Source organism: Pelodiscus sinensis, chromosome 4 (assembly GCF_052426305.1).
Source record: "Pelodiscus sinensis isolate ZL-2025 chromosome 4, ASM5242630v1, whole genome shotgun sequence".
In the NCBI taxonomy this organism is placed as follows: Eukaryota; Metazoa; Chordata; order Testudines; family Trionychidae; genus Pelodiscus; species Pelodiscus sinensis.
Window position 1 is genome coordinate 89158079 of NC_143055.1, and position 288358 is coordinate 89446436.

The window sequence follows — 288358 nt, forward strand, 5'->3', positions numbered from 1 at the left end:
TTAGCAGCAGTGGGTAACTGATAAAAATGTTATCAGGCATAGTACTGATTCTTGCAAACCTCATTTGAAACACTCCCATTTGCTATTATTACCCTTGACAACTACTTTTCTGAGCTTTGTCAGTTCTAAATCCATTTAACAAGCTTTGTACTGATATTGTGTAGTTCTGATTTTTTAGTCAGAATATTGTGTGGTACTAAATCAAACAACTCACAAAAGTATAAGTACAGTACACCTATGCAGTTACCTTTATCAACACATTTTGTCAACTGATCAGAATGAAATAGATCTTGTCAAACCAATTCCCATATAGATGGGAATTATTTATAGTCCTATTTTTATTAATTGGATGTTGTATGAGTGCTTCTCTTATTTTGTCTAATAAAGGTGTGAAGTTAACCAGCCATATTGGTTTATCTCACTTTCCCCTTTTGAATACTAGCACAAGCTTTGCAATTCTTTAATCTTCTGATATTTTCCTGTTATTCCAAGAGTCATTAAAAATTAACGTCAGTGGACCAGAGACGTCCTTAGCCTGCTTTTGTAGGACACAGATGTCTGGGCCCGCTGATTTAAAAATGTTCTTCCTCAATAGATATTGTCCATTATCCTCAGTGGTTGCTAATGGCCTGACAAGTGTTTCATCCTCATGTGATCAAGCACAACCTGATATTTCTTTGCAAATGCAGAACAGAAATATTTAGTGAATAATTTTTCCTTTACATATATATTGGTAGTCCATTGATGATCTTCTCAGAGACTGCCAGTGAGTCCTGTCATGAGACATTTGCTCAAGTTCTTTGGGACTGATGCCAATCACTGGGGACTGCTCTTCAAATTATTTTTAAAGCACTTACAAGGATGAGCCTTCTTTCTTCTGCCCTATCTCAGCTCTCTGTACAAGATCTGTTTTGCAAGACAGTAGTTTACCATTCTGAAGATACGCTTGGTCCACCTAAGTTGTGCTCTCAATAACATTTCCTCAATGCTGGTTATGTTTGTTCTCTCAAAGGGTATGTCTAGACTACATGCCTCTGCCGACAGAGGCATGTAAAATAGGCTACCCGACATAGACAGTGAAGTGGGGATTTAAATATCCCCAGCTTCATTAAAATAAAAATGGCCACCGCGCTGTGCCGGCTCAGCTGATCGTTGGCACAGAGCGCGAGTCAAGACGTGGATTGATCAACAAGAGAAGCCTTTGTCAACTGCTCCCATGTGCTTCGATCATAAGCACCTCTCGGGGTCTCCATTTTTTCAAGAGGTTTACATGATAAATTTACGAACCCATTTTCTTCCTGTCTTGCCTCACCTCATAATCTACGGGCCCCACTCTCCGTATTGCCTCAAAGGGTCATTGCCACCTTGCCAGCAACTTTGACTCCCTTACTGGTAATAAGAGTAGCATCCTATCCCCTCTTTCGAATTCTCTCACCGCATCGCGGTTGTAATAGAAAGTCTGCTGGTCCTGTGCTCGTTGTAGATTTTTCTTCGCAAAGGTCCCGAGTTGTTGTAACCTTTCTCTTAGCTTTAGGACGTAACTTATGGTCCCTTGCATGCGTATTTCTTGTTCTTCCCAGGTCTCCTTGATCAAGTCGAGGATGCCCTGGGGTTGCCTCCCATATAGCAGCTCAAAGGGAGAGAAGCCGGTTGAGGCCTGAGGTACCTCTCTTATAGCAAAGAGCAAGGCTGGAAGAAATCTTGTCCCAGTCTTGGGGGTCCTCCTCTGAGAACCGCCTGAACATCTCCTTCAATGTCCGGTTGAACCTTTCCACTAAACCATCTGTTTGCAGATGGTAGACGGATGTTTGCAGGGTTTTGATTCTCAGCAATTTACATAGATCCTTAATCAGTTTAGATGTCACATTAGTCTTGCAGGAAGTTGTGGTCCGTGACCCAGTTTGGTTCGGTCTCCCTAGTTCGCTGGGTTGACTCCTCCGTTCTTGTCCCTGCCGATACCAATACCTCTTCCTGTTTCCTGGGCCAGCCCACTGCTGCAACAGCTGCACTTGTTGCTGTTGCTGCTGTTTTTGCTGTTCCCTTAACCATTTGAAGATCTGCGCAGGATCCATGGCTCTCTGGCTCCTATCTGTGCCAGGCCTTCGAGACTTGGTCTCCCCTCTTCCTACCCTGGACGGGAATCCCTCCCTCTTGGGGGTTCTCTATTTTGTTGTTGTTGTTGTTGTTGTGGGTCCCTGCCCGGGGTCCTGCCCATGTTCTCCACCACTTGTCACGCATCAGGCCCCCGCGTCTCAGTTTGGGGCTTGCCCTCTGTCCCTCTGTCCACCTTGGTATTCTGCTTCTCCCCTGTTCAGGAGGGTAATGCGCTCTGTTGTCCTATTCTGGGTACAGGAGGGGGACCTGGGACCTCCCTCTCTCCAGGTCCCAGCTCAGGACCCTAAGAACAGGTGTCTGAGACACCTGCCTTGACCGGGGGGGGGGGGGCAAAGCTGCAACTCACCATCCTCGGGCCTTCTTCGGTCCCGTCCTAGGCTCCTTCCTTCCTCACTGGAGCTTTCATCCACTGGTCCATCTCCGTTCTCCTCCGGACACCTGTCCGTAGAGCCGGGCTCCCCCCGGAGCTTCCACTGTAAAGGGGGGGAGGGTTCCGTCCGGCAAGGGCTCACAGCCCTAATGAACGTTCCCCCTCCTCCTGCTGGCTCCCTCTCCACTTTTAAATCTGGCACCCATTGCCAGGATGCCGGCGTGTGTGCTCCCCGGATCGTCCACCCCTCCTCCTGTGTGGCTGCTGGGGACACTCCTGAGCCTGGGTCTGCGCTGGCACCCACAGCCACCGCCGAGCAGGTTCGACAGAGGCACGTGTATCCCGCAGCGCTGGAGAGAGCCGCCTCCTGAGTACAGGGCACGGGGCTTGCCTCCTCAGTGCCTGCTGCCCCATAACAGACATCTATAATAATTCCACATCTCAGATCTATACAGGGGAGATGTTCGAACTGCTGCACTGTAGATCTTCAATTTGGTGCAGAGACAGATGTGTTGGTTCCGAACTTTCGTTTGAAGTCAGAAAAGGGCCTGGTTGGCTTACCAATTCTAGGGAGAATGTCTTCATCAAGAGACCCATCACTTGAGAAGGTACTATCCAAATACAGGTGGGACTTCCTTGGTCTGGGACCCTTGGGACCTGAGCAGTCCTGAAGTACACATTTTTCCTGACCAAGGGAGATCAAGGTTCCCCTCCCAGCTGGATTCAAGACTGATGGTGAGGCCAACGTGCTGGGATGCCTCAGAAAATCTATTAAAAATGACCTAAAGGTTGTGTTGTCTATGAGCCATCGAGACACATTCGTCCACAAAGTGTTCACCAGCACTGGAGCAATTACGCAGCCTTGCATCACTCCATTCAAGATTGCAAATGCATCACTGCTGAATACTTGCACTGTCATCTGGTCATGAAACAGATCCATGAGGCCAGATGTAATGCATCCGAGGGTGGTAAGGGAGTTGGCTCAGCATGGCTGATGGGCTTGCAGAAGCATTGGCCATTATTTTTGAAAACTTGTGGTGACTGTGGGAGGTCGAAGTTGATTGGGAAAAAGCAAATGTAGTGCCCATCTTTAAAAAAAGAAAGAAGGAGAACCCAGGGAATTACAGACTGGTTAGCCTCACCTTAGTACCCAGAAAAATCAAAAAGGGGATCCTAAAGGAGTCCATTTTGAAGCACTTAGAAGACAGAAAAGTGATCAGGAATAGTCAATATGGATTCACCAGGGGCAAGTCATGCCTAACCAATCTGATTGCCTTCTATGACAAGGTAACTGGCTCTGTGGATATGGGGAAGTGTGGTGATTACGATATACCTTGACTTTAGCAAAGCTTTTAATCAGTCTCCCACAGTATTCTTGCCAGCAAGTTAAGGAAGTATGCATTGGATAAGTGGACTGTAAGGAGGATAGAAACCTGGCTAGATTGTCCTGCTCAACGGGTAGTGATCAGTGGCTCAATGTATGGTTGGTGGTCAGTATCAGGCAGAATGCCTGAAGGGTCAGTTCTAGGGCTGGTTTTGTAAAATGACCATGATGAGGGGATGGATTTCACCCTCAGCAGCAAGTCTGAATATAACACTAAGTTAGGGGGAGAGGTAGATACATTGGAGGGTAGAGATAGGGTCCAGAATGACCTAGACAAATTGGAGGATCGGGCTAAAAGAAATCTGATGAGGTTCAAGAAGGACAAGTGCAAAGTCCTGCACTTGGGATGGAAGAATCCCAAGCAGTGTTCTTTCTAAGCTGCACAGCAGCACAGCTTCAGAAGTAATTAATCAGCCCCACCCAGTCAGAGTGTTCAAGTTCTCCATGCATGGAGCTGACTGACTGGAGGGTCTGATTAATCACCTGTGAAGTTGTGTTGCCTCACATCTTAGAGGGAACACTGATCCCAAGCACTGTTACAGACTGTGGACTAACTGGCTAAGCAGCAGTTTGGCAGAAAAGGACCTGGGGATTATAGGGAATGAGAAGTTGGATATGAGTCAACACTGTACCCTTGTAGCTAAGAAGGTTAATGGCATATTAGGGTGCATTAGGAGGAGCATTGCCAGCAGATCCAGAGAAGTGATTATTCCCCTTTATTCAACACTCATGAGGCTACATCTGGAGTATTGCATCCAATTCTGGGCTCCCCATTATAGAAAGGATATGGATGCATTGGAGAAAGGCAAATGGAGGGCAACAAAAATGATCAGGAGGCTGGAACACATGATTTTATGAGGAGAGGCTGAGGGATTGGGGCTTATGTCATCTACAGAAGAGAAGAGTGGGGAGGGATTTCATAGGAAGGGAGTTCCAAAGAGAATGGTGAGAGGCTGTTATCAATAGTGATAGATGACAGAATGAGGGGCAATGGTCTGAAGCTGCATTGGGGATGTCTAGGTTGCTTGTTAGGAAACATTATTTTTTTAGGATGGTGGTGAAGAACTGGAATAGTTACATAGGGATGTAGCCTATCAAGTTACTAGCCTATCATGCTAGTAATATAGTTATGTTGATTTAGATTAATTCATTAATATATTAATGGGTAGATTTAGTATAGAGGGAATAGTTAAGAGCTGTAATGCTAACGGCTGGTCTGCAGGACAATGTGCCCTGCCTGCCCAGTGCCTGAGACTGAAGCAACTAGTAGGGTGGTGGCAGCATATCTACCTGGCCAAAGGGTTACACTCAGGGGAGTGGGAGGCAGGCATTGCAAAGCTGCTCTCAGCTTTCCCACAGGCTCTTTTTGTTAGCTTGACTGGTATCTGGGTATAAGTGTAATGCACTATGCCTTAGGTCTGCTCAGTGCAGGCCCACTGAATACTAGCACAGCAGCACTCAACTCCTTAGGGGAGGAGGAAGGCTTTGCCATTGACCCACCTGGATACAGGTCCGTACCCTTTCTTATCTGGGGCTGGGGCAAGTTTGTAAATAAGGGTATGTCTACACTACAAAGTTAATTTGAACTAACGGACGTTAGTTCGAATTAACTTTCATAGGCGCTACACTAGCGCTCCGCTAGTTCGAACTTAATTTGAATTAGTGGAGTGCCTAGTTCGAACTAGGTAAACCTCATTGCACGAGGACTAAGCCTAATTCGAACTTACTAGTTCTAATTATGGGCTGTGTAGCCCCTTAATTCGAACTAGGGGAGGCTAGCCCTCCCCAGCTTTCCCTGGTGGCCACTCTGGGCACCACCAGGGAAACTCGTATGCCCCCCTCCTGGCCCCGGAGCCCTTAAACGGGCACGGTCTGGCTACAGTGCCCGTGCCAGGTGCAAGTCTGCCAGCACCCAGCCAGCAGACCCTGCACCTGGCACGCCATGAGCCAGCCACCCGATCCCCCCCCCCAGCCGTCCGCCTCTTCCCGGGACCCGCCTGGTCTAGTGCAGACATCGTGGACCTCATCCACGAACTCCGCCTTAGGTACAGAAAAGTGGCCGCCTAGGGCAGAATAGCTGCCAGCCTGGCCACCCAGGAGCAGGTGTGCATGAAAATCAAGGTGGTCCACTGAGACCCCCGACCCTGAGCCCTGAGTTTAGAATGGCCGTACTGGGTCAGACCAAAGGTCCATCTAGTCCAGTAGCCTGTCTGCTGACAGCAGCAAACCCTAGGTACCCTGGAGGGGATGGACCAAAGACAGTGACCAAGCCATTTGTCTTGTGCCATCCATCTCCAGCCTTCCACAAACTTTGGGCAGGGACACCATTTCTACCCCCTGGCTAATACCACTCCATGGACCCAACTTCTATGACGTGATCTCACTTCTCTTTAAACTCTGGTCTAGTTCTAGCCTTCACAGCCTCCTGCAGCAAGGAGTTCCACAGGTTGACTCTTTGCTTTGTGAAAAACAACTTTCTGTTACTAATTTGAAGCCCGCTACCCATTCCTTTCTTTGGTGTCCTCTAGTCCTTCTATTATGGAAACTAATGGAGAACTTTTCTTTATGCACCCTCTCCACACCACTCTTACTTTTATAGACCTCTATCATATCCCCCCTCCGTCTCCTCTTCTCTAAGCTGAAAAGTCCCAGTCTCTTTAGCCTCTCTTCATATGGGACCTGTTCCAAACCCCTGATCATTTTAGTTGCCCTCTCCTCTCCCACCTCCTTTTCCCAGTCTCCCCCAGTTTTGTTCAATAAAGAGAGATTCTATTTTTGAACACACGTTTTCTTTATTTTGTACATCAGGAAGGGGGGCTAGGGAAGGGTCAGTGGAAGGAGGTGAGGGAGGAATAGGGTATGTGCCCCCGATGGGGAGGACTGGGCTGGCTCTGCGGGCTTCTCGGGGTGGAAGTCCTCCTGCAGCTCCCCGATTGCCTCCTCCCCCTGGATGGCAGCCTGCGGCAAGTGCAGCCGGGGTGATGGCCGAGTACTGTGATGTTCCGCGTGTGGGCACTCAGGGCACTCCAAGCCAGGACTGCTTTGCAAGCGGGGAACCCTGAGAACTGTCTGTCCGGGGTGGGGTCGGGTCCCTTTATGCACAGCCCTTGGCTAGTCTGAGGCAGCAGCTCCACACTCTCTAAGTCCTCATCTGATACTCTGCCGGCACTGCTTCCGGCCATCCTTAACCTCTGTTCAGGGTCCACTCTGTGTGGACATGCTAGTTCGAATTAGCAAAACGCTAATTCAAACTAGTTTTTAAGTCTAGCTACGCTAATTCGAATTAGCTTAGTTCGAATTAACTAATTCGAACTAAGTTAGTTTGAATTAGCGCTGTAGTGTAGACGTACCCTAAGAATCTAGCAAGAGCCTCAAATTAGTGGTCCTGCTGCTTGTACCTGTCTGTGTGTATATGCTGCTTGATATGATGCCCATGGCTGGTAAAAAGTCCTGCCTCCCTCCACTCACAGCCAACCACAAACCTGTTGGTGCCATGTACTGACTGTACTGTGTTGCAGTCCAGCTGCCTTTAGGCATAGGAGCATCATGGGTGCAGCAGAGCCCAGCCTAAGGGCTGTCTGGTGAATCAGGTTCCCTGGTGGTGCAGTGGTTCCTGCTCTAGGGTATAACAAAATGGTTCAGCCTCTGAATGCACTTTCCAATGAGTGCCATGTCTGCATTACAGCCTATTAGAGGGCAGGGTTGCACTTGAATGAAAAAAACACACATCAGCTCACAGTCCAGGTCAAGTAATATGCAGCTATATTTTATCTTTGGTCCAGGCTGTAACAGGCCATTTGCAAGATCGGCAGAAGCTGAGGTTAGCAGATTTCCATGGTTGAGACGTGGTCTAACCCATATACAGTTCATAGCTTATTTATGGTTTCCTAGGACTGAACCGGGGAACTTAGGTCTGGGACCCTTCACCCACATAGGATGGTAGGAAAAATACCCACAGACTCAGCAGATACACCATTATATAAAAGTCCCAAAATAATTGGTTCAGGCTGAATTGAGTAATCAGGACACAGGATGTGATAGATAATCACAAAGGCCCATGGTAAGGAACCGACATATATAATACTAAGTTGAGAGCAATGATACATTGACCTATAGGAAAAGGACACTTCAACATTATAAACATCCCCCTACTGAATAGGCATCAAACATGTCAGCATCACATAGTATAAAAGTAGGTCCCCCGCCTAAGGGTGATAGTCCTTAGACGGGCCTTAGACGTAGTCCTTAGAAGGGCCAGAATGATGGCCCCGGTGATGAAGGGGAAGGTGAAGGTAATGAGAGAGATGATGGGCTAACACCTAAGATTGTTCTAGAAGGAATGATGCAAGTATATAGTATGGAAATATGGATGTACATTCCCTATCTTATGAAATTGGGGTGTTCGTGACTGTACTAACTGTATTAATAAACTATATTTGTAAATATACAAGAGTTTCTATAGTGTGAGTGTTCCAACTGTGCACATCAGGGTTCACAATCATAGAATAACTGAATACTGGGCCTGATCCAGAGACTAAGAACCTGTCAATCCTAAAGGTGGGTAATTAGAAATTTAAATGTAATCTTAGTTCAGACAACAGGGAGGTGGTGGACTCTTCATCTCTAGAGGGTTTTTTTAAGTCCTGGCTTGAGAAAGCCCTGGCTGGGATAATTTAGTTGGGATTGGTCCTGCTTGGACTCGATGACCTTCTGAGGTCTCTTCCAACCCTATGATTCTATGATTCTAGACAGATAATTTGGATGAAGCTTCTTGAGCCATCCAGTTTATGTGAATAGTTTATAAGCCCTGTCTGTTCTTCATATAAAAAGCTTTGGCCCAGTAAATGAAAACTAAATACAAGTCCATGTTTTTGCTCTGCACATTTTTCCAAGACCTTCCGTACTTTTTGAAGACTTGTGACATTTCTTCTTCCTTGCCAAATGCTCTGCAGGATCTCATAAAACTTCTCAATTGCCTTTGGGCTTGCTTCTTTATACAATTCTGCTGGCAACTATCCTTTCGAGATGCTTTGCCTGAGTTCAATTGTTTGATAGTTTTTATAGCATTCTTATTGATGGAGGGAAATCAAAATCCTCTTTGATGGGTTTCTTGGGTAAAAAGGTCAAGGATACACTGATCAACTGTGGGTGGTCTATTATGATTCCTTGAAGTGAGTAGATGGTACAACTCTCATCAAAGACAAGGATGGAGACCGTGTCAGATTTAGATGATTCATAGACACCTTTGTGTCAGCCGACGGTCAGGGCAGTGTGTGTGTGTATGTTTCCGAGAAAAGGTTTAACGTCCATGCCTTTACTGCTAGGACCAGGGTCCCATCGCAGAGGGTGGCCAGCAGGCCAACAGACGCCCCGTTATATAGTAAGAGCTTATTACATCTTAGATTTCAGCTGCTAGAATTCATAATTCCTTTGCAGCGGGCAGCCTTGGGGAAAGACTGAAAGATGCCCCAGTGGATCCTGTCACCTGGGAGTGACACAGATCCAAACGCCCAAGCTCTTCCTATAACTGTCCCTTTAGACCGGCTGAAGTTCTTTTAAATTGTGCTTGGTTCTGTTACAGCAACTGAAGGAGTCAGGTTAAAGCTTAAACAGTTACAGGTTTATTAAAGAAGCTTATAAATCATATGGTTGCAATTTCTATTGTTCTATTTCTTAACTATTAGCAAAATATAGATCTTAAAAACGGTTACAAAGAAGATAAAGATAGAAAAATAGAAATAATGGTACCAAGTAACAGCTTACTCTTTCTATGTGTACACTTAAGACAGAGGACCACATCCAGGTACAATTTTTACCCCCTTCTGTGCCTCTCGACTCCAGCATGTCAGGCCAGGGCCGGTCCCTCAATTCCTAGGAAAGATGAAAATACGAGGTGGGCGTCCCCATAGAACCTCGGGAGGTCAAACACCTAACCCGACCAGCAGGTAGAGGGTAGAATGACACTCAAAGTGAGTGTGTGCTGGGCCCATCTTTTATACTCATGGGGTCATGTATTTCTCTTTCTTATCTGTAATGCCAATTGATGCTGGTCTGTCTGCTGTGAGACCAGTTCTTACAAGGGAGTTGTGAACTTAATTTACACTTGTAAGAGAGAATTGAGATGATTAAATTGGAAGTACGGGACATTGTTTTCTCAGTGGGAAATTCCTCTTCCAGGGACTGTGTGTGTGTTCGAATCAACATAGGTGCCAGCCGGTGGCAGTCTCGCATATCCTGATCTCTCCTCATATCTATGTTTCAGCTTCTCAGGATCAGATGAGCCAGCATAGACTATGCTGATTTTATTGCTCCTTCTCTGTCCTGTATGCTTCAGAGAGGCAAATAAGATGGATGTGATGGAGGCGGGCTGTCTGGCCACACTTTGAGAGAGTCAAAGAAGATATTTGTAGTATTTGTATCCATGTAATGCTGGACATCTGCAGCTTTCCTCTATCACCATTCATCTTGCATTCTCCCTAGTTCAGTCTTGCTCTGTAGGTACTTATATTTATCTTTCATTGGGATGGAAGCAAGTTCATTCTGCCATTCAATAAATGCTTTCTGCTTGTCACTTAGGAATTCAGAGACGTCTTCACTGTTTTCATCAAACCAATAATGGTGTACCCTTTTCTTTAGCCCTGGCACTGATTTAGCTGTCAATAATCGTATGTTTAGACTGGTTCCATTTTTCTGATGGTTTGCCTGTGATTGGCAGACATGAACAAAGCCTGTCATCTGCTCATCAACAGATTGCTGAATCTGCATCTAATACTTGGCATGCTTGAGCTTTGCTATGTTGAAAGCTGTTCTATTAAGTTTGGAATGCTTGCACTATGAAGGGACTAAATATTCAGCACTGCTCTTAGCAATCTATGGTCTGTTCAGCATTCTGTACTATGACTGGCTCTGGTTATTCTGACATTGCTGATGTCTCATTGGTACATGGTAACATAGTCAATCAGGAACCAGTATTTAGACTATGGGCACATCCATGTTACTTTCTATATATCATTTTGCCTAACACGGTGTTAGTGATGAACACACTGTGGCTGTGTCTAGACTGGCCAGTTTTTCCAGAAAATCAGCCACTTTTCTGGAAAAACTTGCCAGCTGTCTACACTGGTCATCTCTCCCTGTTGCCTTGCCATACCCCCAACGCTGCAGGTCTTGAATTAATGTTACAATGGTAATGAGAATGAGATTTGATAAAATGTTAATGGGATGAAAGGTGCAAGAAAATCTGTGCAGGACATTTTTAAAGTGAGAAAGCCATAGCACAAGGGCAATTCCTCTCTCTTGGCTGTGGAAACCAGATTTCAAGGAATCATTGTGATAGAGGACTTCTTTAGTTGCAGTGGGTGACCAGGATATTTTCCATGCCTTGTCATGCTCTCCATGCCCTTCAACACATTGCTAAATCCTCTTCCTGGCTGTGGATTTCTTCATCCAGTCCACTGGAAGTCTTTATATCCTAGAGAAAGACAGTTTCCCTATCTTGCCGAGGGCAAAAAACCCATAATCTCTCCTCACCTGATTTGGCCTGTTTGTTGAAGAAGGGGTGTGTCCACTGTCTTATGCAAAGCTCTACTTGGAGACACAGGTTAGAGATGATGACAAAAGCAGAAGAATTCTTCTAAAAGAAGTACAGGCAGTCCCCGGGTTACGTACAAGATAGGGACTATAGGTTTGTTCTTAAGTTGAATTTGTATGTAAGTCGGAACTGGTACATATTGTAGGGGAAACTCTAGCCAAACATTTCTCCAGAGCTCAGTTTTATTCTCCCACACCTCACTTCCCTCAGTCCTTTATTCTCAAGCTGAGGTGTCTGCTGAGAAAAGCCGCTCTGCGTCTCCCTGGTCTGCTGGGGGGAAGCAGCTAGTGCAGGGTTGCCTCACCCCGTTTGTAAGTAGGGATCTGATGTAAGTCGGATCCATGTAACCCGGGGACTGCCTGTACTATCCCTTCCCATTCTCCCATACACACTTCTGTCTTTAACAATGTGAAGCCCTCACAATATTTCTAAATGTCTTTTGATCCTAACATATTTAAACTCTGGTTTAGCACCCTCCTCTGTGCCAGCTTTGGATTTTAACCTGATGTCCTAAGTTTCCTTATCAACTTTCTACACTTCACAACATCTAATATCTATTTTCCCTTTTTACATTTGTTTGTTTCTCACTATTACCTTCACTTTGCCATTGAACCAGAATATTTCAATCAAAGCTGACATCTTTCTTCACAGTGAAATCATGCTTTTGGCCATCTAATAAAATTTTCCCTCAGAGTCTCCAGGTTGTTGTTGTTTTTGCATTTTTCTGTCTCATAGTTTCCTTCTAATCAATTTTGCACCCATTTTCTTTTTTCATCTTTGAGAAACCGGCCCTTGCGAATACATATTGCAACTTGGAACTGGCCTATTTGCCATGTTATAGGTAACCAAGTCATGATCATTAGTCTATAGGCAACAGAAATTTCCAATTCAGTGATTAATTCATCATTAGACATATCTATAGCAATCCTCCACCAGCCGCATGAAAAGTTTGCAACAGTTTTGATCATTGAATAATTTATGAGAACACCATGTGCCAAAGGCTGATAGGGATACATGTATAGAACTGCATGGTGTAGGCTTAAAAGTAACAAGAATCATAACTTAATTCGTATGAATTTCATAACACTGATCCTCCCATCAGGCAGGAATTGCTGTTGATGTGGAGATAAAGCTGGCTTTATGCCACCCAGAGCTGCTGTAACCTAGGATGCTAAGGAAACAGTATAGCCATTAGGGATTGCCAGAGCCAGGGATGTCCCAAAGGAGAGTTAGGCCTGGGACATTCCTCCTCTTGTCCAGGTATTGCCTCCACTCTGCCTTTTCCCACCCCTATTTCATCCCCAATCCATCCCCTTCCCCAAGCCCCTGACATGCTTCACTCAACCCTGCTTCTTCCCACCCTAGGTCTACCTCTTGCTGATCCCTATTGCATCTCTTTCCCCAAACTCCCTCCCCTGAACAAATATAGGAGTGGGCCCAACCCTGGCTGCCAACTACCAGGACCCCCACTAGTCCTCCAGGCCACTCTTGGCTTCATGTCCCTGAAGTGCAGGCTTTCTCCCAAAGCACAGGCAATGGGGCCTGGGATGGTTGCCTAAAACCATCCTATGGACAGGATTGCTCTGGTCAGAGAACAGAGTTGCTATATATGATGCAGGGATTCCATTTTGTCCTCGAAATCCTCGGCTGATCACTTAGGCTAACTTGGAGACTGCTTTGTATCACTTCTTGTTAGCATGAGCTTCAGGTGGCCTGTGGCCAGGATTCCTCACTGAATTTGGTCTGCTGGTTGGAACATTAACTGCAGCTGTGTAGGGAAGCATTTCAGAGACTGCATCTAGATAGGACTGTTTTTCTCCAGTGTCTATTACTAAATGTGCAGTCCTTTCTACATGCAAAGCACTTTATCAAAACCCATTAGTATCTTTGTGCAATGAAATCTTCATCTTTATTCTATGCTAAAAGCTTGCACCAGAACAAACTCTCTATATGCACACTTTCAGATAACTACATGCATCAATACAATGTAGGCGGAGTAGTTCCAGAAAGTGACCTTTCTGTTTGTTTCTGGTTTTGCTCTAGGCATTTCTGTCTTTATCAGCCACTTTAAGCAAAACTCTTTCTGTTCTCCAAACGGGAGAGAACTATTTTTACTAGAGGAGAAAGACACAATGGAAACATTGCTTCCCACAATGCTTAAAGTTTCACTACACAATCTTTGTTTCTCAGTTGCAGTGCCTAGAGGATACCGAGGGATACGAATATCATTAGTTCAGTAATTCAGATCACATAAGACTGACCTGGCTGTCCTAGTTTTAAAGGTTATTGTAGTTTTATGTTAATCCAAAGCTTCCATTCTCTCTCACACACATACTGAAAGGAAATGTTTTGCATTTTATTTTACATTGAAATACATCATGGACTTTTAGATATGGATCAATCCATTTCTGTGTCTCTTGTAGATCAAGGTTTTCCCCTCAAATGAAAGGCATTAGAATTGTTTACCGACTTTTTTTTCTATTTATAAACCTCATACCTGTAACATTCTTTCCCCAACATTTTGTGTTCATGGAACAATTTTTTAAAGTTCCTCCATGTACATAAAGGGGAAAGATTCTGATTTGGTTGTGTCTCTAAAATGAATAGACTACAGAGAGCTGAGCAAAATACTCACATATCAAAGGGCTAGACTATATATCCCCTATTCACATTAATGAAAAATAACTTTCTGAAATCATCCTATTCACTTCATTGGAACTATGCATGTGAGGGTGTCACAGTCTCCCACAAAGTGGGGTATTATTTGTCTTTCTTTTTTACTGTTTTCAAATGCTGCATTTTCCACAAATAACTGCATTAAATAATATTTTACAGTTCCAAAATTTTATCTTGACTGATTAGATGTGATTACCCACAAAGGGGTAAAAACCACAACAACCATGAATTACCAAGTACAATTTGTAAGCATCAGGTTTAAAACAAAATATAAGGTTTAAGTCACACAACTCACAATCCACCTGTTGAACTCATTGCCAGGGGATGTTGTGAAAGTGAAAACCATAATGGGATTCAGACAAGAGTTGGATAAGTTAATGAAGGATAGGCACATCAATGGCTAAGTTAGATATCACGTGCTCTTGGTATACTTTAGCTCTCTGAATGCTAGGAACTGGGATTGGAGGAGAGGGGATGGATCACTCAATAACTGCCCTGTTCTGTTCATTCCATCTGAATCAGAAGGCACCAGCCACTGTTGGAGGACAAGACAGTGAGGTATATAGATCATTGGTCTAATCAAATAGGGCCATTCTTAAGGAAATACAATATTGGCTGTCAATTGTCCTGAAGCCCACAGTCACATAAGAATGGGCTAACAGGTTTGCACATAACAGGTGTCACTCTGAATGAAATTCAAACTTTTAGCCCTTCTGTCCTTTCACACAATGTCTCTGACTAGGAAAGTAATGATAATGAAGTCGAGACAATATCACATTATTGTTTCATCTATAGCTGTGGATACCTGACCATTTTTTTAAAATTCTTTGTAGTTTAACTCTCATGCTGACTTTATTCAATGGCATTGTGTCATGCTAGGCAAATCAGGAGATGAAAAAAGCTTGCAGCACAACAAACACCACAGAGACTATCAATTAGTACCTCATTAATAGAGGAAACAACAAAAAATGAACAGAAGGGGCGTAAGGGTGCTAATTGAGGGACAGTTGATATTCTCACAAGAGCTAAACTTAAAGAATTAAGGAAGCAGTGAGAGGGTTCTTGAAGTGAGTGAACCTACCTGTACATAGGAACAACTAATGCTGCTATTTAAATCTCAGGCATGTTGTGGCTAACTCTACATACTATTATATATTGTGTTGGTTCTAGGATAGTAGAGAGTCTAAGTGGGTACAATAATATATTCAATGAACAAACTTTTACTGCAGAGAAAGACACGTTTTTGAGCTTACACAGACCTGAATAAGACAACTGTGTAAGTTTGAAAGCTTGTTTCTCTCACCAACAGGATACACATGTCATTAGGGTAATTAAAACAACTAGTTAAGAGATGGAGTGGTCAGGTAGGTTTCTTATTACTGACTCAGGTGTGCCTATGTAATGCAGTGCATTCCAGAGTAAATGTGGAGCTTCCCCCTATCTGGATGTTTTAGGTGAAGGAAAGTATGACGCAACTGTGCACTACCTCTAGCCCCCTCTGGGAGCCGGAGGGAGACAAACTGGTGCCCCACGCTGCTGGGGAGGCCACGGCGGCATCAGGCACACGCTGCGCGGCCAGGGTGCAGGCAGGGGAGGCTACAGTGGCGGCAGGAGTGTGCTGCGTGGTTAGCGGCTTGGCTGGCACCCCAGCTGATTCGCCGGGGGAGGCGCCGGCGCAAGTGAACACTGACGCCAGTGAGGGGAGGAGCAGAGATAAAAGACTCCAGCACAGGCGTACTGGAGAGGGGGAAAGTCAAGCCCCGGGGGGAGGCTGGGGGCCTTCGGACAGGGAAGGATGGTGGGGGACCCAGAGAAGAAGAGTCCAGGCTCCCGGCAAGAAACTTATGAAACACCGGGATGAGCGGGGGTGAGGAAGTAGCCCATGGCGGGCGTAATTAGATTGCCTGTGGGCTGATCAGTTGCGGCAGGTGGCCCCATCTGCCAGGTGGGGGGAAAGCAGATATTTTCCCTCACCTTAGGGCCCTGAGCTGGGGCCTGGAGAGAGGGCGGGCCTGGGCCCCCTTCACAACCTGCTTGGGGTAACCACAGAAGCAAATCAGTTAGGAGACACACGCCCGACTAGGAGGGACAGGTCAGGGTGGCTTAGGACCATGGGGGCAGAGAGGGAGGGACTTGAGGATATGACCAAGTCGCCCCATGACAGAAAGTATAATGTTTCTCACAACAGGCAAGGGGATTGGGTGATTTCCAATTTCCCATTGTGTTGACTCAAATATAGATGCCTGCAAATCTATGGATATTCACTTTACACCCACATGATGTGATTGCAGATATCTATGGCTCATTTTTGCAAAAGAAGATGCAGATACAAATTTTGCAGGAATAAGTGGGTCCTGCCATTGGGTCCTCCATCGTTGCTTGCAACTTCCAAGGTTGCCTGTTCCCATGGAGAATAGCATCAAGCAATTCTTATACCCACAAAAAGACCAAGGATTTCAACTGTGATTGACTCATACATAAGTGGGAGAATCTCCTTGTACAATATTCCAGTCATTGCTTAAACACAGATGCTTGGCATGGCAGTGCTGGGCATGAATGTCCATATATTGCAACACCAAGGGAACTGTCCCAGGAACCTGTCAGCTGTATGTAGAGTACTTTTTTTCATATGGGCATACACCACAGCTTTTCTCTAAACCCAGTACACACACCTACAATATGATCTCATACCTATAGTATATCTTCTGGGATAAGTGAACATATACTGCTTATTAGTTCTCAGGTCAGTAGGAGTCAAGGGGAAGAAACAGAGTCTCTATTAGAGAAATAAACCAGGTTTTTCACTAAATAAAATAAAATAAAATAAATCATTTTTTTCCTAAGGTTTAAAAACAAAAATGTATTGCTTTATTCATTTTCTTTCCAAAATGTCTGGTTCTGCTGATTTCCAGTGTTTCTTTTAATTTCATTTCCCTCTCCCTTTCCCTCCTCTTTTCTGCCTTTTTTCCTTCATGTTTTCCTCCCAGTTCCATTTGTCAATGGTAGAATTGTAAAAGGGCAAATACATTTTTTTAAAAAGAGAAAACTCCCTATCGCCTCTCCTCACCCCCAATATCAAAACTGCATTTTTCCAAGTTACATATGTAAAGAGCAATTCAGTTATAGGGACTAGGACATTTCCCAGTTCAGTGCATACCCACTTGCAAGGTGGGATTTGGAGTCCAGTCTGGCACATACTTTTATTTAAAGAACACTATGAAAAATATTAAAGATCTCAAATATTTGAGAATTCTGTGTTATTCTGTTACCTTTGTATTAGCAAAACAACCTAAATCTTCTCTGTAAAGATTACTCTCTCTCTCTCTCTCTCTCTCTCTCTCTCTCTCTCTCTCTCTATATATATATATATATATATATATATATATAAATGTGATCACACACATTTTTTATTATGAAAGGGAATGGAAGGCTCGGATAATTTGTAGTGGAGTACAGTAACTATGGAATTTGGGTTGTGTGTTTGAAACAAGCTCAGGTCTGCAGTGACTAAAACTGATTCTCATCTGGTAACTGTTCATTTCTACAATATATAAAATGTGTTGATATGAGAGTGGATCCCTGTCCATCATCAGATTTCAAACTGGAACTGTTAGTCATCCCGATAGCCTACAAGGGCATTAAATGGAATTGTCTTAAAAACTGGTCTCTCTAGGTCAGGGATAAGGCAGGTAGGCTGGCAAGGGAAAGCTTGTGCCACGTCTACACCACAGACACTGCTATGCCAATGGAAGAACTTCTCCCTTTGACATAGTTACCACCTCTCAGAGAGGTGGATTAACTATGCTGACAGAAGAACTGTGTTGCTGTCAATATAGTAGTATTTTCATTAAGTGCTGCAGGTATAGCAATGTACATGAAGATAAGCCCTTGCACTTCCACTACCCCTGCTGTACCTGTTCTGTATTTTAGTTGTGATGGTTGTCAATTCAAATCCTTTTATCAGCACAAAATTATCTACATTAAAAAATAAAATAAAGCATCATTAACGTCAGTGAATAATGCTATAACACAAAAACTGTTTTCCAAGATCAATTTATTCTTTGCACCATGTATGCAAACTATCAGAAGATGTAAATTACTGGTCACCTCAGGCATTAACAACAAGAACTCCCATTGAGTCAGTCTTTTTCATCTTTGCTAATTAACACCTTTTTACCATTGCCCTATAGTAAATAATTGAAGCCATCGTGTAGGACATGATCCAAAAAAGAGAGACTATTTCAAAGTTGCTGCTGTCTTCAAAGAGATCTTTATCAGATTGGCCTTTTCAGAAATAAAAAATCCTCTGGATAATGAGCAGAGACACCATTTTCACCATTTTAAAAAGACTTTGAAAAACTGCATTAGCTAAACAGTGTGTGTACAGCATGTCATAAAAGAATGTGGTGGAGTTGCTTGAGGACTAGTATTATGACTAAGGTTAGTCAATATTTATATTAGTGACCTTGGGACAAAAAGTAAGAGTGTGCTAATCATATTTAAAAGCTTCAGAAAGGCAGCTGAGTTAGTCTGTAACAGGAAGAACTTAAAAAACAATGAATAGTCTAGTAGCATTTTAAAGACTAACAAACGATGTAGATAGTATCATGAGCTTTCATGGGCACAACACACTTCTTCAGATGACCGGAGTGTTGGAAGTCCAGATCCAAGAATAAATAAAGGAAGGGGGGTGGGAGGAAAAAAAAGTGAGTGGATAAGCTTCAGAGGGGAAGCCAAGTTAGTCTGTTATGGTATATCTACACTAGCCCCCTAGTTCAATCTAGGGACACTAATAAGGGTGACCAAAATTGCAAATGAAGCGCGGAATTTAAATATCCCACGCTTCATTAGCATGTTCCCGTCTGGTCACCATTTTAGAAATTGACTAGCCCGAAGTAACTGCCCGCGTCTACATGAGGCAGTGAAATGGGTTTCTGAATTAAAGCCTTAAATCGAATTAGCTGGTAAACCTCATTGCAGGAGGAATACCAGCTAATTTGATTTAGGGCTTTAATTTGGAATCCCGTTTCACTGCTGTGTGTAGTCGCGGGCAATTACCTCGGGCTAGTCAATTTCTAAAATGGCGACCATCCAGGAACATGGTAATGAAGCGCGGGATATTTAAATCCCGTGCTTCATTTGCAATTTTGGTTGCCCTCATTAGCCTCCCTAGATCGAACAAGGGGGCTAGTGTACACGTACCCTAACAGGAAAAACTTAAAAAACAACAATTAGTCTAATAGCATCTCAAAAAGTAAATAGTTACAAGAGGCTGATAAGAACAAAGGGCATTCTTATTTTGGGGAAGGTCTATGACCTTTGTTGTACAGATCAGATTATCTCAGTGGTCTCTTCTGGCCTTTGAGTTTCTGAGTCTATTAGATGTTTTCATTCTACACCAACATTACAACCTCCTCTACTCCTAAGCAAACAGGCCTGCCAACAGGGGGAGCAAAAGGAGGCAGTTATTTTGGAGCCCAGATAATCATTGGGGCCAAGTCTCCCAGCTGTTGCTACTGCAACAACAGCAGTAGCCAGTGCCCTGGGCTCCTTAAATCACTACCGCAGTACCACACTATATGGCTCTGAGAACTTGCAGTCCCTGGCCCCACCCCTTCTGCTTGAGGCTTCGCACCTTCCAGGATCACAGAACAGCCTCCTCCCATCTTGCCATAGCATTCAGGCTTGTGTCCCTCCTGTAAGCAAATATGTAATAATTGGACAAAAACCTGCATATGCTCAATTTGTTTTAAAAATGTGAAGAAAAAAATTTCTGAAATATTGCAAGTGATAGGATAAAGACTTATTTGATTAAGCTGTGATAGGCAAATGACATGCGCAGCAATCTGACATCAGGGTTGGCCCGTAAAGCCTCAGAGATGGATTGCTGTATGAATAAATATAATTAAAGATCACAAAACCCTAATGGTAATTGATAATCCTCTGCAGAATTAAGCAAGGAGTCTCAGAAAAAAATGTTGACATTACTATGGTTACTTTACATGTAAAAGATGTACCTTTTACAAAAAAGCAAAGCACTTATTAACATTCCTCAAAGGTGACTTCAGTGTTCTTCATTAGCTAAGTTTCAATTGCCCATGTCAAGCTTGTCTTCCTGGCAAAGGTCTCTGTCAACTGTGAAATCCATTTAAGATAATTAGTATTCTGTTAGAATTAGCAGGCAGCCTATGATATAGAAATATAACTAAAGACAGGCTTGTTTGTCTGTTTTCAAACAAGGGAGGACCCAGCTTCTTTGGCTGCTTCTGGTATGGAAAGCAATCTGAACAATTAATATTGATGTAGAATTTAGCTTGCTCTCTTATTTATGTTTTTGTTTCTTTTATTCGGTATACCTAGCCTTTTTCCTTGATGCCTGACAAATACATACAAAAGATTAATTGGCAACTATGTTCAGTTCATCCAGTGTATTCAATCTACCCTTTGAAACAAAGACCAAGAGAACAGATAGGCTTTTCTGTGTGCCCTTAACGCCAACTAACAGACTCTGCTTGACTGAGGAAAGGATGACCTGAAGAGAAGATCTATGCAACCACAAAAGCAAATCTTTCACCTACAGAAATTGGTCTAATGAAAAGATATTACTTCTCTCACTTTATTTCTCTAGAGAGAGAATATAATTTCAATTACTGACCCTCATCCAAAATATCCCCCTGTTACCTCCTTCCCACTTAAACTGGGGGATGATGAGTTTTGTACACATTAGCAGATCTCAGTTGCTGTATTATTACAGAGGGAGAAGCAGTCTTGAAAGTAGAAAGGGCTCAATCCATTTAGAGCTTCATAGATTATCAGAACTTCAAACTACAACTGCACCCAGAAAAATAAATCAAGAGAAAGAGTGGAAGTGGAAGAGGAGGAACTCAAGAGATGATAAAAGAAATTCCAGTAAGATCAGAAGAGAACCAAGGAAGAGAGGATCACAAGAAATTAACAAAGTGGTGAAAAAGAAGAAGAAAAAGAAAATGATCCACAATGCAGATGAGTATATAAATAGGACTGTCATGCTGATTCTGTTTTTATGCATGTTCTAGTTTAAATAATAAATGTTGTATTTTGCAAGCTTTTTAATATTATTCCACAGTAGTGCCAGGATCGTGGGGAACATAATCAATTTAGCTGAAAGACACAAATGAATGGCAACCATATTTTAAAACTTCTTGTCATGTATATGTGATTCATGCTTTTTGTATCAGAGGGGTAGCCGTGTTAGTCTGAATCTGCAAAAGCGACGAGGAGTCCTATGGCACCTTATAGACTACCAGATTCATTAGAGCATTAGCTTTCAAGGGCAAGGACCCACTTCATCAGATGCTTCTTGTGAAACTTATATACCATTACACTGAGCAAAATTTTTTTTCAAAGATGGGCAACAAAAATGATTAGGGTTAAGGAATGGTCACCATATGAGGAGAGATTAATAAGGCTGGAATTTTTCAGCTTCGAATAGAAATGATTAAGCTGAGGAGGAGGGGGATGCTAGCCGGTGGCCGGGGTAGTGAGTGGTTTGTGAGTCCTATCACACACCCGAGTCTTCAACTGCTAGGACAAAGTCCCTTCACAGCGGGCAGCCAGGGAGGCTGACGGGTGCCTGAAGGTGGTGTAGAGAGATCTTGTTACACCCGAGTCTTTGACTGCTAGGACAAAAAGTCCCTTCACAGCGGGCAGCCAAGGAGGCTGACGGGTGCCCCAAGAGCCTGCCCCATTGAGGCGGCACGACTCAATGCTCAGCTCTTACTGCGTTTACCCCTGACCGGCTATGATTCTTTTAATTGTGTCTGGTTCTGTTACAGCAACAGGAGGAATCAGGTTAAAGCTTAAACAGTTACTCTTTTATTGATACAAGGCAAGTTTAACTGTTAAATGTTACTGCTGTGTTACAGATAACACAGCCACTACAAAAGGACAAGACAGAAAGTACAATAAAAAGTCACTTTCAGGTACCATGAATCCCTTTTGGTTCTCTGAGCTCTTATTAAATGTGTGCAAAAACAGACACCTAGCAGGTATATTCTCACCCCTGCAATCTTTACTCCAGCGAAGCCAGTGTTTCTCTCAATCCCAATGGGAAGCGGTCAGTACGAGACGAAGGAGTCCCTAAAGTCTCAGGGGTCCAAACCGCCTGACCAGCAGGTATATGGGTAGATCTCCAATTAGAGTGGGGCACAGGGCCCTACTTTATACCCTTGTGGTCACGAAGACACTTCTCTTGTCACTAAAATGCTAATTAAGTTGGAACATCTTTGTGATGCCCATTCCCACAGGGGGTCCAAAGCTTAATTTGCACCTGTGAGGTGGAGGTAACTAAATCATTAGGGCCAGACATCCTTTTTCTGATGGGGCAGCAGGTTCCTCTTCTGGGACGGTATGTGTAGGTGTATCAATACAAAGACAGCCCGAGGCCCCCGACCGCCTGCTGGCCCAATTGCCGCTGTTATCAGGTTCCTGTCTAGCATCCAGGGCCATTGTTATTCCAGAACCTCTGGAGGCCCTGGAGCCTTTGAAGACAGAGTTTTGCTCTCAAGGATTCTCTCTCCCAAGGATGTTGGGGGGGGGGAGCGGTTCTGTCTGGCTACCGGGGATAATAGATTCATGTTAAGAAAGCAAATAAGTAAAAGTTATGTACTTGTTCCCATAACACAAGAACTAGGGTTGGCCAAATGCTAGGTAGCAAGTTTAAAACAAATAGAAGGAAGCATTTCTTCACAGAACAAACACACAGTTAATCTGTGGAATTCCTTACCAGAGGATTATGTCAATACCAGGACATTAACAGGGTTAAAAAAGATCTAGATAAATTCGGGAAGATAGATCCATCAATTGCTATTAGTCAGCATGGTTAGGAAAGGTATCTCCAGACTCTGTCAGAAGTTGGGATTGGGCAACAGGGGTTGGATCATTTGATGATTACCTATTCTGCTCATTCCCAATGAGGCACCTAGCATTGGCCATGTTGAAAGACAGGATACTAGGCTAGATGGATCTTTGCTCTGATCCAGTATGGCCATTCTTATGATCTTATGTTCTTATAAAAATGCACAGACAACAGTTCTAATATTTTCATTTCTTATGAATGTTTATGCAACCCATGGATACTTTACAAGGCTAGAATCATGTGGAGCTAGCAAGATAAAAAATGCCATTGTTCACAAGCAGCATTCACCTAAGTCTTGTAAATAATGACAAATGGTCCAGATATCCCACAGTCAAAGGGTGGTGAGCTGTACAGTGAGATAACTATCTATGTTGCAACACTGTCTCTGAAAATGTATGAGCAATGAGTGTGGACATTATCAGCTATGAGGATTTAACTACTCAGTCAAGGAAATGACTTGGGTGATGTACTTCTTAGAGTAAATATATCTGGATAGCTTATCTTTAGTTGGCCTCTGCTTAGCGAAAACCAGGATTATGATCATCTTTCTGTAAAACAGCCACATATCCAATGATAAATTTAGGCCATTGTAAAGCATGAAGGGTGGAAAGATCACATTGTTCTATGTACCGTAGATGTATTCATGCCTACACATTTCTAGAAAAATCATGCAATTGTTTTTCTAAAAGTGCCAGGAACAATATTGCATAGCTGTTCACAATCTTTATACAGGAAACAAGAAGACTGAGAGACTAATTTGCATTCTATAGCTGGAGAGAACATTTCCCCACCTACATATGATAAAATAATTCAACAATAGGAGACTGGCATGTGAATATAACTACCAACTTTTCATTAGATCAGAGTTTAAAATCAGTTGCTGCTGGTGAGTCTAGAAAACATGATCAATCATTGGAGTTCACCTTGTTTTCTGAAACAAGGCTGATGTGTTTTAACAGTGCTTTAGTTTTTAGGATAATATTGGGAAGACAAAGATGGAGGACTCATCGTTATATCTCCCTGTGACTGTCTTGGTGGAACCACATGAGCTCTGTTTTCTTGTTGCGTTATCTCCTGTCATTTAGCAATGGTTTGCTGGAAGATGATCTTCCAGATTTTGTGAGAAAACAATATTCATTCATTCATTCATTCATTCATTCATTCATTCAGTTGTGAATGAGCTGACCAAAATGTAAGTCCCTGAACTCATCATATCATATCAGTGTATACTTCTATAGTGTTTGTCCGTGGTATTTTTGCTACACAGTCTTTCAACAAGTTCTGAAAATGAAGGTATAGCATCCTATAATTCTGTTTATTTTGCTAGAGCTTTTCCTCCTTTCTTTCTAGTCAAATTTAAATACTGCAGATTTTAGCTTTTCACAGACCTGACTTCTAGTTTCCTTTCTTCCTCTTTATCCAACCTCCCTTTTTCATTCCCATACATCAAAACACACTCACAAACATAGCACAACCTGCTATTCACTGCACTGCAATCAAAGAGTTATATTTCCAAATCTAATTCCCATATATAGGCATGAAATTTTATATGTGGATACAGTTGTATGAAGTTCATGTTTTGAGTGCTAAAAACTAGATGTGAATTATTAAAACTTTCAGATGACAAGCAAATTTGAGACCCAAAATGTCAGTGGTCTTCAAGGAGCCCATGATACATTTTCTGGGAGTAAGATCATCAGCCCTTGGTCAAATTTGTTTTTGGAGGGACAATCTGTGCGCCTAAATTCTCTATGAGCTTTCAGATGGATTCCAGTATTTTCTGAACCAACTGAATTGCATTTGGTATAAACCTTTGTGGTTCTTCAATTGTATGGCCTGGTTGTGCAAGCTTAATTCCAATCAAGACAGAGCAACGTGAAAGTTGATACATATTAAAAGTTGTTCCCAGGGATCATTTTGATGGCTAGGAATCACAGGGCATATGGACCTGTGCCAACCGAGTACAACTTAAAGAATGGTAAGCATAATTATATAGCATTCACAACTGCAGCCCCATTGTCCGATGCAGGGGGAATTATTTGTTAGCTATATACAATGGGGTTAAGGCTGCTAGTGAGCAAATGGCTGTGGGACACTGGTGAATCAACCTTATGTCCTGTTCTAAATGATGATGTAGTGTTGCTATGTGCTGTCACTATCAATCTGGACTGGCTTCTGACTGTCAATCAAGAAGTAAAAGGCTGCATCTCTTATTTCCAATCCTCTAGGTCATTCAGCCTCCCAGCTCTTGATTTGTTTTTTTTTCTTTTTCATACCTGTATGGCTATATTGAAAAAGTTCTTGAAGTTTTACTGAATCTCATCATTGTTATCTTACAAAAATCATAGATATGCAGATGCCACTGGGTTTATTTTTTTCATATATTAGGTGACTATTTACTAATAATCTGTTAAACAGTTCAAGAAAAAGCTGGTTTCTAAAACTGGATTTTGTGGGTCCTTCTTACAAAAATCACAGTCTAAATCTGGGATCATGTACAAGTGTAATGAATCAGGTTATGCTCGACAGAGGAAGTCTGTGTATGCGAAGAAAAGGTGCTATTAGCTGATTTTCATTTCAGGACCAAAACCAAATAAAGCGAGAGCTGAAAACAAACAGAAATGTATTAAGCTGACAAAAAGTCTCCAGTGGGAAATGGGAGATGACTAGAAACAATGCTAATAACATTTTGATGTGATTGCATTAGATGTGCAATGTGAGACTGTGCTGAACAATTGAAAAATATTTCAAATTGCTGGGTATGTGCCATAATTGCTGGTTTTACAAATATGTCACATCCTTTAACATTCAGCTTCCTTTTATCCTTTGCAAACAACTGGAGATCAGATGCTCTCCATTTAAACTGCAAGGAGAAAATGAGTGCAATCCACAAATAGTTTTACTTTCCAGCATTTTACTGATTAGACTATTCAAGCACAATGGAAATCCAATAATTATTAATGAATTACATTAAGTACTATGTTGTTCTTCATTATATCCGCACATAGCCTGACACAATGTAAAACTGTTGTTGACCTGGGACAACAACTAAAAGGGACATTGACAAAGATATTAGGTCTAAATTTCTTATTCTGATTATTGGTTTGCAAAGTGCATGTAAATACTGATAATGAATATTTGAGTATCTTGGTATTATTATATATATACTGAAAATAAAAAAAAACTAATGGTTCAGCACCTGACAACTTGTCCACAAAGAGTTTTATTACACAACAATTTTGATACTTTTGTTTTTGCTCTCCAGTTTTGGGTAAATTTTCATGCTAATGAAAGGAGATAGACTGACAATCCTGGAGACTGAGATATTCTCTTTTCTATAGCATGAGTACAGCAGGGTCAGAGGCAACAAGAGCTTCCTTAATTCCCATAGCTCTCCTGAAGGAACCACATCTAGATGTCAGAAAGCAGTTTGGATTCCCTGCTTATTCAGTTGTTCTCCTTGCTGAGTGTTCAACAACCCCAGTGATGGTACTTCCAGTTAAGACCGGGAATGAGACAGTCAGATCACAGGGATAAGAGCTTGCTTGATATTTTAGCAATCCATTTTTTTAGATTCTTGGCTGAATCGGGGTTAAGAGCTGCTATAATCTGAAACATCTCCAAAGAACCATCATCCAGCTGAGAATAGCCAGCAAAGAGTAGTAATTTTCCACCTCTGGCTTACCACCTCTGGCAGGACCAGACAGATAGGTGATTGGCACTCAACTCAGGCAGTAAAGGAGCCACATTCTTCCACTCTCTAAGTGGTCTAAGGGCCACTGGGAGGGACAGTATACCACACCAAGTAGGTGTGTGGGTTACAGTGGCACTGTACAAATGCAGATAAAAAAGATGCTCTTTACCCAAAAAGAATTTGAAATCTAAGCATTAAACAAGAGGCAAAGGGTAGAAACATACAGCATAAAGAGACAGCTGGGTCAGCATGATAGGCAGTGGTTACAGCACACCCCCATACCTACTAGTTCAGTGGTCAAAGTTCTCATCAAGGTCCATGTTCAAACCACCAGATTGTCTGATATAGCACAGGTATTGAACACAAGTTTTCAACCTCCCAGGTGAATGCCACCATCATCTCTGAGCTATAGGGTATTAATGAGTAAAGTATTCACAAGCTCTCCATTTTAAATTGTACCTTTTGTTAATAAATTACTTAAATATTCATGAGGTAGAGAAAGCAACTCTATATCTCAGTTATTGGAGCACTCAGCTAGGTCAGGGGACTTTTAAGTTCAATTCCTTGCACTAATGAACATATTTATAAAATAATAGGTCTTGTCCCCTTTGTGTATCTAGTCCCAGCAGTCTAACTGTTGTCAGGTATCTTTAACGCAAAATAAGAACATGCAAATTTATTACAAGCATGTGAAAATAAGTAACGGTAGAAAAATATGACATTGGCAACAAAATCAGACTTTAGTGCAGGAAACAATCCTAGTGACAGTTTGGATCTTAATGTCTTCTTTTTACATTAAATTAAGAAATTCTGTCCTGCATCTAAGGAATATGTGAGTATGGTTGGGATGGAAATAAGATCTTTAAAAAGGGAAAAAATATTTGTGGGAGTAACAAGCTATTCATCCCCACACCAGCCCTGAAGGGTTTAAGATGGTCCTGAAGTAGCCAATTAACTTTATAAGCCTCACTTTGGGGAGAGTCAGGTATGACTGACCAGCAATAATTGAAGAATAAGTGCAGCTGGGGAGGAACAGGCTGGGCTTGTATAAAGCCAAGAAGTTGAGAGGAATGAGAGGGAGAATGAAGTTTGCCCATAGGTGTTGTGAGGAAGCCTATCAAAGTGGACTATTGATAATGAGCAGTGGGGGTGGGAAAGTACAGACATTATTGCTCTTCTATCTCTCACTAGATAAGTGGTACAGACTGGGATTTGGCATGGATGTCAAAGCCAGTTGGACTGGAGAGACTCTGATCCTAGAAGGAAAAGGTACATAGTCATCTAATTGGTGGCCTGAACCATGAGGAGAGAGATTACCCAGACTCCTTGTGAATAAGTGGACCCTGAACCGGGCTTAAGGATGGCCGGAAGCAGTGCCGGCAGGGCATCAGAGGAGGACTTAGAGCGTGGAGATGCTGTCTCAGGCTAGCCGAGGGCTGTGCTTAAAGGGTCCTGACCCCCACCCCGGATAGACAGTTCTCAGGGGTGCCCCGCTTGCAAAGCAGTCCTGGCTTGGAGTGCCTGGAGTACCCACACTGGGCACATCACCCTCTCAGCCATCAGCCCGGCTGCACTTGCCGCAGGCTGCCATCTGGGGAGAAGGGGTAATGGGGGGGCTGCAGGAGAGCTTCCACCCCCAGAAGCCCGCAGAGCCAGCCCAGTTCTCCCCATCGGGGGCTCGTACCCCATTCCTCCCCCACCTCCTTCCACTTACCCCTCCCTAGCCCCCCTTCCTGATGTACAAAATAAAGATAATGTGTCTTCCAAAATGGAATCTGTCTTTATTGAACAAAACTGGGGGATATTGGGAAAAGGAGGTGGGAGAGGGGAAGAGAGAGGCTGGGAGAGGGGAGGGCAACTAAAATGATCAGGGGTTGGAAACAGGTCCCATATGAAGAGAGGCTAAAGGGACTGGAACTTTTCAGCGTAGAAAAGAGGAGACGGAGGGGGGACAGGATAGAGGTCTCTAAAAGCAGGAGTTGGGTGGAGAGGGTGCATACAGAAAAGTTCTTCATTAGTTCCCATATGGAAGGACTAGAGGACACCAAAGGAAAGGAATGGGTAGCAGGCTTCAAACTAGTAACAGAAAGTTGTTCTTCACAAAGCAAAGAGTCAACCTGTGGAACTCCTTGCTGCAGGAGGCTGTGAATGCTAGAACTAGAACAGAGTTTAAAGGGAAGTGAGATAAAGTGATGGAGGTTGGGTCCATGGAGTGCTATTAGCCAGGGGGTAGGAGTGATGTCCCTGCCCAAGGTTTGTGGAGGGCTGGAGAGGGATGGCACGAGACAAATGGCTTGGTCACTGTCTTTGGTCCATCCCCTCCAGGGTCCCTAGGGTTGGCCGCTGTCGGCAGACAGGCTACTGGGCTAGATGGACCTTTGGTCTGACCCAGGACAGCCATTGTAAGATCAGGGCTCAGGGTCGGGGGTCTCAGTGGACCCCCTTGATTCTCTTGCACACCTGCTCCTGGGTGGCCAGGCTGGCAGCTCTCCTGCCCTAGCCGGCCACTTTCCTGTGCCTAGTGCGGAGATCGTGGACGAGGTCCATGATGTCTGCACTAGCCCAGGCGAGAGCCGCCAGCCTGGTCCCGGGAAGAGGCGGAGGGCTGGGGGGCATTGGGTGGGTGGCTTGATCCGTGCCATGTGCAGGGTCTGCTGGCTGGTTGCAGTCAGGCTTGCACCTGGCACGGGCACCGTAGCCAGCCCGTGCCCCTTTAAGGGGTCCGGGGCCAGGAGGGGGGCAGACGAGTTTCCCTGGTGTTGGCCAGAGTGGCCATCAGGGAAAGCTGGGGAGGTCTAGCCTCCCACTAGTTCGAATTAAGGGGCTACACACCCCTAATTCGAACTAGGCTTAGTCCTTGTAAAATGAGGTTTTCCTAGTTCGAACTAGCTAGTTCGAATTAAATTCGAACTAGCAGAGCGCTAGTGTAGCGCCTATGAAAGTTAGTTCGAACTAACGTCCGTTAGTTCGAACTAACTTTGTAGTGTAGACATACCCTTTCAGACTAGATATGAAATGGGGTTGATAATTCATATTGATTAGTGTTATGAAAATATAAATTGTTGGTCACTCAGAAGGCTTCTAATAAAGGTCTTTACATATTAGTGTGGTTTGCAATGTGCATAAAAGGATTGTTTGCCATCCTTATAATTATAAATGATTCTCTTGCTATATTATTGTCAGCCCCATGAAAACAAGTCATACATGTAAATTATAAAGTTCATATTCTACTAGAAGAGTAGAGTTAAGATGGTAAATTCCATCCCATTTGCTGATTAGAGAGAAATGAATTGTATATTGAGAATGAGTTACAGACCTGAGAGACACTGTTAAGCACGTCTAGTTTTGGTCATAATCTCATTTATAGTTGTTTACTGCATTAATGTAATACCGTGCTCAAGAGAAATTATGAGTCCAGTCAAATTAGGATTTTTTCTTGCTCATTAAGGTTAAAGTCAGTTAACTGAACATAAAAATCTTGTGCAAATGGGTCAGGGGCCACTGAATCACAGAAAAAAATCGGTCAGGTAGGGGATAGCAGTGACTGAAGTGTCAGCACAGGCTCCCCAATGCTTAGGGGGAACAGTCCTGAGCCCTGGAGGCTGGATCCTGGCAAGCTGGAGATCATAGGTTCCCCACCTCTGGTCTGAGGCAACATTTGCCATTAACTTAGTAGTGTATGTGAACAACCTTCTGAGCAACAGAAAGACTTATGCTTTTAAAGTCAAGTGTCACTGTGAATGTGGAAATTACATATTCAAGCAGTAAAGTTACATTCTAATGGAAATTAGAACATTAACCTGTCTTATCTGTTATATGTATGACAATTAGTCTCTGTAATAAGATGTTCATATTAATTGTAAAGAGGCACCACTTTTATGTATAATTTGGATACAAGATTGTGAGAACCCAGATGGTCAAATGTGAATGAGTACATGAATTATTTCTGGTTTTTGATAAAATCTTAACCTTTCTTTTAATCAGTTTAAAATATTTTATTCTGGAATCATTCCAAATTCAGGAGGCTCTTACTATACCATAAAAGATCACAGTGGGAATAATCTATATATAGTTTCGGTAGGCTTGAAGAACTTTCTTCAGAATAAGTTGGTGAGCCATGAACCTGAAAGCCAAAGTCTTTGTCTTTCCTGCTAGTCAAAACTGTGTGACTGCATCTAGACTGGCAAGTTTTTCGGCAAGAGTGGCTGCTTTTGCGGAAAAACTTGCCAGCTGTCTACACTGGTTGCTTGAATTTGCGCAAGAACAATGACGATCTGATGTAAGATTGTCAGTGTTCTTGTGCAAATACTATGCTGTTCCCATTTGGGAAAAAGCCCTTCTGCGCAAATGTATTTGAACAAGAGGGCCAGTGTAGACAGCTAAAAACTGTGTTGTGCAAAAAAGCCCCGATGGCGAAAATGGCGATCGAGGCTTGCTCACGCAAAACCACGTCTAGATTGCCACAAGCAGCGAGGAGTCCTGTGGCACCTTATAGACCAACTGAAGTGTTGGAGCATAAGCTTTCGTGGGCCAAGACCACATGTGACATGCATCTGAGGAAGTGGGTCTTGGCCCACAAAAGCTTATGCTCCAACACTTCAGTTGGTCTATAAGGTGCCACAGGACTCCTCACCGCTTTTGCAGATTCAGACTAACACGGCTACCCCTCTGATAGATTGGCACAGACACTTTTCCGCAAAAAGTGCTTTTGCGGAAAAGCATCCTTGCCAATCTAGACGCTCTTTTCCGCAAATGCTTTTAACAGAAAAACTTTTCTGTTAAAAGCATTTGCGGAAAATCATGCCAGTCTAGACGTAGCCTGTGAGTTATGACTGGATAAATCCTGTAATTGGAAATATGTACATTATGAAGTGTTATGAACATATTCAGAGCGAAAATCAAATTGGGAAATTTACCCATTGCTTTTGTTTTAATTACTAAGTCACTAGTTACTTTTAAAGTAACAAATGAGACACAAGAAAGCTGTCTGCCTTATACAGGTTAGGTGCTCAGTCTTAAACTCGAGCCCCTGGAAAATCTTGACCAATATCTTATTTCAAGTATTCATTTGAAGAGGGGTAGGAAATACTTCACTAAAGAGGGTTCCACATAATACTTAATAGCTTGTTGGTTGGCTGATCTGCACAGCTGCTGTTTTGGTGATGTGGTAAGAGTTGGAGTTCTCAGTGGGCAGTATATAAGAGTTACGGATATCCTTTCATGTTGTATTTTTTGTGATTCATGGCTTTTTTTCTGAGTACAAAAAAATTCTGTAACAATGACAGCTGCACCGTGGAATTCTGTGCCAGGAAGATGTGTAAAACTTGACCAAGCTTTCATCTGAAATTCTGGGATTTAATGGAAAAAAATCATAGAAGGTAACTGTGATTGAAAATGAATTTCACACTCTTAGCAGTGGTTTTTGGAAGTTTAGAACATTAAGCATGCAGCACCACTGAAGTCAGTCTTTGTAGCAGTAGTACTGTTTACATTTTAAGTGCTTCCTTGTTGAAGCATAGTAAGTGTTCTTCCTTCAGTGAGTGCAGATAGTAAGACACCACTTGCTGTTTTATTAATATAGATACTCTATTGAAACAGACTCTCAGAACTTCCATTCCCAAAGAGAAACCCTACTGTGCTTTGATTAGTTTTATTACTAATTTTAATTTTTGATACTTGAGGTATACTGTTTAGTTAAACTCTTGAATGATGTAGGTGTAGCCTAAATCCAGTTGTGTTCTGCATCTTGTAACACACCTTAAATGATTTGTCCCTGTTTAACTCTAACGTTTCCACCATTTTACACCCAGTTCCAGGAATTCTGCTGTCCTGTCCATGTTCCGCATTAATGCAGACTGTCTTGTCCATGTCCCCTGTTAGTGCTGGGTGTCGGATATTGGGTGTAAGGCTCCATATTGATCATTAGATGGCATTGTGCAGAGTAGATTGGAAGCTGCTCCCTGACCTTCTCAGCATTCAGGCATAGGCTGAGAGCAGATTGTGTCTGTTTGCCAAAAATTCTGAACTGCAGCAGGATCAATGTTTTTTTCTATTTTGTTCAGCATAGCATCCTATGTGAGACAGCACAAGAGACAGTGGGAGGGGAAGAGGAACAGTGTTACTGGGTGGCTAAGCCCTTTAAACAACATTGGGCTCAGCTTTTCTGTTACACCTTACTACGATGCACTTGGATTGGAACAAGAAGGGTAAGGCTGCCTCTGGGCATTTTTCAAACAGTTCAAACCCTGGCATCCAGATTCCCAACAAAGTTGAGGGAGTTTTAGCCCTTGCCTATACTTCAAACTTAACTTAAATCAATTTACGTTGACAGTCGTAAGCCACTTTCATTACATCTGTTGTACATATCCACATATGAATAGCCATACAGGGTCAGACCAAAGGTTCATCTCGCCCAGTATCTTGTCTTCCATCAGTGACCAATACCAGGTGTCCCAGAGGAAATAAACAGTGCTCCTTATCTCAGTGGAATACATCCAAACAGTGTTTTTGTATTGCCAGGACAAGGTTGCATCATAGGCAAGACTAAGATTTTTGTCAGGATATTTTTAATAAGTCATGGACAGGTCACAAGCAATAAACAGAAATTCATGAAAGCCTGTGATCTGTCCATAATTTTTACTAAAATAACCCTGACAAAACAAAGGAAAGAGGGTCAGTACCTTCAGCTGCTGGGACTCCTGGGTCTCATCTGTTGGTGGTGGGAGTAGGTGCGCCTAAACACAGGAGTTCTGAGTGGCTCTGTTTGAGCTGAGGAGCAAGATCATGCAGGTGAAAGTCAGAGGCAGGATGGTGGGCAAGAGGTTGCCCAGAAATGTCACCAGGTGAGAGAAGGATTGGGATAGTCCCATTGGTGCCAATGGACAAGTAGTTCACTGTTCTGAAACTCCTAATTGGCCTGACAGACTACAGACTATCTAGCATGCTGCTTTCATAGTATTTATCCAAAAAGTATATCCTATAATACTTAAAATGAATGCCAGGATCATGCTAATTATTGCTGGTATGAAATGTATGCATAAACACTGTATAAATTGTGTGTACAATAACACATTCTTAATGGCTGAACAAAGACAAGTTTCTGCCAAAAAAAAAAATATTTTCTCCTTTCTGCGTCAGTTACCTTACAGCGATTACTTCACATGTGAACTCAATGGGGATTCACTTCCATCTGTGTTCAATGGGAAAGAAGCACAAGGAAGAGTTTGGCTGTGTACAAAGACAATGAAGCTTAGTGTAAGTAGAAGGCAATAAGACTCCCTTTTATCCTGCTCTGAGGAAGTAAACTGACAGCATGTTTACATTCATGAAAATGGCATCTCAACTTGCCTTTGTTGGAAACCACTCAGATAAGGTTTTTATACACAGATGGCTTGCCTATTAAAGTTTTAGTGTCTAGGAATTTTCTCATATGTAATCAGTCTGTTTCTGTTGCCTTTACTCACTATCATTTATATCTTAATCTTTAATAAACTTTCACTATACATATCATATTGCTGTGTACTATACCAGGAGCTGGTCCCAAGTTGAATCATTCAAGCTGGAGAACAATTCCTTCGGAGAAAGTAGACCTGGGATTATTAAGTGTTCACGGGATAAGCTGACAAGTACTAAAGAAAAATACTTAAGAGGGTTATAGAGTGGGGGTGCATATACTGTTAATTTGCCAATGCAAGATAAAGGCTGGCATAGTCCAGAGAAGAGTGCTTTAGTGGTTGCTTGGAGCTGACTCCAAGCTAAGTTCCAGCAAAACAAAAAATAACTCTCTGTCCTGGCATCCTGAGAATCATCACAGGGTGGAAAGGGCTGAAAGCAGGGGAAAGGGATAGCTGAAGAAAAAAGGCTAGACAGGGCTGAAAACTGAGGAATGATGGAAGGTTGACCCTGCTGCTGTCTCTCTTTCAGGTGACCTGGGATGGAAACAAAGCTGGATGATGTTTGATGAGCAGCTGGAGCCATACTTAGTGATGAACTGTTGTGATGAATGCACAACTAAACATTGATGAGTGCACATTGTTCAGTGCACAATATCCAAATGTATGGATCTCTATGTAGCTCTTGCTGCTTGTGATAGCGTGTTGGGGTTTTCCTATCTCCTGCACCCCTATAATGGCACAGACAGACTCCACCAGCCAGTAGAATAGAGGGAATGTATTGCTTCTCTAGGATACAGCACAGCACAGATGTAATCTGGTTACAGGGCAGGCCTAGGATGCCTCAGCCCCCCTTGAGATGGGGGAGACTGGGCCCCTAAATTCCAGCCCCTTTCCCTCGGCTGTCTCCTCCATGCTCCCAGACAGAAACTAACTCATTCACTTCCAGCCCTGCCCCCAGCCAGGGCTCCACTCCCCTTCTTCCCATTGTTCCGCTCCCCGGTAGATAGCTGGTCAGATAGGTTGCGAGACCCTCTTTGCATAATGACTCATCCCCTGCCCTGCTGGGCCATGCTACAGACAGCAGCCAGTGGAGGTCACCATAGCAACCAGCAAGGTACCCCCCACTACGTCACAGTGCTGCTCCAAATTAGGATGTTCATATTTAAATTAACCTAGGACTCTGATTATTTTATGCAACTCCCGGGTGGCCTTGGGTCTGGTTCCATTTGTTCTTTGGAAACTTGTCCATGGGGGGCACTCAACTGTCTTAAAAGGTTAACTAACAAAGGGCCTATTCCCTAAACTACTTCTTGTGCATGACTTACCTAATACTATTCAGCTGCCTATCTCTCTCCTCACTCATTAGCCTGAGACAGACATAGCCACTATTTTTTCATGTGCCCCTATACAGAGCAGACAAAGGTGTGAATAACAGATCTTTAAACCTATCCCTTCCTCATTTGCAATCAGGAAGCTTTCATGGAGTTCAGTTCAAAGGGGCAGGTACCCTCTGCACTCCTGAATCTTGACCTCCACACTTTTCCAAGCAACATAAACAGTTGCCTCTTCTCTTATAGTAGAGATCCTATTTGCTCCTCAGAAGAATTGGGTGGATCAGGGCTTCAGAAATGGGATGTGGCACCAACATTTTAATGGTATTTTGTACCCTAAAGATGCAGATGTGTCTACGTAATTTTTCCCTAGATGGCAAAAACCCATTTACTAACCAAAATACTTTTTAAAATGTGTCATGTGGTACCTTAAGTTATCCATCCAAATATGTCCATTAGGTGGAAACCAAAGGTATCATCAGACAACTGTACTCTGGCTTATATACAATGAATTTGGTTGTCAATGTTTCACCACTACAAGAATGGTACCCTCAGGAAAGGTCTTTTGAGCATGGAAACTTAGCTGAAAGGATACATTTCATTGCCACTACCGATGTCATAATTGTGCATAACAGAAATCCCCCCATCTTTAGCTCTAGTAATGACTTTCATCCAGCAAGGTCCCAGTTCATTTTATGTGCTGCATAGCTGTATAGGCACTCTAGAGTAAAATTCAGAAGTTGTTTAATAGTGATAGCCACACTGAAGAACAGTTTTAGGACATAAGTTATACTTTTACACTTGATCTAATGAAACTACATGGGGGAATTTAAGTTGGCAGAATGTAATTATTCAAGTTGGAATTTGGCCATGTAAATACTGAAATCTTTAAAGAAATGTTAATAACTACTCAGCTTCATGAATATATCTTCAAATGAAAATTTAAATAAGAATAGAAAAGGGGAGATTTTAGCAGCCTGTATTAGGAAATACTGTATTAACTACAGAGGGAAAGAATGAAGGTAAATATTTAACTACATCTGTTATCATGGGATAAGACTTGGATTTATCAATCCTATCTCTGTTAAAGTCTATAAAAATACAGACTCCAATGCTGACATGTTTCTGTTTTTGCTTTTGTTATGACCAGTAGATCTCTTAATAAAGCAAAGTCACCATAAAACATGGACAATAAAAGATGTTTAAAATAACTCAGGGGAATAGTATTTGCTAGGAAAAATTATGAAAATGAGTGGAGCAGTGAGCTGAATCACAAACCCTAGTCATTTTTGTCATAGTAGATAGTAATAGAATTAAGATTGGAAGAGCTGCTTCTTGTAGGATCCCTTCTAGTCTGGTCTTCCGCACTGAGGCCAGACTAAGTTATCTCTACTAGTCTGTTCCTGACCACACTCTAATCTAATGGTACTCAGTTATGTGACTTGAGCCATATCTGCAACCACCATTAACTTAAAGAGCCACAAAATTACCATACGCCCTGTATACCACCCCATTAAACATACACATACAATAATAAATATTTAACTATAATATAACCACACTGAAATTTTTTTTCAATAAAATGTAAGCTAAATTTAGCTTATTTATTGCACAAGGTGGTCAGCATGTAGAGAGTGGCTCCATGCTGAGACAGAGTTAGGGTGGGGGCTTATGGCAGGGGGTGGGCAGTGTCTGGGTGGAATTAGAGTGTTAGGGAGTTGGGGTGTGGCACTTATCTCAGGCAGTACCCATTTCATGGCACAGCTGGGCTCAGGAAGAATCACTGTCTGCTCTGGCCTCTTGCCAGCAAGAGTGCTCCCTCCCAAGTTTGAACCCCTGTGTTTCAGACCTGAAGTCTCCTTAAAGATGCATGCTTTGGCTCCAGAGGCAGTTCTTAAAATGCAACAGAGTTTGACCTGCTTGCAGGTTTGCCTTTGGGGCAGGGAGTTTGTTATAAAAAGAAGGAGGCAGGTGATTAGGAATAATGAAAGGCTGGGCATTCCAGTAATTGAAGGATCCTTAGATCATCATGAAAACTTTGCTGAGTATTCTGTTTAAAAGATGGGAGTGGGGAGAGTAGGAATGATTGTTGTGCTGCTGGGATTTGTGTTTGGATTACTGTGTTAAATTTACAAATTGTCTTGAAAAAAAGGGTGAACGGGGACTAATCCAAAGATGACTGCAAAGAACTACAAAGGGATTTCACAAAATTGGGTGATTGGGCAACACAAAGGCAAATGGAATTCAGTGTTGGTAAGTGCAAAGTGATGCATGTGGAAAAATATAATCCAAAATAAAGATACAAAATACCTGTTACCACTCAACAAAGAGATCCTGGAATCATTGTGGATATCTGAAAACATCTGTTTAATGTGAAGTGGCAATCTAAAAAAGCTAACAGAATTTTCAGAATCATTAGGAAGGGAATAGGTAAGTCAAAATACCATATTGTGTCTACATAAAGCCATTGTATGCCCACATCTTGAATACTGTGTGCAGAGCTGGTCAACCCATGTGAAAGAGATATAGTGTATCTAGAAAAGGTACAGATAGGGCAACAAAAATTATTATGGGTAAGCATCAGCTTCTATATGAGGAGAGCTTAACAAGACTGGGACTTACATTTTAGATGGCTAAAAAATCATGAATGGTGAGGAAAAATAGAATAAGGAAATGTTATTTATTCCTTCACTAAAATAACACAAGAAGCTGACAATTAAATTTATAGGCAGAAGATTTAAAACAAACAAAATATTTTTTCACAATCAACTTGTGGAACTCTTTACAGGAGATGGTAGAAAAGCCCAAACTATAATAGGGTTCCAATAAGAACAAAATAAGTTAAAGGAAGCTAGGTCCACTAATGGCTACTAGGCAGAATGGGCAGGGATGTTATCCCTAGCTTCTGTTTGCCAGAAGCTGGGAATAGGCAACAGGGATGGATCATGGTGATTGCCTCTTCTGTTGATTCCTTGTGAAGCACACCACTATTGGAAGACAGGGTACTGGGCTAGAAGGACCTTTGGTCTGACCCAGTATGGCCATTCTGATCATCTTATATAGAGCTGAAATGTATCTGCCCTTTGCTGTAACCCACTAGACCCCACTCCCCTTCCAGAGCTGAGATAGAGCCCAGGAGTCCTGATAAGGTCGATCTGTCAATTTCTCTCTCTCTCTCCAGAGTTAGTAGCAAAGTAAGAATATACATTAAATTTTAAGGCTAACCAGTGTCCCTTAAGTGACTTGCCACAAGATGTCAGAATATGTTAGTGTTAGAGGTAAGTGGGTCTAATATTTATTTAATTTTCTTTCATTTGGATAGGAATTAGATGCCGTGCTTCTGCTGGCTAACTGCTAAGTTGTCTGCCAAAAGAAGTAGTTTTCCAGTACCTGATGTGTGTGCAGGGAGGGCAGATGGTGTTAGTTCTCCCCCTCACATTTGGTGCTTAGCTTGTACTGAGCATGCTCAGTAACACTGCTGATGCCTCAGTCCATGCCCCTCTCCCCTCCCCATACTTTCATTCTTCCCCTGCCCATCATGGCATGCACAGGTCAGCACTCCTGGCAGGACAGGGGTGGCACAAAAAGAATATTGGAACTTTGCATGATTACTATTGGCTCCCACCAGGAGCAAAGGGCCATGCTCAGAGCCATCACCTCCCCCTTCCTCTTAAAAGGGCATTAATTCAGGGGCTTCAGTGGCTGCAGCCCTAGGATAAGGTGGGGCACAAAAAACTATCTGGACTTTTGGCATCACAGAGATCTCTTTGCAGGGCTCTCCTTAGCACATGGCCCTGAGCTGTAGCCCCTAAAGCCCAAGTATTAATCCAGCCCTACCCCCTCCACAAGCATCATGAATCAGAAGTTTGTGGTGCTCTGGGAGGAAGCCATGAAGAGCCACAGGCTACATTTAAAATAGCCATATATGGCTCCTGAGTCACACACTGATATCACTGGTTTAGTCTGCTCCTAAAACTGCAGTGCAGATTCCACAACCTCTGTACGTAACTTGTTTCAGTGCTTAACTTCCCTTAAAGTCAGGAAGGTTTCCTAAAGTGTAAAGTAAATCTCGCTTACTACTGCTTGTCCCATTCTCACTGGATAGCTATGTCTTACCCTCTTCTTTACAATAATATTTATATACTTGAAGACGTGTGTGGTCTCCCTCATGCCAATCTCTTTTCTCCTGACTAAAACTCAGTTTTTTCTCTTTTATTCTTTCCTTGTAGCTCACCTGTGCTAGACTTTAAATTATATTTATTACTGTCCTCTAGAGACTTTCTCCAATTTGTCCACATCTTTCCCAAGTGTTCCTAACTTGACAGTTCTGCAGCTGAGGCCTTATCAATGCTGTGAAGCTTGGAAGAATTACTACTTGTGTCTTGCTTACAACACTCTTGCTAATACATCTAAGATTGATGTTCACTTTTATACAACAGTACTACATTGGCTTCTATTTTATTTGTGATCAGCTGTAACCCCCAATCTTTTTCTGCAGTACTGCTTCCTGGCAATCACTTCCCATTATGTATCTCTACAACTGATTAAGTATAGTACTTTACATTTGTTCTTATTGATTTTCATCCTATTCATTTTTCCTATTGTTTTGTGTTAACAGTTTTTAGTGTATATCATTACTCCTGATGATAAAGAAATTTCCATAGCTGTAACATCTGAGTTTCAGTTTTACCACAATGAAATTAATCTTTATTATATGTAGCTACTTTACACTAATAGTTCAGTTGGCCAGAGAGGCCAGCCTTCTTGTGGGCTGTGTCTAAAAGACTGCTCTTTGGAACTCTTAAGGCTGCTCTGTTCACTTTTTTGTTTTTATTTTGTTAGTCTAATTTTGATGGAGTGATTTTGTCCACCTTAATTTTTCTGCTGTTGCTCACAATGATTTAACATCAAAAGTCCTTTAATTTTGTTTGCTTGGATATTTATGTAAACGTAGTCAAAATGTCAATCTCTTAGACTTCTAAAGGCATTTAGGTGTCGCTATGTCCTTTTCAGAAGGGATTTTGGCATTTAGTCCAAATTCTGTTGACAATTAATGGGTTTTGATTCAAGAGCCTAAATCCCTTTTGAAAATGAGGTTTCTAAATCTAATTCCAGGCATATCCTATTGTCCTGGCACAACCAAACCCTGATCTTGCTTTAAGTTTATGAGGAAGCTGCGTACCCAAAATTTGGTAGTCCTAGTTCTTACTGTTCTGGAACAGTTCTTGAACAAAGGGGCTTACACATGGACAGACACAGACAGATGCACAAACTCTCTCAAATACACGGTCAATAAATAAAATAGCTTTTAAAATCTTCAAGTAATTTGAAATAACTTAAAACTATGGACAAATTATTCTCCACAGTGTCCTCCACGTTTCCTTCATTTATTGAGAACACAGAGGATGCCCCTGATATCTCATCACACTAAAATAACGACTGCTACTAAAATCAGTATAAATCTCAAGCATATTGAGTCCAACAGGGAAAAAATGCATTGTATAAACTGGAGGAAAAAACACTTTTGTTCCTTTTCACTCACTACCAATATAGTTATGTAAATGCCATTTATGTAGAAATACATATTACATGAAGAAATAAAATTTACAGTAGACTGCTACAGGCTTGGTTCCCTTTAATTCTGACATCTGGCTGTATCATGTTCCACTTCTGAGATGTACAGTTATACATAATTATAGGTATTGATTGTGCATAGCCCTGTCTTTCATATAGGAACACTTGTAATTTATATGAGTCTAGAAACATAGAACAATTAGGTGCCTGCTAAGGACTAATACCTAGAATGAAAAGGTCAAACTGCACATTTTCCCCAGATTGCACAGCTTTGCATGACTGACTTCTAAAAACTAAAGCATCTAAAAATGCCTCCATAATCTGAATTGGAAAGTGTATGTTTTGTTTCAGTCCCCAATACAATCTTCTCTTATGCACATCTGCACTACCATCTACTGGAAAGGTGAGTAACTATGTATCAGACATTGCTGTTTTTATCTGTTTTTGCAAATACTAGGAAGCAAAACTAGAAGCAAGTTATGTTTTCCCCCTCAAAATGCATCTTTTTGAACAGTAAGTCTTAAAAAACCCTCAAATACTCAACTATGAACAAGCTTAACTAGAAATGCACTCTTTATGAAAATGTACTAGTCAAAATATTTATATATACTCAGACATGTTTCTTAAGAGAAAGTATTGTATATAACCATTTAAGTCTGCCAAAGAGCAAGCATACAGATATTTCTCATTAAAATAAGATACTTCTAGTACTATCAGTACTGGATAGAGGACTGAATGGTACAGATAGCTGATGTGCAAGTTACTCATCTATGGTTGTGCTAATGAAGGTTCACTAGCAAGTTTGGTAACTGCTTCTATTCCGGAATGTGTATGACATATGTGCTGAATTGTACTGTGGCTTAATAATGTGGAAAGAAACATTCTGGAGTTGGTTTAGACTTTACTCCTTTCAAAAGTCTGATTTTTTTTTTTATTGTCTTGCATACCCCAAAGGTTTCTTTGTTTAAACTACCACCCTACAAGTCAGACATAAAAAATACTGTAGTGTCCTAGCACACTATTACTGAAAAATCGCTTCCTTTCTCATTTTTACCATATAATTATACAATAAATCAATTGCAATGTAAACATTGTACTTTAGTATATGTTCAGTCATTGTATGAAATTTTATTTTGTAATATTTTTACTACAGGTTGAATGGACCTTTCTAATCCATGTTCTGGTATGATTTTGGTTAGCTGGATGTCCACATGGAAGTGGCAAAGTTTCCTGCAGTCCCATAAAGTTCGTTTACAGCCACCAATCTTGTCTCAGTGTTCTGTGATGTTTATCACTAATTTGCTTCTAAAAGTCTGAATCCAGTAAGCAGTGGAAGTGTTGGTAAATGCTGCTAGACAATACTGACCTCCTGTGATCTGGCAAATTCTCTAGTTTGGCACTGATCAGGACTCAAGGGTGCTAGATTAGAGAGGATGAACCTATAGTATTTTTTATGTAGCCTCTTGTAAAACATTTGAATAGAAGTCTCTTCCCCTCCCTCACCCTGAAGACCTCTGCATATTCCAAAGGCTACATATACTCTTGGTTGAGAATCACTGGATTAGACTGCTGAATTCATTTGTACTTATAATTTAGTCAGCAAGCGATGAGTTAATCAGAGCCACATACATATATGGTATGCATGTTCACAGTCCATATATTAAAATGTTATCTCTTGAGGAACCATTTGTACACCTTTTATCCCTCTTCAATGTTACCCACTTTCTAGACAAATTTTATATTGTATCTGATATTGGCTTTTACTCTGCTTCTATTTAAAAAATATATAGTTAAACATCAGTGACTACCAAACACATATGGGGCAGCAGCAGTAATATGTGCTGGAGTATAAGAACTTACATGAATGAAAGGCAGAGGATGGCAGCAGTGTTACTGGTTTCATCTGCATAGGAGGAACATGGCTGTTTTCTCTATACATACTAAATTAACTTTAGACAGTAGTATAGGTGTAGTTTAAAGAACATCATCCTCTTCTAAACACACTACTGCTAAAATAACTGACAACTGATTAAACACTGGATAAGGAACATTAACATATTTAGGTATACTTTTTAAATAGAAGGAAAAGATAGGAAACACTCCTGAAACAACCACTGAGATGTTTGTATATATTAAATCTCCTATTTCCAGTGACTTCCTTCAATAAATGAAAAGCTTCCAATAGAAAGAGCTCTACTCTTGGCCTCACAACATAAAGCAGAATGGGAACTTTCCTCTGCCCCCAGGATCCAGTTTCATAGCTGAAATTCCAGGACGAGGGAGCTTTGAAGCCCTAACTCAAAGAAATAGCATATCATTTGCTTTTCTCGACTCCTTTCTAGCTTCCTCTATAGTTAGGTGACCTACACTGGGTCCCCCTTTGCTTCTGTATCAAACACAAGTTAATTGTCTTTACCTTTTAAAAAACATTCAGAAATTAGGCCACTGTACTGAATCATCTAGTGAATTATCATTGTTGACCTCAACTTTCATCCTGCTAACTTCCAGCCTTTACCACCATCCATTAGCAACTACCCTAAACATATCACTCCAAAAGGATGCAAAACACGACGAGCCAGAATAGCAAAATTTATCAACAAAAATGTTGGGTTCTTTGTCCAATTTTTGTTTAGACCCTACCTCTTTTGTCACTATCACTTTTTCTTTGGCTTCTAAAGCTAGTTACAGGTATATGACACTATTAGAACAGAACTTGTGTGTGTATGAGTACATGAATAAGATAGAAAACAAGCTTGTATAATTGGTACAAGCTCTAGTTTTTCTTCAAATCCTTGATTCTCCTGTATCATGAGGCTTACAAAAATCTAGCATCTGTTTGTGATTAGACAAGCGATGAGCGGTTTTCATTCCCCTCCTTCTTCCTTGTTTTCACTCATAAGTTCTTAATGTCTTACTCTTATTCAAGCTATTCATCACCCTATCTCAACCTTAATTCCCCAAATGGCAAAGAAAAGTAACAGAAGTATGGTAATTTTTCACCATAGCCATATATTTGCATACTAGTCACACATTTTTAATTTTCTCTCTCCTATCCTTTTAGTGTGTATGCCATCTGGGTTAAGTGTTCTCTTTTCCATTTTTGTACAGAACACATTGCAATGGTGACCTAATTTTTACTGAGGCCTTTGAAAATTGGCATAACTCGAATATTTGTTACTAATAACACCATGGGCACTTAGCATACACCAAGACTTTCACAGATAACTCAACTAATTCAACCCCGGGAAAAGAATTAACCAGTCTTCACATTCCAGGTATTTGCAATAGCAGATGATCACTAAATTTACCAATTGGACTGCTCGTCTGCTTTCTTCACCAGTAAATGTCAAATATGAAATGTATTGCCTAAGGCATTGAAAGTTTACTGCGTAAACTTTTTCCACACATCTGAGAATCAAAAAGTGAACAATGTTAGGAATAATTAAGAAAAGGATACATAAGATAACAGAAAATAGTATATTGCCTCTATAAATCCATGATATACCCATATTTCAAATATCAAATGCAGATATGGTTGCCTCATCACAAAAAAAGGTTCAGAAAACATTAAGAAAAAATATTAGAGCTTATGAAACAGCTTCTGTATGAGGGGAGATTAATAAGACTGACACTTTGGAAAAGAGAAAACGAAGGGGGCATATGATAGAGGTCTATAAAACCCTGACTGGTATGCAGAAAGTAAAAGAGTAAGTGATATTTATTTCTTCTCCTAACACAAGAAGTGGGAGTCACCAAATGAATCTAATAGGCAGCAACTTTAAAACAAACAAAGGGAAGTATTCACACAATGCTCATTTAACCTGTGGAACAATTTATCAGAGGACATTGTGGAGGCCAAGTCTAGAACAGAATTTTAAAAGTAGATAAATTCATGGAGAATAGGTCCATCAATGGCTATAAGGTAGGATGGGCAGGGATGGTATACCTATCCTCTGTTTGCCAGAAGCTGGCAATGGGCAACAGAGGATGGATCACTTGATTATCTGTTCTGTTCATTCCCTCTCCGGCACCTGGCATTGGCCACTTTTTGGAAGATAGGATACTGGGTGAGATAGTTACCCGCACACTTATTTTTATCCCTTCCACACTTTAGGGACACGTACCCTTACCCAATTCCTAGGACTCAGGGTGTAACTTCCTGTAGGGCTGCAGGGTCTTTTGCCACTGAAAGAGCCTTACACAGTAATATTCTTATTCTCTATTTATTGACAATTACCAAGCAAGCAGAATATCCATGCTAAGCATAAAGCGTCATGCTCACCAAGCCTGATAAAGGCAGGCAGACTTCTCTTGTTGGCCAGGCAAGGTCAGTATCTCTGGATCTTAGATGCTGCATGTTATGGTCATGCAGAAGAATCCTGACAGCTCTAGTCTTAGGCTGTGTTTTGTGTTTCCTGCCCCTGCCCCGGACCAGCGGGGGAATGAATTCCGACAAAGGGTTAACTGGAACAGCGCTGGAGGGTGTTTACTGATGTAAATTCTTAAGTGTACAGTAATGCTCACACATGTATCACACTCATATTGACAGTCTGGCTGCAGGCTGCCGGTGTGGCTTATGTTTCTTCTAACTTCACAGGCCGTTGGAACTAGCAAGGCAACAGCTTCCCGGACATCACCCACTAGTCCACCGTACAATCCCTGGAGATCCCTTTGGATCTACAGAGGGGCTTTCTTCTCTGGGTCAGTCCAAGGTTTCTGCTGTGATGTTACATTTTGTCCAGCAAGAGCAAGCCGAGCAATCCCTGGTTGTCTTGTTAACTTATATACCTGCAGAGTCCTCCTTTGCCTTAAAAGGTCACACAGAGCTAGACTGCCTTGTGATTGGATGTTCTCATTCACACTTCCTCATTCATCCCATAGGTACATGCATATTCATAAGGTAATTTCCATTTATGCAATATAACCATGGAACAAGCCTTTTGATGTTTGAGCTCAGTTAACGCATCTGCTTAGCTAGAGAAATTATCTTAACTGCATCAACTTAACATCTTCAAAAACAAGTGCCTAGCCTCAACAGGAAACTCCATTACCAGAATCTGTCTAGACTATGGGTATGTCTACACTAGCCCACTAGTTCGAACTAGGGAGGCTAATGAAGGTGACCAAAATTGCAAATGAAGTGCGGGATTTAAATATCCTGCACTTCATTAGCATGTTCCCGGGCGGTTGCCATTTTGGAAATTGACTAGCCTGGAATAACTGCCTGCGTCTACACGTGGCAGTGAAACGGGAGTTCGAAGTAAAGCCCTAACTCGAATTAGCTGTTATTCCTCCTGGAATGAGGTTTAACAGCTAATTCGAATTAATAAGAAAGTGGGAACAATAATCATAGAATGAGGATTCCAAACCTCAGCTATTGGTAAACAGTTTCTTGACAGATGAAATGCTGTTAAACTAAATTTTCTCTACTCATCTTGATATCTATTTCTTTATATGGTGGGTGCCATTAGGACAGGATCTCCTTCTTAACAGCCTAGTGTGACACTATTTTAATGCAATTTAGGTAAAATGTGATTGTGACTTCAAGCTTTACAGCTCACAGCTGCTGCTCTTCAGTCTGTCTGCAGAGGAAGGCTTTAGGCCTTCCAGTATGGCTACAGAAAAACCATATTGTTAGAAGTTGGTCCTTGTGGTCTGACAGAATGTAGCTTTCGTGTTATGTTGTTTATCATGAAGATGGGCCTGAAATAAAACCTGAAATTCAACCCCCTGGATTTCAGTAATTTGTATGAATCAATTTTTTTTCTCCAGGTCCACATATATGGGCATTGTTTTGTTTTATTCCTGGAGTTATCCAAAACTGGTATGCTAGTTACCTGAAACTTGTTCAAAAAGTGATCCTAGCTATTGGAAATCTTTTAAAATTATCTGAACATTCTGCTTGTTGTAACAAACCACAAATTAGTGTGAACTTCTGGTGCTATTGAAAGAACATTCTAAATGGACTTCAGATTCAAATACAGTCGTGAAAGACATCTTACAAAGCCATTAATCAAATTGGAATAATGGCTTCAGCAAAGCAGCATTTATACAAAATGTACATCTATACTATTATAAAAGAAGAGGTGTCTGTCATTCTGTTTATCTCAGAGAACTTTTGAGAAAACTTGAGATGTTTCTAGGGAGAGGCAGGCCCCCAACCACACCTACAGCCCCCCCCTCCTCTCCCCTCCCCTCTGCCCCCCCTTCGCGCCGCTGAGCCTTTGCCACCACCATGGGGAGGGGAAGAAGAGGAACTGTGCACTGAGTGCACACAGGCTTCCCCCCACCGTGGGGAGGGGAAGTGCACATGTATGTGCCCCAACATCCCTGGAGCAGCAGGGAGGGAAGAGGATGTACGGCCCGAGCCTCCCCAACCCCGGGAGCAGTGGGGAGGGAATAGGCCACATGGCTCTAGCCTCCCCAGCCCAATAGCAGTGGGAAAGGAGGTGGCCATGCGACCTGAGTCAGCCCAAGCCTTCCCACCCCTGTGTAACAGTGGAAAGGGAGGAAGCCACGTGTATGTCTTCCATCACAATGGGACAGGTAATACTCATTTCAATAAAAGTCATATTTGGTGGAACCGAATTATTTTAGGAGAAACTTACACTTCAGAAATGAGAAGGAACATGCACTTGGGGAACACAATGTGTTCAGATATGGAAATGTTCTGTACATAGAATATACTAACATGAGGAGAAACTATTGAGAATTCAGAATACTGTAACCAAACTACTTTTGTGTCAGAGGGCACCCTTCAGATGCCATTGATGTGCTCTTTTTATTTTTGGTGGACAATACAGATTTGGCAATACTGAAACACTTTGTTCATTCACATCAGGTGGGTTTTTTTGTTTGTGTCAAACCATTTCAATTGCAGGGCGGGGGGGAGCACTTCTATAAATCAGAATAGTTCTTTGACACTTTTTAATAAAAATTAACACCTTTCAGACCGCTTTTTTTTTTAAAGGAACTTCCTTACCTGTTTTAAATTTAGAAAGCTTTAACATGCTCAAAATCAAAACTTTTTTTCACATTTAAGTAAATGTGTTGATTGTTCCAAAAGGATTTTCCTCCTCCCCCACCCCCTTTTTTTCCTCAGTAGGGTTCAGCATGTTGGCAATTCTATTTACCCAAGTAGTTACATATGCTCCTCACAGCACTCCTGAGAAGTGCTATTACCTTTATTTTACTGATAAAGAAGTGAAGCAGAGATGCAATGACTTGACTGATGTTATGTAATACATCTGGAAGAGTTGAAACTTCCAAGTCCCAGATTAAAGTACACACCACAAAACCAAACTTTCTTTTCAAGGACATAGGATCCGAAAGACAGAAATTAGTCCCTTACAGAAAAGAAGCTAATCGGTAAAGCACACATTTAAAATCTGTATAACATTATGCTTGCACTCTTTCTAATATGCTCATAATGTTTTAACTAAAGCTGAGCCAAGTTTCAGACAGCACATTCAGACTGATAAAACTTCATTTGGATATGCTATTGCAAATTTGGAATGGAGAGGAAGTTTTTTTGTTTAGCTCTAACTTTAAGGTGTCCATTAAATGCATACAGTTTGGATATTTGAACTGGATCTGAAATTTGGGTAGATGATACTTGCATAAGACAGAAACAGGTGAAATGGAAAAATTATAAATTTCCTTGAATTTTCACTAAGGGTACATCTAGACTACACGCCTTTTTCTACAGAGGCTTTCAAAAAAGTCTCTGTTGAAAAAAATCATCTAGATTGCATGATGCAGATGGAAAAATTGATCTGCTTTTTTGAAAAAGAACGTTCAGACTGCCGGACGCTCTTTCAAAAAAAGAAAAAAAAGGCACCTGGAAGTGCTTCTGTCAGGGATCCCCCTGCACAGCTGTTGCTCTGATACTGCTTCTGGCTTGCCTACCTCCTGGAGGGAAAGCAAAGCTGCTGCAGGGCTTGCTTTGGTTGCCCTGCTTCCTCGGACACCACAGCAGTTTATTTTCCAGGGTTTTTTTCTGCTTTTCACTGTGTTTTTGGTCATGGAGCCTGAACTGCCCCTGGGCAGGCGATGGCCCCTCACTGTGATGCTGAAAGTTCTGCTGCATCTTCATGAGACCATCATGATGTTTGTGGCAGAGCTGGATTCACAGCCCAGATTTGAGCCCCTCACTTGGGCGGCAGCCCCACTGCCCTTGCTGCTGAACTAATTCCTGTAGAAGATAGTTTGGAGGCGGGCACCAGTTCAGACTGGTGGGACTGGCTTGTTATGGAGCAGTAGGACGACAAGACTTGGCTCCAAAACTTCCGTATGCAGAAGTACACCTTCCAGGAGCTGTGTCCTTGGCACGCCCCTGCCTTACAATGCCAGGACACACACCTGCGGCTCTCCATCCCTCTGGAAAAGTGGGTCACTATTGCCCTCTGGAAGCTGGCCAGCCCCGACAGCTACCACTCCATGGGACACCGGTTTGGCATGGGGAGGTCTACTGTTGGGGCCTTCTTGATGGAGGTAAGTCACTCTCTGGGGACAGCCCATGGGGAGGGGGGTAGATAAAGGGGGCGGTCAGGACTGGGCAGAGGGAATGGGGATGACAGTGGTAGAAGTCCTCCTGGCCTCACCCTACCATTGTGTGGGAGGGGGAAGGGAGGTTGCCCTGTGGGAAGGGGGCTCTTGGGGTCTGGGAGGGGAGGGCTAGGGAAGCACCTCTCATCAGCTCACGCAACTCCTCTAATGTCCTGTTATGTGTGTTTCTATTTGTCCCTTTCTGCAGGTGGTGACGGCCATCAATTCAGAGCTGCTTTACAGGACCATCCGCCTCGGAGACCTGGATACCATTGTGGCGAGACTTGCAGGGCTAGGATTTCCAAACTGCGGTGGAGCACTTGACTGGATGCACATCCTGATCTGTGCACCACCCCATCGAGCAGCCCGGTATATTAACAGAAAGGGCTACTTTTCTATGGTGCTGCAGACCCTAGTTGACCACCGGGGACAATTCATAGACATTTGTGTCGGGTGGTCAGGCCGGGCACATGATGCCCACATCTTCCGGAACTCATACCTGTACCACAGGCCACCATCCTGCCCCTCCCCCCCCGCCCATGGCCAAGCAGCACAGACCACAGTTGGGGTTCCCACAGATTACTGAGAGGCCTGAAGCTGTGTGGCAATCCCAGGGTCCCCAACCCATGCCCATACCTGGCATCAGTGTCTGCAGGAGCAGGTGGTGCTTCGTAGCCATGCAGGTGCAGGGGTAGGACGGCCCTCCCTGAGGTCGGCCATGTGTGTGCCCCCCCCCCCCCAGGCTGTGATCAGCATGACATGTCACAGTACTGCACCATCCACTTTGCTCCCGCTTCCCCTGCCCTGTGTGTGTTGGACCCTCACAGAACTCACCTGGTGTTCCCTCCCCGGTGTCAGAAGTTGTCTGGGAGGCCTCCTGAATCTGGGTGTCTGGCTTCAGGGTCAGGGTCACTGTGCTCCTGCTGATGTCATCCTCCTCCTCCTCTTGGAGCTGCTGGTCCTCTGGCGGTCTCACCCTGGAGCTGTGGCCGCTGCTGCACAGGGGTCTCCACTCCAGACTCCACAACCCTCTCGGAAGGCAGGGGTTCCCAGTCCAGGTCCTCAAAATAGGCACAATAGTGTGCCGTTTTCCCAGAGTGGGAGCTGCACTCATGGGCTCTAACATACCCGTGCCATAGCTTCTTGACTTTTGCCCTGACCTGCTCCAGTGTGAGGGGGTGGTGACATTTTTTGGGAAGGCCATCAGCCGTTCTGGCATAAATGTCTGCATTCCTCCTCTTGGACTGCCATACCTGAAGAGACTCCTCCTCAGACCAGAACCCCAAGAGGGCTTTGATCTCGGGGCCATACCAGGAGGGTGCCTGGTGTTTGGTGCCTCTGGCTTCTTGTAGGGATGTGTCCCTGGAAGGGCCAGGGGGATCTCAGGGGACTTGTCCCTGGGACATGGCTCTGAGTGACCCTACCAGGAAGAGCTCAGCAGTCAGGGTCCTGTTTGGAGCTGGCTTGCTGCCACAATGCTACTCCTGGGTGCCTGTGGCTTTAAACGATGGCTACAGGCAGGAACAATAGAGATAAAAGGTCTAGCAGGAGTGTCCACCAGGGCTTCTTCCTGGAGGCCTTTATTTTGGACACTTTCTTGCAGTACAGGTTGAACCTCTGTAGTCTGACATTCTCTGGTCCAGAAACATCCATGGTCTGCCATGATTTTAGTTAGATGGATGTGCACTTCTGAGTATGGCCAAGTTTCTCATGGTCCCATAAGCTTCTTTACAGCCACTAGTCTTGGCTCTCATTGTCCTGTGCAGTTAGTTAGCTCTAATTTACCCCTAAACATCTTCTAAGAGGTCAGTAAGCATTGCAAGTATTGGTAATGCTGCTAGACAATATTGATCTCCCTCGAGCTGGCAAATTCTCTGGTTTAGCAGCAGTCAGGTCCTGAGGGTGCCAGATTCAGAAGTTCAACCTGTAGTAAATGTAACTTGAATGACTAGTAACTTTACATGTAAAACAGGAGCAGATTAATCAATAAACATACCATCTGGTGGCATGGGCCCCAATGACGGGGAGGACCCCCAAAATGCAACAGCAAGGCTTCTGCAGGCAGATTACTAGCATATTGTGCCTGGTGGCCCCATGCCATGCCACTACCAGCAGTGGCTGGCTGCTGGTAGGTCTCTGCACCTCCGTTGTGGTGATGGGGGAGATGGCTCTGCATAGGCTGCCCCTGTTTGAGGCAGTACATGGTGATTTGCTATCCCCACTTCCTATAAGAAAAGTGTGAAGACATACTCTGCCTCCCTTCCCCATGCCATGTCACTCCAAGAAGCGGACAGTGTAACCTAGGTTGGGGGGGGGGTGTCTCTGCCTGTTGCCCCACCCTGGCTCCACAGCTCTCATTAAGCAGGACCTGCAGTCAATAGGAGCTGCAGGGACAATGCCTGCAGGCAGCAGTATGCAGAGAATCTCCTCCCCCATACCTAGAAGCTATGGCCAGATGGTGTCACCAAGTTAAGTTTTGACCCTTGCCTACACCCGAACTCTATCCCTGAGCCCTCACCCCAACCCAGATCCCTACCTGCCACCCCATATTAGAACCTGCAACCAAACTCCCTTCCAAAGTCTGATACTCACACTCCCTTCTGCATTACAACCCTCTGCCCCACTCAAAAAACCTTGCTTTATTTGTATTTATTTCCTTTTACTTGTATAGGAGAAGGACAAAATGAAAAGGGGAGAGAGAAGAGAATGTATATGTGGGATTTTTGTGCTGTGCTCCAAGTTGTGGGGAGCTGAAAGTGAAGTTGTGCACAGTGCCCACTAACTCTCTAAATTGACTAATGATGTGAAATTCTACAAAACTATAAAAATCTGCATACTGGACATTAGCATATTGCACCAAATCTTGCTTTCATTCATATGCAAGGAAGTGACTGTTTGGTTGGGGAAGGGGTACTTGGCATTTAGAGACAAAAGTGCTGGGATAGGGACTGCCTCAAAACAAATTGAATCCCTACAAATATATTTTTCCTTCTCTCTTTTGTTTCAGTCACTCCTAAGTACAGATGTTAATTGTTAACTAGTAAGCCTCACTCTTAATGAGTAAGGCTTATGGTTAATCATTGAGGGCTGGAACAGCCTGGCTGGTTAACTAATTAAGCCATTAAGTAATTAAATGGGATTTTACATCCCTACTCCTACATAGATAAACTGCATAGGATTGCCATATCTATACAAAACCTTCTTTAGTAGCTGTGGGAGTTACGTGATTATACACCCAAGAAAATGGCTCCTCAATTACTGTAGGTGACCAATGGAATTTGAAGTTGAACATTTTTATTTAGTTATTTTTGTGATATTGACTGAAACTTAAGGCAGAGGCAGCATTTTCTGGCTTGCCTGCTGAGGATATAGATGGTCACCCTGGGGATGCTGATTCACCCCTTACCTCCTGTCATGTCTCCTTTCCCACTCTGGCACGATAAATGCAGAAGTGGGAGCCAGCAAAAATACCCCAAAACCTTATCTACCAGACTTTGGTATAAAACTCCCCCCCCACCCCCAAAATCTTAACCTAGATTTTGGGAATAAAATGCCACTGCCACCACCCAAATATTAATAAAGCAACCAGGGAGAGACTACTTGGGAAATCTCACCCCTAAAGTACAAACCAGGACACACAAATTAACCAATACCAGGCTAATAAAAAGAAAAGAGAAAGAATTTTTATTATCACCACAATATTCCTGTTGCAGGCATAATGACTAGATGGAACAGTAACAAAAAAATATACTCATGGAGGAGAAATTTACCATGGGCCAGGAACTTAGTTACAAAGGAGAGAAAAACCCATTTTTAAATACACAGACCAGATCCCATTTCCCAAACCATAAAACAATAAAACCTAATGGATTTATCTAAACTTCATCCTACTTACAGACTGTGAAGAGTATTTTCTTAGAGGGAGACATCCTGTCCCTTCAATAGCTAGAGAGAAATTAAACAGGACAAAGGAGGGGAAAAAAAACAAAATTCCTTTTGTCCCAGTTTGAATTTCCTACCTACCTTTCTATTGGCTGCCTGCCATCTGGTTTAGGTAAGGAACATAATTAACCCCTTAGTCTCCAGGATGCTAGCTAACCCTCATGATCATGACCAGAGCCGGGTTCGGGCAATTTGCGCATGTGCAGAATGATCTGCACATGCGCAGATCGCCAGACAGCACGGTTGGCGAGCAGGGCTCGCTGCGGTTCAACGAGTCCTGATCATGACACTTCCACTTCTCCTTCCCCCCCCCCCCGCCACCCCCACAAACCTCTCTCTGGTAACCCAAGAATTTGTATGGAAGAGTATGTAAGTCCAAACTGGGTAGAGGAAGTCTCTCTGAGCTCATCTAGACGACAGGGAATGGTCTAAAGAAGATATGCAAAGTATATTGCTAGAAGTTCTGTTACTTCTCTTTCCCCCCACCTCACCCATCCCTGAAAATAATTTTATAAAAACACTGCAAAATAGCCCAATAGAAAATCTGAGGATCTAGGAATCCTCATGCATATAGTGGAATCAGAGTCACTTCTGATAATTTCATTGACATATTTTTATATGCCCAGAAAGTGAAAGTGCTTCACTTTTGAAAGTGTGATCAAAAGAAGATATGCAAATTCAAAAGTAATTAAGACGCGGCTTTTTCGGTGAACCTGCCCCCCCACCGGTCGAAAAGCCGTGTAAACCTCCTTTTTTGAGGTTTACCTCCTCATTTTTTCAGGAAGAATGGTCTTGTGCAAGAGGGGGTTTTGCGCAAAAAGGCACTGTGTAGATGGCACCTTTTTGTGCAAAAACCGCTCCTAATTACTTATTCAAATGAAGCGTGGCAATATGCTAATCCACACTTCATTTGCATAGGTTTTGTGGAAGAAGGAAGCTGTGTGGACATAGCCACTGGCTATGATGGTGCAATGCATTTTGTATGCGAAAAGGGCAGCTGTCCACTGCATGCACTCCGTTTGGGAGGTGATACATAGATCAGATAGTTTGCTAGGATTTAAGATTAGTAAAGAGTTTAAAGGAACAGAAAGGGGTTCCACATTTATAAATCACCGTAACCCTCATTTGAAGACAGGGACTAGTAAGGTCCCAGGCATGGATTGACTGGCAACCAGAATGAAAAAGAGAGGGACCTGATGGATGCTTCCTGGTAGATAGTAAAATAATTATGGACTCCCCCTATGCAGTACACTTTTACCTGCTGGGTTCTCCAACACAGGTGATGACAAAATTGTTGCTTGTTTAAATCACATCCACCGTGTCCTACCCTTCTTGTATAGCCAGACAAATCAGACAAATGTTATTTAAAAATATTATCCAGATATACCTTTAATTTGCCCTTTAAGCCTATAGGAACTTCACTGATGTCTAGGACAAAACTTGGCCCCAGAAAAATTAAAGTGATCCTATAGAGGCATTTTGAAGGCTGCCATTTCTGGATTTTTTTGACTCTATAACATGTCAGTTGAGTTTTGGACAAAGGATAGATTTTGCCCACCTTAGGCTGCAAGCTGGATATTTCCCTTAAACTTTTGCTCCTGTATCCCATTGAGATATATTGCATATCTCCTCATTTTGTTAATTGAAAAGCAAGTTTCAATGCAGTAAACTGTTTGCTAATGGCAAACTTTGCATAACAGCACTCTGCTGGCTGTGCTGCAAATAATTGGAACGATAGTTTTCTTTTCAATTTCCCTCATGGCAGAAAAAAACATACCTCATGACTGTAATTAAGTCCCTATAAAGATACATTGATTATCCTGAGTGCTGTGGTCTAAGAAAATCCCAGCCCAATTGTTTGGAAAAATATAGCTTTGACATATTACTGATTATTGCAGTACTATACCGTAATAAGGTGGTAAACTATTCCAAACAATAGGAATACTTTATGGCTACATCTAGACTGGCATGATTTTCCGCAAATGCTTTTGATGGAAAAGCTTTTCCGTTAAAAGTATTTGCAGAAAAGAGCATCTAGATTGGCACGGATGCTTTTCCGCAAAAGCACTTTTTGTAGAAAAGCGTCTGTGTCAATCTAGATGCGGTTTTGCACAAGAAAGTCCTGATCGCCATTTTCGGGATGTGATTTAAACAAGCAAATGGTTTAGTGTTCAGGATAGAGTATTAATCCTTCTGCATGACTTGTGCTTTTGCATACCATCTGACTTTTCATATATGTGAGCTACTGGGGTTAAATCTACCCTATTTAAAATTCCTGTGTTAGGCACCAACTGGGATATGTAAAAAACACAAATGCGAACAAGTGGCGATGCAATTGAGAGCATGAGTGGAGATATATAATCTAAATCCTGCAGTTACATTTCCAATATTAGTTTCAGATTCTGTGAAGGTTTTAGCAAGCTCATACCAAAAATTCCAATGGAAACTAGGCCTGTAGGACAAGTTTTCTTCATATTTATTTTATAAATAGTGGATTCTCTCTATTGTTTTTCAATGTTATGAAATCTGCAAAATTGGATTCTTTGGGTTAATGGGCAACAAGCAGAGCAAACTTCTTCATGCTATTCCTGAAATTTATCTCTGACCCCTACAAGAACATCCCTTTTCCTATGCATTTTGGAGCAACAGACTCAGAAATAAAGATGGTTGTTAGGATGAGAAGAAGATCCCCTGTGGAGAAGTAATCAGAAAATGGGTCACTGTTTTTTGGTTTCATACATGGTCAAGGTTCCCATGCCCAGGGGGTCGACGGTGGGGGAGGTTAGGACATGAGTTTCTACAGGCTGGTAGTTGGAAGACAGAGACAGAAAGTTCTTAATACTAGTTCTGCAGATTGGGGGTAAACAGGCCCTAGGAGAATGAAGATGGCTTCAGGATTTCCACTAATCAGTAGTATAGCTCTTTTCTCCTCTGTGCTCTGATGGAGCAGCATGCTTGCTAGTTGGGGATGAAAGGTATTTTCACCTGCAATCCTAGCACTATGAGAATTGGAAGCTTTTACAATTAGAGCTATCATGCGTGTTTTAGCATAGCAAGTGGACTTGAAAGGGAAGGTAGGAGTCTTGAGTGCTCTGTGATGCAGCAGCAATAAAGCTGAGTTAAATCAGCTGGATCAGCATATGTATACACAAAGGTAGCTGTCATCTTTGTTCCTGCTGCCTATGGATCCTGTCTGCTATATAGCATGGAATCTACCTCATGCTGCTTTGTCCTGAACCTTAAACATAGCTGACTAACTTTACACTAAAAATGTAACTTTTTCTCTTTGGTCTCTTTCTGCAGAAATATATCCTAGCTGCATATTCTTTTAAATTGTAATTATCTGTTTGTATTGGTTTACGTTGCTTATAAAAGCAATTGTCGAAGCGAAGGGATACATTCTGGGACTCAAAGGCTTGTCTGGTCAACAAAGAGTTCATATGAACAAAAGTTCAGGAGTAGGGAGCCTCCAGGGTTCTTAATGGCATAATATCACAGAGATAGGAAAGGGAACTGGCAAATAGAGCCCTCAATAAGAGATCTGGTTTTCCGCTGGAGAGATTGGGGAAGGTCAGATCTCAAGCTCATCTGAAGAAATGAGTTTTACTCATGATACTATATATATTTTTGTCAATTTCTAAGGTGCCACAGGCCTACTCATTGTTTTTTGGTGTAAAGGATGTTATCCCTGTGGAGATGTCTGATTAGCCCCACCTGAAAGCTGAAACTTAATTAGCTAAGGGGTCAGAAGTGGTGCTCCTAATAGATTGCTGCTGGATCTACTGTAGAGAGGAACTGTTATAGTAAAACTCAACGCAGGAGGGGATTCTGTTTGGGGCCCTGATTGCTGAAGCTCTGAGGTAAGTTAAAAAACTTTATCTGTGTGAGATACAGATTAGAAACAAAGGACTACTCTGCTTGCACAGACTTTGAGGAGTTTGCAATGGCTTGATTTTTTTTTGCTATTGCTTAAATAAAACAATTACCCTTGGATTCTATGGAGGAGGGGAGGGGTGAACAGAATTAACCCCACGATAAACTATCTTGCAGGAACAAAGCTGGGTTTGTTAGGAGTAGGTAGTGAGAAGTCTGGCTTAATCATTTTACAAGTGGATAAATAACTACAAGGTTTCTCTCACCCTTCCCCCCCCCCCCCAAAAAAAAGCTGAATTAGAGTAGGGGTTGTTGAAAAGGAAAAATTAAGTCTTTTTCTATCAAAAATAGGGCTATCTCTAAAACATGCTTTCATGAGGGGAACTCAATTTTAAAACAATCTTTAATTTGTTTTGGGGGGGAGCAATAAAAGGAGTGTTTTTCTTCAGTGCTACTGTTACAGTGTGAATCTCCCCCCCCCCTTTGTTTAAAAGAAAAAATCCATCTCCTTCCAATTTTCTCACATTTTTACTCCACTTTTCCTAGACAAGAGGGAAATAAATGAAAGAAAAAAATTCACATTATTTATGCCTCAAAATAGACACAGCACATTTTCAGAATGTTTATAGAAACAAAAAACAAATTTTGACTTGTTTTAGTAGCAGGGAGTTTGTCATCTTTTGTTGATGGTGTATTAAGCACACTAGCTTGATGAGATGCAATTCTCATCTTGTGTAAATGTATTTGTGCTAACTCTCAAGTTCTAATTACTGACATGCCCAATGACTGTATAAAATATTAATGTTACCACACTCTTCATAAAATGAATAGTTGTCACATGGTTTTGGAAAGATACAGATACTGAAGGAAAGGTGTTTGTTGTTTGTATGTTGTTTTTTTTAAGGTGCCAAAAGAAGAAAACACTTAATATGTTTAACTTTAATAGCATATTATACATCCATTAATGTCTTTATTGGTAATTTCTGGTGGACTTGTATGTTCTGCTGGATCGAGGCCTTAATCTAAAGAAACTTAATTTTGTATTTTCATATTTTACTGATGTTGGTTGCTTTTTTAAAAGTATAGGTTATACCTCCCTTAATTGGGACACTCTGGTCTGGCAATGGACCACGGATGTTCCTGGACCATAGATTCTAGATATAAGGAAGTTGGGCTGCAAGGACAGGAGCGGTGGAAGGGAGGGGGGACCTCAGCCAGTAGCCCCATGTTGAGAGAGAGGTTGCAGCAATGAGTTGTGGCCCCTTCTGCCAGACAGTAGCAGAAAAGCCAGCGGTGGCCATGGAGCCCTGGCAGCCCCAGAATCCACGGAGCTCCAGCCTGGGGATCAATGACCAGGCAGGCAGCAGCGGAGCTTGGCTCCAGTCCGAACTAGGGGTGGCATGGGCCATGTTGTGAGGGTGCTGGACGAGGGAGATACAATTTGCATAACTTTTAAAACTATAATATAGAATTTCTTGGCTTTCAGAATTTACAATGTTGCCAGCTAGGGTTGTTTGGTTGTTTTTTTTAGGTGTTTGTTCCATTTAAGTTGTGTGCATGTATAACCTCTGAAATCTAGCATAAGAGAAATTGCTAATCATTTCACAATCAATACTATCTTTGGTGTATTAGGGCAAAGTAACCCTATGATGGATGCAACGTTACTGAGTTAATAGGTGTTGTGCCTCTGACATCAGTAGAAGGATCAGGCTCCTAGTGAATTAAGCAACAGGTTTTAAACAAACAAATTGGGGCTTCACACTATACATATCTCAATCGTGTATATCTGAAGTAACACCACTGAATTTGATAGTACTGGACCTGTGTAACAAAACTTGAATCCTATCTCAAGACTTCCTAAAATTGCAGATTCCTATTCAAGAAATGCTGTTACTTTCATACTTCTGAGGTAGATTAATTGAATGCCACATACTTGATTCAAGGTTCTTGAACTGAATTCTTCTCTATCCCACATGTAAATTAAAGAGCTTGGTGCACTTTTTTTTTTTTTTTTTTTTTGTAAAGGCACAGTTTTCCCTAATTTCCTTGGCCAAAATTTCCTAAACATATGAACAATTGAGCAGAATAGTGTCTGGCCTTTGACTGCTGCCTTTTACCTCAATGGTGGTTTCTATAGTAGGAGTGCTCATATGTTTTTGAAGTGTATTCAGCTCTTTCCAGTTGACATGTAGTAGGGTTTTAAGTGTTTGCGTTCTATGTTTCCCTTTTAGTGTTACTCTACATACAATTATTCAGGAATCAAGCTGGGACTTGATCAGGAAATGCACTGTACTGAGGGAACCTCATCACTGGTTTCACAGTGGATACTGAATGTACCTTAATATTCAAGAAGACAACTGGAAACTAAGCTAACCCCAGGATTTAGTTCTAAACATTTAATTGAAGCTGTTTCCTGGGATCAGAAGATGCCATCTCATAGTGATCTGATCTATATTGTCATTTTCAATACAATCATATAGTTCTGTCACATTTACTAAAGATATTCACATGTTCACATTAGGATTCAGTCTATCATCATCTTTACAACTAATTTAGCGATTACTATATATATCCTAGTTCAGTGGTCCCCAACCTTTTGGGGTTGCTGGGCACCTGGGGGTGGGGCTACAGCCATACACACTCCAGGCACCCGAGGGGGGCTGTGAATGCGCCAGGTGCCTGGGGGCAGGGGCCGCGCCTGCGCCTACGCCACGCGCCTGGGGTGCAAGAATGGCTTGGGCCAGCCCTGGTCACTTGGCGGGCGCACTGCCCCGTCAGGCACCATGGTGCCCATGGACACCGCATTGGGGACCACTGTCCTAGTCAGTGACTTTATACTTTAATGCCATTGTCAGTTTTGGACTAGAAGAAATTCACTGGTGATGGACATTTTAAAATTTTGTGCACAGAAGAACCTATTGCATTCTCTGTGGTATCCAACTCTGATCATTGTCAGGTAGTGTTTTCATACCACTCCTTTGCCTCCAGGACTGAGCTCGGTGACTATTTTAAATAATTGTTTTTTGATTTCATGGAATTTTTAGGAGAATTTTTTGTCCAAAAATTTCAAGTTTCTGCTTATGTTGGGGAAGGGTGTATGTATTTTAAAAAGTGACTGAAGTGTAAAATTTCAGTGTAAATATTTTGTGCTTTTTTCAGGGAGGGATTATCAACACTATTTTTAACAGCTCTGATCTAAAGGTTTTTCCTCCCAATTTAAATTCAAGGAGTTCTGAACTGGTAAAGATTGTTGAGGGCAGATGGAGCTGGCCAGGAAGGAAACATGGCCAATCACTGGGGATGTCCTGCTGATCCTTTCTGACCCCTCTGTTTAAAAAGAGAGGTAGCAGCCATTTTGTTGCTGTAAGCATCTCACATTGACTGTCTACTGCCAAGGACTGTATTAGGTTCAGTACCAGTAGAACTATTGTAAGCAAGAGGTTGTGTTCTGTACTTGTGTAAACTTTTTGTTTACAACAGAAATTAAAACCAGAACTGTTTGGGCTGGTGGGTGTTCACTCTGCAGTGGCTGCTGCGCCAATGCAGAAAGAAAGCAGTGGCATCAGACTGTGTTGATTCCAGAGATGGCACCTTTGGTGTTCAAAGTTCTTGCCTGGATATCCTTTTCTTGTTGCTGAGTTAACTTAATTGCCTTGTCCTCAGAGCTATTATTGCCTTTTGATTCCGCTCCCCTGCTGTGTGTTTTGATTTTTAATCCCATAGGCAGTGAGATAGTGTTGTATGCCTCTGAAAGATACCTTTTTGTGATAACAAAGAGTTGTTTTCCAACAGTCATGTCTGTTTCTTGGGAGAATTCTGTAGTGTTTAATTTTCTTTTTGTCATCACAGCTGCCCACATTCTGGTACACAATACTAGATCTCTAACAGTATTATGTCTCCCTTGTGGTTGTGAATCATGAGTAAATCCATAGCCATCGACTAAAAACGCATATTTTAAGACATGAACACATAAAACCTCCAGTTTATATAAATCAGTTTATATCACATGAAATATATTTTTACAGCATTAACAATAAACAAAGTATGCTCAATTCTGATATTAAAGTTGTGTATTTCATTTGATAGTCAGTAAAGATGCACTGCATTCCTGTCAAATTGGTGTTAAATTCTAAGCTGCTGTCAGCACAAAGGTAATGATTAATTTTTAATCACCAGTGGTACAGGGGTGGGGAAAAACATATTTTAAAACTATTGGCAGACCGTTGTTTTGCTGAGCTAAGGCTACAAGAAGATAAAAGCAGTCCATTTTTATCTTTACTATTTAGAGTAACTAATTTGCATCAATTGAATCCTAGAGTGACAAACTTGTCTCTGAATGTGATGTCAATGTGTGTGTGTGTGTGTGTGTGTCATCATTATTCTATTTGCCTGCTGTTCTTGTGCTGTCAGAAGTGGATCTCCTATTGACACCTCTAATAATATGGAAACTGGAATAATTTGAAAATTGTTTGGTTGTATGGTGTTCAATAGAATGTATTTCTGAGGAGGGTAGATCAAATAATTGACACCTACTGACTTGCAATGCAGTTTTCAACTTCCATGATCCTGTGCACTTAAATTTATTTTTTCCAAAGTGTGCTTGAAGACTTTCACCCCTATACTTTATGCTAATCTAGAAAATTATGCTAAATTTATGAATTATTGAGGTCTTTCTTTGGGGGGGGGGGGAGCTTAGACCATGCTCATTCTCAATTGCTTTCTTTTTGGTTTACTTTTTTATATATGCAAAAGTGACAGGTGAAGTCATTTTTGGCTTAACTTCAGTGAGGTCAGGATTTAAGCACATTGTCTACAACCTAGCATGGAAACCAATGCTTATTCAGTATAGAAATTGATGTAAAAGAGCACAAATCTTAATTTCCTTAGACAAAAACAGTCCATTTGTCTCCATCCCCTTTTCCAAGCAGCAAGATCCTGTGTTCAAACAGATGTAGCTGAAGAACAGAGTGAAGCACTGGGAGTTACAAACTCCTGGACTCTAAACCCAACTCATAGCTTAACTTCACCTGTGATCACTGGCAACTCGCTTCACTGCTCAGATTCAATTCTTCTCTAAAAAAGGAGCTGTAAAAGTTCACCCACCAAAATAGCCTGTTCTCTGAACTTACTGCCTTTGGAGTCCCACTGTGAAGTTACATGCCCTGCTACGTACAGATGGATCCCATTTCAAACCATTTTAAGGTGCAATCCATGTAGGTGCTTATGCATGCAAGTGTCATTTTTTAGGCACCACTGAAATTCATAACACAACAGTGGCTGGGTGCCACTTAAGTTTGTAGGTGCCTAAATTCATTGAATTCCTAACTTTTTTGCCACACACTCTGCCATCTCACTCGATGTCTTGATGCCTGTCTTCCACCTGAGCCTAGGGTTGCTAGGTGTCCAGTTTTGAATTGGACAGTCCAGTATTTGAGCTTTCTGTTTGGGAAACAAATTGAGAAAATATAGATGTCCGGTATTTTCTAAATAAGATGTAATATAGATAGTGATGTAATGTCAAGTGTGTCCGGTATTCTTGTGGAAACCATCTGGTTTTGTTGAAACCAGACTGACTCTCAAACCAGCAGCAGACTAAATTGAGTGAGGTGTGAAACAAAATAGTTGTGAGGAACTGGGGAGAAGGAGGACTTCCTCTGCTTTCTTTAAGCTACAAGCAGTCCCCGAGTTACGCAGATCCAACTTACGTTGGATCCGCACTTACGAACGGGGCTTTCTTGCCCCGGAGCTCGCAGGCAGTGGGACCGCCCAGAGCGCAGTGGTCCCGCCACCTCGACATCCGGGGCGAGAAAAGCTGCTTCGGGTGCCCCTGGTCTGCTGGGGACCGTCTCCAGCAGACCAGGGACACCTGGAGTAAAGCCGGGGAGGCGGAGGGGTCCCGCGCCTCTGAGGCTTTGCTCTGGCAAAGCCGGGGAGGCGCGGGACTCTGCTGCCACTGCGGCTTTGCTCCTGGTGCCCCTGGTCTGCTGGAGACGGTCCCCAGCAGACCAGAGGCACCGGGAGCAAAGCCGCAGCAGCGGCGGGGTCCCGTGCCTCTGAGGCTTTGCCAGAGCAAAGCCTCAGAGGTGCGGGACTCCGCCGCCTCTGCGGCTTTGCTCCCCATGTCCCTGGTCTGCTGGGAGGTGGGGCGCAGCTAGTGCGCCTCCCCCCAGCAGACCAGGCTTTTGTTGTGGACCCTGGGATAGAGCAACTGGGGTGCTGCCGGGTTGGTCCTATAGGAACCTACCTGACAGCCCAGCTGTTCTGTCCCAGGCTTGAGATTCAGCCGCTGTTGAAACTGATCAGTGGCTGATTCCAGGAAGCTGGAGGCAGAGCAATTCTGCCTCCAGCTTCCTGTAGTCAGCCCCTGGTCAGTTTCAGCAGCAGCGGCTGAATCTGGAGCCAGTTCCGACTTACATACAAATTCAACTTAAGAACAAACCTCTAGTCCCTATCTTGTACGTAACCTGGGGACTGCCTGTAGTGGCTTGGGTACTCATCTAGCATGTGGGAGAACCCCTCCCCTCACCATTCAAGGGTCCAGTCTTTTTAGTGTCATAGTTTGGGGCAGAGGAGGGGGTTAGTTTTGGTCCAATTCATATTTAAAGTTGAACTACTTCAAAAGTAGATGCTTATCAGATTATTGTATAATCTGGTGGCTAGATCACACACCATGGAAGTAGAGAATCCTTGTTCAAATCTTTTGTCCTCTATAGGGAAAGGGGTGACTTGAAGTGGGGGTACCTCCCACATGTGGGTAAGAATCCTATCCAATGAACTAAAGGGTATAAATGGGTAGCCATGCTGCTGCTTACAGATGTTTTCATATCATACTTCATGTAACTTAGACATCTGAATGCCTGTCTTTCCTGGTTTGTAGACTGTAAGAAGATAGACACCTACCTCAAAGAAGCAGGATTTAGTTTATACCCTTCTTGGTTATCATTACAGGTGTTGGGATTTTGTGATTCCCTGAGAGTCAGATGCTGGGCAGAATCAAGGGTCTTCGATAATTCAGTTCAACAAGACTTTATTCAATGTGCACAAAGGGAGCTCCCCAGTACTAAAATTAGCCAGAGCCCCTTTAGCAAGGAGCTCCTCCCCTTGCTGTTTTATAGCACATGGCAGTTACATAAGTTATATAACACAAACTTCTAAACCAATCATATTCAACCTTTCAATATATGGCTTTGTTTGTAACATGATTGTACTTCGCCACTCCACATGTTGAGTTCACCTCCCTCCCCTTGGCCTTTTCTAGACTGTTCCTAGGATGGTGAGCCACAGCATGCTTCTTTATGCATATCTACTTTCCAAACCACATTTTGTTTAAAATGAACACATGCATACCCTTCACACGTTAGCTAATTTACTTAATTGAGAAAATATAAATTGAGGTGCCTGTCTCTATTCATCTATTACATAATTGTTTAATTCAGACTTCACGATTTGCAGTGTGTGTTCCTGTCATTTCCTCCTTCCCCCCCCCCCTCAGGTGCTGGGATGCTCACTTCTGTGGATCTGGCCCCTACCATTTAGAGGGGTGTATACATGCCCCTCATTCAGCACTGTGGAAGTCAAGGTTAAAAAGCACTCCCTAACAGGCCTTCATTTTCTCTCTAACTCTAGGAATATCATTAAATCTGGGAAGCAGTTGAGACGAGGTCAACTCCGGTTAACAGCCTCATTGACCTCTGAGTAGATGCTGTTTCCCAATTAAAATGGGCTTTAATGTATTTGGAACAGGAACTTTAGCTAGTATTTAGCATAAGGAACTACTGTAAAAGGCTAAAACCTATTGGAAACTGTAGATCTATGCCCTCTCTACACTCCATCGTTCCCTGCCACTCCCTCACCTTATGCTGACAATGGTGCTGGCATAGGTGGGGTTAATTGGCTATTTTCTACCAGCTTTAAAACATTTTTAAATCTCTGATCATAATATCCAGCACTCTATATTTCATATGTTCCCTCGGTTAGTTTATTTCCCTACTGCTGCATTTTAACTGGATATTTGATAAAGGATATGCAAGCCAATTGAGGAAGGTTTCTGAAAGTAATAGGAAAAATAATTATCCTTAAATGACTTTTGAGCTTGGAGATTAAAAGCAGTAAAACTTTTTAAGGTGATGTTCAAGTAAAATAAGAGTTGACAGTGTCCAACATTTTTAGAAGTAAGTTGGTTTCACTGGATAGGAAAAGTGTTTCTCCACACTAAGTTACTAGAGTCTTTAAAACTGGCTATTTCAAAATTTTACAGAATTTCTGTAAAACCGTTCTCAAAAGGAATGCAAGAAATATTCCCAAGAAAACTTATTAAATATTTTTAAAACACTGTTAGTTGTCCATCACTTGTTTGAATTAACATAGATTCTGAAAATACAGAAGATTAGAGACCTTTAAATCACTTGCTTTATAATTCAGTTGCACTGACTCTAAAGTTTATATGATAATTGACATGTTCAATGTAAAATGTTTTTCCCCTTGCCTTCTATTCCTTACATTGGTTTTAGATTTCCCATGACGTACTTATTGTACAAGATTATGATCAACTTTTTAAGGTAATTATGCTTCTTTAGTAGTAAATGGAATGTTTTTTAAATTTGTTCCCAAGAGCCTTGGGAAGAAATAGAAATGGTGATGCCTTTTTCTACATATAAGTAGACAATCTTTCAAATAAGACAATAGGCTAGTATATCTATATGAACCACAAATCAATTTTTCACTTAATGTATCTGCTTTTGGTTGATTAGAAGATGTCTATAAGAGCATTAACAAACACTAATTTGCTGGGGTCAGCCAGGTCTGGAGCTTTGACTCTGAGCCTTCTTAAATTATGCGATCAGATTTAAAAACCCGGTTAGGCTTAACCCATTTAGGCACCACTGGCTTCTCGGAATCACCAATACACCTCTAATCAGAAAACCACAGTGCAGCCAATCTGCTGCTATCAGAAACCTCACTACAATTTTTAGTATTAATATTTCAGAAAGCATGTAGGAACACATGATCCCTGCTGAGCAATACAACTAGTCTAGCTACAGTAACAGCTGAGACTGATCGCCAGGATACCTGTCCAGAAATGCATACTGCTGTCTCTTGTCTGGCTGTGGATTTGGTAACTCAAGAAGGGAAAATAAAATGTTTTGCCTTATTTGGTTTGTGATTGATAAGTTCCCATAACTGTCAAGTAAAATAACTCTTTATTCCTGGAAGAAATACAATGAAAATTGTAAAACTTTGTTAGCACCTTCCTAAAGTGTGCTAATGTTTGTGCTTCTGTTTTACAGAGCTTTGCTTTCATTCTTCTCCTCACAGTACATTTTGAAAAAAAAAATTATGAATCTGAAATTCTTCAAATATATAATTTTCTAGGAAATGTCTTTATTCTTCAGGAAACAATTAGGCATATTGCTAATATCTTGAATGTCCTGGTGAGAGCCATTGGGAAAGGAAGAAGCAGAAATAGATTTGAGTAAAACAAATTACTATGAATCGGAAATGCTAGAAATGTAATCAGGAAAATCTTTATATAAAAAAGGAAATGGACGGTTTTGAAAACATAATTGTCATTACTTGGCAAAAATCACATAATACAACACATGGCTGGTTTAAATTTCAAATTACATCTAGCTATGGCATTCAGGAGTGTAGAAAAATTCACGCCCTTCTGCAATGTAGCTAAGTCAGCCTCAGTCACCAAGTAGACAGTGTTAGGTCAATGGAAGAATTCTTTCAGCAACCTTGCTACTGTGTAAGGTTGCCAGGTATCTGGTATTGACCCGGACAGTCCAGTATTTTTGCCTGTCTGGTAAAAACATTCAGCAATTACCAGATGGTAAAATGTCTGGTATCTTCTGATTTCTCCCCCCCCCCTCCCCCCCCCCCCCCCCCCCCCCCCGGCCAGGAGGCAAAAATATTTGACACCTGGCAACCCTACATACACACACTTGACAATCGGTCCCAGTCCCTGCGTGCTTCTCACCCCTCCCCCCCGGATCTCCCCAGACTCTCCGCTTACCTGGTTCCACAGGGCAGCTGTCTTCTGGCTTGATCAGAAAAACAAGATGGTTGCCGGCAAAAAACTTCAAAGGCTTTTCTTAAAGGGGCCATGCCGTTCTGTTTTTGTTGGTTTTTTGGGGGCGCGGGGTCGGTATTTTTAGTTAAACCATCTGGCAACCTTACTACTGTGCCTCACAGAGGCAACTATGCACATGACAAGGATTTCTCCAAATGGCATAGGTAATGGACAGAAAGGTTGAAGCTGTGTGGTGTTAGCGATACTATTTTCCCCAATAGTGAATTTGTATAGCTATACATTATTTTGCGTTTTTCTCACAAGGAATGACGATAATGTAGCCATGTTGTTGCAATTCTATTGCAAGTCTCATATTTGTATTTACATAAAGTGCCACCTCTTGGAGTCAATTTTCCTTTAATTCAGTTTTTTTTTTTTATTGTAGACATCATGGAAGTAGGGGAAAGAATCTTGAAACACATACCCTAAAGGTTCCCAGAAAACAAATAACTAGAACCGAACACTAACATACTGGCTTAAAAATGTGTTATTTCATTTTCTTGGTGGCCTGACAATTTTATTTTTTTAACTTAGGGTTGTAACATTATTTACTCTAAATTCTGCATTGGAAGAGTGTGGGCAACAGGTAACTGTTTTCAGTTGTTTCAGAGGGATAGCTGAGTTAGTCTGTAACTGGACAAACTTAAAAAACCAACAAATAATCTAGCAGCACCTTTAAAGGCTAACACAACCTGTAGATGGTGGTATGACCATTTCTGGGTACAGCCCACTTTAGGGATGTAAGCAATTAAGCTTCTGCTTATTAGATAGTTGACTATCAGCCAACTAGTCCCTCTACTAGTTGCTTACACCCCCTTTTGCCTCTGATAGAGGCTGCAGGGGAGGGAACGAGAGCTGGTTTAAAAGCAGATTCCCTTCCCCAGAACCACCTCCATGAGAGGCAGAGGGGTAGCTGGGATTAGGCATGAGCCAGGAATTGGGTGATTACCTGCTTGCACGCAGTCCTAGATGCCGTGCCTCTGCTTTTTAAATGTATTAAGAGGCTGCCAGCTCTTATACATTTAAAAGTCTGGTGCACAGTGGGGTGGAAGGAGGAGGCTGTGAAGGCTAGGACTATAATGGAGTTTAAAGAGAAGCTAGATAATTTCATGGAGGCTAGGTCCACAAAAGGCTATTAGCCAGGGGATAAAATTGTGTCCTTAGCCTTTGTTTGTCAGAGACTGGAGAGGGATGGCAGGAGACAAATCGCTTGATCATTGTCTTTGGTTCACCCTCTCTGGGGCACCTGGTGTGCCACTGTCAGCAGACAGGCTACTGGGCTAGATGGATGTTTGGTCTGACCCAATACAGCCGTTCTTATGGATCTTGTGCAAGCTGTCCCGGCTCGCACAGGGTCCCCCCTGCTACACTTCAACCTTTTAATTGTAGTAAGAGCTGGCAGCCTCTTAATACATTTAAAAGGCAGTACTCCCCCCCCCCCCCCCCCCAAACCTACTGAGGCTTCCCTGCTTATCAACTAATTGATGGAAAATCCATCAACCAGTCAATTAGGAATGTTAAAAGTTGATTAAACAAACATCTAGAATAAGAGCATTTTGCTCAAGATAGTCACTTAATCCAATAGTTCTAGAACATGGACACAGATATCCCAGGTCTTTCATGGGTATGTCAGCTCATAGATCTTTGCCTACTTTTACAACAGGTCATATAAAATACACTAGCAAAGTCAATACAAATTAAAATTTCATATAAACAATACAGTGTTCATACTGCTGTAGATATTATGGTCTGAAATGAAAATAAAATATTTGTCTGTCAATATTTGATTGGCTGAGCCTTGGTAGGGGGAGGGGCTTTTTTGTAAGGCAGTGGGCAAGGGACCAAGGAGCTTGCGAACAGGTGAGTGCTAGCAGAGTTTTGAGAGGGAGTTTGGAAGAGGAGAGGGAAGGGCCGGAGGTTCTCTTGCCTTTCTTTTTAAATCCCTTTTCCAGGACAGCAGCGATGGTTGGTGATGAGTCTGCTGTTGTTACCTGCACAGCGTGTGCCATGTTTGTCTTCCTCCCGGAAGAAAGAACGGATTTCATCTGCACCAAGTGCAAGCTGGTCGACATTTTGGAAGAAAAAATTAGAGGACTGGAGGCCCAAGTGTCAACCCTACGCTTGATCAGAGAGGATGAAGACTTCCTCGATAGAAGGCAGCATTTAATCCTTCAAGCACGGCAGGCAGAAGAGCCAGAGAGGGCAGTACGTGACCAAGAAGAGAACTGGCAGCATGTAACTTCTAGAAGGGGAAAAAGGCCAGCACGGGAATCCCCCGATGCTATAGAGGTAAGCAATCGCTTTCAAGCTCTCTCCACAGGCTCTGCAGTGCTGAAAGCTCTGGAAGGGACCTCACAAGGAAGAAACCAGAAGGGAACACCATCTACTGGAAGGCATGGGATGCGGAGTCCTACGGATGGGGGTTCCACGGCCACCATGCCCAAAAAGAAACGATGGTTGGTGGTCGGCGACTCCCTCCTAAAAAGGACTGAGCCATCCCTCTGCCATCCAGACCTGAAATCTTGAGAGGTGTGCTGCTTACCGGGAGCTCGCATTCAGGATGTCACTGAGAGGCTTGCCACGCTGATCAAACCTTCGGATCGCTACCCCTTCCTGCTCTCCACGTGGGAACTAATGATATGGCCAAGAGTGATCTTGAGCGTGTTACTGCGGATTATGTAGCGCTAGGAAGAAGGATCCAAGAATTTGGAGCACAAGTGGTATTCTCTTCCATCCTCCCTGTTGAAGGGAAAGAACTGGGCAGGATCATCAAATTGAGGATGTAAATGTGTGGTTGCGCAGATGGTGTCGCAGAGAGGGCTTTGGTTTCTTTGACCATGGGACTCTGTTCCGGGTGCAAGGATTGTTAGGAAGATATGGGATCCACCTAACAAAGAGAGGAAGGAGCATCTTCGCGGGCAGGCTTGCAAACCTAGTGAGGAGGGCTTTAAACTAGGTTCGTCGGGGGATGGTGACCAAAACCCTGAGGGCAATGGGAAAGTCGGATACCAGGAAGAAATGCAGAGAGGAAGGGGCAAGAAAGGAGGACCCATGTTTCGAATGGAGAAGATAGGACGATCAACTGGTTACCTGAAGTGTTTGTACACTAATGCGAGAAGCCTGGGCAACAAACAGGAAGAACTGGAGGCCCTGGCCCAGTCCAAGAAATATGATTTAATTGGGATAACAGAGACTTGGTGGGATGACTCGCATGACTGGAGCGCTGTCATGGAAGGGTATAGACTGCTCAGGAACAACAGGCAGGGGAGAAAAGGAAGAGGCGGTGCATTATATGTAAGAGAGCACTACGATTGCTCTGAACTCCAGTATAAAGAGGGAGAAAAACCTGTTGAGAGTCTATGGGTTAAGTTTAAAGGAGCAAACAACAGCATTGATGTTGTGGTTGGTGTTTGCTACAGGCCACCGAATCAGGTGGATGAGGTAGATGAGGCTTTCTTCGGACAACTGAGCGAAGCTTCCAGATCGCAGGCCCTTGTTCTCGTGGGGGAATTTAATCACCATGATATCTGCTGGGAAACCTATATGGCAGTACACAGGCAATCCAGGAAGTTTTTGGAGAATGTTGGGGATAACTTCTTGACACAGGTGCTGAAGGATCCGACCAGGGGCAGTGCGCAGCTGGACCTTCTGCTCACAAACAGGGAGGAACTAATAGGGGAAGTGGATGTGGGTGACAACCTGGGAAGCAGTGATCATGAGATGGTAGATTTCAGGATTCTGACCAAAGGAAGAAAAGAGTAGTAAAATACACACCTTGGACTTCAAAAAAGCAGATTTTGACTCCCTCCGAGATCTGATGGGCAGAATCCCCTGGGATGTTAACATGAAGGGGAAAGGTGTCCAGGACAGCTGGCAATATTTTAAAGAAGCCTTATTGAAGGCGCAGAAAGAAACCATCCCAACGCATAGCAAGAGAGGCAAACATGGTAGGAGACCGGACTGGCTTACAGGGGAAATCCTTTGTGGATTAAGCACAAAGGAAGCTTACAAAGAGTGGAAACTTAGACAAATGACCAGGGAGGAGTTTAAATGTATAGCTCGAGAATGCCGGGGGGTTATCAGGAAGGCGAAAGCGCAAATGGAATTGCGACTGGCTAAGGATGTGTAGGATAACGAGAGGTTTCTACAGGCATGTTAACAAGAAGGTGATCAGAGAGGGTGTGCAGCCCCTAATGGATGAAGGAGGTAACCTAGTGACAGATGTGGGGAAAGCTGAAGTACTCAATGATTTCTTTGCCTCTGTATTCACGGACAAGGTCGGCTCCTGGACTTCTGCGCCAAGTGACGCAAGATGGGATGAAGATGGACAGCCCGTGGTGGGTAAAGAACAGGTTAGGAACTATTTAGAAAAGCTAAACGTACATAAATCCATGTGTCCGGACTTAGTGCATCTGAGGGTACTGAGGGAGTTGGCAAATGTCATTGTGGAGCCTTTGGCTATTATCTTTGAAAAGTTGTGGAGATCTGGAGAAATCCTGGATGACTGGAAAAAGGCAAATGTAGTGCCCATCTTCAAAAAAGGGAAGAAGGATGATCCAGGGAACTATAGGCTGGTCAGTCTTACCTCGGTTCCTGGAAAAATCATGGAAGGGATCCTTAAGGAATCCATATTGAGGCACTTGGATGAGAGGAAAGTGATTAGGAATAGTCAGCATGGATTCACAAAGGGCAAGTCATGCCTGACCAATCTGATTAGCTTCTATGATGAGGTAACTGGCTCAGTGGACATGGGGAAGTCAGTGGATGTGATATACCTTGACTTTAGCAAGGCTTTTGATACGGTCTCCCACAATATTCTTGCCAGCAAGTTAAGGGATAGTGGATTGGATAAATGGATGGTAAGATGGATAGAATGATGGCTAGAAGGCCGGGCCCAGCGGGTAGTGATCAATGGCTCGATGTCAGGATGGAGGTCGGTTTCTAGCGGAGTGCCCCAAGGTTCGGTTCTAGGACCAGTTTTGTTCAGTATCTTTATTAATTATCTGGATCAGGGGATGGATTGTACCCTCAGCAAGTTTGCAGATGACACTAAGCTGGGGGGAGAGGTAGGGTACAGAATGACTTAGACAAATTGGAGGATTGGGCCACAAGAAATCTGATGAGGTTCAACAAGGACAAAGTCCTGCACTTGGGATGGAAGAATCCCAAGCATAGTTACAAGCTGGGGACCAACCGGTTAAGTAGTAGTTCTGCAGAAAAGGACCTGGGGGTTACAGTGGATGAGAAGCTAGATATGAGTCAACAGTGTGCCCTTGTAGCCAAGAAGGCTAATGGCATATGAGGTTGCATTGAGAGGAGCATTGCCAGCAGATCCAGAGATGTCATCATTCCCCTTTATTCGGCTTTGGTGAGGCCGCATCTGGAGTATTGTGTCCAGTTCTGGGCCCTGCACTACAAAAAGGATGTGGACGCATTGGAGAGGGTCCAGTGGAGGGCAACCAAAATGATTAGGGGGCTGGAGCATATGACTTATGAGGAGAGGCTGAGGGACTTGGTCTGTTTAGTCTGCAGAAGTGAAGAGTGAGGGGGGATTTGATAGCAGCCTTCAACTTCCTGAAGGGAGGTTCCAAAGAGAATGGAGAGAGGCTGTTCTCAGTAGTGACGGATGGCAGAACAAGGAGCAATGGTCTCACGTTGTGGTGGGAGAGGTCCAGGTTGGATATTAGGAAAAATTATTTCACTAGGAGGGTGGTGAAGCACTGGAATGGGTTACTTAGGGAAGTAGTGGAGTCTCCATCCCTAGAGGTGTTTAAGTCTCGGCTTGACAAAGCCCTGGCCGGGTTGATTTAGTTGGGATTGGTCCTGCCTAGAGCAGGGGGCTGGACTTGATGACCTTCTGAGGTCTCTTCTGATTCTATGATTCAACTGATTTATTACTTTCTAATTTTTAAGTGATTTTTCACTAGTAGTATTTTTCTGTCTGATCCTGTGAACAATTAGTTTTCAAATGAGGTGTAATTTAGGAGTACACAAGACAAATCAAACTTCTGGGATGGGTACAATAGTCTGGAAAGGTTGAGAGTCACTAGCTTAAACTATTATGCATCAACCAGAACGAGGCACTCTTATTTCTGAATAAGAGTGTCACCACATGGGGTTATTCTGAGAGATTTATCTATTTGTGGGATTACTAAAGAATAAATAAATGGATAAGATAGTTCATCAGTTTGTAAATGCCTGGCTCCAAACTGCCTATTGGTTGTACAGGTATTATGGTTGTATGGTATGTATGTAATGTGGTTCATCTTTTATCTCTGACAAACTGAAAATGAAGAAAATCTCTTAATTCACAAATAAAAACAGAGGTAAATTGACTTAGTTTACTTCTCAACATTGCATCTATCAAAATGCAACCTAGCTGTTAAAAAGCTTCCACAAGGTATGCACTAGATAAGCAAGATTCATTGGCTGCTGTCATGCACTCTGAGTACAGACAGATGAGACTCTGCAGCCTTGTGAGTTATTCTGATAATCAGTTGGCTTATTTGTTTTACACAGGAGAAAAAAGTCAGAAATTCCATGGCTGATATCAGGAACTTTTCTGGGCAAAGTGTACAGTTATTTTTTTGGCTCTTTGTAACTTGGCATGTGAAATGCAGGGTATTTTTTGGGAGGGTGTTGGCCTTTTGTTTTCCACCACTGAATAATAATAATAATAAATAATATTGATCAATTAAATCTTCAAATATTTTGTTCATTTCCTTCAATATTTCAGGATATTTTAAAACTTCATTGATTTCAAATGAATGGAAGCTGTCTCCTGCCTTTACACTGAGACAATGTATCAAAAGAATAGAGGGGATAACTGGTGAAACGTGAAAATATTTATTAATGAGGCTTCCAATAATCTCCTTCCCCCCCCCCCCCCTGATTTTTGAGGCATTTCTAGTGGCTCGTTAGCCCAGAATGCCTAAAAAAAATCATTATGCTTAGTTGTTGTAGCCAAATTCTTCAGAAATAAGTGCCTGAAGTTAGAGTAATAAATTCACATGAAATCTCAATTTTTCTCATTAATGCTGAACACCTGGAGCTCTCTGACCTCATGTGGCTTATGGATGCTCAGAAACTCTGGAGAGTGGAACTATGAACATATCCTCTTGGATGCTTCCACACGGGCTTAGGAGTGTAAAATTAAGGCACCCATTTTCAGTATTTTGGTCCAACACTTTTATGACTTGGGGATAGCATCTGAAGCTAAATTACACCATTGGATTACTGTAGGACTCTATCACAGTACCAGATTTTAAGGCAATTATGGGGTTAGACTGTATTAGCTCCCTACACCCTCATCCCTATCAGGACAGCATAGAAGTGAGATTTATACTTCCCTTCCAGTGCCCTTTGGGTAATGTAATGCCACTGGCAGTGTTGGCTTTACACAATGCCTGAACTCAAGGGTCACTTTTTGAGGAGTATAGGATCTTTTGAAAAAGGTGGGTTTTTTTAATTAAAAAGAACCATGTCTAGATGGTGGTTTCACTTTCAAAATACCCTTTTTCAAAAGACCACTATGATGCAAATGAAGCGTGCAATATTTAAATCCTCACTTAATTTGCGCTATCGATCTGCCTAATTTACATCCCTCTTTTAAAAGAGGGATGTAGTTTGGACATACCCTTAGAGTGCAGTAGCACAATAGGCCGATTTACAATGAAACATACTGTGCTGTGGCATAGAAGCCCCCCCCACCAATGACACGGAGTCCCAGGACCAAGTAGCCCAGCACCATCTGTTCAGGGGGCTGCCATTCTGTGAGGAGATCAGTCCCTCTGCAGAGAGGACCATGGGGTGGGGGCGGGAGGAGGAGAGACCATGAGAGCTAGGAAGTTCACCTGCAAAATCAGGAAAACCAGCAGGAGGTAGTGAAGAGCACAAACATAGGCTGGAAATCTTCAGAGGAATATGGGGCAGCTGCACAGCCAGATGGAGAAAAGCAGCACTATGAAGTGGGAAAGTGCTGCTTCTCTTTGGTAGCTCGCTTCTCCTGAGTTTTCCAGTCCTTGTAATGTTGTGCTGCTGTTGGCTACCACCTAGTGAAAGGCTGCTACCTGTGGGCAGGGAGGCATTCAGATGGCCAATAGAACTGTCTTCTCTCCCCTCTCCCCTCCCCCCTCCGCCCCCTTCAGGTGGAACACATATGGGTCTCTACCCACTTTTCTAGTCCAGCCAATGCAGGACTACTGGGTGCTTGAATCTATCTTCCACGGCCATGGAGACTTTCATATTTCCTCTGTCAGTCATCTTCTCTACCACTACCATGGCAGTTCTACTCCTGTGCTAAGCTCTGTCTCTTCCACCTGAGGCCCTGCCTTCTGGAGGCCCAGATGTGCTGCCCCTACACCTTGCCCAGGGGCCTGGCTATTCTGTCTGCAGCCCTGCCTGAACTCTTGGTTCCTATGTCTGTGGCCTGCAACTAGGTCTGGACCTGCACCGAGGGGACACAGGTGCTGGCTTTCAGAACCCCACTATTAAAAATGTTTGTGTCACTAGTGTTAAATCTATTTGTGCAATGGGTGGTCCAGACCACCACCCACCCAGACCCACCTCTAAACACACTCCGATCTTTCAAACATTTTTAATTTGCCTAAAAATCCAGGTCAGTTTTTTAGCAATAATAAAGTGATACCACAAGTCTGGCAGTCAAAAACACAAAAAATTGAAGGCAAGTCAAAAAGACAAAGTTAAGCAAAAAGACAGTTTGTCATTTTTATTTTGAAAAATCTTGAAGTATTGAATAGAGGGCATTCATCAGAAAGTATGGATAAGGAAACCTCTCAATTATTTCATCACTTGCTGAGTTGTGGGAATAACACAACTGCAAAAGTTGAACAAGTGGACTCTGAAATGGCAATGGAACTGCAAAATATTGGTAATTTTGTAAGGAAAGAAATCTACCTTGAAGACATTGCATTATGGCCAAAATCTACTTCATTTGATATCATACACTATTTGTTAGTTAAAAAAAAAAAACTGGAAACATCTGTAATATGGAAAATTTGAGGGGGGAAAAAGCATATGAGGTTGCAGGACAGAAGCAATTCATGTCTTAGAGTCCCATTTTTCTGAGGATGAGTGGGGTTTTTTTTTGTTTCCCCTCCTCCCTCCCCCAGAAACGACAAAGGCAGTCTACTGTTACGTTTGCATATTTATTCCATGACCATAGTGAAGGAAAACAAACATTTGCCAATGGGCACTTTAACTGGAGAAATGTTGCAAGAGGTATCATTGATCATGGTACTTCCAAAGCTCATATTAATACTATGTGTAAGTTTGCTCAAAGATGTAAATTATCCAGAAGCCTTGATTCAGTTCAGTTTGAGAAGGAGTGTTCTTATTGGAGGAAAGTGCCGAGATATGTTATTCCCATGCTGAAACTGCTGTCACCTTTGTGACTACTTCTAAAAGGATGTGATGAGTTATCAGGGTCATATAAAAAGGTTAATCTTTTAACCAACCTTGAATATCTTTGTGAATTTCACAATTTTCTCAATGAACATTTAAAAAAAAAATCAGTGTTGTGGCTCAGGGATGACCAACTTCTTAATGCACCATTCCTACAAAGAATTCATTACTATAATGGCAAAGCAGCTCAGAAGCCAATTCACTGATGAAATAAAGGATGAATAGTCAATTGAACAGCAGATGTGAGTCATGTAAACCAATTAACATTAACTTTTAATATATGTGACCAGCAATGATGAAGTTGTAGAGCGATTTCTTTTTGTCCCACTAAAATCCCACGCTTCTGAATATCTAGAGAAGACAGTTTTGGCAATCATTGCAAACTTAGGTTTGGACATAAAAAATTGTTGTGGGCAGTGTTTTGATAATGCCGCAGATATGGCAGGAAAATATTCAGGTCTACAGGCAAGACTAAACAATGCAAATCCCTATGCTTTATTCATACCAGGTTCCAGCCATTCCTAAATGTAATCTGTAATGCTTTAGCCACATCTTGTGAGGGAGCTACACATTTTTTGGGTGTTCAAAAGATGTATGTTCTCCCTCCCCCCCCCCCCCCCGTTTCCACACTAGTGGAATATGCTACAATCATGCTTGTAGCAAGCAAAAGGAAAACATTTGACAGTCAAAAGTATTTGTGAAATCAGGTGCTCTTGCAGATGCTCTTTTGGCTTTTGAAAATGAGCTATAATAGTTATAAAGATAACCTTATTAGACATAGCCACATCACATTCTGAAAAGTGCTAAAACTGAAGCAAAATACTTAGCAGAAATGTTGGAAAAGAATTATTTTCCTGTTTTTAGTATTTTGTGGGACCATTTATTTCAAAGAACTAATGCCATTAGCAAATCATTGCAAAATGTTGATTTATTGAATCCTGCACAACGGTTAGGTCCATGGAAGCAGAGGCACTAACATAACAGAAAATATAGATTCTTCTAACACATCTGAGAAGCATAAAAAACCTAGCAAATTATTTTTCAATGAAACTAGAGACAATGAAACTTAAAAGGGAAAGAGAAGATTATCATTGAGACCATCAGTGGTGTTTGTGACACAATAATAGTACAATTGCAGAGTAGAGGTGCATCTTTAAAGAAAAGGTTGATTTCTTTTGCATGTTTTTTGACAGAGGCATGGATGAAGCCTAAAAGCCACTACAGTAAGAAATTGAGTGAAATCTACCAAGAAAAGACACACATTTTTCTGAAGATGAAGTCAAATATTTCATTTATTTTATCAAAAATTATAAGGTGTGTGCTTCAGAACTACCAGTTGATTTGAATGGACTCCTACATGATGGTTTGCAGACAACCTTTCCAAATGCAGAAGCTATTCTGAAAATTATTTTAACAATACCTGTGACACATGCTTCTAATTAACCTTCTTTTTCTGTATTGAAGTGTTAAAAATTATTTGCAAAACATGAGGCATCAAGAATATTTGACAAGTTCAGTTATATTGACAATTGAAACCGCCTCTTTACAAACATATTACTTACAATGACTTAATTGATTTGTAATCGGAAAAGTGTAAAAAGAAAGGTAACTTCAATTTTTAAAAATTATTCATACATTTCTTCACAAGAAGCTAACTTTTATTTTTACACATTTTTTCAGACTTTCAAATATAAGCTTTCATCTAGACCAGATGTTTTCAAACTGTGCTCTGAGAATTCCATTCAGGTGGACTGAGGAAAGGTTATGATGGGTCTCCTTTATTTAAAAAAAAAAAAAAAAAACACTCTTATCCAAAGCACTCTACAATAGTTAGCTAATCGTACAAACAATACTTGGAGAGATAATTAAGTGGTCTACCAAGACCCTCAGCAATTTTCAAGTGGTCTGTGGGGGAGGGGTGGAGTTTGTTTTTGTAGTCCATCAGGGTATTTCACTTTTTATTTTCATTTACTACTAATTACTTACAATATAGGGGGAGGATGAAGGAAAAAAGAACGAAAAATGGGAGGGATAGGAAGAGTGAGTATTCTTTTTTTTCTTGGCTAGGGCCCAAAAATGAAGCTGAACACAGGACCCCGATAACTCTAAACAGGGGTGGCCCGTGACTATAGGCCTACTCGGCTGTCGCCTAGGGCACCGCCTTCAAGGGCGCCTGATGATGATGTCACTCCATTGATGGACGTTCAGACGGGGGTGCCGATTGTGTATTCCACCTGGGGCGCCAGCTGCGGCAGCCTGCCTTGGGCCACTCCTGACTCTAAATCCACCACCGAGTGGTTCAGATCTTTGTTCTCTGCCTCATGTTTAATCTAACAGGAAGTGGGGTGGGGAAGAAATCATTCTTGTTTGCCTATTCATAGAGAAAGATGTGAGAGGATTCAGAATTTCAGATCTCTGAACAGTCTTTCAATGTAGATTTTGAATGTTTGTTCATTTCATTTATTCACTGAGCACCAATTTTGGTAGACTACCAGAGGAAGCATTTAGGTGCTAATTTTCAATATTGAGGTGTGTAATTAAATCAACTACCAACGAGGAGCATTATATGGTAGTGTAACACACTCTGCTTTTGTCTACTGTGATATTAGCAAACACTGTAGTTTTATCTAGAATTAAACAAAAACTGGGGGGAGTGGGGATCAGATGGAAGCTACATTTACTTGGCTTATCTTATCCCAGGTTACTTATGGTGTCAGTATGTGGGAGTGAGGCTTTTACTCCCATCTCCCTCGATCACACATCCTTTGAACGGGGAAAAAATACTGACAACTTTAAAAAGAAACACTTGCTAAGAGAGCTGCAAGTGGGATGGAGGAAATATTATGTTCAGAGAACCATGTGAAGGGGAACTATTTCAACACTTAGCAGTTTGGAACTGTCATGTTTTGTGCTAATGATACGTTAAAAAAAATACCAGCCTCTGGTGCTGTCTTTCCAATGAGATGTAAAACAGGTTTTGGAAAGGTAGAGACAGCTAATCTTTAAATCCACAAGGAGTACAGACAGTTGTAAGGATAACTCATTCATGTCAATCTGAGAGGCATAATACAAAGCCATCTATTGCCATCAAAGCTTGCGTTCTTTAGAATTGCACTAGAGGAGTGGACTATTACTTCTCAGTGAACAACATATTCTAATCTGTTATGCAAATCATTTTCTGACAAGATTATGGAACCCCCAACAAATCCACCAGTTCTCCAGGAATCGATCTCAGAAGTTTAATACTTTTTAAATTTTGTATTTGAGTATCTTCTATTAGGGATGTTAAAATGTGGGTTTTTAACTAATCGAGTAGTCGGTAGAACTTTTACCCACTACTCAGTTAGGACAGGCAGCTCAGTTCTAGCTTGTGCCAGGTGTGGGACTAAACCCACCATGGCTCTGCAATTTAAAAGGCGGCAGGAACTGGGCAGCCTGCCCCCAGCTCCTTCTGCATTTTAAATTGCAGCGCAGCAGTGGGGTTTTGTCCCACACATACCTAGAGCTGGAACTGAGCCACGCTGCCTGCCAACTGGCAGCAGCCCCATACGCAGGGATCCTAGTGGGGATCTGGGACCTCCCATACACATTACTACTGCCACAAAGCAACCCCTGCTTGCAACTGGGTTGCCATGAACAGGGGCTGCTTTGCATCAGCAGTCCCTATGCACGGTGGGTCCCAACTTTTAAGATGGCTCCTCTAGGACCGGCTCCTGTTCTCCCCCTCCCTGGCCTCTGATAAAAAAGGGGGGAGGGGAGAATGCGAGTTGTTGACTCGACCCAATAAACATAGTTTTATCAGGTAGTTGACTACTGTTTTACATCCTCAATCTTAATGTCAGGAGTACACTTCACTAATACTTTATCATTGTCTGTAGAGGTATGTCTGAGCTTTCTTGCCACCCATCACTTGGCTTCCAGATGCTGCTAATAAGCCTCATGTAGTCAGCATCTTTTTTACATTATCAACACCAATGTAAATGCAGACTTGTGGAATCAAAATACTTTCTTTGCCTAATTGACATATGTAGCCAGACAGGAACCCCCCTTGTAACATCCATTTTTGCTTGCCTGGAGCATGCAGGGCGCACAGAGCAGAAGGCCCAGGCTGTGTGACTGTGAATGGCTATAAACAGAGAGATGCCAATTGCTGACCAAGCGGCTGCCAAGGAGTGCCCTTGACTCAAACCCATATTGATAGAAACACACATCCGTCCGCGGGGGGAGGAATCTTTTGCCCAGTAAAAAAATGTCTAGTACTCACAATTTAGTTCTCTCTTGCAAGTGTAAATTAATTTGAAACTTGCTTGTAAGAACTGGTGCCACAAAACGGACCCGTACAATTCGGCATCTTAGATAAGAAAGAGGATACGGGCCCCCAGGGGTATATAGATGGGTCCAGCAGCACATTTTCTCTGAGTGTCAATCTACCATCTATCTGCTGGTCGGGTTAGGTGTTTAATCTCCTGAGGTTCCAGAGGGGATGCCCACCTCGTATTCGTCTTTCCTAGGAATTGAGAGACCGGCCCTGGCCTGACACACTGGAGTCAAGAGGCACAGAAAGGGGTAAATTGTACCTGGATGTGGTCCTTTGTCTTAAGTGTACACATAGACTTAGAGCTCTTTAAAGATTAAGCTATCACTTGGAACCATTATTTCTATTTTCTATCTCTTTTTCTTTGTAACCGTTTTTAAAATCTGTATTTAACAGTTGAGAGAGAGCAATAGCCATTGTAACCATATGCTTGTATAAGTCTTTTAATAAACCTGTAACTGTTTAAGCTTTAACCTGACTCCTTCAGTTGCTGTAATAGAACCAAACACAATTTAAAAGAACTTCAGCCGGTCATAAAGGAACAGACATAGGGAGAGCTTGGGCGTTTGCATCTGTGTCACTCCCAGGTGACAAGATCCGTTGGGGCACCTTTCCAGCCTTTCCCAGGCTGCCCACTGTGAAGGAACTTTGTGTTCTAGCAGTTAAAATCTAAAGTGTAATAAGCTCTTCCTACACACTGGGGCGTCTGTTAGCCTGTTTGGCTACCCTCTGCGAAGGGACTGTGGTCCTAGCAGTAAAGTCACGGACGTTAAAAACTTTCGGGGCTCCTTTCAGCCTTCTGGGCTGCCCGCTGCGACGAGACTTCGTGTCTTAGCAGTCAAAGACTTAGGAGACATACCCACACACACTGCCCTGACAACATATCCCGTTAAATGCACAGTAAATTATCTATTACTTACTTGGTCAGTCTTACTTTGTTCATTGAGACTCATGAATGACTCTTGATCACTCTTCTTCTGGAATCACACCATTTATATGTAGTGTTGGAAATATTCAGACGAAAGTGTTTGTGCTTTGGAATAAATACATTGGTAAATGGTTTTCTTATTGACATTACTGTAGTTTTGCTCTTTGGATGGCAGAAATGCTTTGTCAGCAACCATCAGGCAGGCCTGTTCTCCACAAACCTTCCTCCACAAACCTTCCTACGTGTAATGGCTAATATTAAAAGACCTGAAAATGAAGCGGTCAGATTGCTTTCGAGACATTTGGAGTCTTGAAGTGGTCTGGGGGTGCTAAGGTCTTCACTCTGTGTCACTGAAGTTACTGGGAATTATTGATTTCATTGACAGCATAATAAGGCCTCTGGGAGTTCGAAGTACAGGTGTAATCCTCTAAAGTCCTTCCTGTCAAAGATAGGGGGCCAGGCAGGTGCACCCTGGAGCTGAATACCTAGCTGTGAAGATGGCATCACCAGGAGGGATTTGGCTTCCTTGACTACAGGATGTTGTTCCAAGAAATACTGCTAAGCAGGGGTAGGGTTCACCATTAGAGGAAAGGGAAGACCGTATTTGGATGCAGACTGGCTAACCTAGTGAGGAGGACTTTAAACTAGGTTTGATGGTGGAAGGTCCCCAAAGCCCACAGGTAAGTGGAAAAACAAGGAGACCTGGGAGATGCGTCATAAATGGCAGAGTGGGCTATAATAGCAGGGCTAAAGGAGAGATAAGAGCTAACTGGGAGGCAAAATCAAATCAGTATCTTAGATGTTTGTATAGAAATGCAAGTAGTATGGGTAATGAGCAGGAAGAACTTGAAGTGCTAACAAACACAGCTGTGACATAGTTGGCATCACAAAGACCTGGTGGGATAATACACACAATTGGAATATTGGTATAGAAGGGTACAGATTACTCAGGAAGGATAGGTGGGGGGGTGGGGGAAGGGAAGAGGTATTGTCTTCTATATTAAAAATGTACACACTTGGACTGAAGTGGAGATGGATGTAGGAGACAGACTTGTTGAGAGTCTCTGGGTTAGGTTAAAAGGAGTAAAAACCAAGGCTGATGTCATACTAGGGATCTACTACAGATGACTTACCCAGGCAGAAGAGGTGAATGAAGCTTGTTTAAAAAAAAAAAAAAAAAAACTCTCGATCATCCAAAATGCAGGATTAGGTGGTAATGGAGGACTTCAACGATACAAATGTATGTTGAGAAACTAACACAGAAGTTATTCAATAAGTTCTTGGACTGCACTGGAGACTTTTTTTTAACTTCAGAAGGCTGAGAAATCCATGCAGGTGAAGCTGTTCTAGATTTGATTTTAAGAAATAGGAGGAATTGCTTGAAAATTTGAAAATGGAAAGCCGCTGGGGTGAAAGTGATAATAAAATCAGAGTTCGTGAGTCTAGGGAATGGTAGAAGGGAGAACAGCAAAACAGAGACAATAGATTCCAGGAAGGCAGAGTTTAGTAAACTCAGAGCTGGTAGGTATGATCCTATGGAAGCAAAACTAAGAGGAAAAACAACTGAAGCGAGTTAGCAGTTTTTCAAAGAGATACTTTCAAGGGCCAAAAAGCAAACTATTCTACTGCAAAGGAAAGATAGCATGGCAAAAGACCATCTTGGCTTATCCAGGAGATTTCGCATTATCTCAAAATTAAAAAGGAGTCAAATTACAAAGGATGCATATAAGCAAACAACACAGGTGTGCAAGGGCAAGATCAGAAAGGCAAAGGCTCAAAACAAAGGCTGTGTCCAGACTCCATGCCTCCGTCGACGGAGGCATGTAGATTAGCCAGATCGGAAGAGGGAAATGAAGCCGCGATTAAAATAATCGCGGCTTCATTTAAATTTAAATGGCTGCCCCGATCTGCCGATCAGCTGTTTGTCGGCAGATCGGGAGAGTCTGGACGCGATGCCCCGACAAAGAAGCCTTTCTTCATCGACACAGGTAAGCCTGGTTTCACGAGGCTTACCTGTGTCGATGAAGAAAGGCTTCTTTGTCGGGGCATCGCGTCCAGACTCTCCCGATCTGCCGACAAACAGCTGATCGGCAGATCGGGGCAGCCATTTAAATTTAAATGAAGCCGCGATTATTTTAATCGCGGCTTCATTTCCCTCTTCCGATCTGGCTAATCTACATGCCTCCGTCGACGGAGGCATGGAGTCTGGACACAGCCAAACTGTCTAGCTAGAGACATAAAGGGGTTACATGATGATATTCTATAAATATATTAGAAGCAAGAGGATGACCAAAAACAAGGGAAGCTCATTGCTCAGTGACAAGGGAGAAACAATAACAGGAAACTTACAAAGGGCAGAGGTGCTTAATGACTTCTTTGTGTCAGTTTTCACCAAGAAGTCTGATAAGGGATGACTACCATAGTGAATGCTAGTGGAAATGGGATAGGTTTAGCAGATAAAATAATTTTGTTATTTTTTTAAGATGTCTTCAAGTCACCAGGGCCTTGAGTGTGATTATTAAATTTGCAGATGATACCAAGTTGGGAGGTGTTGCAGCTGATTGGGAGGATAGGATCACACTATAAAATGATCTGGACAAACTGGAGAAATGATCTGAGGTAAATAGGATGAAGTTTAATAAGGACAAATGCAAATTACTCCACTTAAGAAGGAACAATCAGTTCCACACACACAGAATGGGAAGAGACTGTCTAGGAAGGAGTACTGTAGAAAAGGATCTGGAGGCATAATGGACCATAAGCTAAATGAGTCAACAGTGAGACACTGTTGCAAAAAAGCAAACATGATTCTGAGATGTATTAACAGAAGCGTTGTGAGCAAGACATGAGAAGTCATTCTTCCACTGTACTCTGCACTGATTAGGCCTCAGTTGGAGTCATGTATTCAGTTCTGGGTAACACATTTCAAGGAAGATGTGGAGAAATATGTGAAGGTCCAGAGAAGAGCAAACAAAATGATTAAAGGTATAGAAAACATGAGCTATGAAGGAAGGCTAAAGTAAATGAGTGTTTTTTTTTTATTAAAGTTTGGAAAACGTAGGACTGAGAAGGGACGTGGTAGCGGCTTTCAGGTATCTAAGAGAATGTCACAGGGAATGGGGGGGGGGGATTGTTCTCCTTGGCCTTGAAGATAGGACAAGAAGCAATGGACTTAAACTGCAGCAAGGGAGGTTTAGGTTGGACATTAGGAAAAACTTCGTAAGTGTCAGGGTTGTTAAACACTGGAATAAATTGTTTAGGGAGCTTGTGGAATCTCCATCACTGGAAATATTTAAGAGTAGGTAGGACATCTATCAGGAATGATCTAGATAATGCTTCGTCCTGCTGTGAGGGCAGGGGACTGGACTTGATCTTTTGAGGTCCCTTTCAGTTTTAGTATTCTGAGATCCTATGATTCTAAGGCCTCCAGGTTTGGAATGGGCATCATAAGAAGAGAGATTTAAAAGACTGGGACTTTTTCTGCTTAGAAAAGAGGAAGCTAAAGAGGAATGTGATAAAGTCTATAAAATCATGATTGGTGCAAGGAAAAGTGAACAGGGTTCTAAAGGGAACTAGATTAAATTCATTGTGGTTAGGTCCATTAATTCTTATTAATCAGAATGGGTAGAAATGGTGTCTCTGTCAGGGTTTGGAAATGGATGACAGGAGAGGGATCACTTGATTTACCTGTTTCTGTTCGCTCCTTTTGGGGCATCTAAGGTTGGCCACTTTCAGAAGACAGAATACTAGGCTAGATGGACTCTTGGTCTGACAAAGTATGGACTTTCTTAGGTAATTAACACCCATATTCTGCAAGTATCTGAAGTCTGTAAGCATACTCATATGTACACTTATATAAAGAAATTGCATACATAGATGTTCTTAGGAGCAGGGCACCAATTACCAATTTTTCATTAAGCAATTTTTCAAGTTGCTTTCAACAATGGAGCATTAACTCTCATTAAAAGGGAGGGTTTTTAAGGTATATTACATGTTCCTCTCCTCCCCTCCCCCCCCCCCCCCCATAGGCTTATAAAGTGATATTGACAATGTGAAAGTTAAGCATGGAAACAATCCAGCCCTTTATCTGTAAAATGATTTGCTCAATGAGAATTATTAACATGTTATGATTAACACTTCTATGTAGACATTGTGGCATGATGATTTTTGTATTTATGTATTCAACACAGTTTAGGCTATTTTTCATCAGACACTGTTCAGCATTGACAATGTTTACATATAGTTATTTCACAAATAGCTAGGAAGTGCCATACCTTCTTGTGATCACCAATAATTTGTTCTAGTAAGTGAATGCTAGTAATCACTCTTAAGTACAGAATATCCTTTCTTTTTCTAGGTAATTTGTTTGTATAGTTTCAGTTATTCAGAATGGAATTAGTTCTGAACTCTTAGTTTATTGCACTAGACTCTTTATTCATCTCCTTTTCTGGAGTGAAAAATATTCTACTGAGGCTTCCTACAAAGTGCTGATATCCATAAGTTCCCATGGACATTTGTGTGTTGTTGGCCTTCATCAACTCGCAGAGGATGCCCCGCACTTCTGAGCAGTAGGCCAAAGAAGAGTATCCAGTATCTAACATCAGTATTCAGACAGCTTCTGAATAGTTAATAGTATTTCCCCAAAGCAAAATCGGAGAAATCTAAACTTGGACAGAACAACAAGTGATATTTCTATGTGACATCACCAGCAGAAACAGATTCAAGAGTATGGCTGCTTTAATGTGAAGAAGCTGGTAATCAAGCTAATGCTACTGACCTCCAGGATTTAAAGCATGCAATACAACTTTTTTACAGATCAGGATCAGGAATAATGGAAATTGAAAAGTTGCACTCTTCAATGAAAAATATAATTCATTTTACATTGACAGACTAATGATTTTTTTGAGAGACTGGAAGCTATCCAAGCTCCAGTTTACCATTGTCAACAAATGATGCTGACATGATCATGAATAGCTACTGAAAGTCTGGTTTTTAGGTTTATAAGACTAGAAGCCCATTTCCCCTACAGGAAAAAAATCTCTGTAGACCTTTATTGGTGTATCCAAATAACACAATTGGACGCACGGTAGAAACAAGAATACATGATCGTGTATATACCTATGTAAATACACTATCATGCATGGACAGAACATATGTAATGTATTAGCCCTGTGAAAAATTACAGGGACAACTGAACAAAGTTCTGTATTATGCACCTTTTAATTACTTCATGTATGCCCATAGTTTCCAGAAAGTGGTGAATATTTAAAACTTTAAAGTTCATGTGTGGATGAATATAGTAACCTTTTAGTGTAGTAGCGACAAATACAGGTAACAAATAGTCTGTCTGCCATTGCTTACTGAGAGACCGAAGCTGTATACCCAGATCATATGTAAGCTCTCTTAGATGTTTTAAGGGGGGGGGACCCTCAGCATAGTTTGACTGTACTTTAGTATGTATGACGGTAAAGGCTCATGTTAAATGCTATTGTGCCTTTTCTTACATTAGTTCTTTGTTTCATAATTTAGTTCTGCACTAACTCCAGTCATTCATAAGTAGAGATATTTTGAGGTTTCCTGTATTTGGATAAATAGTAATTTGGCTATTTTGATTCCTCCCCCCTTCTCCCATATCTTAAAGAAAGCTTTGGCTTTGTGTTAATGTTCCAATCCCTAGTATATCAAGAAATGTAGTATGATTTCTAAGTTCCCTAGTAGTGATCTATAAAATAACACCTATAGCCATATTTATTTATAGTTCACAGTATTTTAGCAAGAATAAAATGAAAGCTTTATAACTAATTGCAATGTTGATTATGGAGCACTGTGGCTTATCTATCTTGACCATTAGAGAAATCATTTCTCACACATGCTTTTAATGTTGCATGAAATTACAGCTGGGAAAATGCTGCAAAGAATTCTTATAATTCACTCAGATTAGAATTGTTCGATACATTCATTAGCAAGACCTCTTTGATTTTTCCATAACTATTCTAATATGTGGATGTTCTGTATAGAATGTTTGTGTAAAGAAAAAAAAACAGAGGCAGTGCTTTCTGACAATTTGTTCTTGAAAAGGACACACATTACTTAAATATGGTTGTAGTGGTCAATTGCAGAAGAACTTTGTATGCATTAGTTTAGGGGTGGTGAGGCCTGCATTCCTTCCTCCTTCCCCCTTTCCCTTTTCCCTATATCTGATGAGCCAGAAGCAAGTCTTTGGGAACATACACCACTTAAGATAAGCATTGTTGCCAGTATAGCAAGAACAAGTATGAGATAAGGGTAAAGGACAAGAACGCATAAACAATTCTATTTACCCTAATGTACTGATCACGTAAACAGGGCCAAAGAACAAGACGACCCAGATCAGAACCAGATGGATAACTAACAGCAAAGCCCTACATCAGCACTAATGAGTAAGCCCTGGAAATTTCCAAACTGCCAAACAAGGCAGGAAAACTGTATTTAAGGCTGCCTCAGAGCCTAGCAAATCAGACTTCACCGATGGGCTTTGGGTACCGGCGCCTTGGAAGCTGAGACAACCTCCCACTTCATTCGTAGCCTACCCGGGGTCCCAGGCTTGCAGGAAGAGATGTAAGACATGCCACTTCTTTGTCATGTTGTTCTTCCATTCATGGGGTACAGCTGTTAGCTGTCAGGAAATAAACTCCTTGTGTTTGACAGATACCTGTGTGGCGTATTTTGTACTTTGGGAACCCAGTGTTGGACCATAGACTTACTCTGGCAGGCTACAATGATAGTTATATTGAGCCAGTCAGGGTATTGAAAAATAGCATGGGACCTACACATTGATTCGTAATTAAAAGCAGAGGTATATCACATGTTCTCTTAAGTTTAGTTTTTTAAGTTCTCTTCTTAAGTTTGTGAACAATCTTACACAAATGCAAAAAAATGGAAAAAATAGAATCCCAACCTCAGGAAAAAATGAAAATAGCTAGATCTTATAATATTTCATTAGATCTCAAATTTTTTAATGTATTTATTTTTTTCACTACCCGTGTGACATGGTGTAGCCAGACAGCCCCCTCCCCCCATCACATCCATCTTATTTTGCCTCTCTGAGGTTCCTGAAGCATACAGGACAGAGAAGGAACAATAAAAAAAATCAGCATAGCCATTAAGCCTTGAGCTGCTTTGATGCAAGATCAGGATATGTGAGTGTGCCTGGCTGGCACCCATGTTGATTCGAACACACACAATCCCTGGAAGAGGAATTTCCCACTGAGAAAAGAATGCCCAGTACTTCCAATTTAGTTATCTCTTACAAGTGTAAATTAAGTTCCCAACTCCCTTGTAAGAACTGGTCTCACAAGACAGACCAGCACCATTTGGCATGACAGACAAGAGAGAGAAATACGTGACCCCATGGCTATAAAAATAGGTCCAGCAACACACTCACTTTGAGTGTCATTCTACCCTTTACCTGCTGGTCGGGTTAGGTGTTTGACCTCCCAAGGTTGTATGGGGACGCCCACCTCGTATTTTTGTCTTTCCTAGGAATTGAGGGACCGGCCCTGGCCTGACACGCTGGAGTCGAGAGGCACAGAAGGGGGTAAAAATTGTACCTGGATGTGGTCCTCTGTCTTAAGTGTACACAGACTTAGAGCTCTTTAAAGGTTAAGATGTTACTTGGTACTATTATTTCCGTTTTTCCTATCTTTATCTTCTTTGTAACCATTTTTAAGATCTATATTTTACTAGCAGTTAAGAAATAGAACAATAGTCATTGCAACCATGTGATTTATAAGCTTCCTCAATAAACCTGTAACTGTTTAGCTTTAACCTGACTCCTTCAGTTGCTGTAACAGAACCAGGCACAATTTAAAAGAACTTCAGCCGGTCTTAAGGGACAGATATAGGGAGAGCTTGGGCGTTTGGATTTGTGTCACTCCCAGGTGGCAGATCCATTGGGGAACTTCTCATCTTCCCCCAGGCTGCCCGCTACGAAGGAATCACAGATTCTAGCAGCTAAAATCTGAAGTGTAATAAGCTCTCCCTGCAAACTTATTGGGGCGCTCGTCAACCTCCTCCAGGTTGCCCACTGCAATGGACCCCGGTCTCAGCAGTTAAAGTCTCGGGTGTATAGTACACACAGTATAGGAAGAGCTTGGGCATTTGGATTTGTCACACCCAGGTGGCAGAATCCATTGGGGCACCTTTCAGTCTTTCCCCAAGGCTGCCCGCTGAGAAGGAATTACGAATTCTAGCAGCTGAAATCTAAGGTGTTATAAGCTCTCCCTGTACACTTATTGGACACCTCACAAGACAGACCAGCACCTCCAGGTTGCCTCCTCCAGGTTGCCTGCTGCAAGGAACCCCGGTCTCAGCAGTTAAAGTCTCGGGTGTTTATTCAGGTGGGGAGCCAATCTGCAAAGACTGACTGGCCCAAAACACTTCAGGGAATGTGTTGAAAAGCAGGAAACTCAATCCAGTCACCCATGTCATAGGCTAGCACCCAAAGCTGTCAGGTTTACCCATAGTTATAAATGGTCAATTCCTGAAAAGATTTTTTTAATTTTCTTAATTTTTTTCTAGCGGGATTGGAACAAGTGCAATTGATCCTCACTTGGAGCTTATACAATGGCTTAGGCCTGTAGTAGGTGTCCACATTAATTGCACTCCAGTGTATCCCCACAGGAAACTTATTCTAGTGATCTGTTGTATTGTTGTTGCTCAATAGTCAATGGCACCATCTTTTCCTAACGTGTCCTCTCACCAATCTAGTTGGGGGTTTTAGTATTCCTATGTATCCTCTTTGCAGATGAAACTATCTCATGAAGCAGAACCACAGATGGGTTTTTAAATGTTTTTTAGGTTTTCTTTGGAACTTTGGATTTGATCTTAGTTCAAAATGATTTAGCGTCACCTAAATTGGGTACTCACTACTGTAGCAGCCAGTCAGTGTCTTTGATTCTTTAACACTTTAGACAGAATGCTGATGACTTGCTATATAAGGAAAGTTGCACAAAATTTAACTCAGGTGATTTTTAAATGGATCTCAGGGCAATTATCTGGCAGAAGTAGTTGCAGCTGTTTAAGCCCCAAGTGGTGGTGTTACCAGCAAAGGCACACTAGTAAGCTAAATTTAATGGGCCTGATCTTAAATGATGTTAAATGCCTTTGTCCAAAAATATGGTCCAACCTGGAAACCACCATATCTATCACTGGTGGATTTCTAGGCTCAAGTCCAAATAAACACAGACACAAATGTCAAATTTAAGAATATATTGTGAATACAACAGATAGCCTATGTTTTGTTGTTCTGTGTTGTGTTAACGTATAACCGACCCCACATCCCAGATGTAAAAGGAGATAGAACAGCAAAGTAAAACAGGGGAGTATAATACTCAGTCTGTCTGCTGTCAGATGGCTGCCCGAGGCTCAGGACCTTCAACCCGTTGGCTTGGATAGCCTCAGGGGAGGAGCACTAAGGAGTCCAAATGTAGATGTTGGTCTGTTGATGGTGTGGCAGTACGTAAGTTTTTTACACACACACACACACACACACACACACACACACACACACACACACACAGAGTCAAAATGGTTTTTGGCTCCGGGATAAGGGCCTTTGCCACAATGATTGGAATAGAACTAGGTGGTGGGCTCGGTTCAGTGATGCAGGTAGCTAGAGCCCACAAAACTGGGCAATTACCACAGTAGTGAACTGAAGCACCCTGTAAGCAGCGATGGATGGTCTGTCCCAAAGTAGGTCCCGGCCTTTGCCATGGTCTTCAAGAACAGTAGGCTGCTGACGAACAGGAACCAACTGAACGAACCCGATCCCTTCAGGGGTCTGTACTTATAAAGGTCCCAAAGCGGGAAAACATCAGGAGTGTGTCTACTGCATAGGTGTAGTGCTGGGTGCAAAACTAGAGTCTCTGGTACAGAGACTAGTGCCATGTTCATTGCCATGATGCTGTGCACACAGCCATGTGCGGTGTGCAAAGGTGGTGTTTTGGTGGCAACTGTCTCTTGGGTTTCATTTTAGAAATCCCATCATGCACCAAAACTCCATTTTGAATTGTCTCAGTCCACAGCCTCCATTTTGATTTTAAACTGTCCATCTGGTTTTAGTGTCCTTGATTTCAGTGTAACAGTGGGGATGGCTAAACAGGGCCAGATACATTGCATGGCAGGGATAGTAGGGAGATAAACAGGGTCATGTGCCTGTCACGATTTTTTTTTTTGCTTGCACCCCTTAACCCACACATTGGGTGCCCCCACTGAGTTGAGTAAGGGGGTTGACATCACACTCCCTTCCCAAATCTTGACATTGACTATCCTGTTACCCCCCCAAAAAAAAAATCCTCTGCAATTTCTATTAAGACACTCCCCACAAATTGAATGTTTTAAATTGTGCACCGCCACCATTAACAATTTTGTCCCCTACTATATTTTGTTTGCTTGTTTTGTGTGTGTCAGTCTGGGGAATAAATGATAGCTCATGCTGGGTGCTAAAATGCCTAGTTGCAGCTCTCATCTAGATAAGTTGGTGCAAGCACTCCCCAGGTATGTTTTTAAAAAATGGTTAAATGCTTTTAAGCAAGGATTAAGTCAATAAGTTATTAATTGAGTTATACTGATTTTAAGCAAGGATTACACTGCTTGTAGTGAATTAAATTGGTGCTAACTTGATCAGCTCAAAATAGTTATACTGCATCATTGTACAGTCAGTTTAAAAAGGGACCACCATGAACATAAGTAATCTTATTTCTCTTTGTGGTAGGTACAAACTGTGGTTAACAAGCTATGAAGTTTGAGAGGTGGCCAGACATTTTCAATTGAGTGATATCCTCCTGATGGAATATTGATATTGTCTTCAATAGTGACTCTTTGATATCCATAGTATATTTATCAGAACATTGTAGGTTTATAGCAAATTCATGGAAACGGTGAGAGAAACCTTCAGTACAGGTGAAATAATACCTAGCTTTGTAATCAATCTGTCTCTCAATATAGATTTTTATCCTCATGATACCTTTGTGAGATAAGGAATATGGAGAATTGAGCTACTGGGGCTAAGCAATTTGCCCAGTGTCATACAAACAGCCTATGGCTCAGCAAGGAAAATTACTTGGGAGACCCATGTTCCCAAATTAATGTCCTGACCACTGTAGTCTTGCTTCCCATTTGTCTGTATGGGTATGTGTACCCTGCAATAGGGAGAAGTCACTGTTGACCTCCTGGACACATACTTGAATGTCCTCCAGCCATGAGGCCACAGATTACATCAAAGCTATCTCTAACAATAGCTGCCAGCTATGCGTTCACACCTATCAGTTACCAAGCAGACAAATGGTTTTTGAAAGGATCTGCATCCTGTAGAAGCAATAGAAATAGTTGTTCTCACTGAAACATCGAAGTTCTAAGCACTGTAAGTCTGGTTTCCCAACACCTATTTCTTTTGTGCAGGTATTTTTATCTCCTCACAGTGGGTATAAAACTATATTCAATGAGTCATCTATTCAAAGCCACCCCAGCATTTTGTACTCACTTAACTTATGTGTAAATGAAAAAAAGATAGAAGACATTTGAGGTAAAGCAGTCCCAGAATATCATCTTATGGGAGATCTAGATAGGATGGCCATGAGAAATAATTTATACCTTGCTTATATTTTTCTTTCATTAAAAACACTTTTATCATGTCCAATGAGAAAAGATTGAAATCCAGGGGTTTGCATTGCCTGACGAGACTTCAAGCAAGAAAGGTTACTCTCGCTGCCTGCCTAGCTTACAACTAGCAGAGAACTTACTGTTTGCAATTATCTCCTCATTGTGCTTTACAATTAGCACTGCATGACCTTCTGCATGTCAAATTACATGAGCAATATGCACTCAGCATTACTAGTGAGCACCCCCTGCACTGCTGCGTATGACATACAATAATCTACTAACCACACTTAATATATCTAGTAGATCATGAAATGATGAGAGAAGGTGGCTAATTACTTAATTATCACATTTTTTGTGTGCATGAATGCCATTATAGCACTGCATTGGTAAGATGTTTGGAGACCTATTTTATTTAGGAAAAAAATCAGATGCTTTATTGTGTCAGGAAGATTTTTTTCTCCTGTAACATATTACGTTATGTTGCCTGAATTAATCTCTCCTTTTTGTGGGAGGAAAAAAAATCTGACCAACTATATGATCCTACGAAGTGCCTAAAATAAATTCACAGGTTCAGTCACTTATTTTTTATATCTAAAATTAAAGGCCAGAGACTTGGACCATTGATGGTAAAAGCATATAAAGCTTTTTATGTTCAGTTCAAATCTAGTATGGATGTGTGTGTGTGTGTGTGTGTGTGTGTGTGTGTGTGTGTGTGTGTGTGAGTGTGTGTGTGAGTGTGAGTGAGTGAGAGAGAGAGAGAGAGAGAGAGAGAGAAAAAACAACACATCTCGAAGAGTGCCTAGAATGCTCTGAGAGCTATCATAATAGAAAATTGCTGCTGCTGCTTTTGGCAACATGGCACTGTTAAGAGGCCTCAGTCCAAACCTACAGAAGTAGATGCTGTACCCATACAGAGAAATGAATGCCCTTAACTAAATTGCTGCCTTTTACCTCTTGCACCCTCCAGAGAGCTAACAAATTAATAATACACAAATGGAGGGACAAGAGAGAGGACAAACAAATCTGTAATAACATGGACTTAACTCCATTACTCTGAAGCAAAGGAGAAGCAATGGCAAATCTCTCTCAGCAGGTGGAAATGGTATTTTGATAACATTCTCTGCAGAGAAGGCCTTTTCAAGTTGTGTAGTGTTGAAATAAAGTTAGCCTAACTCTAATCCTCATCTTAAAGCCACTTTGCTTTCCCATTCACACTGGCCTCAAACAGAGGGATGGAGTAAGTAAAAATCGGTCCCCAAACATGTACAGACCAAATGACACCAAGATTAGTACAGAAGCTAGTATTGACATTCACCTAGCTGTTTTTAATTTGTTTTTCTCTTATAGGCATCATAGTGGAAGTGGGTGTTGGAGGAATTTGCAGGAGGAAAGAGTAGTGGTTATAAAGGCTATTTAATGGATGATCATGCTAAAAAGCTGAAGATGCTTGTAAGGGAATCCAACAACTGGGCAATAGACTGGCATAAGTGATAAAGGAGAGACGAGTGGGAATCTGGGCAATAAGATATTGGAAAAGTAAGTAAAGATGACTTGAAGACATTTAAACATAAGGAACAGTTCGGGTCATCTGAAGAAGTGGGCTGTGCCCATGAAAGCTCATGATACCATCTACATGTTTTGTTAGTCTTTAAAGTGCTACCAGACTATTTGTTTTTTACAGCCTAATTCAGCAACCCGTTGGAAGCCTTTGATCATCTTATCTGTAACTCCCACCTGCCTCTGCATGTAAATCCAGTGTATGTCTTTCTTAACCACACATGTAGTCCAAAAGGCTCAGAGAGATGCTCTTAGCAGCACTGTAAATGGGTATGTGGAAAGTGAGGTGCATGCCAAGCGGGCCAGAGAAGATGCTCTAATACTCAACATATGATAATGAGGGTCAACCCTAATTTTGGTCATGTGGGCAGAGAAAGAAAGGGGAGGAAAAGATGACAAGTTTTAGATATATCCCAGATATGTTTGTCTACAGAGAAGTAGCAATTGAAGATGTCATGCAGGCTGTAGGCCTAACTGGAAGGAAATCAGTGTTATTAATCAATGATGTAGAAAACAGTTTGGAAGCTTGCATTGGCTCTTCCCAATATTCTCTTACATAAGATTCCGTAATAAGATTCTAGAAAGAGTAACAGCTGGTGATTAAATTGTATCAGAAATTTGATGAAATTTTAAAATCATAACCTTTAGAATAGACTACACATCTATTCCAGAACAAAGCAGTAATGACTATTCCTAATTATCCTGGTGGTGTTGTTTTTTAAATCTTTTCCTTTTTAAGCACTTCTAAAAGTATCTTATGTGTGTGTGGACAGATTGGAGAACATCCACTTAATATACAGCATCAGTCACAGCAAACAATGTTCAAGATGTTGGTGTACCATGGATTTATGTAGGAGCAATAAGCTATTATGTCTTATTCTCTATCCCTTTTTAAATGATTCCTAACATTATGTGCAGATGTGGTCACCTTGCAAAAAAGTTGTATTGGGATTGGAAAAAATTCTGAAAAGGGCAACAACAATGATTTAAGGGTATAAAATGGCTGCCATATGAGGAGAGATTAATAAGATTGGGACTTCTCATCTTAGAAAAAAGGAGACTAAAGGGAGATCGAGGTCTATAAAATCATGATTGGTGTAGGGAAACAACATAAAACAACTAGGGACCTATTAATTTCATTTGGTGGCATCAGATTTAAAACAAACAAAAGGAAGTACGCAATACACAGTCAATCTGTGGAACTTCTTGCCAGAGGATGTTGTGAAGGCCGGGATTTTAACAGGATTAAAAATAATCCTACATGAATTAATGTTGGATAGGTCCAACAGTGGCTGTCAGTTAGTATAGTCAGGTATCGTTCATGTTCCTAGTCTCTGTTTGTCAGAAGTTGAGACTGACTGACAGGAGGTGGATCACTTGATGATTACCTGTTCTGTTAAGTCCTTTTGGGGAACTTACCATTGGCTACTGTTGGAAGATAGGAAACTGTGCTAGATGGCCCTTTGGTCTGACCAGTGTAGCCAGTCTTATGTTACCTTTGATAAATTATAAAGGCAACAAAAACCCTACATACTTGTCAGTTCTCTATTAAGTTTCACAGGACGCAAAAATATTTGAAAGTATAAATAATATGGTGAATCCTTGGAGTGTGAGACACAGCCTGGTTGCATGCCCATAAATGGCATGGATGCTTGCAACTATTGTGTGTCTGAGAAGCTAAAAGTGAAACGCTTCTTTGTTGGCCATAGGAAGAATTCTGGATGGGAAGTTTGGCTTTTTCCCAAGAGCAGCAGCTGTCAACTGATAAATGAGAAAAAATAATTTATTTAAAGACATTCTAAGAGCTATGTGAGGGATATTGTACATATTTTTGCATTTCTGCTTTTCTATAGTCTTAAATAAATTGGCTTAACACAATATTCTGGATAACAAGTCCTGTGTAAGTTGCTAAAATCTTCTGTTTGTCACCAGTCTGAAGCAAATTGACCTTAGTTGCACATACAAGATTATCTGCATCTGCAAAAGTGAGCTGTGGCTGCAGATATCCACAGATATAAAGTGTACATACACAAATTTGCAAGGCTCCAGTTGCACGCCTAAATCTTTTTGTTATGTATTTCAATATAATGTGAAGGTTAGGAATGAACTGTACACGTGATTCCTGTACTCCTGGTTGCTCTAATTACTTGATTTGAGATAATTTAACTTTTGGAAGTAGAACAGTATCATTTTCACAAATGCTGTCATAGCACCATCTAATCGAATTGTTCTCCACTTTAATGACTATTGTACTCCTTTCAGAAGTCTGATTTGTTTAGCCTAGGTTTCACCTAATTTAAAACTTACTTGCTTACAAAATCACACAAAATACAGAAGTGTCAAATCACCCTATTACTGAAATTGCTTACTTTCTCATTTTGTCTGTACAAAATTTTGATTATTACTTTTTTGCAAGTGTTTTTATGTAGCCTGTTATAATACTCTGCAAATATTTAGATAAGTTGATGTACCCCCTCAAATTCTTTTGCATGCACACGGGGGTATGAATACACCAGCTGAAAATCATTGATCTCATCCATACATCTATTATCACAAACTCATTCATGCTCTGTTTGACATGAATTTATTGACATGTCAATTTTGGCAAAATATATTCACAAGGTAGGCTGGGGGGAATTCCAAAATATATATCACTACTAAACAAATGATTTTTTTGGTCACTCACCTGTTCTCCTCTGTTGGAATATTCTTTAAAGTCTCTTAGTTTTAGGCTTCAATCTGATAATTTCTTTAAAACGAGCTCAAAAAGCAATAGATCTAGGAGTAAGGTCACTTGATTAGATATTGTAAAAATCTATACATTCACCTAAAATTTAAACTGTTAGGGAAATTCCATCCCGCAGGGCTTTTTTCTTCACATGTGCATGATTCTTTATTCCATTTCCATCTAGAGCCAGACAATACAATGATTTAGTAGGACCCATAGATTTTCTGTAATTACTTTTGTCTAGTGACATACAACACACAATTTTAATTTGTCCCTCTGTATCATAGTCTGTCAGTAGAGCTTATTTCACTACAGTTTGTAAAGCACTTTGTTATCCTTGGGTGGAAAGCACTGTTTAACATGCAAACTACTGTACTATTAGAATGCTAAGCAAGGTTGCTTTCCAGCCCAGTGAGAATCGGGAAATTCCAGAAGTTTATTCAAGGATCTGTATTTCATGCGGCTTGCAGCTGTTGTTTGACACCAGAGTTCAAATATAGCGCCAATAAAAAATAGACCTAACTTATTGAATGAGTGAACCTCAGAAGAATCAGACTTCAAGAAAACCTTTTGATGGCATTAATTACTGCCTGTGACTTGCAACTTTCTTATATGGATAGTTTTCTTTTTAAGTTAATTCCTGGCAGGTTGGTAGTCCTGCAAATCCATGGATATCTACATTATATCTACAGGTGTCTGCATCTGTGGAGGTAGATGCAGCTCATGTTTGCAGATGCAAATTTTGTATGTGTTTGTGGCTCTACTGATAGCCTGGATGTTCCTGAAGCTGTCTACTAATTTGTCCCCATCTTGGCACCCTACTCTTACTAGATGTCTCCTGTTTCTTTCTGTTTTCACTATGTTGGAATAATTGAGTATTGAAACCTATAACTTGTAATTTATTATGTGTAGTAGTCACAAACTAACAAAGCTCTGTTGTGTAAAGACTACAAGTGGAAAGACTGAGATTTCCTCCAGGTCGCGCACAAGCACGTGGCAGAGCTGAGAGCTTAATCCAATTCTCCTGAGACCTAGTCCCATTGGTTAATCAGAAAATCATCCTTTTTCCAAAAATATACAAAGATAATGTTGTGTAAACAACCATTTTCAACCTTTTGAAATAATAAACTCACCCCACGAAATAAAAATACTTAAGTGTTTCATCTCCTCGTGGATTTATCAGGGTTTAGTTAGAGGGCAGCTAAGTGAGTCAAGTTAATCCTTAGGATTCTAGTTAATGCTGAGGAGTTTAAACTCCCAGAACTACCCAGCTCCTAAGTGTTTGGGAAACTAATGCTGGAAGGGAGAAATTTTTTGTCTGGCCCCCTCAAGTTAGAAAAATGGTTAACTATTCTCTTATGTCTGCTCTGTGATGAGGATACTACTACTATCATTTGAAGTTCATCTTTATCTCATATGGCAAAGATCTAAAACTTTGACACTTAAAGGACTTGAATTTCAGCTCCTCAGGGGTATTTGAATTTCTGCATGCCTTCAATTTAATAATTTGGCTTGTTTGCAGGTGACGGATTGGTAGGTACTCAAGGAGGCAACCCATGGTCAGGTCTCCAGGGAAGGGCAGCTCCAACTAAAATTTTGGGGCTTTGTTTGGTGGTGGTTGTTCCTCAAAGAGGCTCTTTGCTCCCTTAGGAAGACACCTGAAGGCATGGATAATGAGAGACTAATGTGACAAGAGATGCTCTACTAGAAGTATAGCTGGATGGATAATTAGGCTACAGTAAGTCCTCAGGGAAAAGGCGCAAGAGGTGCTGGAACTAAATTGTCTCAATCTTACATCTCATCTTAGAAAATTAAGACACATTTACTTATTCTCAGCATTGAAAATGAAAAGTTTCAGGGACTCTAGTGTTCTTTTACAGCAAGAATTTAGAATTTAATTATTTGTGTAAAGAGAATTACTATCCTAAAAGGTACCATTTTCTTGTATGTATCCTTCCAGCAATTGAAGGACCTTAAATGACCACTAAAAACTGTTATCATGGTACAAACACAGAGCCTATGAAATACTGGCTAACTTATACTTATACTATTGCCTACATCCCTAGCAGAGGAAAGGTCAAACTTCCTCAAGATTAAGACTGCTAGAGATGGTTGAAAGTTCTGGGATGAAAAAATCAATTGAAAAAGTGGCCTTTTATGAAAACTGAATAAATTTTTTTTTTCCAGTGCCTGCTTATCTCTCTAAATATAATTGCAAATATTAGAGAGGTTGATCTTTTGTTTATCAAAAGTAGGTTTTAATACATTGAAATGTTTAACTGTTTTTGATCAAAATATGGGGTGGAAAAAGGCAAACAATATCAACTAAAAAGATCACCCCTCCCCCGCAAGCACTGGAAAAAAACAACTTAGAATTTCAGTTTCTTAATAAGAGAGAAATCTGTCAACATTCTTGACTACAAATACCAAAGTTTTATTTTTATTTTGTGACTGGTAATGACATATATTCTGTTTGGGGGAGAAGGGCCTCAGTTCATTATATGATTGTTCATATGAAATCCAAAGCACCTTCTCCAAAACGTAAAAAAACAACAAAAAGGTAATGGTGAATTCCTGGGTAGTCCATGTAGCCATTATACAGTATCCTATTCTTCTTAGGGTATTACTCAAAAGACACCAGTTCATTTTAATGGTTGTATTTTCCTTTTCAATGGATTTTGTATCAACCCCATAATCTGTAATGAGGCATGTGTTACTACTGCTGAGTCTTACATTACAGTACATGTCATAAATTGTGGGTAATAAGCAAATCATCATCATGGGCTATGACAAGTCTGTCAGAAATTTTAAGAAAAACACTATTTTCAGGATAGGTAACCATAATCTGCCAATATATGATTAAGAATTCAGTGAAACAGATGGGAACCGAGCAAATGGATACTGTACATGCCTGACATCTCTGCAAAACATGGTTCACCAACTACTCAAATTAAACTTGGGTAGTGTACCATTTCCACTTCTCTAATTCACATCCAATTTCAGTCATTAGAATGCTTTCAAAATGCATAGAACAGTGTGTTTGCCAGAAATATTATGACTTTTTGAAAGATTTTTATTGCCTCCAGATTAATGCAGAAGCTACTCTCAGACTTTAGCAATCAATTGGAGATGCAAGTATTTACAAGATACATTCAACAGGGTTTTATTTTCCCCCTCTTTTAAATTCAGCCCATGCAAAATACTGTCTAAGAAATGATGATAGTGACTTAGTGTAAAAAATAAAATCCCTGCTTCTTGGATCTGAACTGTGTGTGTGTGTGTGTGTGTGTGTGTGTGTGTGTGTGTGTGTGTGTGTGTGTGTGTAAAATATAAATCTGTACACTTGATGGTAGATATGGCACAGTGCACCATTGCAACACACTGCCTAGTTATTTCATCGTGAGTGAATAAGACACAAAAAAGATCTTCATGAATGAACTTTCTTGTTTCTTTGATAACATTTATAGCCAGCGAGAGGGTTTACATTAGTAAAATATGGAAAAAAGAGTAAAATGGAACTCTACTTTAAGACTGGCTACTGGGTATTTGCTGTGCTTAGGTAAAGAAATATTTCACAGATGACAGGAACAGGGTTATTCTAGAATGGGTAAAATAACTTGGTGTCCTTTCCAATACACTCTATAATCCATTTTTATATCACCACTGGCTTTATTACGGTAGAGCTGCAATGAGCTGATTTCCAGGAACAACATTCTGTTGGATGAGCCTCTCTAGATTAATTTTGAAAACATTGTGAACATCCCAACTTGAACTTTTAAAAAAAAAAAACCTTTGGAAATCCACTAAGAAATGGGATTGGTGTGGTGCAGTGACATCCCAGCCACAGCTGCTTTTTCAGCTTCCTGTCGAAGAGGGAGGTGGAAGAGTAGTTCCTATGTTCAGTGGGATGGGGGATAAACCTCAGTGCTGATGCAAAATGGTTAGTTTTTAATTCGTATAATTTACTGTAACTTGCCTTTAATGAATTGTATGACTAGGACAGCTCCCTTGCTTTTGAAACCAAATATTCAAACTAAGGAAACTTACAGGACACTTGTGTTTTCTGTCAACAATAGGGAAGCCTTAAAGGTTCAAAGAGGACACTTTCTTAGCCATATAACTTTTATTTTGCTATATATTCTATAGTATTTTTTATAGTATATTTTGAAGAATATATAAAGTGTCCGTTATTTGGAATTTTTGCCCAAATACTTGAAAGGAGTCTAGAATTGCAAGTTGTAAATTTAACTACACTCTCAATTTATACATCTATCGGTGGAAAAAGCAAACAAACAGTAGTTTCTTTTAAAAGTACAGGACATATACCATACATTCTATCCATGTCTGGTGTACAGATTATCTCTGATTCAAGCAAGCAGATTTTGTATTGATGTTGTCTACTGTGGAGGCAGGAAAAGGGAATAAGGGAATTTGTGTGCAGCCATCTTGGTCTTGTTAACAAGGGAACAAGAGTCAGGCTAAGTCTGTGGCCTGACAATGCGAGATCTGTAATTAGACGTTGCCTTTGCCTCTCGCCTCCATACGAAGATAAGGATAGAATGCTGACTCTGGCAGGGACCTTGAGATAAGGAGCATCTGGGTGGAACTAAATAACTGTTAACCATTGATGTTTGTAATGGGAAGGAGACTAATTGTTGTTGTTATTATATCTAATAGACAGTATATAAACTGCTTCATAATTGCTTGTATTTGAAGATCTGCCGGGGGAGGGGGCGGGCTTTCCCCCCCCCCCCCCCCGAACCAGTTTTTCCCTTGCTGCAGCTCGTAATAAAACTGCCTCTGGCTACTTGTTGCTTACAAACTCAGAGTGAGGACAATGTTTTCTTCCACACTACTTAATATCTCTACTCTTTTATCCTATCAGAGCTATAACCAGTCAAAAGTTCATAAAAGATCATTTGTTTAAAAATTTTAGGAGCAGAAAGATCTTCCGGGGGAAAAGATGGACTCAACTGAGAGGGGGAAAACTATGTCTATTAAATCATTAATGGTACTGAGATCAGTGCATTTGCTGAAGATAAGAGTCAGACTTTTAACTTGAAAGATGCCCTTTGAGTTACTTGTCACAAAAGACAATAGATACTACAAACCTAAGGCCTATGTAATAGCAGATTGTATATTAATGAGGTGACCAAAGCCACCCCACAGCAGTGTTGAACCACTGAAAGGTGACAACAGCTGACATTTGAAACCAGCCATTCCCCTTCTACCTTCAATAAAAAATACAAAGATAAAAATACGAATCTCTGTGCTGAACTTACTCACATAATATCATTAGACTCTTAGGGTACATTTAGACTGCTTTCCTCTTCCAAAAGAGGAAATGCAAATTAAACAGTGATTAGCATATTCTCATGCTTCATTTGCATATCCTCTTCCATCCCTTTTTGTGGAAGAGTTTTTTTTTTTTTCTCCAAAAACGCAGTCTAGATGCGGCTTTTTCATGGGGGGAAAAAGCCCCTTTTTTCAGAAGAACCCATATTCCTCAAAAAATGAGGTTTCAATGTTTTTTTGAAAAAGGGATTTTTTTTCGCAAAAAGCTGCATCTAGACTGTGGTTTTTTGGTGAAAAACCTCTTCTGTAAAAAGGGTTGGAAGAGGATATGCAAAAGAAGTGCAAGAATCTGTTAATCACTGCTTCATTTGCATTTCCTCTTTCGGAAGAGGAAAGCAGTCTAGATGTACTCTTAGAAACATCATCAACTGGACAGCTAAGAACAAAGAAGCTGCCTTCCAGCCCGATAATGCTTCTAAACTTCATGTCAGAGATTTCAGGATCGCTGGCTGTAAAAGGATAAGATTCAAATTTCTTGTATTTTTAATGGTATGTTTTAAAGCTAGTGTTGTTTAATAGTTTTCCTATTAGGGTTCTGATTGTCAGGACAATGATGCCTAGAAAGAAGACATAAGGCAACCTTGGTAGGTAGAAAAAAGTAGTGGAATTTAATTGGTAATTAATTTGTCTTCAGATTGGCTTATTTAAGTAACTGAGTTAAAAGCTTACTTCAGTTCCATAAGACTGTATTAACATCACTTTGTGTAATTAAACTTTTAAGGTTGAGTTATCTATGATAAATGAAACAGGAATCAATAAATGTTAATGGAATTCCTTGGTTCATCTATGAACTATTAGTTATTCACCAATACATAACGTCACTACTGATTTTGAAATTCATGTACTTCTGGTTTTTAATTCCCCTTAAGTGTGTCCCTACCAAGGTAATTCCACTTGAAAACTCTACACAGCAAGAAATGTGGAAGGAATTGTGAGTAACATTTTTGTTGTTCACAATCTGTTATTTTATTTAGTGATGAACTAGTCTTAATTAATACAATGGGTGATTATTTTACTTGTCTCTGTATGTTTGTTCTGAGGCATAGAAAGAACTCCATGTGTCCAAAAGAGTGGACGTTACATTCCTGACTTGTATTGAGAGGCAATTATTGAGATTTAGCCTACTGTGTCTTGTTTCAATTTTATAACTTAAATAACTGGAACATCAAATTAGTTGGCATTCAACAATTTAAAATGGATATTTTCTACTTTGCTTCTGGCTCCTTAGGCCTAATGTCACCTTATATGGTTTTAGTTAAGTTGATTTATTGGTCTGTGGTAGTACAGTGCAAAATGACCTTATCACATTGGAGAATTATACTCAAAAGAGCTTGGCTCAGATGGTTTACTGCTTTATCAGCTCAGTAAAGGGAGACCCAACTTCTTTCCATTTGTAGCTCTCCAGTGGGCACATCCCAACTCCTCATTATTCCAGTGATGCTAGAAGAACACTGGGATTGCTGTTCTGGTTCAGGGTCAATGTCTGCTTTATACTATCTCTGATAGTACCCAGTACCAGAGGCTTCAGAGGAAGATGTAAGAATGCCTCATTAGGCAGAAATTGGGATAATCTGCTTGGGGTTTAATCCTAATTTTTTATAGAGGCTTGGTTAATTTCTCCCCTCCCCCCTTTGTCATTAATTAATATAACTCTGGACAATTTGATATCCATATAAATATCTATTTCCTTTTTAAAAGATGGTCAAGTTCTTGGTATCAACCAAATCAGGGGCAAGTTGTTCTGGGTTTTGTATGAACATATTACAGCTCATTTCCTGTAGGGTTAAGAATCAAAGGTTAAGAAAAGATCCAAATACTAAGAGTAACAAAGAAATAGGGGGAAAGGTTGAGGTGCAGTGGAGGAAGGATAGGGTAACAGTAATATGAAAATGCATAATTAATTATGTGCGCACACTAAGCTTGGGAAAATGGTGCTGTGGAATGCAGGAAAGAGTTAGATAAATATAGTAGCAATGTGAACTCTTCTCCTGTGTAACCACAAGTCACTGCTGCTTATCTTTATATATAAATCTGTTAGTTATATTGTGTAGCTAAGATTAACAGCTGTTTCTGTCTGCAAATAGTAGGCTAATTTTGTGACCTGATGCCTTTAAAGAAAAGGAGGCTCAAATTTCTCCAGAAATTGACGACAAATCACAATACTTAAATATAAAATTAACATCAGCCTATATAATTATGGGAATATCGCAAATGATGTAAACTGTTTCTGCTGTTCATTTCAGAAGAGATATCAAGAATACATTTAAAACAAAATATTTAGACTATGTATTAAAAGTGTTAGTTATTTTCTTACAACTGATCACTAGGAGGTACTTTAGACAGTTTTTAATTCAACCATATAAAGTTTCATCCAGCTCATAAAAAGCTTGTTTAATTATTTAATTTGAAATAAAATGCTACTCGGAAATGTCCCTTACTCCTAGTAGAATGAGATATACAGGGACATTGAAATAGCGAACCCAAAATAACGGTAATTCACCCATTACCAAGATAGTTTCCCCAATTATCACCTCTAATACCATTAACTCACAAACATCCCACTCTCCCTACCTCTAATATCATCAATTCACAGACACTTACCTTCCTTCCTTCCCCCCCACCCCCCTGCATCCCCCTCCTGTTCTGCAATGTGATTTGTCCTTTTCATATTTGTTCATTTTTTTTCAATGGTATCCTTTGGTATATATGGTTGTGACTACTTTCTTCCACTATTTGATCTGAGGAAGTGGGTCTGGCCCACGAAAGCTCATCATCTAATAAACCATCTTGTTAGTCTTTAAAGTGCTACATTGTCCTGCATTTTGCTTCAGATCTTAGATAATTGATTCTCCAGAAATGTTACTCAGTAGATGTCACTCAGCTGTCCTATTTGAACTGGACTGAATCCAGTCTGTGGCTTCTCTCCACAAGTATTAATTACAGGCTGAACCTCTGTGGTCCAGGACTCTGGTCCAGCAACATTTGTGGTCAGGCAGAACCAAGGATGTTGCTCGACTGAAGAGACCCAGCCACAGTGGTTGCTAGCAGTGGGGAGCTCAGGTGGCGGGCAGCTTGGAGGGAGCCCTGCCAGCTGAGAGTAGAGGTCTACCAGTGGGGGCATAGAGACCCTGTTAGCCGGAGGTGTGGATCCACTGCTGGCTGGGGGCAGGGAGCTCTTGCAGCCAGAGGTGCAGAGCCACTGCTGGCTAGGAAGCCTCTGCTGTCGAGGACCATGCAGCCCTGCCACGGCTGGGGGCAGTGCATTGGCCAGGCCAGTGGCCAAGAGGGGAGCCACGGGAGAGTACCAAGCCTGACCTCCCCTGGTCTGGCAAACTCCCTTGGAACCAGAGTGGCCCTAAGGGAGGGTAACAGACCATGGAGGTCCAACCTGTATTGGGATTCTTTCAAAGATTTATTTCCACTCAGCTTTCTAGGAACTCAGTTTGACTCTCTATATTGTCAAGAAGCAATCTTCATTTAGCATACAGCAAAGCAAAGCTAGCTTGTTCAGACTCAAGCACTGGAGGTGGGTTTACGGTGTGCTATGCATTCTAAGTTATACAGAAAACCTCTTCCTTTGTATATATTTACATGATCAATTGCATTTACTGCACATTGCACTGGCTTCTTCTTAGGAACCATTCCCCGTACAGCATGATTGTCAGTGTACAATTTTACATCCTTAGATTCAAGTCTTGTCCACTGTAAATGATTGCTTGAATATCCCATTTTATCTTGGTCAGTAAAGCCTTTCTTTCATGGGTCAATGAGCCATTTACTTTCGTTTTCACAGACATTCATATTCCAGCCTGATGAGCCATGTGCCTCCTAAAATCGTATCTCCCAAGAAATGAAGCTTCACCCATGTCTGATTACTCATATCAATCCAGGCATACAGTAGGCAGCTGAGCAGCCATTTCATATTTCTCAAGGAACCAATTTGTTCAAAAAGGAAGCAAACTATATTTTTAAAAAGCATGGCATATTTATCTCTCTTCCTTTTTAAAAGCATATCTGTTCAGTAGTAAATTTCTGAAGTGCACAGTGAAAGATTGAAGAAAAATATATTATACTTTCTGAGAAACAGTGGGGAGTTAGTTTTACTTGTATATGCTAATTCATAGATACTTTTTTTTAAGGCAAGAAGGGACAATTCTGATCATCTAGTCTGGCCTGCAAAATGAAGGACTTAAGATGTATTATGAACTCTTGTTTCAAAGCATTTTGTTGGAGTTGAGCTAGAGTGTATATTTTAGAGAGAGAGAGGGAAACCCTCTCAAATCTTGGCTTAAAAAGTTGTGATGGAAAACCCACCACAGCCCTTGATAAATTGTTCCAATGTTTATTTACCCTTACTGTTAAACTTTGCATCTTATTTTTCATCTGAATTTGTCTAATTTCTGCTCATGAGAATTGTTCTTTTTTTAATATATTTTTTTAGGATACACATGAATTATCTGCAATAAAGAGACATTTGAGAATAGAAAGGAGAAAAGCCAGAAGTTTGTTTTGCTATAGGGAGACAGATAGGGACAGAAAAGTAGAACTCCTATATACACACACATACACGTACGTGGGATTTTTCCCTTTGCACTAAAATATAACCATTTAGAGAACTGCAGGTATGTTTCCCCTTTTTCTTCAGTTCTCAATGGCATCCTTGCAACAATAAGCATAAAAGGAGTATTTCACTCTCAATGCAGAGGTTTAATGTGTTCCTTTGCTTTGGTGTCCTGTGGAGCTAATAGGTATCAGGCAGAAGCATGAGATGACAGCTTTTGCACACATGCATTAATGTTTTCAGCAATGCCAATATGTTCAAAAGATAAGTCACCGTGGGACATATTTTTTTATGTGATGATCTTTTGTCACATCAATTGAGAGAGGAAGTAATCACTAGGGAATAGCTACTTTAAACATCTTCAAAAGACTTCCTGAAGAGAAGAAAGCCATGTGTGACTATAAAATATAGTAAATGCCAGAAAAGGTGGGTCATTCTCACTACAAGACATAAGATGCATCCGGACAAATTGAATGCTGGTAGAAACCTATTGAAGTGACTGAAACTACCACAGGGTGAATCAAATCCATCAACAGTGAGAAGAAAAAAAAGTACAGAGAACATTCAGAATACAATCTTTTGTCATAATGTGCACTTCTATGTGGACCCCCAGAAATTTGCAATTTGGTTTATTTAATATTCTAAACTTTCTTTCCAGATAGTGTTGGATGGCTATTTGTTACTTTGCCTGTTTAAACAATACTTGTAAGTTATTCTTACGTATTGATGTTACTTAGGCTGTAAGCAACCTCGAGAGATCATCAAGTCCCCTGCCCTCATGGCAGGGCTAAGCACCAAGTAGTTCCATTCTAGTAAGTGACATTTATATGTCATCTTGTTATGCTTATATGAAGGACATGGTATCTCTTTTGGTATCTTTTGTTTATTGAAAATACGATATGAAAATCAACATATGCAACACACACACGAGTGAGTGCATATGTTACCACAAATGAGTTACCAGTCTGTAACTTAAATTAATCTAGTGGCCAGTTAGATTGAGCCCAAGTGGAGAAGCCACATCCTGTTGGTCACAATCCGATGCTCAGAGGCCGAGGAACCAAAGTTCCATGGCAAAATACGCCATCTTTATAGTAGTGGTTTGCCACTCAATGTACGGATCTCGTTGTTTTATGCTACAATCAGTTATCACCTGATGAGTGTTTAAGATTGTTTCCATCATCCTTCATCAGCATTTCAGATGACTGTCTCTAGGAGTTGCCCCATGTTGCTTTCAATAGGGTATGTTGTTTTGTCCAACATTGTTGTGCCTGCCTTAGCTTCCACATCATCAATCTGCCGCTTGTTGGTCCTCAGGTAAAATGGATGCATCCAATCATCTGGTGCTTCCAAGTCTCTCCTCACTTGACCATCTGGATCCAGTGATGCCCTTCATATTTATCTCATTCTTCACTCATGGGGAACTATAATTATACAACTTCTTTGTTACACCGGAAAGACAGGACAGTACATTTTAAGAGCATGAGATCATTGCAAGAGGATTTCTGCATCACCCGAAAGAAAACAAAACATTAACCTCCAAACTCAAAATAAGGTAAAAGGATTTTTCTGGTGTTTTCATACCTCAACATTTGAGTATGCATTGGCAGCTTACCAGATGCATATCTACCAATGGCCTCAGGCTGTTCACTTCTGCTAGTCAGAAGGGTGGCTGGCAGAGTACAATAAGGCACATTATGTTCTTCTACTAACTCTCAAATACTACATTTTGCCTACATTTAGAACTCCACTGTGAAATTTTGTAGAAGACCCCCTGCCTCCCTTGAGCCCTATATAGAGAATGCACAGTCATTCTGGTGGTAGAATCATTTGCTCAGAAATGGTCTCCTCATACAGGTAAGAATGGATGGCTACACCTGCTGTTAGAGGATGTAAATCCATATTTCTGTAAATTCAATGGCACCAATATCCCCCACAAAATAAGTGTAGAGAAGCTGTGGCTACTATGATAAGCCTACATTCTTAGGATAGGATTTTCAAAAGCATTCAGTATTGGCCTAAATCTGCTTCCACTTGATGTCAGGTAGGAATTTCAGTGTTGAGCACTCTTAAAAAGCATACTCGGTCCTGGACTAACATAGTTTCTTCTTTTGTGTGGAACAATATAACTATTGTATAGGGCTATGTACAAATATAGCACTAACATTGTTTTTATTAAGCTTATAGCATTGTATACATATTTCATTATTTTACCTAGAGTGGCACACATTGTGCTTTCAGTTCAAAATGACTGAAGTGTAAGTGTGTGTGTGTGTGTGTGTGTGTGTGTGCGCGTGCGCGCGCATTTTTGAGCATCACAGAACCAGTCAGTGGCCCTATTTCATGTCTCCTGTCTAATAAAAGTTGGGAGTGGAGTTTCAGGGGAATTCTCTGCCAGGATTTCTTCAGAGATCCCTCATAACACTTATTTGGGATGGGAAAAAGGACATATTAATTGACCTTTCAACCTAAAAGACTGTGGAGCCTATGTTTAAAATCCCTGTGGCTCTGATCCTGATAACCCACTTCCTTCTCTTCATAGGAACCCTGGCAACCAGTGCCTTCATTTGGTCACAAGATCCACAGCAAGAGAGAGGCTCTGCAGAAAAAATTACACAGTAGCCATCTGCACCTTTCTTTTCCTGTTTAATTTCCAAAGGGATGGAGAGGGAATGGGCTTTTCACTCCCACTACATGCCTAGTGAGTTTTCACTGTAACCCCAATGTGATTACTAGAACAGGACTGGAAGGGAAGGGAAAAGGAGGCTCAGCTGCTTCCACAGCTCTGTCACCTCTGCACCAAACTGGGAGATCTTCTTTGAGAAGATCACTTCTGATTTTGTGGCAACTAACTACAAATATACAAGTCCACACAATATGTTGCTTATAACCAGCTAAGTAGCTGCATTTTTTTTTCAGATCTATACAATAATTAAAAACTGATTTGTATAATTTTTCATTTTAAACTTGTCAGCTACTTTGTACTACATTGATTCAGAATTAGTAGTCATAACTATCTCGGCATTTCAGGGCTCCTGAATTAGCATTAACTGCAGTGTATCAGCACCATTTTTTCTAATGCATCTTAACAAGCTATTCAAATTCTCTTTGCACTCTTTGAGTAACAGCCTTTATAGACCGTATTTATTTTCTGTTTTTAAAATCAAATGTGTGAGCTTGTCAACTGTTTTTGGAGGAAATAGTTTCTATTTGAGAAGAGGTGGTTTTTTTAAAATATAATATTTATTGTATAAGGCTTTGTTGCCCTCTTATTTTAGAAAAGAAGACACTACTGAAAATCTTTTTTTTTTCTACAGTGTACCTGACGATATATAAATTTAGTTGCTTTCTATTTTAGTGATGTACATACCATCATTACTGTGTCCTAATTTGGTAAGCCAATCAAACTGTAGAGTTTTCAGCGGTGCTCCAGATTTTAGTATTACTGTTCTGAGATTTTTGTAGCAGAGGAAAAACATGTTCTTCAGATTTCACATAAATATCAGCCCTATGTTTCTGCATATGTATTTCAGTAAAGGGGCTTCAGCAGCAATTTTGAGTGTTTGCAATTTTCAGCCCAGCTGGTAGCAGAAGGGCTGCAGTGACAGAAGTGGAGCCTGTACTATGGTGTACAATAAACACATTATGAACTCCTTGAGGATTAAGTGCCATCTCCCTAATCCCTAGTTTTCATTCTGGTGAACGCAGTATTATCTGTTATCTAAGTGCACTTTTAAGTTAAGCAATAAAATGAAAATTTTAAAGAGATTATTCAAATCAATCTATACTTCTATACACTACTTTTTCTTTAAACCAGAACAATCTTAAATTCTTTGACGGGATTAACAAATGGTTTTGCTGTCTTTGGACAAACTTAGTATAATACTTTGGCTCACATACTTCTTTATTGTCCACAATACAACATCATGGATATGGTGACCCAGTGATCACACAAGCCAAAGGAGAAACTGCTAAACCTTTCACATTTTAGCATAGCCTTTTCTTCTTACTTTAGTAATTGTATAGCTTATTTCTATGGCTCAACAACAAAGTCATTTTAAAGAGTCAAATTATCTTCTCGTATTACAACCCTTATTGAACAATTAATTTGGGGTTTTGTTCCATTTTTTATATATGTGAAAATAAACTGCAGCCAAGCAATTTACTTGAAAACCACAGACTGCATTTAGGTGCTTCCCACTTCACACGATGATGGAAAATTTCTATTGCATTTTTGTTTAAAAAAGTAATGAGTTAAATTAATTTTACAGGGTAGGCCAATTACTGTGCAGTCAGGATAACTGGTTTTATTCTAAGTTGCATCTCTGGACACAGACATCAGAGATCATTCCATGCTTCTCTCTGGTGCTAAAGCTGTTTACAATGAGCAATGGGAAAGCACTAATCCTCCCTCACAGCCCTCCATCTGCAGGAGCAGATGACTACTCATTTCAGACATTTGTCACAATATACGGCAAAGTGCACATCTGCTTAATCATCCAAATGGCCCATTTTTATAAACGGTTTCTTTCTTTGGTATCAACACAAACATACATATAGTGGAGTTTGTGTTTTGTAGTTTCAGATACTGATTTCATTATTTTAATGGGTGATGATCCACATTATGGAGTAACATGGGTAAAGCTTTCTCAAGCCCCTTTATTAGAATATGTTACTTAAAATTATAAACTATTAGTATAATTGTGTTTGAATACCTGAATTGGTAGACATTGGCAGTTGCTTGTTGCTGTAGACAGAGTTCATTACATTTATAAGATATTCCCAATGACCCTAAATGGAGCATTCACTAAGGAATATGTAATAGAATACTACCATTATCATATTTGAAAACTTGCTTGCATAGTCACCATCCCAACCTCCCTCCTCAAATTGTATCTTCAGTCTAGAAAGCAACTTTTTTTTCATACAAAGAAGATAGATGGGGAACTTGGAAACAAAACGTATGCATACAGAATTGTCTTGTAATGAACATGCACTAAGGGAACCACATTGAAATAATATGACCATGTAATATATAGAGTTGCTGTGGAAAAAGCAGCATATCTCAGGCAAGTTGTAGTAGTAGTATAGTGTTGTATGCTTTTCAGACATGAACAATATTTCAAATATTTCAGATATACTCATTCATAAAAAAGATAGGTGACACGCCCCTCCCCCCAACCATGCATTATTTCAGACATACTAAATCATTCGACCAGTGCAGAGAGACCTTAAACTGACAGGATATGATTTCCTGAAAGGTGGATCTATATTTGTTTTACACCCCATTGTGCACACACTCTGCTGGCTCCCTAGTGATCCTCGTTATGTGAATGACCTACTGGCAAATATAGTTGGTTCTGGATAGATCAGAACAAACTTATTCCGAGACCAAGTGTCTCCTTCTCTTTGTGTCACAAAATTTAGTCCCCTATGGGCAGTATTACTTTGGTTTAATTCTGATTCTTGGGCTGCGTGCACAGGTGATTGAGAATCATTTACTTGCCTATGAAGCACAGGAAGTTAGACTGGATTAATGGCCTTAAACTCCATGACTATGAATGTAAGGGAAAGCTTTATAGCCTTTCCAGGCTGCACTAAGCTAACCTCAAATACAGCAAACCATGTTCCCCACATTTTTTTTTCTGTTAAAGTTTATTATTTTGCATTAGAATGACGGACAGAGACTTGTGACTAATGGCTAACGTTAGTAACTTTTAGCAGATGTCTGCTTCACATTCAGCCCAGGTGGGTAGTTCCAAAGAGTTACTGAGGACTGCTGGCATACAGAGCTCCCCCCCCCCGCCCCGCCTTCCTCCCCGCTACTTAGTATTTTTATAACTTTGTATACTTTATTTTGGAATATATATAATAAAGAGAAGAATATTTTACTTGTGTTAGTAACTTATGAATTTTACTTGAATGGTTAACTTTAAAATGTTAACCATATTTTCTTGCCAGAGGGAGCAAATACAGGCAGTCCCCGGATTATGTGGATCCGACTTAAGTTGGATCCCTACTTACGAACGGGGCTTTTCTCGCCGCGGAGGATGCGGACAGTGGGACCACCCAGATGCGCCGTGGTCCCGCTGCCGACATCCTCCGCAGCGGGAAAACCTGCTCCGCGTCTCCCTTGTCTGCTAGGGGGGGCCTCCCAGCAGACCAGGGAGATGCGGAGCAAAGCCACAGAGGTTGTGGGCGGCGGGATTGTGGCGCATCTCGGCGGTCCCACCGCCCGCGTCTCCCTGGTCTCCTGGCGGGGGGTGCAGCTAGCGTGCCCCCCCCCCCCAGCAGACCAGGCTTTTCTCACCGCGGAGGACGTGGGCGGCAGGACCGCCAAGACACACCGTGGTCCCGCCGTCCCCATCCTTCATGGCGAGAAAAGCCTGGTCTGCTGGGGTGGGGGCGCAGCTAGTGCGCTCCCGCCCCCCCCCCCCCAGAAGACCAGGCTTTTCTCGCCACTGGTCAGTTTCAACAGCGGCTGAATCTGGATGCCTGGGACAGAGCAGCTGGGGTGCTGCCGGATTGGTCCCCGCAGTGCCGCACCTCAGCACTGCGGGGACCAACCTGGCAGCACCCCAGCTGCTCCACCCCAGGTGTCCCCAAATCAGCTGCTGTTGAAACTGATCAGCGGCTGATTCCAGGAAGCCCGGGGCAAAGCAGCTCTGCCTCGGGCTTCCTGTAGTCAGCCGCTGGTCAGTTTCAGCAGTGGATGAATCGGGGACACCTGGGGTACAATATGTACCAGTTCTGACTTGCATACAAATTCAACTTAAGAACAAACCTACAGTCCCTATCTTGTACGTAACCCGGGGACTGCCTGTACTGCATAAATGTGTATAAATAAATAAATATTAAGCATTCTTTCAGACTGTTTCCTCCAAGCAGTGCCTGAATTGATATGGTGGTGGAGTCTGGACCTCTTATAAAGCAGAAAGGTCTAAAAAATCAGAGTTAGATCACTTTGTATGACATGCATATGAGAAGGTTATATGTATCACTAGCAACAGCCAATCTTCGTATAGCTAGGACCCATTTCTTACATTGTCACACGTCCCACCAAACATACACTTTAGTGGCAGAATGTTGAGCAATGTTTTTGTGTGTTGTGTGTTTCTCTCACCAGTACCTCAAAGATTATTCTGTATTTTGATGACTCCTGCACAGAACAATGACAGAATTGAATGAATATGAAGTAAAATATAGAATAATTATATATTTCATAAGAATGGCCATAAGTCCATCTAGCCCAGTATCCTGTCTGCTGATAGTGGCCAATACCAGATGTCCCAGAGGGAGGGATCACATCAGGTAATCTTCATGTGATCCTTCCCCTGTCACCCACCTTCACAGAAACAAAAGGTAGGGATACCATTCCTACCTATCCTGGCTAATAGACATTGATGAACCTAACCTCCATGAATCTATCTAGCTCTTTTTTTTGAACCCTGTTGTTTCACTTTGAATAAAGCAAAAGAGATGGTTAATACCATCACTTACTCATTTGTCTTATCCAAAAAGTTTCTGGCTGCACGATTGAGCCAAAAGTCATATGGGAACAATTCTTCCCTGGTAAAATTCACCTGAGCTGAAAAATAAACAGGAGCATCCCCTTATGTAACTTTAAAATTCTTATCAGAACCCCAAAATGAAAAGGCATGTGAAAGTGTAGCTTTTTGTCATCCAAATGTCCTTTAGTCTTGTTTAGCAATTCATTCGAGTTTATCTAGAACTTTGAGTAAATCTGAATAGACTTTTATTTTTTCCAAGAAGACTTAATCACCCCTAATATTTAGAACTAAAATAAAACCAATAAATTGCTAAACCAAGCCTTCAGGCTCAGCTCTCTGTACTGGGAAATCATGTAGCTACACAACCCCCATCAGATTCTAAGAAGGTTCCTAAAACAGACATCTGCCTCAAGGGGTGACGTATTTCACAACTTCCTTCTGTCTATTCCTGCCCCTTGCATGTCTTCTGGGGCAGAGTAACTGGTATCTAGCATTCTACTCCCTGTCTGCAGTCATGATCTAAGTTTCACAGGCACTCTAATGTGAAGGCCTTGTTCTCTTGTACCTGCATTTTAGACAAAGCTGAGGTGAAATGTTTACAGGAATATTAAAGAATATTAACTACCATGTTCATCAGTGTATGTTTAAGTGGATATAGAAATTATTGAATAAAACTGAAGTAAAATGTGATTGGAGGAAAGGGGGAAAACTCTGGACTATGTCAGGTAATGTGGCAACTAAATTTTTTTAAAAAAAGGAGTTAGAAACTGAAGATGCATTGGTAAAAGGATCTGAAAAGTTTAATCAAGATTGTGGGGAAAAAAGGCATATGCTAGACAAGATATCTAGTTCAAAAGTTGTTGTTTTTAATGCTACCTGGATGTTAACACAGATACATCTGGGGTAAAATAATTTATTCAATAAGATTTTCAAGCTTGTGACTAAGTAAATACATATTCATTTCCAGAAAAATAAATTAAGATACAGTATTTTCAGCTACTGTTGGTTCCAATCTCATCTGCCAGGTGTTGGCATTTTGCAGTAGCTTGAGGATTCTATATAAGTATTTCGTTTTTTAAATTTTGTACAGCTGTGAATACTCTGGCTTCCTCCTTAAACATGCACATTCAACTAGATTGCCATGTTCTTCTCCAAAAACACCATAATTGCTTAAAAGATATAAAGAACACAATTGTGAATGAAGTAGTACTCCCTGGATCTGCGAATTTAACACAGATGTGCAATTAATATTGTTCTTCATCAAGGAGGCACAAGGTAAATAAAATTCAGCAGATTTCTAATTTGTAAAAAGTGGCTTCCTAAATATTTAATCAGCACGGGGGAAGTTAAATCTCATCAACATAAAATGACTTTTTTCTACATTTCCTGTTTCTTGAAGGGGAGTTGTAATCAATATATTTATTCCAAGCAATGTTTAGGTTAACAAATATATATATACATATGACTTTTATATATATAACAGAATGTTGGGAAATCTCAATAAAATAGCATCACTTGGATATTTCCATCATCTGTGTTCAATCAAACATTTCTTCCACAAAATGACATGCCTACAAAAGCTCATGATACCACCCACATGTTTTGTTAGTCTTAAGGTACTACTGGACTATTTTTTTAAAGTTTTTTCCTGTTAGACTAACTTGGCCACCCCTCTGAAGCTATAAAACATTTACAGAACAATTTTAAAAAGCATAATTACTTATACACGTCCTTTCATTGGTTCAAGTTAAAATTCAACATAATTTAACACAGTAAATAATTATATGGGTTTTTTTTAAGTTGTGCACTGACAGCAACAGATCATGGCTTCTATCTATAAACCACTCTAAAGTTTACATATTTTGACACATCATTGGTTAACTAGCTATGAATTCTAAATGCAGAATTAAATACCTAAAGACACCTAGGTAGCATGTGTGAAAGATTGTTTAACAAAAATATTCTGTGCATTTTTATGAAGATGGAAGTGTTATCAGCATTTTCCAAAAATTTAAAACCTACTTGTGTGACTATATGAATTTGTTCAATGGATACTTCTTTAAGGCTCAATTTGTGATGTGCTGGAAGGTCTCATAGGGGCTCACAGAAGCCTCCACTAAAGTTTTAGGAAGGAAGTAAATTCTACTATCAGAGTGTAGCCAGGGACTGAAACCACTGTGTACCCTACATTCTCCATCCTAGGCATGATCTTACAATGCCTTCCTAAGTGATGGGTAGCATCCCCCTCCAGGTGTTATCACTCAGCAAAACTGCATATCAGGCCTCACACCCAGCTTGATGGTGTGAATGCTCCCAGAGCCACTCATGAATTCCAGAGAGAGGCATCCGCCAGGTTCTCTTTGTTCCCATCATTGCACTTCAGTAATATGCCATCTTGCAAGTTGATTAATTGGTTCACCACTTCATCAATGGAAAGTGGACACACAAGTCTTTGACACCTGAGCAATATGACAGACTCGTCTGGTAAAATCACTGGTAAAGAAATGGTAAAATGCATGTATTGACTACAAATGAGAGATTTTAAATTATCGCAGTAGGCAAAATGTCAGGGTAGTTAACAAAAGAAAATATAAACTGGCAATCTAAGATCTCAATCCTATTAAACGGGGCAAGTTTTAGATGAAGCAGTTTTTTTCACCTCACTGAATACTGCTGTCTGTAATGAATAAGTTTGTCCTATAGATCTGAGCTAGTCGTCTCTGTTGCAGTCCTTGGTCTCTTTCTCAGTGTCATTGTTTGGAGCATAGGTGAAGTTCAGGGAAAAATGGTCACATGCAGGGCTTAGAATCATAGAATTCTAGGGCTTGAAGAAACCTCAGGAAGTCATCTAGTCCATCCCCTCCCCCCCCCCCCCCCAAAGTAGGATCAACCGTAATTAATCATCCCAGCCAGGGCTTTGTCAAGCCAGGATTTAAAAACTTCTAAGGATGGAGATTCCATCACCTCTCTAGGTAACCCATTGCAGTGTTTCATCACCCTCACTCTTCTCTTCTGCAGACTAAATAAGCCCAAATTCTTCAGTCTCTCCTCATGGGTTATGTGCTCCAGCCCCCTTATTTTTGGTGGTCCTACTCTGGACCTTCTGCAGTGCATCCATGTCCTTTCTATAGTCGGGGGCCCAGAACTGGATGCAATACTCCAGGGCTATGTCTATACACTGCTCCCATTTGGTGCAAGAAATATGCAAATGAGGCAAAGTGTGGCATATTGCCACTCCTCATTTGCAGAATTAATGAGGCTCTGTTTTTGCATAAGAGACTTTTGCACAAAAAGGAGCTATCAACATAGCTCCTTTTTACACAAAATCCCCCTCTTGCGCAAGAGCCGTTCTTCCGGGGAAAAAAAAGCCATGTAGATGGCTCCTTTTTGAGCAAAAGCCTCGTGAGCAAAAACAGAGCCTCATTAATTATGCAAATATGGCATGGCAATATTTCACACTTTGCCTCATTTGCATATGTTTTTGCAAAAAAGACTAGTGTAGACTTAGCCCAGATGTGGCTTCAACAGTGCTGAATGGAGAGGAATACTAACTTCTCTAGATCGCTGGAAATGCTCCTCCTAATGCTCCCTAATATGCCATTAGCCTTCTTGGCTACCAGGGTTCACTGTTGACTCATATCCAGCTTCTCGTCCACTGTAATCCTCAGGTCCTTTTCTGCTGAACTACAACTTAGCCAGTTGGTACCCTGCCTGTAACAATGGTTGGAATTCTTCCGTCCCACATGCAGGACTTTGTAGGGTTATGTGTGGATGTGGGTGTTTTTTTTTTTTAATAAACTTAATATCATGTGCTTAGAGAACACAAGTCTAGGCATGTCTGGTGGGCATTGCTGACTTCCTATGGAAAGTTGAGCAATTCACTTGGTGTGACTTGACGAAAGTGAGTCATAGATTGTAGTTGGACAATGATTGGTGATTTCTGTTGAGCATTCTCTCACTGTTGGTTACCACCCTTGTCACTGTCTCAGGAGAGCTAGTATCTGGGTGCTTCCCACCCTCAGAGCATGTTTTACTGACAACAATAAAACACATTTTTGTAACTGCGTATGTGTTAATGATATCCATATCTAGATAGAGGTATGATCTGCTGCAAGTCATTTTCCTGATACCTCACGTGGATGTGCTTTATATGCTATATTACAACTATGTACAAAATGAAGAATATGGAGGTTATAGAGCATTTCTCCAGAGAACAGAGTATAACTAAAGGGACAGGCTGATGTCCTTCATTCTGCAGGGATTTCTCCACCCCTAGATCTGGATAGTTTTTCCCCTTGAGCTAGCAAATGCTTCGGAACAATTGTTTGGATTTCATAAGATCCCAAATTTCAGCCAATTGGAGGTTTTAATAACTGACTGCCCTTTCCACAGCACATCTGTCACACCCCAATGGCTCCCTCCCTCAAGGGGTCCCCCTGGGAAGACAGGTTAGCATTGAATATTGCTAATGCTGTTGCAAGTATCACAGGGCAGGGTCAAAGGTGTGAGTGTAGAGTGAATGAAGGATTCCTTTGCGGGTCATCAGAGGTCAAGGGGCAGGGAGGGGGGGAAAACAAAGAGAGCAGAGAATGGGTAACTCCACACTTCTGCAAGGCCTGAAGATAAGACAATGGCTCCAGCCAGCTCTAGGCTGCAGCACACATCTGACTCTCGGCTGCCGGCAAAGAAAGGGGTGGAGGGGTGGCTGGAATCCACCGACCAGCCATAAGAAAGACAGATTCAACAGAACAAATCCGCAGAGCCAGCCCAAAACAAGCAAAAAAAGCGAAGGCCAGCACGGAAGAAAGCAAAGGGAACAACAGAGTCTAGCCGGTGTGTTTTGGAAAAGTCAAGGAGACCACAGAAAGCTGGTTTGGACTGTCACAAAGAGCACCAGGAACAGAGGTTGCAGAATGGAACAACCCCAAAGGAGTCCATGACTTAAAACCCTCCTGAGAGCCAGAGCAATTCGGAGAGATCACAGCAGACCCTGGATGACCTGTGTGCATAGGACTGAACTCCCTCCACCCTTCCCCCTCCTCTTCTTTCATTACACCCATGCCTGGCCAGCCTCGGGGAAGTGAGTGTGTGAGTATGAAAATGGTTAGGGTTCGGAATGCTAACGCTTTCTTCCTTCCTCTGAGTGACATGGGAAGCACCCATCACTCTCAGCTGTTATCTTATTATTTTATCAATAAAGCTTTAAAATTTAGCCATTTGGTATGTTCCGTCATCTTCTCCCCTAACGATCCTGTGGCCTCAGCCCAATCACCTGACCCCTCAGTCAGATTGGTAACAAAAATCTGTCACACATCCACCTCATTTATATAAAATGTATCACCACTGTCCCTGCATTTCAGTGAGGTATTAATTTTATTGTAAGTTTAAAGTCATAATTGTTGGGGCAGCAATTGTCATTTACTATACATTTTTATTAGCACAATGAAGTCTCAAATTGAGATGTTTCAGTAGCATTGAAGAGTAAATGTTAAAACAACAACAAAAATAATCCTATGACCTTTGCAACATCTTTCTCTCGTCTCATCTGCTGGAAAGGCTGCCATGGTAGGAGTAGGCCCTTTGTCTCTTCTCTTTGCAAATTCTTCCTTCCTCACATTCCAAGGATATTCCCCCCACTTTGAATGACTTATATAAGCTTTTCTAATCCATTCATTCTCAGTGTCCATTAATGGTCTCACTATTTCCCCCATCTTAAAACTTTCCTCTTACCTATACATTTTGTTCCTCCTATAGCTGGCTCCATTTTTATAGTTATTTTAGAGAAGGATTTTGTGAAGGTTATCTCTATACAGCAAAGTTGGTATGGGGTAAATTGACTTTGACAGCAAATTATGAAACAATATATGCTCTTGCATCTTATCAAACTGGGAAGGCATACCATCCAGGGTAATGAGTACAACTGTTCCTCTATTATTCAAGAAAAATGAGTAGTCCTGTAGCACTTTAGAGACTAACAAAATATATACAATATTATGAGTTTTCATGGGCACAACCCACTTCCTTGTTTTTCTAAAGCTACAGACTAACACGACTACCCCTGTTAAACTCTATTATTCAAGGGCAACCCAGTCAAAGTGGAGGGGGTACCACAGCTACAGGGCACAATAGCCAGCCTTGAATGCTCTGCTGCAAAATTCTTTTGCCAAAGAAACCCCACACAGCAGAATATTTAAGGAAACTGGGCACAGCCTCTTGAGTTGGCCTCTCCAAGGCTCACAACATGGGGTAGCACAGAACCAAAAGTGGAAAAGGATTTAAAGAATAGTCCAAGAATTTGTTGCATATCACAAAATAAGAACACTTTCAGCTCCAACATTCTGTCACACCATATAGCAGTTATCATGCTACAGATAAAGTGAAGGCAAACAATAAAAATTATTCAGGTATATTTTCCACACAGCAAACAGAAGTCCATGAAACTGAACATATCCATGAAGAGTTGGAGGAGCCAATGTAAAAAAGATCTAGCTGCTCTGTCATCCAAAGAGACTTTAATGTAATAGTAACCAGAACAGAGAGTGAAAATTATGTGGGCAAAGTCAGCAAAGGTGAAAGAGAGGATCATACAGAATGTCTGGTTGAATTTGCAGAGGCAAACCATCTACACATAATTAACATAATTCAAAAAGAGAACCTTTGGCAATTGTAGCCAGACAGAACCCCCACCTCGCAACATCCATCTTGCTTGTCCCTCTAAGGTGCCTCAGAGCACACAGGGCATAGAGAGCAATAGAATCAGCATAGTCTTTGAAGCCTTGACAGAAGGCCCAGATGTGCTGGCTCATCATGACCCTGGACAACTGTAAACATAGATAAGAGGGTGGTCAAGCCAATAAGCTGACCTAGAGGCTGCGAGAACTGCCTTTGGCTGTCATCTATGTTCATACGATCACACAGCCGTCTCGGGCAGTGGAATCTCCCGCTGAGCAAAGAATGTCTAGTACTCCCAATTTTAGTTATCTCTCTCACAAGTGTAAATTATGTCGCAACTCCCTTGTAAGAACTGGCATCACAAAGACGAACCAGCACAATTTGGCACCATAGATAAGAAAGAGAATAAGTGACCCCATGGGTATAAAGATGGGCCCAGCAGCACACTCATTCTGAGCATCAATTTATCATCTACCTGTTGTTGGGTTATGTGATTGCCTCCCAAGGTCCACATAGCCTTGTATTTGTCTTTCCCAGGGAACTGAGTGACCGATCCTGGCCTGACATGCTGGAATTGAGAGATGCAGAAGGGGGTAAAAATTGTACCTGTATGTGTCCTTTTGTTTTAGTGAATGCATAGAATAGAACTCTTTAAAGATTAAGCTGTCACTTGGTACCATTATTGGTTACATTTTGGGGGCTTGTCGTAAGGTGCCCCGTCTATCCTGGACGAGCCCCCAAAATGTAACCCTTCTGCCAGGTAGGCCTGGCAGTAACCAGGGTTGGGTTCAATATCTTGGAGTCCATCTCACACAGAACTGGCTTGAGCCCCCACCCAGTAATCTGGGAAATTCAAACGCCCCTGGGTGCCTCTGAGAGACAATGCTTCCCCACTCACAAGCACTGAGTCTGAGTGTAGGAAAGAAACATTTAATGAAACCGAGAGAGAAGTCATACAGCATTAACCTGGGGGAAACACCACAAACAATGCTCATAACCCAAACATGAGCTAAGCCCCCTCCCAGCCAAGAATCACCTGAAGTCCAAAGCGTCCGACTTCTGTCCCTGGTCCGTGCCACCCAGAGTCCCAAAGTTCACCAGCAGGGTTTCACCTCCCAACCTGGGTAGAAATGGGGGTGGTGGGATAGATAGGGGGCACCTTACTACACTCCGCCACGCTCCACCAGCTGTCTCATCCCCCCGCCCCCGGACGCTCTGCTGGTCGCCTGCCGCTGCTCCTTGCCTGCTGATGCTGCTGGTCACTGCTCCACACCATGCCACTGGTTGCCGCTCCACTCCGCTGGTCGCTGCTCCTCGCCTGCCACCATTCCGCGCCACGTTACACCACCAGCCAGTGATTCCCATGAGCCACTCTGCTGGTCGCCACCACTTCACTGGCTGCAATGGGTCTGGCTCTCAGCCAAACCAGTGATTTCAGCTCTCCATGATTTCAACTCTTTAGCCACCAGCTGGACTGGCAGAGGAATCCAGCTTCCACTGGACTAGCAAAAGAAAAGACTCCTCAGGGAGTCTGCTTTAGGTCTGTCCTTAAAACAAAGGGGCTGTGTCTAGACTGTCAAGTTTTTCCAGTTTTTCTACACTGGCTGCTTGAATTTCCACAAGAACACTGACGATCTCATGTAGGTTGTCAGTGTTCTTGCGGAAATACTATGCTGCTCCCGTTTGGGCAAAAGCCCTCTTGCGCAAAAGCTTTTGCGCAAGAGGGCCACTGTAGACAATATGGTATTGTTTTGCACAAAAAAGCCCCCATCGCGAAAATGGCGATCGGGGCTTTCTTGCACAAAACCGCATCTGTGCCAATCTTGATGCTTTTCCGCAAAAAGTGCTTTTTCAGAAAAGCGTCCATGCCGATCTAGATGCTCTTTTCCGCAAATGCTTTTAACGGAAAAACTTTTCCGTTAAAAACATTTGCGGAAAATCATGACAGTCTAGATGTAGCCAGGGGGAAAGAGGCCAGTTGGGCCAGTCTTATAGCTCACACCTGGCAGGTGTGAAGCAGGCTGACTCAAGCCCTTTAACCTTTCCCCCCAGCTCAGTTCACTCAACTCTGGAATGGGGGAGGCTTGTTCCTCCGAGACCTCTTACCATGATGGTGGTGTCTCTCCTGCAAGCACTGGTGGCATGTTTTACACTTCCCACATTTATGGATAGCATGATTACTGACCCCCACAACAGTCCCAAATCATTTACAATTCTCCACATTCCATTCCAACACTGACTCTCCATCAGCCCTGGTTGAATGGGATTTACATAGCCACACATCGTATTCTTTCCTGAGCTGTATTTACATGTTAACAGTTAATTACTTTGCAAAGCAAACAATTGTAGCGGGCACACCCACCCGTCCTTTTAGCTCGCTGATAGCAAGCAGCAGTTCAGCCCCTGCTTACAAATATTATATGAATCAACATGTTCAATAGAATCGCTATGGATAGTAATTCCATGCTCCAATAATAAGAAATTAGCAGTAGGGATATATTACCAACCACCTGACGAGGACAGCAATATTGACATTGAAATGCTGAGGGAGATTAGAGAGGCTACCAAAATGAAGAACTCTATAATAATGGGGGATTTTAATTATCCCCATATTGACAGGATACGTCACCTCAGGAAGAGAAGCAGAGATAAAATTTCTCAATGGCTTAAATGACTGCTTCTTGGAGCAGCTGGTACAGGAACCCACAAGGGAAGAGGCAATTCTCGATATAGTCCTGAGTGGAGGATCAGGTCCAGGAGATAACTGTTACAGGACCGCTTGGTGATCATAATATAATAACATTTAACATTGCTGTGGTGGGAAAAACACCTCAGCAGTCCAGCACTCTGGCATTTAATTTCAAAAAGGGGAATTACACAAAAATGAGGAGGTTAGTTAAACAAAAATTAAAAGGAACAATGACTAGAGCCAAATCCCTGCAAGCTGTATGGAAACTTTTTAAAGACACCATAATAAAGGCCCAACTTAAATGTATACCCCAATTTAAAAATATAGCTAGAGACCTGTAAAAGAGTCACCGTGGCTTAACCACCATGTAAAAGAAGCAGTGAGGTACAAAAAGGCATCTTTTAAGAAGTGGAAGTCCAATCCTAGTGAGATAAATAGAAAGGAACATAAAAACTGTCAAATCAAGTGTAAAAATGTAATAAGAAAAGTAAAAAAAGATTTTGAGGAACAGCTACCCAAAAAGAAATTACAAATTGTTTTTTTAAGTACATTAGAAGCAGGAAGCCCACTAAAAAACTTGCACAAATGCTTTGATGTTCCCGTTCAGGCAAAAGCCCTTTTCCGGAAATGCTTTTGCGCAAGAGGGCCAGTGTAGACAGCTAAAAACTGTTTTGCGCAAAAAAGCCCCAATGGCGAAAATGGCGATTAGGGCTTTCTTGTGCAAAACCGCATATAGATTGCCACAGGCGCTTTTCCGCAAAAAGTGCTTTTGCTCAAAAGTGTCCATGCCAATCTAGATGCTCTTTTCCACAAATGCTTTTAAGTTTTTCCATTAAAAGCATTTGCGGCAAATCATGCCAGTCTAGACATAGCCTTGTAGTGGGCACACTCTCCCCTCTTTTTAGCTGGCTGATAGCAAGCAGCAGTTCAGCCCCTGCTTACACTTCCTTTTCCTTTGTAACCATTTTAAGATCTGTATTTGCTAGCAGTTAAGAAGTAGAACAATAGCCATTGTAACCACATGCTTTATAAGCCTCTTTAATAAACCTGTAACTGTTTAAGCTTTAATCTGACACCACCTGTTGCTGTAACAGAACCAGACACAATTAAAAGAACTCTAGCCAATCAAAGGGGCAGACGCAGGCAGAGCTGGGCGTTTGGGTTCTGTTGCCTCCATGGGACAGATGCTTGGGGCACCCGTCAGCCTTCCCTAGGCTGCCCGCTGCAAAGGGACCCCGTCCTAGCAGCTAAAGACTCGGGTGTAATAAGCTCTCTCTGCGAACTCTTCGGGAAGCTGTCAGCCTCCAGTAGGCTGCCCGCTGTGAGGAGACCCTGTCCTAGCAGTTGAAGACTCGTGTGTATAACACACAGAGACCACATGCACTGCCCTGACCATTGGCTGACAGCAATAGGCATGGAAAAGCCTGGGTGGAGTCTCACTGAATCAAATTGATCATGTGTTAATACCAAAAGAAATCTTCAGTGATGTAGCAACAATAGTAGAACAAGTCTCCTGCACAGTTTCTGATCATCATGTTTTGCTCAAAGTCGCGGATTATGCTCTTTGAAGTGTTGGCACTGATGCCATCTACATCAATAGCAAGCATGTGGCAGAGCCATGGAAGTAATCCAGAAACAATATTGTTTGCAAAGAAAGGTTATCCAGAAGAACTGACCAACTACTGTCCTACAAAACTGATTCTTCATCTGTGTTGTCCATGTTTGGATTGAGCATCTTGAAATGCATACAAATAGAGAGCAAGCTGGTTTCTGCTCAAGGTATTTGCCAATTGATCACATCCACTCAGTTTGGCAGCTCATCGAAAAAGGCAAGCAATACAAAGTATAATTGTGTTGTGTAATTGTCTACAAAAAGGCATTCAAATCTGATATTAATGCTGCACTCAACACATTTCACAAAATCAGAATCCATCTAAGACATGTTGAATATTGTTCTCTGTTGCATAATCATGATTAATTTCTTCCAAAAGATCTATGTCCTGTGCATTACTACTATATGTAGAGGAGTCAAACAAGGTAACACAATTTCAACAAAGCTGTTTTCAACAGCACTACAGTTACTATTTAAGAAATTGAATTGGGATTAAGGAATTGAACTATTACACATTAGTCAGCAAAGAGATGTGTTAATACTGGATACTGTAAAACTGGAGAAGAAATCTGCGGCAACTGCAAACACTGTCACAGGATATTGGGTTGGAAATGAATGCATCAAAGATGAAATGGATGCAGAATGAGAATTGCACAGAAGAAAATATCTCTGTATAAGGTAAAGTAATTGAGGAGGGTGACAAGTATATTTACCAGGGTCAGCAGTTGAACAGAGAACTTCTTCAAAGGGGAATGCACTAGGAAAAGAGGCTGAGCGGGCAAGTGTCAACATAAAAAAGATACCTCTATAATGGATGATGAGCTACCTTAGAAGACAAGGAAAACTATTTAACTCCACTCTTCTTCCAGAAATACTATACAGAGCAGAAATCTAGTCAATGGCAAAAGTGGAGGAAGACCTTTCACTATAGCCTGGAGAGCAATGGAAAGGTGAATGTGTAAGATCACTCCATGATTGCATACCAAATGAGATCAGAAGCCACAAAGAAATGATCAATGTCATTCAATGTATGATGCAAAATAGAGATTAGTGAGTTATATAGCCTGAAGACAGCACAATAGGGGTATGTCTACACTGCATACTTATTTCAAAATAAGCTATGCTGAAATAGCACATCTAGACTGCAGGGAAGTCTCAAAATTAGTTCGAGGAAGGCTTTCCTAATGTAGACATGCTATGTTGATTTAGAGTCCCAGGAGACTATGGGGAGGAATAACTTAGAATTGCCTGGGGGAGGGGTTATCTCAAAATAGCAAGAGTGGAGTATCTACACACACCTTTTTTCCAAATAGTTATTTTGGAATAGGCATTATTTCTCGTAGAATGAGGTTTACAGATTTCAGAATAAGCTGTCCATTATTTCGAAGTAATGCAATGGCTGTGTAGACCTTCAACTAGTATTATTTTGAAATAACAATGTATCTTGAAATTATGATGCAGAGTAAATGCACCCTAGGTGCATAACTGGATCCCATAGATCAGTGGTCTCCAACCTTTTTAAGCACAAGATCACTTCTTGAATTTCAGTCCAGGATCTACCTCAAACCCAAATATCTCTGCCCCGCCCTTTCTCCGAGGCCCCTGTTCCACCTCTTTGCTGAAGCCCCATCCCCCTTACTCTGTGAAGATGGGATACAGAGGAGGGGGAAGGGGACAGGGGGACATTAGTGCCTCTCCCACCCTGCAACAACAAACAGGAAGGTGCCTGGGGGCAGCTTTGAGGCTCTTGGCAGTAGCAGCAGGGCAGTGGGGGAAAAGGCAGTTGAAGTTGTTGGCATTTGATAGCCTCCCAGCCAAACTAGTCAGGATCACCTGTCAGAGGCTCCAAGATCTATCAGTAGATCCACTGCAATAGATCAAGAATGATTACTGGTCAGACTGAAAACATGCTGAGCTGATCCCATGAAAAAACCTTTTCCATTTCTGATTTAAAAAACCAAAAGTGCAACAAAATGGAAAGGTGTGGCTTTGAGTTGCAGTAATTAAGGGATGGACAAGGATAAGCTGGACTAAAGTGATTTTTTTTAGGGGAAAATAAGCTCCACCTCTTTTCTTTCTATCGTGAAAAGAAGCCTGAGGGTTAACAATTTCAACATGGTTCTACAGTATAGGGCAGATGGGAAAGATAGCAAGAGTTAAAAACTATTCAGCTGGGTAGTCTCGAAAAGTTGCTAGATAGTGTGTGACTTTGTGGGTCGGGGGAAGCAACAGTAAACACCTAGGTCCTGCCTGAGCCAATGGTCCCAGTATTGTCCCCATTGTATTAAAAGAAACGGAAGTCTTCTGACATTATTCATTTTACTTTGAAATTTGGATTCTTCTCTGGTATAGTTTTATTAGTCCTCTTCATCCTATTTTTTTCCATGGTTTGTTGACAATTTAGCAAATATTACAAGTCAAGAACACCTAGTACAACTATGATTTTAATTAAATTATTGAATTGGAATATTTCGTCACATGCATTACTGAGCCTGAATCATTCACATATATCATTGATTAGTTATATTTAATTGTAAACTTTGATTTCACATAGGACAGTCTTTTAAATCAAGGTAGTTAGTCTAGTCTGAGGGTATGTCTAGACTACATGGCTCCGTCGATGGAACTATGTAGATGAGTTTACTAGACCTAGGAAAATGAAGCAGCAATTTAAATAATCGCCACTTCATTTACATCAAAATGGCTGCCACGCTGTGCCGATCAGGTGTGTGGCAGCACAGTGGGGTAGTCTGGACGTGCTGCAGTCAACAAGGGAAGCCTTTGTCGACCGCTCCGATAAACCTCATTTCACGAGGCATAACAGAGCAGTCGACAAAGGCTTCCCTTGTCGACCGCAGCACGTCCAGACTGCCCTGCTGAACTGCCAAATAGCTGATCGGCACAGCGTGGCTGCCATTTTGATGTAAATGAAGTGGCGATTATTTAAATAGCCGCTTCATTTTCCTATGTCTAGTAAACTCATCTATATGGCTCTGTCGACGGAGCCATGTAGTCTAGACATACCCTTAAAGTTCATCTTGGGTATGTTACCTTTTATCTGTGTGCGTGGTGGAAATGCAATATTTAGATTTTTCTCTTAAAATGTAGTATTGGGTCAAAAAGGAAATAATTTGAATCATCTAACTTAGTTTCCTTCTATGTGGGACTGAACAGGAAAATATCTATATTCTGTGCTAAATATGAACAAATGTGAAGTATACATGTCAGTATTCAGCGTTCTAATGTGCTGCTGAGTTTTTCAAATTACAAGGGCATTTACATTCCAAAATCCCATTTGAAGAAAAAGTGCGCTTTATTTTTAGTAGGGGATTACAAAACATGATTTCCCAGTGCCTTAGGTTATCATCTACACCCGCAGGCTACATCTACATTGGCATGATTTTATGCAAATACTTTTAACACAAGAGTTTTTGTGTTAAAGTATTTATGCAAGAGAGAGTCTACACTGGCATGTGCTTTTGCACAAAAGCATCTGTGCCGGTGTAGATGCTCTCTTGCGCAAGAAAGCTCCAATGGGCATTTTAGCCATCGGGCTTTCTTGTGCAAGAAATTAATGTTGCCTGTCTACACTGGCCTCTTGCGCAAGAACAGTTGTGCAAGAGGGCTTTTTCCTGAGTGGGAGCATCATAGTTCTTGTGCAAGAAGCACTGATTTCACACATTAGAAAGTCAGAGTTCTTGCGCAAGAACTCCCCGCCATTGTAGTCAGGCAGCATGTTTTTGCGCAAAAGTGGCCACTTTTATGCAAAATCATGCCAATGTAGACACAGCCATAAACTTTAAAATCCAAGTCTTTTAGAAGAGAGTCAGAATATCACATTGGCAAGACTGCTAGGTCTTAGGGGTAGTGAATCATTTTCAGCCATCTACTGTCTTTCTGCCATACTCATCTGAGCCACAGGAAACTGATAGCATAAAGTAGATTGTGTACTGTAGCTTCAAAGGGGTAGCTGATTTAGTCTGTAACAGGAAAAAAACTGTCTCTCTTTTTTTTTTCCTCCTCTCCTCTCCTCCGTACCTTATTTATTCTTGGATCTGGACTAATACTTCCGTCGTCTGAAGAAGTGTGTTGTCCCCACAAAAGCTCATACCACCATCTGCATTTTTGTTAGCCTTTAAGGTGCTACCAGACTATTTGTTGTTTTTATTGTGTATTATGTTAGATTAGGCCTGTGGTTTGGAGGCCTCTGGTTGTGGTCCCTTCTGGTCTTCTTCTGTTCTAGTCTTTCAGCAAAACACTTTGGAATTGAGAGAAGTCAGACTACTCTACCACTCCAAATAATGTAGGGTAGTATACAGTTGAAGCCTAGTGTAACTCATTGATGCAGGATCAGGACGTTAAAATCCTCACGTTATCAAAGGGGAGCCACTATTTCATTTGTTTTAAGACTCCTGTAACAATAACAAGAACAATTTCTTATGTAGACCATGGTCCCTGCATGGATGTCCATTAACTTTTTGTGAACCCATGCAGTGCATATATTTGCAGACTCTTTTCCTAACAAAAAATGTTCTTCCTAAAAGAAAAAAGGGACAAATGTTAAAAGATACTTAGCATCTAAAAATGCAGACAGATGAGATTGTCAAAAGCACTTTGGCATCTAAATCCCATGTCTTGCTTTAGAAACCAAAATAGTTTTAAAGATCTGGTCCACACTGCTTTAGTGGCAATATAAATACCTACAATATTTTAGCAACTTACCAAGGGTATGTCTACACTACATTGTTAGTTTGAACTAATGGATGTTAGTTCGAACTAACATTCATAGCCGCTATACTAGCGCTCCGCTAGTTCGAATTTGAATCGAACTAGCGGAGCGCTTAGTTCGAACTAGGAAAACCTCATTTTACGAGGATTAAGCCTAGTTCAAACTTACTAGTTCGAATTAAGGGGTGTGTAGCCCCTTAATTCGAACTAGTGGGAGGCTAGCCCTCCCCAGGTTTCCGTGGTGGCCACTCTGGCCAACACCAGGGAAACTCTATGCCCCCCTCCCGGCCCCGGACCCCTTAAAGGGGCACGGGCTGGCTACGGTGCCCGTGTCAGGTGCAAGCCTGCCAGCACCCAACTAGCAGACCCTGCACCTGGCACGGATCGAGCCAGTCACCCGATGCCCACCCCCTCTTCCCGGGACCAGGCTGGCGGCTCCCGGGAGCTTGCCCTGGACCGCAAGAGGCGGGCACCTTCCTGGGCTAGTGCGGACATTGTGGACCTTGTCCACGATCTCCGCACTAGGCACAGGAAAGTGGCCGTCTAGGGCAGGAGAGCTGCCAGCTTGGCCACCCAGGAGCAGATGTGCATGAAAATCAAGGGGGTCCACTGAGACCCCTGACCCTGAGCCCTGAGCTTACAATGGCTGTCCTGGGTCAGACCAAAGGTCCATCTAGCCCAGTAGCCTATCTGCCTACAGCAGCCAACCCTAGGGACCCTGGAGGGGATGGACCGAAGACAGTGACCAAGCCATTTGTCTTGTGCCATCCCTCTCCAGCCTTCCACAAACCTTGGGCAGGGACACCACTCCTACCCCCTGGCTAAGACTACTCCATGGACCCAACCTCCATGACTTGATCTCACTTCCCTTTAAACTCTGTTCTAGTTGTAGCCTTCACAGCCTCCTGCAGCAAGGAGTTCCACAGGTTAACTCTTTGCTTTGTGAAGAAGAACAACTTTCTCTTACTAGTTTGAAGCCTGCTACCCATTCCTTTCCTTTGGTGTCCTCTAGTCCTTCTTTATGGGAACTCATGAAGAACTTTTCTGAATGCACCCTCTCCACCCAACCCCTGCTTTTAGAGACCTCTATCCTGTCCCCGCTCCATCTCCTCTTTTCTAAGCTAAACAGTCCCAGTCTCTGTAGCCTCTCTTCATCTGGGACCTGTTCCCAACCCCTGATCATGTTAGTTGCCCTCCCCTCTCCCAGCCTTTCTCTTCCCCTCTCCCACCTCCTTTTCCCAGTCTCCCCCAGTTTTGTTCAATAAAGACAGAGTCAATGTTGGAAGAAACGTTACCTTTATTTTGTACATCAATAAGAAGGGGGGCTAGGGAAGGGTAAGTGGAAGGAGGTGAGGGAGGAATGGGGTACGAGCCCCCGATGGGGAGGACTGGGCTGGCTCTGCGGGCTTCTGGGGGTGGAAGCTCTCCTGCAGCCCCCCGATTGCCCCCTCTCCCCAGATGGCAGCCTGTGGCAAGTGCAGCCGGTCTGATGGCCGAGTGGTGTGATGTGCCCAGTGTGGGTACTCCGGGCAATCCAAGCCAGGACTGCTTTGCAAGTGGGGCACCCCTTAGAACTGTCTGTCCGGGGTGGGGGTCGGGACCCTTTAAGGGCAGCCCTCGGCTAGCCTGAGACAGCATCTCCACGCTCTAAGTCCTCCTCTGATGCCCCGCCGGCACTGCTTCCGGCCATCCTTAAGCCCTGTTCAGGGTCCACTCAATGTGGACTTGCTAGTTCGAATTAGCAAAACGCTAATTCGAACTAGTTTTTAGTTCTAGATGCGTTAGTTCGAATTAGCTTAGTTCGAATTAACTAATTCGAACTAAGTTAGTTCGAATTAACGTTGTAGTGTAGACGTACCCCAAGAGATTTGTCTGGAGAGATGAAGTTTAGTTGTAGCAATTGTTTAACTTTAAGTTTATAATACTGATTGTATTAGTGATGTTTTAGATGTATTATCTTATTTTGCCTAAGAGTCAAGTCATACATTAAGCTCATTTTAAAATCAGCTATCATATATTCTTTCCAAAGGAATAATTGTCTTACCCCACTGGCAATAATTTTGTGAACATGTTGAAAATCATATTTGTCTTTTTTCTCTCACTAGGAAGCTATTCTTTGCTGTGTATAAAATGATGAATAAAATTGTCCATTAAATCTAAGTTTTGCCAGCAGCTTACTATTAAAAACTGGAGTTCTTTCTAAATCACAATTGACGAGAATAAAAATGAGCTGAAGTTTTGTCTTCCTGAGAAATAGCTCCTCCAGTAAAGGTGATAAAATTATTTGTTCCCGGGCAACTACACAACTTTTTTTTCCCCAGCATTTATTTAAATTAAACCTATTTATTGACTGTTTGGTCTTTAGAGGTACAACAGAAATGCTTTCCTTGGATTCTCATATCATGAAGGGCTGTGAATACTTATCATACTTTCACAAATCCATATAGCCTGGTTTTCACAGGTGCAGAGCAAACATGGCTCACAGTGGAGTCTGTGAGCTCTGGATGCTCAGTACTTCTGAAAATCTGGTTACTTAATTATAACGTAGCCTTTACGTAGATTTATTTGTGTTTTTTATTCCTGTAGAAAAAAAATTCTGGGGACTAAATAAGGCCTATAATAGCAAGCAATGCTGAATTTCACCAGCCCAGGTGATCAAGGCTATTACTAATCTAACCTATTTGTGGGGAATCATTATGCAGCTGGCCAGCTTCATGGTCTTCATCTAAGGGGTTACCTTCTCTGTAGTAGTTACACTCATGTTACTACCCTTAGGCTATACTAGCTTGAGAGAGCAATCACACTTGAAAACCAGAGGACTTTCAATTAGTATCTACTATGGGAAACTTTCAGAATAACTTAACTCTCAAGGGGAAAATGAGTTTGTTGGGTGGGTGGGTCTGTTTGCATGCAAGCTGCTGAGATGATATGTGGAATTTCTTTATAAATGATGCACACATAGGCCAACTCTATTTCAGATCGTTGCAAATAATGTAAGGATAATGCATCTATCGCTTTAAAATATGTGGTTTGAGATAAAGCAATAAACCTGGAGGGAATGATATCTATCACTGCTGAGTAAGATGTACTATAATGTGATATAAAGACTTTCTGGAAAATTGACTGTTGTCACACTTTTAAGAAGGGAAGCTTTATTTTGTCTTATTTTGCTGTATTTTACATACTATATTTATTCTGTCAGTCTCTTTATAGAAAGAAGTTCCTGACCAGTGAGCCATACAAATAAGGAGCTTTTTGTGACCTGAGTCATTTAGTACTGTTGCTTATTCTTTAAGTTCAGATAATATAGCTGACAGGTCAATGGTTGTAGGGTTATACCCAAGTTAATATTTTTGCAGCTTTCAAATTGCAGCTCAACCTGGGAAATATAACAACTGTGATATATGTAAAATCAGTCATAATTAACTCTAGTTATTAATGTTTACATTTCTACCTTGAACAGTCTTTCATCAATGGAGGAACAGATGGTGGTAGTTAAATAAACATTATACACCTCTTTACGATTGCAGTGCCTTCTTAGAGAACCAAGTTCTGCCACTTTTAGCAAGGATGAATAATATCTTCCCCGCAAGTAGTCCCAGAAAATCCCTAAAGAGCAAGGTACCACTTAACCAGTGTCAGTTAGGGTCGAAGAGTTTAGCCCATGCTGGAGAAGATTCTTGTGTCCTCAGGATTGAGTATGGAAAATAAATGTTAGCAATGATGCTTGAGTGAAGAGGCTCACTATACTCAAAAGAAGAATCTTCACATTCAAAAGATTAAAGCTTTTGGTTTCTCATTCATTAGCTCTTCTTATAGTCTATATTTCTTTCCATTAATGCTGAAAGAACTTCTATTTCAAACCTATGGTTGCAGTAGCAAAAAGCTCTGATGAGGAGTCCTATGGTGGTTCTTATGGTTTTGTTTCAGTAGCTGTTCTTAGAGAAGCACTGGAACACTGCCTCCAGATTTTCTTTGCAGTGGTATATCTCAACCTGTAGGGCACATTGCTTAGCAATAGTAATGAAAACTCTACCTTTTGAAAAACCAAAATTGCAGTGCTATTGCTTCAGGGCAGAACTTCATTATATTGTCCTAAATAGTTCAGTCATTACTGTGATGTACAACATGTCTCCCTCCAAAGTGGAATCTGCCCTCAGGGCAGTAAACTCATGAGTGTCATTTTACTGTGTGCTTCCAAATCAGGAGTCCAACCATCATTATTGTGCAGCTTTTGAGACTAAGGTACTGTAAGATTGACAAAAAGGCAGGGGAAAAGAGCTCACATAAGAACTTGAATGTGATAAGATTTTGGCCCCAGGGGCCCCTCTTACCCTAAAAGCAGAGCAACATCAGCCTGAGCATGCAGGCTTGCTATAATGAAAATGTTATGTCCTGCCATAAAGATTGATCTATATCAATTTAATATTATTGGGGTTTTCTGCTGCAGGCGAAGTTCCATATCGCTGTCTATGACAGAGACTAAGTTAAATCATTACGATGATGAAAGGGATGATATAGCTCTTATCTTGAAGGCAGAGCATGGTCTGAAAGTTGTATACTAGAAGCTGAGCTACATCACTGCAGTACTGGGAATCTTGCCCCTGGAATCACTTGTGCTTTGGATACAGAGCTGTGTAACTGTGCCATTAGGAACTCTGCCATGAAGGTAGAGAGAGAACTGCCCTGGAGGCAGAATTGTCTGGTTGCAGTGATGAAAGTTCTAGCCACTCTTTGCTTCCAGATGTCAGGATTGTCAGGCATTCTGCCCTGAAGGTAGAGTCATATGGTATCATTTCAAATGTGACAGAAACTCCATGTAGGCAATGTTCTGTGACTGACATCCTGAACAATTTTGCAATGGAAGCACTTTTCACAGCAACTGTTTTCAGACAGTATGGTAGGACATTTTTCTTATGGAAACATTTTGGTGATGTTGGATCATATACAATTACTCGTTCAGAAATTCTGTGGATAGAAACAGACATTCTGCTTACTGGCCAAAAATTCATTACTTACATGTTTATAGGGATATTGACAATGTCTGTAGGACAGCCTACCCTTGAGTAACATAACATGCTGTTGGTTCTTGGAAGTATCTGAGGCCATCCTGGATGTGGGTTGATAAGATGTTAAATAAGATACTTTTTTCAGGTTTGGAAGTGTGGTAGTCTGGAACAGAGTAGAGTTAGTTTGAGCTTACAAAACTGCCTTGTGATCCAGAAAAACTCTTTGCGATATAACATTACTGCCTCTGTGGCAATGGAGAGGTAGACTGTCTGCCTTCATGACAATTGTGCCATAGCTTTATAGAAAATCCTTGTGTTTAAGTCTGTCTTGGTCAGAACCCATGATGATCCATCAGTGCTCAAGCTGATTAGCTAATTGCCTCTCTGATTTGTATTGCTAAATCTGAGGGAAATTCAACATTAAAAAAAAAACTAGCATAAATATGGAAAGTAAATTAGCTATTTAAATATTTTCAGTTTTCAATCATGATATATGCTAGTAATAGTTAGAAATAGTATATGTGTGTAATTTTTAAACTGATATATCTTTATATGAAAGAGGGGTAGATTTGAAATCAATGAATAATATTAACAGAGTTAGCACATCTTCTAGAACATCCCTTTTGCTGAAAGTCGAAGAAATATTGCAATGATTAACTAGGTGTATTAAACAAAACAGTGTCATACAATGCAATCATTCATTCTACTTTATTTCAGCTGAGGTTGATCTGCACAGTTCAGGAAAAAAATATTTTGCAGTATGTAGTTGTAACTATTGAAAAGGAAACTCTAATAATAGATGAGAATTTCTCATAATATTTAGCCACAATTTCCAGTTAAGTATAAATAATACAGATTTTGAAGTAAGGATCTAAAAGTAAAAGTTTGACTGACAGTAAATTTTTGACCCAAACAAACGATAACATACAAGCTAAGAAGGACAGTAAAGAGAATGGTAGATGAGTAATATCATGGAATCATTCCAACAGAAAATATATCAAGAACCCTGTAAGGAAAGAGTGAAAGTCATACTTACCTCAAACACTGATCATTAGGCATTGTATCATCTTGACAGTTTTTTTCCCTATCTGGGCAGAATGAGTTGAGGAATTTTCTGCTCAGTTGCTATGGCTCTATTCCCTGACCAGAAGTGGAACCGCATGGGAACAGTTCAGAATTGAGTTTACAAACAACTTACTAAAATACACATGGATCTCTCATGTTGGTATAAAATACTTGTAGTTGAGCATGTGCCGACAGCAACTAGACCCTGATGGTTGACCTATGTCAGCTGACCCTAGCTCACAGGGTTCTGGCTGCAGGGCGGTTTTGTTGATGTGTAGGCTTCCACGCTAGGGCTAGAGCCTGGACTTCAGGTCTCTGCAAGGTGGGAGGGTCCCATAGCTTGATCTCCAGCCCAAGTCAAGAAGCCTTACTCCTGTGACTTCACTTCACACTCAGAGCCTTACTCCTGTGACTTCAGGGGATAGCTGAGTTAGTCTGTTACAGGGAAAAAAAACAACAAATAGTCTGGTAGCACTTTATAGACTAACAAAACAGGTGGATGGTATCATGAGCTTTCATGGGCATCTGTGGGCTATGCCCACAAAAGCTATCTACATGTTTTGTTAGTCTATAAAGTGCTACCAGACCATTTGTTGTTTTATTACTCCTGTGGACCAGAATTCACTGGCATGGATTACCTTGTGGGTAACTCGTTGCTGTGTAGATGTAACTTTAGAGTCTGACCAAGCCCATTAGAATTACAATTAATCAATACAAAATTATTCCTAACAGTGGTTTAGCTAAAGCAAGATTCAAATTTGCCTGTAGGTCAAATTAGCTAGATAGAATTGTGTTTCTGTAAAAAGGGAAACGCTTCCTGGTGGAATTAAGAAGCCAACAGTTTAAGAAATTTTCATCACTTCCAAAGTTGAGTTTGAGAGCTTGCCAAAGCTTGGAATAGATTCCCACACAAAAGCAAGAACTGACACTTGAAACCTGACAAACAATATGCTTTGACTGCAGAATGTACAAGCAAACATGATTTTTTTTCTTGCTCTCAAGTTCCACTTGCTGAAACTGGCTCTACGATTTGAGATTGGAATTACATACAAGGGGAATTACATACATTCTCTGCAATGTTATTCCATTGAAATACCATTTTAACTTTATTGAAATCAAATAGAAATAATTCAGTGAATCGGGCCCAAGAGATTTGGAATGTGGCCAAATGCCATCCCAGCTGACTGAATCAAAAATAGGTACCTAGCATATGTTTCTTAGTAGCTGGATTCTCAGTAACTCCACTCTAATATAAGGGTTTTCTTTTTATTACTGAAATATTGTTATGCAGTCCATTTAGTAACTTGCTACACTTTTTAATAATGAAACAGAAGACCATATCAATACAATAGGCAATATTTTTATCTGTCCCTGGTTTTTGAGTTCCCATCTTAAGCCTTTTCTCCACAGCCACGAAGGAAGAAAAAAATTGCATTTTAAATGAAAGCTGAGAATTACTTGTATTCCTAGGACTCCAGGATCTTAGAAAGAAAAATACCAAATATTGTGTCTTACTATAAAATTTCAATAGTTTTCAACAGCTCTACATGGAACACACTCTTTCATACAGTGACTAGAAAATCTAAATTAAGAAATATAAAAGAAGCTTTTAAAGGTTATGTTCATGTTTTGGGGAAGCAGGTATATATTGATACCAAGAATTTAATTTTAAAGATGTACTTAAACGATAAAATATTTCAGTTAAATCTTGCTGAATCTTTATACGTGGATGAAAAATGGTTTGTCTTATCTTATGAGTGTTTGTTTTTGTAGATTACATATGAGCCTATTGACACTTATTCAGCACACACTTAAACAGAGTTGTCAGATCTGGTCATAAATTTATAGTAGGCTGGATCTCCTAACTAACTTCATGGCAGTTACCCTTCACCAACCTTACACGCTCCCCAATCTTCTGCTCCTGGTCAGACTGGTCCTCAGCTTAGAGCAACTTCAGGGCCTCTCTAAACGGCACTAGTTGGAAATGAATTCCAAAAGCCACTACCATACCTAAGGGGTTTTCTAATATTGTGACACTTTGTCCAGACCCTAAATTGCTGACAACACCATTAAGGCCCTGGAACTTGGAGGAGGTAGCAGAGGATCTGTATAAGAGTCTTATTGTATCTGAGGATTCCCTTCTAGGGAAATCTATTCTCCAGTAGTCCTCAATTTAAGGCAGCCTCATGCCACTGGAATGTTGTAAATAAGCCCCAGTGAGCAGGAGGATTTGGATCATTGTTTAGTTAGGAGCTTACTCTTGAAAAATATCAGTATAGTTTCCCACTGCAAATTCATTAACTTTCATTGTTCTTTGGAACATTTCCAGCATATATTTGAATCAAGGAGACACATTTTGTGTACTCAGAATGGTGAACAGTAAATCAAATAGGTGATTTTAAACTAAATTGCTTTGATGTCAGCCAGTGAATCATCCTGAATCCCTAAATATCTCTACATATTTATAACACAGTGGAAATGAAAGTATAGTCTGCAAACTACTTGCTATATCTCTTGTAAAAGTTAAGGTTGGGGTTTGTGATTTCTTTAATCTTTATTGTACCACTTCTTACCATAGAAAGCTATCAGATTGAGCAAATGTATTAGAGAAAGAATATACACATTACCTTCTAAATCTGTGCATTTATTGCTTGCTTTAAAATATCCATAAATGCTTGTAATATATTTAGTAGGCCGGGGGAGTTAAGTGGGAAAGCTTCCACTACCCACTTGTAAAAACTATTCAAGCTGTGAAAAATGGACCTATAAAAAAACCACAGGGAATGGGATTTAAAGACCAAAGTAACCAGACTTTTTCCACCATTCTCAATATATCTAGGACACTAAGAAATAAGCCGCAGTTGTTTATTGTATACTATGTATGCCTTATTTCATATGGTGCAAAAATTTTTTACATAACAGCAGGGTATTTGACTGTTCTAGAAATTAGAGGTGTGCTCTGGGGAGATGGTATATACTGTAGGATTTTGTCCACTTTTAATTTCATCCTATCACACCAAAAGTATACCTTTTGTGTCATCCTAAATAGTATATCCCATCATGCTTTTTGGCATTTATACACATTCAAAACTAGTATATGGTTATCATAGCCTCCTTAATCATGGCTAGGCCAACACTTACTATTTTTAAGATTCGTTCACAAATAACTTCTCCAACAGCAAATTGTATTTTAGCACAAATAGCTTTAAGATCACCATTGCCTATTGACTATTTTATTATTATTACATTTCTTATATACCAGATATTAGATAATTCAGTTATATTATGTGGTAGTTCAGGGTTGCTTTTTTATTATTTTTCCATTTAGAATTTGTCTAGATCCCTTTGTATTAGGGCAGGAAAGATGGTCTTGTGATGAAAGAGCCCTGGGATAGAAAAGTTGTATTTAACCACAGTCTTACTTGTGATTTCCAGCAAGTCATTTAGACAGCCACTTAACTAATCTTGGTATCAGAATCTCTCTATGGATATAAAACTAACCTCACCTACTTGGGACTTTTGGCATAATGTTTGTAATTTATGTTGTGGGATGGAAGATGTTGAATTACAACATTTTTTAAATTATCCTCACTGGTGTTCTCAGGAAATCCAAAATGTGTGTGACTTACAAATTTTGGCTAGAGGCTGAGGACAGGCTACCTAACTTTCTTAGCTACTTTCAGCATTTCACCATTAATGCTGACTACCTTCTCCTTCCAAATTTTCATTGACTGATTGAAAAAAATAGGGGGAAAGACATTTCAGCTGCTCCCTAAATGTCCAGTGTTATTTTCATAACTTTTCAAGCACTCACAGTGTTTGAAATTTCAGAACACAATTTTAACAATCTGATGTGCCCCTACCTTTTTAATTACTGCAAAATATGTCTGTTAATAAGCTGAAGTAGGTAATGGATTGTTGTCAGTTTGGTAACTTAGTGGGTCTGAAATTTCTGAACTTTTGGGGTCTCCCTACTTTCAGTACAACTGGAAAGGCCTATAAAGTTCTATCAGATCTGATGTGAGAGGATATGGGCCAGCTGTATCCCTCCCACTTCTCATCAATCTAATCCCAATTGCATCCCCACCTCTTTTCCTAATAATGACAGAGTTTAATCCATTTCCTTTCCACGTGAGCACAGACTTTCTTTAGAGGACCTTGGGGCTATACTGTGCTCAGCCTCAGGATTGCTCAACAGGCTGATTGAGAAATAGTCTGAAGAATGAAAGGCTAACAAAATATTACCTTTCTATTAATATTAGGGCAGGGTACAGAGACCAATGAAGTAGAGATGAGGAGTGGGGACTACAAAAGATGCATGCAGAAAGTACAGCAGAGTTCAGGGAACAGCAAGGCATAGATGGCAGCAGATATAAGGTCTTGGAAGAGAGGAGAGGAAAGTTTGGGTCTGAAAAGTGAGGGAATATGTAATAGTGGCTATATTTATACAATTGTCTTTTTTTCAGTGTTCTGGCTATTCCAAAAAAAATGTTTCCTACATTCAGAGACAAAGCCAGATGATAATCTTACCAGCCCCCTTGTAGAATGCAGGACATAGAACTTATTTGAATTAATCCTGTTTGAATGAGAACAAATATTTTATGGAAAAAAACATTCAGTCTTGATCTTAAAATTGCCAATCATGAAGAATCCACCAAAGTCTTGGTAAACAGTTCCAAATGCTGAATACCTTCTGTTAAATTGAGATTGGAAATAGAGTACACATTTATATCTTGCTTCATCTTTCAGCCATTGGCTCCTGTTATACCTTTGTCCACTACACTGAAAGGTCAAATTTGTTGCCCATTTGGGTATGTATAAACACATGGTTTCCCCTTTACCTCTTCTTTGCTAAGATAAATAGATTAAGTTCCTTGAAGTCTTTCACTTAGACACATATTCCAATTCTTCAGTCATTCTTGTGACTCTTCTCTGAATGGTGCTGATCATGATACTATGTGTGCTGAGGTTGGTTTCTCTCAACAGATCTAGAAGGAGAGATTCTACTTTGTATGAAATAATTGAAAACCAAAGATAGTGGGTAAGAATTACTCTCCAGTCTGATGGCTAGAGCATGTATCTGAGGAATGGGACACCATGGGTCCAGTTCCCCCTCTCTCATGAATATTTATTTACTTACACACAGTGAGAACAACCCATTCCAGGAGATAAGATAGCCTTATGGTTATGTGATTCATCAGCAAGAATTGGGTTCAAGTCTATGTTCCAGAAAATTTCTACATGGTCTCTACTCTGGCAAGGAAAGACCATAACTAGACTAAAATGTATAAGGAGAACACCACCTCAACCTCTTCATAGAATACTAGGAGTGGAAGAGACCTTGAGAGGTCGAGTCCAGTCCCCTGACCTCATGGCAGGACCCAGTACTGTTTAGACCATCCCTGATAGACATTTATCAAACCTACTCTTAAGTATCTCCAGAGTTGAAGATTCCACAACCTCCCTAGGCAATTTATTCCAGTGTTTAACCACCCTGACAGTTAGGAACATTTCCTAATATCCAACCTAAACCTTCCTTGCTGCAGTTTGAACCCATGGCTGCTTGTTCTATCCTCAGAGGCCAAGAAGAACAATTTTTCTCCTTCCTCCTTGTGACACTCTTTTAGATACCTGAAAACTGCTATCATGTCTGTTAGTTTCCCATTTGTTCATCTAGTTCCTGCCATAAAGGCTTGATAGCCACCGCTGTATTCTTCTGTATTCATTTCTTTTCAGCTCTCCTCCTCTCTCCCTGCCCAGTCACCACCAGTAAAAGTATAGCAACTAATATTAAGCTTTACTTCCTACTGAATAGCAAATCAAGTAAAAACTAAGTGGATTCTTGATGCTGTAAAATTCTCTATGATCATGCCACTGGGACATGCACAAGTGTAAACTGAATTGCTGCCACATAGTTTCAGTTTTAGACCTTTCATATAACAAAGCACAAAGCTGTCAGTCCCAGGGTCCCAATTTTTACCTTCAAGATTATTGTCTGTCTTTGCTTATAGGATTTCCTGCCACACGCTTGAAGCATCCAACTTCTTAGATAAATAATTTATGAGACGATTTTGAGCAACACATTTAATATTTTAATTAAAAATGATAAACCGCATATCTTCATTCCTATCTGCTGCATTAAGCTGTAAATGAAGAGCCCTGTCAAGGCATCCACTGAGACAGAACTGATTGATACTATAGAAAAGCACTGCCTAAATTTCAGGTGGTGTGTTGTTGTTGTTTTTTTTTTTAAAGAATTTAGACAAAGGAGAATAAAATAGCGTGTACTCCATGGCCTAAACTTTACTCCTTCATCCTTCACTCTTCTGTGATTGCATCCTGGAGGAAGGGACCTTCCAACACTTGATGATCAGTGTTCACTGCTTTTAAGCAAATTACCCGAGCTGGGATCATGAAGATTTTATCACTCTGTGTATTGACTTATCACCAGCTTGTCAGCATTGACTTGATCCATGATTGAACCCAGAGAGGCAAGAGAAGACATGGATATTAATTTGATTTTACTCTTTAAAAAAAAAAACCAGCCCGTGTAAATTGCAATACCATTATTTGAAATTCTGTAATAAGTATAATATAACTTTAGCTACTGATGACTGAGTAATTTAAAAAGTTTCTAGTTGGAAACAGTTCTATGTGGACTGCACAATAGTTGCTTTCTGTTGCCCGTTCACTTGTGAGTATGAGAAATAGTGTTGTTGCTTACGTGTTCACTATATTACATCCCACTTTAATGGCACAATTCACTGACACAGTGCTGACACAATAATTTCCATAGCTATAATGGTCCAGATTTTCTTTAACTTCATTGGAGCTGTGGATGAAAATATGGTCATAGTATGCTAGGTTAGGAACAGAGGTATGGTGCAGTACACCAGTAAGAAATCAAAGTCCTCCAAAATGTGTAGTGCACTCAAAAAAACACACACATTACAACATAAGACAGTTACTAGAAAAAAATGCATACAATTTTCCATCTGTCTTGAGTGTCATACTTGCCTTTTAAAATGTTCTCCAGTCTAGTTGCTTGTGCAAGTATTTTGTGTGGGATAGAGCCAAAGACATGGACTATATTGTACTTTTGAACATACAAATGACTTTCAGACACTGGCTTTTATCGTTTTGAAGGAAAGAAAAATATATTGTGCCCCCAGTGTTCTGATAATCAGCTGAGGAAAAAAAAATAACTGTCTTACTTCACGTTTCTTAGATTGATCTTTATAATCTTTGAATTCTTTCTGCAGTCTATTATGACAACCAGGAACTTGACACATGTCATTACTTACCTAGCATTTTGTTTAGACTGAAAGCAGCACACAAAAAGAAAGTTTACAATATTTAAATATTAAATTATTCACAGTAATGTGCTACTTTCAACAATATTGAGAATAACATTTTTAAGCTAATAAATGTAAACCAAAACCTTTATTTCTTAGGATTTCCCATTTTCAGCTATTTATTTTTTAGGAAGCGTGACAGGGCATACCAGCCCTGCATTGAACAAGGAGAAGTAAAGCATGTCTATGGGGTGGAATACGCCCCTCCCCCACGACACTGCTGGGCATGCTGCCAGTGCAGCCTGGGTATAAAAACCTGCAGCGCAGCTCAGTTGGGGCTGACCTTGGGAGGGGAAAGAGCTCCCGCCAGAGCACCAGAGCCCCAGCTACTGCCACCAGAGCCGCCGACACAGCCCTTGAGATGATCTCTACCATCTCACTGGCCACGACTTGCAGTTAATCTTGCCGCCATCATCGCACGCGCAAGTGCCGTAGCACAAACTAACCCAGCCACTGACGTGGGACCTGGACATGATGGTAGGGTCTGTGGTAGCCAGGGGGATGGAGTAGGAAGAAGCCCAGGGTGGGGCACAGGAAGTGACCCGGCAGGCTTGGCGCATTTTGGGAAGAGCTCCCTGCCGAGCCAGTGGTGGGAACCACCCACCACTGATAGGGCCTTGGGCTAGGGCCTGGAGGAGAGGGAGGGCCCGGGTCCCCCTACCCAACCCCTCGTTGCGTAGCTCCCAGACTCAGAGTGGAGCAACAGTGATTTGGCCTCAGAGCCTGCAGAACTGTGACTAGGCCTCTAGGCTTGCGGGACAGTGATTCGGCCTCAGGGCCTGCAGAGCAGGGCCGGGAGCCCCGGGTGCTGTGTCAGGGAGAGACCTGGGGTAAGGCAACCTGGAACAGGAAGTTAAAAATGTTTACAAATCCTTGCCATGCAAATATCATACAAAACAATAGTCATGATAACAGTGAGCTTTTGTTTCAAGAAACATATAGTGATATGATTATCAGATCTCAGTATTGAACATGTTACCATATGAGTGAGTGTTTTTATACCAGCCTTGATATGCTGAACTTCTAACTTCAGTCTGTGATGTGAAGAAAGAAATTTACTTCCAGTATCCGTTTCTCATTAAGACTGTTTTCAGCATAAAATGTTTTAAAAAACTAGCATTGACAGTTTACAGTATGATGACTGTTTGACAAAATTATGCCTTTTTTTTAAATAACCTTGAGGGGCTGTCACGCTCCCACTCCCACCCCAGGGAATGTGGGATCGGAACACCCTCATTTGCGACACGAAGGCTCCACTCCCAGGTTTATTCTAGGCTCGCAAGTCGCCGGCAGGCCTACTTGCGTATAGGGTCTAAACCCCTGAGCACGGTAGCCTGCCTTCTCCTGAGCCTTCGGTCCTTGCACTCTAAGTGTCGGCTCCCAGGTTGGAGTCCAAGCCCTCTCTAGGTGGCTCTTTGCCCTCTCCCATGTGCCAGAGTTCTGCAAGAAACGCGCCTGGATTGCCGTCAGTGTCCTGCCTTTTCGCCCTCTACACCAGTCACTTCAAATGGGGTAGGGGAACTCAGGCCCACCCTCACTCCCGAGCTCCAGCCCCACAACCTGAAGGCAAGGTCTGGGGGACCTTACCCGAATGATGAGCACACGGTGTTTGCTCACCACCCCTCTTTGGGGATCGCTACTGTTTTCCCCGGCTCCCCCGTCCTGGATTCGCTTCCTACGGGCTCATAGGCTTCTCCGCCGGATGCTCCCTCCGACGGTGCGGGGCCGCTGCCCCTGCGCTAGCAGCGTCCGCCCCGGTGCATGTACCTGCTTCCTGATATTGTCTGCCTGGGAGTCCGGCCACCTACTTCCGGGGGCCATCGGTCCCTCCTCTCACTGCCCTCCTTTCCTGGGCACCCTTGCCGGTCTCCCAGGACTGGCCAACTCTGGTGTCTTCCGCCACTCCGGTGGTCCAGGCATCTTCTCTCCCAGCTGCTTCCCCAGCTGATCCCCGGGCACATCTGGCTGCCTCACAGCGTCCAGCCGCTCTCCCAGCTGCCCCTCAGCATCCAGCCGCTTCTGCCCCATTCCACTATGCTAGCGCCGCCTTTGAATGTGTCGCACAGCTCGTGATGCATGCGCAACAGTGCCGGTGTGTGTATGTGTGTCTACATTGGTCATCTCCCGGTCCGGGAGTCTCAGGTACTTCTGGCTTCAGGAGGAGGGATGGGCCCATCCCGTCACAGAGGCCATTCAGCTGACGAGATAGCAAGTGTGAAAAATCAGGATGGGGGTAATTAGCACATATATGGGACAAAACTCTGGATATTGGGACTGTCCCTATAAAATCAGGATATCTGATTCCCCCTCCCCCTCCTCCTCCAGTCCCCTACATCTACACTTTAAGCTAGGGTGGATTCCCCAGCCTGTGTAGTAGCAATGAAATTACCACTGTGCTTTGTCAAGTACAACTTCCTGGATGCCAGTTGGCATGAAACTCAATACAGACAAATTGTGCATCTACTGCCCGGACTACCATGGCTTTTTAGACTTGCACTAGCTCAGTGATAACTGAGGGGATTCACAATCCTTGTTCCCTATCACGACCTCAGCCAAATGTTTATAAACCAGTTGATGCTGTTGTCTTTAAAGAGCACCAAATTTTAACAACACTTACTAGATACAGTCACTAACCAGATTGTGCAAGGTTAATATATACAGTCCATTTTTTAGTCCTCCAGATTTTGAGGATACACACTTCAAAAGTCAGTGCAATAGGTATGGCTACAAAATATCTAGTACACCCATATCACATCTGCAAATACAAATGCCTGTATATCAGGCCACTAGGTGAAATCCTTTCTAATATAGGTAAGAAACTGACCTGTATTATAGAAAAGGTCAGACTACATGACCTAATGATCCCTCTGGCCTTTAAACTCTGACTGACTCTATTAGAAACATATGCTCTGTGTATAATACTTATAAATCCATAGTTGCTAGTTCTATGAATAACTTTTATTGGAGAAGTCTGGGATAATCAACTAACACAGATATGACTGTCTGAGAAGAACAAAAGACAAGCTCATATGCTGTACTGAAAAATCTTTAAAATGACTAAAATTGACAATTTCAAGGTAGGATTAAAAATTAGAGTACAGGATTTACAGACCAGACATGTTAGAGATTAGAAGAGAAAGTTATCAAGTAAATAGCTGTGGTGGGGTTGTGCATTATCTAAAAGTTAATTTGAGGTAGGATTTGAAAGTCAGACAGTGAGAGACGTGTGACTTGGGTTAACAAAGGACAGTATTAAATAGCTGGAGAGAAGAGATCAGACACAGGGTAGAGTAGGACACTGAGAAAGTTGGCAACTTTGCCACATAAAGAGAGAAGTAGTTTCTGCAATCCAAAAATGTTCAGTCTGGCAAGATAATCTTTTATATAGTCTCGAGATTAAATCAGATATATTCCATTTGATTGGTATTTGCATTAATTACCTTCTATTTTCTGTGTTAAAGCTAATCTCCTCTAAAAATGTTTTATATGCTGCCCCTAGAAACAGTTACGGCATGCAGTTCTTAGAAGAAGAGAAACTAATGCCTTTCCTCTAATCAGAGGCAGAGGAAAGTTGAGGGAAATTACCTGTTACAAGATGAAGCATAAACCTAATACGTGAAATTGAGGATCTGGTTTGTCATCTTCAATGACAGACACCACCTCACAACCAACAGAGAAGATGAGGCCTAAGGTTAAGACTAGTTGAAGGACTTTCTTAATACATATTTTTTTCTCTTGAACCCTCTACATTTTGTCTCATTCTTGAGGAATGTCTGAGTGGGCAACATTTTCAGCCACACATGGCTAACTCCCTTTTAATTTTGGATTAGAAATCTTGCTGATAAGTGGCAATGATTCTTTGAGGATGCTCTCACTTTTTAAGCAACGAGAAATCCTTCAATAAATCTGCTAATCTATAAGGTGTCATAGGACTTCGCGTTGTTCATGTAGATTCAGACTAACATGGCTACCCCTCTGATACTTCTCACATCTTTTGTATCCTGGCTTCTAGGAAGAGTAATTTGTAGGTGGTAAACAAAGTTTAAAAATGGAGATAATAAACAGGAGAAATGTGTATGTGCATCCGATGTTTTATGTAAGAAATGGCTATTAAATTGCATATCAAGCCATGGATTCACTGAACTGAAATCCCAAAATACAGCCATATTTTCTTTAAAAACATGAATGCCATTACTAAGTAAGACAACATTTGACTAAACGTGTCAGATTGAGAATTCTAGAAGAGGTAGGACACCATCTCTCTACCTTCAGAGTTTCCCTTATCCTGCTTTCCAAGTGCCTAAGCCAGCTCCATCTCCAGGGCAGCTGGTGTTGGCTATCTGGCCACTCCCAGGGTGAGCGGGAGGGGGCAGGACTCAAGACCCTAACCCTATGCTCCCCTGGCACTTGCCATATCCCCTCGGTCACTCCAGAATCTACATCACCTCCCTACCTTCAGAGGATCTCTTATTCTGTGTTGGCAGTCTGGTCATTCCCAGGGTGACTACAGATAGATATTATACAATAACCATTTGTGTTGCTTTGCACAGTGGTCCTAGAATCTGAATGGAATTTTACTTGAGTCTGAAAAATTCTAGCAAGATATGCCCAATACGAATAGTCTACCTATCTGGTTTGCTAACTTTCACACTTTAAGTAAGCAACCTTGACTTTCAAAATATGTTGAAATGTAAACTAATCCCATTTCAAAACAAAGCTGAAAACAAGCAAATCCCTTAAGCTCTGATTGGATCCCCTGGAGTGTGTTATGTGGGCCCCTGTAACCCCTGAAGTCTATCTGCCCTTTGTGTGTCTCTTTGCCCATGTGACCCACCCCTTGTTCTTCACTCTAAATGCCTACCCTTGCCCCCGTTGCTTCCTGTACTGTTGTGCCTCCCAGTGCCCTCAGTACCTCCCCTTGCCTTTATCCTCTTTAGACCTCTCCTTGGCTGCATCTAGACTACATTCCTTGTTCGGAAGAGGAATGTAAATGAAGGAAATTGAAAATGCAAATGAAGTGCAGATTTACAAATCTCATGCTTCATTTGCATAATCACATCCGATCTCTTTTTCAAAAAAGGTTTTTTTGGGGAAAAAAAAAAGTCTAGGTGTGATTCTTTCAAACCCCCTGCCCTTTTTCGAAAGATCCTTGTTAACTTTTTTTTTTTTTTTCAGGAATAAGGGTTCTTTCAAAAAAAAAAAGGGGGGTTGTTAGGGCTGTACAGAATCCCAAACTTGGGAGCGGAATGAACTGGAACGTAAGTAATTTAACATTCAGGTTTATGCTGCTAGTATGCACAGTGAGGCAGCAGGGGAGAGGAAGGATTGCACAGTCTCAGGCTAGCTGGACTGAGGCCATATAATCTGAGTTAAGCTTTCATTCTGATTGTCTGGAACCAGGGGTGAACAGATTTAGAAGCCAAATAAGCTATAAATTGCAGTAGAAGTCCTGAACACCATCTCGCCCACCCCACCCCCCCCAAAAAAACAAGCGAAAACAACAACAAAAAATCTCTGGCCAACATGCAAACTGGAGCCAATTCAGCCTGAAATAAGATGAATTTCCACTTTTTTGGGTTGAACTGGCATCACTACTACTTCTCAAAATAATTTTCATTGGAAAAAATGCAAAGGCAGCAGTCATCTTATATTCGTGTCTAGGGAGGAAAAAATGGGTACTTTGACCTGGTATTTCAGAACATAAAGTTGTCAGAGGATACTACTTTACCATCTCTTATAACTTGTCGAAGTCTTTCACTTGAAAGTAATACTGAAGGGGCTAACAACGTAATTACAAAATACAAGAATTAGCTAGCCAGAAAAACTTTCAGGGGTAAGTAATTTGTCTAGAAAAAACTTGAAACCTTGGCTGCCCTTAGTTCTTTCAAATGTAATGCTCTGGGTTGGGAACTCTGGGGTTGGGAAACCAGGAATGTTTCTGCCAACTTGAGAGCATAAGTTCACATAGTAGACTCCATAGTGAAAGAATATTCCATATATAATCAAATGGCAGCCATTATTATTTTTATGATGTTTAGCTAATGGACTGTAGCTTTTATGACTAGCCATCAGTTTAGAAACTTGGCGATGATAGACAGTGGACACAAAATCTTTACTTTAATCCTCTTTTCTTTCCCATTAAAATTATGACCAATATAGAATATTAAGATAGAAAAGTGATTTTATAATGCTTTTGTGAAAATCAGTTTTAGTAATATAGTTATGTACCTTCTGCTCTTCAGAGCAGTAAACTTAATATTTTCACTTAATGTAGAAAAGTCAGACTATAAACTAACATCTGTAATCTTGCTTTTTGTAGTCTAGCACATGACATAATATTGCACATTTTCAGAAGTCTTCATGAAGCAGGGCTCTTATGTAATTTATATCTTGTAACTCGTGTGCTTATTAGTCACTACTGGCTTTTGATTTTTCTGTAACATTGGTTTCCTGTTGAATGTATATCTATGCCCTTCAGCCATTACAAGAAGAACCATCCTGAGGCTATGCTCAGATTTTTTTCTTAATGTGAAAAGGGAAGAATGTGGTTGCTTTATATAAACATTAGTTCTGATCTTTACATATTTCTAAGGTACGTTGCTTTTTCTGGACTGGGTAGGTGACCTAAATGATAAATATAGTAAAATATGTGTTTATAAATACAATAATCAAAACAAAATTGTAAACATTTTTTCACTATTTTAATTTTCAAACACATTTGCTTCAGTGGAGCATGTACTAATTTGTGTTCACTTTTCAAAATGTTTATAGAATTCACTTCTTCTAGGATAAAAAGTCACAAGTAGCAAATCTTAATCTCAGACTCTTTGATACATTTGGAAAGTAAACTATAATTTACTTTCTGCAAGTATTCACAATTGAAATATGATCGTAAGTTATGCTTATCTAATCTCAAAATTGAAACATGGCAACTTCAAACACTAACCATAACTCAATGTCATATTTTAATTTTGAATAGGAAACATTTAACAAAGTATAATTTATAATAGTGAATAGGAGGAAAAAATATTTTCTTTGTGTTCCCAAAGAGTGCATAAAGAAATGACAATTCAATTATTAACTTTCAATATGTTATGCCCAATAGCATATGGATATAAAATATCATCACTGAAAAATCATCAAAGACAAGCACTTTGTAACAGCAAGTCAAGATCCTGGGGTTCTGGTGTAGCACAGAAGAGCATCTTGTCTGTCCCAGCACTGGAAGTGCTATATTGCTGAGTCTCTGTTGGTTTCAGTTCTCCCGTCTCTTGTAAGTACTTTGAGGACTAAGTATCATAGTAGCCCAGTCCAAGTGAGGTTTTGTTAAGCATGGGCTGTGTTGATATCACTGTCGGGGGCCAAACATCACCTAGTAGTGTCTATCACAAGGTCAAACTTGCAATTTCATCAAAGAATAAAATCATGAATGTTTGATGAGACCAGTTTTGGGTAAAACCATGTTTCTGGCATTAATTATATTTCTACGTTTTTTTTCTTTATTTGAATCGTGTATCAGCTTTTCTATTTTGCCTAGATTAATGTGAGGCTAATCACTCTATATTTACCCAGCTCATCCTGCTTGCCTTTTTTCAATATTGGAACAACATTTACAGTCTTCTAGTCTCCAGAGATTTCCCTGTTATTCCAAGATATATTGAGTATTAGTAGTGGTAAGCCAGGAATTACAACCATCACTTTTAGGACTCCTGGGACCAAATGATCTGTGTGCTGAATCAAAGTTGTTCATCCTTATGGATGCTGCTTAATATCCTCCTTTAGTTATTCATTAAGTGGAAATAAAATCACGGTTCTTTTCAAATACATAATAAAACTATTTATCTAAAGTTTTGGCTTTTTATTGAATCATTATCCTTAGTTGTCTTGTCCCCATGGAGTAATGGGTTTGTTACATGGAATGCTTGGAGGGTAGTAGCATAAGAGCTTTAACTTCAAGTTAAAGCTTTTTAATGTGATTGTATGTATACATTTAGGGAGAGAGTCTCCCTTCCACTATGCCTCTTATATAATGGCATGTAGGAGGTGTAAAATTCTGCCACTGGTCGGGGGGGGGAATCGTTTGGTGCAGGCAGTGTTTAGGACTACTTACAGTTGTTGCGCCTCCAAAAGCCTGGTGTAGGAAGCCACTTGATTAGGAATAGATCATCTGTTCAGAAGTTGAACCTAAATGATATGGCTCAAAACCAATCCTAAAGACAATTCAAAAATAATTAACCAGCCCACTAGAAATCACAAGTGCAACCAGAAAACCAAAACAGGACAAATCTGCAGAAGTACTGTTAAAAGTTTAGTGAATAGTAAGTGGTTCTTTTCTTTAAAAACTGAGATGACAAATGAAAACCAGCAACTGTGAAGCACATAGGAAAACTTTGTAGTATGCATTCCTATATAACATTAGGAGGCGTTCCATACCTGTGGAGAAAAGACTGTTGGTGTCAAGCTCTGCAATGCATACCTGAGAACTGAATTTTAAGAGGAAGAATAATTCTCTGACTTGCCAGAAAAACAGACTGTCATTTCAGATTTGACAGGAGAAAAGGATTTTATTTGTACTTGTTTTAATAGTTAAAGTGAATAACTGAAGGCAACTGAATGAACATTATAGCCATACTTAAGAAACAACTACTGCCTTTATAGCATTAGCTTTAAAAAGCAAATGTGGTAATTAATAAACATAGTAAAATTCTCATTTCAGCAACTCTTTTTTGTTTGAGAATATTTTACAGGTCACATCTATGTCAAATCTTCACCAGTTAACACAAAATCACATAGGAAAAATCTTATTTTGTCTGATTCGTTAGCAATTATTCTCAGAACATGTTTGTACACTGATTAGCAGATCAGAGAATCATGTGAATTGTGTAAATGCACATCATTTTTATGAGAGGACATGCACATCTTGATTGAACTTTACCTTGAAGTTTTGTCTTATTCTGATTTGAAATTTAAAACAATTTTGTCAGTCCACGTGGATCAATACTTAACGATGTTCACACAATCACCTACAAACTTCCTGTGTCTTTCATGGTTCTTGCAGTGATATGTAGCTATTATATGACTGCTTACACAGTTGTCACCATTGCCAAAATAAAATAAATATCCCAAATACTCCACTATATCTGAAATACTGCAGTTATTCACAGGTCTGCAGCACTGTGTTGGTAAATAATGGCTTTTTAATGGCAGCCATTGTAATAGTAAAGGGTTATGACAAGCTATTGAATAAAGATGGTTGGCTGGCTCCAAACTACCTATCGTTACTCATGTTGCACATTCCACAGGATGATATTCAACATCTTTCAACATCTTGCTCACTCATGTAACAAATAATTTCAATTAAAAAACAAAACATTTTGCCATGTCTTTATTTTAAAAGCCTGAGTTTTGACTGTCCTTCTGTAAGATAGGGAGGATGAACAGCTGAGTCCCTCTTGATGATGGCCCAGATAAAAGAAACACAGGCTTATCTTGTTTGCTGATTCATATGCAGTTTGTTTGAAATCTACCTAAGTGCAAAAAAGCTACATGAATGTAAAATTAACCATTTTTACATATTTAGGAGGATTCATCTCTCTCATAAGGTCTCAGACTTGAGGTGGAATGCAGCAACTCAAGATTCTGTTCACACAAGTCAGTCCTAGACTATCTTGCTTTCCTCTTTACTAGTGGCACTGTGGTAGATGGGGTGGTTCAGAGTTCCCGTCATTCTTTGCATGTAAATATCAATATGTTGTCACTATAAAGCAGGGGTGGGCAATAATTTTTTCCCAGGGGCCACTTCAAAAAATTTTGAAGTAACTCTGGGCCACCCCAGAAGGGGTGGAGCTTAAACAGGAAGGGATGGGGCTACCCACTCCCAAATCATGATTGGTCTGGGGGTGGGGAGCTCCTTTGCCCCCCCCCTTTCCCACTATACACCCATGCCCTGGAAGAGGCTTGGCATACTCCCGCACCCCCAGGCCAATTAAAGCCTGGAGTGGGGGAGCGCGCAAAGCCTTCTCTGCTCTGCCCCTGCCCCGTGAGCAGCGTGCAGCAGTTCAAAGCGCCGCGCACTGTTCACAGGGTGGGGGGGGGGGGGCAGAGCGGAGAAGGCTTCGGGCGCTCCCCCACCCCCAGGCCCTAATTGGCCTGGGAGCGGGGGAGCAGCAGGACCGTATCTGTCCCACGGAGGCCCTTTTGCCCACCCCTGCTATAAAGTAAATACTAATCTATATCAAAACACAGGAATATAAACATTGTACTAATAGAGCTATGAATTAACAGATCTGTCAGAAGAAAAGTATCACCATGATTGGCCTGGATAAATGCTGTTCAAATAACAAAATGTCATACTAAACAATAGACGATTCCCTGGAACTATGGCAGACTTTTGTTCATTTTCCCCCTACCCCAAATAATACAGAGAATGGCAACACCAATCACACTTTACTTTTCACATTTTGGAAAGGTAAAATGGTATTTTTAAGCCAGGGGTAGGGAACTTCGGCATGCCTGGATCTAGCCCCGAAGGCTCAAGGTCCCTCCCTCCCGCAACATTGCAGAGCCTGTGCTGGTGCTACAGCCCCCCCTGCTCCCCTCTGGGGGCTGGAGTGCACAAAATCAACTAGACTAGGCCCCCTCTCAGTGTGTGAGGGGAATGTCTTTCTCCCCATTTGGGAGCCACAGTGATGGTTTTTTTCTTTTTCTCACTTGTGTGCAGCCCTTGACTGATTTTTCTGTAGGCCAGTGCCCCCTGACCTAAAAAAGAAAAAAGATTCCTTACCCCTGTAAAGCAATACAATTATGCTTTCAAGAACATGAGCATGTTTTCTCTCCCCACGCCCCCAACATTTTTCTTGTAGGTAATGGTTACCTTTTTTTTTTTCAGCCTTAATCTGCATAAAAATTAAAAATATGAATGTTAACAGATTGAAAAATGTTACTAATATTTTCAATTGGTGGTATAAAAAGTCAGAATTTCTATTGGAAATACAAATTTAACATTTCAAAATATAAATTTTAATTTTAGAAGTAACCTTTCTAGCAAAAAAAATTCATTTGAAAGAAAAGTTTAACTAAGTTTTATATGCAGGAAATCACACATTTTTATAGGAACATTTTTAAGGTGAAAATTTTCTACTCTTTATTTTTTGTAAGTGGATACTGATCAAAATTTTCACAATACATGAAACAATGAAATATTTACTGTCATGCCAAAAACATATAGAAATTAGACTAACAACATTTTTAACATAGAAGCCTTACTTATTCAGTTGATAATCATGGGAAAAGGAACCCCCCTTCCCCCCCAAAAAAGGAAGAAAAACTAGGTAAATGGCATTGCTGAGATTAACAAAATGTGTACACCAATTCCCTTGTCCTACTCTTGCATTTTAAATAGTTTCAGTATTTTATTATGAATTTATCAAACCTTTTTAGTCTACTTCATAGTGATAACTTAGGTACACAGAATTAATTTATTTTAAAATCTTTTTAATGGAGTTTTAAAATTAATAGAGTTTATTATATAACTTGCTAAATATTTTTTTCAGAAATTGTATTGTCCAATTTACCAAGAAGTGTAACTGTCACGTTTTGATCTAAGATCTAAAAACATACCCAAAAAATCCTTCAATAAGAAATATTGTGGCACATTCTTGATGGGTCACAATAAAATTGGACAAAAAGTTGTCACATGCTCAGCACTTCTCAAAATCAGACCTCTCATTTAAATACATAGTTGCAAACATAGGTAACTGTCTTTTCTGAAAAACATTATTTCTAGTCTGAACTCATTTTATAGTAGACATCTATATACATAAATGTACTGTATGGTTAAAGGCAATTATCAGTCCTTTCTGACAAGGGAATTTGCATAAAATTTTTACTGTTCTACTATTTGTACCTTCTACTATTTTTATTCTGTTATGATTTAGTTTTACAAACACTGAAATCCAGCAAATACATCTTTAAAATTGTGTGTAGGGGAAAGCTTGAAACTCACTTGAAGCCACTATTATTCCAATAATAATGCTCAGAAAAGGTATTGTGATTGAAAACTGTAATGTAAAAAGATGTGTTAAGGCAGATAGCCGAAATGGGGAAAAAATTAGACTGAACAGTATTAGATGATAATTCCCACCATTTTTGGATTATGCACATTGACCTTTCAGTATCTTTTCGAATTTTCTTTGTTGATCTAGATGTATCTCGGCTAGCAGAAATTTCTTTCTGGTTTGTGCTATGTACATCTCAGATATTTTTCTAAAACTGGAAGCAGGGAAAAGCCAAGGAGATGGCTGTGTCTTTCTGACAGTGACTGACTGAACTATTGCACACCATCTACTGGTTAATAGAACATCATGAGGTGAGCGGATTCTCAAATGATCAGAATAGACAAAATGCTTGCTGCAAGCTATTTTCACTTACAATTGAATATCTATTAATACACAAGAAGGAGGACATGTGCAAGGTTATTTGCAGTACATATCAGTTGGAATTAATTTCATGGATATGAACTCTGCAAAAATTAAACATATTTATTTCAATATTTTGAATGTGAGGATATAGACATAGAAAGGATACAGGTTAAAGAAAGTACATCAATGTGTTGCTGATTTGTGAGAGTAATTAGTACTGGGTAAATCAGGGATAGTTCAGTTGTAGGAATTCTCAAAACAAAATTTGTGGTGGTCTCAGATTCCAGCCACCATGCAACTCTTGCTGATAGATGCTCTACATAAATATGTATATATACTAGAGATGTAAAATCATGTTTATTTAGTTATCTAGTTAAATAGAGTACCCCTGTCCATGGCAGGCTCCAAGGCACTAGAGCAGTCTCCTCCCATGGTGTGCGGAGGAGCTGCTCCAGCCCCCACCAGTTAACTGGAACCACAAACATCTTTCACCAGGTGAAAAGCCTCCTTAATGAATACATGTCCAAATCATTGTTGTTTATGTAGTTTTTTTGGATGAAACAGTAATAAAAGTTAATGCTCAGTTGTCTGTAGTCAGACAGAAAACAAACAAATAAGGATTTTATCTGTTCAGATCTCTTTTTGTTCTTGTTTCCTTATTTTTTGTTTGTCTTCAAAGAGAAAAAGAGAGACTTGCAAGCTAGTAAGTCTGAAGGTACAGAAAGTAATATTTATATGTTAAATCACTTTTCTCAGAAGATCTACTAGCTAGTTGGGAGGCTCTGAAAAGCGATATTAATAAACATACAAATATCACATTTCATAGTGGACTTGTACCCTGGCTTGCCAGGGCTCAGTAAATTAAACCCTGGATGGGTTAGGTGGGGAGGGAAACAGTGTAAGCATGGGGTAATGGTGAGGTGAGGATCAGTACTCTCAGCTTTGTGTCTGGGGTCCAGAGCCAGAGTCCATGACTGAGCCTGCTATCTGACATCCTATGGCTAAAGACTGAAAGCCAAGTCTCATTGCTCCCAGGAAGGTAGAAAACTCACTAGCTGTCTGTTCCTCTGATGTTTGTGGCTCAGAGAAGGCAGGGCCCAACCCTGCTGGTGGCCCTGGTGAAAGGTGCATTTTTTTGCCACACCTGAGGTGTTTGTAGACACAAGAAAAACCCTTGGTGGCTACTGTGGCTGCATTTGAGTAATGCTGCCCTAGCGTGTGTGCAAACAGTGCAATTTCATGGTTAAGACACATTAGGGTATGTCTACATTGCACACTATGTATGAGTGTCTGGGACCTGGACTTGTTCCCAAGCCTATGTTTAAACACTGAATTATACTGGGTTTACAGTTGTAGGAGCCAGGTCTCACAGCTGGGGTAACCCGCACAAGCTCTGCTATGGAGACATTCTGATGTGGGTCTTTGGCTATGGATCCGCTCAGGAAAATGACACTAGCTGGACCTAAAATTGGGGTCTGACCCACAAACCAATAGTGTTTAAGCATACAGCTAGATAATTTCATGGACGTTAGGTCCATAAAAGGCTATTAGCCAGGGGATAAAATGGTGTCCTTGGCCTCTGTTTGTCAGAGGCTGGAGAGGGATGGCAGGAGACAAATTGCTTGATCATTGTCTTCGGTCCACCCTCTCTGGGGCACCTAATGCTGGCCACTGTCGGCAGACAGGATACTGGGCTAGAAGGACCTTTGGTCTGACCCAGTATGGCCATTCTTATGTTCTTACCCTTCTGAACTTTGCCAACCCTTTTATTCTACAGTTTGGAGTCCTGAGCAGTGAGACTGTAGACACCAATTGTGCGGTATCAACAGGGCATGGCAAAAAAAAACCAACCCTGTAAGATGTGAAACTCATTCTCACTGCAATTTACTAGGCTGATCACTAAAGGCAACTCAGAGCATCTGGGTAAGTCTAATGTGAATGAAAACAGGGCAATTTAAGGGAAGGCTGATGTCATGATTAAGACACTTCAGGGTATATCTACATTGTGTAGACTGTCCAGATTGGTGGAACTCTGGTATAAGGACCTTGATGTTTCCAAGCCTATGCTTGGGAGAACTTATCTGCGTTTTAGGTCTGGGCAATTGTGCAAATATAGTGTTGGTGTATCAGATGTACAGCAATCCTAGGTGCAGCTGCTTAGTGAGACTTGGGTAATAGCTAGGTCTTCAAAGGAATTATTTCAGTTTACAGCACCTGAAGATCTAGAATAGTGTTCTGTGTTTGGTGACAATCAAGAGGATCTGGAGTAGTGTTTTGTGTTTGGTGACAATCGAGAATATCTGTAGCAGATTCCTCAAAATTATTTAATTCAATGGGTTTTTTTAACAGAGTAAGCAGATAAAATTCTAGTTGATTCCATGAAGCTGCTTTTGATGTAAACATGGGGGATTACTTTCTTTCTTCTCACTTCAGGATAATGATTCAATATAGCAAGTGTGTTGCAAGGCTTCCAGAATGAAAAGAAGATCTTAGGAAAGAACAGCATGGATAAAGCTAGAGAAAGATATTGCACCCACCATATTAGACCTAATATTAGAAATAATTCAATCAGCAAGAGGGACTGAGCAAAATGGATGCATTGAAAGGTAAATGCAGAACCTGGGAACAGTATGTAATGCTGGAAGCAAAAGAGATCAGAAGATTTAATTTGTTCTGTGCCTGTTGCATTCATGAAGATGAAACAGTGAAAACATATTACAGGGACCCTGTCAAGTTTAAAATCTTCTGCTGTACAAATTGTCCTCTGATCCTAATAATGCTATGAAAAATAAATATGTATTTAATTTGTTCTTTATAAATCTATTTCACTTATTTTCAGTGCTTCAGTGTTTGACTTTTAAACAAAATAGTGGAAATATTTTTTTTCAGAGGGTGAGGGGTATTAATGTACCTCCAAATTATATCGTTAAATTTGCTAAAACTAAGCCAGTTTGTGCTCATCTTTTTCTCCCCTGCCCCCGAGAAAAACAATCTAGTTTTGTGGATTCCTTATCATACTATTCCCCTTACACTAGTGTTCTTTGCTGAGATATCCATATCTGCATTTGTTGGGACAGATATATTTGTCTTCTCTATCTCTTCTATCTCATGATCACATTCAACATATAGAAAGTTTAGTTCCTGCCATTTTCAGAGTCTTTACTTCCTATCTCTGTCATTAACCACTGAGAAATATTTTATGAAAATGTATCTATTCCAGCTCTCTGAGAGCAACTACGTCTTTTAGTCCAGCACATTTTACTGAATCCTGTAGTTTGCCACTTAAAAAGAAAAATTAATTCCATGAATGAGTCTTAAGAACTGTTGTTGTGGCACTCCAAGAAAATCTTTTTGAGGACTTTTCTTTTTACAGAAAATTCCATAAAAAGTAACAATAAAAAATACATCTGAATCCATCAAACAGTCTATAAATGGTTCTATAAGAACAGTTATCCCCTCCTATTAGATATATTACTTCAGATTGAGACATTTCATATTTTAACAAGTTCTATACTAATTCAGACAGGGTTTGAGAAAATCAAAGACGGATGATTTAACATTTGAGGAATTTCATCTAGCATGTAAAACAGATTCCACATGGAAAAATTATCATATCGTTTTTCTGTCCTTTGACAGGTAATTTTCTTCATAGTAAGAATATCTCAGACCTTTGTGAATCACTTCTTTGGAAAATAAGCACATTCTTTCAGGGGACCGCAATTGTCAATCTGGCCACAAGCACTTGAAGCTTGGATGCATTTGATGATAATTTACTGTTTTCTACCCCTAATAAAACTTGTGCTGTGGAATTTCATTATTTTGTATAAGGACACACTATGTGTATGTCCTTCATCAAAACTGGAAATACATGCAGAAAAAAATCAGAGCTGGAATAAGTCAATCTAGAATCACTTGGTGAACCATGCAATCGGTGCTCCTGTACCCATTTTTGATGAGTGTGTGGAGGCTTACCAATTGCCTGTCAGAGTCCTGATCCTATACATTTGGCATCCACTCTGAAATGATTCTAAAAATAATTGTCTTAATCTTAGTTATTTTCTGTAATTCAAGTACATTATCACAGGGGCCAATTTTAATTTTGTTTTGGTCTGCCACTCAAGCATAGGAGTTTATAGCCCTACCTTGGGTTGATTTTGCCTGTCTGTGACAGATACATAAGAGGCCTGTCTCTGATTTATACTTGAACATGCATATTGCTTGTTAGGCCAATGAAATGTCACTTAATTTGAAATTCATTGCAAATTAATTTTCATTTCTTAATATCTTAAGAAACCCTTGTACACCTTCACTCATTATGCTAGTGTAATCCACACACCAGTGTGGTTCACTGTTGTATGTAATGGCACTTAGACCACTTACTGCTAGAGGTAAGAACAAGGAAGCTCTACAGCTTTATCTGGGCGCCAGCTAGATTTATAACTAAGGCTGTAGAAGCTCCTATAATAAGTTCTAGTTTCAAATCTTCTCCCTCCCCTTCAGGTGTCAGTTGCACTAGTACACCCTAAGAATGAAAACTATCCCACATTAAATTTACTTATGTGTATCAAACAGATATTCCAGGCACCTGCCTTGTGACTATATCTGGCTTTCTGTGCACCTAATTCTTGCTATTATCATAGCATTTCTTCAGACTTTGGCAGTGAGATGATTCTTTGGGACAGCTGCATACTTACCTAAACCATTTAAAATAATATTGCTAACTTTTCCACAACTTTTTCCCTTGACTTAGGCCTATATTTAAACACATCTCAGAAATGTTTACAAGTGATTTCCAAGGGACAACTATCCTTATAAATAGGAAAGCTCTGTCTACATGCAATCTGACTAAAATAATTATTTATTAGTATGTACTGTAAGTGTTATTCACTACTGTAGAGAGAGAGAGAAACAAAGACAGAGGCAGAGACCTGATTTTTCAAAAACACTCGTCCACTCTTGTCATTCACAATAGGAACTGCAGGATCAGAAGTACCTTCAGTTAAGTGCTTAAATTTGAGGCAAAACTCTTAAATAGCTGATTCCATTTCTGGGTGATGGGTACTTTTGAAAACATGACCCTGAATGAATTGAACTAAAGCCACAAAGGGAATCAATTTCAATGTTGGGATCAGAATGCAAAGATCATTTGCTCTCAATTATACATTTAAACAAGGCTCCTCCTCCCGTTTCAAAAATGGTTTCCATGTGGTTAGAGATGTTGCTTGCTTCCTCCTGCAAGCAAGAATTGTGAATAATGTGACTGGGAAAGGTAAAAATTGCTATCCAGAAACTGACATCGTTCTGTGCTTTGCTAGATACACATAATAGAGAACTTGACTGACACCAAGTAACCGTAGTTCTAGAATGTTTGTCTCAGTGGCCTGACCACAAGAAAATGTACAGCAACAGGAATCCACTTAATAGCTATTCAACAGCACGTAAAGCTTAACTTCAGCCACTGTGCTTGGAATGGATGGAGGGCGGGGGGAAGAATTATAAAGGTATAGTATATTTCATTGGGTGTCAGTTTTAAAATCAAGGCATTCTTTACTAATTCCTTCTATTATTATTTGTAACTAGTAATTTAACCATATGCATTTTCTCTCACCACTATTATTTCAGTCGGCTTGTTCTGTTATACGACCTATGGTTTAACTCGTTTCAGTTCTGGAATAGCAAATGGAACCAACTGATTTTTTTCAGTTCTTTGACAGTTCTGATAAAAGTGAACAAAATTTGGTTCAGGTCAAATCTGAATCCACAGGCTTTCCAGTGAATTAAAGCCTAATTTTGATCTTTTTTTGTTTTGGCTTGAGCATTTTTAAGGGGTAGATTCACAAATGGGTGCAGGTGGTATCTTCCTGGTTTTGGTAATTACCTCAGGTAGGGGAGACTCAGATCAAAATCCCTGTTCTGGAACAGAAATATGAATTCAAATCTCCCTGGTGAAGGGCCTAATAATTTAATTGTCTTGTATTCTATGATGGGTTGCTTCCAATCTTGTCTGCAGAATCTATTCCACTGTGTAGAAGTAATTAAATATTTATTGGAAAAGGAGAACTGGACTCTGAGCTTATGACTACTCTGACATTAGCCCTCCCCACCCCACCCCACCACAACAGAGAGTTTCAGATCCAGGGTCAGTTGACTGCTCACAGTGTGCAGGCTACAGAGCTAAAATATCAATGAAAATGTTGAAACTCAGGCTGGAGGCTGGGCTCTGACATCCAACTTCTTCATGGGGGGTCAGAGCCCACTCTTGAATCCGAACCTGTATCTTCACTGAAATTTTCAGCACCATGTCCTGAGACCCATAAGCCCAGAGACTGTGCTGTGTACCTTTATTTTTGGATAGGTATACCCATTGATCAGTAGAGGAGATGGCTAAACTTCAAGAAGCCAGATGGATGGGATTTTATGGTAGCTACAGTCCAGGCAGCATCACAGTTCCCAACCATTGTGAATTGGTCTCTGATGCCCTGAATCCTAGAGGACTCATGTAGTTTTTTCACAGTTTCCAAAGGCCAGATGTATAGTAAGAATGGAGATTGAATAGCATATGGTCAGTGGCTCACATAATGGGAGACTTTCAGTACTCAATGTGTTTAAGGCTTTTCTGCGAGAATAATGGTTTGACATTTCATTTAAAAATAAAGTTTCATTTGTCCTCTCCTTCTGCAGGTACTCAACATCATGGATCGGGGTCAGAATGTCTGTGGCCTTGAAATGCTGGTTCCAGTAATCAATATAGGGAAATATTAGAGCTTCATAAAATAGTATTTGAGATGATGAACAGACATTTTACTAGCACTGCTATTGAAAGAATGCTGAAAAAGAAATGGGGAGGTTTTTTTAAAAAACACTATATATAACATAGCTGCAATTTTCATTCCACTTTACTTCACAATCTCTGCCCCTGTTACTTTTTTGTCTTTGAAGTTCATTCTTAGACAGTGGCTTGTGTGTCAAATGATTCCTAATTTCATGCATTTTGGAGATTGGCTGGGTTTTTTTATTATTATTATTTGTTGATTTTACAGCACACTGAAGGTTGTTACATGCAATGACAGCTCCTCTGTTCTTGCCTTCTTTCAGTTCTGAAGAATATTATTTCATACCCCAAGGTTAATGTTCCCTAATGTAGGCAGATCTCTGTGGTACACCTCCCACGTATGTCTCAACTTCTGGTAATGTAAAACACAGAATCATTCTGTCTAACTGTGCAGTTCCCATCACATCAATTTTATAAGAACTCTACGCTAGGTGACCATTAAAGGGAAGAATGAATTCAAAATGAACATATTGACTTTCAGTGCGCTTAACTATGTCTCCTGAATAAATTTCTGACTTACTAACCTGTATCTACCATGGCTGACATCCAAATTCCTTAATGGGAATATATTTCAATTTATGCATTTAAAAATATTCAAGACTTTTTTTTTTACTTGATTTCAGTACAGGCTTTAATGTCATCACATTTATCAGACTTCTGTGTGTCTTCAACTCTGAGCTTTCCAATCAAAATGAATGTGTGATATTCAAACAGAGTAAGTTGGTTTTTTTCTGGTTATCAAACATCCAATTCAATGTTCTATAACAAGTCTGTATTCAAACAATATTTTATTATATTTACTACATTTCATCTACATTTTCTGAGTCTGTCCTAGATCTGTGAGAAATTCTAATAGGCCAGATGTATTGTATGCATATCCATGGCTTTTCCATCTACATTAAAGATAATTTTTTAAATAATTTAAAGATAAAGTAAAAGCTAGTGAATTAGAAACATTACTGCCGGGCTCTAGATAATTTTTTTTTTTTTTTTTTTTTTTTTTTTGCTTCTAGTGACTACATTAACTCCTGATCCATAAGGCAACTACTTGATATTTGGGAATCAGGACAGTTTTATTTAGAGTTAATTGGAAACATGTAAGTAGATGGGACGTAAAACAAACATCCCAAGCTGCTGTTCCTGTTGAAAATCCCATAGTACTTTTACTATGGAATCCAATTGGTTTTACACAAATTCCAGTGTTGGTAATTACATTTTCCTACCTATTTTCTCCTGTGGGTTGAACAGAATATGCTATTTTTCCTTTCCTAAACTATTTTGGAATTTCTCTGTATGTTGTTGTATAAGTGACACAGTGCACAAAAGAGATTTTTGTGATTCAATAGAGCAAAGTCTTTGCTTTATATGTCATTTTTAAAGGTATTTGAAATTGTTTTGGGTGAAAGGTACTTACTGCATAAATAACGGACAGTATTTTCAACAACATAAATGAGAGCATTACAGTGTTTTGACCATGTTTTAATAGATAGGCATTTCTGATATCTCACTACAGCAGCTGATGTGGATTTTTATTTTAATGAACTAGAAACAGCCCAATCATGAAAGCATTCTACAGTGTGCTTCAGATCTAGTGACTACAGTCATCCTTCTGTAAATGGTTAGATGAGTGTATTCAGTTGCACCTGTGTAGTTATATTTATTTCAGAGGACGAGCTGGAGTTTAATCCATTGCTAGCTACAGAAGACTTAAAACTGGTAAGTTCAAAAAGCAGGGACATGAAATCAGTCAGTGACACTGACTAGCCCAGAAGCAACATGTTAAAGGTTATTCTCATTATGCCATACTATGTGTAAGAGGCTGGAAGTCACAAAATGTCAGATTTCAATTAATGTGTTGCAGTGATGATGATGATGAACTGTGACAAAGAAAGCTAGTCTTGATTCACTGCAAATGGCACTGCTAGATATGTTTATGCAGACACGGAAGGAAAGATGGAAAAGGGCCAGTCTTTCAAATAACAATGTATAGTCCCAAGATTATTTTTGCCTCTTCAAACATGGCTATAATGTGAAACTGAACCTCATCTACAAGCCAAAACTGAAGAAAGTTGGTTCTATAATTATTAATTTATGAATGTTAGAATTTGGCAGAAGTATCTTTTATCAGTGTATCCTTAAGTAGGTTGGGAGAGTGTTTCAACTGCTAAGAATTTTAGTTTGAGTATTATTAGCAGAAGGTTTAGTTGTTGTCAGAGGTGATCTTGGAACAAATTGATAAATTCAACAATAATACGACTCCAGGATCTGATGGCATACTCTTAAGAGTTCTGATTGAACTCAAATATGAAATTTCAGAAATGCTAACTGTGGGTTTTAACCTGTTGATTAAATCTCTCAAAACTGGGTGACTGAGCAACAAAAGGATATATGAAATTCAACACTGATACCTGAAAAGTAATATGCACTGGGATCATAACCTCAAATATACATATAAAATGGTTAGGGTTTAAATGAGCTGTTAGCACTCAAGAAACAGATTTTGGTATAATTGTGGATAGTTTTCTAAAAACATCAACTCACTGTGCATCTTCAGTGAAAAACACTAAGGATATGTCTAGATTACATCCCTCTGTCGCCAGAGGGATGTAAATTAGACATACCAACATTGCAAATGAAGCGGTTGTCAAGACGGGGATCGGGCAACAAAGAAAGACTTTGTAGCCTGATCCTGTAAACCTCCTTGCAGGAGGCATAAGGGATCAGCTACAAAGGCTTTCTTTGTTGCCCGATCCCTGTCTTGACAGCCGCTTTTTGCAGACAAACTGCTAACTCGGCAAAACGCAGCGGTCATTTTTATTCAAATGAAGCGCCGGGGAGTTAAATCCCCACTTCATTAGCAATGTCGGTATGTCTAATTTACAACCCTCTGATGACAGAGAGATGTAATCTAGACATACCCTTAGTGAATGAGAATCATTATAAAAAGGATAGATAAGACAGAAAATACCATATTGTGTATATATAAAAATCCATGGTTAAACCACATTTTGCAGATATTTTCACCTCATCTCAAAAAACCATAAAATGGACTTGGAAAAGGTTCAGAAAAAGGCAACAAAAATGATTATGGGGTATGGAATAGCAGCTACATGAGGAGAGATTAATAAGACGGACTACAGCTTGGAAAAAACATAACTAATGGGGGATAGTTTCACCTCTGCTATATATGCCTTACCCACCATGTTACAGGGTATTCTACAGTGAGATTCTCTCACTCTCCCCTGTTTAAACTATTCTACTTTTGTATAAATAATTAAATAGTAACTGGAAGAGAGAATGGAAGCAGGGTCTGGTGGACAGGTTCCTGCCTCCTCCTGCTCCAGCCCCTGTGGCCGCCCCAGCTCTTGCTCCTCCTCCCACCCCTGCTCCCCCTCCCACTTCCTCCTCACCCCCATCCCTTCTGCCCCACCCTCCCCACCTATTCCCCCCGGATGCCTCCGCACCCGCAGTGCTGCGAGACGGGAGAGCCAGCAAGACCTTGAACCCTGAGCTTTCCCTTACCTTCCTCCCCCTTCTAGCTCCCTCCTCCCAGGTTTCCCTCTCCTCTCTCCCACCCTCATTCCTCCCTCCCCCCATCCCAGTTATGTAAATAAAAAGAGAATTTTTGTTTTGCTAAAAGAGGTGTCTTTATTTGACATTAGGAATGGGGGTTAGGGAGTGGAAAGGGCAAGAAGAGGAGGGTGGAAGAAGGCCCCAATGGGGCATGCAGGGAAAGTTCAGTCCTCCTCCCACCTGGAAGTTCTCCCGCAGGGCTCCCCGGAACTGGACAGCCGCCTGCTGGGCCTCCCAGACAGTGGCGGTGAGAGGTTATATGTAATGGTCAGCCTCAGCCATCTAGGCTGGCAGGAAAGCCTCCTGCTTCTGCTCACATACATTGTGAAACACACAACATTCCTTCACCACAGGAGGGATATTATGCTCGGTGAGGTCGAGGCGGGTGAGGAGGCATCTAAATCAGGCTTTCAGGTGTCTGAAGGCCCCCTCGAACACAATGCGGGCCCTGGTGAGTCTGGCATTGAAGGCCTGACGGAAGGGGTAGAGGTGCCCTGTGTACGGCTTAATCAGCCAGGGCTGTAGGTGGTAGGCCTCATCCCCCACCAGGCAGATCGGCATGTCCACGTCCCTGACCCTGATGTGGTGGTCAGGGAAGAAGGTCCCGGCGTGCAGACTTTGGCACATGGAGGAGTTCTGGAACACCCTGGCATTGTGTGCCTTGCAAGACCAGCCCACATTAATGTCTGTGAACTTGCCCAGGTGGTCAGACACGGCCTGCAGGAGGACGGAGAAGTACCCCTTACGGTTGATATACTGGGAGGCCTGGAGTTCCGGGGCATGGATGGGGATGTGCTTCCCATCGATGCCTCCCCCCCCCCCCGCAGTTGGGGAATCCGAGGGCACCGAACCCCTGGATGACTGCGTCCGAGTCAGTGAGACAGACCACTCTGTGGAGCAGCACCCGGTTGATGTCCTTGACCACCTGCAGAGAGAGACACCAAACCATGAATCACTGGGGAGCCCGGGTGGCTGGGAGTGTTTGTTCCCTGGCACTGCCCTGCGCCCCATTCCGGGAAGCAACCCTCGCTGCGATCCTGGCTTCCATGGGTGGCATATAATACGGCTGGGACAGACCGAACCCTCCCGGGCGGGGCACTTTTGACTTCTCCCCCCCCATTTCCCTCGGGTGGCCCATTCCTTCCTTGCAGCTCCCTCCCCCTCTCGGCCCAGTGGCCGGTGAGTGCCGCACCTGCATGAGCACTACTCCGACAGTGGATTTCCCCACGCCGAACTGGTTCCCGAAGGATCAGTAGCTGTCCGGCATGGAGATCTTCCACAGGGAGATGGCCACATGCTTCTGGAGGGGGATGGCAGGCCTCATGCGAGTGTCCCATCGCTGCAGAGCTCGAGGAAGGTGTCCTCCTTCATCCTGATGTTATGGGTCCACTGTTGATCTCCCCAGCGCTCTAGGACGATGTGGTCCCACCAGTCGCTGCTGGTGTCCAGACGCCCTGATGCAGTGGGGCACGCTGGCATCTGGGCGCTGCTGTGGCTCCTCCACTGCCCCCAGGGAGGCCAGGGGGAGAGGCAGGGGGCTGATGTGCACCAGATGGTGCCAGGCACCCTCCAGCCATTGCTGGCAGGCTTGCAGCAGCAAGTCCAAAAATGGGAGTAGAATGCCCAGGGTGAGCGCTGGCTCCATGGTGCCAACTGCAGCGGCGGCCCCAATGGGAGCCACCAACACAGGCAGGTGGTGAAGAAAATGCTTTGCTGTCCCTTGGTGAGGTAGGCAAGCAAGCGGAAAAGCTGAGAATCGGCTGTCCAGGGGGGTCCCTTTAAGCATGAGCTTCAGATAACCTTAGACAGCAGACACTGACCTGATGCCCTGCTGGAACTGGTTTCAGCTACCCTTAAATGCGACCCAGCATCCAATCAGTGTGGACGCGCTATTTCAAATTAGCAAAATACTAATTCGAATTAGTTTTTGGGTCTAGATGCGTTACTTCAAATTAGCTTATTTTGAATTAACTAATTCGAAATAAGTTAGTTTGAATTAGCGCTGTAGTGTAGACATACCCTTATAGACCAGTAGTTAGGGCACCTGAATAGAAGGTACAAAACTTCTGAATCAGAGTCCTCAGTTCAGCATTAGGCAGAGTGGAGATCCAAACTTAGATCTCGTACTTCTTGGTTCAGTTCTCTAACTACTCTAGCTATTTAGTAACAATAAATAAATAAATAAAGTGGAGCAGAAACCAAACTAAAAGAGGGCATACTCTTGAGTGCATGTGCCAAATTAGGCCCTGAAGGAAAGACAAACTGGAGAAAGGCAACTTTGTGAATCTTACTGGGGTTTAGGAGTGAGCTAGCTGCCAGGCATTAGGACCTACACGGTAGTGAGCATGCACACTATCAGGAATTAAGGAACCTCTGGAATTTTTTAGGTGCAAAGCTTAGCACCAATGAGGTTAGGAAGCAGCTGAGTGGGGGAAGGGGCGGCTTGAGGACCTAAATTTAGGATGTAGGGGCCTAAAGTGTCAGTGAGGTGCCCAAATTCCTATCCCATTCTGCTCAAAGTATGTAGTTATAGCCTGCATATTTTAGTTTGGATAGTTACAGCAAACATAATAAAACCTTCAAAATATGTTTTTCTAAAAAAGATGTTTAATGGCATAGTTGCTATTTATTAATGATACAAGAAACGGTCTTGAAGTAATGGAATTCTAAAAACAAACAGTTGATTTACAGGGAAGTGAGATACATGAATAATGCACAACATTTTTTAAAATAAATTTTCTGTCATTTTATGGTTGTTACCGGGGAAGAAGTTATTTTTTAATATTTAGATTCTTAAATATTACCTAAACAATTCTTAAATAGTACCAAACCAAAACAGTCAATAGCAAAATATATTAAAATGGACATACTTCCATATGAAAATAGTGTGTGAAAAAGAACTCAAGACTATGATTTAATTTTTACAAACATGCCAATAAAGTCTACAACCACTCATATAAAATTCTGTTAAGAACCAATTATTCCATTAATAATGGAATAAAGTTTGATAGTCTGCAGGTATATATTTTTCAAATTACAGTATTTCAAAATGCAGTCTGCAACCATTTACTCAGATGCTTAACTTCGTTGCTATGAGTAGTCCCATTGAAATCAAGTACATAAATGCCATCAGGTTTAGAGCCCTAATCTGAATTATTATGAGCTCAGTCCTTATGCTCTGAATCAGACTCACTCCTTATGCTCTGTTCACTGTTTAAAGCTAGGTTGTGCCCTTTAGTCATTAGTACAGCTATTCATTGGAGGAACAGGTATGTTCAATAATGTATCTACAATTATAAATCTGTGTGTCTGTCTCTCACACAGATATAGGAGATCTGAAACAAAAGATCTCCCTTTTTTAGGGATGTAAGTGACTAGTCCCTTGACTATCCTGTCAGAGGCAGCAAGGGGGAGGCACGAATTGGTATGGGGGGGCAGCTTAAAAGCCAGTTCTCCCCAACACTGTTTCCATGGGGAAGCAGGGGGTAGCAGAGACTGAGTGTGAGCTGGGAGTCATCTGATTCCCAGCTTGAGCCCAGTCCCGGATGCTGCACTTCTTCTTTTTAAATGTATGAAGAGCCTGCTGACTCTGCTCTCTGCTTCCTTTCTGCTGTATCAGTTAACTTCAATCTTGTAATGACATTGTGCCTTGACACTGGAAAATTCAAAGAGCACATGCAGTTGAATGGGGTAATGGCCTAAATGTTTTTTACATGGGATATCTGCTAATTTTTGAAATTGGTCTGGTTGTACATGTGTATTGGGCATTTATATGAAAAATATCCCTCTTTGGGTGCCTGTTTACATATTTAGTGTCCCAGTTTATGCCTAAAGTTAGAGCATTCTACACAAAAAGATAGGTAGGCACTTGTAAATGCAAAATGCCTATATGAATGGTTCTGTGCCGGTCAAAAATCTAATCTAGTTCTCTTGGCGGGCATGTTAAACTATACTATGGTCAAAGGTTCTAGAGTTAAATCTCCATTTCAAGCAATATTCTAAAGTTTTAGATGCTTTTTTCTGAACATATTCCAATATTATGAACATCTTGACTGTATTGAGAGTACAGGCAGTCCCCGGGTTACATGGATCCAACTTACATCGGATCCCTACTTACAAACGGGGTGAGGCAACCCCGCACTAGCTGCTTCCCCACAGTAGACCAGGGAGACACGAAGCTAGCGCCCCCTCCCCCTTCCCCAGCAGACCAGGGAGACACAGAGTGGCTTTTCTCAGCAGACACCTCAGCTTGAGAATAAAGGACTGAGGGAAGTGAGGTGTGGGAGAATAAAACTGAGCTCTAGAGAAATGTTTGGCTAGAGTTTCCCCTACAATATGTACCAGTTCTGACTTACATATAAATTCAACTTAAGAACAAACCTACAGTCCCTATCTTGTACGTAACCCGGGGACTGCCTGTATTACGAGGCCTACTAGGGGGAGGGGTTCTTCAGGTCAAAAACCCCAATACAGCTTTTGAGGAATTCTGTCCAAGCTACTTTCAGATTTCTACTGTAGCCACTCAAGGACTCTGTACCATTTCTGCTTCCTGCAATTTTCAGGTACTCCTATGCTCAGGGGGAAGGGCAGGGCTTTACTTCACCAAAAGTGAAAACTAGCTTAGTCTTTGAGTTCAGCTGAAGGGCCCTCTTGTGCCCCACTGGAGTAGGAGAAGGTAAAGACTTGGGCAAGCTCTTCTTCTTCTGCATGTAGTCCAGGACAGAGTGAAAGCTTGCTGGGGAGTAAACAAGGAACTGGGAGTATTTACTAGTGGGGAGTCTATGGGACATGTGGAAGTAATAAGATAGGGTACGTCTACACTACAGCGCTAATTCGAACTAACTTAGTTCGAATTAGTTAATTCGAATTAAGCTAATTCAAGCTAACACGTCTAGAACTAAAAACTAGTTTGAATTAGCGTTTTGCTAATTCGAACTAGCATGTGCACATTAAGTGGACCCTGAACCTGGCTTAAGGATGGCCGGAAGCAGTGCCGGCAGGGCATCAGAGGAGGAATTAGAGCATGGAGATGCTGTCTCAGGCTAGCCGAGGGCTGTGCTTAAAGGGTCCCAACTCCCACCCCAGACATACAGTTCTCAGGGGTGCCCTGCTTGCAAAGGAGTCCTGGCTTGCAGTGCCCTGAGTGCCCACACTGGGAACATCACAGCACTCAGCCATCAGACCGGCTGCACTTGCCGCAGGCTGCCATCTGGGGAGAGGGGGCAATTGGGGGGCTGCAGGAGAGGTTCCACCTCCAGAAGCCCGCAGAGCCAGCCCAGTCCTCCACATCGGGGGCTCATACCCCATTCCTCCCTCACCTCCTTCCACTTACCCTTCGCTAGCCCCTTTTATTGATGTACGAAATAAAGGACAATTGTGTTCAAAAATGGAATCTATCTTTATTGAACAAAACTGGGGAAGACTGGGAAAAGGAGGTGGGAGAGGGGAAGAGAGAAGGTGGGAGAGGGGAGGGCAACTACAATGATCAGGGGTTGGGAACAGGTCCCATATAAAGAGAGGCTAAAGAGACTGGGACTTTTCAGCTTCGAAAAGAGGAGACGGAGGGGGGACAGGATAGAGGTCTCTAAAAGCAGGAGTTGGGTGGAGATGGTGCATACAGAAAAGTTCTTCATTAGTTCCCATAAAGAAGGACTAGAGGACACCAAAGGAAAGGAATGGGTAGCAGGCTTCAAACTAGTAACAGAAAGTTCTTCTTCACAAAGCAAAGAGTCAACCTGTGGAACTCCTTGCTGCAGGAGGCTGTGAAGGCTAGAACTAGAACAGAGTTTAAAGGGACGTGAGATCAAGTGATGGAGGTTGGGTCCATGGAGTGCTATTAGCCAGGGGGTAGGAGTGGTGTCCCTGCCCAAGGTTTGTGGAAGGCTGGAGAGGGATGGCACAAGACAAATGGCTTGGTCACTGTCTTCGGTCCATCCCCTCCAAGGTCCCTAGGGTTGGCCGCTGTCAGCAGAAAGGCTACTGGGCTAGATGGACCTTTGGTCTGACCCAGGATGGCCATTCTAATCTCAGGGTCGGGGGTCTCAGTGGACCCCGTTGATTTTCTCCTGCCCTAGATGGCCACTTTCCTGTGTCTAGTGCAGAGATCGTGGACGAGGTCCATGATGTCCGCTCTAGCCCAGGTGGGTGCCCGCCTCTTGCGGTCCCGGGCAAGCTCCCGGGAGCCGCCAGCCTGGTCCCGGGAAGAGGGGGAGGGCTGGGGGGCATCGGGTGGGTGGCTCGAGCCGTGCCAGGTGCAGGGTCTGCTGGCTGGGTGCTGGTAGGCTTGCACCTGGCACGGGCACCATAGCCAGCCCGTGACCCTTTAAGAGGTCCGGGTCCGGGAGGGGGGCATAGAGTTTCCCTGGTGTTGGCTAGAGTGGCCACCAGGGAAACCTGGGGAGGGCTAGCCTCCCACTAGTTCGAATTAAGGGGCTACACACACCTTAATTCAAACTAGCTAGTTCAAACTAGGCTTAATCCTCGTAAAATGAGGTTTTCCTAGTTCGAACTAAGCGCTCCGCTAGTTCAAATTAAGTTCGAACTAGCGGAGCGCTAGTGTAGCGCCTATGAAAGTTAGTTTGAACTAACTCTGTAGTGTAGACATACCCATATAGAGTTCTTTAGGCAGTACAAGAAAAGATGAGAGGGGGAGTTGTCAGAACAGGTGCATGGGGGACCTAAGGTCAGCATTTTTGTGTGTATGTATTTTCTATGTTTTAAAGCTTGAATTTTTCAAGCTGTATTTGCTCCACAGGTACACAGTTGGGGTAGGCAGAGAGACTTCAAATTCTAGAAGACACATTAAAAAATCATTTATTATTTTTTATAAGCAACAAATCTATACTTTTTAGGCTAATCTTGTGATTTAGTGAGTTCTAGCAGTAAGGATTGGTTATACTGATATCCTGATATTTTGAACCCAGCTATTTTAAGGGGTAAAAAACAAACCAAAAAAGTCAATTGGTAAATCACCATATGAATCACTGTTGTAGCTAGATATTAGCGACAAGGAGGGTAAGGTAATATTTTTCTATTAAATCAACTCAAAAGAACATCAGTAATAATTATATTCAGAGATTGTATCTTGATCAGATATCTTGTTTAGTTATGGAATAGATATTGTGGAATTCCATCTAGTTAAGTGATCAGAAGATTTTGCTCTAGGAACAAAACTTGCCTGGAATCTCAGGCTAAGTCTAGACTGTAGAGTTATATCGGAAAAGGATATGCAAAGTGCAAACCACAATTTGCATATCTTTTTCCACTTTATTTTCGGAAGAGGCTTTTCCAAAATTTGGCCCATTTATATGGGGCCAAATTTCGGAAAACATCCTCTTTTGGAACATTCCTTATTCCTCATAAAATGAGAACTACAAGGATGCCAAAAGAATGTGTCTGCTTTTTCAGAAACTGTTCTGAAAAAGTGGAGGTGTTCCTTGGATGTGACAGAGCTTCTCTGGCTAACTAAAATCATTTCATATGATGGATGTTTCTGGGTAAGAGAGTTCTAGACTAGAGAGTTTCAACCTGTAGTTTGTAGTTTTGACTGTCTCTTTTGTGAGACCCACATGAGTTTTATTGCTATTGTTCTGCATGGAAAGCAAAACTCAATCCAAAGGTCTAGATGTGAACTTCCCTAGACTTAGCTATGTAAAATCTGAATTTTTCAGGTATGTACCTTTGTTTTGTCTAAGCTATGGTACATTGGCAATAAAGACATATTTTACAGTTCAAGGCAGATCCAGTCATATGTGCACATATTTGAACCTTTTGATGCCTTCATTTAAAAAACACCTCTCTCAATACATAGAAAATAACACAAACAAGAATGATTTTGACAATGTAGGATAAGAAAAGTTTAGGCGAAAAGAGTAAGTTATCAAGATTATTCTGTACAGCAAGCATATCTTAGGTGCACAATAATATTTTAATTTCACAGCAAACTGCAAAACAAAGTGTTAATTGATAAACAAAGTGTTAATTGATAAAGCAATAAGACATTAACCGAAACAATTACATTATTCCACATTTGTACTTTCACACAATTTTCATTAAATTCCTGCATTAAGGTTTATCTCATACACCAGCAGGAGATGGATGTATAAAAGTAGTCTGGGGGGTGTTATTTTAGTCCAGTGAGTGGCGTAGCCTCAGTGAGACCTACACAGTAGCAGACTTCATCTTAAACCTGAATTCTAACTAAATCAAAACCATATATGTGTTTGTGTAAAAGAGAGTGAATTAGTTTATATTTTATCACTATTGAAAAATAGCTTTTCAGTACAAGACAGTTCAATGTTTAACTGAAAAATATTAACTAAAAAATGTTCTACGCAAAATGAAAAACGGGTCTTTCAGATCCTGGGAAATGGAAACAGCTTTGGAATTTTTCAGTTTGCTGTGAAATACTTTTTCTTTTAACCTGGCCCAGCCGTGCCCCATTACTCTTTGATCTGTGGGAGTTCACATGTAATGAAACATCATAGTTTGCATGGCGAGTGCATCGTGCATCCAATCTGTGGTGGAATTGCTCCAGTTCTGCTGCCTGAAGAAGCTTGGCACCTGAAGATGTGGGGGCTGGATTTTCCCTAAAAATGATAGTGCACAAAGGTGGCAGTGCAGAGTTTAATTTTCACCAAGCAGAATTGCAGTAGTGTCATGTCCAGAACAGTTATGAAATCTAGCCAAACTTTCTTATAGAAAAGCATTGAACAAATCTCTTATATTCACTTTTCTATTTATGGCTCTGGGTTTAGATGTGAGCCCTGCTGCCTCTGAAGTCAGTGAGAGCAGGAACAAACCCCAGGTTGTACAGCAAGTTCAGTTCCCTTAAGTTAAATAGTTTCACTCTCAACAACCAGGTATTTGTCACCGACATTTTAAATTAGTATTAGCTAATTACAAGAAATAACTGAACAGGAATAACTGAATATGTCATGTTGAACCTGTCTTCAAGTTCTTGCAACTCTGTAGAAAATATGAAAGTCTTCCAAAGCACATTTCAAGATAAACATTTTCAATGTGTTAAAAATGAATTATTATAGAAAACTTTAGTTGCCTAATCTAAAACCTAGTCTGGTTTCCTAATACCCATGAATCTATGCAAACAACCCGGTGAAGAAATGCTAAGGAGTTGATAACAGAGAAATAAGAATTAGTGGCTTCCCATTTCCTATTACCTATTCTATTACTTTGATATGTTAATTGAAAATCCCTCATTAACAGGATCTGCGAGAGATGAATAGAGAATGTCTAGTTTTAACATTGTTCTGTAACTATTACTTTAAATCAGATTCACAACCAATAATTCAAAAGTCCAGAATTATTTTTCTTATCTGTTATGTTGTGGGAAGCAATTTTGGAGATATAAAGGGTGCTATGTTTGGATCACAGGCAATATAAGACTGTGATCTACTTGTCCTGTATTGCTGAAAAGTTTGAGGTGTTCTTTGAAAGTATATATCATATGTAATGATTGAATTTTATCTAGAATATTTTTAGTTGAATCTCATTAAAATATTATTCTGCTCCTAAGATATGCTTTCTGTACAGAATAATCTTGATAACTTTCTCTTTTTGCCTAAACTTTTCTTATCCTACATTGTCAAAATCATTCTAGTTTGTGTTGTTTTCTATGTATTGAGAGAAGTGGTTTTTTTAATTAAGGCATCAACAGTTTCAAATATGTGCACATATGACTGGATCTGCCTTGAACTGTAAAATATGTCTTTATCATATATGGCTATATCTACACTACAAGGTTTTTGTGCAAATACCCACGGAGCATCCACACCTCAAGTGCATTTTTTTGCAAGAAAATGTACTGTAAAATGTCAGAACAGGGGGCTTTTTATGTTTTAGGTATGCCTCTTTCTATGAGAAATAACTCCTTTTTGTCCAAGAACTCTTGCACAAAAAGGTGTGTGTGGATGCTTCATGGAGGTTTCTTGCACAAAAAGAGCCTATGAGAAAAAGCACAGGTGATCTGATGGCCATTCTGTGAATGGTAATCAGAATTTTCTTATGCAAGGGTGTCCATTCAGTGTGGACGCTCTCTTGTGCAAAAGAACATTGCTTTTGCAATGCACTTTTGAGGTGTGCATGCACTTTTGTGCAAGAAGTTTTTGTGCAAGATCTCTTCTACAAAAAGCTTCTTGCACAAAAACCCTGCAGACAAAGCCTATGGTAGCTGTAACTTAACTGTGGGAGATATTGGGGGGTGGGGGAGTACATCTATGCTTCCAGCTTTTCACACTGAAAGAGATTTTAGGTATCAGTAAGTGAAAAGTTTTGTATTTGTAAAATGCTTTCTGATCCTCATATTTACCTTCAAAATAAATGAAAAATATAATTTTATAGGCTGTGTGCTTTTTTTATTAGACCACAATATATAAATAACATTTCAAATGATGCTGTTTCTTAACTTGATTTAAGTGCTGTTTAGTAAGTTTGTGTGCCTACCATCCTATCTTATGACAATGGCTTGTTGCATATCATGTGGCTATTCTGATGAGGATAATACTTAAATAAATAAAACCATAAATTGCTAAATCTGCTGGTGCTGACAGAACTCCAAGGAATTTGCAGTACGATATTGAAAAGCAGGTAGCCTATATGTCACTGTATTCAGCTACAATAGCAGAGAATAACATAACTATTCATGATGCTAGCAGTTTATCACTGTTCTTGCAAAAAAAGAAGTGCTGTGAACTTTGAGACCTTGAAAACTAATATGCCAGAAACAATAGTGGAAAGATGGGAAGGTAGAAAAAGTAATTATTGAGCTGTTTTTAAATAAAACCCCCTTTGAGTCCCCATATCTGAAAACACAGAAAGCTTTCTGAAGAGAAAAATCTGCCTATCAGAGAAATGCATTTCAACTCAAATTGTTTTAGACTAGAGGGAATATAATTTGAGATTTCATAAAATCTGTAGAGGTTTATAAACAAGTATCAAGTGTTTTGTTAAAATAAAAAAAAATGTAAAGCTATTTCTGAGAAACACATTTCCCTCAAGGGAAATTACTTGGTAATCACTATAAAATGAGGTGGTGGGAAAGAAGGTGAAAAAAACTTTTTGAGCTAAATTAAATTGATCAGCACTTTCTTTCGATAAATAAAAATGCAGACTTATTTTTAGGGAGGTGCTCAAAATTAGTTTGGGTTCTATTTTGACTTGCTTAATCTGGGCGTTAGACTCTCTTCTCCCTCTGCTCATTACTTTCCTCCTTCAGTAGTTCAGTCTCAATCTTTCTTCACTGTCTTGGAGGAACTTCTTGGATGTAGAAGCAGGAGAACATGAGGCAAAGTTTAGAGACAGATTTGATGAGGAGGAAGGGATATTTGTCACCTTGGACCAAGAATAGCTGTGGCTATACTGAAGAGTTTCCATCTTGCCACTACTACCCTGCCCACAAACTCTCCTTTTTCCCCACAAATGGATCTTCTAAATTTCCTCCCATAATTCTGTCTATGGCCTTCATCTCTCACTTGTGCTACCAACAGTGTGTGATTACAAAACCTGTTTGGTGAGTGACCTGTTTTATTTCTTTGCCAACTTCTCTGTGCCTTTAAACGTTTGTGTTTCATCACATGTTTGTAGAATATGGTTTCTATCTCTGCAAAATTCACATGAAGGAGGGTGGGGAGAATATTATAAAAAATATCACCTATAAAGAAAACTCATTTCAAGGTGACAACTCTGCCAAATAATCACCATTTTAATAAACATAAATCAAAGATACTTTATGCAAAACAGGTCATGTAACATGTCATTTTAAAAATTGTAATCTGTTAAACCTGTATATCCTGTTTTTGTGTACTTTTGTGCATGTATCTTTCTTGTAGATGAAGATAGAATTACTAAGTGGGAATCTGTTTTATTAGTCCAGGTATTCTATTAAATGCCAATACTGATACTTTAGGAATTTAATGGCTCAGTGATCAAGGCAACAATCTGTGAATGCTTTGGTTTTTACTGTGAGGCCAAACTGTGTCTGCTTCTATAAAGATATGCTGGAACCCATTTTGGATCTGGTACTTTTCCACAGAAAGTAAGAAAAAAATGAACTAGCACAAATAATTCCCATCTTGCGCAAAAGAGATGTCAAGGGCAGGTGGGGGAGGATGAACAATAGAGGCAATCACCAGACAACAGGAGGCTCTCCCCACTTCCCTGCCCCCCACTTGCCAGCTAGTATATCTTCTGGAAATATCTAGGGCTGAACGGGGTGGGGGAGAGGGGAAGGAACAGGCCCAAACTAGAAGGCTGCTTAACTTGTGAAAAAGATGATCAGAACAATTATTTAGGGTAAGAATTTGCATATTCCAAGTTTCTTAATGTATTAGGATTAGCTGGCGTGTTTTGTTTAGTTTGCCTTAGTAACTTACTTGGAGCTGTCTTTTTCACTTTCAATTGTTTCAATCTCCTTTTTTTTATACTAAATAAAACCACTTGTGTTTATCAAGCCAAGTGTAAATAATTGCTACCTGGGGAGGAGCAACTACTGTGTACATCTCTCTTTCATTGAGATTTCTCTGTGCAAAACTTTTACACAGAGTAAGATAAGTTTGAGGCTCTGGTCCCTTTTGAAGATTGCATTCCTGGATGCTGTCAATGGCCCTGTAGCATCAGTGGCTTGATCAGCACCCGAAGACGACTTCCATGATACAAGCCATCCCAACATTTCATGTTTCTGAAAAATTTAGATGGAGGGTGGGGAGAATATTAGAAAAACCATCATCCATAAAGAAAACATGTTTTGGGGGGACAAAACTGCCAAATAGTCACCATTTTTTCCAGTTTCAGTATTAACTGTTAAGGATGCAATTCATTCTCTACTATCGCTGTCACTGTCAACAAGTTGAAATGAACAGAAAAGGGGTTTTGAGTTCTCAATTTGGTGATGTAAAGTCAGAATTCCTTCTGTTTCAGTACAAGCTCTACTACGTAATCCTGTGGATATGTAGGAATGATTCTATATAATCTGAATTAGCAGAGAGTAATGTACTTTTTGGATTTAAATGCTGAAAATGTTTGAACATAGCTGACATGATCAGGTGCCCAAGTGGTTTCAAATACATATGTACATTATGACACAAATTGCAAAGTTCATAGCATCAATCAAGATTCTCTGAAAAGGAAATTTCAAGGAGCTGATACTGAGTGTTTCCTTTGTAGAAAGTTTATTCATGCTTATGAATACTCTTGATACAAAAGATCATTTTTATTGTATGTTGGTTATTTGTGTGACTAGAATATAATTGTATTGTAAGAAAAAAGGTTTTCTTTTTGACTTGCACTCAGGAATTGGCCTCATCACTAATGAGTGATGACTTATCTTCAACATGATTGATATTCTTATCACTACCCGTATGAGACAGCTTATTGGGGAAATTTTGGGATTAGCTTGTGGTAAGTGCATGCTAAGGATACTCAGTAATATTAATAAATCAAAACAACAGTTGACTCTCTTGAGGAATGTTCAGTGAACTGGGACTGCTTTGGAAAGAGTCTTACTGAAATTAAAAGTAGACTCCAAAATACTCTTAAAAAAATCCATGTTTTCAGGGACATAGAGGAGGCCACACTTTGTTTACACTGTGTTATTGCTGGTCCATTAAGCAGCTGTTGCGGTCCTCCTTTCTTTCATTACATATTGATTCACGGGTATAATTAAAGGATATTTTTAAGTTAGGATGGATTCTAGCATCACAGAAGCTCCCTTTTTGAGCATGTGTCCTTAAGAAGGACACATCTAATGCTGCATAATACTAGACACGTATTAGGGTGTTTAGGATATTAACATCCAGTTACATATTTCTGTTTTAATACACTTATGCCCCATATTAGTTATCTCTTCCTGTTTATGATATAAATGCTATTCAGTATTTTAATTTGGACTGAAAGGAAGCTATTCGGATCATATTTTGGAAGCCTGATATTTTAGTCTCAATAGCTCTATAAGTTGATAATGTAATGAACATATGCTAAAAGATTTAATTGGGGATATACTAAACTATAAAGTTCACAAATCCTGCATTACGTCCTTTTAATAAAAGGCTGAAAAATCTTTTAGACTACTATGAGTTAATATAATATCTTCCCTAGAAACTATACACAGATGCATATGTATTGTTTCATCATAATCCACCTATTATCTACATCTAAACCCCCTAGAAACATGTTCCTGAAGGATAATTTGGTGTATGAAAGCTTGTGTGCATCAAGGGTGTTTATATGTACGTGCTTCTACTTTGCCCATACCTATACAATGCCATACCTACAGTTCAGTGTGGCTGAGGCAAGAAGTGTTTACCAAGTAATGAACATGGATGGCCCTTCAGGACCATTTTCACATTTTTTGATCCCTTAGCTCCATGTCCCTTACTCAAAAGTGTAATGGTACTTGACTTCCCACCCACCTGCTCCCTGATTAGTGGTAGTACCAGTTTGTGCTGAGCACTTCAGAACAGTTTTCTGCTGAAATCCCTTAATCGGTTCAGGTGATCATGAATCCTGGTTTTAGAGAAGCCATTTGACTTTTGGACAACACACATACGTGCTTTTAAGCATGGTCAGAGAGCACCATCCTGATGGACTGCACCTGAGTTAGCAGGACATTCACCTATACTGGGACATTTTGAGGAAGATGGAATTTACAGACCTCTGCTGTGTTGGTGAGGGCAGATGAACTATCTCAGGCTCTTGTACCAGAGGGTGAAGGACTCCAATAGTCCCTCAAAGTGGTGATGGTCCTCAAGCTATGGCAGGAACTGGCTGATGAGATACAATAACCCTACCCCCCACTCGAGAAATACCCCTCTTGCTCTGTTAATACATATATGCACTTCCACTGCATCCCACTCCATCTCTACTCTAACATGATTCCAGAGCAAAACATGGCTGTAAATTAAAGATTATATGGAAATCCCAAAACATGTACTAGATTCTATAATAGATAAATTGGTAGACAGGGTGCCATTCTATATGGGCATTTCTCAGTTAGCACTCCTGCAGTGATAGTTTGTGGAGGGAGTAGGAGAACAGGATGCTAGCTTGGAAATAGTCCAATGAGGAAAGAACAGTTCATTATATATACGTTGGTTCAAAATACCTGAAACCATCCCTACTATACCCACCCCAGTAGGTTCCCAATTCCTTCCTCATTAATAGGAACCAGGAAGAAGGGGATGAGTGTGGCTGGTGACTTATATGCTAGCCTTCCCAGGTCCAGGAATGGAGGAGAAACTGGTTGGTTGTCAGGTGAACATCTGAGTAGCACAAACCATCAGCTTCAGGTATTAATTTTGATGAGTAGTCCTGAGAGTAAAAAATGGGTACTAGATGCTATATGACTGATTCATATTGTCTGTATGCTCAAGATGTAAAGGACTACCATATTTGGAATCAAGGAGGAATTTCCCCCGAGACTCTGTAGGAGGTAAATTAATTGGTGGATTTGCTGTAACTTCAAGTGTCTAAATTAAGATTTGAGAACTTCAATAATTCAGATAGGGATTAAGAGTTTATTATAGGTGTGTTTGGATGGGATTCTGTGGCCTACACAGTTGAGGAAGTCAGATTAGTTGATAATAATAGATGATCCCTTTTAAAGTCTATGAATGTGGGGCACAATTGTACGTTCTCAGGTGTTACACTGAAACGGACTCTATCAGATCAAAATCATCCACGTGACACAACAAATAGGGTCTCTTGAGGTTTATCAGCAGCAATGAAATGTCACATTCTGTGCACAGACTCCCTCCAATATAACTTCTGCCTCCCTATTGTTCCATGATTTACAAATAAATGGCATAATGTATTTTCCTTAGGACACTTAGATTTCCAGAAAGCATTGGACAAGGTCCACACCAAAGGCTCTTAAGAAAAGTAAGTTATCCTGGGATAAGGGGGAAGATCTTTTCATGGATTGATAACTGGTTAAGACAGGAAACAAAGGGTAGGAATAAATGGTAAATTTTCCAAATGGAGAGAGAGAGAACTAGTGGGATCACCCAAGGGTCTGTCCTGAAACCAATCCTATGTAGCTTTTTTATAAATGATCTAGAGAAAGGGGTAAACAGTGAGGTGGAAAAATTTGCAGATGACACTAAACTGCTCAAGATAGTTAAGATCAAAGCAGACTGCGAAGAGCTTCAAAAAGATCTCACCAAACTAAGGCTACGTCTACACTGGCATGATTTTTCACAAATACTTTTAACACAAGAGTTTTTGTGTTAAAGTATTCGCACAAGAGAACGTCTATACTGGCATGTGCCTTTGAGCAAGAGGTGTGCTTTTGCGCAAAGGCATCCGTGCCAGTGTAGATGCTCTCTTGCTCAAGAAAGCTCCGATGGCCATTTTAGCCATTGGGCATTCTTGCACAAGAAATTAACATTGCCTGTCTACACTGCTCTCTTGCGCAAGAACAGTTGAGCAAGAGGGTTTATCCCTGAATGGGAGCATCAGAGTATTTGCTCAAGAAGCACTGATTTCCTACATTAGAATGTCAGTGTTCTTGCTCAAGTACTCATGGCCAGTGTAGACAGGTGGCAAGATTTTGCACAAAATCTTGCCAATGTAGACACAGCCCTTATGTTCTTTTCCTGCCAGGAACCCGGAGCAGAGTTCACATGGCTAGAATCCAGCTGTTTGTGTAGACTTTGAGAACTGGGTCTGTGCTATGCCTGCTCTGAAAGTGTTCTCCTTTAGTTTGATGTGTGCTGAGGAAGGCAACATATTACTGTAATGCAGACTGCATTTGGTCCTCTGCCATCCAGGAAGTTCTGCAGACATGACCAAAGTGCTTTCAGCTGCCCAAACACACACAATTACCATCTGTCTATACTGTGGTAGTGGGAAGGAGAGGTGATCTCAGGAGTCTCAAAGTAAGGAAAAGGCATCTGGTGTCCCCCAAAATAATTGCAGAAACAAATATGGTACATGACTACATCTTTTCTGGAAAATGTGCCGCCTTTCCCCTATGATATAATCCTGATAATCTGAACACACTGACAAAATGGATTCTTTTCATATGTTCTTATGTTCATGAGCTGACCCAATTGTCTACTAGCTTTGGAGAAGACGTGAATACTAGCCTTTATGGTTCACATACTCACTTGCCTCTTTCTGTGGACAACTTACTGGGATGTGTGTACTCTGTCACAAGGAATACCATCATCTGCAATCCAGCTCTAATTTCAGGGACTTTAGCTATGGCAAAATCATGTGGGTAGATGGCAACATTGATAGCCTAGCTAACCTATACAACAACCACCATAAGAGCTGATTTCCCCAGTGCTAATAGGCTTCCAGGTGAGTGGTGCCTCTGAGGATTTTCATTTATCCTTTTGATCTTCACTAATAGCATTTCAAATATTTCTGGAATAATTCAATATAGAAGCTGGTACTCACCACTCAATTAGAGACGAGTTGGAAGTTGCCATCACCAAGTGTGTAATGGTGTTTTACAATATTAGTCACATGAAGCAAAGCAGCTCCTAGAGTGTCTCTTGGGATGCACAGGACTGAAGTATACCTTCCTTGGAATAGTAATGCCAATATCACATATTGGAAAGAGGCAATGTGGAGTCAGGTATATTCTTGTGCGTGTGTTCATACCCATAGCTGTGAAAGTGGACACTCAGGCTACGTCTACACTATAAGGTTTTTGCCAAAAACCTGCGGAGCATCCACATCTCAAATGAGCTCTTGCGCAGTTAAATGGCCAGTTAAGAGGCAAAACAGAGGGATTTTTCTGCCGTAGGTAAATCTCCTTTTCTGAGGCATAACTGCTTGTAGTGCTACAGCTATTGCACAAGAAGGTAAGTGTGGATGCTCCTGAGGTATTTTTTGCACAAAAAGACCCTATGGGAAAAATCATAGGTGCTCTCATGGCCATTATGTGAATGGCCATCAGCGCTTTCTTGCGCAAGAGCATCCATGCAATGTGGCCACTCTCTTGCCCAAAATCACATCACTTTTGTGATGCACTTTGAGGTGTTGATGTGCTCTTGCACAAGAGGTTTTTGAGCAAAAACTCTTGCGCAAAAGGCTTCTTGCACAAGAAGCATGTAGTGTAGATGTAGCCCCGTGCAAGTTAGCTAGTAGACCTCTTAGTACTACATGGACAAGTAATCAGGAAGTACATTAAGCACTGATGTACTTATAGTAAGGATCTAATATCCCATTTAATCAATTAACCAGTTAAGCATAGTTAACTGGTTAAACAGGATCCTGTGAGTGCCTCTCTCCCCACTTGTAGCACAGTTCGGGCAGGGGGTTTCTTAGGCGAGACTGGCCTGCCATGCTGTGGGTTGTTGCAGCCAGGCTGTGCTGCGGGTTGGGAGCTGCTCAGGCTGGGACAGTCTCACCGTGATGCAGGTACAGAGTTGCTCAGGCTGGGCCAAGGGTACCAAGCTGTGGGCTGCTTAAGCCAGGCCATGTGGTGGATGGGAGTGCTGCTCAGTGGAGGGGGGCCCTGAGCAGTGGGCCTGCCTGAACTGGAGCAGACCCTCACCCAATGTGGGCTGCTTAATCCGTTAACTAGCGACACCCCTAACCTATATTGTCTGCAAAACATGGTTTGTTGACTACTACAAAATTAATTATATGGTTCACTTAAGTGAAAAATTTATAAATATGAAATAGCTGCACTACAGCAATAATGATTGAATGAAGACTCAATGCTCAGTTAGGTCCTGAGGAGTGATTTTTGAGTATCAGCACATACAGTGTATGTGTTTCTAGCTTAGTAATTGGTCATTAAGCTTGGAAGAGATTCTTTTCAACTGTCTGGCTGATATCTCTTAAAGAAGTATGTTTCCCAAATGCTTAAACAGTCATTTCCAGGAGTGTTTTTTTTTCTTTAACCCTTGTATTATCTGTATTTTATTATAAATACTCTTGGATCAAATATCTGAGTTAATATTAGTCTCTGGATACATATAAAATATTTGGTCACCTTCGTAAAAGTCAGATGTAGCCCATAATAATTTTTATGGGCAGGCACTCCAAGAATTTGTAGCCCTTGACCACTTACCAGTCATCTATGATATTAACGGAGGAAGTATGGGGTCTAGGATAGAGGTTGAGTGCAGAAGGTTGCTCAGGGTAGGGGAATGACTTGCAAGAGGATGTGTGGGGACTGGGGAGGAGTTAGATAAAGGAGGCAGGGGTGAGGGATTGGCATTCAGGAGGTGGTGCAGGGTTTGGGAAGGGGTATGGATGCAGGAGATGATTCTGACCTGGAGGAGGAGTCTAGAAGGGATTTGTGACCAGCGGCAGGGGTGGAGAAGAGGGTGCACTGGGTTTGGGTTGTGACCTGGGGGTAAGAGTTGGAGGTAGAGGGGGCCTGGTGCTGACTCTGGCCAGCCGATGCTTACTGTAGTAGAAATCTACCCAGCCAGCAGCTCAGTATGTGCGTCTTTATGCTGCATGCCCCTGGGGGGAAGGGGAATTGTTTACTCACATTTTACATTTTGTCATTAACTAAAATATTAAGTTATTTTCAATATTTTGGGGGCAGATATTGATTTTTGTTTTTACTATGTTTGTGCAGCAATAACACTGTGGCATCCTCGTCTGTTTTTGTCTAGATATACCACTTTAATTTAAAAAAAAAAAAGTGAGATGATCAACCTTTTTTATTATTATTATTATTATTATTTATTATTCTAAAAATCTTTTCCCAAAAACAAAGGTTTGCATTCACAGTTCCTATATTTAATATTTGGGAAGGAAAAAATAAACTCAGATATTTTTGGTTTTGATGGTGAAATTTGTGTTACAATTTTCATTTGATCATATAGTGTTGGGTTTCAAAATCAAAATAAATGTATAACTCCAAAAATCACAATTCCTTTGTCTATATGTCCACCATTTTACCAGCTCTATAAAATACTGTACTGATTCTCCTCCTGAAACCAGCCAAGTTTCTATTGTCTATATAAAAAAAACCCCAAAACACAATTACTTTGTAAATTTTCCTCTATGTGTATGAGAATACTGAAGATGAGTTATCTATTTAAAAAAAAAATGTCTGGCATCTATATTACTTTTGTTTTCTTCTGAATTGTCCATTCTACGTGTTATGTAAACCAGTAAATCAGTGTTCTTCTGTGCTTAAAGGAGTGTAGCTCTTGAGCATAGTACATGGAAAATGTACATGGAAAATTAGTTTTTGTCATAGCTGATGGGAAAGTTCCATCTTTTAAAGCAATACTATGTGATTGTGTATCAGTGTTTTTGTGTTGTCAAATAGTTTGACAATTTCACAATACTCTACCATAGGTCAAATGAATAATCTAATAAATAAGGTTTCAGTACAACAATCCTATTTCAACTAACTTTACAGGATAAAGACTGCTTTTACTTACTATAATAAAATCAATATTTTTTATCTCTCCCTACAAAAGCGTGGGGGGGGGGGAGGAGGGGAAGCTTGTATTGATTAGCAAAAGTATAGCTGTCATACCTGAGAAATGTGCATTGCTATCTCTCTTATTACATTGTAATGTGGATTGCATGTTAAAAAAAAATAAAACCTTTCCATTCTCCAGCAGTCTTTCACACTAACAAGAAAACATCGTATTTCTGACAGTTTAGAACTCGTTGTTCCAAATCTGAGTGAAGAGCTAAAATCACAGAACCAAGGCGTTAAAAGCTTTTGATTCAGAACATCCAAATCACTTTGTTTTGGACAAGTCAAAACATTAGAACAACATAATATTCCAATGCAAAATGTTACCCATGAAATATAAAAGTTGAATTGAGATAATAAAATTAAAATGAAATGATTTATTATGACTTCCTTTAAAAAATTGCATTGAAATTAATATGATTCTGGGAAATAATATTGAATGGAATGAAAATTCACTTTTTGGAGGAAAACCTGTTCTGTTAAAAATGTTAAGTTTTTGGTGGTGTAAACTATTTTGTTTTTAGTATCTGGATAAGTTAACTATTTTATCAATTATAATGAAAAAGATACAAACTTTTGTTTCAGCAAATAATCCAAATTTTGAACAATATCTCTCAGAACATAAGTGCAGCCCATTTTAAAAAGAAAACAGGCACATTCATCCTGCTCCATCCGCTTGGAAAGATGCCTTTCAATACTTGGAGGAATTTTGAATAAAAATTAGGAACAGGAAAACAATGAAGCTTCATGTAAATTAAGATTTAATGGTGTGTATATACAGCTTTGTGCTGCATTAAATAAGAGCCAATCTACATATTGACACTTCCAGACATATTCAACTATGAAAACCTATGAATCAGCAAATTGCGTTACATCATATCAAACTTTTCCTTCTTAAGATCAATAAGAGTAGCATTAGCGTATCAACCGTCTCACAACTACAGAGGATTTTTATCAGTGTACTCCGTTATTGGCAAAAATGTCCTTCACTAAAGCCTTGCTAATTTGAATTCAATAGGCCATTATGGTAGAACAATGTATGAACAAGTCTTTTTGTGTTATCTATATAGATTCTTGAAAAAGTGCATGGTGGATATTAATTACATCTCTCCATCTTGATCTATAGATATGAGCACAATTTACTTTCATTTCTAACCAAACCACACAGTGGTGGTTTTACATTTCATTCCTCAGAAAAAGCAAGAATGTTCACTAATGTTCTCAGTTGTATTTCAGCAAGGATTAAATTAAATAACAAAAATAAGTTTGTTCCTTGTTTAGGTTATGGCATAAACAGGCTAAAAGAAAGGAAAGTAACTTTTATGTCTGATGTTATCCATAATGCATGTGATTAGGTTGTCTAAGGCCAAGCGAAGGCATGGTGTTGAATGTGAGGCTTTATAGTCTGCTTTAGCTTCAACATGCTTAAGAATTTTTATTAAACGCCATTTTAAATTCACAAGAGTGCAATAGTGTTATTCAACAACGATTTTTTTCCATATACTACTTGAGTTTGCAAACATTATAGGGTTGACAGATGGTTTCAATAAAAATACTGGACACACTTGACATTACATCACAATCTACATTACCTCTTAGTTAGAAAATACCGGACATTTCTATTTTCTCAATTTGTTTCCCGAACAGAAACCTCAAATACTAGACTGTCCAGTTCAGAACCGGACACCTGGCAACCCTAGCAAACAAACATCCAGAAAGGATGACAAATTCTGTGTTTGTACCCATAAGGAAGGAGGTAAAGATCATCCTTTAAACCTGCCAAGTCTACTCTTGGTTAACTGTGTTGACAGATTGTTTACCATACAAAATAGTGAGATCTCATGATGAAATGTGGTTTCAAATACAATATGAGGGTGAAAATAAGTTTCCTCCACCAGTTATGAGGATGTAAGATATTTGTAAATATCCTAATAGTGTTTAAAAGAGGGGGTGGTTAAGAGGGGTGGAGTCAGGGAGTAGATATTTCATGAATCATGGCATTCTTGCTAGACCATATAATGTCTATCAGTATATCCAGGTAAGGTTGTGCTGGCCCAGATGCTACCTAAGGGTACGTCTAGACTACATGCCTCTGTCACCAGAGGCATGTAGATTAGGCCACCAGACATAGTAAAATGAAGTGGCAATTTAAATAATTGCCGATTCATTTAAATTTACATGGCTGCCGCGCTGAGCCGACAAACAGCTGTTTGTCGGCTCAGCGCGATAGTCTGGATGCGTGGGTGTCGACCACCCAGGTAAGCCTCCTGGGATGAGGTTTACCTGTGTGGTCGACAAATACCTTTGATGTCGCCTCCTGCGCGTCCAGACTATCGCGCTGAGCCGACAAACAGCTGATCAGCTGTTTGTCGGGCTCAGCGCGACAGCCATGTAAATTTATATGAACCGGCGATTATTTAAATCGCCGCTTCATTTTACTATGTCTGGTAGCCTAATCTACATGCCTCTGGTGACAGAGGCATGTAGTCTAGACGTACCCTTAGTTTGCATCTTGTCTCTTGGTGAAGGCAGTAACCCTTTTTTTTCAAGTGTACACAAAGGTTTATTTTTTCCTTTTGTTTTTGTATGTGGGCCAATTGAGACATCAATGATTTGTCTCCACAGCAGTTGGGACTGAGGGTGTGTGTACACAGAAGGGCTTAACTTGAAATAAACTATGCAAATTGAGCTACATCAATTGCATAGTTTTTTTTCAAAATAGCTTATTTTGCATTTTGATGCTGTCTACATAGCACTTATTTTGAAATAGAGCACTCTTCCTCTGACTTTCCTGTAAATGTAATTTTATGAGGAGCAAGGAGTCGGGGTAAGAAGTCCTCCAGCTTGATGGTGTTTTGACATCATGTCGAAATAACTGCTGGCTGTGTAGACACGAGCCATGTCATTTTGAAATAACACTACTTATTTCAAATTAATGTTGCTGAATAGACAGCCTGAGTGTCCTTCCTCATGTAGTCAGTATTTTGCTAGGTTGAGCCTCACTAATGTGATGAAAGCAACAATGTGAACATTGTACTGTAGCTTGCTCTGCAGCTTGGGCTCTTAAGTTCCCTCAACCACCTATGCTGGCTGGCTGAGGCGTATTTGATCATAATGGGGACGGGGTATTGTATGTATGAATATAATATTCCAAGATTTGAGCAGGTTATGAACTACTAGAACCTATCCAGTTTTTGTTAATATTGGTCTAATTAGAAAATTAATATTCAGTCTGGTATTTCACAACCAGATAAGGAAGTAAGAAGCATACTCACTATGTGATACTTTCTTCAAATGTAGAGATTGGTATAGACTGGTGATGATAATCAGTCAAATGCATATTTGCTCTCCATTGCACAAATGATTAAGGAAAACTGCAACTAAATCTATTACTAATTCTGTTAAGAATTTCAAGTGATTATGGATATGTGTGTGGAGGCAGGAAAAGAGAATAAGGGAATTTGTGTGCAGCCATCTTGGTCTTGTTAAGAAGAGAGCAAGAGTCAGGCTAAGTCTGTGGCCTGACAACGCGAGATCTGTAATTAGATGCTGCCTTTGCCTCTCGTCTCCATACGAAGATAAGGATAGAATGCTGACTCTGGCAGGGACCTTGAGAATAAGGAGCATCTGGGTGGAACTAAATAACTGTTAACCATTGGTGTTTGTAATGGGAAGGAGACTATTTGTTATTGTTATTATATCTAATAGACAGTATATAAACTGCTTCATAATTGCTTGTATTCGAAGATCTGCCTCTGTGTGGGGGGCTCCCTTCCCCCCATCCGAACCAGTTTTTCCCTTGCTGCAGCTCGTAATAAAACTGCCTCTGGCTACTTGTTGCTTACAAATGCAGAGTGAGGACAATGTTTTCTTCCACATGTGAGAATTGTCCTCCCCAAAGCATGTTTGTATGAACTCATCCAAGGTTTTAGTTTGTTCTATTGCATTAAGTTAGTAAAATAAGTTTATGGACACTTTTGATTGCACAGTCAAACTTATTTCAAATACTTTGGACTTTATACATGAATTGTTTGATGCATACTACAATATAAATACTGTGTTGTCATAATATTATTGATTTCTCAGAGTAATTTTTGCTATCAGGACTATTACTGTTATGAATATGCATTCTAGACATAAAATATTTTTGTTTGGCAAATGACACACACAACACTTTATTCTTCAGTAGCGAACATTTGAAACTTTGTTGATGTCATGTGTTGGGCCACTGAGGGTTAAGATGAATTGGTGCCACAGCAAAAATATTGTTTCTGTCAGAAGACTTTCTGAGGAAGCTCTTAGTGACTGCTCCTAATAAGGATGTGCAGAATTTTTTGGACAGATCACTGCTTTCTGTAGCAGAAATATCTGTGCTATTCCTTTTCCTTGTTGCTCTGGTACAAATGTGGATTGCTAGAACAGAATCAAATTCCTGTGCTTATGGTAAGAATATCGATGCTGTAAACTGGAACGATTATCCAGGCTTCAGGAATACCACATCCTGCAAATTTGTGGTGAACATTGCCAGTTCAATGTATCTAGAGATGCAATGGATTACAAAGCCATTCCCATTCCAGAAACAAAACAAAACAAAACCCCTAGTCTGCTGTATTAAAATGTCATGTGATTTTGTAGAAAGTAGATGTTTCTCTGTTATTTGCATCATAGTTTTCTACTTGGGTTTGAATATTCAGTCCTGGCCAATGTGATGATTTGTTGTGCTGTACCGAGGCATGTCCCTCAGTGATTGTGGGCCTTCCTATATAGCGGAAGGTCTGTGGGAATTTGTGCAATTACTTTACACTTTGGTGGAATTCAGAAAGTTTCTGACGAGTCTCATCCTTTACTTGTGTATCTCTAACTTGCTGAATTTGGATGTCTGAAGCTGAAATTGCTCTAATACAGGTAATGATTTTCTTTGTCTTTCAAGTTGCCGCTTCTTCCATTAGTAGCACTTTAAAAGGAGCTCTTGATAATGTCTGCTACTATGAGTGCTCCTGGGATGTGTTCTGAAAGAAAATAACAACAACCGTGGTTGAAACCTTTGCACTCTGGATTAAAGGTGATCTTAGTGGGTTTGAATTCAAAGGTGACCCTAAAGGTGTGTGATCTTTCTTTTTTAAAATCTAACAGATATAATTCAAGTAACTGCTAGATCTTCCTGTCTCAAACAGGTATAGTAGTATTCTGCTTCTGCAAAGCTTCTGGCCTCCTGCTGACAACTTCTGTGTTAGTGCTGCTCATAAACTGAGGGGGAAGAGGAGGAATACAATAGCTGCTACAATGGTGGGAGGCTACACTACTGAATACTGTTCTAAAAACAAGTGGCAATGTCAGTTCTTTTATTAAATATTTTTGGTTGTGGACTCTCCCCCAGATCCACATGTAATGGTCAGTAAGATCATCTGTTAGGGTACGTCTATACTGCTTGCTTATTTTGAAATAAGCTATTCTGGAAGAAATACTCTGAAATAGCTTATTCAGAAATAACATGTCTACAATACAGGGATGCCCCCAAATTAATCCGAGGTATGCTTCCCTAATGTGGATGCGCTACCTCGATTTAGAGGTTCAGGTGGCACTAGGGAGTAATTATGCTGAATGGCTCTGGGGAGGAGCTATTTTGAAATAGCAGCAGTGGAGCATTTCGGAATAAGCTATTTTAGAATAAGTGTTATTCCTCGTGGAATGAGGTTTACAGATTTTGAAATAAGATGTCTGTTATTTTAAAAAAATTTGAAATATCAGAATTGTTGTGTAGATGCTCACATTGTTATTTTAAAATAACATCAGTTATTTTGAAATAACTGTGCTGTGTAGACTTACCCTTACAGATTTTGATTATTGTGCCAAAGTTAGTAGAAATGTTCAGTGTGATTGGACACTCCCATTAGTTATCTGAAACTGGGAAAAACAAGTAATGCCTTCAATTTTTCTGTAGCAAGTTATTACTGTGTTCTAATTATATGTTCAATATATTATTTGTTCCTTCCCAAATTAACAATACTCATTCAGAATGAAACAGGCATGTTGAAAGCACTTCAGAAATGCAAAAGGTGAAACATAATGTTTGTTCTTTCTCTTCCTTATCACAACACAATGTCTTCATATCAAATAACTTCATAGAGCTGAAATCATGACAAAACTGTTTGAACTCATTAAATGAATACCCTCCACACAACAGCCTTGGGGAAATTCTGCACCAACATATTTAAAAATTCTGCATATTTTATTTATCAAAATAGTGCAATATAATGACATCAGTTTCACTTATTTTGGCAATTTATTTAAACTTCCATACAGAAAACAAATCACAGTAAGTGTTCAGCATTTCCTAACACCTGAAAGTAAAGTTATGAAAACTTAGTAATAATACTGTGCATTCCAATTATAATCCTGGATTGTCATTTAAATTATATTACAGAACACCAAAATGAAATAAAGTAAAATGTTTCATTTTAAATTGCTTAGCTTTCACACTTGAAAGTCATATGGCTTTGCTAATCATTGTCCTGCATATATATATATATATTTTTTTTTTGTAATGAGTAGGTAAAATAGATCATGAGCTGTAATCCAATCTCCTTGTACCTCTCTGGTACTGGAAAACATGAGAATGCACATAGATTCTCCAAGCTGAGGCTTCCCTTATTGTCATTTATTATAAGGCTCCATTTCACTTCGGGCAATATAAAGGAATCAAAATAATTGTATATGTTGTTGACACTCCCATACTTGTACCTTTACACATTTTGGGCCTCATATTCCTGAGGAGGTGAGTCAGTGCTGCAAACTGCCTGCCATCTGTCTCATTTTCCCCTCTCTCCAGACATAAAGCGGAGGCATCCTTTTCTGGTAAGCCCAGACATCCACTCCCATACTTAATTGTGGTTTAGTCAATAGTTTAAGAATGGGAGCAATTAATTGGCAACCTGCTTAATTGTTATGTTTGTGCTTTGCCTTAGGGGACAGCATCTGCTTTATAGAGACCTACCCCCTTCAAGCTGGGGAAACAGTAATAGCGAGCAAGAGGGACATTTTCTCTATCACTGGCCTGCACGCAGGCATGCCCCTTCAATGTCTAGCTATGCTCATAGACTCATAGACTTTAAGGTCAGAAGGGACCATTATGATCATCTAGTCTGACCCCCTGCACAGTGCAGGCCACAGAATCTCAACCACCCCTCTTAGAATAATATGCTCATGTGCTCAGCACCCCTCCTCACCTCCTACTGTCATCTACAGCTGGCTGCTCTGGGCAGATGTGTCCAGGATGCTGGGGAATGGGTGTGTGTTCCCAATATTTCTTTGCTCCCCTACCCAATGGGAGCACAGAATTCCCCCAGGAGAAATATATGCAGTTGAATGTAGTTTATCAAGAGGGATTTGCATGCTGAAAAATCTAGGTTAGAAAAATATGTTGGTTTCTAATAATACAACACACGTCTGCTCATCTGCAAGAAGATTCTGGCCGCTTTCAGAAAGTATGTGTCTTACTTTGCAGGTGCTTTTATTTTTAGTTGTGTGAGACTCATGTAAATGCAGATTTTGCTGATGGTCTTTGGCACTGCAGTTATTGTTATCCATGGTTTGTTGGGTTTGTCTTGGTGGTAAATACACAGTTGTTCGCTTTTTTTCCCAGTCAGGTCACTAGAGGAATGTCTACAGTACGGGACACAGTCAAATTAAGAGACTCATCTTCAGCTACGTTAATTGTGTAGCTGAAGTCAAAGTACCTTAACTTGGTTTTCTTGAAAGGAAACACTGATTGCTATTTACAGAATGGCCACTGGGGCACCTGTACTTTTTTCTATTGTCTCTTTTTGTGGACCGCTTATTGCCATAGAACTGCCCCAGCCCCTCATCACCACCACCTCCCAAAAATAATTAGAGCATAACTTTCAGAAAACTTCCAATAGCATTTTAAAAATATCAGTATTGATGGACGATCCACTACAACCCTTGATAACTTATTCCAATAGTTAATTAGTCTCACAATTGAAAACTTACACTTTGTTTCCCGTTTAAATTTGTCTAACTTCAACTTTCAGCCATTGGATTTCATTTATATCTTTCTTTGTTATGTTGAAAACCCTATTATTAAATATTTATTCTCCATGTAGATATTTACAGAAAGTAATCAGGTCACTCCTTAACTTTCACTTTGTTCAACTAAATACAATAGAACCTCAGACTTCTGAACACTTTGGGAATGGAGGTAGTTCATAGGTCAGAATAAAACTGATTTTTGAAAACTGGAAAATTAAACATTGACTTAATACAGTTTGGATTAACAATCTTGTTAATTAACCAGTAAGGGTACGTCTACACTAGCTCATTATTTCGAGCTAGGTAGGGTAATTAGGGCAAGTGGAGTTGCAAATGAAGCCTGGGATTTAAATATCCCGGGCTTCATTTGCATGTTCACAGGTGCTGCCATTTTTAAATCCCCCCAGTCCAAACTCCATGCCACAGGGCACGAGGAGTAATGGTAGTTCGAATTAGGATCTTTAATTTGAACTACCTACTCCGTGCCGCGTGTAGCCACAGGCATGGAGTTCGGACTAACGGGGATTTAAAAATGGCGGTGCCTGGGAACATGCAAATGAAGCCTGGGATATTTAAATCCCGGGCGTCATTTGCAACTCCACTTGCCCAAATTATCCTACCTAGCTCAAACTAACGAGCTAGTGTAGATGTACCCTCAGAAAGGAGGGAGTTATAGTTGGCAGAAGCTAGAGACAAAATGGCCACCTTGTAATTGTGTGCCTGTCTTATTTGAAGGGTCTATTGCTAGACAAGCATTATGGAAAAAAAATCCTGTATGAATACTTCCATACACTGTAACAATGAAACAATGATTAAACATATCAGCTCTGTGAGAATATAATTAATTCTCGCCATTCTGATGGCTAAAATTATAGATGTATAATGTCCTGGCATTTCCACAAACCTGATATTTTTGCACTAATTTTGTCCATGTGTTTTCTTTCCTATATTTCTTTTACCAAATTTTTATTGTAATCATCTGGATTCTTTTTGGATATGCCTTAATTCTCTGATTTAAGTTTTTCTGCAACTGCATCTCAAGGAGTTTGATAATAAATTTGACTCAGCCACATGGACTTCTATGGTAGACAAATAGCAATATAGTCTCTAATTATTATTATTGTTGTTGTTATTAAAAGAGAAATAATCAGGAAAATTAACTGCAAATCAAACTGCTGAACAAAATATACTATTTGTTTGAATTTAAAAGCAGAAAAGTGATTTAAAACTTCAAAGGTGAAAAATAACTATTGCCTTTTGAAGTAGTAGTTTACATTTAATTTAAGGATAAAAAGGGTGACCATCTACTACTTTTCTTACATTTTTCAATTTAACTAATCCAGTCTTTTTTCATTTAGAAATTTTCTCACAGATGTCTGAAATTGTTACAAAATATTTTATCTCCAGGATGCAGAATATTCATTTACATAAATTGGTTCATTTCTGTGTGACACAATGCAGCAATAACATGTGTTTCTAAAGAAATAGATTTTAAATACTTAAAACAGACTGAAAGAAAAAGAGTTAGGAAAAGGCAATGAAGTTCCTTAAGCTGGGGAGGGTGGTTCAACTCACTAGCATTGAATCCACATTCTTAGCAAGCTATGTTTTTATATTACTGAAGCAAAATGCAGGACAATGTAGCACTTTAAAGACTAACAAGATGGTTTATTAGATGATGAGCTTTCGTGGGCCAGACCCACTTCCTCAGATCAAATAGTGGAAGAAAGTAGTCACAACCATATATACCAAAGGATACAATTTAAAAAAATGAACAAATATGAAAAGGACAAATCACATTGCAGAACAGAAGGAGGATGCGGGGGGGTGGGAAGGGGGAGGAAGGAAGGTAAGTGTCTGTGAATTGCTGATATTAAAGGTAGGGAGAGTGGGATGTTTGTGAGTTAATGGTATTACAGGTGATAATTGGGGAAACTGTCTTGATAATGGGTGAGAAAGTTCAAAGACTTGTTAAGTCCTTGTCCGTAAGTGTCGAATTTTAACATGAATGACAGTTCAGAGGATTCCCTTTCAAGTGCAGATGTAAAAGGTCTTTGTAGCAGAATGCAGGTGTCTGCATTATATTATATTACTGGTTATCTTGAAAATAGTAATTATTATGCAGATGATCAGAAAAGGCGATGAATATAGAACTTGTTTAAAAGTTTTGTCATGAGGGTATTTTTTTTTCATGGATTGGTTGACAAATAGTTAATGATGCAGTAATGCCTCAGGATCAAAAAGGATAAAAGCAGTAGTAAAGGAACAAAGACAAATAAATGAGTATCAAGGTTGTTTAGACAGCATTGGTAATTCTACCACATGGGATCCCTGAACATACAGAATAATTGTAAACAAGAGCATTGCTGATACTCTGAGACTCTCTCCAGCATGTTGCCTGCATTCTACTTGGGCTGCCCACTAACAATTTTCTATGTCCATTTGTTTGTTATATATTTGGAAAGAGCAAATAAGTAAAATAATGATGAGCTGTTTGATCCTTTCATTAACAAAAGTATATTTTTTCTGAAACAAAAACATATTCTTTCAAATTAAAATATATACCAGGGAATTTATTTTCTCAGTTTCACTTGAGAACATCAGAGTAGTTTGAGACAGCAACAGCCTTTGTGATCTTTATAGTGTGAAGTTTTTCAATAGGTTTAATATGAGATTTTAACTTGTATCTCATGCATGTTCCCCAATATCTGAGGCATAATCACACATGTCATTTGAAAGAATAGGCTTCAAAATGGTGCTCTGAAGAACAAGTAATCACCGAGAGTTGACAACCCTCTTTTAACATTGAGAATATGTAATGATCTTAATAATTTTCCAAAAAAAATTGTTGAATTTTCAGAGGAGTACTGTGTTACATGATCTCAAATTGAAGAATGATGTTCTTTTTCAACTGTGAATAGGAGGGGACATGATTTATAAGACATTCTTGATTGGTATATCCAGCAAGCAAGTTTGAGAGTGCCTGTAATAGAAAGAATGTTCCTTTAGTGTTGAACCTGTGTGAATTCATAATTTCATGCATACCTTGTCGCTGGCCTCTCTGTTTAAGACCTGCTGCTCACTGTTGAACAGTACATAGGGGATAAGCTATCCTAAAAACAATACTATTATTTCACAGTTGCCAATCTGGAGAGACAGCCTGTGGAGTAGAAAGAAGGGTATAGCATATATATCCAGTTAAAGGTGCAGAGTTAACAAAAGGTCAGTTATAGTATGAAAATAGATAAATATGGATTAGAACCAGAGAAACATGTCTGAATTTTGCTTTGAAAGATTTTAGTATAGTGGAAAAATCTTTTTTTCTGAAAGAATGTAAATGGACTGCTGTTTATCATTGAATTTTGCCAATTTTATTTTTAATTTCACATATAACAATGTGACGTTTTTGTACACTTCTAAATGACTCAGGCACCACAGTTCTATTGCCAAAAATGATGTAAGCCTTTAAGATTCTAAGCCTTTAAGATTCTAAGTCTCATAAAATCAAGGGGGGCGGTGCAGGAGCACTTTGGTGACAAGGTGGCACTTTTTTTACCCATAATAATTGGCCCACACTAAGTCATTATAATGCTAGCTATTGCTTCCGCAATGTAAGCTTGCTGATTAAAAGAAGCCCATCTATAATTACCACCTTCCATCTTTTCTCCTTCTTCCTGAGGGATAGTTCATGGGAGATCTTCATGATCTTGCTTGTTCTTCTAAAAAAATTTCACTAGTATTGACTAGCCAATTACAGTGACTTCAGGGCTGCTTTTCACTGGAAGTGTGACTCGAAGTGGCCACAATGCAGGGAAGATAATTATCCCTATTATTTAAAATAATTAGGGTAACACAATTTTGCATCACAAGCAGCCCTTATAATGGTATGTATGGAGGAAGTGTAGCTTCCTATATCTTGAATGGATAAAGGTATTTGTAGCTCTGAAGTTTATCATGCATTATTCCTTCTAATCCAGGAATTGTCAGTTCTGGAATTAGGCACCTATCTGTATGGTTTCAAGTTTGAAAACTAAACCTTAATGTCCACAGGCAAAATTATTAGCATTTGATCATATTTGTCTGAATGTATGAAACAAGGAGAATTCTTTGTGCTTGATCAGTAAATATTTCATGGTTAGTTAACTGGGTATAGCCAAATCCCATATTAAAAGACAAGGTGAAATCTAGGCCAGTTCTTAGCCTTTATAATATGCATACTTTGTTACAGGGAAAATGAAGTATCCTGTTATGATAACTATGTCTGTCTGTTCCATGCTTGCATGCTATTCTGGACATAATGACAAATGTTAGTTATGTAGGAGGGAAAAGAAGAGTTTTATTCACTTGCAAAGAATACAATCCAGCTAGAATTTATTATTCGTAGTAGTGGGATTGGAGGTGTCTGTAAGCGTAGCTAATTAATATACTCTTAATAATTAAAAATCAAAATAGCCCACAACCACCAAAGTGGGATAGATGGCATGTATTCATATCAGAATTTGCCACTACTTTCTCTGCAGATTGTCATTTATGCTTACAAGTGCTTGCAACATGTGGGCTTTGTTGCATTGAGTTTGACCTGGAGGACTCTGTGCTGGTTAGACTTCAATTGGAGTATTGTGTCCAGTTCTGGGCACCGCATTTCAAAAAAGATGTGGAAAAATTGGAGAGGGTCCAGAGAAGAGCAATGAGTATGATTAAAGGTCTAGAGAACATGACCTATGAGGAAAGGCTGAAGGAATTGGGTTTGTTTAGTTTAGAAAAGAGAAGATTGAGGGAGGGACACGATAGCAGTTTTCAGATATCTAAAAGGGTGTCATCAGAAGGAGGGAGAAAACTTGTTCATCTTGGCCTCTGAGGATAGAGCAAGAAGCAATGGGCTTAAACTGCAGTAAGGGAAGTTAGGTTGGACATTAGGAAAAAGTTGCTAACTGTCAGGGTGGTCGAACACTGGAATAAATTGCCCAGGGAGGTTGTGGAATCCTTATCTCTGGAGATATTTAAGAGTAGGTTAGATAAATGTCTATCAGGGATGGTCTAGACAGTATTTGGTCCTGCCATGAGGGCAGGGGTCTGGACTCGATGACCTCTCAAGGTCCCTTCCAGTCCTAGGATTCTATGATTCTGTGACTGATTTTTTTCCGTAGGAGAGGTAGGTAAATCATGGTTTACCTCAAGAAGTCCTATACTTCACTGAAATTGGGTGACAATTTGCTTATGTTTGCAGATGATAGGGAAGAAAAGCCACTAAAGCTTGAACGATGAGGAGTCCTGTGGCACCTTATAGACTAACTGAAGTGCAACAAACCTCGGTGCCAATTCTGCCCACATATATACACCAGCAACACCATCACAGGACCTACAGCCATACCATCACTGGTTCATTCTCCTGCACATCTACTAACATAATATATGCCATCATGTGCCAACAATGCCCCTCTGCTATATACATCGGCCAAGCTGGACAGTCCCTATGTAAAAGAATAAATGGACACAAATCAGATATTAGGAATGGCAATATACAAAATCCTATAGGGGAACACTTTCATCTCCCTGGACACACAATTGCAGATCTAAAGGTAGTCATCCTGCAGCAAAAAAAAGACCAGACTTCAAAGAGAAACTGCTGAGCTACAGTTCATTTTCAAGTTTGATACAATCATCTCAGGATTAAACAAAGACTGTGAATGGCTAGTTAACTACAAAAGCAGCTTCTCCTCTCTTGGAAGTCACACCTCCAGATCAGCTACTAGAAGTGGGCTTCATCCTCCCTGATTGGATCCACATCGTCATCTCTAGCCAGATTCTGGCCTGCCTATTTATACCTGCCTCGGGAAATTTCCACCACATGCATCTGACAAACTGGGTCTTTGCCCACGAAAGCTTTGCTCCAACACTTCAGTTAGTCTGTAAGGTGCCACAGGACTCCTCGCCGCCTTTGCAGATTCAGACTAACATGGCTACACCTCTGACACTCAAGCTTGAAGGAATGCAGAGACAAGCAGCAAAGGAAGAAGCATTGCAGAATAATGATGCTTAGATTTACTATATCCTGCTTTAACAGCCAGTGGCCAGCTTTTCTTGTACATATTTCCAATCACACAATCCACAGAGGAGGGAGAAAAATCATTTTACTTCTACTCTGAATTCATTGAACTGTAATCACAGACTAATTTATTCACAGTCTCAGTCTATGCTTTGTGGGGTAAAAAATCCTCTGAGGAATATCACTTTAGTGTTGTTTCCCTTTGTAGAGGGATGGGCCAGGATTTTTAAAAAGCTGAGGTTAGAAAAATGCCTTTGAGTAAAAAAACAACAACAGATGTCTGATAATTCCAGGGGAACCTGATTGTTGTTCTGTTGAAAGCGCGCCCTGATGTAATTTAACAAAAATAACAAATGCAGAATAAGTAAAATAGCATATGAAAAATGTCATTTGACAGTAGATACATTTATGAAGTAGTTGGACGTGGGATCAGGATTTCTGATAGCTGAACTAAATTTTGGCTGCAAAGAGAAGGATTTTACATACAAGAAAAATATATTGTTTATCACTTTACTTATCTCCATAACTGTGTAGTCACTTTACAGGCAGAAATAAGTAAAGGCTTTTTTCTCAAGGTTAATTGCAGTCTATGGCCCTGACCCAAAAATGTGTTACACCTATGCAGATCTGGATATCAGCAAGGTGCCCTGTCAACTCCAGTGTGATTCTCCATGACTGGAAAGGTCCACCTGTACAAGAGACATTGTAAATTCAGGCCCGGACACTAGCTAACAGCGCTTCGGATGAGGATGTTGAGGGATATAAAATGAATGTGAAGAAAGAGGATGAGACTGCGATGGAGTAAACCCTGGTAAGAGAAATAGATATCACATTATCTGAGTAACTGAAAGCTAAATATATTGTTGTTCTTCTATGGCATTATACACCTTAGAAATATGCTACTAAGATTCTGTTGATAGCTAAAATAAGTAATATATATTATAAATTGGTGTCTTTTCCCTTCAATGTTTTTCTAACATTTGTAGTCCATTCAATGACTTTGATTCATGGTTAACATGCACAATTTATCTCTGTCGTATAAAATGATACATTTGCTAACAAAAATAGCACCCTGAGTCAAGATCCCCCAAACACTCCCCTTCCCCTGGGGTCACCTGGATCACTTGCATCTAAATTGAGCCCTGGTTTTCTGCAGGGAGTGAGAGAATCTGTGTCACAATGGGTATTTCAGGTCAGTTAATTGAGTGTATCTGTGTGAATAAACTGCAATATAGTGCAAGTGTTGGATTTGTAGGTGTTGCAGTGAAAATGAGGAAAGGGTTGTGAGAGACACCGGAAGTCAGTTCTGCCCTCTGACTTAGTTCTACCAGTAATGTGTGTGGCTATTTATACCCAAGTGCTTATTGTTTGTTACATGTAATCTATCATTCACAAAAACTAGATTTCATTGGGGTTTTTGTTTCCCTTGGGAGACATTTGATTGCCTCTCAAAGTTTTAAGTATCCTATATGGGGTCCACCCTGTTTGTTTTCCAATTGTTTGAAATACTGCCCTGCTTGAAATCTACAAGTGTGTCTGTTGCTGAAAAGTGTGACTCATATTACAAGTAGACAAAGGTGTAAAGTGGATGCTACTGCCCTGCTTGGCAGCTCAGAACAAGAATCCAAGTCCAGTCCCCCTGGATTCAAATTTAGGCAGCTTTCTGAGACATTGTCCATGCTGCAACATCCATGCTGTTATTTTTAATGGCTTAGTTTGAGCTAATCTAGCTTAACTCTGTCCACCTGAACCGGCACCCTTATCTCCTAGTTGAAGTGTAGATGAAGCCAGTGGGGTTGGGATTTCACCCCTTTTGTATGAGTAATCCTTTCTGTGTCAGCTGAGTGCTGATCTTTCACAAGCCTGCTGAACTGGTGGCTGGAGAATGACATGAGATTATCCCTATTGGGCCCTGTGTGCTGTGTCTGCAATAACACTAGCAATCGTTTACTAGATATTGGTTTCTTGTTCACGACCTGCTCTGAAGTTTCATCAGGCATGTAGAGGGCTAAGGGAAAGGATTGTCCTGTAATTAAGGTCTAGTCTGAGACTTAGAATACCATGGTTGAAATTATTACTCTGCTAGGATATGTCTACACTACAACATTAATTCGAACTAATTTAGTTCGAATTAGTTAATTCGAACTAACTTAGTTCAAACTAATGGATCCAGACTACAAAACTAGTTCGAATTAGCATTTTGCTAATTCGAACTAGCATGTCCACATTAAGTGGACCCTGAACTGGGCTGAAGGATGGCCGGAAGCAGTGCCGGCGGGGCATCAGAGAAGAACTTAAAGCGTGGAGATGCTTTCTCAGGCTAGCCGAGGGCTGTGCTTAAAGGGACCCGACCCCCACCCTGGATAGACAGTTCTCAGGGGTGTCCCGCTTGCAAAGCAGTCGTGGCTTGGATTGCCCGGAATACCCACACTGGGCACATCACAGCACTCGGCCATCAGACCGGCTGCACTTGCCGCAGGCTGCCATCTGGGGAGAGGGGACAATTGAGGGGCTGCAGGAGAGCTTCCACCCCCAGAAGCCCGCAGAGCCAGCCCAGTGCTCCCCATCAGGGGCTCGTACCCCATTCCTCCCTCACCTCCTTCCACTAACCCTTCCCTAGCCCCCGTTTCTGTTGTACTAAATAATGGACAATTGTGTTCAAAAATAGAATCTCTCTTTATTGACCAAAACTGGGGGAGACTGGGAAAAGGAGATGGGAGAGGGGAAGAGAGAGGGTGGGAGAGGGGAGGTCAACTACAATGATCAGGGGTTTGGAACAGGTCCCATATGAAGAGAGGCTAAAAAGACTGGGACTTTTCAGCTTAGAAAAGAGGAGACGGGGGGGGGGGGGCGAATAGGATAGAGGTCTATAAAAGCATGAGTTGGGTGGAGAGGGTGCATACAGAAAAGTTCTTCATTAGTTCCCATAATAAAAGGACTAGAGGACAGCAAAGGAAAGGAATGGGTAGCAGGTTTCAAACTAGTAACAGAAAGTTCTTCTTCACAAAGCAAGGAGTCAACCTGTGGAACCTCTTGCTGCAGGAGGCTGTGAAGGCTAGAACTGGAACAGAGTTTAAAGGGAAGTGAGATCAAGTCATGGAGGTTGGGTCCATGGAGTGGTATTAGCCAGGGGTCGGAGTGGTGTCCCTGCCCAAGGTTTGAGGAAGGCTGGAGAGGGATGGCACAAGACAAATGGCTTGGTCACTGTCTTCGGTCCATCCCCTCCAAGGTCCCTAGGGTTGGCCGCTGTCGGCAGACAGGCTACTGGGCTAGATGTAACTTTGGTCTGACCCAGGATGGCCATTGTAAGCTCAGGGTCGGGGGTCTCAGTGGACCCCCTTGATTCTCTTGCACACCTGCTCCTGGGTGGCCAGGCAGGCAGCTCTCCTGCCCTAGACGGCCACTTTCCTGTGCCTAGTGTGGAGATCATGGACGAGGTCCACGATGTCCGCACTAGCCCAGGCGGGTGCCCGCCTCTTGCTGTCCCGGGCAAGTTCCCGGGAGCCGCCAGCCTGGTCCCAGGAAGAGAGGGGGGCTGGGGGGCATCGGGTGGCTGGCTCGATCCAGGCCAGGTGCAGGGTCTGCTAGTTGGGTGCTGGCAGGCTTGCACCTGGCACGGGCACCGTAGCCAGCCCGTGCCCCTTTAACGGGGCCGGGGCCAGGAGGGGGGAAGACGAGTTTCCCTGGTGTTGGCCAGAGTGGCCACCAGGGAAACCTGGGGAGGGCTAGCCTCCCACTCATTCGAAATAAGGGGCTACACACCCCTTAATTCGAACTAGCTAGTTCGAACTAGGCTTAGTCCTCGTACAATGAGGTTTTCCTAGTTCGAATTAAGCGCTCCGCTAGTTCGAATTAAGTTCAAACTAGCGGTTTGTATGTGTAGCAGCCTATTAAAGTTAATTCGAACTAACGTCTGTTAGTTTGAATTAACTTTGTAGTGTAGACATACCCCTATAGATTTACTGGATGATCTTGGGCAAGTAACTTTTACTTTGTCTCAGTCCTTTAGCTGTGAACTGTAGGTAATAGCACTTGTCTACCTCGCAGAATGTTGAAGGTGAATGAATTAAAGATTGTGGGGCACTTAAGTACTATGGTAATGTACACTACACAAGTACCAGATGTAGAAGATACTACAAGTCATATTTTCTCTTTTTCATATTGTTCAGGGGATGCGGTCCCAAATTCTATGGAACCTTTGTATTTCTGTAGAGGAAGAGCAACTGTCCAATATCTACTACTCTGTGTAATCTCTCAGAAAAAAAAAATTCCTGTGCCACTTCTTACACTGTTTTAGAGTAGTTAGGGACCACGCAGTGAAGAATCTGTATCTCTTAAAAATTAATCAGGGACCGTACTATATGTCTATAGTTTATAATACCTCATCATGCATGCAAGTGTGTGTGTGGGGGAGAGGAGGGAGAAAATAACTATAATATATAAACTGTATGGCACAGGATACAAAGGTTTAAAGAAAAAATAATTGTAATTATGCCTTGAAAAAGAAACATAGTAATGTTTCATTCCCAAATATTCTTATAAAAATGAAATGTGTTTAATTTCATCAACTAACAGTGGACTTTTAGTGGAACTAGTTCAATGTGCCTCCTTTTAGCTATATTATCACTGCAAATGTATTGAAATTTTGTTCCTTGTGAACAGAAATTTCATCTTCATTCACAAAGGTCATAGAGCTTTTCAGAAGTTAGTGTTATTATTATGAAACTTTCTGTTCTCCCTTGGCATTGAACTCCTGGTGACTATTATAATATGAAGATACTTTCTCATTGAATGCTTAAAATAGACATCTGAAAATAAAGATTTTATTGACCTTTAAACATTTGACACCTATACATTTCAATATAATGACTTGGTTTTTTTTCTCTAGTCATAATATAAAAATAAATCCTTGAAGACTGGAACACTCTGCTTAGTTGCAATTACTTTAAAGGTGTATTGAGTACTGAAATGATTGAGAACTTGCAATCTCCTGAGTGAATAATGCCACCTTAAAAAGACACATCATTTATGGCTTAACATTTTCTGATTGTAGCCATAGTCATTGAACTGGATTCGCAGAATAATCTGTCTCTTTCTGTTCCCATGAATGTAAAAGTGTCATAGGGCATATGCATGGCTCTATCTATTGTAAAGTAGTAGCAGCAGGTTTTGCATGGCTAGGATGGAGCTGTGCTAGCAAATAGAACAGACTTTCATCTTGAACAGTTGCATGCAAGTCATATTCCTTTTGGCAACAATCAGCATGGGAGTTTTTAGGCTCCTTAAATCCCTCAAAAAATCCATCTTTCAACCTTAGTTGTGGTCAGCTTCATATTCTATTTCCTTCTGTAAAGGTATACCTTCCTCTAAACATTGGATGTGACCCCAGAATTGGAGAACCTGTAATTTTATTCACCTGGTCCAAGACTGCAACTTTCCAGGATCACCCTAATTTTCACAAAATCAAACCAGTAGATGTTAAGAACATACTTTAACTTTTGATACTGAAAGTAGTTTAGTTTCCTCTCTTTGGATGCTTATAATGGCCATGTTTCTGCTTTATATAACAGAGTTCTCATGACTGCTCCATTGAGTGTTTTTATCTTATTTGTCACACAGACATGCTGCTGCCCAAACAGAGACTTTTGAAGCTGTTGAAGACCTATTACAAAGACATAGTTTATAAACAGTACTGAGCCAGACATGAAAAGAACCTGGGTTGAAGCATAAAGTCTAGCAAAATGAAGAATAAAAGGACAACTTTATACTTGTAATAATAGTATTTTAGACAGGGAGCAATAATTAGATCGTTATAACTTGTACTTTAGAAATGAAAACAAGAAAAAAAAAAGTCCACTTTAATTTGAGTTCAGATTAAGCTGGAACTTGGTCCTAAAAATGGTTTATATGCACTAAAGTGTTCCGTTCTATTTAAGATTAAAAATGCAAGGGTGGGGAAAGAGGGAACATCGGGAAACAGAAAAATCATTCAGGATTATTGTTTGATGCTGGATCTGGTTTTATAGTCCGAGAGACCGTGAAGGAGCAAATTGGGTCAAAGTATAAAGATGAGGTATCATGAGAGATTTTTTTACATGGAAAATACCATTTTTTTTCTCCAGCTGCTAAAACAAACAAAAAAATCTATCAGGCTGATACCAAAGATAGTGCATGTTGCTTGTTTGGTATTTATTTAAACTATGACTTACATGGATTTCAATGATAGGCATTAAATGGAGAAAAAAATAAGAAGAGACGAGAAGAGGACATTTATTAAATAATAAGTGAGTTCTTTGGTGTATGTATGAGCTATTTTATGGTGAAGAAATTAACACCCAGTGTGTTTCCAGAAGAGTGGAGTAGCCTACTATCAAATGTGTGACAACAATCTTATTGCTTAGATGTATTTTTAAGTCTGCCTGGCAGTGTCACTGGAATGAGGTTTAAAGAACAGGCTGCCGAATCCAGAATCAGTGACCAGTCTACCTAAACAGAGGCAGATACCCAGATTGTTTTCAATCTGTTCATCTGATCTTTACTAAGACTATAGAAAGGATCAATAGGAGGTATTCACTACAAATTGCATAAACATGAAAAGGAAATACTTTATTATATATTTTCTAAATAAAATACCCACCACCCCTATTTCTCTCTTCCCCTCTTTCATACTCAAACACACACCTTTTATGCACTTTTTACCCATGGATCTTTTGTACTAATCATTTCTGTGATGGCAGGACTAAATAACCATTAAAAATATGAATGATATGGCATCACAAGTCTGGTGGATCCTTACATTAAAAGATACTGGGGGTGGGGCTGGGTTGTCTTCAATTGTAATATCTAACAAATGGTTTAGAAGCAAATCTGCAAAGACTGGTTCAGGCTGCAGTCAGCAAAATTATTTTTAAATGTAGCAATGTTACTTGACAGACTGAGATACAAAATTAGAGGACTTCAAAGGATTAGGAAAGGAACAGTGGCACACAGGTATAAAGGCTAGACTAGTATGATGAACTGAGGAGGTGAAGAGGACAATAGCACTGAAGAATGTAACTCAAAGAGAATTTAATTTCTAAAAGATGGAAAGCAATGGAATAATAGACACACACTACATGCAGACTACAAAGTTTGATAAAGCAAATATGAAACACTCAAAGGCTGTTTGAAGATAAAGTAAGGATTGGGAGAACATTTTCTATAGATCATGATCAGAAGATAGAAAATGAGGGAGAAAAAAAAGAAGACACTGCAGTGTAATTGTCAAGGTTGACAACCTTCTTTCCACATGGAAGGAAATAATGAGCATATGGGGTCATATTTTTTTAAAAAATTATTGAAGACAGATCTAATATATGAGGAAATAAAACCTGTTGGCAGGCTTATTAGCAATACTACTGATCAAGAACAATTTTAAGAAGTCAAACACTTCTGAGAAACGTTATAGGGAACAGCCAGCATGGATTTGTACAGAATAATAAATTATGTCAAACCAATCTGATAGATTTCTTTGATAGGATAACAAGTCTTGTGGATAAGGGAGAAGCAGTGGATGTGGTATACCTAGACTTTAGTAAGGCATTTGATACAGTCTCACATGATATTCTTATCAATAAACTAGGCAAATGCAACTTAGATGGGGCTACTATAAGGTGGGTGTATAACTGGCTGGATAACCGTACTCAGAGAGTAGTTATTAATAGTTCACAATCCTGCTGGAAAGGTATAACTAGTGGGGTTACGCAGGAGTCTGTTTTGGGACCGGTTCTGTTCAATATCTTTATCAACAATTTAGATATCAGCCTAGAGAGTACGCTTATTAAGTTTGCAGATGATATCAAGCTGGGAGGGGTCGCGACTGCTCTGGAGTATAGGGTCATAATTCAAAATGACCTGGACAAATTGGAGAAATGGTCTGAGGTAAACAGGATGAAGTTTAATAAAGACAAATGTAAAGTGCTCCACTTAGGAAGGAACAATCAGTTTCACACATACAGAATAGGAAGCGACTGTCTAGGAAGGAGTACGGCAGAAAGGGATCTAGGGGTTATAGTGGACCACAAGCTGAATATGAGTCAGCAGTGTGATGCTGTTGCAAAAAAAGCAAACATGATTCTGGGATGCATTAACAGGTGTGTTGTGAACAAGACACGAGAAGTCATTCTTCCACTCTACTCTGCACTAGTTAGGCCTCAGTTGGAGTATTGTGTCCAGTTCTGGGCACCGCATTTCAAGAAAGATATGGAGAAATTGGAGAGGGTCCAGAGAAGAACAACAAGAATGATTAAAGGTCTAGAGAACATGACCTATGAAGGAAGGCTGAAAGAATTGGGTTTGTTTAGCTTAGAAAAGAGAATACTGACAGGGCACATAATAGCCATTTTCAGGTATCTAAAAGGGTGTCATAAGGAGGAGGGAGAAAACTTGTTCATCTTGGCCTCTAGGATAGATCAAGAGGCAATGGGCTTAAACTGCAGCAAAGGAGGTTTAGGTTGGACATTAGGAAAAAGTTGCTAACTGTCAGGGTAGTCAAACACTGGAATAAATTGCCCAGGGAGTTGGTGGAATCCCCATCTCTGGAGATATTTAAAAGTAGGTTAGATAAATGTCTACCAGGGATGGTCTAGACAGTGTTTGGTCCTGCCATGAGGGCAGGGGACTGGACTCGATGACCACTCGAGGTCCCTTCCAGTTCTAGTGTTCTATGATTCTACATAGCACTTATGTCTTCTTTTAAGTAGCCGTTACTTTGGAAGAGTAAAGAGTTAAAATCAGAGCAGGATAATAATAAAAAAAAATAATAGGGCTACTTAGCTCTAAGTGAAAATCTTGAGTCAGATTTTGGAGCAGAAAATTTCAGATACAGGTCACCAGTCAGACATGAGCAAAAAGGCAGAGATAAGTCTATTTGGGATTCTGTTGTGAGCTGAAGTGTTGTATCATTAAATCTTTAAAGCATGAGTAAGGATGAGCATTTTAGAAAGGGAAAATGAATACTTCAGCCATGCAGATATTAGTATGCTACTGTGCCTGGTAGAAGTGAAAGCTTAAATATATATGTAAAATCAGAATCAAAACTGGTGTACACAGCATGTCAGTAACATTTCTCTTGCCATGACAGAGCAATGAACTGAGCAGGTAAAAAGCAGAGCTTTGATAGAAATGCTAATTTCATCATAAAATATTTGAAATCATACCTTGCCTAATGTATATGATTATGGAGGAGGGATAGCTCAGTGGTTTGAGAGTTGGCCTGCTAAACCCAGGGTTGTGAGCTCAATCCTTGAGGGGGCAAGTTAGGGATCTGGGGCAAGTCTGTGAGGGATGGTACCTGGTCTTGCTGCGAGGGCAGGAGACTGGACTTGATAACCTCTCAAGGTCCCTTCCCTTTCTTTTTTTTTTTTTTTTAAAAATGACCAAGATTATGCTTGTGACATTTACTCACAGAAGACAGGTGATTTAAAGTGAATTCCCTGCTTAACTCATTTTCATTCAAAATACTGCAGAGGTGGAGTCCCAGCTCTGAATTGTGTTGCTAGAATTCCTGAGGCCAGGAACTTGGGCAGTTCAAAAAGTGTAGGTATGATTAATGAGGACATCAACAGTTAAGTGATAGAAATGTAGCCGTGTTAGTCTGGGGTAGTTGAAGCAAAATGCAGGACAATGTAGCACTTTAAAGACTAACAAGATGGTTTAATAGGTGATGAACTTTCATGGGCCATATTGGCATGACTAGATATACCAAAGGAATACAATGAAAAAAGTGAACACATTATTAAACTGACAAATCAGATTTAGTACAGAAGGTGGGGTGAGGAGGAGGAGGGAGGGAGGGAATAGTTATTTGAGTCAATGACTTAATGCTGAAATAGCGTATCTGTTTAGAAAATTATTTCAAAATAGCGGACGTGTTCCTTGGATGTGGGGTAGCTATTTCGGGATACCTCTGGTATCCTAAGGGAGGGGGGGATATGATAGTAGTCTATAAAATCATGACTGGTGTGGAAACAGTGAGTTAGGAAAAGTTATTTACACGTTCCCATAACATAAGAATCCTAGTCACCAAATGAAATTAATGGTAGCAGGTTTAAAACAAACAAAAGGAGGTTTTTCTTCATGCAGAACATAGTTAGCCTGTGAAACTCCTTACCAGAGGAGGTTGTGAAGACCAGGACTTTAACAGGATTCAAAAAAGAACTAGATAAATTCATGGAGGTTTGGTCCATCAATAGCTATTAGCCAGGGTGGGTAGGAATGGTGTCCCTAGCCTCTGTTTGTCAGAAGCTGAAAATGGATGACAGGAGAGAGATCTCCTCCAGCCTCTTTTCTGAACTCTTTCTCACTCCCCACACCTGACACCTGCACCCCCACACCTTGCCTTCTGTCCTGGGTCTCCTATATTGCCAAGTCCCTTTCCTGACTCCTCCACCTTCACATCCCTAGCCCCTGCCCTGAAAGACCTGAGCAATGTTAGACTTCTACTGTAGTAGGCAATATGTATACTGCTGCAAAGTTAATCAGGCTCTACATATATAGTTCTCTATATATTTTGGGAAAAAAGCTATTTCAAAATTTAATTACTGCATATTTACTTATGAAAATTGAAGTGTGTATTTTTTTAAACATGGTTGACTCTTCTGCCCTGTGAAAAGGAGCCTGGTGCTTTGTGCATGATTTCGTGGGTCCCTACGTTTAGTCCCATCCCATAGAATTTACTGGTATTATCTGTAGCTCTTTGCTCCCTGTGAAAGTGGGGAAAAATTCTCTAATAGTGGCTCCAGGTGTCAACAGCTTTCTTAATGTATGTCTGCTGAACTACAGAGAAAAAGAACTGGAAGTCCAGCCTGCTTTGAGTTTATAAACTTTTCAGTTGAGATGATCAACTTATAAGAATATTTTGCCATCTACAAAATAACACTTGATTTTTTGTTATAAAGCTGAGGCCCAAGTTTGTGTACGTATGTGTAAGTACACTTTTGTGCATGGTTTTTGTATTCATGTATAACTTCTTATCAATATTATGCTAAAATATACATTGTTCATAAATGAATTTGCAATAATTGAACCCATAAAATCAGCCCTTTTTGTATCTGATCTCAAACTATAACAGTAAAGATTTAAAATACTTTTTTCTTCAAAAAAATAAAATTTTAACAAGTTCCTTCTCTATTCTTTTCAGTCTTAGTATACATTCCAATGTGCTCAGCTGATGAAGGCATCATCATTTATATTTGTTGCACAACAAAATTGATAGTCTTTGCAATTTTTTTCCTGCTGAAAACTGAAATTCCTTCCTTGATCCCATTTTGTCAATTTACTGCATCTCTTAAGACCATTTGAGATTAATGGAACTAAAAAGTATCAAATGTTAAGCATGTTAATGTTAATATTGTTTGCTTATGGACTATAGAACTGGCACCTAGATGTGTTTCTGACACTATTTAATCTTTATTCTTTCAAAACCATTTCTTTACATAGAGTACTTAAACTTATAACTGTCATTATAAATCACTAACTTCAATGATCTTTCCATTTGTATTCAAATGCACTGTTGTGCTACTTATTAAAACACAATCTTTCCTTTGATGCTAATCTAATTACCAATTTTCATTCTTTTTTTCCTAAGCCACTCCAGTACATTTCAAAGCTCTCTTCATCTATACACTGTGGATGTCACAAGTCATGTTGATATTGACTATTTAACTTTTGTAAATCTTGCAATTGTTCAATACTGAATGTGTCCACCTGATTTCTCGTATATGTCCTAATTATTTCATACTTAGAGTATTCTGAGTATCTTCTGGGTATCCCTTTTTACACATTCACTGAGCCTTTATAGTCTGTTAAAAATACTGTCGACTTTAATTGTTGTTGCAATGCCACTTTCTAAGTTATTCTTACTACTTCTACAATGTAACATTAAGATTAAAATTCTAAGGAGAAAAGGTGGGTGAAATGGGTCATGTAATGCTGTTGGTTACAATAACACTTATTTCACCCACTTTGTCTGTCTAATATTCTGAGACCAACACAGGTAAAATCCATCAATAAAATTCTAGGGACACTTTCAAAGAGGACCTCTATGTTTGCATCCTTCGTCAATTGAGGGTGTCAAAGGACGCAAATGTTAGCATTTGGAATATTGACTACCAGGTTTTACATGAAAGACAGGTGGTTTTATGAACTGAAAGCCCAAAATTAAATGTCCAGTTGAGGCCTTTTTGAAAATGTCTGTGCTTTAGGTTTTTTTGTACTCTTTAGTTCGTTCGTAATTGCACTAGTTTATTTAAATCCCAAACCATAGTCTGTATTCTATATATGCCTCAGTCTATTCATATAATTAAGATGAAATTTGAAAAATGGTTTAATATGCTTCATTTCCTCAGTTTTTGGGTACCTGTCTTCGGAAACCTAGTGTAGACTTGATTTACAGTAACACTGACAACTCACATCTGAGTTTGAGGTGACTTTTCAAAATTGGGACCCTTACTTTCTATGTAATGGATTCTGTGCTATAGAGTATTTACATTAGTTATTCTATTTTATTCTGTTCTAAATTATTGTATATTCTCAGGCCAAACTCTGCCCTCACTTACAGTTGTTAAGGCCATTACCATCTGGTAGAATTCATAGAGGTAACTGAGGGACTACTTAGAAGACAGTGTGATTGCACAGGGGTAAGTGAAAGCAAAATTTTGATTCCAGCTGTTTTGTTACTGGTATTGATGAGGCTTAGAAAGAAACGAACCCAATGTCTTTCTCAGACTCTAGGGTGTAAATGCAATAACCCGGATTTTAAAAAAATAAAACAAGGGGATTAAAAACCCATGTTTATGTCTTGTAAATGGAGTTTCTGAATCAATAACCATTGGAATCCTAAGTGGCATCACCAGATGGCCACATCTTGTTTGAACTTCAAATGTTTCTTTCTTTATGCAAGTTTTTTCTTTTATAAAGAAAAATTCACAAAGAAATAAACTATTTGACAACAAGAAAACACATTTAAAGACTGAAACAGAAAAAGCTTCTAGAGACGTGATCATAATCCATTTATATAAACTTTTGCCTGTAAGGAGTAAAAGGCCTATTAAGGAAAGAGAAAAGGACGTGTGAAGCTAAGCTGTTAAACAAGAGGGGGAAGGAAATTTAGTAAGCTTAAGTATTATTAAAGTAAATATTTTTTAAAACATCTAAGTACCATTGCCTTTTACTAAGCATTAAGCTCCTAAGAGCCAGACTTTTTAGAGTTTAGCTAGACACCTAGAGAAGTTTTCAAAAGCACATACTTGCCAATCGGCATCTTTAGGTACCTGAGTACTTTAAAGACATTCTGACTCTTAATGCCGAAGTCAATTTGAAAATGAGACATAGGCATTTGTGTCAGGTGTGTTTGAAAATTTTATTTCAGATCCTCAATAACATAACCAAAAGAACGTGGAAATTAAAAAAAATCTGTATGAAGGAATGAAAATATTAACCACACCCTTTCTATAACCTCTATATATGGTATAACTCAATTTTCAGATCCTTTACTATGGTTCTTTATGGTAAAAATGATTCTTGCACCATGACTGTTCAGAAAACAACTCTAAAAAATTAAGAACTCTTGTAATTCACAAAGTTTTCTGAATATAATACTTATGGTAAAATCTAGAGGGGAAAGTGTTTGTGCAGAGAGAATAATTTGTGGATGAGTTTTCATAGCTTTGACTACAGCATGGAAAACTTTATATTTTTTTTCATTATAAAGAATGTTAGCCTTTTTCTATAGTGTCAATGTTTTTTTTTTTTTTATTTTGGGAGGTGAGAACTATACAAGTTGAAGGTGGATGAAGGGATTTGTTTCAAGTCACAGAAGCAATTCACATTAGTATGTGAGAAAATGTCCATGCTGAAATGGGAGGTACAAAATCACCAGGGTAATTCAAGACACCAACAATGGATTTAAAAAAATGTAATGCAATTTTTTCAGAAGGACTCTGGAAAATGTTTCAACTTTTTTTTTTTTTTTTTTTTTTTTTTTTTTTTGATTGGGTAAAAGTTGCAATAGAAACTCCCTGAAGAATAGATTTCTAAATAGCAGTGCTGGCACAATTTTAACAGTAACAGCACTAGTAGACTTCATCATAGTTACCTGTGTGCATAATTTGCGTAATCTAGAATTAGGGTAATTAGGACTTCCAAAGGGAGGGGCCTGCATTAAATAAGGAAAAATTAATGAGTAAATTTACTAATATGACAGGAAAGCTGAAATGAAACTCATGTGTGAGGGTTTTTCCCCATGGCTGGATGACAGTAACTGATGTCCTGTAATAACTGTCAGCTATCTCTCGGTTATCAACATATGGACTATGACTGAACTACCAGCAAGGCAATATGTCATTGTCAGCATTTGGGTGTGTCTTTTCTCTGTGCATGGGACACGTGGTGAAATATGAATAAAGAATTGTAGAAGATACAGGGATTGATTCTCTTCTTGATCAGCTTTGCTCATTGAAATTAAAGGGTGTAAATGGTGGAGGGGGAGAACAGAACTTTCTCTCTCTGTTGCAAGATGCCTGGCATGTACTCTTAAAAGAAAATCTAAAACTAAGTGCAAGTATGTTGCTAGAATTTAGGGTCTCTGTTCTCCTGCCATAGGATGCTAATAACTCTCATCACCTTGTCAACATCAGTGACAGATGCTCACATGATGTAGTGGGAAAAAGGGGCCATAAGTCTGAGATTCAGATGAAGAGTTCCATGGTTCAAAGGCCATGAAAGTATGCAAAACGTTTATGATTAAATAGCCAATGCATCTTACCCATAACTGGTTATATTATGTTATAAATTCAAAAGTTGGGATCATTTTACCAAAATATTACCCAGGATTCTCATATTTTTCAGTGAGAAAGGGCCAGCCTTCCAGTGAATCTCATTTGATGTATGATTACATATGGAGAATATGCAAAACTCTGTGATGTTTCTCTGTTGTGTTCCTTTGAGCTAAGAAATATAGCTAAACACTGTAATTTGGGCTGCTTTGCTTTTTGAGTTCTGGGTTCATATTCTAAATCTAAATTAAACTCTGGGATTTTATAATGACTCTGCAGCTATCTTACTGTAGATACTTCCTATAGCAAAAGAAGATTTTTTCTGTTACTGTAGGCAATTCACCTCTTTAAGTAGTAGTAAAATAATGCATCCATTGACCTAACAGTGAATACACCTAGGTTCGGTTGGCATGCTGATGTAAAACAGGCTAGTATTTTCTTTGCCACAAAGTTTCCTTAACACAGTCTGGTTCCTGATACACACAACTGTCACCTTCATAAACACATCATCATAAATCAGTAAAAATCTATTTTCAAACTTTTAGCTAATAGAACATAGTCCATGAATATGTTTGGAATCAAGTACAAAACCTCCCTTCCTCCTTGCTCCCACCCCCACATCCTGTAGCAGCTTCTGTCTGTGGGGAGCGCGGACAGGGGCTGCTGCCATCCCCCACTGCTGCCTCTGTATTAGAGGCAACATTATGGGTCAGCAGGCAGTTGGTCTGCACAAGGAGCTGGTTTTAAACTAGATCCCCTTGCAAATCGCCTCCCACATGCCCCCCAATGCAGCTGCCTATGATACAGTAGGTGGTAGGGGGATCCATGGGAGTGGGGCTTGAAGTGCACTGAGTGCCAGCCCTGCCCCCGGGGACTATTGAATAGTCATGTAACTCTAAAGAATTTATGCGGCTATATGACTATATATGCTACCCAGATTCTTCCAAGGATCAGCATGAATCCTCATAAATTTAGGACAGAGTAGTGGATGCCTTGTATTGGATTTTTAATATTCACATCTTTACCTAGACACAACGACAGAATGTATACTGTTAGTAAAATGATAATTCTCATGCCCTTCTCGCCCAGTTTAAATAGAAGCATAACTGTTGAAAATGACAGTTCTCCTTAATACTCTACCACTTTTACATTGTTGGATCAACACAGATATTATACTGATTTATTGTACCTTTTGTCTAACTTGTCTATTTAGATTATAAGAGCTTCAGGATAAGAACTTTTCTTCACAATGGGCTCCATCATGAAAAGTGCTGAGCTTCCTTAACTTCCACTGGTTTTTAATGGAAGTTACGAGTATTCAGCACTTTGCAGGTTTAATTTGTGTGTGTTTGTACAACATCTATCACTGTAAGGTCCTGTTCCTGATTGGAACAAATGGATACTTCTGGGCTACATCTAGACTACATCCTTTTTTCAGAAAAGGGATGTAAATTAGATGTATTGCAATTGCTAATGAAGCAGGGATTTAAATCTCCTGCGCTTCATTAGCACAAAAATGTCCGCCACTTTTTTCAGCACAGAGCTTTGTCGGAGAAAAGCGCCAGTCCAGACGCTGATCTTTTGAAAAATAAAGACTTTCCAGAAAGATCCCTTATCCCTTATTTCATGAGGCTTTATTTTTCGAAAGATCAGCATCTATACTGGTGCTTTTCTCTGACAAAGCTCTGTACCGAAAAAAAGCAACATCCATTTTTATGCTAATGAAGCACGGGAGATTTAAATCCCCGCTTCATTAGCAATTGTGATACATCTAATTTACATCCCTTTTCCAAAAAGGGGATGTAGTCTAGACGTAGCCCTGGAGTACTAATAACAAGATTATAGCCGTGCAGCAGAGACACTGTAGCTACAGTTGCATCACAAGTACTATTTCAAAGCTGACCTTTCTAATTCATTTAAAAATGACATGTCTGGTCGGATTGCTATGAAATTTAGTGAGCCTCAGAAGGGTATCTAAGATATCGTTGGTGATCCAAACTTCAGCTCAGAGTGATCTATATATTGTGAAGATATTATGTAACTGCAGTTATTTTTTCAAAGTAATTTTTTGTTATAGGTAGACATCAAAGCGTTGATTACAATGCAGGTGAAAATGGCCTCCAAATATCATCTTCTACCTAAGCTAGTAAATAACATTTTCTAATTCTTTGGGAGACCCAAACTAGAGAATAGTGTTTGAGATAATTTTTCTTTTTACAGTGTACATGCACCAACACAGGAAAGGGTAGATGTTCTCCATCCCTGCCATTTTGTAGGCTGTAACACTTAAGTCATTTATGTTATCTAAAATCCAGATGGTTTATCAGTTGGATTAGTGTGTGAGAATGAATTGGTTTTAAAAAGGGATAATGATACTGACTTCCTTTCTAAAGCACTTTGAGATCTATGGAGGAAAAATGTTTTAGAAGAGCTAGGTATCACTGATTAATTATCTATGTCATCAGATCCTCCATTTACTCTCTACAGTTTTGTCATTTATATGGTAGAAGTCCAATGGTGTGAAGCCTCAAATGAAATGGATCATTGTACAATTAACATTTTGATTGTAAGCTCTCTGGTACAGGGATCACCGTGTGTGTGTGTGTGTGTGTGTGTGTGTGTGTGTGTGTGTATACACACACTGTGCTTATATAATTGGGACCTGGTCCATGACTATAGCTACAAGGCAGTGTGGTAATACAAATGATAAATAATACTGTCACCTCGGAAACCAATCCTGAACTACTTTATTCCAATTGAAAATATACTGCTTTCAGATTGAGACAAAAGTTTATAATTTATTCATGTTTAAGAGTGTATGTTTCCTTTAAAATCAGAGACTTTCACTGCAACATTAGAATTTCTTAACTTTTTTTTAATTAGCGATTTATGAACTTGAAATGTATGCTGAGAGATTATGAGACGCAAACAAATATTTTAGTAGTTTGGAAAGGTAAAGGGCCAATCTAGAATTTATTTTCTTGTTGTAATGTAAAATGAGAATTTGAATGTCATATTATTAAACTCATTCTAATATCAAGACCCACTAACATGACAATCACCACTGACATAAGCAAGTGAAACTCAATAGAATTTAGCATTGTACTTGCTAACTCAAACAGTGGTTTTGCCATATTGTTCCCATACTAGGAATTTTAGGTAAACAAAAACAATGCAGGATGCTAGCGGCTTTCCCAAAGTGGGCCCATGGCCCGCTTTGAGGAATGCTGTCTTAAAGCGACCATATTTATAAACAACTAACTGCAAAAAAAACAAAATACCAAAACTATGACAATCCTGTGTACTGAGGAACCAGCTTGCCAGGATGGCTACACAATGCTGCACCTGAACATTGTGAAAAGTGACTAAAGGGATCCAGCTGGAAACAATCCAGCTTTCATTAGTTAAGTAAAGGACAATGAGGTGCACTAGATTTTGATTAAAATAAGTCACCTTAATCACTGGAGTGAGTACTCTTCTATCTAAGTAGGGATTCTAGATCTATCAGCCTTGCCCTTGGACAATTATCAGGGGTTAGAGACAATCAACATGTCTGGCACTAGTTTTAAGAATATAACCTGAGTCATGTGTAAGCCAAAGACACAAGTACTCTGAAATGCTTAAAACAGTGACATCTCTTGGGTTTGTATTTGTCTGCCTTTGGTTTTAAAATAGAACAAAAAGTGTGTCCTGCATTTTTCACAGATATGTTGATAATCCGGCATGGACTCTGAGAATGTTTTGACACCATTATTTTTACTTTTTGTAAAAAAATAAAATAGTTATTAGAATACAGCTTCTTTTCACAATCAATCTTAGGTAATACAAAGGAGTTAGTTCACAAATTAACTGTAGTTGAACCACTTAGACTGTGAGCAGTTAGACACATGGGCCATTATTTTGTTGTGTTTGTACTGTTCTGACGGTACTTATACATGAAAAAGAAAGATGAAAGTGAGGAGGAAAGGGAGCACTGTGACTAAATGGCAAAGTACAAAATGATATTTAGCCAAACTATTCTCTTTCAGAAACTAAAAGTGCATTCAACTACTCCCATTAGAAAGGAACATAAACTATAACAGTTAAATATAAAATTAGGGTTGTTAACTTTCCTGACTGGATGAACCAGATACCATTCATGGCAATGGCATCCGGTTGGGAAAGTTGGCAACACAATGTAAAATGGAAATCCGGAAGTAAGTGAAAATTTGAAGAGAAACTGGTCTTTATTGTATCAGAAGTAAAAAAATCTTTGTTGGAGAGTTAAGAGAGTAATTAAGAAGGATAAGAACACTGCAAGGAAACTAATACCTCAATGGAACAAAGACAATAAAATAAACAGCTATATCAGGCCCAGATGGTGTTGATCCAAGAGTTAAGGAATGACATAATTGAGTTATGAATACAATTATAGGACTGGAAAGGATCTCAAGAGATCTTTTAGTTTAGTCTCCTGCACATAAGACAAGACTAAGTATTATGTAGCCCAAAAGTGGGCAATGAAATGGCAGCAATTCACCAGGATTAGCCCCTGGTGGGCCACTGTTGCTATATTTACCTGCACCTCCACAGGTACTAGTGATCACAGCTAGCTCCCATTGGCTACAGATCACCATTCCCGGCCATTGGGAGTAGTAGGAAGTGGAACAGACTGGGACACCACTACTTGTAGCTCCCATTGGTCAGGAACAGTGATCATGGCCAATGGGAGCTGTGATCACCCATACCTATGGAGTCACAGGTAAATATAGTAGTGGGAGCCCGCCAGGGGCTAAGCTTGACACAACAGATCAATCCCATGGCCTGTATTTGCTCACCCTTGATCTAGCCCATCCCTGACAAGTATTTGTTTAAACTTCCTTTAAAATCTTCAATGATGAAGATTTCACAACCTCCCTAGACAATTTATTCAAGTGTTTAACCACCCTGATAGGAAGTTTTTCCTAATGTTCAACTTAAACTGCCCTTGGTGCAATTTAAGCCCATCGCTTCTTGTCCTTTCTTTAGCAATTAAACAGAGATGAGTGTCTCTCTTCTCATTGTAACAACCTCTTATGTTTGTTTACTGAGCTCTGGGCCCATTATGTAGTAGTTATGAGATGTACAGATACTAATATGCACTGAGGAGGGGTTTATTTTGGCTTTTTTGATGATGTATGCCATACTATACACACACATACACCCAATAGGTACAGGAGTTACATAAACACAAAGATACACAGTATGAAATAAGTAACTTTGCACTAAAAGGGCCTCAAATATTCAGTATATGAGGGCTAAGCTATATGACTCAGAATACATCATCATGGAAGGCATGCTGAGTTTGTTGACTTTAAGGCCACACAGGAGTTCATTAACTTGAGTCTATCAAAGATATTATCTGAACAAGAGACCACTGAGAGAAGCTTCTGCACATATTTGAATTTCCTTATGATGTTGTTGACATCCAGGATCAGATTGCGACATGGTGGGGGTTTTTGTTTGTTGTTTTGGTTGTTTTGGTTTTGTTTGTGTTTTGAGAGATTCAGATGTAATTAAAGAGTTCTCACTAAATGTATATCCTTTTATGATAACATTACAACAAAGACAAGAAAAAACTGAGAAGCCTAATGTTTATTTGTGACTGAATCTCTTCTTAACTGTGCTATATATAGTTGTGACAATTGGATGCAAAACTATTAATCACTAGGCTGTCTGTAACAATGTAGTTGCTGTTAAGACTAATCAGGACACTGGTGAAAACATCAACAGAAAACTGTGCTGATTTTTTCCCCTTTCCCCTGACTAGGTCTAGTTGTGACCATTTACCATTGTCCCATGCCCTTGGGGGCATTTATTTCCATGTGGATTTATAAAACTTACGCCATGAATTTTCTGGATGTATTATTTTGAAGAAATGAGTTAGGCATATTATTATTAATAATAAAAATAAAAATAATAGTTTGAATGAATGAAGTTTGATCTGCTCACTTTTTCACTATTTTCTATTTGTCACTTAACTCTGTCAGCTTGCACTTTAAAGATGATGGTGAACAACAGTGCATAACTTCAACCCTTTTAAAGCCAAAATGTACTTAGTCAGATTCCCTGACAGTACACAAAAGCACATGTGCACAAGTGCATTTTTAAATCAAATGCATACTTATTGTATTTTAAGGCACAAATTAATTAAATGGCTTACTAGTGACTTATATTTGATAATTATATATGGATAATAGTAATTAATTCACTTGTATTTATTTTGTTTTGCATTTGCAATGCTGAGACATTTCTTGGAGTAGGTGAAGCCATTTATTACATTCTTGTACAGTAGATACCCTAACCAGGTTGAAGCCTTTTTAACTGGTGCCACAACAGGAAAAGTTTGATAATTATCTAGATGACAACTTTTGAAAATGTAAATTCATTTTAGGAAAGGAGCCAAATGTTTGTCCCTTACACTTGGGACAATGATTCAGTGAATTTAAGCTTTTCTTAAAAGGGCATTAAAACTTAGCATCAATGGAATTGTAATTTTAAATACTGTACCTGTGCACTTAATGGTTATCTGATTGCTGAACTACTTTAGCTTTGTACCTAACTCTTTGAAACCCTATTTTTGCTGTCTCACCAGACTCCTATTGAATATTGCTAGGGAAAAAGTTCCATTTGATTTTTTTGAATTCTTAAGAAAGTGCTACATATTTTACAGTATTGATCTATAACAATCTTACAACAGTGTTACTAGAGAAGGTGCATCACTGTTGTGTAATACTGAGTATCTTTAATAAAGTATGACAGACTGCATGGTGTAGAAAAATTGAGACAATTTTGAATCATGCTATTTAAAGAATGAAAAAAATGCTCCTAAATGTCATTTCTGAAGGTTTTTTTTTTTTTTTTTTTTTTTTTTTTTACCCTGCACATTCATGCATGAGGAATGTTTTGCATTTGGTTCATTCAAAATGTGACACAGGGTCATATTTTCTGCATAACTGCTAAGCATGCTGGAAAGTACTAAAAGGGGATTGGAATTATGATGAGTTATTGTCCGGCCTGAAAGTAGAGTGCAATTTTGCTCATTCAGTTTTTATTTCTGGGACCTAGTTTCAAATCCTATTTTGATCAAAATGACAGGATGTGATTTCAGCTAAATGGCTGCTGCCCAGGTAAGAACTAAAATGGATCCATGTGGAATAATATAACTCCACATGCAGAGGAGAATTCAACACAGAGATAATCAAGAATATCATTAATTCAGAGGTGTCCACACCTAGGAGGTATCATAAGTGACAGTGTTATGCAGCACCCTGTAACAGATGACCTTTGAATCCAATCACCATCATATTCTATTTTGAGAAACATGGAAGATTTGACTAGTGGCTTATGGGTGGTTAACTATCTGCAAAGTTGAACTGAATGCAGATAATTTCATAGAATCATAGAATAATAGGACTGGAAGGGACCTCGAGAGGTCATCGAGTCCAGCCCCCGCACTCAAGGCAGGACCAAGCTCCGTCTACACCATCCCTGACAGATGTCTATCTAACCTGTTCTTAAATATCTCCAGAGAGATTTGAAACATCCCACCCCACTCTGAATGCATGACCTAATATTCTGTTCTACATGGTTTAAAGAAAACTTTGGCTATCTATTGCTTAAGCAAGAAGCATATATGAAAGATTGTCACAAACTGTCCAGCAAAAATTGTCTGAAATATTAAATATAAGAATGGAAATGTGAGGAGAAAAGGATTATGATAGAACCCGGAAGGTTCACCTTCACGATTCTTTTTCTTTTTCTTTTTCTTTTTCTTTTCAGACAAAATCAGGGATAGTACTAATAAACCCCTATAACTCTTCGGTTTTTGAAGCTTTTGTGGGAAATGTTTAGATTTTGGCTTTTCAATATAATATTAAATTGAATTTATTTATATGGAATATTTCTGTAGTATTTTAAATGCATGACTTTACAAAACATAAATTAAGATATGATCTCTGCCTGAAGAGGTTACAGTCTATATCAAACAAAATACATTAACATTTCAGAGTGGATCTAGTTTGGAAAAATTAGAGACAGACCAATGACAGGTCATACTTTAAATAAATGTGCTATGCCCCTTTTAAGGGTCAGAAACCTGGAATTGGCTAACTCTGTCTACCACACACGGGATGGGGTACACAATTTAATTAGTAGAAGCAGATGAAGTTTCTGATTCTCCAGTAAAGTGTAGTAGGAAGACATGAAGAAAGATAACACGATGGAAGCTGGAATGAGAGACTTCAGTGGAGGCTTATGAAGGCAGAGAATGGCTGGCAGGAGAGACCAGCAGGAAGCACTGAAGAATGAGGTGAGAATTGTGAGAGATTATAGTAAGTGGTGGGAGTGAGAAGATACCAGGAGGAAACAGGTCTGGGAGATGTGCACTGGGAAATACTGAAAACGTGAACGTACTTGAAAATTGAGAACTCTGTTGTAGGAGCGATAATGTATAGCCCTAATTGGATTGTTGCTGATCCAGAGAAGACTTGTTAAATTTTGGCCGAGAGTATGTATGAGAGGGGAAACTGAGGCAGGGGTACCTGCAGAATGACCTCCAGACACAAGGGAGCACACAGGAGACTGCCCTCCTGTTCCAACATCTCTGAGCCCATTTATTCCATTAACATTAACACAACCGTGTGTGATTTTGAGCTCAACTCAATGATAAATTTCTGCATGCCAACATAGATGAGCAGGTGGGAGTGTACAGGAAGGATCTGTCACTAGCCTTTTCTTTCTGAGATCTACAGTTCCTAATCCCTCCTCAGGACTGCACTAGCAGCCATTGCATGACATGTCATTCAAAGGGTGGAGGTGTCTAACTTCTTTTGGTATCTAGAAATTACATTTTAGCCTGCCAAACAAAACTAGTCAAAGGAAGCAGTAAGAAAAGGAGACTAAGGAAAGCTTAGGAAGTAAGAGGCTAAGGAGAAAACAGATGTGCAGTAGAGATGGACAGGATTATGCATGGTGAGTTTTAATTTCTGGGTTTCAAAGGAAAGGAAACTAATCAAGGGACTTTAGAAAGAAACAGTTATGCTTGCAGTGGTAGCAAAGGAAGAAGCGGGGCTTTTAGGCTTACTGGAGTGAAAGGCAGAGGCCAGAGAAGGGAAATGGAAAATAGTGAAGATGTGGATGTGACTTATTAGTTGAGATAGAAAGAAAGGGATGGATTTTGTTGATAATATATAGGAGGTAGTGGCAGGAATTGCAAGAGCCAGAAAACACAGGCAAGAGGATGCAGGAGGATGTAATAAAGATCCTTGTGATCCTGACTAGAATATGATACTGTAGAAATCCATGGTAGAAAAGAAAGAGGAGAGGAAGGATAGGAAGTTCATTTTTACATACTAAGTTTAATCTTTATGGGGATCTAGATGTATAGGAAGATGTGCTGGAGAAATCTGACTTGAGACTAGAGTGGGGCCTTTGTAGACAGGTAGCTTTGAGAAGCATTTGTGTAGTTATGAGCTAAAATGGATGTAGATGAAGTCACCTAAAGAAAGTTTACAGAGAAAGAAATGAATCAGAGGATTTATGCTAACCAAGCTCTGGTCAATCCTACCAAAGAATCAGAAGTCAATAAAAACACTGGAACATTTTAGAATCTTATACCATTTGCGATTCAAATTCAGAATGAGCAAATGTTTGAGAGTGTTTGGGAACCATATATGTTAGTGAATCTTTGCAGGTTAGGAGGTCTTTTTTATCAACTATTGTCTTCATTCATTTAGTAATTAAAACTTATGGCATAGCAAAAATGTGTTGTTACAAGGTAAATAATAGATATTGTTTCTTATTTTAGTGATACTAACCCCTGATTCAAAATTATCTGACCATTAAAGTTCTGCCTATGATATGTAGTTGTTCTAGTGAGAGAAACAAAATGGACTGACGAATCTTAAGGCTGTTAAAATTAGTATAGTATTCAGAGAGAAAAATGTTCACCACTGTTTGATAAAGCGAAAAGACATTTTTCGGAATTGAAGGTACCCAATAATGAATGAGCTGAATTTGTGTGGTTTTAGACTTAGCTGAAACCTTCCATTCCAGTTTTAGCTAATAATTCTTCAGTCTTTTGAGGACTCTTGTATTACATTTCTTATTAATGATTAGAAAATCTCTTTGGGCGCACAATTTAGTTAATGATTTCTAAAAATGCTGCTAGGATCCTCTTCACATCAGCAAATTAAACACGATGGGGCTAATGATAAATAATTTTATATTTTCTGTATAATAATGTAATGGAGTAGAATCCCCACCCTTCTAACAGACTTTCAAATGTTTGCTTGTATTTGAATATCCACATGATTAGTAGTTGTGAAATCGGAGAAGGTAGATGATGCATATGCTTACGATAACATTTTATTGCAGCTGTTTGTGCTATACATAAACATGAGTAATGAACATTAACTGGTACAAATACTTTAGTATCTAGAATTTTGTTTTTGGGAACTTGAATCTTAAATTATTTTTCGACATTGGAAATGCCAAATGGAGATGATCTAAATGATCGTATAATATATTAGCTTTTCCTAGATCTGATATGGGATGATGTCAGCCGACGGTAAGGGCAGTGTATGTGTGCTATACACCCGAGACTTCAACTGCTGAGACCGGGGTCCCTTGCAGCAGGCAACCTGCAGGAGGTTGACGAGCGCCCCAATAAGTGTACAGGAAGAGCTTATTACACTTCAGATTTTAGCTGCTAGAATCTGTGATTCCTTCGCAGCGGTCAGCCTTGGGGAAGGCTGAGAAGTGCCCCAGTGAATTCTGCCACCTGAGTGTGACACAAATCCGAACGCCCAAGTTCTTCCTATACTGTGTGTGTACTATACACCCGAGACTTTAACTGCTGAGACCGGGGTCCCTTGTAGCAGGCAACCTGGAGCAGGTTGACGAGCGCCCCAATAAGTGTACAGGGAGAGCTTATTACACTTCAGATTTCAGCTGCTAGAATTCATAATTCCTTCGCAGCGGGCAGCCTTGGGGAAGGCTGAGAAGTGCCCCAGTGAATTCTGCCACCTGGGTGTGACACAAATCCAAACGCCCAAGCTCTCCCTATATCTGTCCCTTAAGACTGTCTGAAGTTCTTTTAAATTGTGCCTGGTTCTGTTACAGCAACTGAAGGAGTCAGGTTAAAGCTTAAACAGTTACAGGTTTATTGAGGAAGCTTATAAATCATATGGTTGCAATGGCTATTGTTCTATTTCTTAACTGCTAGCAAAATATAGATCTTAAAAATGGGTACAAAGAAGATAAAGATAGGAAAACAGAAATAATAGTACCAAGTAACAGCTTAATCTTTAAAGAGCTCTAAGTCTGTGTACACTTAAGACAGAGGACCACATCCAGATACAATTTTTACCCCCTTCTGTGCCTCTTGACTCCAGCGTGTCAGGCCAGGGCCGGTCCCTCAATTCCTAGGAAAGACGAAAATATGAGGTAGGCGTCCCCATAGAACCTCGGGAGGTCAAACACCTAACCCAACCAGCAGGTAGAGGGTAGAATGACACTCAAAAGAGAGTGTGCTGCTGTACCATCTTTATACCCATGGAGTCACGTAGTTCTCTTTCTAGTCTGTCATGCCAAATGGTGCTGGTCTGTCTTTTGTGAGACCAGTTCTTACAAGGGAGTTGTGAACTTAATTTACACTTGTAAGAGAGATAGCTAAATTGGGAGTACTGGGAATTCTTTTCTCAGTGGGAAATTCCTCTCCCAGGGACTGTGTGTGTTCGAATCAACATGGGTGCCAGTCTGGGCAGTTCTCGCAGCCTCGAGGCCAGCCTATTGCCTTAATCACTCTCTCTCTCCTCATATCTATGTTTTCAGCTTCTCAGGATCAGATGTGCCAGCATAGACTATGCTGATTTTATCACTCCTTCTCTGTCCTGTGTGCTTCAGGAACCTCAGAGAGGCAAATAAAATGGATGAGATGTGGGGGGGGGGGGGGGGGGGGGGGGAGGAGTGAGTCTGGCTACAGATGATCATGGATAATATCTGTGACATAAGAAAAAAAGATTCTGGTGGCACCTTAAAAGCTAACAGTTTTATTTGGGCATAAGCTTTTATGAGTTACAACTCACTTTGTCGGATGCATGAAATGAAAGAAGCAGATGCTAGGGATACAGAGATAGGAATGTTACATCAGAAGATCCCCAGAAGCTTTCTTTGTGTAAAACCCTTTTGCAGAAAGAGACAGATTTATTTGGGGGTTTGATCCCTTTTGTGGGTTGGTTTCCTGGGTGCTGTGTCCCAGAACTGCATTCTCCCACAGATGAAAGTTTAGTGTCTACATTGATTTTCGGGGGAGGGGAGGGAAAGGATGCCAGTTTCCCCAAATCTGCCTCATCTTAGGGAGATCAGACAACCTGTCCCTGCAGGACAAGGTGCTGGGGAACCCCAGAGAGAAAGAAGGTGAGTGTCAGTGGTAAAATCAGCAAACCGGGGAACAGCCCCAAGGGGTTTTCTGTTACCACATCCCAACATAATATATGGATTGTGTATATTGAGTATATCTATGAATTCCTAATGTTGCCTTCACTGTTGTCTCTGGGTGGCATAGCAAGAGTAAATAAATATAAGTAAAGAAAACCATACAAGATAGCTAAACAAACACTGAGTTTGAGTTGTTATTACTATTTCTTTGCTTTGTTTAAATGAGGGAAAGTCATATTTATATTACTGTATATGTTTTTATATGCCACAGTATTGTACTGTATGTAAATTGCATTTTTCTTACATCTTTGAATGAGTCCCTGATAATTTGTCTCAGGACCTTTTAAAAATTCCAAATGTCTTAGCGCTAACCAGAACTTTTTAAAAAAAAGATGGCCATGAAAATTGCATGTAATTTAGCTGCAGGACAGGCATATATTTGGTACTAGTAATAGTTTTTCAAACCATTAATAAACAACCAAAATTGTCTTATTGTTGCAGGTTTTGGATTCATGCTACAGCTTATATTGACATAATCTGGGCTTACGTGTGAGGGGTAATTTTTAAAAAATCAAAAACCATAACTGTGCATCATTTTTATTCTGTAAAATGTGCCAAAATTGTCATGTATGCTTAGCAGCTCTTTAAAATTAATTCTATAGCAAAACCACAGACAGCTATGTTTAAGAGGAAGTAGCCTAACCTCAGACTACATGAATTGTCTTTTTGCTGTTAAGAAGGAGTGTGTTAGGAAACATGATAATTTAGGATAAGCAGTAAAATTTGTAAGAGAAAAAATCCTCATCTCAACCTCTAGCTCTTCAATAACACACTCTTTGGTGTAAGAGAAAAAATTCCTTGCATCTAATTACAAGAGCTTCACCTCATTTGCTAGCTCTTGAGTAATACACCAAATTTGGTGTAAGTAAAAAAAATTCTTTGCATCTACTTACAAGATCCTCAGCTAATTCGCTAGCCCTTAAGAGAATTTTTTTTTTTTTTTGCATCTCAAATTAACCACAGAACTGAATAGACAATGAGAGATCAGGCCATAAATACCCTGCAGTAATGACTGGGGGCACCTCATCATCTACAACTTATTCTGGAAACTGAACTCCCGTGCTGCTCTCTGACGACAAGAGGCAGGAGGTCTGTACTGAGGCAGGCATCGTAACAGCATTCGTCATCCTATACCTGGCCAGTAGAGAGATGCTGCTACACCTGATTGGGTGAGTTGAAAAACTTAACAAAGGAGTCTAAAAACCTAACAAAAAGATTCTAAAAAAATCAAGAAAAACAAAATAATCTCGATAAGCTATAAGATCAAGGATCCTCATAGTTTCAGTTTTTCTAAAAATTAATCTAGAAGAAATTAAAAAACTAGATAACGAGTTAGCGGACATCACTAAATAACCTTGTAATCATGATAGCAGAACCAATTTTCTTTTATTCATTTTCTTTTAATTCTTAGCTGTTATCTTTTAACATTGTTATTCAGTAAGTGGCAACATCAATAAAGTTATGCTCATTAATTAAAACACAAATTGGTTCTTGGTCTAAATTTATTGACGACTTCCCAGGTAAGCAAGGGGGCAGACCAGAGTTCTGCACAGTCCTAGCGAACCCAAGGGAAGGGGGCGGTTTGCTTAATCGTGACCACTCACAGCAGAAATATAGAACAAATTGAGCCTTTCTAGTCCATAATGCTCGGGACCTGATCGGTTCAAAATGAAATAATTTTCTGGGCTATGGGAGGTTAATACTGTCCAGCAGCATTACCAACACTTCTACTGCTTACTGTGAGAGGATATTTAGGGATAAATTAGGGTATGTCTACACTGCAAGCTTCTTTCAGAATAAGCTTTTCCGGAAGAGATCTTCTGCAAAAGCTTATTTTGAAATAGCGAGTCCACATGCGAAAAGCACAATGAAATAGCCATGTGCTATTTCAAAATATAGCGTCCACACTGATTAGATGATATATCACATTTAAGGCCACCCAGAACCAGTTCGGGCAGGCCATTAGGTCACAATTGTTTCTGGGTACTGCTGCCTAAGGCTATCTGAAATGCGTAATTAAACGGGACTCCTCTGGACAGCCATTTCTCAGCTTCTGCTGCTTGCTTGCCTACCTCTCTGAAGAACAGCAAAGCATTTCCTCTGCATGCTCTGGTTGCCCTGATTCAGGACACCAAAGCACTCCTTGCCATGGAGCCGGAGCCACTTCTGGGCATGCAATGGCTCCATGCTGCAGGTTCTGAAGGCTGACTTCATGGTCATGCATGAGCTTGACTCTGAGCTCATATTTGTATAGGAGCAAGGGCACTTTGTGGTGAAGAGACTCTTCTGGAGGCTGGACACCAGTTCTGGCTGGTGATAGAGCAGTGGGATGACCAGCAGTGGCTCCACAACTTCTGAATGAGTAAGGAAACATTCATGGAGCTGTGTGCCTGGCTTGCCCCTGCCCTCTGATGACAGGACACCCAGATGCTACCCACCATCCCCCTGGAGAAGCAGGTCGCCATCGCCCTCTGGAAGCTCTCAATGCCAGACAGTTACCAATCCATAGGCAACCAGTTCAGTGTGGGAAAGTCGACCTTCAGAGCCCTCTTCATGGAGGTAAAGCACTCTTGGGCTGCAGTCCCTGGTGGGGGAGGGAGTACTGAAAAGGCAGATCCTAGGGAAAAGAGGGTTGGAGGTACAAGGTGTGGCCTGGGGTGGGGGTTATGCAGTCCTACCCTCACAGAGCCCTGTGTGGGGGAGGGCGGGCTTAATAGAGGCTGGCTGCTGGGGTGTTTCTGGGGAGGGAGGGGGGTCCTCCCAAGGGCTCAGGCACCCCTTTGATTCTCTATTTGGTGTCTTTGTTTATTTCCTTCTGCAGGTGTTGAAGGCCATTAACACCATCCTAATGAGCAGGGTCATCCACCTGGGAGACCTGGACACCATCATGGTCGGATTTGCCACCCTGGGCTTCCCCAAACCACTGTGCCATGCAGTACATAAACTGAAAGGAATACTTTTCAGTGGTTCTTCCAGGCCTGGTTGACCACCACGAACAGTTCACAGATATTTTCATTGGCTGTTGGGGAAGGTGCATGACACTGCGTCTTCTGCAACTCCAACTTTTACCAGAAGCTGGAAGCTGGCACATGCTTTTCCCAGTGCAACATCGTTGTCGGGGTCATTGAGATGCCACTGTGGGGGGTGCAGCCTACTTCCTAATGCCCTAGTTGATAAAGCCCTACCTGAGCAGGGGCCACATCCAGGCCAAATGCACCTTCGGGCGCTTGAAGGCATGGTTCAGGTGCCTTCTAACTCGCCTTGATATAGGGGAGCACAAAATACCCCAGGTAAACTCTGCATGTTGTGTTCTTCATAACATCATGGAGAAGAAGAAAGAGGCCTTCCTTCTGGGATGGGAGACAGAGGCTGGCCAGGAGAGGCTGGCCTTTAAGCAGCCACACACAGATGCCATTCATCAGGCCCATTTGGAGGAGGTGCGCATCCAGGAGGCCCTGAGGGAGAGTTTCTCTGAAGGACCCCAATAACTCTCCCTAGGGCCTCCCCAGTAGGGGCCTGTGCCTTGCCCCATTCTGCCTTTCCCACAGCAACCCCTCCCTTCCCCCTTATAACCCTCCTTCCCTGCAGACCCCTTAAACACACGTTTGGTTTACAAAAACATAGCTCTTACGTTTATCCCATATAAAAAAAACAAACTGGAGTGGAGGGGAGGCTGAGAACCTCGAAATGGGCAGTGAGTGAGAACCTTGGAGCGGGAAGGAGAGGTTAGGAGCTGGGGATGAGATTGGCGCGTGGTTTGGATGCTTGTTCTACTTCATGTCCAGGGACCTTGCGGGAAGAGGTGTGTCCTGGGAGAACAGGAGGATAGGCGGGGAGAGGAGTCTGGAGTGGGGTCAGGCATGGGAGGGAGAGCAGGGACTGGGACTGGTGCCCAGTGTGCCATCATTTCCTGTACAGTTCCACACATATTGCAGCCCTCCTGCAGCAGTTTGATCCACATCTGAGCCTGCCACTGTGCATCATCCAGGACCTTCTGGGCCAGCGTCTGCTGCATGTCCAGGAGGACATACATATGCTCCTTCATAAGGTCCTCCTGGACCCTCTGGCACCTGCAACTCCCCAAGGGTCAGGCAGCTTGCCCTGGTGTAACTCTGCTGCAGCCCCTTCACCTTCCTCTGGACGTACTAAAGGCTTCTGTTGTGACCCCTCATGGCCAGGCTCTCAGCCATCCAGCCATAGATGTCCGCATTGCACCATTGGAGTCGAGATCCTGGAGGATCTCCTCATCACCCCCTACCTCCAGGAGGATCAGGATTTCCACCCCAGACCAGGATGGCACATACCTTTTCTGGCTGTTGGGGGGCTTATGACTGTGACATTGGTGCCCACACATCAGGCACTGGCAGCTGTGAGCAAGGCTGCATTATGACTTTCGTGGGCCCTAGGAATTTGTCTTTGTGGTCCTCTCCCACCATAATAATATCAATATTAAAAATTATTTTTATATAACATTAAATAATTTGTCATTTTATTTTCTGTCTGTTTTAGGCAAACAATAGATTTTCATGGGCCCTAAAAGTTTCATTTTTTTCTGATGTGAGAAAAAAAATTAAAATATTTTCTTTGACCCTAAAAGTTCATTTTTTTTCCTTCTGATTTTAAAAGAAATTAAAACATTTTCATGGGCCCCTAAAAGTATCGTGGGCCTTAGGCACTGTGCCTAATGGATAAGTTGGCCCTGGCCATGAGATGTCTGGAAGCTCCCAAGGCCTGCTTCCTGCCCCAAGCACCATCTCCTGTGTCTGAAGCTTTAAGAGCTGCCAGGAGATAAGAACTATAGAGTTGTGATGAGTGTGGACCCAGTGGTCAGCAGGGCACCTGTGTGATTTCCTGGAGGCCTCTTTTTTCAAAATAACTCACTCTTCTACATCCACACACTCCTTTTTCTAAAAAAGCTTTTTCAGAAAAAGGCTTATTCCTTGTAGAATGGGGTTTGCTGCCATCAGAAAAAGCCATCCGTTATGTCAACTTTCTTTCAAAATAATGGAATGGCAGTGTAGATGCGAGTATTTTTTTCCAGAATAATGGCCGTTATTCCAGAAAAACAATGAAGTATAGACGTACCCTCAGAGCTAAATAACAGCACAGAATCTGAATGCTAGGACTGGTAGCTGTAATCAAACGTTATGGGACTTCTTAGACAATGGACAATGTTTCAGGATGAGAGGACAATGTTTCTGGATTAGAGAGGTTCAACCAGTAATCACAAATTAGTTCTGTGGTTCATCTTAAACAAATAGGAATCCTTGATACTATATGACAACAAATGACAATTGTCAAGATTTTAATAATCACCTATTTGGGCGTGATGTGTATTAGAGTCTAAGTCATAGACCAATCCCAATTGCCTTAAAAATACAGCTAAAAATAATAATAAATGTATATGCCTATAAATATCTTAAACTATTAGTTTATTTCTTCCATGCCTTATGCAGATATTGACTTGAGGGAGGCTGGTCAGGGTTTAAATGAGGATAGAGTTTGGATTATCATTTTATTTACATTATGTTTTGGCTGAAGTTTCTCTGTGAGCTGTCAATCATTACACTCAATTCCCATTCTTCCTCAGGACCATGAATAATCCATATCTTGTTTGTACTCTCAGAATATATGTTGAAGCTATTTGAACTAATGTTTATGATGCAAGGTAAGCCCTCTCCTAAAACCTTTAGTAAGAAAGGTCCCTGTTATCAGGCATAGTTAGACTTTAATTGTCATTGACAAGCTGCTGTGAAAGTGGTTTTGTTAGACTTTGATTGATTGTTCCTCTTTTTCTCTGCTCTTCCTTGGATTCTTGTATTTAGAATGTCCATTTCCTTTTGAAACAAAGGACAGGATTATGCAGCACTTTAAAGACTAATAAGATGGTTTATTAGGTGATGAGCTTTAGTGGGCCAGACCCACTTCCTCAGATCAATTTGTGGAAGAGAATTGGCACAATCATCTATACCAAAGTGATACAATCAAAAAAAAAAGTGAACACATATAAAATTGACAAACCAGATTTTAGAACAGAGGGGGGTAAGGGCGGAAGGTTAGTGTCTGTGAGGTAATGATATTAGGGCGATAATTGGGGAAGCTATATTCGTAATGGATGAGACAATTAGCATCTTTATTAAGGCCCATATGTAAAGTGTCAAATATAAGCATGAATGACAGTTCTGAGGCTTCTCTTTCAAGTCTGGAGTTAAAATCTCTTCGAAGCAATATGCATGTTTTAAGGTCATTGAGAGAATGGTCAGTCTGGTTAAAATGGAAAGCAACAGTTTTCTCTCTGTGAAAGAGCCTGATGTCTGTTTTATGTGCATTGATTCTTTGGCAAAGTATCTGAGAAGTTTGTCCAATATACATAGCAGACCGACACTTTAGGCACATGATGGCATAAATTATATTTCTGGATGAACAGGAATATGTGTTCTTAATCTTGTAACTGGCATGGTTAGGTCCAATAATGGTGTCAGCAGAGTAAATATGTGGACAAAGCCTGCACCGGGGTTTGTTGCAAGGGAAAGTTCCAGGGACGGTATTAGTGTGGTATGTCCTGTGGTTGTTGGTAAGAATCATCATGAGGTTAGGTGGTTGTCTAAGAGACTATGGGTATGTCTCCCAGAGCCTCTCAGAGGGTAATATCCTGTTCCAGTATAGGTTGTAGTTTATTGTTAATGCGTTGGATGGGTTTAAGTCAGGGGCTATAGGTGATGACAAGTAGTGTTCTATTGTTGGTTTTCTTGGGTCTGTCTTGAAGTAGAAGGTTTCTGGGCATTCATCTGGCTCTTTCAATTTGTTTTTTTTATTTCTCCAGGTGGGTAATTGAGGTCTATAAATGCTTAGAGATCCTGAGGTTTCTGGTCTCTGTCAGTGGGATTAGAGCAGATGCGATTGTATCTAAGGGCTTGGCTGTAGACGATGGATCATATGGTGTGTCCTGGATGAGACACACCTATAGGAGTCAGTGGGTTTTCTGTGGAGAGTGGTGTCTAATTTACCATTGGTGATTTGTACTGTGATGTGCAGGAAATGGATCTCTCATGTAGAATGGTCCAGGCTGAGATTGCTGGTGGGGGTGCAGGTTGTTAAAGTCTCTGTGGAATGCATCCAGTGTTTCTTGGCCATGGGTCCAGATCATAAAGATGTCATCGATGTAGCGTAAGTAGAAAATGGGTAAAAGAGGACGGTATCTGAGGAAATGTTGTTCTAAATCAGCCATAAAGATGTTAGCGTACTGTGGGGCCATGTGAGTACGCATGGTGGTACCCATGGTTGTGCCGCTGATCTGGAGATATAAGTTGTCCCAAATTGGAAATAATTGTTGGTGAGAACAAAGTTACATAGGTCTGCTACCAGATTAGCAGTGGTATCCTCTGGGATAGTGTTTCTAATTGCTTATAATCTGTCTTCATGTGGGATGCTGGTGTAGAGAGCTTCTACATCCATGGTAGCAAGAATGGCGTTATCAGGGAGGTTATCGATATTTTGTAGTTTTCTCAGGAAGTCAGTAGTATCTCAGAGATAGCTGGGACTATTGGTTGCATAGGGTTTAAGAAGAGGGTCTACATAGCTGGATAATCCAGTAGTGAGTGTTCCGATACCTGAGATGATGGGGCATCTGGCGTGTCCAGGCTTATGGATTTTGGGAAGCAGATAGAACAATCCTGTTTGGGGTTCAGAATGTGTTTCTGTGTTGATTTGGTCCTGAGTAGAGGTAGGGAGTTCTTTAAGGAGACAGTGTAGTTTCTTTTGGTATTCTAAAGTGGGATAAGAGGAGAGAGGTTTGTAAAATGTGGCGTTGGAGAGCTGTCTAGTTGCCTCCTGGTCATAGTCAGACTTATTCATAATGACCACAGCACCCCCTTTGTCAGCTGGTTTGATTATAATGTCCAAGTTGTTTTTGAGACTCTGGATAGCATAGTGTTCAGCATGGCTGAGATTGTATGTTGCTTGTTGTCGTTTGTGAATAATGTCAGTTTGTGCATTGTTACGGAAGCATTGTATATAGAAATCCAGATTGTAATCAGGGGGAGTCCATATAGAATTGTTTTTCTTTTCATGTTGATAGGGGGTATCTGGCTGGTCAAACTGATGTTCATTTATAGTTTGGAAATATTCTCATAGGTGGAGGTGGCTAAAGAAAGCCTCAAGGTCACCAGAAAATTGAATCCAGTTCGTGGGGGAGGTGGGGCAGAAAGAAAGACCCCGTGATAAGTCAGACTCTTCTGATAGGTTGAGTTTGTAGCTAGAGAGGTTAACAATATTATCCGGTGGGTTGAGGTAGTTGCTATTGTAGCCTGTGGTGTGGAGCAGTTTAGAAAGTTTGTCTTTTCTTTTTTGTAGGGAATAGAAGTGTGTATATAGTAGATTTCTCATCTGTTGGAACAAAAGTCTTGTGAAGCATTAGTCGGTGTGGAAGTTTGTCTTGAGATGAGATTCTCTAGATTAGAGATGTCATTCTTGATATTTTTCTGTTTCTTGTATAAGATACTCATCGGGTGGTTCCTTAATATTTATATTTATATGTGGGATTCACTTAACCTGTTCTAATTGTCCAGTTCAGCTGACTTGCACACTGATACATTAGACCAAAAAAACCCATTCCTATATCATAAAAATTGCTTGCCCTTTTGTCTGTCACATGATGATACCTTGAACAATCTAGCTAATTATCTGTCTGTTCTTTCCTTTTTGGATAAGGTGGCAGAGAAGGTTGTGGAAATACACTTTTTACAGTACAGGTTGAACCCCTCTGGTCCAGCACTTTCTGGTCTGGCAACATGCATGGTCCAACATGCATGTTTTAGTTAGCGGCCACCTTTCCTGGTGTGGCCAAGTTTCTCATGGTCCCATAAAGTTTGTTTATAGCCACCTATCCTGGCTTCCAATTTTCTGCGTTGTTGTTGTTTACCTAACTGGCTTCTAAGGAGCCCCATAAGTAGTGGAAGTATCTGTAATGCGGCTAGACAGTATTGAACTCCCATATTTCAGCAAATACTCTAGTTTGGCACCAAGGGTTTTGAATTAGAGAGGTTCAATTGTATGTACTTCAACTATCTGTTAGCCTGGTTACAGACAAATCTGGTTACATAAGGGAATATGATACATAAACCACACTTATTCTTTGGCTGATGATGTCCAACCACTCGATAAATATCTGATGTTTATCCTAAAGCTGTTAGAATTGACAGCAAGTGATACCATTGATCCTGAGGATGTGCTAAGGAGTGCTTAACATTTCCTGTTTTATTCAGGATTTGATAGGGCTAACTTTTATGTTGCTCCATTCCTTTCTGCTTGGGAGAACCCCAAAGGTTGTGTTGCAAAATTGTTCATTGGGTTTGAGAGCTCCCCCTCTCCCCCGCAATACAAATTGTTATAGGATTACATCAGTTTGTCACTCAAATTCATTATGCAGTTAGCATAGGTGCTGACTTCTCATTTTGCCAGGGGAGAGTGCTTAACATCTTCCCTGCTTCAGACTCTGCCCCCATTCCACCCCTCCCTCAAATGCCAACCCTGCCTTTTTCCTTCCTCTTCCCCCAAGTGCGTCCCTTCCCTCCTCCTCCTCCTCCTCCTCCTCCCCACCCCTGGAGCTTACAAGTAAATCTGCTGTTCGTGGTACTTTGGAAGTTTCTTGGTGGGTGTGCAATCTAATTGTCTGACCCAGTTTTCCACTCAATGTAGGCACTAACCACTGCATTCAGTGGCTACGTCTACACTGGCATGATTTTCCAGAAATGCTTTTAATGGAAAATTTTCCGTTAAAAGCATTTTCGGAAAAGCACGTTAGATTGGCAGGACGCTTTTCTGCAAAAGTGCTTTTGCGGAAAAGCGTCCTGCCAATCTAGACGCGCTTTTTCGCAAAAAAGTCCCGATCGCCATTTTCACGATTGGGGCTTTTTTTGCAGAAAACAGTACTGTGCTGTTTACACTGGCCCTCTTGCGCAAATGATTTGAGCAAAAGAGCTTTTGCCCGAACAGGAGCAGCACAGTATTTCCGCAAGAACACTTATGATCTTAGATGAGATCGTCAGTGTTCTTGTGGAAATTCAAGCAGCCAGTGTAGACAGCTGGAAAGTTTTTCCACAAAAGCAGATGATTTTGGGGAAAAACTTGCCAGTCTAGACACAGCCAGTGTGTGTACAGGACCACAGTGAAGTTGACATTGGGTTTAATGACAAAGGCATAGTTCGCTGATCATACTCAGCATTACATTTCCACATCAATCCATCCACATCAGCTATTACCTGAACCAGAACATTCAAGACAATATCCAGTGGACATTGTGATATGCATGAGAGTGAGCTGGCTGAATTTCAATCCTGATGAAATGAAATTATAGAACATACAATCAGTATGGGGGAGAAGTTTGCCCTGCTTCTCAGTCTGCCACAGGTTGGCATTCACAGTTGAGAGCCACTCCAGAAGATGTTGAGATATCGTCCTTTCTTTTAATTTTTGCCACATCATGATTAAACTATTGTAACTTGCTTATGTAGAGCAGCAGCTTCAATCTTTAGTTTATTAGGAACCTGAAACTAATAAAGATATGGTGTGTTTTGTAATGGATACGTGATTGAGACCTACCTACTTGAGAGAATGGCTCTCTTCATATGCTGTATTGCCACGGTATTATTCAGTAGAAGTGTATTAGTTGGAATCCTCTCTCTATAATATAGGGAAAACTTTAGTCAGGACATTCTCACCAAAGGACCCTTGAATTGGGATCTCACTTTCTGCTTTTGATCCAGAAGATATGATTAATATTGAGAGCATACCGCTTGGCCTACAGTCTTACTGGAGTATCTGTGAAAGGTGGGATTAGAGAGAGGAAGTGTCTGAGCAGGATAAATAGAATAGGGTATTATGATGACTATTGACTGATAAAAGCATGATTTTTGTCAGATACTGAGGATTATCAGGGAATTTTGTTGTAGTGTGTCTTGTGTGTGATTTTAGGTGATGGAAAAACTCCCAGACCATTCAGCTGGAAAAACTTAAAAAACAATGATTATTCTAGTAGCACCTTAACAACTAACAAAACATGTAGATGGCATGACTTTTTTATATTTGGAAAAATCAAAATAGAATTATGCATACACAAAATGGTTTGCAGTCATGACACCTATATGACTGAACATTTAAAAAAAAGAAGAGCTTTTGGAAAACAAGGTTATAAATGAAAATAATTGTAGCAGTAAAGAATTGGAAGACTAAATAAAGGAAATTGATTTGTTTGAGTAGTTTTATTTCAACATGCCACTAATTGTGGGTTGCTGTTGTTCTTTTTTGGTATATAGTCATTTGTTACAGAAAACAGATCCCTACTTTTCAAACTAAGAGATTAGAGGAAAACATTATTATTCATTTTATATAAAGTCTAGAAGTGAAACATAGTCAAGTTGGGGTGGAAACATTGTCCAATATCAAATGCTGTCATTTTTCATGAGCACATATATACAGGAGAAAATAACTAATCAGCTGCTATTTCCTAATCAAAGCATAAAATCTAACGATGCAATGACAGATTACTCATTTCAGGATCATTTATGACATGCACAAAGTATCACATTGTGTAGTTAAATACAAGTATTATTGACAACAGAGGTACTTTAATAAACAAATTAAATGTATGTATTTTAGTTTAATACTTTATACCAGTGTTTCTCAAAATAGGCCACTGGCCCACTTTATAAAAGCCACTAACAGGCCATGCTGCTTTGTTTACCTGAAGGCTCTCAAACCACAGAGCATTGTGGCTCCCATTGGATCAGGTTTGCCATTTCCAGTCAAGGGGAGCTGTGGAAAGAAATATGCCCAACATGTCTACAAGGGAGAGAATGCAAGAGGGAGGGGAAGACAGTAGTTAAAGAAGTAAAGAGGGGCATAAAAGAGAAAACATAGAAGAAATTATTAAATAATCTCAGGGAATTTGTAAAGATACCTCTTGATTCTTGAAATTAGCAGACTCTCAGCTTCCTAATTGACTGCATGATATAATCTTATACTGTGATGCTATTCAAACATACCACTCCAGTTATTCTTTATTTCACGGGATACTAGCCAGTCAAGAAACAGTAGAGAATAAAAGGCAAACAAACAAAAAGTTGGGGGAACTAGAATCTTAAATTATGGGTGCAATTCCCTGGATTTTAAAACAGTAGAAACTATTCCCAAACTAATAATTTAAAATTTATATAACAAGCAATCTTACCTGGAACTTCTCTGAAATTCTGTTCTAAATAAATTTGCCAATGGAAAATTGTCTTGCACTGCCATTCCTTTAAACACACAATAAAATCACATTACTCCAAGGCTCTTGTCTAACTATCCTTACACGTTTCTCATGCTACATATGAAAATATTCTCAGAGACTCTCAACAATGGTAAAAGTGTGGTGAAACAATAGAACCACCACCAATACATACTATTTTATTATTCCTGTGTAGGAACATTAGGTTCCCATTCCTATTTCTCATCCATATGCAGGTTTCCCCATCTCCTCTCATCCCATCCCATCATATTATTTTATATATAAAGTGTGTGTGTGTGTGTGTGTGTGTGTGTGTGTGTGTGTGTGTGTGAGTATGAGATATTCCCTCTCCGAGATCATGCTTTTTGTTTGTTTTTTGTTTTTCTTGTTCCTTTTTATCTATAGGGCTCCTTACTTCTGTCCCAATATCAGTTTCTCTTCGGATTAAGCTTTAATTTTTGTATTTCCCTTCCTTAAAGTTTTCCCCTTTATCTGTCTCTCTTCCTTTTTCTGGTTTTCTTCACCTACAACATTGGGTCTCTATCAATTACTGTAGTCATGTTGTTGGAACTTAGTAAACAACTCTGATGCACAAGTCAAAATAGAATCAGTTTCCTTCCATGTCTGTACAGGCAGTCCCTGAGTTACACGGATCCGACTTATGTCGGATCCGCAGTTATGAACGGGGCTTTTCTCGCCCAGGAGGACACGAGCGGCAGGACGCCCTGATGCACCACGGTCCCGCCGCCCGCGTCCTCCGGGGTGAGAAAAGCTGCTCCACATCTCCCTGGTCTTCTGGGGGGGAGTCCCCCACCAGCAGACCAGGGAGACGGGGAGCAAAGCCTTGGAGGATGCCGGCAGCGGGAACCCCCCCCCCCCCCCAGCAGACCAGGGAGACGTGGAGCAAAGCCGTGGAGGATGTGGGCGGGACCACGGCGCATCTCGGCGGTCCCACCACCCTGGTCTGCGTCTCCCTGGTCTGCTGGGGGGGGCAGCTAGTGCGCCCCCCACCCCCAGAAGACCAGGCTTTTCTCGCTGACGACGCCTGGGGTAGAGCAGCTGGGGTGCTGCCGGGTTGGTCCCGCAGTGCCGCTCCTCGGCGCTACTGAACCAACCCGGCAGCACCCCAGCTGCTCTGCCCCAGGCTTCCCCAAGTCAGCCGCTGCTGAAACTGACCAGCGGCTGACTACAGGAAGCCCGAGGCAGAGTTGCTGTGCCCCAGGTTTCCTGGAATCAGCCGCTGATCAGTTTCAGCAGTAGCTGACTTGGGGACACCTGGGGTAGAGCAGCTGGGGTGCTGCCGGGTTGGTCCCCGCAGCGCTGAGGTGCGGCGCTGCAGGGACCTACCCAACAGCGCCCCAGCTGCTCTGTCCCAGGTGTCCAAATTCAGCCGCTGTTGAAACTGATCAGCGGCTGATTCCAGGAAGCCCAGGGCAGAGCAACTCTGCCTCGGGCTTCCTGTAGTCAGCTGCTGGTCAGTTTCAGCAGAGGCTGAATCTGGACGCCAGTTCCGACTTGCATACAAATTCAACTTAAGAACAAACCTACAGTCCCTGTCTTGTACGTAACCCAGGGACTGCCTGTACTTCATTAACAGAGTTGACAATAGCAAAAGCTAATAAAAACTTATTTCTAAGCAAGTATGACTGATAAGCACAGCTGTTATGTGACAAGGTATCAATTTTTCTTAATTTGTGGCTTAAAAGATTCTCTCTCACTGTAGTGGGCTCTACCTGTGTAAATTAGGTGTTATTAATAAGAAAGCATCACCAGGTGCTAAATATTCCCTAAGTGGGAAGGTTCTCTAGGGGTATGCAGTGAGCTGCACATGGAATTGCTGGAGTACACTGATTAGAATTGATAAATTTGCTCAACTTGGAGCAGCTCACAATCTGTTGTAAGTGGCAATAGACCTTGGCTGCTACATGTATTGAAATAATATAAAGATTGGTTGATATTTCCTTTTTCTCCCTCTCCTTTTTCTTCCCTCTCCCTCGTCAGCTGTTCAGGCAGCTTAAAATCTGGGCCTTAACTATTGCATTCTCTGACAATTTTGTGTTTAAAGGAACACTCATTTTGCTGCCTTCCTTAAGTATGTTGTCTTATACTTAACTAGGATGTTCCTTTTGTACTTTTTTTCTTACTCTTCTCTTCCTTAATTCTCCCTGAAGTAAGGGTTTGCTTGCCTATGCCTTCTGTGCCTAGGGGATTTTCACTCTGAATAAATGAATGTTTCTTTTAGAATTTCTTTCTCAACATAGTTTCTGAGAATAACACAAAACAAATGCACAACTGGCACAACTCTACTCACATTTTATTTATTTGGAGAAACACTCTTCATTCGTACTGAACGTTTCTCCCACCATCATCTTTGTTTGCTTTCTGTTGGTGCACGAATGCCCACATTAAAGTATTTAACACATGAACTAATAACATTAGACTTGAAATTCCATTCTCAATATGATTCTTTGGCACATTATCAAATCAGGAAACACATGGGCTGTTTCTAGGTGCTTCTTTAGATATTTAGACAGCTACTGAAAGGCCTAGAACATATGTGTTGAAAGGGATTCATGAACATATTCTATGCATGTGATGGATAACATTTCAAAAAATATTTTGGATGGATTAAATCATTTTTACATTAAAGAAAGACCTTATTTATCATATCAGTACCAATGGAGATAGTGTAGTCAAAGCATTGGGGAGGAAAAAATGTTTTCAAGAAACTGAGTGCTTTGTATTATGTCAGCCTGAACATGTGAAAATAATGTACCTTCCACTGCAGTGTCATCTAATGTTGTAAGAAAATAGAGGAGTCACATACTTTCTGTTTGACAACATGTACTTCTATATAATCTGTGCTCCTAAATCACTTAGATGCTGTTGCAAATCACTCCCTACATCAGTAGTGATTTCAAATTGTTATACCATATGATAGCTATTAAATAGCCTGTGAGAAGCGAATGTGATGATCTCAATCCATTTTCCAATAAAATGGCAGCCAAATTACAGAGAGACCCAATATTATTACTACTAATTCATATCCCCTTTTGGTGGTCTCATAAAAAAAAACAAATGATTGTGTATTATGGAACAGAATGAATTGAATTACAGCCTGCTGCTTCTTTGAGCCACTTCTGTTCTGTCACAGAACAGAGGATTTAAGTTTCCTGGGCTTTCAAACTGGCACCTTTCAGAAGCAGAAAATAAAACTTAAAATGTATAAAATTCAACATGACTAAGATATTTATATTGCAGAAAATGTTTTCAGCTAAAAATTCCACTTTTAATTTTAGTACACTTGTGGCAGCCTGGTGCCATGAACCATAAAAGCGGAAAAAAAATCAGTTTACATCTGGGAAGCATGATTTATGTAAAATATACATGCTAATAGAAATATATTTAGCCAACAGACTGTTAAAAACCGTAAAAGATAAATTTGTAAAATGTATCTTTCCTTGTACATATATTTGATGCACTGAAAAATGAAGATTTTAATTAAAATTGATACTACTGAGCCTGTTGGTGCTTGATGACCTTTTTGCTAAAAGGCAACAGAGTTTTCAGCAGCAGCAATATAGGAACTTGGGAGTAAATAGGCTAGAATATAGTTCAACATTACTCAAAAATGCCAATGTAAATTGGAAAGTTTATTTTCAAACTGTATCTGTATTATGCACAGGTTAGAAGAACTTTCAGATGGATTTAGTTAACAAAAATTATGAACAGTTTTATTTAAAAGACTAATTGAAAAGTAATGTGCATATTAAATTAGGTGCATATTATGTCAATAATCCTTAATGCATATTCACCTAAGCCTCACTGTGCAGATGTGATCAGAATGTATAATTTTGACTTTTTTTAAACCAAAAATGTAAAATGTTCAAATACAATAACAATAAGACTATTGAGTGACAGTAGTGGAGTGAATAAACCCCTGGGTAGGAAAGAATGTATGGTCTCTACTGGAGACGAGAGTTGAACCTAGCCCCATAGCACAAAATATCCATTATAGAAGGATTTGATTTCCTTCCAACTTAGACTACAAAAAGAGAAAACTGACTTCACAACTGGACTTCCTGATGAGTCTGGGGGTATGTCTACACTACAAAGTTAATTCGAACTAACAGATGTTAGTTCGAATTAACTTTGATAGGTGCTACACTAGCGATCCACTAGTTCGAACTTAATTCGAACTAGCGGAGCGCTTAATTCGAACTAGGTAAACCTCATTCTACGAGGATTAACGCCTAGTTCGAATTAACTAGTTCGAATTAAGGGCTGTGTAGCCACTTAATTCGAACTAGTGGGAGGCTAGCCCTCCCCAGCTTTCCCTGGTGGCCACTCTGGGCACCACCAGGGAAACTCTTCTGCCCCCCTCCCGGCCCCGGAGCCCTTAAAGGGGCACGGGCTGGCTACGATGCCCGTGCCAGGTGCAAGCCTGCCAGCACCCAGCCAGAAAACCCTGCACCTGGCATGGCTCGAGCCAGCCACCCGCTGCCACCCAGCCCTCCTCCTCTTCCCGGGACCAGGCTGGCTGCTCCTGGGAGGCTGCCTGGTTCTGCAAGAGGTGGGCACCCGCCTGGTCTAGTGCGGACATCGTGGACCTCATCCACGACCTTCGCACTAGGCACAGGAAAGTGGCCGTCTAGGGCAGGAGAGCTGCCAGCCTGGCCACCCAGGAGCAGGTTTGCATGAAAATCAAGGTGGTCCACTGAGACCCCCAACCCTGAGCTCTGAGCTTAGAATGGCCGTACTGGGTCAGACCAAAGGTCCATCTAGCCCAGTAGCCTGTCTGCTGACAGCGGCCAACACTAGGTACCCTGGAGGGGATGGACCGAAGACAATGACCAAGCCATTTGTCTGGTGCCATCCATCTCCAGCCTTCCACAAACAGAGGCCAGGGACACCGTTTCTACCCCCTGGCTAATACCACTCCATGGACCCAACCTCCATGGAGGTTCTCACTTCTCTTTAAACTCTGTTCTAGTTCTAGCCTTCACAGCCTCCTGCAGCAAGGAGTTCCACGGGTTGACTATTTGTGAAGAAGAACTTTCTGTTGTTAGTTTGAAGCCTGCTACCCATACATTTCATTTGGTGTCCTCTAGTCCTTCTGTTATGGGAACTAATGAAGAACTTTTCTTTATGCACCCTCTCCACACCCCTCATGATTTTATAGACCTCTATCATATCCCCCCCCCCTGTCTCCTCTTTTCTAAGCTGAAAGGTCCCAGTCTCTTTAGCCTCTCTTCGTATGGGACCTGTACTAAACCCCTGATCATTTTAGTTGCCCTCCCCTCTCCCACCCTCTCTCTTCCCCTCTCCCACCTCCTTTTCCCAGTCTCCCCGAGTTACAAGGGATTTTTATCCAAAAATCTTCAACTTTAGATGCCCAAATGTTAAGTAACTAAATAGATATTTGGGCATTTATGTAAGAGTGGCTTGATTTTTCACAGATGCTAAATGTTCACAATTCTGAATCACATTTGGGATGCCCAGTATCTCTAAAAATGAAACCACTGTAAATGAGTTGCCTTAGTCTGGATTTTGGTGCCTAAAGTACAGGCAGCATTTTTTAAGATGTTGACTTTTGAGACTTGCCTTCTACGTGTTTTTTCTCCAGTAAAATGTGATGCTGTTTATCATATTCTCAGTGGTATTTGGAAGATTAAAATGATATACCAAACTTGAATGTACATGCTAAATATTACTATAATGTTTTCAGACTTTGATAAGCAGGAAGATGTATAAAATATGTAAAATTATCTACCCATGAAGTAATTTATTATCACATAAAATACAACAAATAACCACATATGTTCCATCCTTTACTGTATCATGCAGTTTGAAGATGTGGTCATTACTAGAATATAATTTTCTTTCCAACTTGAATTTAAAAAAGCCTAAAAAATTGCCTTTTTATGAGAAATTTAATTTTCATAATTTAATTTTCATCTGGATTCAGCAAAGCAAAACATACAGCTTATAAGAAAAAATATTTTCTTTGCTGGAGTTGTCCTTTCAAAATACCCTCTCCACAGTATACACAATTGCATGAAAGGTGTGATTTATTTAAAAACAAAAAGAACCCCCCCCCCCCCAAAGCTCAGGGTTTAAGCCAAGTAGTAACATAAAATATGTTTGACAGTTAAAGAACAAATTTGCATTGTATTTATCACTCCATTGTGCTTAAATAATTATTATTTGTTTAATATTCAGCATTTTTAAAAAATCCAAGTATTTTATTAAACATATGCCATCCTTTTCAGTGTTATGTATTAATATGCACTCCTTCAATAAATAAAGCCATACTACTGGTGTCATTGGTGAATTCAGAAGAAAATACTAATGCTGTGAATTTTTTTAGGCAATAACATGGTAAGCCAGTCATGATTCCTAACTGACTCCTATACAAACCTTTGATTACAATGGTATATTTGAGTCATTTCTCTTTTAAATATGATATGCTTGCTTCTAATTTATATATGTGATGTTGCACGGTTTTAAACCAAAGCTAATGCCCCAACCTCTCCATTACTAGCCTGAGAGGAATTTTGCCTGGGACAGCAGGCAAACAAACATTATTTTTTTGTTTCTGCACACCTTCCCCTCATCATTCTAAAAGGAGGAAGACAGGGTTTCTGTGGCAGATTGTTTAGCGTGTAGCATAAGCCCATCAGTTTCTGAGCAACCAAGATTTATACCATTTTCACAAAGTCATTGCCCTGAGTAGGGTGGTATTTTTCACTTTCCTCATAGGCGCCAGGGCTGCAGTGGATAGGTTATGTCGTAAGATACATGTTGTCACAATTTGATAGGTGTCCATTGAGGGCATTTATTCAATGGTGGTCTGGTTTCTTGACACTCTGGTATCAGAAGCAGAGTAGAAGAATAGAGGTGGGTAACTAAAATCTGGTACAATGAGAAGACAGCCCTCTCTATCCCCATTCCAAACACTTGGAATTTTTTTCTAAGTGATAAAGCAACATACCCACCTAAATAATGGATTAGGGATGTTTATATGACTAAGTAGCATGGATTAGAAAGGAAGCATAACCTGGGGTAGCTAGTTTCCAGTTTAATAGACTTTAAGACCAGAAGGGATGATTAGTTCATCTATTACCACCAAATAGTTTCCAATTTAATAGAATTTAAGGCCAGAAGGGATGATTAGTCCAACTAGTCAGGCTTCCTACATAACACAGGTCATGGAATTTCACTTAGTTGGTCCTAATAATTTGTTTTTAATTAAAGTCTATCTTCCAGAATGGTATCCAGTCCTGTGCTGAAGAAACAGAGAGAAATGCATAAATTCCTTTGGTAGTTTTAGCAATGACTATTTTTTATAATCACCTTCACTGTTAAAAATGTATTTGCAGCCTAGTTAAACCATATTCCTGGTGTCTTGTCTTGCTTCCTACTGCATAAGGGACAATATCAACAATTTAGTCACACTATGGGTACGTCTAGACTACAGGCTTCTGTTGACAGAAGTTTTGTCGACAGATACTGTCGACAAAACTTCTGTCGACAAAGAGCGTCTATACTACATGGAGATCTGTCGACAAAGCAAGCTGCTTTGTCGACATGGTAGTGTAGACGCAAAGGACAGTTTACATGCAATAACACCTTCTGTCGACAGAAACTCTGTCGACAGAAGGCGTTATGCCTCGTAAAATGAGGTTTACCAGCGTTGACAAAACTGCTGAGTTCTGTCGATGTCGACAGAACTCAGCGGTAGTGTGGACGCAGGTATAGTTTTGTTGACAAAAGTCCACTTTTGTCGACAAAACCCTGTAGTCTAGACACACCCTATGTGTGGTATTCTAATTTGTATAGACATTATACAGCACTCTCAACATTTAGATTAAAAATAACATCATAGATTAAAAGCGGATAGATCTCAAAGTGTCATTTTAAACGGGGAATCAACATAGAGCTGGTTGGCTCCAGTGGGGTCCTACCAGGATTGGTTCTTGGTCCAACACTTTTTTTTTATCTGAGAATTGGAAGAAAATATGAAATCATGACTGAAAAATTAGCATATGACACAAAAATGGATGGAGAGGTGATCAACAAGGAAAAAGACAGATCACTGATTCAGAGTGATTTGGATCTTTTGGTAAATTAGATGTAAGCAAACAATGTATGTCTTAATACAGCAAAATGCAAATGTATATCTCCAGGACAAAGAATGGAGGTCATATATACATGATGGAGGAATCTGTCATGGGAAGCAGTTACAAATGAAGCATTGGGGGTCAAGGTAGGTGATCAGTTGAATATGAATTCCCTGCAATGATTGGAAGATTAGAAAATAATGAATGATCAACATGTCTAATAGCGATAGAGTCTAGGAGTTCAGTCTATTAAGCTTAACAAAGAAAAGGTTAACAGGTGGCTTGATTACCATCTGTAAGTAACAACATTGCAAAAAATATTTAATGGTCTCTTCAGTCTACCATAGAACATCATAACATCTAATGCCTTTAAGTTGATGCTAGACAAACCCTATTGGAAATGAGGTATAAATGTGTAATAGTGAGAGTAATGAACCACTGGAATAGTTCACCAACAATTGTTCTGGATTCCCTATCACAAGTATTTTTTTTTTTAAACATCAAGATTTGATATTTTTTCTTAAAGGCTGTCTCTAGACTGCAGGGGTTTTTTTTTTTTTTTGAAAATACTTTACCTGCATCTAGACTACAGCCACGTTCTTTCAAAATTAAATCGAAAGAACGCGGCTTTTCTTTCGACAGCGGTACTCCTCATTTCACAAGGAAGAATGCCTTTTTCGACAGAGATATGTCGAAAATAAGTGTGTGTGGATGCGGAGAGCCCCTTTTTTTAAAAAATAAGGGCCTCCAGGAAGAAGCCCTGGTGGACAATCTGGGGCATGCCTTGCATGTCTTTGGTTCCTATCTGCAGCCATCCTTTAAAGGGACAGTCACCCTCACAGCCAGTTGTGGCAGCAAAGCAGCCAGAGCACATGGCTGTTCCAGTGCAGCCATGTCTCATCCCCAAGACCCTCCTGGCCATTCCAGACAGCCTTCTGGGGACCCAACCAGGGGCTCCAAACACTGGGCACCGGCATGGTCTGGGCCAGAGCTCAAGACCCTTTTCGAGCTCTGGTCAGAGAAGGAGGCATTACAAGCCCTAAACAGCAGGTGGCAAAATGCAGACATTTTTGGCCATATGGCAGAGGCCCTGTCCAAGAGAGGGCACCACCCCCACACCCAGGAACAGGTGCGCTCTAAAGTAAAGGAGCTGTGCCACGGCTATGGAAAGGCCAGGGAGGAGAGCTCCCATTCTGGGGCAGCCTCCCGCTCCTGCCCCTATTATTCAGAGCTGTCCCAGATCCTTGGTGGTGGGGAAGCACGCACACCACTGTGTCTCATCCAGTCTGGCTCGGGGGACCCTGTGGTGGAAGCGCCAGAGCAGGACCTAGAGCAGTCCAGGGAGTCTGGAGACGGGGAGATGGTGCCAGAAGAGGAGGACAGCAAGGAGACGGTGACCCTCACTCTGGAGCCAGTCACCCAGACCCCAGGGGCTTCCCAGGTGTCATCTAATGCCGGAGACGAAGCAGCAGGTGAGTGCAGTGAGGTCGTGTAATACACAAGCTTGGGGAGGTGGGTGAACAGTGGGTGAGGCACAAGGGAAACCTGTAATGTTCACCATGGCCATCATACAGCTGGCTGTGCATGTGCCAACATGTTCAGTGGTAGAGTGTGACACATGGGGGTGTGCCACATGGTGGCATAAACCAAACCATGTCGGGAACACACCCAGGTGGGTTGTCAGTGCGAAGCCCCATTGGCACTTTGGGACCCCTGTGATGCTCAGGCTGATGCCCAGGTCTCACACGGTGTTACCTTCAGAATTTCTAAGTCCCCTGTCTGAAGGAGAGGGCATGCCCTTTTGGACAGCTGTTACACACATGACTCCCGTAGGGCCTCCCAGATGCGAACAGCAGACTGGTGAGCCTGGCTGATGGCAGCTGTCTGGGGCTGGGCAAAGTGCCTCTCCTGACCTCAGCACCTGTACCCCACCCTGGTAGGAAGGACTCCCCTTTCCACTCCACCAGGTTATGGAGAACGCAACACGCGGCCACCACCTCAGAGATGTTGCATTCCCCCAAGTATAGCCGTGTGAGCAAGCACTGGAATCTCCCTTTTAAACGTCTGAACGCACATTCCACCTGGTTGTGAGCCCAGTTAAGATGAGCATTAAACTGCTTCTTGCTCACATCCAGGTGGCCGGTGTAGGGCTTCATCAGCCATGGCATCAAGGGGTAGGCAGCATCAGCCACTATGCACACCAGCATGTGCACGTCCCCAACTGCAAAGTCACGATGCGGGAAAAATGTTCCTGCCTGAAGCCTCCGGTAGAGGTACGAGTTCCTGAGATGCGGGCATCATGTGCCCGCCCTGACCACCCAACACAAATGTCAGTAAACTGGCCATGATGGTTGACCAGGGCCTGGAGGACCATTGAAAAGTAGCCCTTTCAGTTAATGAATTGGGCTGCTCGATGGGGCAGTACACGGATTGGAATGTGTGTCCCATCGAGTGCTCCTCCACAATTCAGGAAGCCAAGGGCAGCAAAGCCGGCCATGACTCTGTCCAGGTCTGCTAGATGGACAAGCCTGTTCAGCAGCTCAGAATTGATGGCCCTCACCACCTGCAGAAAGAGACAGACAACAAAATTTTTGAAGGGGTGCCTTATCTTTTAGGAGGAGAACCCACCATCCACCTTCCCCCTCAAACATCCTGGGAATCCCCTCCTCAGAACTCCCCTCCCACCTGCAGCTCAGAGTGAGTGGAGGAGCTCCCTCCCACTCCCACTCCACCTTGCCCTTTCCTGACAGTCTTCCTTCCCCCACCCACCAAACTGTGACTGTTCCCCGACAATGACTTACCTCCATCAACAGTAGACCTGCCCACTCCAAATGCATGTCCCATGGAGCGGTAGCTGTCAGGGGTGGCCAGCTTCCAGAGGGCAATAGTGACCCTCTTTTCCCGGGGGATAGCGGGCCGCAGGTGGGTGTCCTGCCATTGCAGAGCTGGGGTGAGCCAGGTACACAACTCCTGGAAAGTGGCCTTCCATATCCAGAAGTTGCGGAGCCACTCCTGGTCATCCCAGAGCTCCATAACAAGTTGGTCCCACCAGTCAGAGCTGGTGTCAAGCCTCCAAAAATGCCTCTCTACAAAGAAGTTTGGAGGCAAGGGCAGTGGGGCTGCATGATGGGCGAACCCTTCGTAGCTCTGGTCTGGGTCCAGATGGGGAAGTAGCCTCATGACTGTGTCATGCAGATGCAGCAAAACTTGCAGTATGATGGCGTGGGGCCATCGCCTGCCCAGGGGCAGCTCTGGCTCCATGCCAAAAAAAGGGGTCTAATTCAAAAAACCTCCAAACAAAAAATCTGCTGGGGTGTCCCAAGAAGCTGGGCACTTCAAACAAGCACTGCAATGCCTTGCTTACCTCCTAGAGGGACAGCAAAGGTAGCTGCAGGAGCAGAGCAACAAGTGTTCAGGTGCGCCCCTTTAACTACGTGTCTTTGCAAAGGGCAGTCAGTAGCACCTGGAAGGAAATGCTGCCCCCATGCTCTGGCATAAACGGTTCCGGGTGGCTTTTTCTTTCGAAAGATCATCCAGCAGTCAGGACACTCTTTTTCGAAAAAGTGGATCGATTTTCTGATCCGCATATTGTAGTCTAGACTCTCTTTCGAAAGACGCTTTTTCTAAAGTATCTTTCGAAAAAGCATCTTTCAAAAGAGCCGCACAGTCTGGACGTACCCAAAGATAAATTCAAGGATTTATTCTAGGAAGTTGTATAGGAAGGCAGGCTAGATAATCACACTGGTCCCTCCTGTCCTTGGACTCTATGGGTGTGTCTACATAGCAGGGCAAAAGTTGAATTAAGATATGCAACTTCAGCTACACCAATTGTGTAGCTGAAATCAAAATATTTTAATTCGGCTTTTGGCGCTTTGTACACAGCAGGAAGTCGAAGTCAGAATAGTCTTCCTTCGACTTCTCTTACTCTTCATAAAATGAGGGTTACAGGAGTTGGAGTAAGAAGTCCTCCATCTCAACATTATTTCAAAATAATTGCTTGCTGTGTAGACGTGCATTTTATTATTTTGAAATAATGTCAGTTATTCCGACAATGCTATTATGTAGATGTATAAAACTATGAATGGATGGGATATATTTACATGCAGTAGCTTGCATAACAATTTTATGGTAACAGATTATAAAATCAGATGGGACCTTTTAGTCTGACAGACCTTCAGGTTATACGTCTTTCCTCAATCAATTTGTTTCAACTGAAGCATATATTTTAAATACATCAAGATTTGATGTAAGTATGTCTGTTGATGGAGAACCCACCAGAGTCGCAAGCATTAACCTTAACTACATAATGCAGATTTGGACTAGAGAATGACCAAAGTCACAATTACATGAGGATTATGCCATTGATCCTAGATCAGTGGAGAGTAACATTTAATAACAGAATTGAAACCTATCCATATTGATGATGCTTTATGGGTAGGTTACCCTTGTGGTTTAAAACGCCTCTATTTCTGTCTCATTTTTTGAAACTGGTTAACATATGCATTTTTTCCCCTTGTAAATTTTAATGTTTATCAAATGTGCAAGATGCTATGGAGAAAGCTGAGACACGGGCAATTCGTTTACCCAGTGCTGCCCTGCCTAACATCCTCTGTTGATATTAAATGTGATGTTTTTAAAAGGCTTTGAGATCCTTCTGCATGAAATGAACATATAAATGGAGGTCACTATCAATAAGAAGTTCAAACTGCAAGCCTGTTTAGTGTCTATATCTCTACTGCAACTGCTAGGAATGATAACGGTAATCTCCGTTTTTGGGGTGAGTGGGTGATATATGATTCTTCCTGCAAGCAATTGGCTAAAAATTAACAACTCATTTTATACAATTATGAAAAAAGTAATAAGATAACATTTCATAAAAACTAATTACAATAGGCTTTTGACTTCTGGAAAGTCTGGGAGATAGACCCAGAATGAATGAGTCTGTTACTGTTCTGTTTGTTGCTATCGAATAGCAGTGATTCAGTTTCCAACTACATTTGGTCTTCAACTGAGAGGACACGCAAGAACAGCTAAGAGATTGAGGGGAAAATGTTGAAGGAGATTCTGAGGATGGGGCCTTTTATCATATGGTTTGTTGTGACACCCTGACTAGAATGTTTATATTAATAAATTATAGTATGTTAGTAGAAAGTTGTCCCTCATGCTTTAAGATACCAAATATTAGTGGATCGACAAAGCAGGGAGAAACTTAAAAATGATTCCATTTTTGTCTGAAATGCATAAAGAAATACATTGTCCTTTTTTTTTAATTAAAGCTGCTAGGTGATTTAGGAGCCATTAACTTTCAATAGGATTTCACATTCTAAGGACAGTGGGAGTTCAGTGCTTAGGTGTTTTTTAAAAAATTCCATTACATATTTATCTCTTCCCTTTAGAATCTGGCTCTAGGTGTCTTTTTTGATTAATGGGAAGTTTGGTTCTAAATGACATAGGTGCTTGTGAAGCTTCTACCTTTTACCCGTGACACTGTCTGACTATTTAATGGTGTCTTAAGAGATCATCCTCCTAACAGGCCCCCCAAAACCTGGATCTGAAATTGAAGACTCTCTTGTTCACACTCAGCTTCCACTGAAATATTACTTAGCTTTCCAAGAAGACTCTCTTGGTTGTTAGCAACTGTCCTGACAACAAAATCTGAGTAACAAGTTATAAAGAAAAAGACCCTCTAAAGTAATAAAACTGACTATTATCAGGTGTAGCTAAGACATATTGTGTATGGGGGTGGGGAGAAGAAAAAGTTGATAATGCTGCAATAAATCATCATTGTAGCCACTTTATGGTAGGAAGCCTGAGTGACAATTGCTGTGCCTAAGCGCCTTCAACAATAAACTGATTAAACATTATAATACTGTGGCATTCAGCCAGCCAGTTTTATATCTTTAATCTCAGGAGCTTACAGCATACATTCATCTCTGAACTTTGAGTGCCCAATATAATAATGTCAGTTAGTTATAGTAAATAATGAAAAAATGGCTGTCCATAACATTAACACTGCCACATAATGGCTGTTTAGAGAAGGAAAATGTCAGTGGCTAGAGGCATAGAAGTCTAATTTTTGTTTGGCTAACACAGCCCTTGGCATTAATAATTCAGTAAACATTTGTCTTAGAAAGGATCTGTCTTACTGGTAGTAATTCTGTAATGGCTGCTTTTACAACAACTACAGTGTGATTTTGTTAAGTTCTGTTTCACATGGCTCCGTCTAACGAAGACTTGGAAAATGAGTAACTAATGAAGGCTGGGGGTAAGCCCTGTACACTGTACAAGAAATTCAAGGGGATATATTTAAAGAATAAATAATTTAATAAAATGTGCTGTTCTGAGTACCATAGACAAAAATAAAACCCTCACACCAAATAGTGAAAGTTTTTTATTTATAATTCAGATTTTATTTTCATATTTATTACTGAATTATTGAAATAAATTTAGGTACAAAGAAGAAAAACAGTTTGGAGATTTAGAAGAAATGTTCGAAGAGTAAAGTATTATTAATTTTCAGGATACAATAGCAGAGAAAACTATAGAGTAAATTGGAAAGGAGAAAATTAAAAACCTCTATTTCTTTCCGTTTCTAATTTCTGATTTGCTTGGTCTTCTCAAGTGTATCTTTGGTTTTGTCTTTATAGCTAGATATGTGTCCAATGTCAATAGTATATCTCTGCACCACAACAAAAATCTCAAATATCACAGGTCTGTGATATTTTCATTCTTTGATTGTACTGTGTGTGTATTGTTTTGCTAACCTATGTTACCCTTGTGGGCTCTGGGAGTGCCCCATGTGTACTTCAGTAAATAGTGAGCATACGGGGTTTTTTTTCAGTGTAGTGTATCTCCTTCATGTAAAAGGAGACCGTGACTTTGCCCTATATATTAACATATGCAGTACATAGAAAATTGAATAGTTACATTCCTCTACATTTCCAGTTACACAGACATTTCCAGTTACACAGACCTTAGGCCATGTCTCTTCTTTGTTCTGTAGTGTCAAACACTTTATCAGCGCTCAACAAATAACTAAAGCAGACTGAAACCGTCCCACAAAATTAATAAATAAATCAAACCTGTGTTTATCAGAAAAAAATTGATAATTTTCCAACTAGCTGCAACAACAACAAACTGGTAGCAACTATACTTTAATAAATTCTGCTGATACTTAGATAAGCTCTACAAAAGAATGAAAGGCTATAATGTATGCTACATTCAGTTAAATTATATGGCTACGTCTACACTGGCAGCTTCTTGGGCAAGAACTATCTTGTGGAAGAGTTCTTGCACAGAAAGTCTTCCACAAGAGCACGTCTACACTGGTATGTGCTTTTGCGCAAAAGCATCTATGTCAGTGTGGATGCTCTCTTTTGCAAGAAAGCTCTGATGGCCATTTTAGACATAGGGGTTTCTTGCGCAATAAATTCATGTTGCCTGTCTACATTGTCCTCTTGTGGAAGAGCTCTTGCGCAAGAGGGCTTATTCCTCGTGGGGAGAGGAATAACTCTTCTGGAAGAAGCCCTGTTTTCCGACACTAGACTGTATATTTACTTGCACAAGAACTTGCATGCACTGTAGACACCCGGCAAGATTTTGCGCGAGAACAGCTGTTCTTGCGCAAGAAGCTACCAGTGTAGACGTAGCCTATGAGTATTTGTATTGTTATTAAAGAAATGTCTTTAATCCAAATTTTTGGCCTGGATTTTAAACATATAAAATTTGACTTTAAACAGAAACATAACTTAGTGGGACTAATTTGAATCCTATCACACTTTAAGACCCTTTTATTTAGCCATTACTCAAGCTATGTATGGTCTCTTTATTTTGCTGGAACAGTACAAAGGGATGCTATTGTTCATGAGAATCAGGCCTATCTCCTTGCTGTAGTGACTAAAATAAGATATACTACATCTTCTCCTAGCACAAGAATCCAACACATCTTGGAAAAGAATGATCTGGATTGTATTCCAGATTTGCTGCTATTTGCTGCCCTAGGGATGCATAAAAGACATAAAACCATCTTAACCAGCTAGTTATACCAGGTTTATGGCTGCTTTGCATTACTTAAGCAGTAAAAACAATTGGAGCATACCAGCAAATCTGGATCGGAATTTAAATTCCAACTGCAAGAAATAATTCTGCCCCTCTGTTATATTTGTGAATCCCTATTTAAGACAGTGAAGTTACATAGATATGTTAAAAACAGAATGTAAAGATAATGCAGGCTGCATAGGTATTACTAAAGAGAATTTTGTTCTCAGAGTCTTTTTTCCCCTTAAAAATTTTATGTGGATAATTCCAAATTATGTAAACTACAACACCATCATGGAGGTGAGAACTAGATAAATAGTTCACAGTAGAGTCTGAGAATTTCATAAATGTTTATTATGTCAAACCACTTGAGAACTTGGTTATCAAACATATTCCAGAGTATGCAATGCTCACAGACCATTGTTTTGAATATTTATTTTTCATTCCTATTGGTCACTGCAGTGATAGCTTCCCCCCCCCCCCCCTGAAAAAGTTTCCAATATGGTCACAAAAACCACGTAAATACAAGGACAATTTTGTGTATGCTAACGTTTTGATTTGTATGTACAGACAACTTTGTGGTGCACTTTATTAGTACTTCCAATTTAAATTTGCATGTATAAATGTAATTTTTTTCATTCCAAAACTTGGTCAACGAGTTGGTTCAGTTTAAAAAGTATTTAGAAAAATAGCCTCTCCCCTACTTCCCCTTCTGTGCAAGAGACAACGGTAGCATTTTTTAATCTTGTACTCCTTTTGCATTGTTGATCTTGTACCAATTTTAGAACTGGAATACCACTTGTTTTAAGTGACCTTGGGGTTTACGTTCTGTGTGTGTGTGTGTGGTGTTTTTTTTGGTGTGTGTCTTATGTGCAAATTTGCTGTCATGGGGCAGCTCCTACTTTTCCTCTTTCAGATCTGCTGTCCACCCCATGCACTCTGCCCCAGACAGTAGCTGGTCCTTTAAGGCAGGGCTTGCTGCCCCCCTAGCCAGAGTCAATACACAAAGTCACGGTCAGGGGCTACACCCCCAGTAGGGTGACCCAGGCCCACCCGACTCCACTGGATCCCATCCCAGGGCTCTATGAGTGGCAGGAGGACTCAGCAGGAGGACTCACCACTCGCTCAGCAGGGAATCCATCCAAAATGTGCTGAGGATTCTGGGGTGGGAGAAGTGGCTCCTATGCCCTCCCTGGGCCACTTCCTACCTGGTCCAGTGGGATGGAGTCCCAGGTGCTCACTGGGTCCACTACTTCTGTGGGAGCTGCTTCTCCCTCATCAACGGCTGGGGAAATGTCCCAATGGGCCCTCGGATCTCTTCCATCTCCCCTCCAATCAGTGGGCTAGTCCGGGCCCAAAGCTCCCCTCCGAGGTACTTCCTCTCCGGCAGTCAGCCCAGACTGAGCCACACTCCAGGCTTTTATACCTGGGCTGCAGTTTGAGCATGCACAGCAGAGTTGTGGGGGCAGGGCTTCTTTGGCCAGGTGGCCTGATTAGGCTCAGCTTTTGCAGTGTGGGGCTGATACACCCCGTCACACTTGCCTTTACTTGTTTGCCAGTGAACTTCAATGTTGACCTGTATCAACACCTCCCCTGATCTGAGACTCCTAATCAATTCAAACTCTGCCAAATAAATAGGGGAATTATTTCCTAGCATCATAAGTCTTTCCTAAATTCCAATAAATATTTATTCAGTATTTTCATTATCTGCTATTTAGTCCAAGTGAACATGCACTTGAATACTGAGTAGGAAAGCATGTAAAGATGTATTCCCTCTGTAAAACTGTGGAGATATTAATTTTCTGTGAAAGGAATGTTCCAGATGTTTGCAGGAATGCAAGAGCAGAGTGAACAAATTGAATTCAGTAATGATGTACCATTACCTTAGACTGGTTATGAGAGGTCTAAATGTCAGAATCATCATTTTCTGTGCTATCGCACAGATGAGATTCCAACTCCATTGGGGCTCTTTCACTATGCAGAGAAGTGCTGCAACTGTTTGGACAGTCCACCCTCCACCCCCCGCCTCCCCAAAGAAAAAAATTCATTTGCTTGTGAGTTTATCCTAAATAAGAGAATAACTTGATGGTATAACTTTGTAATGGAACAAATGTGACTGGTTCACTGTTATAGATTGTTTAATAATCACTGGTAAGTGGAAAACAAAAGTAACAGAGAATCTAGTGTGTGTCATACATGACACACAAACATTAGACAAGGCAATCTTGTGAATATCTTACATCATATATTAATCATCCTTTGCTACTACACACTTGCAAAGTATTTACACAGTGATAGAGACAGTGTTTGCTTGTGGCATCCCAAACTGCAAATTATTAATATTTTATTATTCCTTCTTTATGAGGAAAAAAGAGAGATGTTTGAATAGTGTTTACTAAGCAGAATAATACTAATTGAGTGATGAGAAGGGCAACAGCTTCAGGTGAACTTCTGACTGACACGAATTGTACAAAATGTAAAATAAATACACATTTTTGATCAAAAGCAACTATATTCTCCCTCCCCTCTCCATCTGAAATATGACATTTCACTGTGTAACTGCACAGGAAATTAAAACTCTTTTCACAGGTTTAATAATAGATGAGATACAGGCTTTGAAATAATTGTTTTTATTGAGCTCTGTCATTCTCTAGCACAGCATGCAAGCTGTGGTTCACAACTTGCACCTCTGTCATCTCCAAGATGAATTAGAAAAAAGCACTATAGGGTTCCGTTTGGAGCCCCCCAGGAAACAAACAGGTGCCAGAAACAAAAGCAAATTTCCAGCATTATTCTTTTCATTCCAAGTTCTTTTTTCAGTCATATTTGCTTGCCTGAGTGAACAGAGTGCTGCCTCATACTTCTCATGCCACATTTCTAATGCATACGCTCTGCAGTCCTGTATCATCATGGCGCAGCCACTGCCTGTTTTCATACCATAGATCAGATTGTGTTTTCATATTAAAGGACATTTTTAAATCTTTAGTGCCCAGAGGACTATAAGTGTGAATGAATATCATATCATATATTAGATAAGGGCCCCTATCAGAACAACCACAAAGTTATGAGGTTGTTGAACACTGAATCTGGATTTTAATGTTTCAAATGGAATCATAGAAATGTAGGGCAGGAAGAGACCTCTAGAAGTTATCAAGCTCAGCTCTGCAATGTGACAGGAACAGGTAAATGTAGACCATCCCTGACAAGTGTTTGTTCAGCCTGTGTTTTAAAACTTCCAATGATATATCTTCATAACAACACCAGATCCAAATGTTACAAGTGTTTGCCGTCCAGATCCAGAGTTGAAATCATTCTAATTTCATAGTGGTGTAATGGCACTGAAGAAATATCAGTCTAAAAGCAGAGCAATGCAACAATGAATCAGACACTCCTTTTCATTCAGTCCCTATATTATCTTTGGTGGTCCAAGTCCTGCAGTCATTAGTGAAGAATTACATAGACAACACTGTCCTTTAAATTGTCAGTTTGCTTGAAGTGTGCCTTGTGTGAGGATGACAGGCTCTGCTTCTATGTGTAAAAAGAAATCGGCAGGACTTTTATTCCCGATAGAGGCTGAAAAGAAAATGTTCTGTAAATTATAGCATACAGTGTATATATTATTTGAGCAGGAATTTTAAAAGCCAGTTTTACACATGTCAGGAATGATGGCTTTTGTTCTCCTTTTGCTTTCACTTTCTAGTTTGAAAATAAAAGTTGCTTGGTGGATGATGTCCGTTCAGAAGCTGAGAAATGAAAATTGGTGTCACCTGTTGAGGAAGAATCTAAGGTGGGGCTACATCAGATCTGTGTTGCCCTAGTAGCCCTCAGTAGGCAAGCCTTTAACAGAGGAAAATGAATGAGTCTTAATCTCCTCTCACGTACTCTGGTTTTACAGTGACACTATTGACTTAAAGAGTGTTACGTTTGCTCTACACTAGGCAGTCTTTTGACATATACTTCAGTCTCTGACACCATCAGCTGTTCATCATACAAATGTAGAACTGAAGGGACCTCAAGAGCTTATCAAATCCAGCCCTTGTGCTGAAGTAGAACCAAGCATTCATATTCAAATGCTATGGTAACTTGGTAAAATTTAATTTCCTGGAGAAAGGTGTGCAGGTAGAAAGGAAATATTCTTGCCTTGAATATTAAGAGAACATAAATATGGACACTTTGTTTTCAGTGGGCATGTACAGTAGTTATAGTATTCCATAAATTAATTAAGCCACACTTAAAATTCTTGAAACTGTTCTCTCAGACTTCACTTTATTCATTGTGAGTGTGCAGAACTAGCTGTGATTATGATTCTAGGCCATGGATTCTCACGGATCACAAAGTAATCACAAACTGGTCTAGGGGGCATTGTGATCACTCACCCTTTTTTCCCTTGTTTAGTTTGTAGCTGAATGAAAGTTTTTATTTTAATATGGAGTCATAGTATAAAAAAAATTGTGAACCAGTGTCTAGGTAAAATAAAATCAAACGAGGTAAGCTGTAAGTTTTAACCTTAATGCATTCAAGTCTAGACTGAACAATATTAGTGCACAGATGATCACTAATAGCAAATGCAGATCTGCAGAGGTTCACAAGTGTTTCCTAATTTGGAATAAATGTGTCAGACAGACTGAGTTACATTGACGAAAATAATGTGAAGTGATTTATATATACTGGTTGAGTGCCTGTGTGTGTCTGCTACTCTCTTTTCTCTGGTCAAGGGTTATACCCTTTTCTGAGATCACATGTTTCAAACAAGAAAATATTATCTTTTCTATCCTGGCACTTAAAAACTTTCCTGTTCAATATAGCCTTATCTACACATTCAGTTGCAGGTCTCAGATTTTTTTTATGGTGTGTCACAGTGTTTCTGTACACTATAATAGCATCCAGATAACTGAACCACCTACACTGGCTTTCAAGATCAGTAGCATTAACAATTTGTAGGTTTGGAAAAAAGGACCATTACTGGTTTCAGATTTGAGAACCAAAAACTCTGCAGGTATACAAGTATCACCAGTATATTAAGGGAGAGTGGTGTTAGTCTGTAACTTTAAAAACAATGAGCAGTCCTGGTGCACTTTAGAGATTAACAAATATGTTAGGTCATGAGCTTTTATGGACAAAAGTCACTTCATCAGATGAGTTGGACCAGTGTATTAAGGCAGCAAAGCACAGGAATTACTTTCTTCAAATAAGTTATGAAGCACAGATGAGATTCCATAAACTGTACACTCTGAAAATGTTGTACATTCCGTCAGGATTGACACAAACTAGTATCTAGGATCAGTTTAGTAAAGTGGGTTTTTTTCAGGGATTAAAATGAGAATATAGCCAAGTATTTTATGAACAGGGTAAGATGAACTGTAGTTATCTATACTGAAGACCATTAATGCCTAGCACCATTAAATTCATGTAACTGATTTCTGTGGGGAGAACTTGTGGCATATTTAAACAAAATTTCCCATTTTCCCAACATTGTGAACATCCTTTGCTGATAATCCAACATTACTAGTTACATTGAGCATTCATCCATAATAGAAGAACGACTGAAGCAATGGAAGTAGTTAACATGCAAGATCCTTTTTCTCTCTCTTTCTCACACTGAATATTTGAATAGTCAATTGGTGGTGGGAAGGGGGAACCACAGAGATGCAGTGGAGTTAGCTCCCAACTATGGGAGCTAACCCCACTGCAGCTCTGCCTTGTATATGTCTTAAGAGCCCCCAGGCTCTTAAAACATTTAAAAAGCAGAGGCACAGCATCTGGGACCAGGTAATTCCTGGCTTGATCAGCTGATTCCTGGCTTGTGCCCAGTCTCCCCACTATGCTTCTGCCTCCTCCACCCCCCCCCCCCCCCCCCCGGGAGACGGTGCTGAGGGGAACCGGCTTTTAAGATGGCTTCTCCCCTGCCCCCTCCAGAACTGGCTCCTGCTCCCCGCTTGCTGCCACTCTCTGATCGAGGCAGCAGGGGAGGGGGAATGATTAGTGGAATCACTACTCGACTACTCAATAAGCATATGCTTATCGGGCAGTCAACTCGTTGCTTACATCCCTAATATGAATACAATATGATAACATCCTGGAGGATTAGGGTTGAAAGAGTCCTCAGGATATCATCTAGACCAACCCCTTGCTCAAAGCAGGACTAACCCCTACTAAATCATTACATTTAGAGACAGAACACGAGTTCTACTCTATCGTGATGCTAGTGGTCATTACAAGATTTTTGTATGTCCAATAGCTTTGGAATGAAAACAATTTTAACAGAAATATATCTATATGCAGCAGAGAATAACACCAGGATTTCCATCATACAGTAGTGGGGACTTCACCAATCCTTCAAGAGGAATGGTGGTTTTATTTTCCTGTAAGATCTGTTGTTTGAATTCTCCCTATATGGAGGTAATCTCTTAAAGGAAAAGAGACTTCATATCTATACTGGTTATAGTACTTGGAGTAGAGGGGAAATCTCCAAGTAAACAGTCATAACTTTGATGCATTTCTTTTTGTTAGGTACTTTAACTAAAAATTGCACCTACACGTTCATTGTGACCATAATTTGAGTCTTTTCCTAGAAATGAAAGCCCTTGAACTTGGGCTTTCTTTTCTCCGTATGATTGTTCATTTTAATCAAAGGACTTCAAAGAAAGGGTCAACTGGAGGCACACAGTGTGCTACTGGATAAACAGTTTTCCCAAAGAAATCTACAACGTAATTAAATGATAGATGTATTAAAATATGCTCAGTGAAAGTTACAATGAAAATATTATTTATTTTAAAGTAAAATCCCCAATTATGATCAAAGAACTATTGTTCTGGACCCTGTCTACACACAAAATCAAAGCCAATCTCTCCTGCGAAGATGATATATGCTAAGATCCAGATCTTGGCACTGCATTTCCCCAGGGAGAATAGCACTTTACATATTGAAATCAATGGAACATTCCCCAATCAATGGGCAAGTACTCCATTGAGAGCAAAGGGAGAAATGGTGACAGAATCTAGCCCTAAATTAGAAAATCCACCTAGGAATTTAGTAACAAAACTATGCTAAATTTCAGTATAATACAAAGTTTGAACATAGTTTAAAAATACACTAGATTAATAAATAAGGAGGATGTATATTAAAAGACAATTACTTTTCACTGTCATTTTTAACCATTCTGTTTTCTTGGTGCCACTCAAATCAGTTCACAGATGTTATGTCCCTATACTAGGTGCAGCCACTATATGTAGCTTTAAATTCCTCACAGTGACAAAATATAAGAAAGGGCAAGGTAACAAAATAACTACAAACATACCTACATAACTGTAGAGCTGCATAATGGTCTTCCCTGCCATTTCTCGGATAGAAGAATGCTATATGTGAGGCTGCTTGTGAAACCTCTCTTGTTATCCAAAAGGCCTTTGGTATAGAAGGGGCACAAATAAAAGGTGGAAATAAAGTGTAAGTGATTTTCCTAAGACAGGTTGATAAGGTCACTGAATAGATTCATAGAGAGAGAGAAGCAGAGGTGTCAATACTGTGGCTTGTCAGCCCAAGAAATTTACACAGATACACAGAAGAGCCTGAAGTGTGAACTGGCACATTTTATTTTTGGTCATTGCTTACATCCATCATTTAAAATAATTTTAATGATATAGGCCCAATTCTGTAGGTGCAAATCTGGAATTAACTTCCTTGGTTGCAATAGCTTCAATTTACCTTTTGGCTCATAATTGGCAAAGTACTTAAACCTCTTCTGCTTTTGCTGCTGAGGATGTTTTCATATGACCTCCTTCTTACCTCCTCTCTCTCTCTCTCTCTCTCTCTCTTATATATATATATATATAATGTTAGAGGAATCCATTTATTCAAGAACTCATCCTAAACAGTAACAGCTAGGACCACCACATTTGGTATGCAGCTTCCTTTTATCCTAACTTAAAGCAAGGTAAGAGTCTGGTTTTAGCAGGAAAATGGGATGTGCCCGTAGTTTGATTATTTTCCATAACATGGAAGGGTGGTGGGGGCTGATTGGACACTTCATTGTCACCACTGGAGGCACAAAGAGCGGAAGACGGGAAGGAGGGTGGAGGAGCTATACTGTAGTGTGACCACTGGGGGGCAGCCACACCAGGAAGGGCGTGGCCAGTTGGAGATGGGGCTCACCATCTTGCTGGCCACTGGCCCAGGTAAGTGCCTCTCCTGTCCTAAATATTCCCTCCCCTCAACCCCCCAGTACTGCACCAGAGAGGGAAGCCAAATTTCCAATATCTTGTTCATGTGTCAAATACCATATGTGCATCTGTTTGTGTGTGCATGTGGAAGATAGATAGAAATAACAAAAGCATAATAAAATCTGATGTCTGGATGCAGAAGATTGATAAAATCAGAATAGAATTTAGCTGCACAATTTTAACAGAGAAGGTAATCAGCTATTAGAACAACCTAGGGATGCAGTGAATTATTTACAGCATGAAGTCTTTAACTCAGTATTGGGTATAAATCTAAATTATATATTCCAATGCCTCTAGACATCATGGTCTTGATGCAAAAATCACTTGGGTAATTCTATGGCTTGTATTACATAGATCAGACTAAATGGGTCAGGTAATGTTTTTTATTGGCCCAACTTCTGTGGTCAGAGAGAAAAGCTTTGAAGCTTACACAGAGCTCCTCTCAAAGGATGGTCTCTCACCAACAAAAATTGGGCCAATAAAAGACATTACTTCATCCATTTTATCTCATATCCTGGGACCAACACAGCTACAATAACATTTCATAGGTCAGTCAAACCAATCATACCTGTTATTTTTTTTCCTCCCACTGTTTTCTCTTGCAAAGATCCAGACTGATGTTATCACAAGTATATATCTGCAATATAGTATATACAAGATTTTTGTGGCAGTAGACTAGTAAAACTGTTAATAATATAGATGGACACTGCATTAAGAGTTCAGTTTGTTAATTAACCCTACAGCATCAGTCTAGCTCTGCTATTAAGTCAGTGTAGTTATTTCATATACAGTGGCCATAATTGATTGGTCCACTGGGTTGACTTCATCCCACTTGATTAATGCACTCTTACCAGGAATATATTTGGCCTACTCTTTCCTGTATAAGTGTTTCCCTGGAGCATGTTTGTGTGAGCTAGCTAAATTCTTAAAGAACCATTTTTTAATAATTTACTTTAATTATGTATTTATTTACTTATTTGTCTGCTGTTGACCTGGCAGCCTCATGTGCAGTTCCTGTAAAGTGACAATTTACAATTCTTGTACTCTGAATATTTGTGTGTGGTCCTTAGGGGCTCAGTAAATAAGGCTCAACATTCCGTACACAATTTATAAGGCTGTGGCGACTACTGTCTGAGAGCTTGAACACATTAAATGGAGGATTATTATAGACTAGAATTATTCAGATAATGATAAATTGAAAAGTGCATATGAAATTATTTGTATTTCTGGGTGCATGTTGTATGGTACTATAGAATTAACTCTACGGATATTTTATTTGTGACATGTTTATGTGATGAATAAGGACCCATCTATGTTACCAGCACAATAAGATCTAGTTGTAATTTGGCTGCAAAATGGTTAGTTAGAAAGATAATTAGCAAATATGTTACAAAGATTGTAGTAAACATGAGGTTCTCAAATTCCCCTTCTGCTCTAAACTCCAAGTCTTCTTTGTACCCTGAACAGAGTATCTTTTTGCATTACATATTTTAATATAGTATGTAGAAAGGAGGCATTCTCTAAGTAATCCTTAACTCTCATTTCTCACACACACACACACACACACACACACACACACACACACACACACACACACACACACACACACACACACACAGAGAGAGAGAGAGAGAAGAAGTTTTGCAAAAATGAAATCTCTGTTTTTCCCACTTTTATCTGCTTTTCATAAGTTCAAATGGGAGCAGGCAAAATTGTGATTGCTTGAGAGTTTTCTTTACTAAAGAAACCAAAAGGAGATGTTTTCAGATATGGCACCTTTTTAATTTGAAACTTTCCTGCCTCCTAAAGTTCTGGAAAGAGGAGTGCAGATATAGTGTTTTTCCTTCCAGCCATCTATATTAATTCTGCAAAATGAAAAGAGGGGAAAAAAACGCATATGTCTTTGATCTTCGAAAGTAAAACATCTCTTTTTATTAATACTTTTTTTTTGTTGAAAGGGCAAAGACATGTGCTGTGTTCAGAGGTAAATTATACTCTTCAAGTATGGCATCTACAATTAAACAAAGAGTTATTCTGTGGTTAGGGTAGTTGCCTGGGACACATTCATGCCAGGAATTATACTCTCCTGTGCTAATGACGCCCTCTGTTCTTTGGACAAGTCACTTAGGCTGACTACTGTGGAGTTGGAGATATAATTTCTAGCTCAGGTAGACATAGCCCCACTAAATCTGATAAGATACAATGCATAAAATAGTGGTGCAGTAATGGTTATGCTACTGGCAGCATAATGAGCTAGATGACTCAAGCACAATCCTGTCTTAAACCTGGGAAATACTCAGGACACCTAACACATCCCACCACCCATGCAGCTGCAACTATGCTGCTATTTTTAATATGCTAGAATGATGAGAACTAACACAGATGTGTATACCAAGATGGAAATTATACCTCCAATTCCAGTGTAGGCTAGGAAAGTAAAATTCCATTACATTTAACAGGTTAACTGCTTAACTAGGATCCTGCAGGCGAGGGGGCTGCTCCAACCTGGCTGGGCCTGCCAGACTGTGGATTGCTTCGGCCAACCCTGGTGCAAGACAGGGGCTGCTTTGACCAGGAAGGGGCCCACCACACCACATAGTTGGTGGGGCATGACCCTGCCCACGGTGTAGCAGGCCTAGGTGGACTTGTGTGCCCTGTGTAGTGGGCCTGCCGGACTGGACCACCCCTGGCCTGTGGTGCATCACTGTGGGTCCAACAAGGCTAGAAAAGCTGGTTACCACTAAGAATACCCAATATTTAGTTAACTGGTCACATCCCTAGTGCAGGCATACCTTTAGTCATCAAGGCCTGGATCCTCAAGAGGAGATAGGCACCTAAATATCTGAAGAATTCTATCTAGGAAACACAATAAAGATCCCAGCCACCAGATAGGAAATTCACCTAACAGTAAATTCATGGTAGGGTTTGGCTATTAGATGGCAAATACAGAAGATGAATACTGAAATGTCAAGATTTCTGAAGTGCCTGATAGTACACCAAACTACTCAACCTCTGGAGGCTGAGGATCCATAGTTATTATATAACCTATGTTATCATGCAATCAGGTAAGGTTTGTATTTATTTTTTGTTTTGTGCTTTTGCTTTGTGCTTTTATAAAAACATTATACTCAAGTTCAGAAGAGAAATTAGAGGCAAAGAAAAGAGATATATAAAATGGAGAACATTATTGTCATTGAGCACTGGGCTATTCTCCTTAAATCTTTTAATAGCGTGGACTTAGTAGTATATTAATTCCAGTTCACTTGCCACCATCACTCATAATCTAATTTCAGGTGACACACTCTGCATTGGCCAGATCTGGCTTATTGCCGCTTAGGTCCTAATGCTGGTTCAGCTGTAACCCCAGTTATTACAACAATATGCAGAAGTATCCAGGACCTCCTTGCCCCCTTCTCCCCCCCCCCCCAAAAAAAGAAAGAATAGTTCTGCTGCCATCCTGCCTGATTTAAAGAAGAGGTCTCATTACTCAAATACAAATGATCCCTAAGGTACATAATAGAAGACCTCATGCCTTCTTAAGGCACAGAAAAATTAAATGTATTACATAAAATAGAAATAGTGTTCCCAAAGTGGACTGCTTGAAATACATTAGCTAAATATACAGCCAATTAATGCTGCAAAAATGATAATCATAATCAGCAATTAAGAAATAGAATAAAACCACCATATTTAGCTCTGATATTTTTTTGTAAAAACTGTGTAGTAGATTTTCTTGTTGTTGTTTAAACAAATCAAGAATGTTTTGACTTTTTCATCAAAAAACTAATTTTCAAAATTTGTTTTTGGGACTGAAAAGATTCACCTTTCAATTTTTTCCGCAAAAGAGACAATTTTTTCAGGGCATGGGGGGGAGGAGGGGACATACTTTCCAGCCAAAATCTATAAGAAAAAAACTGAAACAGCAGTTGTAGCAGGGTTTCACCATGTTTGTGGACATCATCCCTGGAGTTTCCTATTTGAAAGCATTTATAGTAGCAGAAGGGTGAGGGGTTCACCTTCAGTTTTCAGATACCATTTCTTGTGCTGGAAGGAGGAGGGAAATGTGGAGGCTATGATGTAGCAGCATGAGGAAAGAGGGGAAAATTATTCACCACCATGCTTGACTGACCTGAACTCCATCACATGCTTGTAAGCTCTGAGAAAGATACATTCCACTTCTTCATTTTTTCTTCTTCTGAAAGATTCTTATCCTTCCCAGCTGCTAATGTGTGCAAAGAGCAACTAGGTCAACTACTGAGGTAGATTATTATTTTATTAATATCTTCCTGTACGTTTGTGACTTGGACCTCAGTAACTAGAAACTAAAAAAGTCAGTCTATTGAAGGCAGTCAACTCCTCCTAAAAGAGACTCTGAAATTGGAAGGATTCAGCCCTTAGAGAGTAAAAAAAAGAATAGTGTTTGCCATTAGATGTTTTCCAAGTTTTCACTGCTACACTTCATAAAGCATTTGCTTTCAAATTTCATATTCCACAGATAAGAACATTTATTTATAACCTTATTTGTGGAATATGAAATTTGGAAGCTTTCAGGAAAAGTAAGTTATTCTCTAACAACATTGGCATGTAGCATATCATATATATATAGTAGCCCAGTGTCTGAGAGTCTGTAACGCTGAAATGCTGGCTGTTTCCTCTGGGTGGCGTTGTTGCTGAAATTCTGGCTGTTCCCTCTGGGCGGCGCTGTTGCCTGAAATGCTGGCTGTTCCCTCTGGGCGGCCTGTGCTCCATGGGGAGTGTGGGGCCCAAACAACCGCTTGCTCTGCTTGCTTCTCCACAGTGGCCCGGCTGAGCAGTGCAGAAGTGAGCTGAGCACCACAGTGGGAGGGGAAGGGGGGCGGGGCAGTGATGTGCTCCAGGCCCCACCTCCTGGCTGTGAATGTCACCGCCCCCCCTTTGCCTCTCGCCGTGGCGCTTGGCTGACTTCTGCACTGCTCAGCCAGGCCGCCGTGTGGGAGCAAGTGGCACAAGTGACTGTTTGGGCTCCACACTCCCCATGCAGCACAGGGAATATGGAGCCCAAATGCCTGTTTGGGCTCCGTGGTCCCCTGAGTGAGAGGCAGCAGGGGGAGGAGAAGAGAAAGAAAGAGGTAGGAGGTGGAAGAGAGCTGAGGGGGGGGGGGAGGCAGTAGGAGGAGGAGAGAGACTGGAGGCTCAGGAGAGAAGACCGACGTGAAGGAGACACCTGAAAATCCCGTCTTATGATGGGCTAATTGGCTAGTTCCTTCAGATTGAGCAACCTAATAAGAACTGAAACATTGACATCTTTTTTCATTAGGTGAAAATGTCACTTCCCAGGTCTGGATGTGAATCACATTTGGTAGGAAGTGCTAATAAGCAGGAAGTAGTTACTGGATTTTTTATTTCTAATATACTTCTTTATATCAACGGGTTTTGGAATTCAGAAGCATTCCCTTCTGAAAGCTCCTGAAGTATTAATTATCCTTTACTTTGATTGACACATATTGTGGGGTTCTATAAATAAATAATTGGATTTTTTTAAGGTTCGTTTAGTGTTAAGATCAACATAGACCTTGCCAGAATGTTTGAGGGAGATTTCCATTGCCTCTGAGTGAATAATGCTTCGCTTTTTGAACATGTTGATAGAGATGTCTAGCTTTCTTGCCTCAGAATGGGTGTTGTATTCTGCATCTCAAAGAACTGTAGTCAGGAATGTTGTCTTTTGTGCAAAATACTGAAACTGTTTTGATCTATTTTTTTATGCAAACTAAATTTGTGAATTAAGATATTGAAGTACTTAATGTTTCACCCTTGAATTTAAATCAGCTGCCACCTTTGTTTTATCTTTGAAAAGAGTTACAAAAACAGTGAGTGCTGATGGGACAAAAACTGAAGTGTTTGTTCTGTAGGATGCGTGAATTGCTTACAAAGTATACATTTAGTTATGATACAAAGAGTTATACACAAATATATGATAGAAATGTAGCCGTGTTAGTCTGGGGTAGTTGAAGCAAAATGCAGGACAATGTAGCACTTTAAAGACTAACAAGATGGTTTATTAGATGATGAGCTTTCGTGGGCCAGACCCACTTCCTCAGATCAAATATATATAATTGTGATTTACATAGAAAAGAACAACAGCATTAATTCACTTATTTAAAACATGTTCAACTAAAGACAAAATTTTTAGCAACACAATGGGTTTGCTACATACTGAGGCTCACTACTGTCAACTTCCTTAATGTACTGGGTGCTCTGCAGCATAGACAGTGCAGTCTTGATTTTAGTGACATCTTTTTGTTTACTTGAAGAGTGATTTAAAATGTTTAACACTGGAAGTTAATGTTATTGACTGATAGAAGATGGACAAAAGGTTCAGAGAGAGTGGGTCTGGCCCACAAAAGCTCATCACCTAATAAACCATCTTGTTAGTCTTTAAAGTGCTACATAGTCCTGTTTTTTGTTTCTGAAAAACAACAGATTGTCTATTAGCATCTTAAAGACTAGATAGTTAAAAGAGGCTGATGAGAACCATTAGTTTGCATTAGGAGAGGAAGAATACTAACAACAGATTCCATACAGACATTAAGAACCATTGGCACCTTCATTGTTTGGTTGGTTAATAAAGTGCGAGCCATCCAATATTGTGATTTAAACCATCTGCATGAGAATCAAACTTGTGAATGAAGTGGCCCTCCAATCCTTCTCTGTGTATATTGGTCTGTAACAAAACAGCAACTTGGAGATCCCTTAATGAGCATCCAGGAAGGTAAAAGTACAGGCAGTCCCCGACTTACGCGGATCTGACTTACGTTGGATCCGCACTTATGAACGGGGATTTTCTCGCCCCGGAGCTCACTGGTGGCGGATCGCCACCTGTGTCCTCCGGGGCGAGAAAAGCTTCTCCCGGTCTCCCTGGTCTTCTGGGGGGGTCCAGCAAAGCCACTGGACCCCCCCCAGCAGACCAGGGACACCCGAGCAAAGCCGCCCAGGTGGGGGGAGTCCCGCTGCCTGGGTGGCTTTGCTCCTGTCCCCCTGGTCTGCTGGGGGGGTCCAGAAAAGCCGCTGGACCCCCCCAGAAGACCAGGGACACCCGAGCAAAGCCGCCCAGGCAGCAGGAGTCCTGCTGCCTGGGCGGCTTTGCTCGTTTGACCCAGAGCAAAGCTGCCCAGACGGTGGGACTCCCCCCGCCTGGGCAGGTTTGCTCCTGTCCCCCTGGTCTGCTGGGGGGAGATCCAGCAAAGCCACTGGACCCCCCCCCCCCAGCAGAACAGGGACACCTGAGCAAAGCCGCCGCCTGGGCGGCTTTGCTCCCGGGCAAACGAGCAAAGCCGCCCAGGTGGCGGCTTTGCTCTGGTGTCCCTGGTCTGCTGGGGGGGGGGGTCCAGCAGCTTTGCTGGACCCCCCCAGCAGACCAGGGGGACAGGAGCAAAGCCACAGAGCTCGCCCGCAGCGGGACAGCCCGGGCGCGCCTGGGCTGTCCCGCTGCTGGCGTGCTCCAAGGCTTTGCTCCCCGTCTCCCTGCAGACCAGGGAGATGGAGAGCAAAGCCGCAGAGCACTGCCGGGTTGGTCCCGCAGTGCCGCTCCGGACCAACCCGGCAGCACCCCAGCTGCTCTGCCCCAGGCGTCCTGATTCAGCCGCTGCTGGTCAGTTTCAGCAGCGGCTGAATCAGGACGCCTGGGGCAGAGCAGCTGGGGTGTTGCTGGATTGCTCCAGTAGCGCCGAGTAGCACCCCAGCTGCTCTGCCCCAGGCTTCCCCAAGTCAGCCGCTGCTGAAACTGACCAGCGGCTGACTACAGGAAGCCCGAGGCAGAGTTGCTCTGCCCCAGGCTTCCTGGAATCAGCCTCTGATCAGTTTCAGCAGCAGCTGACTTGGGGACACCTGGGTTTCTTAAGTTGAATCTGTATGTAAGTCAGAACTGGCATCCAGATTCAGCCGCGGTTGAAACTGATCAGTTTCAGCAGTGGCTGACGCCAGTTCCGACTTACATACAGATTCAACTTAAGAACAAACCTTCAGTCCCTATCTTGTATGTAACCCGGGGACTGCCTGTATTCCCCAACAGGTTTTTGTGTGTTCCCTTTTTGGATATCTGATTTGTGTCCATTAATTCTTTCCTGTAGGTAGTGTCCAGTTTGTCCAATATATATTACAGTAGGGCATTGCTGGCATAGATCACATTATTGGTTGTGCAGTTAAATGAGCCTCTGATTTGGTGGCTGATGTGGGTGAGGCCACACTTATATAGATATGTGTGTAGAGTTGGCACCCGGGCTGATTGCAGGGCTTGGTTCCTGGATGCTTATGATGAAGCTTTGTAGCATGGTTACCGGAAAAAAATTGTTTCAGGTTGTGGGGTTGTCTGTAAGAGAGAATAGGCCTTTCCCCCAAAGCCTCTGAGAGTGAGGGGTCATTTTCCAAGATAGGTTGTAGATTGTGGATAATGCATTGGATCGGTTTAAGTTGTAGACTGTAGATAATGACAAGTGGAATTCTGTTGTTTTCAGACATTAAGGGTGCTTTCTGTGTTCCCTATTATTGCTTTTATATGTGTTCTGTAGCCATCAGTTGCCAGGCAGATCTTCAATGACTGTCAAATATTCATCATACATCCAGGAGTGGCCTGAGGCCGGCTGCGGCAGCTGGCCCCCAGGCGGGCGGTGCAATTGGCGCCCCTCCGCCCTCCTGCATGGCCGGCAATGGCCATGAAATCATCACAGGACTCCCTGGCACCCCATGACATCATCATCGGGTGCCCAGGCCAGTGGCACTCTAGCCAACTGCCTAGTTCACCTAGGCTCACGGGCCACCCCTGCACACATCATGGGTGCATAGGTCTTGTTAGGTTTTGTTTCATTTTGTTTTAATTTTATTTTAATAGTTCCTCTATAGCGTCCTTTTATTCCTTCCTGGGCACAATGGCCAGTCCTGAACAGGCCTAGGTCATATGTCAAAAAAAGAATGTATTCAGCCCCACGGAGCAGAAACATATAATCTCCCTGAACTTTTGTTATAAATATAATAAGTCACATAAGCCACAACTTTCCTTTACTAAAGGGAAAGAATTAAATCAGATTGGAAGTAGGGATTTTTTGGCACGTGGAGGCTATCGTATTTCACTACATCCTCACATTGTGGGGAGTGCGGCTCCATCCAACCCAGAGAGTGCATTAGGAGTCATGAAAGGTATAAAGACTATGATTTGGCAGAGAGAATCATTGATTTCATTGCAGCTATGCCACTTTAGATCAGATGAGGATCTAGTCCACATCTCCTGAATTTTTCTACTGGTACTTGGTGCAGAATTTCCCTCTTTCCCCCACCCTGCCGCTGCTTGTGAAACTAGCTAGTTTTGCTGGTGGGTGCATGGGATGCAGGGAGAGGAGGGGCTTGATTCTGATTATTACTCATCCTATTTCTAGTGAGACCTTGCGTGGGAGGAGAATGGAAGTATCTAGGTATCTTCCAGATCAGGGATGAAACACTGGGTAACTAATATATAGGCTGTGCATGTGGATGATGGCACTTAATTGTCTTCTTCCTTTCACTTCGACAGTAGAACCATGTAATGAGGGTCATAAGCTGGCTCATAATGTACTAACAATAGCATGTTTATATTTAAAGGTTTTCCTTTTTACAGAAAACAGGGTGTTTTTACTTTTTTGTATTAGAAAATGGATCCAGCAATGTTTTATAGATGCTTATTATCTTTTCTGTGGCGTCTAATCTCAGCTTGAAGTGATAACGATTTGTCTTATGTAAAATTGAGGAAAGATGTATTTATTACATTGGAACAAATCCTGAGCCTTCCCACTAATGCTGAATATCATCTGTTTTGTTAGAAGTCCAGTTATTTTAAACAGGGTTGCTCACAGATTGCAAGATACTGCAGTCTGTGTGAAGGCACACATGAAATTTCTAGACATAAAACTTTTTGGTGAGGTGATGGAGGTGGCAGTGTAAAGGAAAATGAGAGAAGGCAAATGCTTGTTCCACTGAATTTCAACCTAGTTAGCTCAGATTTCTCATCCTACAGCTACTGTCAATCCTGTGATAGATGACTGATTGCTGAAATGTACTCTTGTGCATCAGCAGAGTCATAGCTGAGCATACATCAAAATACAGCAGAAAGCACTGTAATCAGTCTGCAGACTATGCTGAGGAAATCGTATGTTCTTGCACCTGCATCACGAATGCACATGAAACCAGTTATACATTAGGGTTGGCCCACATTCTGTTGCTTCTTTGGGTTCTTCTCAGAGACAGTGAGAATTAAAAAAAAAATCCTCTGATTTAACCACACCTATCCCTTATAATTGGAAAGGGAATTATTAACTTATGTGCTATCAGGTTTTAAAAGTTAAATTCGGTAATTAATTTTTCTGAATGATCTTTTCGCCTGATGTTTTTAGGGCATCTTGTTTAAAATGTATTCCATGAACAATACAAAAGTATATTTTATTTTCTGAAATATTTGCTGGTGTCATTACTCCTAACTTCTCACGCAACTGTGACAAACTCAGGATTTTTTCAAGTAATTTAGCATTTGGGATGAGTTTTCCACATAGCTCCTGAACAATTGCCATTAACATTCTCTTTAAAAAGTGGTGTTTTGAAGATATCTGTACTCATTCAACTTTTTTCTACATGCTAGTAATTCTCAAATTCCAAAATTCATTTTCTGGTCTGTTCCTCATAAATGGAGCAATTCCCATATAGCAATGTGTTACGGACAAACATTTTCTGTGGCCATAAAAATACTTAGTGAAGAAATAAAAAAAGCTGACTTTTCTTGTGTCCCTGAAAAAGATTTCAAGACATTAGAAATTGTAGGATTTAGTCACTGTACTCTCTCTATTGCCAAAGATTTCTTCACATTAGTCAGAATCATCAGTAAACGTGAGGTTGTGCCTTTGTCACACCCAGCCAACTAGCTCCAGAGTACGACTTCTATTCGCTTCTATAATCCATCTAAATCAGTGGTCACCAACCAGTAGACCTGGAGTTTCTGACAGATGAGCCTTACGTCTGTCAGCCGACGGTCAGGGCAGTGTGTGTGTGTATGTTTCCGAGAAAAGGTTTAACGTCCGTGCCTTTACTGCTAGGACCGGGGTCCCATCGCAGAGGGTGGCCAGCAGGCCAACAGACGCCCCGTTATATAGGAAGAGCTTATTACATCTTAGATTTCAGCTGCTAGAATTCCATAATTCCTTCGCAGCGGGCAGCCTTGAGGAAAGACTGAAAGATGCCCCAGTGGGTCCTGTCACCTGGGAGTGACACAGATCCAAACGCCCAAGCTCTCCCTATATCTGTCCCTTTATGACCGGCTGAAGTTCTTTTAAATTGTGCTTGGTTCTGTTACAGCAACTGAAGGAGTCAGGTTAAAGCTTAAACAGTTACAGGTTTATTGAGGAAGCTTATAAATCATATGGTTACAATGGCTATTGCTCTATTTCTTAACTATTAGCAAAATATAGGTCTTAAAAATGGTTACAAAGAAGATAAAGATAGAAAAATAGAAATAATGGTACCAAGTAACAGCTTACTCTTTCTATGTGTACACTTAAGACAGAGGACCACATCCAGGTACCATTTTTACCCCCTTCTGTGCCTCTCGACTCCAGCATGTCAGGCCAGGGCCGGTCCCTCAATTCCTAGGAAAGACGAAAATACGAGGTGGGCGTCCCCATAGAACCTCGGGAGGTCAAACACCTAACCCGACCAGCAGGTAGAGGGTAGAATGACACTCAAAGTGAGTGTGTGCTGGGCCCATCTTTTATAATCATGGGGTCACGTATTTCTCTTTCTTATCTTAATTGCCAATTGATGCTGGTCTGTCTGCTGTGAGACCAGTTCTTACAAGGGAGTTGTGAACTTAATTTACACTTGTAAGAGAGATTTGAGATGATTAAATTTTGAAGTACTGGACATTGTTTTCTCAGTGGGAAATTCCTCTTCCTGGGACTGTGTGTTCGAATCAACATAGGTGCCAGCCGCAGCCTCGAGGCCAGCTTATTGACTTAGCTGCTCTCTATCCACATATTTGTGTTTCAGCTTCTCAGGATCAGATGAGCCAGCATAGACTATGCTGATATTATTGCTCCTTCTCTGCCCTGTGCTTCAGAGAGGCAAATAAGATGGATGATATGGAGGCAGGCTGTCTGGCCACAACGTCTTTAGCCAGGGGGATAGGAAATGCTGTCACTTCAGCTTCTCCCCTCCCCCCCCCCCCCCCCCCGCTACTGTGCTGCTCATGCCCTTTGCCTTGGAACTTATCCCAGGAGCCTCCTGCTTGTGGTGTAGGGTTGGGGAGGCAAAAGTGGGGCATGCTGATGTCAGGGTGTCCCCATCCCACACTGCTGTAACCCAGCTCCACAGAGTGAGCAGGGTGTGGCCTTGGAGAACAGGTGGGGCAGGACAGAGCCTCAGAGAAGGGTCAGGGAAGGAGATGGATCGGGATATTTGGATTGAGGTAGATTCTGGATAGACTTAAATTAAAAAAGTGATCCTGCGCTTAAAAAGGTTGGCGACCTCTGATCTAAATGGAGTAAAATCAAAGGTATGAGTCATTCCTGAGAGACTCTGCATATGATCCATGAACTTTATCACCTTGCACGTTACAGTAGTAGCTGAATATGTTCAGTTTCTTGAGTCAGAGGAGATTTAGTCCCTGTGCATAGGTGTAACTAGATCAATGCCTACTCACTGAACTTAGCCAAATTCATCCTTGAAATAAGACTCAATTTCCTAGCAGTGTGGATAATTAAACATTGGAACAGATTTATCAGGGAGGAGTTGGACTCACCATTGCTTAGAGTCTTTAGAACAAGATTAGAAGTCTTTCTAAAAGATGTGCTTAATTTAAGTACTCTGGAATGGGGAAAATCAGACTAAATTATCATAGTGCTTCCTTCTGGGCTTAGTCTACAAATCTATGATTGTGAGATTTTTTTCACCAGGAAGCAGGGAAGGTGGAGCCATGAAATGGACCTCTCACATGACCACCATTTGTCCTGGCTGGCTTCAAGAGGTGTTTTGCCAACTGTCCCCTCCTAATTTTGAGCAGAAATGACATTATTTATTATATAACCATCAAAGCATGGTTCATATATTATAACTTTTTATTATGTGATAAAAACATGTGATTGCACTTGCACTCATTTTACGGTTGTGTTCATTAAAAACATATAACAAAATGGTGCTAAATCAGCCATTTGCTAAAGTATATTTTTGTTCTGGAAAATAAGTCATGTGAACTGATTGGTGAATTGTGTGGAAATAGCAGAGAACTCTGAAGAACTATTCCTCCAGCTCCAGCACTGAAAAATATTGAATTCAGTTCTAGAAAGACACCCATAACATATTATGTAAGTTTAATCAGGGTAAATTTCTTAATACTGTTTTTCCACTGTTGATGCCACAAAATTGGAAAGTATTAGGAGACATTCACATAAGAATCTAGGTTGATTATTTTTCACAAAATCAAAAGTTCCACTTCCATTTATTATTTAGAACCACATTGCAAATAGAATCCAGCCTGCATTTTTTTCCAGGACTGTGAAGCATTCTGCCACCAACCCTTCTGCCTCAGTAAAAAATGAATATGAGTATAAGCAAATGATTGACTTTTCTCTTTTTTCATTCACTCTCACTGGGGTGATTCTAAATGGTATGACAAACCTTTGGGAAGCTCAAGGGATGATGCAAACATGGTTAATCATCATTTTTGGTGTCATATTTCAACTCCTTTCTCTTGTGCCATATCTGGAAGAATCAGGAATATGTGGCCACAATTCATGGTAAAGAACTGAAGTTAATGCTCACTTTTTATTCAGTTCCCTACTCAGGTAAAATTCGCTGCCGAAGGTTTTGATTGAATAAGGTCTGAGGGGAAAAATAAATGAATAAGGGATTTTATGATTTGGCTTTATGTGGGACTTTATACAGGCAGTCCCCGACTTACGCGGATCCGACTTATGTCGGATCCGCACTTACAAACGGGGCTTTCTCGCCCCGGAGGTCGAGGTGGCGGATTGTTACCTGTGAGCTCCGGGGCGAGAAAGCCCCGTTCGTAAGCTGCTCCGGTGCCCCTGGTCTGCTGGAGACCATCTCCAGCAGACCAGGGGCACCGGGCGGGTTCCCGCACTTCTGAGGCTTTGCAGGAGCAAAGCCTCAGAAGCGCGGGAACCCGCCGCTGCTGTGGCTTTAGTCCCGGTGCCTGTGGTCTGCTGGGGACCGTCCCCAGCAGACCACAGGCACCGGGACTGAAGACGCAGCAGTGGCGGGGTCCCGCGCCTCTGAGGCTTTGCCAGAGCAAAGCCTCAGAGGCGCGGCACCCCGCTGCCGCTGCGGCTCTGCTCCTCGTGTCCCTGGTCTCCTGGGGGGGGGGGGCGCAGCTAGTGTGCCCACCCCCCCAGCAGACCAGGCTTTTGTTTTGGACCCTGGGGCAGAGCAGCTGGGGCGCTGCCGATTGGTCCTGCAGCGCCGTTCTGGGCACTACTGGACCAACCCGGCAGCACCCCAGCTGCTCTGCCCCAGGTCCTGATTCAGCCGCTGCTGGTCAGTTTCAGCAGTGGCTGAATCAGGACGCCTGGGGCAGAGCAGCTGGGGTGCTGCTGGGTTGGTCCAGAAGCGCCGAGGAGCGGTGCTACTGGAGCAACCCAGCAGCACCCCAGCTGCTCTGCCCCAGGCGTCCCCAAGTCAGCCGCTGCTGAAACTGACCAGCGCTGACTACAGGAAGCCCGAGGCAGAGTTGCTCTGCCCCAGGCTTCCTGGAATCAGCCACTGATCAGTTTCAGCAGCAGCTGACTTGGGGACAGTTGTATCTGTATGTAAGTCAGAACTGGCGGTCAGTTTCAGCAGCGGCTGAATCTGGACGCCAGTTCCGACTTACATACAGATTCAACTTAAGAACAAACCTACAGTCCCTATCTTGTACGTAACCCGGGGACTGCCTGTAGAAGGTCCACTGAAATACATAGAAAGTCTCTGATTGGTTTGGGTATGCATTAAATTAGGACTTAACCTCTGTAAATTGTTCCAGTGATAAATGGCGGATTCTCCACTGACAATTGTGCAATCAAGATTAGATTTTTTTTTCTAAAATATATGATCTGTGAATTATTTTGGGGAAAGTACTATATCCTGTGTTATATAGGAAGTCCTCACAATAGTCCCTTCTGACCTTAGTATCTACAAACCAGTCCCATGATAAATTTAATGGAATATTAAATTATGAGTAGATTAGTGTAAAGCCAAATAAAATAAAATAAAAAAGCCATCTGAATTACCCCTTATCAGTGTTACTAGCTGCAAATAAGGGATATTTGTGTTCAATTTCTGTAGGTGATTATAGAGGTATATTTTATAGAGGCATAAAGTTACTATAGAGGTGTGCCCACATGTGTTCCTACACCTACCTCTTATCAAACTATGAGTAAATTTCTGTACAAATGGATTTTCTCATATATATTACAAGAAGGCTAATGCCTTGTTCATCCATTAACCCTGAGGCAGGGAAGGGGGAAGAGAGAGAAAGAAAAAGTTTTAATACATCAAAGCAGCTCATTCCTCAGCTCAGGTTTTCAGATAATTTAATGCCTTTGGAAATCACACCGGAGTTCTGACTGTCGATGTGGCATTAAACTGCATTTTAAGTGCCAGCATAAGATGCAACAACATCATTACCTTGAATTAAAGTGCAAGAAGAACATTCTACTGGGAGCATTATGATATTCTACATGAAGAAAATAATTCATGAGTACTATTCATAAAATTAGCTTCATACTTCTGTTCTAGAATAAATGAGAGAACATTCTAAGGAATGTGTGCTAAATCAGAAGAAGGCTGGCCCTCCTAAATCTCAATAACTGTCTAGGGTAATCTTTGACAGCTGGGTGCTATTACAATTCGTGACAACGTGGACTATGCTAACCCAGAGCTTATTGCTACTTATCTAGTATGGGCATGAAATGAGGTGATATGGTAATGAGTTGATAAAAATGACTTTTATGACTTTTGCAGTGCTACCCAGCTGAGACAGGCAATCAGAGGAAAGCTATTGTCTGGCTTTTGTGAGCATTTTAATCATTGAATATGTTTCATTTGATTTAATACTGATGTTGGTTAAAAAGCTAAAGGAAAATAAGTCATTTTTTCTCCCCTCCCCACTCCCTACCACAGAATAACAAGATAGCACTGTAATAGTAATAGACCTTTAGTCAAATAATTAAAATTTGGGTCCAGGAGCTACTTAACGTATTTATGTTGTCATTAAATAGATTGTTTTTTCTATGTAGAAATTTTGAGAAAAGAACCAATCTATTGTACTTTCGTGGATTTATTATAAGTATGAGCAAACAAGGATGAAACTAAGCAAATATCTCACTAACTCATTTACTTCTAATTTTCCTAATCTAATAAAATATAACACAATACAGCAATCAAATTAAGGTTACAATTTAAATTCAATCAATTGATCAATTGTCCAACTGATCTGGCTTGCCAATTATTACAAGAAGTAATTACATCAGTTTACAAAGCTAACACAAGAATTACTTTGGTACTCTATGGGATGAGGGTGGAGGGGTTCAATATGCAGGCTTCTCTAGGGAGAGAGGACAACCCCAGATCTTTCTTATCGCAGCAGCTAGGGTCCATGTGAAAAGCATCTGTGCATGGCCACTACAGCCAACAAAGCCAGAAGAGCTTTGCAAAGCATGTTACCTTCCTGGGGGGCAGACAGATACGCAGAAAAACAGACACACGGACAAATTCTATTAAATGTATAGTAGATTGCTGCCCCATTCTCTATGCCTGCCCTGCTGGCCCAATGAGGTTATAGCTGCCCAATCCCTATTTCAGGCCCCTTGATGCCCCCCTGTGGTCCCTCCAACTAGACCACTCCCTTTCCATTTTCTGAGATACTATCAAATTCCAGGCACATCCCATTATCTCTGGCACAACCAAATCCTTACCTTCCTTTAAAGTATGATGAGGAAGCTGTATATCACATTTGGTGGTCCTAGCTCTTCAGTTTATAAGGAAGTCTTGAACAAATGGGCACAGACAAAAAAAACAGATGCACAAACTCTCTCAAATATATAATAGATATATGCACTGTTGATTAAAAACTACCTCCATAGCCACTTTATACTGACATAGAGCTGACATGAGTGAGGAAGGATCATCTTCTTGATCTTGATGCCATTCCAACTAATGGAAAAATTCCCATTGACTTGAATTGACCTAGGGAAAAAATTGTCCCCTGAGATGTTGTCTTCCATCTGTGAAAAATGTTTCTCTATTCAGTTCATCAAGAAAACTACATATAGCTAAGTGCACACAACTAAGTGTTCCGTATATGTTTCTTCCAGGCTTTCTGAACATGAAAATCTACATGGATCTTCATTCTTATCATGTCTACACTTCAAGAAAACACCATGAGCTGGCCTGTGTTATCTGATTCAGGCTTCTGGGATTTAGATGGGATAGCTACAAATTTGCTACATAGCTATTCTGGGTTGTGTTGGAATCTGGGCTGTGGAACCTTATGGGAGCTTGGGCATTTACATAATCTTCTACCCCAGTGAGTCTGCTGACAGTCCAGCCCAGGAGCAGATATAGGGCAGGGCAAACGGGGCAGCCACCCCGGGCCCTGCGCTTCAAAAAGCCCCGCGCATGCACTGTGGCGCTGCTGCGCATGCGCAGGGCGTCACTGCGCATGCGCCGTGGCAAAAGGGGGGCCCCGTGGAATTACGCTGCCCGGGGCCCTGCAAAACTGTCATCTGCCCCTGGTCCAGCCCTTGGTTTTTTATTTGCATTCTCTGAATGCAGACACTGTACATGAAGTAAAATCCCTGCAAGCTGCATGGACACTTTTCAAAGATACCATAATAGAGGCCCAACTAAAACGTATACCCTAAATTAAAAAACAAAATAAAAGAACTAAAAAAGAGTCACTGTGGCTTAACAACCATGTAAAAGAAGCAGTGAGAGATTAAAAAAAAGCATCTTTTAAAAAGTGGAAGTCAAATCCTAGTGAGGTAAATAGAAAAGAGCATAAACACTGCCAAATTAAATGCAAAAATGTAAAAAGAAAAGCCAAAAAGGAGTTTGAAGAACAGCTAGTCAAAAACTCAAAAGGTAATAACAAAATGTTTTTTTAAGTACATCAGAAGGAGGAAGCCTGCTAACCAACCAGAGAGGTCCCGGATGATCGAGATACAAAAGGAGCGCTTAAAGACGATAAAGACATTGCGGAGAAACTAAATGAATTATTTGCTTCAGTCTTCACTGCTCAGGATGTTAAGGAGATTACCAAACCTGCCCCATCCTTTTTAGGTGACAAATCTGAGGACTTGTCACAGATTGAAGTGTCATTAGAGGAGGTTTTGGAATTAATTGATAACCTTAACAGTAACAGGTCACGGGGACCAGATGGCATTCACCCAAGAGTTCTGAAAGAACTCAAATGTGAAATTGCAGAACTATTAACTATGGTTTGTAACCTATCCTTTAAATCAGCTTCTTTATCTAATGACTGGAAGATAGCTAATGTAACACCAATATTTAAAAAGGGCTCTAGAGGCGATCCTGGCAATTACAGACCGGTAAGTCTAACGTTGGTACTGGGCAAATTAGTTGAAACAATAGTAAAGAATAAAATTGTCAGACAAATAGAGGAACATAATTTGTTGGGCAAAAGGCACCATGGTTTCTGTAGACGGAAATCATGTCTTACTAATCAATAAGCGTTCTTTGAAGGGGTCAACAAACAAGGGGGATCCAGTAGATAGAGTGTACTTAGATTTCCAGAAAGCCTTTGACAAGGTCCCTCATCAAAGGCTCTTGTGTAAATTAAGTTGTCTTAGGATAAGATGGAAGATCCTTACATGGATTGATAACTGGTTAAAAGTCAGGAAACAAAGAGTAGGAATAAATGGTAAATTTTCAGAATGGAGAGGAGTAAGTAGTGGTGTTCACCAAGGGTCAGTCCTAGGACCAATCCTATTCAACTTATTCATAAATGATCTGGAGAAAGGGGTAAACAGTGAGGTGGGTAATACCAAAGCAGACTGTGAAGAACTTCACAAAGATCTCACGAAACTAAGTGATTGGGTAACAAAATGGCAAATGAAATTTAATGTGGATAAATGTAAAGTAATGGACATTGGAAAAAATAACCCCAACTATACATATAATATGATAGGGGCTAATTTAGCTACAACTTATCAGGAAAGACATCTTGGAGTCATCATGGATAGTTCTCTGAAAACGTCCTCACAGTGTGCAGCAGCAGTCAAAAAACAAACAGGATGTTAGGAATCATTAAAAAGGGATAGAGAATAAGATGGAGAATATCTTAAGGCCCTTATATAAATCCATAGTACGTCCATATTTTGAATACTGTGTACAGATGTGGTCTCCTCATCTCAAAAAAGATATACTGGCATTAGAAAAGTTTCAGAGAATGGCAACTAAAATGATTAGTGTTTGGAACGGGTCTTATATGAGAAGAGGTTAAAAAGACCAGGACTTTTCAGCTTGGAAAAGAGGAGACTAAGGGAGGATATGATAGAGGTCTAAAATCATGAGTGGTGTGGAGAAAATGAATAAGGAAAAGTTATTACTTGTTCCCATAATATAAGAACTAGGGGCCACCAAATGAAATTAATGGGTAGCAGGTTTCAAAAAAATAAAAGGAACTTCTTTTATTTGTTTACACAGCACATAGTAAATCTGTGGAACTCCTTGCCTGAGGAGGTTGTGAAAGCTAGGACTATAACAGGGTTTAAAAGAGAACTAGATAAATTCATGGAGGTTAAGTCTGTTAATGGCTGTTAGCCAGTCTGGGTAAGGAATGGTGTTGCTAGCTTCTGCTTGTCAGAGGGTAGAGATGGACGGCAGGAAAGAGATCGTTTGATCATTACCTCTTTGATTCACTCCCTCTGGGACACCTAGCATTGACCACTGGCAGCAGACAGGATACTGGGCTGGATGGACTTTTGGTCTGACCCAGTATGGCCATTCTTACGTTCTTATGTTTATGTTTTATGTTAGTCCACTTTGTAAAAAAGGAACAGGCACAGACAAAGCAATATTTACGTATACTTGGCATCTCCATGAAAGAACTACTGGATAAACTTTAAAATGTATGGATGTGCACATTTCACTGTATGCACTGGATTTGGGTGAATAATTCATAATGAAAGATTTCTACAGTGAATTAGGTTGATTATTCTTGTGGAGTACCATGAAGACATTGCAATTTCCTTTACATTTATTAGTTGATTTTTTTCCAAGTTTTATTTCTAACTGAATGAATTAATCAAAATAGATTTCTGCAAGTATTTGACCCTACTCAAACTGTGTTCGTTAAGTGTTTAAACACATGAAATTGTATAATATTGTTTCATTTCTGAAAGTGGATGAGCATAAATACACCTTTTGTGAAAACTCACGGCTGTGAAGTCATAATGTGATTTCTACAAATAGTCATACCTGTAAAATTCATTATTGTATTGCAATAGTCTTTTGGGAGCCTGGTCATAGACTAGGAACTTTTTACTCTGCTCTGTACAAACACATCACAAAAACATAGCCCCAAAGAGATGAAATGTTTGGAATAAATAAACACAAAAAAGACAGAAATATGACAGAAATAAATTTGATATATATTTTCCTTACTATCCATAGATTTTTTAATTGCCAATGTTATAACACTAACATTGTCGTGTTATATGTATAGGGTAATCATACAGCAGACTTGCATTCATGAGAGAAGTGACTCAGTTACAATATATATTCTAACATTTTTGCAACTTGATGAAAAAGAAACTCTTCAGTTTGATTGCAAATTTTCATGAGAATTACTAAATTATTAGGAATTTATTGAAGTAACTTCAACAAACATCTTTTTGTAAAGAAAAGGGAAGCCACTATTTTGCTAGTCTATAGATGGATGCATCTATCCACCCTCAGAATAATTATTACTCCGATGGGATTATACCCATTTGTAATTGTTTGGAAAATAATGCCTTTACAATATAGTGAAAAAATATTTCATAGTATTTGAATGTTTGAGAATAGCTGCAGAAGTTCACAGTTTAATGTTTAGTAGAAAATATTTTCTCTTAGTTATATTAACCTTAAATTAAACGGTACTATGTGTTAATCTGCATGTCAACAGTTTTTGTCAAAAACTATGGCCACAGCAGCAATTTCAACCCATCCAGAACAGATACACAGGAGAGGCAGCTTGTGTCACCTCTGTTAAGGGATTGGTGCAGCGACACTAATGCCAGGTGTGCACTGCATGAGGAAGTTGACCTAAGATACATAACTTCAGCTATAAAAATAGCGTAGTTAGAATTAATGTTCCTTAAGTCAAATTTCTGTGGCATCCCCATTGTGGGAGTTCAACAGGAGAAACTCCCATCAATTTCCCTTATTCCTCGCAGCTGCATGGAGTACAGGGGTTGATGGGGACATTATTAGAGTCGGATGATTTTAGTGGGTTCTTACTAGACCTGCTAAATCAAACCCCAGAAGATTGATCTCTGGAGCATCTATCTTGGAGCAAGTGTAGACCTGGCTTAAGTTTTGCCTGTTAGAGTTCAGACTCACCAGCCTCTCTCTGTGATCCAGGTTGTCATTAGAACAGCGATGGCTGAGGCCCACTTCTTTGGCAAACTTGAACAGGTAAAATAGGAAATATGGGGCAAAAATGCAGGAAAAAACCCCCAGGAAAATACAGAAAACCAGTGTGGCACCGGATAGGCATTCTCTCCCCAAACGTTAAGCAATGAGGAGTCAGAACAGGGTGACTCAACACCCCTTTTATTATTGTTGTAATATGAAATAATTGCCCAGATGTAAGAAAACTTATTACTCTCTATTCAGCACTTCCCTATTTTCATTGAGCATTGTCCTACTAACCCTGCTTATCCCCAAGGTGTTCTATTCCAACAGTAATTTTTCCAAGAAGTCTAGCAAATAAACTACACATTATTATTTTGAATATCCGGACATCCATCAGTGCTGCTTGTTTTTTCTAGGTTTCCAGTGCATGCTGTCTTTTATTTCAGTCTGTAAAATAGGAACATTCATTGAGAAAGCATAGGAAATATTAAAGTATTTCTAGATATATACATAATTATAAAATAATATACATTTAGCTTTCTAATTACCAGTCTGCAGCCACTCCACATATATTTGAACATGGGTTTCTGCATAGAGCAGAAGAAAAAATCACTCTTTCCTCTAATGAATATGTTTTCCCAAATGTGAATGTCATGCCATTATTGTGTATACAAAACAGTAATATTTATTCTGTGATTTTAGGAACTTTTTTATTGGTGTATTTTAGGTGGTATGCCTCAGTAACCACCACCGAGTAAATTACACCTGCACAAGTGGGCACAACCTGAACTTTTCCCTAATCTTTATAC

General features: G+C 40.7%; 1 long non-coding RNA gene across 1 annotated transcript; it reads left to right on the forward strand.

The window, feature by feature from the left end:
* Positions 1-57211: 57211 nt before the first annotated feature.
* On the forward strand, positions 57212-208701 carry LOC142829428 (uncharacterized). The gene is made up of 5 exons (XR_012903830.2): positions 57212-57374; positions 164485-164576; positions 164875-164958; positions 202577-202762; positions 207571-208701. It is a non-coding gene; the product is annotated as an uncharacterized LOC142829428 (long non-coding RNA).
* The last annotated feature ends 79657 nt before the right edge of the window (positions 208702-288358 follow it).